The sequence below is a fragment of the Vulpes lagopus genome, chromosome 3 (assembly GCF_018345385.1).
Source record: "Vulpes lagopus strain Blue_001 chromosome 3, ASM1834538v1, whole genome shotgun sequence".
In the NCBI taxonomy this organism is placed as follows: domain Eukaryota; kingdom Metazoa; phylum Chordata; class Mammalia; order Carnivora; family Canidae; genus Vulpes; species Vulpes lagopus.
In genome coordinates this window covers 14,740,717-14,984,509 of record NC_054826.1, presented here as the reverse complement: position 1 = coordinate 14,984,509, position 243,793 = coordinate 14,740,717, and the positions used below count along the sequence as shown (strand labels likewise).

The following is a 243,793-nucleotide window of genomic DNA, read 5'->3' as shown; positions in this document are numbered from 1 at the left end:
GTCAAGTGTCATTATTTCACTGTTGTAAATATATGAACTCTGACCTCTGGTGAAATACAAAATGTCTTAACATTTGTATCTTTTGACTTGAGTTCCACTTATACGAAACCACAAGGGTGATATAAAATAATTTACGTCAAGAAATGTTTGCTATACGCATCCATAAGTTAATAACTGAAATATCCCACAATAGGGGATAGATTGTATAGTTACGGCATAGAGTGGAATGCTATGCAATTATTAGTCATGTTCTATAATAAAGACATGGGGAAATGATTAATATGAAATAAGTGGGTCACAGAATACACACATGATCCAATCCTGTTATGGATATGTGTATATAAATCAGCCTGCCTCTTCAGCAGCTACCTACCTGTCCATGGCCACTAACACCCAGAATCTTGTCTTTCCCTCTTACTAACTGACCTCCAGGATATAAGCTTCCTGCTTTCTGCATCAAACAGTTCTTTCATCAGGAGAGAAACTCAAATGTTCCAGTACCCTCTAACTACTGTTCCATTTTCCTTCCTCTTAATTATTAACTCAAGCAATTTATACCCACTGCTTCTAAATTAAATTTGTAATCTACAAAATACTTTCAACACATATATTAAATCCTTTGATTCTCTAAACCTAAGAATTTTTATTGTACTCTTTCTTGAGGTGAGAAAAAAAGATCAGGGATTGGCTTTTCCAAGGCCTCTTGCATTGGTGACTCAGGGACTCCAATCTCAGTAAGATATTTTTTCTTTCTACCAGTCTATCTGCATGTTACCGTCCAAAACTATGCTCTCAAAGTGCCTAAAATTCGTTGTTTTACAAGTAGCAATGACCCAGTAAATCTGTTTCAATTTCAGCTTTGCTAAACCCAAAATTTAAATCCAAGAAATCAAGGCTAAACCTGAAGTATGCTGAATTTTAAGTAATATCAAACTAGCTTTGAAAAAAAAAAACAAATTAATTGATGAGTTCTGGTAATATTTAGAAAAACATACACAACACTGAAGCCACGGAGTTTAATTTGGTTTTTCTGTCTTAAATGCCACACTAATGAGATGTAAGGTAGTCCTGGATAATAAAACTGTATTTACACACTGAATACAAAATAAATATAAAATTACTGAAAAGTTAGTTATCCACTGATTCATTTTGCATTGCCACTGTTCATCTTCTGTTTCATTTTTCTTTGCCTTTTGTAAATCCTTTTCTTTCTTGCCTTCAAATCCACTTTTGGCTCTGGTTTTACCCACTGTATTTCTATCGGCTTTTCATCAGCTGGTATAACAAAAACATCAGCAGTGGGATCATGTGGAAGAATAGTCTTTGGTTCTTTCTTTTTCATTTTCTGTGCATCTTTCACTTGTTGTTTCTCTTTGTATTTTGCAGCTGTGATGGATCTTATGATACGCCGATGCTAAAAACCAAAAAAATATCAGATGCATTCCAAATATATGGTGAGAACATTCACTTACACATCTTTTCCCCCTTCACTCTTGTCATTAAAAAAGTAGTAATTTGCAAAAATGTGTGCAGAAAACAACAACAACAACAAATTTAGTTTCATACTTAACAGAAATCGCTTGACAGAATCATTCTGGCCAGAGAGTTCTGGGCATTGAGGGACCACCAAACAGCAAAGAGATAGCTTACCATGTTTGGTGACTGGTAGTGAGGATTTTCATATAAAGTTGGTCCTCCAAAACTTCCCTGGAAAATCTTTATGAGATTTAAGACAAAACGAGGTCCTATTTCTACAAGAGCAGCATCTTCTTCAATGATCTTTAATAAAAAGGAAACATTTCATTTTGGTTTGGATATATTGTTCCTCAAAGATACACTGGCTATAACCTCATCACAACTATGCCCCAAAGAAGTGAGAACCAATTAAATTAAGGTGGAAGTGAAACCTGCCAAGTGCCAAATTCTCACTATTTTCTGAAATAAATTACTAGTTAACAGATAATTGTCACGGGAAAATTACTGTTTTTCTCAGTGTTTCTTTTCAAATTAAGTAATTCCAATTTGGCCCTTATCTTGCTTCTTACAGTGCACATATTCTTGAAAAACTGTGGTTAAATGAATTTTTAAAACTGCGACCACTGTAACAAAATGTATTAAAGTACCCTGTGGAGAACCTTTTTAAAATTTAAGTCAACCCCTAAATTGTGTTTATACATCTAATTCAAATTATGTTAAAAGGTATATAAAAGGATATCTGGCCCAATTTATTTGTGAATTTAAAGGCAATTTCTGAATTCAAAATACTAGCAATGTTGGTTCATGTATGCCTGCCCTCAGAGGCTAAGGGGATATGTTCAACTCACACTGCAGGGTGTCCAACATACCACCACGTGCAGGAATGAGCCCAGATTACTTCATATGCTGTCTGAAACTGTCTTGCTGTTCTTTCCACTTCTCTACCTTTCTGATTTATTATCCTGCCAAACTCCTGCTTCAAGATTTCCAGAATCACCTCTCCTCCTAAATGAGTCACCGTATGATTCATCTTAGAATTCTCAGTAAATGCATTCTATAGGGATCATATTTTTCTAAGTCCTAACAATGTCCACTCCCAGATTCCCACCTCTTTGGAGAAACTTTTATTTAGCTAAACATATACAGTTGCTTTTTCTTTTAAGACTTTTTTTTTTAAATTCATGACAGACATGAGAGAGAGAGAGAGAGGCAGAGACACAGGCAGAGGGAGAAGCAGGCTCCATGCCCGGAGCCCGACGCCGGACTTGATCCCGGGACTCCAGGATCGTGCCCTAGGCCAAAGGCAGGCGCTAAACCACTGAGCCACCCAGGGATCCCCAATATAGTTGCTTTTTAGAAAACCCTTACTCCATACCAACGGATAGCCTAGAAATAAGTAGAGAAATAGGTAAAGTATGAGACAGTTGTTAATTGCTGTAAGTCTATGGGGGCAAAAAGCTATTTAAAACAAAAGAAATAAATAGGGGGATCCCTGGGTTGCTCAGCCGTTTAGTGCCTGCCTTTGGCCGAGAGCACGATCCTGGAGTACCGGGATTGAGTCCCACATCAGGCTCCTCGTAGGGAGCCTGCTTCTCCCTCTGCCCGTGTCTCTGCCTCTCTCTGGGTCTCTCATGAATAAATAAATAAAATCTTTAACAATAAATAAATAAATAAATAAATAAATAAATAAATAAATACGAAATAATTATTTGCATTTTCTACAAATTCTATATAATACTTCATTTCAAAGTGTAATTAAAAATTAATTAAAGCTAACCTGAAAGTTCCGAAACCATATCCTATTATCCAAAATGGTGAAAGTAAACACATGGTCCACAAATGGTTGGCTTTTGGGATGATACCGTGGTGTACTAAAGATCTAGTTAAAAAAAAAAAAAAAAGATATGTTAATTTCTTATTCTACCACATATCATGTATGTTTCAGATAGCTAACAAAAAGTCCAGAGATACTCCTGTTATTAAAAATACTTTCTATAAAAGATATTTACCTGAATTAAGAGTTCTTTTAACAAAGCATAATGTGGTAATTCATCAAAAGCCTACAAAAATAAAGTGAACATATTATTTGACAAGTGTTTTAAAATTGTATTTTTAAATTTTAACTAATTGAACTACACAAGCATGTCCACTAAACAACTATGCAGAGTAAGAAAATTAGACCTCACACACTAAATGAGAAACTTACTGGGTCAAATGACAAAAGGGGCCGAGAACCTTTCAAACAGTTTCCAGTCATCTTTAGCTCAGCTAGGGTATGAACTAGAAAAAAATATAACAAAAGTAGCTATAACTTTGGCACAATTATCCCAAAAGCATGATTTTCAATTTTGTCATAAAAAATTTTTAAACTAAAAAAAAAAAAAATTAAATTGAGTCAACTTACTGTTTTGAACAAGGAATTTAGCAGATGGTCCATGAGGTGAATTTGAAAGCCTGAGAAAAATGAAATTGTTCAACTAAATAGAATTTATAATATAGTAAACTACTTCACAGTTTAAAAGACATTATGCCGTGCTTATAACATCCATATATTAAATTTTCTTTAAAGGTTTCAACTTTTGCAAATCAAATGACTTTGCTTCATCCCCTGGCCCAATCTTTTTACATAGAAGACTGAAAGCAGTCTACAACCTAAGAGATACAAATAAGTCCATTTACAAGAACAGTTCCACCTAAGTCTCAATACATTCTCTTACCACATATAGAGATCCTGTTTTTTCTTAGCTTCAAAATAGATACATTTATTGCAGTTTTTCATTTCACAAACCTAAACAAAGTACAGAAACAAGAAATAGATAATAAAAATGAGAACCAAAGCATTAATATCTACATAATAAAAATGAGAACCAAAGCATTAATATCTAGATTCCCCCAAAAATACTTAAGCAAGTTAATAGGCTACAAAGGTCTAAATTTAGGTAAATTCACAAAAAGAAACATTTAAAATCCCTCTTAGGTATTCTAAGGCAAACCAGACACTCTGGCCTTTCTTCTGTTCACTGGGAACCCTATCTCCCACCATACTCCCATGTACAACCTACAAAGAGTAAAAAAGGATGCCTTAGGGATAAAGCACACTACAATTAGCCAATCTTAGGACACACAGTCCTTCAAGAATCAACTACATCCATTATAATGGTTATTTTTATTTCTAACTCTTTAGTGTTCTGATTTTTAAGCTTAAGAAATTTAAGATTTTTCTTCCTAATCTATACTATCATTTCTTGATTTCAGTTCTGTGAAATCACTAAGGGACTGGTGAAAGGCAAAAGTTAGAAAACCTATTTTAAGTTGAATTAAACTTCTACATCTTGACAGTTTATATTACTGTAATATTCCTAAAGTAATATAGCATTCATCAACTCTCAACTACTTGAGACTTTAAACCTAACAACTTTAAAAAACTCTTAGGTCCACTGCTTTTGTTTCTTATTGGACTTAGAACAACCAACACTTATCGGTTGTTTTCTAGTTTAGCCTCAGTTGCTGGAAACTCAGACCCTGTGTTTTTCACTTATCTTCACTTGAAATCATACTTGTTTGCGGACTAAATCCCCCATTAGAATATAAGCCCGACCAGACGACAGGGGCATTGTTTTGTTAAAACAGTTTTCACAGCCTTGAAGTAAGGCCATATATAGCACGGGCTCAAAAATTCAAGCTAAATGAATAAAAGAAGCCTTTCTAATAGTGAAAGAAAATGATCTAAAAATACAATTCCTCTACATTTTTAAAAATTGGCTTTAAAATATAAGTTTAGGGGCACCTGGATGGCACAGTTGGTTGAGTGTCTGCCTTTGGGTCAGGTCATGATCAGGTCCTGGGGTGGAGCCCCACATATTGGGTTCCCTGCTCAGCAGGAGCCTGCTTTTCCCTCTCCCTCTTCCCCTCCCCTGCTGTGCTCTATCTCAAATAAATAAAATCTTAAAAAATAGTAAGAAATAAAAGTTTAGTATCCTCAACAATACTTTAAAAATTAAGAGCAAATACCATGTGTATCACTTTTAATACTGGCAAAAACATTTCTAAAATGTGTAGTTTTAAAAATATTTAATGGAGGGATCCCTGGGTGGCGCAGCGGTTTGGCGCCTGCCTTTGGCCCAGGGCGCGATCCTGGAGACCCGGGATCGAATCCCACGTCGGGCTCCCGGTGCATGGAGCCTGCTTCTCCCTCTGCCTGTGTCTCTGCCCCCCCCCCCCCCCTCTCTCTCTCTCTGTGACTATCATAAATAAAAAAAAATAAAAATAAAAATATTTAATGGACTTTATTTATTTTGTACATGTTGGTGTTTTTAAAATAAGTACCCACTATAAATTTAGCACTGTATTGTACCTGATGAGAAAAAAATAAATAAAAGAGAAACTTTGTCCTTTAGAAATGTCAATGTTTGGTGAGGTAAGACAAATATAAGAATGACCAAGAAATAATTTATACTGAATCACTAAATTGTGAGAGATAGTGAGTATATAAAAATTTATAAGCAAATCATTGAAGAGTTAATAAAATATGTCTGAGCTATCTTTTACAAAACAATTTAAAAGTCATTGAATAACTTATTGTGAACATCTTTAGCGTCCCAAAATATTTTTATTCCTAAATAGTGTTCCTATATTTTACTTGAACTACTATCTAAAATTACCTCATTAATGACAAACAATTTGTCTTTACGATCCATTTTTGTATCTAAAAAGAAAAAAAAGAAAGTAAGAGATTTCAAAGCTACTTCAAACAAATCACACATGCTTTCTAAAAAGTACTGTTTTTACAATCTTCAGTTTAAGAGGTTTTATTAATTTTCAAAATTATTAGGCCTAAAAACACATGACCTCTTTAAAAATCTTGTTACCTTTTTTTAATAAAAATGACTGAATAGAAAACAGTCCCACAACGGGCTCCCTGCATGGAGCCTGCTTCTCCCTCTGCCTGTGTCTCTGCCTCTCTCTCTGTCTCTCTCTCATGAATAAATAAAATCTTAATTAAAAAAGTCCTCAATTGAAAAGTCCTTAATTGAAAACAGTCCTCAAGAATCATAAACTATGTTCTAAGCAGTGGTCTCCTGTCAACTTTACATGTTCTATAAGTCCCTTTCAAATATGGAAACACTCTTACAAACAGAACACTATGTTCTAGGATGGCAGTTTAAGGAACACTCACTAAAGAAAACTAAAATTTGAACTGGAGAAAATTTATTTCAATTTTGAATCACAGTTGTCAGGAAAATGGATTAAAAAATGGTTTTAGATCACAGAAAAAAAAAAACAATATAAATTAAATCTCTTAGTTTTAGATACGAAGATGTAACAACAGACTCCAGTTTGAGAAACAGTGGTCTAAGAAACAAAATTATTATCTAGAATTAAAGCCAAAAGCTCGGGATCCCTGGGTGGCGGAGCGGTTTAGCGCCTGCCTTTAGCCCAGGGCGCGATCCTGGAGACCCGGGATCGAGTCCCACGTCGGGCTCCCGGTGCATGGAGCCTGCTTCTCCCTCTGTCTGTGTCTCTGCCTCTCTCTCTCTCTCTGTGTGTGTGTGTGTGTGTGTGTGACTATCATAAATAAAATAAAATAAAATAAAATAAAATAAAATAAAATAAAATAAAATAAAATAAAATAAAAAATAATAAAATAAAATAAAATAAAATAAAATAAAATAAAATAAAATAAAATAAAATAAAATAAAATAAAATAAAATAATAAAATAAAATAAATAAATAAAATAAAAATAAAATAAAATAAAAATAAAATAAAATAAAATAAAATAAAAATAAAAAGTTAAAAAAAAAAAAAGCCAAAAGCTCCCCTCAACAAAGGCACAAGAACAGCTGTATGACGGTACTGCCACAGTTCTAACTTAAAACTTCATTTGCCTGAAAGATACACCATCACTAAAAAGAATATTTTGGTATTTAGAAGTAGGCTGAGCCCCAACTTCAAGGTGCTTCAAATCCCACTATGGTCCATTAACTTTTAAATAAGAACAGGTTTTTGTTTTTTTTAATGCAGATAGTGGGGGACCTGGATGGTTCAGTGATTAAGAGTATGACTGTCCATCTCCGCACTGTGTGTGAGTTCAAGCCCTGCATTGGGCTTGGGCTCCACCGAGTATGGAGCCAACCTTTAAAAAAATAAATAAATAAGCAGATAGCAATACATGGCAGTCACCAATTACTTGGAAGGACAAACCAGCTTATCACCTCTGAGAGCACTACAATGAAGGCATTCCTGGACCTTCAAGAAATGTTTTGATAATAGTAGGATACCTGAGGGATCCCTGGGTGGCGCAGTGGTTTGGCGCCTGCCTTTGGCCCAGGGCGCGATCCTGGAGACCCGGGATCGAATCCCACGTCAGGCTCCCGGTGCATGGAGCCTGCTTCTCCCTCTGCCTATGTCTCTGCCTCTCTCTCTCTCACTGTGTGTGCCTATCATAAATAAATAAAAATTAAAAAAAAAAAAAAAAGAATAATAGTAGGATACCTGAGAAAGTGAAGGGAATGTTAATAAATTTTGCAAAGAATTTCTAACAAAATGTGAATTGGAAAAACCTTATCACTGTTCTGAGGCAACAGAGTTCTTTACCTGATAAGGCTGAATAAATGACAAGGTTAAACAACAATTCAAAGTGAGAATATATAGTCAAGTTTATAAATAAGTACTTTTAAAGTGTATGATATAAAGGCACCTGCTTTAGAATGAGGCATCAACATTCTCAAATCTTGCATTAAATGTCTTGTTCTGAAATTTATTCCTCTGGAAGAAAAGATGAGAATCCGTTCCTTATTTTTCCACTTGCCCTAAAGAAAAAGAAAATGTTAAAATTTTTAAAGCTCATACTGAACCTACCTTGGTTTTTTAAAGATAGTTTAAAAGTATCTAGTTTTTAAATACTACATCATCCTCTAATGTATCAAGACTATATCCTTAATTCTGCCTCTCTCTCATGTGTATAATTCAGGGAACTGAGTTGTTTAACTATATATACAATCTTTCCATTTTTTTTTTTAAAGATTTTATTTATTCATGAGAGAAACAGAGAGAGAGACAAAGGCAGAGACACAGGCAGAGGGAGAAGCAGACTCCACGCAGGGAGCCCGACGTGGGACTGGAGCCCAGGTCTCCAGGATCAGGCCCTGGGCTGAAGGCGACGCTAAACGTCTGAGCCACCCGGACTACCCTCCACTCCTGATTTCAAACGAACTCCTTAGTAAAAATTCCTTTCACAAGAAAACTTTAATATTAATTTAATATTTACTAGATTTCTATCAGGAGTCAGGCACTGTTCTCATATGGGAAAACAGAAAACAAGCAAGCAATAAAAAAGACATGGAGGTGGGATGCCTGGGTGGCTCAGTGTTGAGCACCTGCCTTCAGCTCAGGTCATGATCCTGGGGTTCCGGGATACAGTGAGTCCGCATCAGGCTCCCCTCAAAAAGCCTGCTTCTCCCTCTGTGTCTTTCATGGATAAATAAATTAAAACAAAACACAATAAAACAAAACAACAAGGAGGCAAGAATAGTGTGAAACCCTTATTTCAATGCTTTGCCATTTTCATTTTGTCTATTGTATATGACAGATAACCACAACATGGCAAACCATCATGTGATGATGGAAAAAAGCAAACTTTATTGAAATAAAGTCTTATAGATGAAATTATATCTATAATTTTATCTTATAGATGAAATTTAGATCCCCTACCTAAAAAAGCAAGCTAAAATAGCCCTTGGTTCTAATGAAATAACACAGTCAATGGAAAAGTTAACTCCTTGTATATAAGGTAAGTAGAGACAAATTAATAATCATAAAAAGCTTCCAGGTAGCAGGACAAACAATCCTGACAATCGCTCAGTGGTATTCACTGACCATGACTGCCTCCCAGAAATGCTTTCCTTGTCTTTCTTCACTTTGGTTTTCCTTCTTCCATCTCTCCAAAACCTCCCCTGATGCTATAAAGATATTTCCTGGGCAGCCCCGGTGGCGCAGCGGATTAGTGCTGTCTGCAGCCTGGGGTGTGATCCTGGAGACCCGCGATCGAGTCCCATGTCAGGCTCCCTGTGCATGGAGCCTACTTCTCCCTCTGCCTGTGTCTCTGCCTCTCTCTCTCTCTCTCTCTCTCTGAATAAATAAAAAATATTTAAAAAAAATAAAAATAAAGATATTTCCTAGCCTTCTCTTGGTTTCTTCTTCTCTCCAGAAGTGAGTTCTCATAATCATTCCATAGCTTCAACTGTCAAATGTATAGAAATGTAAAGAACTCTCACCACTTGTAATAATCCAAGTATTTGACTTAATACTACCTCAAATTCAACTCTAGAATACTAAACCTTAAACATAGTAAATTTCCTGTTTATTTTTCTAACGATGCAACCATCATTTCCATCCCCCAGGTTTTGAATCATCTATTTGCTCTATTCTCCTGTATCATAAGCACTACCAAATGCTGTCAATTTCTTTCTCAAAAGAACTCTTACTTCATTCCCCTTTCACAGTACCTGAATTCAGATCCTTATCATCTCAAATCTCCTAAATGGCTAGCCTTCCCAGACAGGAGTTTCTCCAATTAAGTTTGGCCAACTAGCACCAGCTTAATTTTTTTTAAAGCACTGTTTCAATCATATCCTTAGCCTCCCAGGATTTTCTAAACAAACTCCAAAGAACATAGCTTTAACAGTAGATCCTAAAATACATCTCTATTCTTTCCTCACTATTGCCCTAAATCAACCCTACCTTTGAGCTAACCTGGCTCGTTTTTTTCAGATTTTCAGCATTTTTCCTCCGCTTCAATGTTTTTGATCATTTTTTCTTCTTTGCCACTGTATTGTTCCCTCTCATTTTTGAAAACTGAATTCTGAAATTGTGCGCTTACTTTGAGATCCAGCGCCAGGGTTAAATCCTTCAGGATCCCTTACCTGACTTGTCTTAGGGTAAGAGTAACCTCTATCTTCTGTACTTCCACAGAATTTCTCATTTTATGACTCAGGTCACATATACTATCATATTTCCTTCCAGGTTAAGGGAAGAGTAGCAGCACTAACAATTTACTGAAAATCTTCTAGAAGTCCAGCTTATTCTTCACAAAAATTAAATCACATTTTCTTCCTCTCAGTTTGCAGATGACAGAGGAGCTCAAAATATGGACGTTAATTAATGGCAGGGCTAGAATTTAAACTCGCCTTTCATTCCTCAAAGCTAACTCCTTTCCTAGTGCTTTCCACCATACACTGTCACTTATCACCTACTACCTGCCAGAGTACTAACTAGGCTAAGGGCCAGGAAAGTTGAAAGAGAAGCAAAACAGAAATAAACCAAAGACCATTTTTTGCCTCCACAGTATCCAATCAAGGGTAAGGAATGGAAGGAAGGCCCAACAACTTGTGTTCGCCTTCTTCTGAATACAAACCATAAACTTAACATGAATTCTTAGTTTCCTTCTAAACTCCCAACACTATCGGAAGTCACATTCTGGTTTAGCAATCCCAAAGCCAGAGGAGGCCTGACTGCGTACAGCGCTTGACATATTACAGAAGCGTGAATACAAGGAAAGTTCATTCCATCTAGTCTAGCTTTCAACATCCCTTAAGAGTTAAAAACCTGATCAGGCCAGTCAAAATCATTGTCCCTAGGACAGCAAGACTTTATAGGACCGCTTAACCAGCTTCGGGATCCCCGACTGACAGTAAGTAGCTGACTATGGCGGAAGAGCAAGATAGATAGATTAGATAGACGGGTGGGTGGGAGGATGGATAGATGGTGAGCAACTCTTTAAAGGACGCTTCACAAGCTTCAGGATCCCCGACTGACAGTAGCTGACTAGATACTGGAAGATTTATACCCGATAGCGAGAAATAACTTTAAAAGTAAGTAACACTGGGGATCCCTGGGTGGCACAGCGGTTTGGCGCCTGCCTTTGGCCCAGGGCGCGATCCTGGAGACCCGGGATCGAATCCCACATCGGGCTCCCGGTGCATGGAGCCTGCTTCTCCCTCTGCCTATGTCTCTGCCTCTTTCTCTCTCTCTGTGACTATCATAAATAAATAAAGATTAAAAAAAAAATGTTTAAAAAAATAAATAAAAGTAAGTAACACCCCCAAGAAGAAGAAAAAAATGAAGTAGACGACACACCACGGGACGGAACACCCCAAACCCCAAAGGCCGCCTCCCTGCGAACCCCGCAAGAGCTCCGAGGCCCGCGCGCTTCCTCGGCCGCGGCCTCCGCGAGGGCGGCCACGTGCACGAGAACCAGCTGTAAGCACCGTGGTCCGTCTGACCGGGAAGGAGAGCCGAGGCCGAGCTCTGGCAACAGACAGGCAACTCCGAAATCAGCAAAGCTCTCACGAGGTTGGCGGCCCCAGGGAAGGCGCCAGAGCCGCGGGCGCTGGTGCAACGCGGAGGTTACCCCTCTCTACCTTGCACACGGGGCCTGGGATACGGCCTCTCTCCTCTTCCTCCGCCTCTTCTGCCACGTCGCCCAGCTTGGCTGGCTGCTTGGAATCTTCTTGGTTCTTTCTCGGTCTCTTGGCCTGAACCGCCAGGCCTCCATGCCGCTTCCTCTTGGCCGCCGCCATCTTGCCCGGTCGCCTTCGGTCTCGGCTTTCCTTCCGGCGCGGCCGCTCGCTCCCCTTTCCGATCTCTATGGTGCTTTGCGCCGGGCCCCGCAGTCCCCCGGCTCGGTGGTACGCTCTTCCGGTCTCTGGTAGGGCAGGCGCGGCGCTCTAGGCCGCCTCCAGCTCTGTGGTGACGGTGGCCGAGGTGGCCGTCGGGTCTGAAAAGAGCGGCGGGAGCCGAGCGTTTCCTCCCCGGCTGCCCGGGAGGCGCGGCGGGCGGGCCTGCCGGGTGGCCCGGCTGCGGAGGGCTCCCTGGCGCCCGGATCCCGCCCCAAAGGTGAGGTTTCCGCGTCCCGGGATCCCGGGACTAGTAAAGATGCCGCGTGTGTGCAGGCTGGGGAACGGGGTTGCCGGGGCCCGCGCGCCATCCCTGTTCCGTTAGGGGCAGAGTCGGCGGGGCGGGGCGGGGCGGGGAGTCCCGGTTTGGCGCGGAAACTGGTCCCGCGGGGAACTACGGTGCTCACAGCCTGCCCTGTGGTGCTGGCCCCTTACTAGAGGCGGGGAAATCGTAGCGTGGAGGAGTCGCTCTCCCCCCAAAGTCACGAAGAGCCGAAGTGGCAGCTGTGGGGCTCAGCCCTTGCCCGGCGGAGTTGGGGGCCCGGGCCGCCTCCGCCCGCCTCGGCGCAGCTGGGCGTCGCGGGCCCTGCCGGCCCTGACCCAGAGTCTTGCGGTCCTCAGGGGTTCGCCGACCCGCAGCAGCGCGTGTGGCCGCCGGGAGCATCCCCTGGGCCGCAGGAGCCGAGGGCGATGCCCCTCCTGACCCCACAGACCCAAGGGGACAGCGACTACAGCCTGGTGGCCAGCCTTGACAACGTCAGGAATCTCTCCACGGTCCTGAAGGCTATTCATTTCCGAGAACATGCGACGTGTTTCGCCACTAAAAACGGAATCAAGGTTACGGTGGAAAATGCAAAGTGTGTGCAAGCAAATGCTTTTATTCAGGTATGGAAATAGGCGTCTCTCTTTTTTTTTTTTTTTTATTCGTAAGAGACAGAGAGAGAGAGGCAGGCTCCGTGCCGGACGTGGGACTCGATCCCGGGTCTCCAGGGTTACGCCCTGGGCTGAAGGCAGCGCTGAACTGCTGGGCCACCCGGGCTGCCCGAAATAGGCGTCTTTTTTTTTTTTTTTTTTTTTTTAAGATTTATTTATTTACTTATTCATGATAGAGAGAGAGAGAGAGAGAGAGAGAGGCAGAGACAGAGGTAGAGGGAGAAGCAGGCTCCATGCCGGGAGCCCGATGCGGGACTCGATCCCGGGTCTCCAGGATCGTGCCCTGGGCTGAAGGCAGGCGCCAAACCGCTGAGCCACCCAGGGATCCCCGAAATAGGCGTATTTTTTTTTTAATTAATTTTTGCCTGTTTCTTACAACTTTTTTTTTTTTAAGATTTTATTTATTCATGAGACACACAGGGTGAGAGAGAGAGAGGCAGAGACACAGGCAGAGGGAGAAGCAGGCTCCATGCAGGGAGCCCGATGTGGGACTCGACCCGGTACCCCAGGATCATGCCCTGGGGTGAAGGCGGCGCTAAACCCCTGAGCCAACCAGGCTGCCCCCAAATAGGCGTCTTTTAAGTGATTTGCCAACAGTCCTACAGATGGCAGGTGGCCACGTTGGGATGAGAACCCAAACATTTGTTTCCAGAGTATATGGTTTTGGCGACTACTTCCCCTTTCCCTTTTATTGGTTATAATCCCTCCTTACAAAGTGATATATGTATGGTTCACATAGGATTTCAAATTTAATCCAACATTTTTTTTTTAACACTTAAGTGCATAGTGTAACCTCAGATATAGAGGGATAGATAAGACGTGGTTCTTGTCCTCAAAAGAAATTGAAAATCGGTATCACTGATGCTTTATCAGATTGTTTGGCTGTTTTCCAAAGGACTTGAGCCCTACTGATGTCCACAGAAATGAGACAAGGGGAAGTCGCGTGGGACAATAGTTTAGATCCAAGAACCTAGATGAAGGACCTTTCCTGAAGTTTTGCATGGTACTGAAATCAGTTACGCCTTAACTACCGAGTAGTAGTATTCTAATAATAGTTGAAAAAAGTCTTTAAGATGTTTTGATCGGTAATCAGAAATTATTTTCATGGGGTTAGTGTAACATTGTTATTTTTGAAACATATAAAGTGAAATCTAGAAACTTTTATGTGAGTTTTCATTAATATGTATACATTTTTATGTTTACTTTTTTTCACAGGCTGGAATATTTCAAGAGTTTATAGTTCAAGAAGAGTCTGTTACTTTTCGAATAAATTTAACTATCCTTTTAGACTGTTTATCTATTTTTGGATCAAGTCCTATGCCAGGTGAACCATTCTATTATCATTATAATGACACAAAAGCATTATACAAATGGTCAGAAAAATACAGGAGAAGTTATTAGAAGTAATAAATAATATCTTAGAAATTGCAAATTTATCATTGGTCATGATCATGGATTTCAATTTCTCACATTAATAGGAAGTATGCTGTGTTCTTTTCATATTTACAAAAGTGTTTATAATTTTTTTAATTTACAAAGTTTTAGGGGTTTTCTTTTTTTAGATTTTTTAAAATTTATTCATGAGAGGCAGAGGGAAATGCGGGCTCCCTGTAGGGAGCCGGATGTGGGACTCTATCCCAGGATCCCGGGATCATGCCTTGAGTCAAAGGCAGACACTCAACCGCTGAGCCAGCCAGGACCTCCAGTTTTAGGGGTTTTAAATTTGAACCGACCAAGAGAAGACTTTGAATGTGTATTATCTTTAACATTGTAAAATATGTATTAAATGGTGTTTTCCCCTAACTTGTTCAGAATTATACAGTTTAGTGGCAGAGAAAAACAGAAACTAATTCTCACACCTAGTTTACTGTGTTAAAAAAGTGTTTGCTTTTATTTCTTTAAGTCCTATTTATAAATTGTCTATTTCCTGAAATGTTTAATTTTAAAATATTTACATGTTTTATTTTTTTTAGGAATAGTGAATTCGGTTGCTATGGATATAAAACTACAAGGAATCCCCAGAAGAACGATTTTATTTCACAGGAAAGGAATATGGAGATTAGCTAGGGAAAATTCAGTTGTGGTTCTTTAGAAAATATATTTTAATTTTGTACTGACAATTCCGTTATTGTTAAGTATACATTTTTCTAATGCAGCATTCCCTAGCTGGTTTTTCATAAAAGCACCTGCCTTCCCCTATTCCTCTTCACTGTAGCTCCCCATCTAGTAAGAGGAAGGAGCTGGAATGTCCCATCATATTCCTCCTCCTCCACTAGTGATTTGTAGTGTTAAAACCCACATTACCATTAACCACCTTCTCTTTTTCTCTCAATTTGATCTTAAAGTTTGAGGAAATGTAAATAGTATCTCCCAATAGAAAAGCTTGGAAGGGTCCTTACACAGTAGATACACTGACATTATCAAAGCAGTCTACTGTTGTGCACATTGTACCATTGAGAAAGAGCATAGTTTATTCTGCAGTAATTCTATTACTTGCAATATTGGTCCATGTAGACTCTTCATTCTGAAAATTGTAGGTATATAAAATCAATAAGCTATTTCTGAGGTGTTTTTGGCAAACTGGAAAATGATTTCAAAGAGTTAAATTTTGTTCTGGTTCTTAGTTTTGTTATTATTTGAATTGTCTACATATGTCATCAGGGAAAATATGATCCCTTCTTATAAGGAGATAAAGATATGTATATATAGATATATGCTAGAAATTGGGCAGAATAGAATAATCTTCAAGAGTTGTAATAATCTTAAGAAGCTGAGCATACATTATAAAGCTAAGCCCAACATATGATTTATTTCCTTGCAGGGACTTTAACTGCACTTCGGATGTGTTACCAAGGTTATGGCTACCCTTTGATGCTATTTCTAGAAGAAGGAGGAGTGGTGACAGTCTGCAAAATCAATACTCAGGAGCCGGAGGAGACTCTGGATTTTGATTTCTGCAGCACCAATGTTATTAATAAAATTATTCTGCAGTCAGAGGGGCTCCGTGAAGCATTTTCTGAATTGGATATGACGAGTGAGGTCCTACAGATCACCATGTCTCCCGACAAGCCTTATTTCAGGTACTTGAACACAGAGGGCAATTATAGTTAATATTGTAGTCTGCTCTTTCTCTGCTTACACATTTGCTCAGGATGCAGAATTTTTATCATCCCAGCTCGTAGAATTTTCAGATCTTCAGAGAGCTTTTACTCTACATAGTTTTATAAATCAGGAAACCTAAGGTCCAAGAAGATGAACTCAGTATTTAAATCTTCATAGTTTTGGTTTGTAGGTAAGTAGCCCAGCCTCCTACTTCATAAACTAGAGGTCTTTTCATTGTACTACTTACTGGTATAGATCAAGTTACATCACAAGGAAAATTTGGTCTTAAACGTTTGGAAAAGATGTTTGTATCATATGGTATCTCTTTCAAGTTAGTGCAGGATACAGAAGGAAGCAGATGTTTTCTGTACATGGTTCATTCACTGAGTATCTATTAGTCACCTCCTGTGTGCATATCTACCTTTTAAAGCCCCTCGGAAAGGAACAGCTTAAAATCATGATGAGGAGAAGATATATATGACACAGCATAAAAGGAGCAGAATTGCATGCCACTAAGTACCAAAATAATTAACAGAGACGCCTAGGGAATAGTACTTGAGTACTTAGGGGTATTGATCAAGGTAAGCTCCTAAGGGAGGGCAATTTTCAGCAGAAATACAATGTCAAAAACTATCAAGCTGTTCCTGGTATTTTGAACCAACAAATTATGAAATTTTCAGGATTAGAATCCATTTGGAGAGAGGATTTAAATAGTTCTTCTGTTTTGAAATACATCAGAATATTAAAGTGTAAAGGAGGAAAAAATATGAAAGAAATGTTCTTTTTACATCTACTCTAGAAGCTGTGGGCCCTTATGACATTCGGCAGTTACAAATTTGGATCAAGGTTGGTTACATTGTTAACCAAAATGGTAATCAATGAAACCCTACTTAAACAGTGATATGAATTAAAATTTTGAGCACTTAAACAGCATATTTTAGAGGATCCTCACCTAAGTGATGCCTGTGCTGACACAGGTAACTAGATGGATCATGGTATCTTTCATTTCCAGTATGAGAAGTGATTGGGTCATGTGGAACTGGGAGTTGAAATTTTTCTCTGGATTTGTTAAATTTGAGCTGTCTGTAACACTAGGGAGTAGTTTAACATACAGAGTTCAGGAGATAGGTCTAGACTGGAAATTTATTTATTTTTTTAAAGATTTTATTTATTCACAAGAGACACAGAGAGAGGCAGACATAGGCAGAGGGAGAAGCAGGATCCCAGGGATCACGCTCTGAGCCAAAAGCAGACGCTCAACCGCTGAGCCACCCAGGCGTCCCTAGACTGGAAATTTAGATTTGGGAGTCATCGTCATGGCTGGGCATGGATGAGATGGCTCAGAGAAAGGCTACATTAGAGGAGAGAAAAGGTGGCACCTGAGGAAGACCAGCAGCCACTGTGCTCACAGTACTTACCAGTGTGTTAACCCCACAGCAAATAATACATTCTTGCAGTTTAAACCTTTACATTTACAAATTGTCTACACACAACCTGCTAATACTGCCAAGCAAGGAAAACCATGAAACAGCCTGAAGAGAGGTCTAAGATACAGAAAAGCCAGGATTCCTGGGTGTGGCGGTAAGGATGGGGAATAGGACTCCAGGCTTGCCAATGAGTTAGCTCAGGGTCTTCCATCACTCCTCAGCTCTCTCCTTTTGTATAATTTCTGATTTAAGGATGGGGAAATGTATCAGAATAGAATTAAGGTAATGAAATTGAGGCAGACAACCCTGGTGGATTCCTTAGGTGATTCATTTTTCCAAAGCTGTTTATTAGTTGCTAGATCTTCTGATCTCCCACTGCACCCTGCAGGAATCTTTATTACTGTAATTGGTATAGTGTATTGTCAGCATTTGTTTACATATCTTGTTTCATTCACCAGAATGAGCTTCTTAAGGAAGTGTCTTCTTTACTGAGATCCTAATGGGACTTACTGTTGGACCAATGGATAAATGAATCGCTCATTTTTTTTTTTACTGTAGGTTATCTACTTTTGGAAATGCAGGAAGCTCCCATCTTGATTATCCCAAAGATTCTGATTTGATGGAATCATTTCAGTGTAACCAAACCCAGGTCAACAGGTCAGTTCTTTTTTTTTTTTTTTTTTTTAACAGGTCAGTTCTTAATATATTGGTGATGATGGTGAATATCGCATATGTATTAAATAAATGTAAAACTTTGAATCTTGCTAAAGGTATAATATCTAAATAAGTAGTAGAGTGCTGGGTTTACCTGGGGATTTGGAGTTGTGATAGTGGATGAAATTGTAAAAATGAAAAATATTAGCAAATTGGACAAATATTTTATATTTGTTACTTGGTAGTTCTTGGCTAATTTTTGTCCTTTACTTGGAGTTATGAGCACTGCTTCAAGCATGTCCAAATAACAACTGCTTTTTTATTTACTCCTCTACAGATACAAGATTTCTTTACTGAAACCCTCTACAAAGGCCTTAGTCCTGTCGTGTAAGGTGTCTATCCGAACAGATAACCGAGGGTTTCTCTCATTACAGTATATGATTAGGAATGAGGATGGACAGATATGTTTTGTGGAATATTACTGCTGCCCTGATGAAGAAGTTTCTGAATCAGAATCTTAAGTATGGCATTCACTGTGATCTCTACCTGAAATAGGTCACATTCTCATTCTGGGTTTAGTATCTCCACGATATTGGATTTTTCTAAAGGGAAGAAGCTGGAGGAGATGGGAACAAGGTCCACGTATCCTAATAGTTGCTTTGTATTTTGTAAGTAAATGTTTTCATGGAGTCACACATTACCCACTACTGGACTATGTTGTGGTTCCGTCTTTTGAACTCATGGGAATCATTATGAGCCAAGATGAATAATCTATTTAAGTCAGACATTTCAAGAGTCTAAAAACTTTACATTTGATGAATCCATACCTGAAATGTTCTTTTATTTATTTACTATTAGAAAAGGCAGCGGTGTGTAAGTATTGCTTATTAGTTTGAATTGCGAAGAATATATCTTAACGCAGTGGGTCTTCAAAGTGTGGCACCTAAACCAACAGCATTGGCATTACCTGGAATCTTGTTAGAGACTCTGGAAGTGAGCCAACAGTCTGTAGCATAGAAAAATTTCCCCCAGGAAATTCTGATGCATGCTAAAGTTTGAGAACCACTGTTTTGAAGGATACTTTTTTTTGTTTTAATGCGTTTAATTGCATGGAAATTATTGCTTTTACATGTGATTTCTTTCCAAATGTTCTGAAGTTTAGGCTTTGCCAACAAGTCTGAGTAATTAAATGATTTATTTTTATTTTTTTATTTTTTAAAATGATTTATTTTTAAAGTATGTATTTTAAAGAAAGCTATGAAAAAGATACAAAGCAGACCAGAGTTACAGAATTTCTTCTTGTTCTCTGCCACTGTTCAGTGCAGTAAGTACTGTAGTAAGTACATATTATATACCTGCTATTCACCCATAAGAGTTTCTCATCCAAACAAGATGTAGAAAACCAGCAATTAAGTGGTTTTGCACTTTCTTGGGTAATTTTCAGTCAATTCTTATGGTGTGTAGATATCTAATAAAATGCAATACTAAGATTATCTGGCTTGTTTTCTAGTAGAAAAAAATATATAACTAAAATAAAGTTCCAATGAGCTGTGTGGTAACAGCTCGTTGGGTGGGCAATGTTGGCCTTTGTGGGTGAGACAGTTTTTCATGGGGGAAAAACTCATCCCATTGCAGGATTCATTGGGCCTCCCTGGCCCCTACCTACTAATGCTAGTCTTTGTCTTTGTGACCTGTGACCCCCCCCCCCAAAAACCCTGGTATTTGTGGTAAAGAACAGTTGAGTAATATTAATATCAGAAACATTCATCAGAAGGGTGTATTTGGAATCCTGCCTTAAAACAGGCCACATGGCATTAGAGGAGTTTGGAGAGTAGTTCAAACAAAGCACTTCAGGAAAACGCTCCCCCAGAACAGCTGTGGGCACTGCTCCCGAGTCCATGGGCAGGCTGGGTGTCTAGCCCAGAGTCACTACCTGATAACTACTAAGTCCCCCAGGCAATCTCAGGATGCCAGCTGGCACAAAAAGAGTTGGAGTTTGGTCAAGTGTAGTACACATTTAAGAAGGAAATGAATGAATCTACTAAATGTTGTACAAATACTTTTTTAGATAAACATCAAGAACAGAAGAAACCTAAAACATAATTATGAGAATATTTAATCAGTCAGAATTTCAAGGACTATAATTCTCCTTTAAAATAGGGCAGTTCTTTTTGGCTTTTGTTCACTGGTATGTCCTATACCTAGAACAGTGCCTAATATATAACATGTTCAATAAATATTTGTTAGATGAGAGAACCTCCATTCAGGTTATCTTTTAGCATCTTATTAGTCACTATTTAATTTCAATTATTGAGCTCTGAATTGATTTCAATCTAAGGTATTTTTTAAAAGTTGGACCTGTGAAGAATTTAAAATATATATTGGTTTCATAGGGAGAGACTGACTTTTGCACACTTAAGACAATCATTTTAGCTGCACATATCGTTAGCTATTTATGCTTCATAAGCTAACGAGTGTAATTGTTTCTACATCACACTAACTTCACGGTACTGATTTAACAGAATTTCCTATTTAGTGTGTTCTCTTTGACCTAGGAATTTACTAGTTTAACTTTGCTTAAATTCCTATGAAAGTCCGCTAGGGGGAGTGCTTTCTCAGGCCGACCAGGAGGCATGGAGACTACAGATTCACGTGTCACACACAGAAAAATAGAATCTTATTTTTTTAGATCTTTAGTTTTGCTGTTTTTGAAGTTTATCTCATTTTCTTATTAAATTGTGCTCACTACAGGAATAGGTAGTTAATTTCTCTGTTTTTAATGTTTTTCCGTGTTTGATGATGGTATGCCTCCACCTGGAATTGATGAAATGATTCAAAATAAAAAATAAGAGGATTTTTAAAATTCTGCTTTTGTAATAAAAAGTCTTGTAACACAATCACTTTTTTTGTCAGATTTTATTTATTTATGAGAGACGCACAGAGAGAGAGAGAGAGAGAGGGGCAGAGACACAGGTAGAGAGAGAAGCAGGCTCCATGCAGGGAGCCCGACATAGGACTTGATCCCAGGTCTCCAGGGTCACGCCCTGGGCTGAAGGCGGCCCTAAACCGCTGAGCCACCAGGGCTGCCCCATAATCACTTTTATAAGAAGCCACAGAGTTTCTGTGGTGTATCAAGTAGTCCTGGTACGAATTTGTTACAATTGCTAAAAGGGCATCATGTGGCGTTCTTAACAGTTTAGACTGGGGGATTTTTCAGAACAACATACTCCCTTCTTACTTTCCCTGTCTTCACACTGACTTCCCCTTGTCCCCACCTGAAGCAAAGTCTACTGAGTCCTGAGAAATTGAGGAAATTCTATAGTAGTTTTTATTTTCCTAATTCTATCATAGGTACTATTTTCACACACAAGTCGGGTTACATGCACCCAGAGCAGCTGGCAGCTCTAACATAGATTTCCCGCTCCAGGAGTGGACAGCTGGTGCTCTAATCAGAGGTGCCTTGGGCAGCTGCTCCAGGCATTTGTGTTATCCCTCTCAGTTACCACCAGAGATTCTGATAATTAGTAGATTAAATGTTTAAAGTAGGTTTTACTTTTGAAATTAATAGCTTGTTGATCAATATGATAGATAATAATAGTGGCTCTCATGGGCAAAACTAGAGGTATTCAGGATGTGTGAGATGATTACATTACGTCAGAGTAGTTCCCTATGCCTGCATGGGAAGGACATGAGAATCTAGTGAGGCTTGTAGCCTGTACAGTTAGGCGTGGTGCCTAGGGTTGACCCCTAAATGGTCTTGCTTCCTGCCATTTTGTCCAAGGACTTCTGGTTGCTTGTTGCTGACTGGATTAGGACAATCTCACCTCTGGAATATTGTGAAGTTTGCCTTAAGTAGACCTTTCGTGGTTACTGGTGTGTGAGCTACCAAAACAGAGAAATAGGACTTCACTGACCTAAAGGAACAGGTTGCATAAACTATGCTTGCTGAAAAATGTTTATTAAAATCTGTGGGGGATCCCTGGGTGGCTCAGCGGGTTAGCCCCTGCCTTCAGCCCAGGGCCCAGGTGATCCTGGAGTCCCAGGATCGAGTCCTGCGTCAGGCTCCCTGCATGGAGCCTGCTTCTGCCTCTTCCTGTGTCTCTGCCTCTCTCTCTCTCTGTATCTCATGAACAAATGAATAGAATCTTTAAAAAATAAAGTAAAATAAAATAAAATCTGTGGGATAGTTTGATCTGGGCTTGATTGTTTTTTTTTTTTTCTTTTCTAATTTGGTACAGAGATTGTAGGAAAATAGCTAACCCTTATCCACCTCAAAACTTTCAGTGCCTGTTAGTTACTTTAAAAAGAATCTGAAAGTTGTGAATGACCTTATTGACTCCGATCTGTTAGATTGGGGTGGATTATCCAGATTGCTGGTTTCCATTGAATGAATTTAGTTCTCATCCACAGTTTTCCAAGAGAGAATGCAACTTTATGTTCGGTTTTATACTGAGTTGGCTATTTCCAAGGTGGTTTCTTAAAACTTGAGAATTTCACAAGATACCAAACTTTTAAAACTTTTAGAACCAACAAAAGTAACAACTTGTTATTTTGTCAGCTATGAAGATATTAAAACTAGCCACCATTCATTATCACAACCATTTCATTAAACATTTTAACATCAAAATCTCACAAAATGGACTATTAGCAACTTTGCATTGATGGTAAACACAGGAAATATTTAAAACCTATTTCAAATGCAAAAATGGAATTACACCATAACATTTTATTTTAATGTTACACTCATGCTTTTTCTTCATTGATACACGTTTGTCAGTCTAGAGATTTTAAGACTTTTGGAATTTTGGGGTCTCCCAAAATAGGAAATTTAAAAAATTTTAGTGTCCTGTCCAGTACTTTTGTTTTTTTATTTATCACAGTCGTTGTTGAAAATCCATTTTCATCTGGATATGTGAAAATGGAAGCAATGCTTCTGAGGCTCGTTTAGTCAGTTCAGAATATTCTGGGTAAGAAGAGCAGCCCCATCTCCAGAGAGGGCTAAATTAGCAATGACAGACTGGGCAACCAGTTCACAAGCCTGCAGAAAAGGTCAGTGGGATATAGCTGCTTTCAGCCAGGGCTGCAACCTGGGACCCTGGCCCTGAGTCCCAGACTGAACATACTCTGGGAATTAGCTAAGGGGGAACACACCTGCAGAAGGAAGACTACTGGTCTACAGACAAGCCGGAGGTTAATCGGTATATATGTACTTAGGCCACAGTAGCACACTACTCCCCACTACACCTTGCTTGGGTACTGGTTGCTCATTAGGTTGTACAGACTGAACAAAGGACTGAAATAATTTTTTTGAATGAAGAACCAAAATGTGGTTCTTACAAGCACAAAGAGTTGTTGTTAGAAGGCACTTGGATGCCCAAAGAGACAGTCTTGGAGCTCCATTAATTCTGCTGATGTAATTGAGAATCGATGAAGAGAGAAAAGAAAAGTTTATATTGTAAACTCTCAGGAATCTAATTTCTCTTTTCTCCCTGGGTACATGAAGACAGTAAGGGACATGATTGGAGATTGCCAACATTTTTTCCTAGATACACATTTGTTTGGGGTTGCAGGAGGGGGAAGGTCAGGATTTCTTTTTAAAACAACCTTGGTGAACATTCCTACCATAACAAGTCTCTCTAATCCACTTTGAGGCTGGGGGGCAGCATAGTGAGATGGGAAGTAATCATCTGTGATTCAGAAAATCAGCTTCATAATCACCAGGCTGACCTTGAACAAATCAATCTATCTTGTCCCTAGCTCCTTCATTTATAGTAAGAATCAAAAAGTCCTTTCTGACTCTTAACATGGCATGAGACCAGGGCAAATGTTTTCAGAAGATCAAGTGTTTCTTCACAAGGCAGTTTTAGTGACCTGAAACAGGTTATGACTAAAAGTACTTCCAAATATTATATTAAAATATTCACCAGTAAACTACTTAGATATTGCAGAGTCTTTAAAAGGCCAGAAGTGAAAAAAAAAATGAAATTTGAGTTATAAAAGGGAATTAAGCAAGGTATTGGAGTCCCAGCCACTAAGAAACTAAAAGCGTTTGTCTAAAGATTTCTAACCCCCCTCCTCACCCTAAGTTATAGATCAGGATTCCTACTTTCTAAGGAGCCTTGAGTATTTTACCTGTAATGCTGATAAGTAGACTTTTTTTCCCCCTCCTATAGTCCTTAGTTCTGCTTTTGATCTCCCATGGCTATCAAAGTTGATAAATATGTCTTGTGATCCAAAATTTTTGTTATCAACAGGTCGGCTTTATTGTTGGCTATCTTGTGTGGAGGTTTTCAATTTACTGGTAATGGAAGACCTAAAGGAAAGCAGAAAACCATTTGTGCATTTGTCTTCGTTCTTGCCTTCTCGGCCAGCTCCAAATCACTGCTTTGTTAAGCTAGCTGGCTGAACTCAGTCTGAGGGCAACTGTTTGACCATGTGCCCACACCCCCAAAATGCTGACTCTTCTAATAGGCCTCTAAAATGATTCTAGAGTCGTAGTTTTTCTCCCTGAAGAGCAGGGAGCAATTCCTTTGATTCAGATGGCAGCCAAGGATGTCTTAGATACCTGGATTGCCTGTAATCACAGCTGAAAAAACTGCTTTTAATCACAGCTGAAAAATTTAGGGTCTCTTACGTTGTTCATAGTTTTCAGGTGATCTCATGAACACACAGATTTTAGAGCCCGGAGGCCCTGTTAAGTGCTACAAAGAGGATATATCTTCCCCATTTCCAGCCATTAAGATTCCCATACTCTGATTTTCTAATACTGGAGAAGTTGAGCTGGAGTTAGAAGTAATCTGGTCCAAAAGAAATCTGGTCCAGAAACCTGGTTTCTATTAAGTGTTCTTCAGTCATCTCCTATTTAGACCTCAAGCCTGCAAAGTGTGGTTTTCATAGCCCCTATTTGCCTGAAAAAAAGTATTTGTTCCACAGAAACATGAGACCCAAAATTTTACAAGACTTTTTTTTATATGCAAGTTCCATCTAAAGACTAATTCATTCTCTGTCTACTACTGACTGCATAAAATACAGAAAGCTATCTGGCACTTTAACCTCCTTCTCAGTAAACCAAGAGATAATGTGGTTTCAAATCTGAAGAAGAAATAGGCACAAATTAAGTCAATCGCCCAGGGTCTCATAAAATCAGAGGTGGGCAAAAATCTGAAGGACCTCTGCTAGGGAGTAGAAATCTGCCCAGGGCCTACTATCCTCCCACCACAAGGTGGCAGGATTCCCCTTGCCTGAAATCTCCAGGTCACTGAAAGGACACTGATTTCCAGCCACAGCGTGTACATCATCATCTTTGGGCTTAAGGCATTGTGTCACACTGTCTGTTTCCAAGCGCTGATAAGCTCCAGCTCACTTTTGAGATGTTAACCAGCAAAATGTTTTCCACACCAGCCTGGTGGTAGCTTTTCAGCAACAATAGTTACCAACCTCCTTTTGCTTTGTGCACCCATGTTGTAACTAGAAAGTAAGAAACTCAAAGCCCCAGCTTCAGGAAAAATAAAAATAGCTGCTATTTGTCAAATGATTGCTACGGGGCCGGGCACCCTGCTGACGACTTTCCAGACATTTTATTTTCACAGCAACACTAAGGGACAGGTACTGTTCTCCTCTCCATTCTGTCGATGAGGACACGGGGTAACATGCAGCTAGAAAGTGGCAGTAATGGAGTCTGAACCCAGATTTGTCTGTCTCCAGAGCTAGCTCTCAGCCGCCATGAATCATAAAGAAAAATTAGTTCACAGGGATGTATTGAAGTCATGTTTCTGTGATCAGATAAAATAGTTCATTGGTGAGATAGTCATGTTCACAGACTTTATTATGTCCTGAAGTGGGGCCCAGATTCTTTACCAAACTCTAAAAGCATTCTTGTACCCTCAGTTCAAGCAGGCGCTGCAGTACCCCTTGCTTTAAAATAAAACCAAATCTTTCTTAGTTTTTCTACTGTGGTTTTAAAGACTCTTTAATTTGCCAAAATTTAAATCACTGGCCATTTCAAAAAGAATTCAGGTGTATAGGAATACAGTCTTTTTTAAAAAAAATTAATTTGTTTTCAACATGCCAATGGGGAAGTTTAGTATATTGAAAGTTCTGAGAAGCCCAGGAAATGAACGTGTGTCACTTTATTTATCCTACTTTATTTTTCCCTAAACCAATCTGCCCAGAGCCTTTCTCCCTCCTCCATGTAGGCAGTGCAACATCCCTTGCAATCAGCAACCCTTGCAATACCCTCCAGAAAATGCTACTGTGTACGGCAGCCATAAAGAACTTACCATTGCTTCGATACGCTGTCCTCTGTCATACCTCAGGGCCTTTGCATATACAGTTCCTTCTTCCTGGAATGGTTTCTCTTCTCCACCTGGATGAACTGTTACTTGCCCTTCAAAAAACAACTCAGATGTAACCCTCTCAGTGAAGTCTTTTTCCAGCTTTCTTAGACTGTCTCTCCTTCCCACCTGCACTGCACTGAGATTTCTACTACAGGACTCATTCATCTTTTCATCATTTCTTCTTAGTTGCCTCTCCTACTTGATTGTCGTCTTAAGAGTCATGACCGAGTTTAACTTTATTAGCGCCCACATCTTGAACCGCACCCAGCATTTAGTAGGTGCTCACAAAGATAATTGTTGAAGAAATGAGTGAAGATGAGGAAACAATGTGTAGGCGACCAAGGGTCATGTAGCTATTTCATGGCGGAGTCGGGCCTCACACATGAGGTGCCTCCACTCAAAGTACACTGCTCGTGTCGCTATGCCCAAATAGCAGATCTATGGCAGTGGCTCAGCCTTCCCCCCCACCCAGACTCCATGACAATACGAATAAATCAGCTCCACGAAGCCCTTGATGCCCTGGAACGTCAAGCAAGCATCTCTCTAGGAAACCACTAATAGAGTGGGCCCACGAGATGAAAACTGTCTGCTCTCCTTGCCTGTTCCACACTGTATCCTCCTATCAATCCATTTTTGTGGACATGACAGAGGCTGTAGATTGTAGAACCCCTGACCTGGCACCAGGACACAAGAGCAGAGTTGCCTCTCACAACTCATACACCGAGGTTTGCCCGAATATTCTCCCCTCTGGTTCTGTAGAGGCAGCGTTGGAATATTCACTGATAAGTGATAGGAAAAGAACAGGAGGGCCGCATCCGGAAAACCAGCCGGCGGAGCATAATTTCATCACTGAGGTCCTGCCCAAGGCTGGCCTGGCTGACCGCGCACATCTACCCTCTCCCTTGATGCACTCCTCTTGGGCCAGAATTGCTCCCAATCCTACGTCCCTTGGCTTTCGCCCCCCACCCCCCAGCACCCCCTCGGCCCAGAAGAGGCTGTTCTGTCTTCACATGACTGAGGGGACAGCAGATCACTAATCAATGGGCATCCCTTCTCCCCCCTCTTGGGAAGAGAAAAGGATGGTTTTCCTTGCTGCTCCTGCTGGCTTCTATATCTGAAGACCCATCAAAAGAAATAACCGAAATAGCTCTTTGGCAAGTGGCTGTCCTAGAAATGTTTAAAAATAACAAAAATGGAGTTGATGCACCATACTCTCATACTTCCAATATGTCTGGATGACTAGCTCGAGTTGTAAAACTAGCTAGTATTTATTGAATATTTATTTATTGAGCTAGTGTTTATTGACCATAAGCCAGACACTGTGCTAAGGGCATTATGTAAAAGGCTCATTTGTTCTTCATTATGTTTCCATATTATAAATACTATTCTGGTCCTCACTGGAGGAAATTGAGGCTTAGGATAACTTGCCCCGTGACACACAGAAAATGGCAGAGCCTGGATTCCAACACCAGTCAGTCTGACTCTAACGTCCATGACCTTGACTCTTATATACCTTCTAACAATTAGAACTGTCCAATATAGGAAAGGTCCACTTCGACAGGTGATGAGTGAGTTCCTGATTTGGGGAGGTGTTTAATTAGGTGCCGGATTATTGGGTAATCTCAAAAATCTGCTCTACCAATACAGCTTGCTCGAATGTCAGTGGCGATTCTCTATTTGCCAGCATATTGGCTTCTTAGTAGTCCTCGTCCTCCTATCATCATCAGCGTCATCATCAGCACCACCTCTAAGTAGCACAAAGGCCTCTATCAGGCCTCTTTCTGAGCAGTTTTACTTCCATTAATTTAGTCACATTTTATAGATTTTTTTACAGATAAGGAAACTGAGGAGTAAAGTGACTTGTTCGAGGTCAGATAGCTAATAAATAAGAGCTGGTATCTGACTATAGTCCATTCTCTTAACACTACATTACACTGTCTCTTAATATTTGACACACATGCCATACTCTTTAAAAATTTATCTTTTTTATTATTACAGATATAATACATATTTATTATGTAAAAAAGTCAACAGCACAAATATATAACATAGAAGTTGAAAGCCCTCCACAATCTTATGTCCCAGAGATAGTTACTGTTACCTTTACAAACTACATATCTATATATATTTATGGGTTATACTATATATGATACTCACTAATATGTACTTTTCATGTTTTTACCGCTAATAATATATCTGCAATATATCTAACTCTTCAAAGCTCTACTTCACGCTTTCGAATGACCATATATACGATTATAAACACGAACTCGTTATATTGACCATAAACGTGTACTGGTGCTCCTACTGGTGGACATTTGAGTTTTTTCTACTGTTTTGTTATTATTTAAAAAATTCTGCCTGAGTGGCTCAGTCAGTTAAGCCTCTGACTCTTGATTTCAGCTCAGGTCATGATCTCAGGTTCATAAGATGGAGCCCTGCATTGAGCTCCCAGCTCAGCACGGAGTCTGCTGGTCCCTCTCTCTGCTTGTCCCCCCTCTTTCCCATACTCTATAAATAAATAAATAAATTTTTAAAAATAAAATCTACAAGGAAGACAGAATGTCTGCATGACTCCCAAATAACACAATAATAGGAATTACAGCAATTAACAGCTACAGAAGCTTACGAGTGCCATATATTAAATAAAGCAATGAAAATACAATTCTTATTATTCACATTTTTAAGATTATTTAAAAAAATTTTTAAGTATCCACATCCAACATGGGACTCAAACTCACAACCCCTAAATCAAGAGTCATATACTCTACTAACTGAGCCAGTCAGGTGCCCCTTCACACTTTTTTAGATGAAGGAAGGAAGACATAAGAAGTCTCACAGCAAATGAGAAAGCTTAAATTTGAGCCCTGTTTTTATTCCAAATAATATTGCATATATTATCTCTAAAATAAGTATAAATGTTTTCTCCTAAGCCTTTCATTTCATATATACATATTCCATGGGTTTTTTATCCATTCCCCTCACTTCAGAATCTATGTCCTTGAGCTCCTGAACCATTGAGCCTACTAGACATTGTCTAGTGTATGCATTGTGGGTACCTCAAACTTAACACATCCAAAATAGAAATCATCATCTTCCTCATACCCTCTAGACATCCTCCAGGATGATCTCCACTTGTCAGCACTATTTCATTTAGTAGCACTACCATTCACCCAAATGTCCAAGCTAGAAACTTCAAAATCTCCTATGACTCCTGCCTCTATTACATCTCACATCTAATTGGCTCTAAGGTCTTATTAGAATAGATCACAAATTGTTTCTCAATCCATCCTCTCCACTTTCCTCCTATTATGGCTTTAGATAATTAGGGCTCCCAACACTTCCACCTTGGACTGTTGTATCTGCCTCCTAACTGATCTCCCTGCTTCTAATCTAAAATCACCCTACGTCCCATCTATCCTTTCACTGCTGTCAGAGTTAATGTCGTAAAGCCAATAATCTATCATGTTTTATCTTGCTAAAATCCTTCTGTCTACTAAGTTCTAAACTCCTTAGCATGGCACATAAAATAGCCCATAATCTCACCCTAATTTATCTTTCCAAACTCATGTCCAGCATGTTCTTACTCATGTACCTTGTGTTTCCTCAGAAATATCAACTCTCTCCATGCCACTGTGCTTTTTGTTCATGCTACTCGAAATGCCCTCCTCTGGCTTCTCTGCTTCCTGCTGATATCTTACTTTTCTTTGAAGACTCAGCGACCTGCCCCCAGTGTATACACAGCCCCCATATTTCTAGTCTCCCAATTTATTACTTGTCCTCTTTGTTCACATTTCTATTAATGCTTTACTACACTAGTCATCTGGTCATGTGTGTTTGCTTTTCTGAAAGGACTCTATCTTAAAAATATTAGTATTTAGTACTTAGAAGGAGCCTGATATGTAAGTAATTAAAACTGAAGTACATTTGTGATTTAGGTACAAGTTTACTCCAAAATCTGAGATTTTCTGTGCCTTTTCAATACACTAAAATCTGACTTGAGAGTTGCAACTATCATCTAACCTTACAATCAACTCCTATTTCAAGGGGCTATTTCTGCTTTCACTTCTTTGCAGAGGCTTTAAAAGCCAAGAATTGGGGCTCCTGGCAATGAATGTCCAGTGATGTTGTCACTGGGTTTCCATAGGAGGTGGGGTAAAAAGCACAAGAGCTCATTGGAAAACTCGCCGAGTTCCAGGACATCTGGGATTGATCATTCCAGTGAGATGCTCAAGCAAAGAGAACAATTCTTGTACTGGTTTTAAAATTTTTTTTTCTTTTGACATCTGGGCTTTGGCAGCTACTCCTATGGCTTTGCTCAGCACTTCTTGAGGAATGAGATATGGGCTTGTTTTGGTGGAAGAAAAACCTCTACTGACTCAACTTCTCCTGCAGCAGAGTCCTCCAAAAGACTGTTCCTCTTTATCTCGATTTTCTTGGCAGGTCCTGGGCTCATTGTCATTTACAGAGAGAATTAGTCTCCACGTGCCTAAAGAAATTCATACTACCTGGGGTCTGAATTAGGTTATACCAGCCCCTCCTAATTTCTGCTCTTCCTCTGATTCTTTTCAAACCACGGACAAGAAACAAGGAACAGTGAAAGACGGGGAAGGAAAACCTCAGGCTACCAAGGAAGTACATTCACTCCAGCTGCTCCCTAATTTCTCTTTTTAAATACAAGCTGAGGAGAACTTTAGCTCCAGGTTTGAGGGAGAAGGGGGAGTGAAGGCTCTGTTGCAAACACTGAGCGAGCACACAGTCTTCCAGGCTTGGTCCTGTGCATGTCCTAGACATTATTTTATTTAAAACCCACAACAACTTTATGTGGTATACTATTATCTATTTTAATGATGGAGAAACCAAAGTTCAAGATGGTTAAATGATTTTCCCAAGGCCACATAGTAAGTGACAGAGGCAGGTTAAGCCAACAGGGATGAATCCAGTTATGTATGCTCTTTACTCATTACTTGTAAAATAAAATAATAATAGTTGCATGCTACACAAAAGCTTCTCATTTAAACATTCAGACCTATTACCTCCAGCATCTCAGAAAGATTAACATTATCATCATTATGATTATTCCAACATTCACCGAGCATTCAAGACCTGCCAGGACTTGATCTAGGCATGCTGTATTATATATAATCTTATTATCAGAAAACCTACCTTTTGAGCAAGGTACTGTTATTTTCTTAAACAAATAAAGGCCAAGAAAGGTTCGCCTACATCAGGGAACTGAGATTGGAACCTGAGTTTTAAATTCAGATAGTCTGCCTTCAGAGTGTGGGCTACACTGCCTACAAAGACCACATCTGGAGTTAGAAAGACCTAGTTTCAAATCCCAGCTCCGCCTCTTTCTGTGTAAATATCAGCCCTCAGTGCCTCCATATGTAAAATGCACCTCCAGAGGCTCCCCTGCTAAGCGGGTGTCTCCATATGTATTCTCAAATTCATCAAAGTGAGAATCCCCATTCCATAGTAAAAAAGAAGTGCATTTTTGAAATATGATAGATGTGGGTTCAAGTCTCACTATACTTACCAGCTAGGTGATTTAAAACAAGATATTCAAACTTTCTGATTCTCAGTTTTATCACTTGCACATGGGAGATAAAAACACCTCCCTAATAGGATTATTTGTGGGTTAGAAATAGTATATGTATTTTACAGTACAATATTATTATACAATTACACAATATTATTAATATTGTTATGGGGGCACCTGGGTGGCTCAATAGGTTAAGCACGTGACCCTTGATTTCAGCTTAGGTCATGATCTCAGGGGAGTGAGATCAAGCCCCAACTCAGGCTCTGTGCTGGGTGTGGATCCCACTTGGGATTCTCTCTCTCCCTCTCCCTTTGTCCCTTCCCCCTCTTTTTTTTTTAAATTTTATTTATTAATCATGAGAGACAGAGAGAGAGAGAGAGAGAGAGAGAGGCAGAGACACAGACAGAGGGAGAAGCAGGCTCTATGCAGGAAGTCTGATGTGGGATTTGATCCTAGGACTCCAGGATCACACCCTGGATTGAAGGCAGGCGCTAAACTGCTAAGCCACCCAGGGGTCCCTATATATAGTTCTTGACCAGGAAAATATACTTTCATACACATTAGCAGGTAGGGGGAAAAGTTCCCTGTACACCATCCTCACATGGGCATTACTAGAGAGGCTAGAGAACCTCCTTCTGGATACTGATGAAGCAGGAGAATTAGAGGCTTATTAGAGGCTTTAAGGAGAAAAGCACATGGCCTTGAGAGTCATACTTGCTTGGGCCACCACTTACTCCAAGATGAAGTATATTTAGGCAAGTTCCTTTGCAAAACATTGGACTGCCTTCCATCAAATGAGAGCTATCGTACTGGAGATTTTTGAGGATTAAATACTTCACAGCTAGGACCTAGCTCAGTCATAGGTACTGAGTATACACCCAACAAATTTTAATTCTCTTCTTTCTTAGAAGAGAATATTTCAAGGTCAACATGATTCTGAGATGAACAAAAAGCAACGATATGCCAAAGATAAATAAGGGGCAAGTCTGTGCAAAACACTCTTTTATTACTAACTTTGGAGATTAAATCCTGTCCCCCACCCCAAAATCTTGCCTTATATTGAAGGACCAAGATTGTATATATGCAGCAAGAAAAAACAAGTTTAGCATATTAATTTACTTTATAGAAATCCATATTGGATCTGTCACAGGCTGTCAGCTGAGAAACTCTCTTGTAGGATTTGGTTCCAATGTTCAGCATTGAAAGAGATATGATAAATAGTAAATATTATTGCAGAAGACCCTCAGAACATTGGTTTCTGAGACACTACTAGAAATCAATTAGTTACCACCACAGGATTTGGCCAAAACCATAGCAGAGGTTGGCATTCTGCCTTAATAGCAAGAATAACAGAGGTAATCACCCCTAGCTGAAAGAATCTGGGCAAGGCCATGCTATCCACATACCCACACAGATGACCTGGTTGATGACCAGAGCCAGAACTCACCTCTGCAACAAGGTAAGGAGGTCTTTTGTGTCTCTGCTTTTACTGTGCTCACTTCCATATAAAAATATTTGAATCATCAGACACTGTAGGTAAGTTGAAAAACATAACAAGTTAAAGAGAATCAGATAGCAAGCCCCATCATTATAAACCAAACTCAGGAGAACACTAGTGGAATTGAGATATCATGAGTTTACATTTCAAATTTCTTAATCTCCTCCTGGTTCCCAACCAAGAAGGAAAAGGAGCCTGAATTTTTTTTTAAGGATTTTATTTATTTATTCATGAGAGACACAGATTGAGGCAGACACATAGGCAGAGGGAGAAGCAGACTTCCTGTGGGGAGCCCAATGTGGGACTTGATCCCAGGACCCCAGGATCATGACCTGAGCCAAAAGCAGATGCTCAACCACTGAGCCACCCAGGTGCCCAAAGGAGCCTGAATTGAAGGCTTTGGACACCCCCCATGGGTCTATGTGTATCATTCCATTTCATTGCACCTACCACTGCTGTATATGGCTATGGATCACCCAAGTAACAGGGCCAAAACATAGCTGCAGGAGTGACTGCCATGAGGATTTTCCAAATAGCTATGACAGAAGAAGAAGAAAGAAGAAAGAAGAAGAAGAAGAAGAAGGGGAGGGGGAGGGGAGAAGGAAGGAAGGAAGGAAGGAAGGAAGGAAGGAAGGAAGGAAGGAAGGAAGGAAGGAAGGAAGGAAAGAAAACCCATAATATATGTAACAATCTTTAAGACGCTGAACATCAGCCAACAAAGAGCAGTGTCCCTGAGAGAGGGCAACAAGTGATATAAATCCTATGACTGCCCCCAGATTATTGCTTTAGGAGCATTTCCAGGCCATGATGTAGGGAAAGGAACAACTTGAAGCTCAGCAGACTCACGGAATTGAGGAAAAAGAGCTGAGAGTCCCAGGAGATTCTCAGAGCAGAGTAAAAGAGAGGAGACAGCTGCACAGAAAAAGATCCAGAAATATCTGCAGTGGGTCTCCTTTAATTATTCAGCAGAGTACTAATTAGCACATCTGTGTGAGAAAACTGCCCAAAGCTGGGGAAAGCATCAACTGAAGGGGCTGGCAGGAACAGGACTGGGCACTTACACAGGGCTAGGTACAGTGCCTGTTCCAACCAGCTAATCTAGAAAGCCTCATTGTGGGTGGTGTACTCAGAAGGCTTTTTGCCTCAGTAATCAAGGATCATTAGCCCTTGACTAAATGCTGCTCTAGTCTCATCTACTGAGTCTTAAAAGGCAAGACCTAAAAGGACCAAACTGTAACTGACATCCAGAACAAAGTTCAAAAATACTTATAGGAATACAAAAATATCCAACACCCAATAACATAAAATATACAATGTCTAGCATCCAAAGATTGCCAGGCATGTAAAGAAGAAAAGTATGATCCATATGAGAAAAGTATGATCCATATGAGATAAATCAATAAAAACCAACCCCAAACTGGTTTGATGTTAGAATTAGCAGAAAAGCATATTAAGACCATTACTGTAACTTTATTTCATGTGCTTAAAAAATTAAGTGAGGACATGAAAAACATTTTTTTTTAAAGATCCAAATCACATTTCTGGAGATGAAAATATCTGAAGGAAGAATACACTAGATGGGGTTAAGAGATTGACATTGGAGAAAAAAAAATCAATGAACTTGAAAGCACAGGGATAGGAATTATAGACCCAAAAAAATCATGGATTGAAGTGTCTGGGTGGCTCAGTGGTTGAGCATCTGTCTTTGACTCAGGTCATGATCCCGGGGTCCCAGGATCAAGTCCCACATCGGGCTCCCTGCAGGGAGCCTACTTCTTCCTCTGCCTATGTCTCTGCCTCTCTCTGTGTCTCTCATGAATAAATAAATAAAATCTTAAAAATCATGGATTATAGCAGTAGGTACAGAAAAATAATTTTTATAATATCCAAAACACAATTTTATAAAATCTAACAACTATTCCTGATTTAAAAGCAACAATAACTCCTTAGCAAACCAGGAGTAAAAGGGAATCTCCTCAACCTAAGAAAGCATCTATTAAAAAATCTATAGCTGGGCAGCCCTGGTGGCGCAGTGGTTTAGCACTGCCTGCAGCCTGGGGTGTGATCCTGGAGACCCGGGATCGAGTCCCATGTTGGGCTCCCTGCATGGAGCCTGCTTCTCCTTCTGCCTGTGTCTCTATGAATAAATAAATAAAATCTTTTTAAAAAAATCTACAGCTAACATCAAACTTAATTGATGAAAGACTAAATTATTTCCCCCTGAAAACAGGAATTAGACAAGGTTGCCTGTTCTCACTAATTCTATTCAACATTGTACTAGATGTTCTAGCCAATGTGACAAGAAATAAAAGGCATCCAAATCAGAATGAAAGAAGTAAAACTTTATTTGCAGATGACAAGATCATCTATGTAGAAAATCTGATGAATCTATGAACAGCTACTAGAACAAGTGAGTTTAGCAAAGTTATGGACACAAAATTATTATATTAATAAATCCCTTGTATTTCTATACTAGCATCAATAATCAGAAATTGAAATCCATATATGATACATTTAAAATAGCATAAAAAATATGAAATCAGTATGAATAAAACTAAGAAAAGATGCAGAAGATCTGTACATTGAAAACTATAAAATATATTGGGAGAAATTAGATGATCTATAAATGGAAGAACACCATGTGTTTATGAGTAAAAAGCTCAAGACTATTAAAATGTTAATTCTTCCCAAGCTGATCTATACATTCAGTGGAATTCAATCCAAATCCCAATCTGTGTTTTTGGAGAAACTGACATGGCGATTCTAAAATTCCTATGGAAATGCAAAGAACCTAGAATACTCAGAATAACACTAAAAAAGAAGAACAAAGTTGGAAAACTAACACTACCTAATTTCAGGACCTGTTTTAAAGCTACAATAATCAAGACAGCAAGGTATTGGCATCAAGATAGAAAAACAGGGGGTGCCTGGCTGCCTCAGTTGGTAGAGCATGCATCTCTTGAACTCAGGGTCATGAGTTCAAGCCCTATGTTGGATGTGGAGCCTACTTTAAAAAAAAAAAAAAAACAATCAGTGGGATAGAAAACAGTCCATAAATAAATCCACATATACATACACACACACAGATTTTTTTAAGACTATATATTATTTTATTTTATTTTATATTCATGAGAGACATAGAGAATCAGAGACATAGGCAGAGGGGAAAAGCAGGCTCCCTCCTGGGAGCCTGATGTGGGACTCTATCCCACAACTCCCAGATCATGATTTGAGCCAAAGGCAGACGCTCAACCACTGAGCCACCCATGTGCCCCACAAACTGATTTTTGACAAAGGTAAAAAGATAATAAAGTAGAGAAAAGAATGTCTTTTCAATAAAAATAATGCTAGAACCAGATATCTATATGCAAAATTAATTAATTAATTTCACTGAGATCCAGTCCTAGTACCATAGAGGAAAACTGACTCAAGTGGATCATAGTCCTAAATATTAAACCTAAAACTATAAAAAAATCTAAAAGAAAACAAAGAAGAAAAATCTTTGTGACTTTTTTAGGCAAAGATTTCCTACATAAAACATCAAAAGCATAACCCATAAAAGAACAAAATGATAAACTGAACTTCATTAAATTTTAAAATTTATGCTCTTCAAAAGACATTTGTTAAGCAAATGAAAAGACAAACTGCAGACTGAGAGAAAATATTTCCAAATCATATCTGATAAAGAACTTGTACCTAGAATATATGAAGAACTCTAATTTTTTTCGCTTTATATCATCATTTAGGACTTGAACTAGGAACATGTGTTCATATAAACACACAAAAATTGTACATCAGCATCTTTACAATATTAAAAGAGTCATATATAAGTCCACAGGCATTGGACACAGCATGGTTAGGGTATATGAAGAACTTTTAAAAGTCAATCATAAGAAAGCAAAGAACTAATGAAAAATGAGCAGAAGATTTAGATCAACACTTCACCCAAGAAGATAAAATTAGAAATAAATACAAGGAAAGATACACAAGATAAACACAAAACCACAATGAGGGGCGCCTGAGTGGCACAGTAGGTTAAATATCCAACTTGTGATTTTGGCTCAGGTCTTGATCTCATGGATCATGAGACTGAGTTCCGTGTGGGCTCTGCACTCAGCACAGAGTCTGCTTGGGATTCTCTCTCTTCCTCTCTCTCTCCCGACTTGTGCTCTTGCTCACTCTCTCTCAAATAAATAAATAAATACCTTAAAAAATACCTTAAAAAACACAATCAGACACCACTCCATATTTATTAGGGTGACTACAATTAAAAGCACTGGCCACGTCAATTCCTGGCAAAGATGTGAAGAAACTGAATTCTCAGGCCCTGCTGGGGGGAATACATGATGCAACTATTTTCCAAAATTTTGGCAGTTTTGTGTAAAGGTAAACATACACCCATCATATTACTTAGCCATTGTACTCCTAAGGACTGAGCCAAGAGAAGAAAGTGTATCTCCATACAAACATTTGTACATGAATATTCATAGTTTTATCCATAATAAATTCAAACTGGAAACAGTCAAATGTTCATCATTAGGTGAATGGATAAAAAAAAAATCATGTTGTCCACATAATGTAGTACTCAGCAGTAAGAGTAAACCATGGATACACACAATAATATGGATAAGTCTCAAAATAATTATGGTGAAAGAATGATTTAACTATAGGATTCTACTTATATAAAATCGTAGAAAATGCTAATGTGTCTACAGTGACAAAGCAAACCAGCTATTGTCTGGGGGTGGCTTTGGGGGAGGGGTGGAGCTGAATAATTAGAAAGGGACATGGAGAAATTTTGGGGGGTGACTGATATATTCATGATCTTGATTGTGGTAATAGTTTCACAGGTCAAGATGTCAAAACTGATCAAACTGTACACTTCAAAATATGTATAGTTTATGGTATGCAAATAAAAATTATTCCATCACAAGATTATAATTTTTAAGGTTTGTCTTTTCTCTTCTCACCTCCACCCTACTACATTTAACTTCGATTCCTTTTAACATAAAACATGAACTGCCCAAGATAAAAGTTAGCCAAAAGTGTCACCCTCTTTATGCTCTATTCTATCTGCCAAAGGAGTTTCCTCACAGCATCAATTTTTGGTGAGATTTCTTGCCTTCTTTTTAGCTCCGGGAGTAGTTTCCAATCCCCAGAACAGCATCTATTAACTTAGGCTAATTCAGAAACTTCCAGCATCCCACTGATGGATACCCAGCATGAGGAAGGTGTTCCAACCTCAAAACAACAGCCTGACTGTCAGCATGCCCTTCTAGTTCTCACCTCCTTTCTGGGCTGGGACATTGATGTGTCTAAAGCCCTAAGGATAAAAGCTGATAGCAAAGCTGCAGCCCCTACCTACCTTACAGAATCCTAAATCCCCAAGTTGAATCACTATTCCAAATGGAGGATGTAGCTGTGCCATCAGACATCCATGGCCAGGTAAAATCTAGATTGGGCTTGCTTTTCATCTTGTGTACAATACGTATGCTGGGTTGGTTTTGTTGTGGTTGTTGTTGTTTTTCATTTCAGAAAAGTTGCTCTCAATGACTTCTTTGATTACTGTTTCTATTCCAAGTATTCTAGTTCTTTTTCAGGAATACACACAATTCTTCAGGTAAATCTCTACTTTGCCTCCCTCTTTCCCTTCTCTCTGCATTGCAGGACAGCTTTTCAAGTCTGCATTATCAATCTCTGATTCTTTAAACTGACAGGATATTATATCTCTAGAAGTATTAAAAACACAGATTCTAGGGATCCCTGGGTGGCGCAGCGGTTTAGCGCCTGCCTTTGGCCCAGGGCGCGATCCTGGAGACCCGGGATCGAATCCCGCGTCGGGCTCCTGGTGCATGGGGCCTGCTTCTCCCTCTGCCTGTGTCTCTGCATCTCTCTCTCCCTCTCTGTGTGACTATCATAAATAATAAAATAAAAATTAAAAAAAAATAAAAATAAAAACACAGATTCTAAACACACCTCTTAGAACTTGTGATGTAATGGTCTGAGGTGAGGCTCAGGAATCTGATTTTGTTAGTCTGTTTCATTTTTGTTTTGATTTTTATTGACTCTGTTGCAATTTTAGATTTGGGAGATGTGCTCACCATCACTGTGACACATTAAGACAGTCTTCCCTATTTTCCACGTAGCTTTGAATTCTATTGGATTTGTTGTTTCTCTGAAATCCCTTATTTCACTCTTGAATCTCATCTCATCTTTTGGACTCAGATGGTCATTCTTTCACTGTAAAGTTTTCTGTCCTTATAGGTTTTTCTGCTCCCATCCCTATGTTCATGCTGCCCTTGAAGACATTCTTCTGATCCCTGTAACTTATTTCATAAGGTTTTCTTTTTCTCAGAATCTTCAAAATAAGGCCCCCTTTCTCCCATTATTTACTATCTTCATACTTATTTCCTGATTACATTTAGTTAACCTGAAATGAGATAAAATCTCTCCAGACCTGTCGTTTGCCAATGTACACATGTGGATTGCTTTCGACTCCTCCCTCTGCTCACATGAGTATTGGTTGAGCTTCACCAACTTTTTCTCTGACATTGAATAAACTTAGATTTTATGTAGAGACATCCCTACCTATCTGACCTTGTCTTTAGCCTTGGTCTGTCAGAATACTGACTAGCTGAACCGTGGTTTGGTCTCACCTCTTGCCAGATCCTACTACAGGATGTGAATGTCCAGGGTTGTCTGAGCCGCCTGGGAATGTATCAGTATTTGGGCAAGAATGGTTTACACAAGGTGTTCTTGACCGCCCAACGTTGGGTGCTTTCATACTCCGCCACTGCCATACCTAGATTCCAACACTGCGATGTTATTACTCTTTTAAGAGGCTGGCCCAGCATGGACACAACAAAAGTCTCTGTATCATGTTCTCCCTCAGCACATCTAAGAAATGGAATTTTTGCTTTACTTAAAAAATCAAAAGGAATAGTAAAGTAAGGAAAAAGCGAAGGAAGGAAAGAAGGAGAGGGAAGCAAAAGGGAGGGGAGGGGAGGAGAGCGGATGGGAGGAAAGGGGACGGGAAGAGAGGGGAGAGGGAGGGGAGGGAAAGAAAGGGAAAATAATCTCCCCACACCACACGTATTACTCTTCACATTGTGCTTACAGGCCCAGGAGAACATGTAAAAGGCTGCCAGCATTCACCTTCTGTAACAGCTGAATGGCCTTTCTGAGCTCTCCTTTGGCGAAGCAGATCCTGCCCATGTTGTAAAAAGTTTCGGCCACTTTTTCACTGCAGTCACCATAGCTGATGACCTGAGACTTCAGTGCAGCCTTTAGCAGTCTGTAAGCCTCCTAGGGAATGAATTAAAGAAAAGTGTTTTAAAATCATTCTGGCAATTCTGAAGGAGCATGTCAGTTTTATTCCATTATTCTATGGAGGAGATGTTCTACATCACACTGACGCAACCCACCAGGGTCAGGCAGTTGTGATGTGTCACCTAAGTAATGTGTTTCTGTGAAGAGTAAAATTCTAAGATTAAGTTCAATAATGATAGTTATTCATATATATATATGATAATTAATGATAGTTAATGTATAATAATGAATATATATATATATATATTCATTGCCTGTTCTCATTGCAGGTCTCATAAGGAATCTCAAAAAGTCTGAGATATAATTTGATGGTATCAGTTTCATCAGTTGATGAAAGGCATGGATTTTTCTGTAGGAAAATAAAGCCATGTCTGAACAGTCATAATATAAATTATATATATATATATATTTACATATATAAATGAACACTATGAAGGCTAAGGATCTTGCCAAATATCACACTGCCTCTTGTTGATTTACCTGTTCACATTTACCTGTTTTTCGCCATTTTGGACAAGCCATTTGCAAAATTCTTCAATGGTTGTCAGTGTTTCATAATCTGCTGGGCCCAATGTTGCTTGATATGCACTGATACTCTTTATAAAATATATCTCAACAGCATCTGCAAAAAAAAGGGAACATTTAAGGCAGGCTGCTAGTCTCTACAAGTAGCTAATATCAGCTTTGGCTCAATTAAGACATTTCATACTTAAATTCATTGCCTGTTCTATTGCAGGTCTCATAAGGACCCTCAAAAAGTCTGAGATATAATTTGGTGGCATGGCATCAGCTGATGTAATGTTATTCTGTTGATGGATTTTTCTGTAGGAAAAGAAAGTCACGTCTGAACAGCCTTATCCTAAGACCCAAAATAGCTACCATATTAAATTCCCAAGTGCAATAAAAGAGTATATATTTAGCTAAATTACACTCTGATAGAGTATTGTTTACTGGGATTCCTGCTAGGTGTGTGTGTGTGTGTGGGGGGGTGTCTGTGTGTCGAGGGAGAGTTTTTGCTTCAAAAGTATTTTAAATATAGTTGTTATTGTTTAAAAATTTACTTTTAATGTTGTCTTTTATTCCAACCATAATAGATGTTTAGGTAATCAGTCTAGAAAATGCAATAGAAGCAAAAAGAAAATGAAAATTGTCTCCATTCACACTACTCAGAAACAGGCACTGTTAACATTTTTTACCACTGTATTAAGGTATAATTGGCATACCACACATTCAACCATGCAATTACACAGTCTGATGAAGTTTTAGTAAATTTACAGTTATGTAATCACGATCAAAATCCAGTTTTAGAAGATATCCATCAACCCCAAAATGTTTCTCCATGGTTGGTGGCAATCAATGCCTGCTCTCACCCTGTCTCAGGTAATGACTGACCTTCGTTTGATCTCTATGTCTTTGCCTCTTCTAGAAATTTCATATAATTGGATTCATACAACATAGGAGTCTTTTGTGATTCTTTCATGCATCATGCTGTTTTTGAGGCTCATCCATGTGCATGAAATTAGTACTTCATTCTTCCTTCTGAGTAGATACATATTGTTGATCCATTTACAAGTTGATGCATATTTGTGTATATAGTCCATTATACCTATCCTCAGTTCCAATTCTCTTCAATCTTTTCTGTGGATGAGTGTCTGTGTTCTCCCATTTTCTTTCAGCCTAAGGGCTTTCTTTAGTATTTATTTTAGGTCAGGACAACTACCAACAAATCTTGTCTGTCAGGGAATGTCTATCTCACCTTCATTTTCTTTTCTTTTTTAAAAAGTATTCCTCATTGGGGATCCCTGGGTGGCGCAGCGGTTTGGCGCCTGCCTTTGGCCCAGGGCGCGATCCTGGAGACCCGGGATCGAATCCCACATCAGGCTCCCGGTGCATGGAGCCTGCTTCTCCCTCTGCCTGTGTCTCTGCCTCTCTCTCTCTCTCTGTGACTATCATAAATAAATAAAAAAATTTATAAAAAAAAAAAAAGTATTCCTCATTTAGGCAATCTCTACACCTTACATAGGGCTCAAACTCACAACTCCGAGATCAAGAGTAACATGCTCTTCTGCCTGAGCCAGTTAGGTGCCCCTCACCCTCATTTTCAAAGGACAGTTTTCCTGAATATAAATTCTTAGTTGAAAAAAAATAAAATAAATTAAAAAAAATTCTTAGTTGAATTTTATTCCAACATTTTGAATATGTTTTTCCACTACCTTCTAGCCTCCATTGTTCTGATAAAAAACCAGCCATTAATCATATTGTTCCCCTCTACAGAGTTGTTTTTCCATTGCTGCTTTCAAGATTCTCTTTTTGTCGTTCAGCAGTTTGACTGTGCCTAGTTGTGGTTCTCCTTGTGCTTATCTTATTTGGCACTGAGAATTTTGGATCTGTAGATAATAAACGTGGGAAGTTTGGGGCCATTATTTCTTTAGATAATTTGCTGCTTCATTCTGCCTTCTGCCCTTCTGGAGCTCCTGTTGCAGGTATGTTGGTATACCAGCTGTTGTCCCACAGATCTCTTACGCTTTGTTCATTTTCCTTCAATACCTTTCTCTTTTGTTCTTTGGTCTGGATCATTTCTAGTGCCCTACTTGTGAGCTACCTCATTCCCTCCTCTGTCATCTCAAATCTGATGTTGAGACCACTTGATGAATTTTCATTCAGTTACTGTATATTACAACTCTACAATTTCCATTTGGTTGTTTTTTTTTCTTAAATAGTTTATATTTCTCTATGGAGACTTCCTATTTGCTAGGCAATTTTAATTGTATTTTCTTTTAACTCTTTGGTCAGTTTCCTTTAATTCTTTGAACATATTTATGATAGCTGCTTTGAAGTCTTTGCTGAATCCAACATCTATCCCGCTTAGAGGCAATATCTATTAACTACTCTGAGTATTTTATTTGTATGTTTCTCTTTTGTTGAAAACTACATTTAAAAAAAGAAAACTGTACATTTTAGATATTATATAGTAGCAACTATAGATTCTGATATATTTTTGTGGGTTTTTGTTTTGTTTTAGTGTATTGCCTAGACTTAAACTACAGAATCTGTCTCCTCTATGGTGTTTGAATGTTAATGTCTTTGCTCAGGTGTTTGGTTTCTTTAAAATAGACTTTATTTTTTAAAGCAATCACTCAGAAAAATTCAGTGGAAGGTACAGACATTTCCCACATAACCTGGCCTACAGAAAGCACGTGTGATGGTTAATTTTAAGGGTCAACTAGACTGAGCTAAGGGGTGCCCAGATAGGTGATAAAACAATTCTGGGTGTGTCTGCAAAGGTGTTTCTGGAAGAAATGAACAATTGAATCAATATACTGAGTAAAGAAGATATGTCTTCACCAAGTTCACCAAAAACAAAAACAAAAACAAAAACAAAAACAAAAAAAAAAAGGAAAGGAAGGATGGAATTTCTCTCTCTCTTCTTGAGCTGGAAATCCATCTTCTGCCCTCAAATATTGAAGTTCTTGGTTCTTGGGTCTTTGAACTCTGAGATTTATACCAGTGCCCCCTCACTTCTATTGGTTATTAACTCTCTGGAAAACCCTGACTGATACAGATTTTGATGCCAGGAGTGAGAACAACAGGACTTTTACTTGCCAAAGCCATGGCTGAGTACCCAGTCAGCCAGCAGCTGATAGCAACACTGAGCCCCTGACATGGTACCATTACCTGGGGTGATTAGCCAGCTACCTGGTAGCAAGCTGATTACATTGAACTATTTACTTTATGGAAAGAGCAGCATTTTGTTTTTATTTTCTTATTTTTATTTATTTTTTCAAGGATTTTATTTATTTATTCATGAGAGACAGAGAGAGAGACAGAGAGAGAGAGAGAGGCAGAAACACAGGCAGAGGGAGAAGCAGGCTCCATTCAGGGAGCCCGATGTGGGACTTGATCCAGGGTCTCCAGGATCAGGCCTTGGGCTGAAGGCGGCGCTAAACCGCTGAGCCACCGGGGCTGCCCAAGAGCAGCATTTTGTCCTTAAGTGGAATAGATTTCTACTCTGGATAAATTTGCCTTCCCTTCATGCAATGCTTCTGACAAAACTACCATCCATAAACTTACAGAATGCCTCATCCACCATTATGGTATTCCACACACCATTGCTTTGGATCAAGGAACTCACTTCATAGCAAAAGAAGTGCAGGAATAGGCCCACACTGGTGGAATTCACTGGTCTTACCATGTTCCCTACCATACTGAAGCAGCTGGCTTGACAGAATGGTGGAATGGTCTTTTGAAGATAGATAGTTACAGTGCCAGCTGGCGGGCAATACTTTGCAAGGCTTGAGTTCTCCAGAAGGCTGTATGTACTCTAGATCAGCATCCAACATATGGTGCTATTTCTCCAATAGCCAGGATTCCCAGGTCTAGAAATCAAGGGGTGGAAATATAAGTAGTATCTGAAAGTGAAGACTGTCACCTGGCCTCTTTGGGCTCCTCATGCCCCAAATCAAGGAAGGAGTTCCTATGCTACCTAGGGTGACTCAGCCTAAATACTAAGGGAAACTGAACCACTACTCCTCAGTGGAGGTAAGAAAGCACCTTTCTGGAATAGGAGATTCCATCCAGTAGTTCTTAGACAGCATCTCATAGTATTACTGTGTTCTGTGATTAAGGTCACTGGAACACTACAACATCCCAATCTAGGCAGGGTTAGTAATGGCCCAGAACCCTCAGGAATGAAGGTTTCAGTCAACCCAGTAGGTAAAGAACCAGTATCAGGTGACATGCTTGTTGAAGGCAAAGGGAATACAGAATGGTACTAGGAAAAGATAGTTATACCAGTTACAACCACGAGATGAGTTACACAAATGAGAACTGTAACTGTCATGCGTATTTCCTCATTGTGCTATGAATATGCTTGTGTGCACATATGCATATATTAAGCAAATATCTTATTTTTCTTCTTTTATTCCCTTTTCATGGAACAGAAGATGTACTGATGTTATATCAGTATTTAAGTATTGTTAATTTTACATCATAGTTTTCAAGTTATGGAATATCAGAAGAGTAAACATCATTGAAGGACTTTATCTCTTCTGGGAAAGGGATTAGTACATTTTCAGTTGTATTCAGGGTAGTTATACCATATTAGACATAATTATGTCTTTATTTGGAGATTAAGTAGGTTTGAGGAGATGCATGTAAGATCAAGTTGACGAGGAGTGGACTTGTCATGCTTAATTTTGTGTCAACTTGACCATGCAAAGGGATGCCCAAACAGCTGATAAAACATTATTTCTGGAGTGCATCTGTGAGGGTGTCTCCAAGAGAAGTTAGCATCTAAATAAGTAGATGAAGTAAAGATGATCTGCCCTCACCGGTGTGAGTGGGCCTCATTCAATCTATTGAAGACTCAAATAGAATTAAAAAAAAAAGGTAGTGGAAGAGTGAAGTCGCTATTGCTCATCTTGAGCTGGGATGTCTATCTCTTGCCCTTGGACATCACATAGTTGTTTTAAATTCCCAGTCTGATGATTCATATATCTGAGTCTGGTTCTGATGCTTGTTGTGTCTCTTTAAACTGTGTAGTTTTTAGTTTTTTTTTGTTTTGTTTTGTTTTGGGGTGTTTTATCTTTGCCTTTTACTATGCCTTTTAATTGTTCTTGATAGGTGGACATGATGTACTGGGTAAAACTAACTGTTCTAAATAGGCCTCTAGTAATTGGTGGTAAGATGTGGAGAAAGCATCCTATAGTTCCATGATTAGCAGCCTTTCAGTGAGCCTGTGCCACTGAACCATGAACTTCACGAGTGCTTCACTTTCTCTGTCCCCTTCTCCCTTAGGTGGCATAGGATGGCTAGAGTGGGCTGAAGTTGGATATTTCCTTCCCCCAGGCTGGTTAGCCTCTGAAAACAAAACAAAACAAAACAAAACAAAAACAAAACAAAACAAAACAAAACAATAATAGTTTGGGCTCTGGTAAAATTGTTTCTCTTGAGGATAGGCCTTGTTTAGCAAAAAGCTCTGACATACTTTAATTGGTTACTTCTCTCCTCTCCCTTCAGGAAGCAAGGGGGCATTTTTCTCCAATATTTACTTTGAGAACCTGGCCAAGCTCCTGGAGGTAAATCTGACAAAAGTGTAGAACCCCCTGCCCCCCCAACGATGGTACTTGGAATTTAATTTTTAATTCCCAGTTTTGTCCACACTGAGCTTCTAGAAATTTATCAGCTGCAGGTCAGGCATTCCTACCCCGGTATGGGTTCCTGTAGAGATAGGTATCTGCTCAGGCAAATTGTGGTTCCCTGTCTCCCTAATTTCAGAGGCATCGGTTTGCCCTGTGATCTCACTTCTCTGACAGATCTAAGAGCTATTGATTTTCCAGTTTGTTCAGATTTTTTACTTGTTGTTAGGATAGAGCAGTTATTCCTGAGCTCCTACATGCTAGAGACCTAAAGTCTTTGCTTGTGTTTTAAGGCTTATTTTTTTTTTAATTTTGGTCTGGATTCGTGGGGTTTCCCCTGTGCCTGCAGAACCTAGCGTTGACCCAACTAACTGACTTGGAAAGAGACTGTGCTCAAAACCTTTACAGTGTATGTCTTCCATCTTCTCTTGATTGATCTGTATGTAGACTGAGGCGTGCATTCAAAGTTCTGCTGCATTTCAAGCCTCCTTTGCTTATGATTTTCTGTATCTTCCCTGTACATGTATGTGGTTTTTCAGTGGGCTAGGGGTGTTGGGAGAGCTTACCTGGCCTTCTCTTGGCTCTCTCATTTCCAGGTTCTTCCTGTACAGTTCTCAGTGGCCCCAAACTCATACAAACCAGGACAGCAACTTCAGGCTACCACATATGCAGGTTTTCTTTCCTTTCATGTCTTCTGACTTGGCCACCTTTACCTGATGAATCCGGGGGTGGGGGAGTTTGCCCCTTGCTCTCCGAATTGAGTCCCATGCCTCTGTCACAAAGTTGCTGGTTCTTTCGGCCAGCCCCCTTCTGATAAAACTGCTATTCTCAGATGGACTGAGGTGGGTAGGAGCTGCCTCAGGCAAAAAGGCCAAGAAGACTCTCTCTTTTACCCAAAGCTCTAGCAGTTCTCTGAGGATGCTTTCAATTTGTTGTCTGCTTATTTCCAGTGCCTTCAAATGGTTGTTTTTGGCCATTTTATTCAATTTATGCATGTGTGTGTGCTGAGAGGATGCACAGACCTCTTCACAAAGGCAGGGCTGGAAGTCTCTACCTTTGTTTACATTGTGATGTACATTTTAATGCAATTTTACTTACTCTGCAGTTCATTTTTCATGTTTTTATATATATAAATGTGTGTAATTATAAACAATAGTATTATGTCCTAAAAATGCAAGGTATTTTCTCCTTAATACTGTTATTTTTTATTTTTTTATTTTTTTAATACTGTTATTTTTTAATACTGTTGTTAACTACTTTATTTATAAAGTCTTACCCTTTCAAAGACTACAAATTCCAGCTAATACTAAATATTCCTTTCACTAATTGATAAACATGTAGGTTAAAAAATAAAATAAAATAAAAATAAACATGTAGGTTGTTTTATAATTTTTTTATAATTACAAATAGTGCCACAGTGAACCTCCTTATGCCTGTTTCCTTTTGATTTTACTAGGTAGTATCAAGTTATTTTCAAAATTTCATATCAATTTATACTATCACTCCCACCATCTATGAATGAGCAGACCTGTTTTCTCACAATCTGGCAAGTGCTAGAGATTTTCATATTTAAAAAATTTGGACACGGGATGGGTGAAAACTTGACTTTAAAGGTATGTATAGTTTAAGATGTGTAATATTCTGCCAAATTATACTTCAGAGAGTTTGTGTCGATCCTAAATATCATTTTTTGAAATGATGACAATTTGACAGAAACTTGATCTTTGCTGTTTTATATTTCTGCATTATTACTATGATTGAAACTTTTCCATGTGATTATTGGCTATTTGCTTTAGGTAATGCTCAGTCTTATTTTTCTATTGTAAAGTAGATGTAAATTTTAGCTCTTACATTTAGGACAATTATCCATTTTGAATTAATGTTTGTGTATGTTTATGAAAGTGAGTTTTTTTTCTTTTTCCTTTTGACATGTGAATACATGGTTCCAACTGTTCCACTTCCATTGTTGAAAAGACTGTTCTTTCCACCTTGAACTATCTTAGGATCTTTATCAAAAATTAATTGGCCTTACTCATACAGGTCTATTGTGTTCCAGACTCTGATCTCTGTTCCTGCATCAGTAGCAAACTCTCTTGATTACTGCTGCTTTATAATGAATCTTAAATCAGGTAGTATGATTGCTCTAATTGTATTATTTTTCAAAATAGTTTCAGCTGTTCCAATTTCTTTGCCTTTACATATAAGTTTTAGAGTCAGCTTGTCTACATTAACAACAATTGCTGAGACTTTGTTAATTTGTGTTAAATCAAGATATCAATTTCTGTAGAAGTGACTTTACTGTATGTCTTCCAATCTATGAATATATTATGTCTCCATTTATTTGAGTCATCTCTCATTTCTGTGATTGGGGTTTTGTAGTTTTCAGCACACAGATACTGTACACATTTTGTTAGATTTATACCTAAGTGTTTCATTTGGGAGGAGGTGGAGGAAAGCAGTATTTCTATAAATTTCAGTTTCCAGTTGTGCATTGCTAATATATAGAAATATGATGGAGTTTGCATGTTGACCTTATATTCTGTGATTTTGCAAAGCTTAAACTCAGTGACTAGTTCTAGGAGTTTTTTAGATTCCTTAAAATTTTCAACAGAGACAGCTGTATTGTTGCAAATACAGTATTTTATTTCTTTTAAGCTAAAATGTCCTGTAGGAGCCTGTGTGGCTCAGTCAGTAGAGCATGTGACTCTTGATCTTGGGGTCATGAATTCAAGCTCCACGTGGGACATCAAGATAACCTGAAAAGAAAATCAATCAGGCTCTGTGTCTTTTTCTTGCCTATTGCACTGGCTAGGACTTCCAGTATTGTTGAATAAAAGAAGTGAGAATTAACATCCTTACCTTGTTCCTGATCTTAAGGGCAAAAACTCACACTCCTTTCACCATTAAGTATGATGTTAGCTATACTGTTTTTGCACATGCCTTTTATTAGATTGAGGAAGTTCCCCTTCCATTATTAAAGGATGTTGGATTTTGTCACATGCTTCTTCTGCATCAGTTAAGGTTATGTGCTTTTCATCCTTGGATTGTTAATACGGTAGGGTACATTCATTCAGGCTTAAATACTGAACCAGCCTGACATTCTCAAGAAAAAAGCTCCCCTTGATCTTGGTACACTATTCTTTTGTATACATTACTATATATTTTCTTGAGGATTTTTTGCCTTTATGTGCATGAAAGGTCTTATTTTAGAGTTGTATTTTGTTTTGTTTTTTTCTTGTAATGTCTTTGTCCAGTTTTGGTATCAGGGTAATGCTAGGCTCATAAAATGATTTGGGAAATGTTCCCTCCTCTTCAATTTTCTGGAAAAGATTATGTAGGGTGGGTGTTAATTCTTTAAGTGTGAAGTAGAATTACCCATTGAAATCGTATGGATGTCAATATTTTTCTCAATAGGTTAACTACAAATTCTTTTTTTTTTTTTTAATAAATAAGGGCCTATTCGAGTTATCTGGTCATCCTGGATTATGTTTCATTTTATTTGTGGTAGTTTGTGACAGACACAAGTTTTAGATATTCTTATAATTAACTCTATCAACCTCTTTTTCTGTTTATCTTAATGCTCAGAAAGTTCTTCCTCCAATTTTTAGCGTTAGGAGTTTTGTTTCCAGTGCTATGTTTCCTTCTGAATATTTATATATTCAGTTTTGATGTTGAAATGTGATCCATTTGGAATTTAGTGAATGATAGAAGGTAAAGATCTAAATCTTTTTTAAAGTTAAAAATTAGAATATAAGAAAAGAATAAGATGGCCTTAGAATCTCCCAAATCTAGAAGCATAAAACTTTCTCACTTGAACAAAACTTTTACATATTCACAAATAGACTAAATGTGTTTTAACCATGATGACTATTTTTAAAAACTCAAATACGAATCCTGTTAGTACACACAAGAAATTTTTTTTTAAAGAAGATGATTAGCTAGAAAACACAGAATCAGGAAATCTTTGATGAATATGCTCAATAAAACAATAATCAAAATACTAAAATAACTTCTGAAAACTGAACAAAATTGTTTAATGACATGGGGAAATGCAACAGTAGAAAACAGTAGGATGTAATACTTTCCCTACAATTCTTTCTCTCTTCCTCTTCCTCTCTTTCATATATGACTGGAAAATAATGGGCACCTAAATGGATTCCTTTTATAAGCAGAGAAAATCAACATTTTAAAATGTTTAAATCATATTCTTTACAAATCCCCACTTCCTCTTGATGAGGCACTGAATCCATTAGCATCCTTTAATCTGATCCAGCCAGCTGAAGAGGGCACGCTGTCCTTCCTCACCAGTTCTTTTGTGTCTCTCTCAAAGCTACTCACTTTCCAAAGGGTGACCTTGCCTGAGAAAGGACTACTGCTGATGGGTGAATTCATTTCTTGGCTTTCCTCAAAACCCCCAGTACCTCACATTTGAATATAGGTCATGAAAATTCTAGCTGCTATAAACATTCTCTCTTGTCAGCCAGAGGAAAATAGTCAAAGAGATTGAGAATGGAAGAGGAAGTGAGGAGGAGCCAATGGTTTTGTCTTTTATCACTGGATATCCTCAACCGATACAATCACAGGTCACACTCATAGTGTGTATGATCTCTCTACTTTTTATGCAGGTGAATTCTGCTGAGATTCTACGGGAATAAAGGAAATAGAAATCAGATGACTTTATTGGTCATCTTTGAAGTATTGGTCATACTTTGCGGAGATATTATTGTGCCTAAATTAATATTTAAATGATTTTGTACAAAATGGTGTCCAGTCCAATTTTTCCACCACAGTCATGAATAGCTGATTATAATCTGTCCATATTGATAGATAGACCATTGCCAGTGTGCTTCCCTCCCATGGGAAATGATGATAACTGCAAGCTACCCCCTCCACCTACCCCTGTGCTGCGCCTCTCCAGACATGGCATGAGCCTTGGCTAGTAACGCGCTTGCCTCTGCAGTTTGGGGGCTGACTTCAGTGAACAAAGAAACACAGATAGAATAGGCCTGGAATAGAGAAAATCATGATCAAATAAGTACCCAAATGATAGTGTTTCACTGAGGATTTTCTAAGAGCTCTCATGAAATTGCTAGCTGAGAGCTGTATATATCTAATCATGGAGTTAAAAGAGAGATGAGTTTGAGTCCCATCTACTCCTAGCCATGAGTCTTGAGCAAGTAACTTCATCTTCACATGTAGAATATATATAGCTTCCATCAATCAGGGTTTGGAAAAGATTTAACGAGATGGTACATGCAAAGCACTGGGCATAGTACCATCACATGGTAAGTCCTCAATAAATATTAGCTATTATTATTTTTTCTTTGGTTTCATAGCAAAATTACAGTTACAACTTTAGCTCAGCCTCTCAAAGATCTGCCATCAAAGGAAGTCCAGGGGAGCTGAGCATGGATCATAAAGCCATATCACCTGGGTTCCTATCTAGCTCAGCCACTTATGACACAAGGCAATCACTAACTTCTTCAAATATAAAATGGAAATTTCAGAAATTATTGTTGCAAACAGTTACTGTAAAGATTAAATGAATTAACATATGTGTTTAGAATACCACCTGGAATGTCGTAAGCATGAGAGAAGTGGAGATTTTATTATTATTATCACTTGCACTAAAATGGAAGGAGAAAGAAGAGACAAAACATCTGGTCCACACCCACCAACAAGAAAAAAAACCACCCATGCTTCACAGTTCACAGGTCAAACATCATGAGGTATTTCAAGGAGCTCCGAAGATTATTAAGATAACACTATGGAGCTAAGACATAGTTCAGAGCTAAGACAGGCTCTGGGAGCTCAAATTTTCTAAGTTCAAACCTCTGCTCTCCTACGTGTTAGCTACACAACTTCAGCTGAATTAGCTTTTATGTTCTTTATACTTCAGTTTCCTCACTCTCAAATTAAATAAAATAATAATAATGCCTCCACGGCATAGGGTTATTTCATGGATTAAATGAACACATCCTCAAGCGCACATAGTAAAAACATTCCATAAATGTTAACTATTATTTCTGTTGTTGGGAAACAGTGATTATACATTGTTTTATCTATTCTGATCGGACCACTGCTTACAGAAAGTCTTGTACACAAAAACCAGACCCCTTTCTCTGTAAGCAGTGGACTCCCTGCTTACAGAGCAGCATTCCCTAACATTTCTCCATTGTATGAATACTAATAACTTTGGATTGTGAGATTACCTGCAATGCCTTTACTACAGTAGCAGACTATCTTCACATATACCATTGAATTGCATTGTGCATTTTCTATGATATAGAAAATCAGATATTTTGATCTACTTTTGGCTTTGGGAGATACCTGAAGCCACAAGCAAGGTTCTCATTCAAGGAGAGAAAAGGTGAATTTAACAAGCAGTTTCAAGGGAAATTTCAGGTATATGATAGGTAAAAATATCCTACACTGGTTTTCATTATAATAGACTCAACAGTCCTTCCAGTTTTGTTTTGTTTTCCCCTGGGCATTTGTCAAATTAGTTACCTCCAAGTGAAACACTCTCTTGTCAGTTTAAGTTTTGACTTGTTATTACGACCAGCTACACTAGCCTAGAGGACAAATGCCAGTGTTATACCAAAATGTCACCATTTTTTTCACTTAAGAAAGCCCTTTGTGTTTGCTAAAGACTTAAGTGTGGTTGTCCCTATGGTTTTTTTCCCCTGGAGTAGACTCACTTGGTGACCTCTTCCTAACACCCACAGAGATGAGGGAGGCCCAGAAGGGGGAATTTGGTTTCAGATCAGGTCAAAGAGCAGATACATATACCATGAGTCAGTGTTCTCTGCCCATGTTGTTTAAGGTTGAAGAAGGGCTTTTGTCTGGATCTGGCAGGAAATCCATCCCACCCCACCTCGTTCTTCTGAGAAGCTCAAACTGCCCTGGCCCTGGGAATAGGACCTGGGGCCAAACAAGGCCTCTAGGCTGGGGCTTCCTCCAACTCACCAACCTGCTCCAAATACTGGATGGCCTGATCATGGTTCCTCCTCAGCTGCTCGATCTGAGCGATCTCCTCATATAGACTAACCAGATCCAATGTCCTATCACCCTTAGCAGCAATAACATTGTCAATTGCCTTTTCAAAGTATGCCAGAGCGAGGTTCAATCTGTGGATGGCCAAGGAAGCTCTATAAGAACAGGGATAAAGATGCAGTCAGACCCCTTACTTGTGCAGACATAAAAGGAACTGATCCTAAGAACAAAACACTTTGGCCTTCATAGGCTCATCATGAGTGGCTAGCTAACAATCCATTCTTGGTATGAACAAGCTCCTATCAACCTGCATTTTACCTACCAGATTCCACTGACTACCATTCACTTATATTAATATTGCATGCTATAGTGCATTTTATAAAAAAAAGCAAAAGGAAAAAAATGGCTTCCAGCAATTCACAAGGTGGGATGATTTACCCATAAACAGAGACTTTCTAGAATCAAAATAAAATTTTATTACTTCTGGCTCCCTCTCTTTCAGACCAATGCAAATTTATTGCTTTGGGGATCCCTGGGTGGCGCAGCGGTTTGGTGCCTGCCTTTGGCCCAGGGCGCGATCCTGGAGACCCGGGATCGAATCCCACATCAGGCTCCCGGTGAATGGAGCCTGCTTCTCCCTCCGCCTGTGCCTCTGCCTCTCTCTCTCTCTCTCTGTGACTATCATAAATAAAAAAATAAAAATTAAAAAAAAAATGTATTGCTTTGTCTTGTTTGATTTAGTTTAATTTATTCTTCCTCAGTTAAAAATGAGAGAGGACAGAGAAAACAATGTAAATATCCCCTCCAAAAGGCAGTGATTAAATAAATTGTAACACATCATATAATATTTCAGACTTTAAAAATCATGCTTCCTTTTTAGGCTAAATAATACGGGGAAAAATTAAAAGTGTGCTAAGTTAAAAAAAAAAAGTGGTATGACTATACTTAAAATTGACCCTGACCTACCTTTCTTTTCTTTTTTCTATCTATCTTCTATCTATCTATCTATCTATCTATCTATCACTAATATCTAACTATAATGCCCATATAGCAGTTATGTTTGGGTGGTGAAATAAAACTTTTATTTTCTTCTTCATATCTGTATTTTCAAATCTTCCAAAACAAAATACAGTTTTTAAAAATGAGAATAAAATAACATTTCATTCAGTTTATCCTTCCAGGGACAGAAAGACACCTGGAGAACATGATAGTTAAAGCTGGTTTTCACAGATACTGGCTTTATAGTCAAAATCCAGTGGCTGGTATTTCCTTCCAAATAAAACAAGGCTAAGAATACTTAAATTGGTTGTTGTGAAGATTAGATTAAAATTTATACATGAAAACACTTAATATATGGTAGATACACAATCAATATTACTTCCCCTCACCCCTTGCTTCCATCTTTGTATTCCCAAATTGAAAAAAAAAAGTGTGTGTATAAAATCATTTTATATAAGGCATTCTGCAAATTATAATTTATTTTAAGCTGAAGTTAATTTATTTTAACCTTCCCTGAAGGTTAGGATTAATAATCAAAAGAGTACTGGCCTGTTATCTGATAATTCTTTACCAAAAAAATTTGATCATCAGACCATTATTTCCGTTGATCATAAGTTACAGAATGAAAATGCCTCTCATCATGGGGCACCTGGGTGGCTCAGTTGATTAAGTATCTGCTTTCAACTCAGGTCATGATCTCAAGGTCCTGGGATTGAGCCCCTCATCAAGCCCCGCATCGAGCTCTACATTCTGCCCTGCATCAGGCTCCCTGCTCAGTGGGGAGCCTGCTTCTCCCTCTCCTGCCCTCCTGCTTTGCACTCTCTCTGTCAAAGGAATAAAATCTTTAAAAAGAAAATACCTCTCATCAAGAGCTTGTCGGGAGATATTAGCCAAGTTGTCTGGCCTAAATAATCATACTTTATTGCTCCCACCTTTAAAACAAAAGAAGGGATTTGCGCTTACTAGATATTGTTCAATATAAAATATAACTTGATATGGTACAGAAGGTGAGCTATGGATTCAGATGACTCGTCTACAGTGCTAGCTCCTCTACTTATTAATTCTGTCACCTTGAGTTACTCTTCTGTGTCTTAATTTTCTTATCTGTGAAATGAAAATAAAAATATCTTCCTACCTCAGAGGCTTATAGTAGAGGATTGAGTTAAATAAGTTATGTAAAGCACTTAGACTAGTGTCTTGGATATAGCTATACTTAGTAAATGTTCTAACACTTAGAACAGTGCACATACAATATAGATACTAAGTAAATATTGCAGAACGAATGAATGAATGAATGAAATATGCACTAGAATTTATTCTGAAAAAGGAGGAAGGCTATCTTTCACATAAGGCACAAAAACCTTAGCCACTGACCCATGTGACAGCAGCAGACGTTCACTAGATTCTAATTTATGGCCCTCTAAACTTATATCCATAGTTTAATTTAGCTCTGGGCATTCCAACACCATCCCACCATTTCCCATTTGATTTCTAGACTCATGGTTAGAGCAGACATGACTCATGTACTTCACTTACCATTCAGTCACCATCCCTACCATGCCAAGTGCTTACAGTTTTGGAAACAGATTGCCTTCAAGGATGCAAAGATATTTTTAAAAATCTAGGTAATAGTAAACCTTTTATTTATTTTTTCTCCTAAAAATCTGATGGGCCCACTTTTGTATGTAACTATCATGATTCTCTTGGAGGATATCTAACTCAACTGTGAAACAGCTGAGTCTTGTTCTGGCTTGAACAAATCCCATGTACTTGGTTTCCATATGGAACAGAACTTTCCTTAAAAATGCCTGTGCTACACATAGCTTTAATGGGTCTCCAATAAACGGTCTTCATGAAGTGTTCTTTCCTCGTCTTTTAAGATATCCTACTTAATGACAAAAGTGGGTTGGCAATTCAGAAAAAGACATAATTTGAGATTAAGTCTGAGAGGTAGTCTAAGGGTGAGGAGTGCGTGAGTTCAGACCACGGATCCAACACTAAAAGCTTGTCACCACGGAAAGTTTGTTTAATCTCATTTTGTTTTCCCTGCCCTCTGTCTAATGAGATCATGACTGCACCGGCCACCTCAATGGTGGTTAAGGATTAAATGGGTACCACACACAAAGCTCAGACCATGAGGTGTGCATTTGGGAAACACAAGCCTCTTTTACTGTCATTTGAGGCTCTGGGTTTTTTTTGCCCTCAGTATTTTTCTTCCCTTATACGGAGAGCACACGGAACAATCAATTCCAGGCCTTACAAAAGCCTAACCTTCCCACAGCCCAGATCTTACCTGCCCAAAGCAATTGTCAGGTCTTTCTCTGAGACTTGTAATTTGCGAACACCTCCCTTATATAATTCTTTCAGCTCCTTCATGTTTCTCTCTGCCTTCTGCAGGTTAAAATAAGCCTCTCTGCCAGTGAAACAGTCAAGGACAAGTCCAGGCACACAAACTCCCCCATTGCCCAGGGACAGTATTTGATAAGCAAATAAAAGGGCCCTTTGGGAAAACAAAGCAGAATTTGAAAATAGGCACTTTACTACGTTATTTTCCATATGTGTATGTTGTCAAGAATTCTTTCGGAAACAAACAGAGCCCAGGGTTTCCCATGTCAATAGCCTGAATCCAGGGCTGGGGTGGGTGGTGAGATGTGGAGGTGTGAATAGAAACTGTACCCTAGGCTACATTTCCTGTGGAGGCGTCCACTGCATGACAACAGCCATGCAGTTTTCCCAAGTTGGTTCCTATGAATGGTAAAAGAGAGGAACTAAGTCTGCTGAAAGGGACTTTCTGGATCATTTAGAAAGTTCAAGCAAAGCAGGTTTTTGGCAAGAAGCAAACAGCAGGAAAGAAAATCCCCTTAAGTCCCAAACATCCTTCTATTTCCCACATTTTCAATAGTTCCTTCTAAGGGTGTGACAGTGGAAGGCCACAGATCAGTTTTTGCAAGCTGAGTATGAAGACCAAAAAAGTAGAGGGGGATATGTAAAGAGGAGAGACTGGGGGCACATGGTCTCAAAAATGACTCATGATTAATTTTTTTAATACGCAATGCTTTACAAATGTGCGTGTCATCCTTGTGCGGGGGCCGTGCTAATCTCTGTAGTGTTCCAACTGTAGTGTATGATCATTCATGAATGTGAAACGCCCTTAACAGTTTTCAAGCAGAGATGGTACCAAAAGGCTGTCAAAATAACAAGCTTCCTGCAGAGTAAGTTTCCTCCTGGTGAGAGAGAGAACGAAATCTTTTGTCTATTTTGCTTGGCCTCTAGCTTCATGGGTAGTATCCTCAATAGTATTTCAGAAAAACAAAAATGATTAAGAGTCCATTAAATCAGAGGTTTCTGGCTGCATATTACAATCACCTGGGGGACTTTAAAAAAATCTCAATAAACAGATGACCCTGCCCCCCCCCCCCCCCCCCCCCCCCCCCCGGACCTACTAAATCAAAATCTCTAGGGTGGGACCCAAATAGCAGTAATTCTTAAAAGATCCCCAGGAGATGATGCAGCCTCATTCAACAAACATTGCTTCAAATTCCCACCCATTCGTCCTCTTCTTAACATCACTCCCACTGCTGTCACCTAGGTCCTCACTGCTAACACGGATCTTCTTTGGTGATCGATGAAGGGCAGGACAGATGCTGAGGTTTTCAACTGGTTAAGAGATGTGTCACCAGTGAGATCCCTCTCGTGGCTCAGCTCAGATATCATATGAATAGACACAGGAAGAACATTCCTACCTTTCTAGATGGAGATGAGAGGCCTGTAGGGGGAAGCCTGGGCCAATCTCCCTGGCTCCTGAGTGAGACAACCCCTCTGGCACCTGTGGCCCCTGGCCCCAATCTTCAGACCCAGCTAGGAAAGGAAGGATATTGGTTCTGCAGGAGCCAGGCCACCCCCAGGGTGTAGTACAGCATGACCAGAGCTTCCAGGATTTCCTTTTTCTCCTTGTTTGAGGCTGTGCTTCCCTTCCAGGTCAGCAGCGTGTTCTTGGCGGACTCAGCATGTTTCTTGGCCTGAGCTGGAAGGCCTGGGGGAAATTTGAGGGTGGGTGGCAGGACGAAAAACATTAGAAAAAAGGCATGTTTCAGTCAAAGACATCTCTGGGAGGAAAGAGGTGGGTAGTGTGGTTGTCAAATGGTCTATAGTATTTGTTTCCCAAGCTGGCTGTACATCAGAATGATCTGGAATGCCTGTAGAGAATAGAGATGCCTGGGTCCCACCCCGGATCTACTGAGTTGGAATCTCTAGAGAAATGGAGTCCAAGAATCTACATTTTTAATTAATTCCACAAGCGCTTCTTATGCAGCCGTAACTGCATTAATCCGTGGGCCTCTGTTTGGAAATCACTGATAGAGACAGGAGGGGAAGCTGAGTATCCTGCTCCCAATTCTGGCACTAATGCCACGTGATCTTTTCAACCCACACAGCTTCTCCATCCTCCAAATGTAAAATGACAATAATCATAGAAGCTGCCCTTTTACCAAATACCTGGAGACTGTCCAAGAACAAACAAGGCTATGCCACAGAGTGCTATGCTTTGAGCTCTCTGGAAAAGCATTCTAAAAATACAAGGGCTTATGCATTCAATTACTTCCATCTGGGGATTTTTTTCAATCCAAGATGAGGCTAGTTAAATTAATTGGTCTCTCTCTCTCTCTCTCTCTCACACACACACACATACACACAAAATCTGATTCCTAAGTACCATGAGGCCCCTTCACTAAAATGACAAAGGGAATGCCAAACAAACTCCAGCCAGACAGAACTCATGTTTCCCCTTGTTTTCTAACGAAAGTCTGGAGTTGCTGGGTACCCACTTGAACTGCTATCTGTCCAGTTAATTAACAGAGGTAGACTTGGCAACATTCAATTTCTAGAGCTCATTCTTCATCTTTCAACCTAGTTCATGTCTAGTGATACCTGATGGACAAGAGAAGCCCCAGAGAAAACAGAAAGGTCGTCAGAGAGCTCGTTACCCTAGGAGTCCTCCACTCTCCTAAAGACAGTCATGGCTGGTGTTCTGGTCAGCTCTCCCCTCTGCAGGTGGGTAAACATATTTACCCCTCAGGTAGGCCAGCTGTGCCCCTAATTCTCACGTCACACCTCCAGTCCTCAGTCTGTTCCACCTTTGGTCCTTGGAGCCTGGTTTCACAGTACAGGTATAGTCAATGACCATAAAGATGACTTGAAGACTTGAGGACTGCAGCCCTCATACATTCCAGATGTGCAGGACCTCCTTAACAAGCTGCCACAAGGGCAGGGAGCGGGGAGCAGGGAGAGAGGAGAACAGAGCTTCTCTGGGAGAGGCCTACAAGTGACCTAGGAGCCAGGAATTCTTTGTCGAACACTCAGAGATGCCTGTCCTACAGGTCTCAACTCAAGAGAAAAATAGGAGTCTGTGGCAAAAGAGGGATGTGTCTCAAGTTAGCAGGTAACAGAGCCCTCAGACTGCACTGTGCATCATAAACAACCTATTAAAATGCAGATTCCTGGGCCCTGCTCCCAGGAGTTGTGGTTCACAGGTTCTGAGGTGAGAACAGAGGATTCACATCCATAACCACCATCCTAGGTGATGACTTGATGCAGGCTGAGGACCACACTTGGTGAAGCATTTAGCAAAATCTTTATACAAGTGATAGGACTCATTTTTGAAGAGTAGGTAGTTTGGTAGAGAAGAATGAGGAAGGGTTTCCACTTGGGGTAAACAACCTGAGGCCATAAAGACAAAATAAGCAATAAACATGTGTGTGCGTGTATATGCATGTGAATGTGTGTGTGCACACACTGGTGGTGGGATGCGGTGGCAGTATATAGGAGTGTCGAGGCAGTAAGGAGGCCAGCCCAACTGCAGGGGAGGTTTAAATGTAGACACATAAGGTGCGAATTGGATAAGTAAAATGAAGTCTTGGGGGGGCACGTGGGTGGCTCAGTGGGTTAACCGTCTGCCTTCAGCTCAGGTCGTGATCTCGGGATCCTGGGATGGAGCCCCATGTGAGGCTCCTTGCTCAGCAGAGTCTGCTTCTCCGTCTGCCCCTCCCCCCCAGTGCTCGCTCTCTCTATGAATAAAATATTTTAAAACATGAAATAAAATAAATGGAGTCTTGGATGTGAAGGTGAGGAGGGAGGATTTGATCTGTTAGGTACTGGGGAGTCTTTATAGGTTTTGAGGAAGGGAATAGAAACAGAAAAGTCTGCCAAGGACACTAGACCAAGAAAATAAAACAAGAACTGAGAAAGTCTTTTTATCAAATAGGCTGTTTCCTACAACCAGGTGGGCCCTTGGGGGTGTGTCAATAAGTGTGGGATCTCAATCTAGATGCTTCCTTTGGTCTGTTGGAAGAAGAGTGAAACTGGCTGAGCCACCTAAAACCAACCCAGAATCAGCTCAACGCTGCTTCTGGGCTCCTGAATGGAGGACAGACGAGAAAGTTGTTCTGAGACTTTGCCTGTCTGCCCTGCCACTCATCCCCCAAATGCCCAGTGCTGATTGTGAAACCCCCAGAGGAATATTCTTCCTCTAAGCTCAACAGATAATTAATTATGGTTTTTCATCTCCACTTTATCATGCCCTGCATTGCGGTCCTTCTGGTGAAAAAGCTGAGCTGGTGACCATTGGGCCTGAGCAAACGGAACTAGGATCTCAACTGAAAATGGTTCGTTAAACTTTAAAATTAGCCCTAAAGGAAAAAAGTCATTTCCTTATGGTTCCCAGAATCCACTCTGGTCTCCAAAGTGGAGTGCATATAGCCCTACAGTATGCAAGATGCCATAATGGCATAGGGCAAAAAAAAGACAATTGCGCTATTTTTAAAATTTTTGTTTCTATTCATATGTTAATACCATTATACATAATTTATAATAAATACACATATATGGAGTTTGCTCACATTTTTTGAAGTGATAAGGGTGCTAATTCTCAAGTGTTTAGAGATCACTGCTCTAGATAATGTTTTCCAACCTTTCCAAGTATGAGTTCTTTTTTTTGTTTTTAAGATTTTATTTATTTATTCGTGAAAGACAGAGAGAGGGGTAGTGACATAGACAGAGGGAGAAGCAGGCTCCTCACAGGGAGCCCTCCCAGGACCTCGGAATCATACCCTGAACCGAAGGCAGATATTCAACAGCTGAGCCACCCAGGCGTTGCCGGGAGAGCTCTTTTTATGTTTTAAAAAACCCTTCACTTTGTGATATTTTTATGGCATTTCTTTACAAAAATTCATGATGTCAGAAAGTACGATTATGAATCAGGATCAGTAATCATTTGAAATAGGTGTGCATTTTGTGAATCTCAAGCACACTCTTTCATGTCAAAATAATACCTCGGATGTGTACAGATAGGAGTCTCAAGTCAACTCCTCCTAGAGGCAGCTCACAGACCCGTGATCTGGTTCCCTAACTCCAAGTCCCACTTCCCCAGTTCCAGTGGCCATTCTGAGAAACCCAGTCATTTTCCTTTACTTGCTCTTCTCCCAAGCCACAGACACCATGCTTCCCCTTGCATCGACAGGGCAGCAATCATAGACGTAAAAATCAGGCCCTCTCCTGGAGCCTGAGATTGAGAAATTACAGGGAGCTACTGATGAGCTGGAATATGGGCCCTGGCATTGTCCACCAAACATATCAAATCATTTTGCTTTTGTCAGGGATGTGATTCCACCACTGACATCTGTTACTCTGACTCAGGCCAGAGAGGATCAGCTCAGAGACAACCGGGCTCTGGAGTTGCTGCTGTCACCTTGATCATTAACTATACTTAAGTTCCTGTGGACAGTAATTAAGAGCAGGGCCTGGAGCCAGGCTTCCCAGACACCAATCTTGCCTCGGCCACTCCCTACCATCCCTGTGGCCTTGAACAAGTTACTTCCTCTATCTGTGCCACCGTTTACTCACCTGTAAAATGGTAATGAAAATACGTTCCACCCTGTAGGAATCTGTTGTAAGGATTAAGTTAGTTAATTCATGAAAAAGAGCACCTGGCACACAGGGTAGATGCGAGTTTGAATAAATGTTAGCCATCATCATTATCACTACTGCTCCTACTACCACCAGAGTCTGTTCTCTTAAGCAGTTTATTATATTTGCCCTTTCTTTGGACATTTGTCATAGAGCTGCTTACAAAAACCTCTGTAAAAGGCTGCGTTCTCAAATGCAACCTCATTGCAGGCAGGCATTAGGTTTCCTGCAGGTCAGATCACCTGGTTTTTCTCTTCTGTTATCCCTGTACCAGTTTTTTTTTTCTTCTTTTAACCAACTAGACAGAGAAGGTAGGGTTCATGACTTATGCTTCTTTTTTCTGTATTTTGCAACACTTAGAGATGAGGATACATAGAAAGTTCCCAGTAATAACAGGCTGATTAATTTATGCTTCACTGGGATGCCTGGGTGGCTCAGCGGTTGAGCATCTGCCTTCGGCTCAGGGTGTGATCCCAGGGTCCCAGGGCGGAGTCCCACATTGGGATCCTTGCATGGAGCCCGCTTCTCCCTCTGCCTATGTCTCTGCCTCTTTCTGTGTCTCTTGGGAATAAATAAAATCCTTTAAAAATTTACTGTTTCATTAACAGCAAGCAAAATATCAGGAAGCTGCTTGTCCATGTCACTACATTCTCCTTCTTGAACTCTGGGACACCAGTTCACTGCTAGGTGACAAAGCACCCTGTAGTTCTGGGCCTGCCCTTGCTCAGCTGTGGAATCGCTGGGTTCGTTGGGCCCACCACCAGGTCCGCTGGCTCTAGTCCCATTTGCAGTCCCTTCCTCTAGTTTTGTCAAACCAGCAGCCCTTTCACCTGCTTTGCAAAGGCTTCCTGTTCTCTCCTGTTATTGACTCCCGAACCCCATTCCATCAATTGCTCTATTTCTTAAAACCTCCAAACGTTCTAAGGGGCTCCTTCCTCACTGCCAAAACCGTCTTCTTCTCTTCTAAAATCATCCTCACAGGACTTTTCTGCCTTCTCTAGCTACCCTGCTTTCCCTCATTCCTTTCAATATGTAGTAGGTACCACATGGTAGTCTGGCCTGCGGGCGCCTTCCCCTCCTTCGTGCCTGGGATCTGGCTTCTGCTCAAACCACTCTGCAGAAACCCTTCTCCCAAAGACCTCCTCCTAAATAAATCCAGTCACGGTTTCTCAGTCAGACGCTCTTAGCTGCTTGGCTTCTCCTCTTGGCCCCTACGACACTGCACCAACTCAGTTCTCCTTTATAAACCTTCTCTCCTTGCTTCTTTGCTTACTCTTTCCAAAGACGCTTTGTTTCCTTCTCCAAGGGTCTTTCAGTTTCTTCCTTTTCTTCTTTCTTTCTGCCTTAGAAGTTTTAACAATCCCTAGCACTTCCTTCCACCTTGGCCTCCATGCTTATAATTTTCCATTCCCCTCTCGAGTTCTCTTAAATTTTCCTCCAAGCTTACAATTCTCCACCTGCCCTCCCAAGTTCTAGTCCTAAATTTCCCGCACCAAGTCAAAATGTGCTAGTGGATTTCTCTACTGCAATTCAAAATCACCGGGACCTGGATCTGCCATTCCTCTCCCCTTTCCTGACTGATGTCTTTCTGTAAGTGGAGTCTGCAGGGGCCTGACCTTCATGATCGTTAGACCTCATTTCTCCTCAATCCCAAATTAGACATCAGGTCCTGCCAATTCTTCCTTCACAGTATTTCTTTCTTTTTCTAAAGGTTATTGGTGAATAGGTAATATAGTTCCATGGTTCGAAAGTTAAAATTAGGGGCACCTGGGTGGCTCAGTGGTTGAGCATCTGCCTTTGGCTCAGGGTGTGATCCCAGGGTTCGGAGATCGAGTCCTACATCAGGCTCCACAGGGGTAGCCTGTTTCTCCCTCTGCCTGTGTCTCTGCCTCTCTGTGTCTTTCATGAATAAATAAATAAAATCGTTTAAAAAAAAAAGTTTAAATTATATGACAGTTGAGTGGTCTCACTCCCACTCTTGTCCTCTTTAAATGCAAGCCCCCACTAGGTAACCTATTTCTGCCTCTGTCTTGTGTATCCTTCAGTGTTTCTTTATGTAAATAGAAGCACAGATTCTCTCTCCCCTCATTTTGTTCTCACACAAAATGAGGCATCTTAAACACCATACTGTATTGTACATTCTCTTTTGGGTGAAGATGCATCCAGGAGCTTTTTCCCTGGTAGTAGAAGGCGCTTCCTCATGCCCTTTTAAAAGCTGCATATAATCTGCTGTGGGTATGCATCCTCTGAGGGCCTGATGGGGACACTGGGTGTAAATAATCCTGCAAAGAATGATCTTATCCATGTTATCTTATAAATGTGTACTTTAGAAAAAATCCCAGAAAGGTAAAAGATGAATGTATCTGTCCTTCAGAGACTCCTAAATCCTTACCTTCTCACTCATTCCACTTGTCACCAGCACAGTGTTACATCTAGATTACTGGATAGCTTCCCTTCCGGTTATCATTGCTAGCTTAGCCTTTCCAAAAGCACACTTTGATGTATTCATCTACCTGCTGGAAAATCTCCATTCTCCTCACCTACCACATAAATCACAAACTCCTTAGCCTGTATATAAAACACACCATGGCTTGCCAACGTACCCTCCTTTCCGGATTCATCCTAAAAGTCCTGCCCATGTCTAGACAGCCTGCCCCCTGCTTTCCAGAGACATGTTATGATCTTATTCCTTCCAGGTCTTGTTCTTCACCAGAAACGCCCGCCCCTTCTGTCTACCCAAACCCTGCTCATTCTTTAAGGGCCTTCTCGAATGGCATACCCCCCTGAGTCTATTACTCACCATCTCAGCCAGAAATGATTCCACCCAACTTCCCCTGAAGCCCTGTATTTTTTTTAAGCCCTGTATTTAAATCAATTACATGGCATTCACCTTAGGGTGCCTTCTGTCACAACTACATCTGCATGCAGCTCACCTTTCACACGAGGTTGTGACTTCTTTGAAGGCAAAGACGCTGCCTCCTGGACCTTGTATTTCCCAAAGTTCTCTTTATGGTATTTCAAATATATAAGTCCTGCAGTAAATACTCACTGGAAGACTGTTTATTGAGAGAAATCAGCCTTTTGGCTTGACCTCCACCCCCTGGTGCTGGAAAAGGCTCACAGGGAAATGAGGCAAGGAGGTTTGATGGCTATAAAACACACACACATGCAGCGAGGCATGAACACGCACAGATGCATACATTCCGCCTACACAGAAGGCTGGCTCATGAATTCTGCCCATTTTGAAGCAATTGAGGATTAATAACATCAGAACTAAGTGGAGCTTGGCAAGCACTTCATCCCTCTTGATGGTCTGTGATTTTTCAAAGCTTTGGTTGTTTTATTCCATGGACCACAGACTTTAAAAGAAGTTACAGTGAAGGGACTGGGCAAGTCCTATAACTGAAATAAGAGGTTATTCTCAAGAAAAGGTCATCAGCATAGTCTATTCTGGAAAAACTCTAGGTTAGGTTTCAGAAAGTCTGGTTTCCAGACTGGACACTGTTCTATTGTGTAGCACCTTACCCAATCAGAATGTTGTTTTTCCCATCTAGAAAAAACAAACACATCTTCCTATAAAAGGAAAACTTGTTTTCCCCTCCACCATGCCACCCCAAATGTGGTTCTCCATTCACATGACAGGAAGAACTGAGAATCAGAGAAAAAAGGATGGTATTCTCACCATCTTCTGTGTTATGAACTGTTCACCTATCTTGACTCAACTTGGAATCTAATTGGAAAAGTAAAACCCAGAGTCCATGTGTGACTGTTCAGGGAACAAGCTGATTTCAGAAGATGAGGACCAACTTCTTCCCACAGACCCACCTGATAATCTCTCCCAACACCAGGAGGCAGCCTCGGACCCGGCCCAGGTTCAGGCAGATGTCCCCCTAAATACTGGTGGTGCCCTCCGCTCCAGTTCAAGCTGCCATCACTGCAAGGCTCAAGTTCAGCAAAAATCTCGTAGATAGCCTCGCTGAATGTGGGTGTACTAATCACAGGCCCTTGCCAAACCCAGGGCCTGTGATTAGCCAACTGCCATATCCATGGGTCTTTTTGGCCTTCACATCCTCCTACCTCTGTGGGTCCTGAAACTGCTGGAATCACACTGCACTTCTTTCTGAAACCCTTTCTCTCCCCTTGGCTTCCCTGACCTGGCCCCTCCTGATCCTTCTACTTCCTTTGCTGGCTCTGCTTCCACAGCCTTCCTGATGCTCTCCTCCCATTTTCTCTCCTCTGCCCTCTTTCCCTCTCTTTATGCTTTTTCTGATTAAGCTCATCCACTCTTAGGGCCTTATCCTGCCCCTGTGTGTTAATCCCAACCAAACTGACATCCTTCCCGAGCGCTGGCTCTACTCTTCAGTTGTCTACTCAACATTTCACCATGACGTTCCATGGCTACCTGACACTGGGGACGATCCAGCCTGTCTGAAACCAAACTCAGGAGCTTCTCCTCCCTTCCCCCATCAGCCGGGTCTTCCTCTTTAGCTCCCTATTTCAGCGACCCTGAAAACCAGGTCATGCACTATTCAACTCAGCTCTTCCCTCAGCTCCCCATCTCATATGTAAGTAACTGCCCACTAAATGTCACCACTTCTGCATGTTGTTTCTTCTACATTCCAACTGCCATGGCCACTACCTACAGCGACTCTTGTCTGGGCTGCATTATGGCCTAACTGCTCTGCACCCTACTTTTTCTATTGGTCCAACTTACCCCCCAGAGCCTTTCATTTCACAACATAAACTTGATTATGTCACCACCTCACTCAAAATCTTTTAATAAATCCCTAAATTCCCTGATACCTGGGCCCAAATTAACCTTCCAGTCCCATTACCAGGCAAGACCTGTCTGTCCCCAGGTGTCTTCTGTTCTACCCTAACCTCTTGGGTCCAGAGAAACCACAGTGTTCTGTGTAAGGAGTTTCAAAGAGAATAAAACCCCCTCTCACCTCCCACTCCTCAGATCAACACATATGGAGGGCCAACTCAGTTCTCTACTGCTCCCCTTGAAATCTACATGGTAAACCTGTTCTCCTTCGAAGACAAGACAAATGTCACCTTCTCTCTGCAGCCTTCCCCAACCAGTGGCAGAACCCCTGATCTGCCTCATTTGTGTCCCCAGAGCTGTGTTCCTGTCTCACGAGGGCAGGGACCAGCAGTATGCATTCATATGTCGCTAGGGCCTAGCACACTGCCACCAGACTTCTCACAGGAGCTCTCAAGCCTTAAAATGGCACAAAGCTAAATTTGATTCTTATTGTGAGGGCAGCAAGTTTAGGAGGAGATGAGCCTGAATGAAAGAGAGAAATTGCAAATGAAGAATCATGTGGGTCCACCAGAAGATTTCCTTTTGCTGAAGGCTTTCCTGATGTCCCTTAAATCTCACAGACAAGTGGTTGCTTGTTCTGCCAGAAGTGAGGACCCCCTCCTCTCCTTAGCCCTCGCAGCCTTCTCTCAGAACACAACAGATGTGTTCTTAAGGCCGGCAAGAGCCTCACTGTGACCTCACTGTGGCCTCACTGTGACCCACTGCTTATCCCCGAAGTCAACCACTCACAGGCTTGCCACATCCACAGCCAAATGGATCTGAAGTTTCATTGAAAACATGAGCTCAAAAAAAAATAAAAAAAATAAAAATAAAAAAAAAGAAAACATGAGCTCAAGGGGGCCCAAAAAGCCCTACGAAGGAACACGTGTTCTGAGCTTAACAGAATTAATTATGGAGGCTAATAATAAATTGAATTCTATTTTAACCTTTTCAAAAGCTCTGATTTCTGATAGCTAGGCTCCTTATGGTCCAGGTATTTTGGTTCCCTTCCCCTGTAGCCCTCAAACTAACTTCTCAAGCCCTTAAACCATTTACTTGTTACCTAAGCGAGTCCCCACCTGAAGACTCAGGTCCACAGGGAACTTGGCTCAGTTCTACAAAGCGATAACATCTGCTGATCCAGACTGTATACCGGAGACTGTATTAGGTTCTAGGAAGACCTAGTCTCTGCTCTCAGGGAGCTTCTGTTTCAGAGACAGAGGTATTTGAACAAAGCACATGTGAGTTTGTACAGAGACCCCTGGTAGAAGTGCAGGCAGTCGGTGCAGGACACGGCTGGTGGGCTGACCATGTCCTTGGTTCCAGGGACATGTGTCTCAATCAGTCTGAACAAATATTTACTGAGCCTCTACTCATGGATCTTACATTTTGAGTTTCTTACTTTTTTTCTTTTTTTTCTTACATTTGAGATTTTTTTTTTTTCTGATTTTATTTCAGAGAGAGAGAGAGAGAGCAGGATCGGGGTTGGGGCAGGGATGGAGGGGCAGAAGGGGAAGCAGACTCCCCACTAAGTAGGGAGCCCGATGCGAGACTCGACCCCAGGACCCTGGGATCAGACCTGAGCCAAAGGCAGACACTTCACCAGTGAGCCACTGAAGTGCCCCAGGATTTCAGTTTTAGCAAATGCAGCTCTATCTTGTTCTTCTGTACAGAGTACCTTCCAGAAGCAGCGTTTCTCTAGAATGAGGGCTCTGTCGTTTCCTCAGCTAGACCTTCTAGGAACTTGAATTCCGCCCACAGAATTCAGGTCCTATTACTGGGACACTCACCCTGATGCTGAATGTACATCCCTGCCTGTCCTTTCCCTGTGGACCTGTAGCTGGAACTTGTGATATTGTCCTTTGCCCACTGTGCCTTAGTGCCCTCATCTGTAAACTATGGATAACAATAGTATCTCTCTCCAGGGGATATTATGGGGACTAAATGAGACAAGCTTAGCACATGCTAAGTACTCAATGAATCAACTATCATCATTATCTTGATTTCTAAGATGCCTGCCACACTGCCTGTCTCATCCATGGAGTTTCCCACCTCTTGGTGAGGTGGGTGAGGTGTGAGTTGGGGGCAGGAAGGGCCCGCCCTCAGGCATCCCCACCCCCACCACTGCCATGCTTGTGGGTTGGCTTAGATTGGCTCGCATGGGCTGGCCCACCCAGACCCAGTCGGGGACCAGGTACCTCTCAGTGTCAGGTAGCCATAGGCTAGGCTGGCCAAAGCCTGTGCACACTTCCAGTGTTCTTCCCCAAAAATAATCCGAGAAAGCATGACACAGCGAATCAGCTCCTTATTTGCTTGGGTATTCTGCAGAGAGCAAAGAAGCATTACACTTTTTAGAAAGGAGGAAAGCTCCATCCAGCCCATACTCTTCTCACGGGAATGTAGGACTGAATTCTCCCGCCGTCTTTTTCTCTTTTCTTCCCTTCTCTTCCCATCCCACTACCAACCCAGTAAGATCTGTTGGCTGTCCCTTCTTCGTAAGTCCTTGAACTACGCTCTTCTCACTTCTGCCCTGAGTACCTGGTTCAAACCACCCTCATCTTTCACCTGGCTGACCACGACAGCCACTCCTAACTGCTTCCACTCTTGCCTCCCTTCCCCCAGTCTACTCTCAACATCATAACCAGAGTGACTTCTTTTAACCTTGTATCATGAAAAACTTTAGCAATATACAAAAATAGCACTGAGAAGGGCTCACTTCATTTCATGAGGTATCTGCTCATGGTCAATCTTGTTTCCTATCTATCCTCCTCATCCACCCAACCTATTATTTTGAAGAAAATCAGGTATTAAATCATTTCATAAGTATCTCCTAAAGATCCGGAATTAGATATATAATCAGAAAAACACTCTCACCAAAACATTAACAATAATTCTGTAATGTTAAATATCTAGTCTCATAAATCTAATAATTACCTCATAAATCTAATATTTTTAAAGATTTTATTTATTTATTTGACAGAGAGAGAGAGAACAAGCAAGGAGGAGCAGGAGAGGCAGACTCCCCATTGAGCAGGGAGACTGATTCAGGGAGACTGATTTAAGGGCTTGGGGATCATGACCTGAGCTAAAGGAAGCTGCTTAACTGACTGGGCCACCCAGGTGCCCCATAAATCTAATTTTTTCTTTACAGTCTTCCTGTCCATACACTGAGATCAGTCTCCTGAGTCTCTTTTCACTTATAGGTTCTGTTCCCATGTCTATCTAGTTCCTTTTATTGCAAATTATTTGTTGAAGAAATTGGGTCTTTTGGATTCCAGTGTTTCCCAAACATGTACATTTTGTTTATTGCATTCTTATGGTGTCATTCAACATGTCCCTCCATTCTCTGTTCTGCTTTTACATTGGGAGCTGGATTTAGAAATTGGGCTAACTTTAGTTCTGTTTTTTTTTTTTTTTAAGCCAAACTGCTTCATGGGTTTGCATATGTTCTTCCACCAGAAGACACCTAATGTCTGACTGACTGTCTCTTTTTCTGATTATTGACACAACTACATGGATTCATTCATAAAAGTTTATAAAATGCTGATAGCCTCTTTCTATCATTGTTCCTTCGTGTGTTAGCTGGCATAATTCTATAAAGAAAACTCTCCCCTCATCTACTTTTTGGTTACCCAGTAGTACAGTTTGTAACAGGAGGACAAGATACACGACTTATTTTCTTCCTATTTGCTAGCTTTCAAAATAATGAGTGCAGTCACTTGCATCCTCCAGTGGTGACCAAATAGCTTGTTTTTATTATTATTATAAACATGGGTTTTAAAACAGACCAGATATTCCTGAACAGTGCAAACTAATTTGACTCGGCCTTTGCACCTACTATTTCCCATCTTGGGACACTTGAACACGTCATTCACTCTCTTGTTTCATCATTTTGTTCACTTCAGAGAGGTCTTTCTTGGCATCTTATCGAAAATAGTCTTGCACCCCATCACTTACTATCCCATTCCCTATTTTATTTTTTTCTTCCTGGCACTTACCTCTCTCTGATACTGCACTGTTATATTTTGTTTGTCTATTATGTCTCCCCACATAGAAGTTCCTTGAGAACAGAAGTTCATTCCTCATGTTCACTACTGTTTTCCCAGTGCACAGAGGATGTACTCATTCCATACCTGCTGAATGAATCATCTCTCTATTGGCTAGGATAAGGACGGGGTGGGGAAGAGCTCCCTGCTGCCCTAGGGCTCATAGGCAGAGTTCTCTAAGAGATCATAGAATTGTGTCTTCAAGTTATAGATTTCATTGACTTGACAAGACATATCAATTGGCTGCACAAATTGATAAAAATCAAGCACTGACTTTCTAGTAAGGTGAAACTAGCACTTCAAAGCCTCAAAAGCTTAGAGTTTGGGCTCTGGTTCTAATGTTTATGGACTGCAGTGCTTTGGGTAAGATCACCCTGAGATCTGGCTTCCTTTTCTCTTTGGAAACCCATACCATCCACCTCAGGGAGTGATTGGTAGGAAAATGAGTCATCATCAAAGGGGTCCAAATGTGTTAAGTGCTATCTAAGTGTGACCCTACGGGGTCGTAAACAGATACAGCGTTGGAAGACTGCTCCCCTGTCTCCTTCCTAACCTGCCAGCTCATAGGCACACATGCAGAGTGTTACAGGGCATTCCCTCAATGCTTTGCAAATGCCCATTCTGTCAGAAGTGCTGAGTGTTCTCCATGGGCTAACCACCGAATTTACTAAGTTTCACTTGAAGAAGAAACATACTACCATGAAAAATCCCTGGAATGGGAGTACAAGGGCTTAAGTTCTGTCCTGGCTCTAGACATCCTGTATTTACCCATCCTCAAGCTTCCTGCTCTGGTGAAACTGAGGAAACAATATGGACTCTAGAAGTCTCCTGCTACTTCCAATCCTCCTGCCCTTCAGGTCTGTGAGCACTAGGCTAGGCTAGATTTAACTCCTAAGTCTAAATCTTTGTCATTATCCAAACTGGCCAAGGAGTTGTCACACCTTAAAAACTCACACTTGTACTCTATGACAGATGGTACTTGTCTGTTTCTAAGAGCGAAGGTTCTAGCCTGGGTCTGTAAAATGCTAATGGGTATAGGCAGAGATGACTGTCCTGTTTTGCAAGTCCTCTGGATGATTTAAAGAGGTAAATTTGTAGATATATTCAACTAGGCGTATCAGCTTCTATCACCTGCCTGTGAGGTATCTCTTGGCCTTTCCTAAAGCCATCTACAGACCTTTTCTCCACAAATGATTTTAAGCCCATGTTTCCCGTGGCCAGGGGTGGCCAGGAAGTCAGTGGATGAATTCCTTAGTTGATAAATCATGCTCTGGGAGCATGCCAGTGCCTGCATTCCAATAACGGAGGTCACTATCATCTTGGCTTGGCTTCCTGGATTTTGCACATTCTATTAATAACACTTGCTCTGACTAGTTATCAAGTCTTTGCCTCACTCTGAAAAATGCACACCTAGACCCTGACCTCTGCTGCTACCTCCCGTTTCTGGTGCTTTAGTCTGCTCATGAGTCCACTGAACTGGCATCTGAGCCAGGACCTCAGCCTGGCTACCTTTGTTCTCAGTCTCCTGCCTCTTATCCTGGCCTCTTGTTACCCAAGAGATATCATTCTGAAACCTTTCAGGAGAAATAAAAAAACAGGTTTATAATTAAAGGTAATCAAACATCAACACAAAGAATGAAATGTTCACTTTCCATTTAAAGCTAGGAGTGTGGGGATCCCTGGGTGGCGCAGCGGTTTGGCGCCTGCCTTTGGCCCAGGGCGCGATCCTGGAGACCCGGGATCGAGTCCCACGTCGGGCTCCCGGTGCATGGAGCCTGCTTCTCCCTCTGCCTGTGTCTCTGCCTCTCTCTCTCTCTCTGACTATCATGAATAAATAATAAAAAAAAAAAATTAAAGCTAGGAGTGCAAATACTCCATGGAAGAATGCACAGTGACCCAGGTCTGGAACTTCAAGGCAAGATTGCTACCCAACCATGCTCTGCTTTGTTTTCTTCCACTTGTAAAAAAAATAGAACAACTTCCTCTGCCTCGAGTGCTTCAGTATCCCATGAAGGCAGAGCTTCTGTAATCACGGACATATTTTTACAGGGAAACTAAAACCTAGTGAGCTTTTTGTTTTACCATTTTTTTCTTAATAAGCTGAGTTATCTTCTTCTGGGAATGGGCCAATTTCTCTTTAGGAAGAGCCATGTAGCCTACGGCCTTTTCCTCCTTGGCTTTGATGTCTTCTTCACTCTCTCCAGACCCACTAGAGTAATACAACTCATCCCTTTTCTGGTATGCTGGGACCTTGGCTTGCTGTGACCTGTAAATACCAGAGAGGGGCATGGATTCAGATGTGACCTATGCATATCTCAAACCAGCTAAAATTGAAGGACAGAGTGCTTCCAATGGGGGATAGGAATATGCACTTTAATATAAACTTGAAGGAATAAAGTCTGGGGGATAAGCTCATGTCACCCTTGAAGCCCAGAATCAAGACAGCAATGTGGTGATTCAAATGAAAGAGATTTGGTAAACTACCCACCTGTATCAGAATCCTAGCTCTGCTACTTACTAACCATATGATCCTAAGCGAGTTATTAATTTGCTTCTTTGTAAAATGAGGTCAATCAGATGAGTTGACTAAATTAAATCATATAATACTTATCAATCTTAGCATGGTGATTACCTGCTATTTAGTAAGTACTATTTTAACATAAGTTATTATTATTTTATTAGCTCCATGACTTGGTTTCTTCAACAACAAAATGAAGGTGTTGAATTGGAAGATTTCAAAGATCTTTTATATTCTAAAATTCTGATTCAAACCAGGAAAGATATAATGAAATAATGGGAAGGGAATAACAGTTTGAATCTAGACTTCACTGTTCTCTTTCATGTTTCTTTTTTTAAAATGTTTTTAAAGATTATTTAGTTATTTATTTATTCATGAGAGCAACAGAGAGAGAGAGGCAGAGAAGCAGGCAGAGGGAGAAGCAGGCTTCCTGCAGGGAGCCCTATGTGGGATTCGAGCCCAGAACCCCAGGATCATGCCCTGAGCCAAAGGCAGATGCTCAACCACTGAGCCACCCAGGCATCCCCTTCATTCATATTTCTTAAAGGTAGTGGCCAACTAACTAAAGAGGATGCGGCCCCACCAAGGAGAAGGGAGGGAACCCTACACAGTCAAGAGCAGATGCAGAAGCAAAATGACCTTCTCAGTTGTATTACAAATAAATGTGTTGAAAAGAGCTGAATGGGTTGAAAATCTGCCCTCTCTCTCCTCACTTCTCTCCTTCCCACCCTCCCTTTCTCCCTCCTGCCTGCCTCCTCTCTCACATGCAAAATGTAATCTGTCATCAATGCTGAACATAATTATGAATGAGTAATTGGAAATGGTAAAGATAAAAGTCAAAGGAGTTAATCTTACACAAAAAAGAATAACCACATCTTAACATCACTAGAAAAATCAAAGTGATCCAGAAAAAAACAGAATTCTGAAATCTTAATAGCAACAACAGAATGTTTAATTATAAACAAGTCCCCCAAAGGAGTCACCTTTGTATATACAATAGCTTTTAAAAGTTCAATGACTACATAGTTTTAAGAATAAATTTATCTTCTTTTTCCACTGATTAGATAAGTAATGTTTACTGTAAAGAGAGAGAGAGAGAAAGAAAGAAAAGAAAAGAAAAAAGAAAAGGATAGAAAAGAAAAGAAAGAAAGAAAGAAAGATAGATGTCAAGTATAATCTTTTACACTAGGTTTGAAAAACACCGTGTTAATATCTATCCAGATTTCCTGTTCTAAATAATCCACCCAGGGGCACACGAATGAACCAGGCCACATGGACAGGAGAGCAACATTTCTTCTGGCCCAGGCCCTGGCAAAATCACTTTCTGCCCACAAACAAAAGTAAGCTTTTGTTTCCACATTGCCAACCCAGTGGAAAAGCCAGAGAAATGGCTGATGAAAGGTGATCAGAAGGTAGGTGCTAAGCTTGCCTCCTCTCTGCCTGGGTGAATTCCATGCTCCTCCTTCAAACCCAATTCAGATGTCACCTCTGCTGGAGTCTTGCACTAGAGTAGCAAGTAGAGACAGCCTTTAAACGGCTTGCAAAAATTTCCTCCAAACTTCTACTGTAGTGTGAAACACACTATAGTCTCATTTTCAAAATCTGTCTGTTTTGTTTCCGAGTTGTCTTTGCCTTCTAGCAAATATACACCAGGCACAGGGCTGAATCTCATTTGTTTCTGAAATCCTGATACTTGGCTTACAGTAAAGACAAATAATGGCTTGTTAAATGATGCACAAATGAATGAAACAAGAAAACATGGCCTTTAGTATACCTGAAAAATACTGAAGATGGAGGGAATCTGTGGCAAAAGTTCATAAGTCAAGAAACGAACAGAAAATTTAGTCCCTCAATAGAAGATTTTGCTTAGGCTGCACATTGCACAGACCTGGAGCTTAAGTTCAATCTATCGAGATTGCCAAAGAGATTGCCAATTATGGATCTTAAAAATTAGAAGTCCTAAATATTTTAAGTTCAGCCTTCGATAAAATTGAGCTGACACCAAAGGTAGCAAGCTTCAACAGAAAGCACCTTAAAGGAAGGAGAAATGTTGAGGTTTTGACAAATGACTTGAGAATGCAAAGCCCTAACCTAGCTTTGCATCTAAACATCTTCAATAAGAAAGAGGACTGGAGAATACTGACCAGTCAGATATCTTGAAAGATAAAATAACAGAATAAAAAGAATATGCAGGTTGAATGAAAGGTCTGTCTTGCCAGGTTTATGACTTATTCTATATGTTGCCATCATAGATATGAATTCAGACTAGTAATAATAAATATGAATTATCTGATTACTTCCAGGATACTTTACTGTAAACTCTATATCTTAACTTCAACTTTTATATTTATATAGTCCTTAACCTCAGGATATTTTATGAAGTGGTACAAAATTACTAAGATGTTAATAAACAGTAGTCACATAGTGGCTATTAAGCACGTGAAACGTGGCTAATCTGAATTGAGATGTGCTGTAAGTATAAAATACACACTGAATTTCAAAGACTTAGTATGAAGAAAAAATATAAAATATTTCATAAGTTATTTTATAAAATACTCCTACATAAAGATACAGTATTAAAATTCAGTTTACCTATTTCCTTTTTATTTTTTAACATGACTACTGAAAAACTTCAAATTACACATGTGGCTGGCATTTGTGACTTGTGTTATATTTCTATTTGGCAGCATTGGTATAAAGCAACAGTTCTCAACCAAGGGTGACATTGCCCCAAGGGGATATTTGGCGATGTCTGGAGACACTGTGGTTTGTCATTACTGGGACAGTACTACTGGCATCTACTGGGTAGAGACCAGGAATGCTTCTAAACAACCCACAATGTATAGGTCAGGCTTCCACAACAAAGAATTATCCAACCTAAAATGTCAATAGTGCCAAAGTTGGGAACCCCTGGTATAGAAAAATGGTTAGAGAACTGACTCTGCAATCCAGCTGCCAAATCTGAATCACAGCTGTATAATTTAGGGCCAATTACCTAACCTTTTTTAGACTCACACTCCTTAGCTATAAAATTATAATAGTTTAATAGTATACCCGGTACAGAGATCTTGGGGCAATGAGATGACTTAATACATGTAAATAAGTACTTAGAACAGTGCCTAGCACATAATATTTGCTCAGTAAGTATGAGCTATTATGATGTAAAAGTTTTAATTTACTTATCGTCTATTTCATAAGACAATTTTAATTTGCTCACTGTTATATTTAATTCTCTTTGACTTTATCAATCTTGTGATAACTAGCCTATCTATAAAAAAAAATTCCCTTCAGTTAGGAAAAACCAATTATTTTCCTTCTTGCATAGGTTGCACAAGTACAAATGGATCATATAGCAGAATTGTTATTAAAACACACCACAGGGATGCCTGTGTGGCTCAACGGTTGAGCGTCTGCCTTCAGCTCAGGGCGTGATCCTGGAGTCCCAGGATCGAGTCCCACGTCGGGCTCCCTGCACGGAGCCTGCTTCTCCCTCTGCCTGTGTCTCTACCTCTCTTTCTGTGTCTTTCATGAATAAATAAATAAAATCTTAAAAAAAAAAAAGCATCACAGAAGCTCAATCTTCTCTTCTATATAATATGCACGCAAAGCTCAGCACCCCAGGTTTGCCTTGAGTGGGAGGTCCCAGTGTTCCAGGCCAGTGAGTGTGATGTCAAGGTTCTGTGGTACTTACAGGTGGAAGCAGAAGTCCCAGTCCGTGTCATTGCTGACAGTTGGAATATGGATGGGGCTAGCCTGCATCTTCTTCCTACCAAGAATCACAAGTCAGGTTGGCTTTGGGGGTAAAAAAAAAAAAAAAAAAAAAGACTTTGAAGTCTACTCTATTTTCCCTGTTGGATGCTATACTGAAACTGCCCAGATACATAACCCATCTGAAATCCACAAATCCAATATACACACTAATGTATAGAGATACCTGTAAAGCAGAAATGGCATTTGCCAAATTAAACCTCTGAATTAAATCTTTCCCCTAATTCCCACTCCATAGTGCCTCCAAAATCCCTGATTTTTTTTTTTAACCTCCCTAAAGCCAGTATATTTACAGCTCCTGAATCATCAAAACTAGGTTCTCCTACTCAAGTCAGATACTGTTTTTGCCAGATGGAGCCAAGCAAAGCAACCAGTTGTAAGCATTAAATGAGTATGGCCAATGCACTGGTTAACTCTCCTTGCCTCTAGGGCTACCCCGCTAATTTAATAGGAAGGCCCCAGTCAAGGAACACACACGCGTCCGTTTGGGTATTGTCCTTAGTTGTTGGGGGAAACGGCTGACACCTCATGACAAAAATCTTATTTACAATTATCTGTGAAATTCAATTCTCATGGCTCTCCCTGTTGCCTACATCAAATGGGAATCGAGGGCAGCCCCGGTGGCCCAGCGGTTAGCGCCGCCTGCAGCCCAGGGCGTGACCCTGGAGACCCGGGATCCGGATCGAGTCCCACGTCGGGCTCCCTGCATGGAGCCTGCTTCTCCCTCCGCCTGTGTCTCTGCTTCTCTGTCTGTGTCTCTCATTAATAAATAAATAAAATCTTAAAAAAAAGAAAGAAAATCAAATCGGAATCGAAAGCCGCTCCTCATCTCACCCTGCAGAATGTCACTCATTCCCACCTGAGGAGCCTGAACATCCACAGTCCAAACACCAGAAAGAGCTTAATTTCACTTTCTAATCTCTGCTTCCAACACCATAGCCCCGAGGGCGGGGGGGAGGGGCTTTGAGTTCTCAGACTCCGAAACTGCGCTCCAGGAGGTTCCACAAGGCCCCACCGGAGCCTCGGAGGCCGCTTCCCCGCGGGTGCTGGAGGCGGCGGCGGGGGCGGGGCCGCGCACCTGGGGGGGGCGGGGAAGCCACGCCCCGGAACGAGCCTGGCCGCTCCCTCAGCCCGCGAGCTCCGCTCCCTCCGACGGCGTCGGCGTCGGCGCACCCGCCTCAGGGCGCTTCAGGGATGCCCGGCGGAAGCGAGGCCCTCGGCTCGGTCGGCGCGGCGCGCGCGAAGCCCGGGTTCCGGCGCGGGGACGACGGGGTTGCCACGGGAACGGAACGCCGCCGACCGCGCCGCGAGCGGCGTCGGCGTCGGTCGCCATGGCGACGCGGGGCACTTCCGGCGCCGGAAAGCCCGCGGCCGCTGCGCGGGAGCCCCTCCCGGACCCTGGGCTTTCCCGTCTCCACCGGTGCTGCGGCCGCTTCGTCACCTGCTTCTTTTTTGTTTGTTTAAAGATTTTATTTATTTATTCATGAGAGATACAGAGAGAGAGAAAGAGGCAGAGACACAGGCAGAGGGAGAAGCAGGCTCCACGCAAGGAGCCCGACGCGGGACTCGATTCGGGGTCTCCAGGGTCACATCCTGGGCTGAAGGCGACGCTAAACCGCTGAGCCAGCCGGGCTGCCCTTCGTCACCTGTAGTTTCTCCGAAAGGGACTCTAGCTCCCGGGCGTGACGGGAAGCCCCGTCGCGGGCTGGGAGGGAGCAGCCGCCGTTCCGGCTGTCGGGGCGCTCTCCCGGCCCCCGAGGAAGGGCTCAGGTGTGGCCGTGCGGCCCGTCCCGGTAAGGTTTGAGCTGCGCTTGATCACGAAAGCCGAGCGCAGGGAGGGAGTAGTTTAAGGAATAGGCCGGTAGTTCTGCTCCTGACTCTGTCTTGGAGAGGTGGGGCGCGTTTGGCAAACCCCGCGTCGCCCCCACTTAGGCAGCAGGTATTCTGATGCCACTCCTCTTCAGGGGCCCGAACACACGGGGGTAAGGGTAATTCAGACCCGACAGGTGCAGGGGCAGCTGGGGCCAGCTGGGGGTAAGGGTGTCATCACGAGCCCGACAATGAGCCAGGGGCCTAGGACAAGTCAAGTTGATGCTATGTCCTTGTTTTCTTTTCTTTTTTTAAAGATTTTATTTAATCATGATAGACACAGAGAGAGAGAGAGAGAGAGAGAGAGAGGCAGACACAGGCAAGAGGGAGAAGCAGGCTCCACGCAGAGAGCCCGACGCGGGACTGGATTCCCGGTCTCCAGAGTCAGGCCCTGGGGTGAAGGCAGGCGCTAAACCGCTGGGCCACCCAGGGATCCTCCATGTCCTTGTCTTCAACACACAGAGGCACACGCACCACCACCACCACCACCACCAAAACAGACTTGGTAGAGAGAGAAGGAAAATATTTACCAAGAACTTGAAAGGTGGTATTTGCATTTAGTGTTTGTTCTTTCCAGTTCCAGGTTGAAGTTTAATTGCTGTTGACCCAAGACTGCCAAGATAGCCTTTCTGCAGTTAGGCTGGAGGAGCTATATAAGTGAATTTGCTTAAATATCTCTGAGGTAAAACCTAGACACCCTTTTAGGGTTTAAATCCATACCCGTAAAGTCATGAGCCAAAATTTTAGAAAGATCCCACCCCCTTTATACGCTTTCCTAGCAGAACAAGGATGAGAGCAATGAACTCCGCTTCAAGGTTTCAGGGCTCGAGTTTGGACTCTCGTGTGGCCTGGGGCAAATCACAGCCCGAGTCTCAGTTTTCTTACCCTTACAATGAGCATATTTGTGACCACTGGCTTTCTAAAACCCCTCCCAGTCCCCAGGATTCTTTGATGGCAAGCTGCAGAGTTTTGTGACTCTCTGAACAATATTTAACACAAAGGGGGGATAAGAAAGAACTAGTTTTCTGTTCTCTAACACTGATTTCCCTTACCCTTGGTAAGTTGGTCTTCATCCAGTTGAAAAGTTTTATAATGTTTTCGTTCTAGGAGTTGACTCTAAGTAGATGAAATGTAACTTCTCTTTCTTGAACTCCGTTTCCTGCCCATTATTGTGAAGTGAGGTACCAGAACAGGCACTGAATTCCCATTCTAAAAATGATAGTCTGGTTCCACTTCCATTTAATTAGCTTTGACCAAAAGCCATGCACCTGTAAAATCGGAAATCAAATTAAAAACAAAAAATGGGGCAGCCCAGGTGGCTCAGCAGTTTAGCGCCTGCCTTCAGTCCAGGGCGTGATCCTGGAGACTGGGGATCGAGTCCCACATCGGGCTCCCTGCATGGAGCCTGCTTCTCCCTCGGCCTGTGTCTCTGCCTCTCTCTCTCTCTCTCTCTCTCTCTCAATCCCTCTCTCTCTCTGTCTCTCATGAATAAAATCTTAAAAAAAAAATTTTTTTTAAATGTTAAACTCTCAGAGTTCCAAAACTGTGTGCTGTTTTTTTTTCTTTCTTTGCCATCTTCACCCTGACCCCAAATATAAACCTTAGTTACATCTTGACACTCACAATCACATTGGTACTGTGAGTTTCTTGCACTCCCCATGCATTTATCCATCCAACCAGAAGAAAAATACATATTGAGGAATATCTGCTATGTGCCCAATACTGTTTTAAGCATTAAGGAAGCAGTAGTGAAAAAATAGACAACGGTTTTGCTCTTCTGGAGCTTCTACTAGAATAAGAAAAACAGGGCTATTAGTAAATAATCTGATGTCTCTGCAAGTTAGAAAAAGTCACAGGGCCAGGGAAATAGGCAACAACTTTGTGTGAATTAGAAAAGGAAAAAAAAAGAAGCTTCTTCCTCCAGCCAGACTCAGGCCCCTCCTAAGCAGTAAAGCTTTGGGAACAGAGGTTGGACTGGATTTTAGGACTCCTTTCCTCCCTCAGCTGGGTGAACCACCTTACATGGAAGTGACAAATTATATGGGGGAAAAGTACAGCCAGATAAAGGATCTAGAAAGTGATGTGGACATGTAGGGTATGTTAGTTTATAGAGTGTGGTTGAGGAGGGCCTCTCTGACAAGGTCGTTGAGCAGAAGAAATAAAGGAGCCATCAAACAAACGACAAGTTGAAGAGCATTCTAAGATAACAGCAAGTACAAAGGCCCTGAGACAGGAGCAAGTTTGGTGGGTTCAAGGAAGAGCAAAAGGGCAAGAATGAGGAGGAGGGGGCACCTGGATGGCTCAGTGGTTGAGCATCTGGCTTCTGCTCAGGGCATGATCCTGGGGGCCTGGGATCGAGTCCCACATCAGGGGAGCCTGTTTCTCCCTCTGCTTATGGCTCTGCCTCTCTTTCTGGGCCACTCATGAATAAATCTTTAAAAAAAAATGAGAAGGAGGGGTGTCTGGGTGGCTCAGTGGGTTAAGCGTCTGCCTTGGCTCAGGTTGTGATTCCAGGGTCCTGGGATCAAGCCCTGTGCTGAAACTCCCTGCTCAGAGGGGTGTCTGCTTCTCCTCCCTCTGCCCTTCCGCCATTTCATGCTCGCTCTCTTACTCTCTCTCAAATAAAATCTTTAAAACAAAAGAATGAGAAGGAGACAGAAGAATGGGCCAGCAAAAGAGTAAAGCCTGCAGGGCCCTATAGGCAATCCATTCATCTAAACATCCACCCACCCACCCACCCATGAGTACTCTACCCACTGGGTGGTAGGCCCTGCGCGATCCCTGGTGAGCTCCTTGTGGGCGGGAGCTGTTAGGTTCACCATCCAGCCTTTAGTGTTCAACACAGTGTCTAGTTTATTATTAGCGTTCAGTGACATTTAGGAAACTCCGAACCATCTCCGGGAACTCTCCGGTAGCAAAGATTCTGGCTCCTTAGTATGTGTATCAGTTCCCTGTTGCTGCAGTAACAAATCACCACAAACAACACAAGTTTATTATGACATCATTCTGGAGGTCGGAAGTCTGCGATGGCTGTCACTGGGCTAGAGACAAGGTGTGGGAAAGGCTGATTTTTCTAGGGGCTCTCCAGGAGAATTTTGTTTTCTTGTCTTTTCCAGCTTCAAGAGCCCACCTGCGTTCCTTGGTTTGTGGCCTGTTCTTCCATCTTCAGAGCCAGTTGTGCAGCATCTTTGTCTTTGACTTTTTTCAAGATTTATTTGAATGAGAGGGAGAGAGAAAGAGAGCATGTGCAGGGGGAGGGGCAGAGGAAGAGGAAGACTCTCCGCTGAGCAGGGAGATTGATTGATGTGGGGCTCAATCCCAGGACCCCGGGATCATGACCTGAGCTGAAGGCAGACACTTAACCCACTGAGCCACCCAGGTGCCCCTAAATCTTTTCCTTCCATTTTAATAGAACCTTCTGATTAAATGAGATGCACTAGATAACCCAGGATAAGCTTATTTAAGGTCAGCTGATTAGCAATCTTAATCCTGCCAACTTAACTTTCCTTTGCCACTTAAGATATTCAGAGTCCAGGGATCAGGACATGGACCTCTTCCGGGCGGGGGGGGGCTTGGAGGGGGGAGCATTATTCTGCCTCTCAGTGTGTTTTAACTTGACTTAATTTGCATAGGTTTAAAAACATCCAGAAGTGACATTGGGAACACGTACTACTGATCTTTCTCCTGTTAAAAGCTTACATTATTTGGCGGTGTCTTGCTCCCTTCTCTTCCCTGTGCATCTCCCATTTATAATCTGGTACATCCAGTACCAGTACACAGTATTTGAATACACTGTTTCTTCCCATTTTAGGGCTTGGTTTATAATGAATGTGCAGTAGTGTCTTCCCTTACACTGACTTTTTTTTTTTTTTTTTTAAGATTTTACTTATTTGACAAAGAGCAGGGTGAGTGGTAGGGAGAGGGAAAAGGAAGCCTGATGTGGAGCTTGATTCCAGGACCCTGAGAGCATGAATTGAGCTGAAGGCAGATGCTTAACCAACTGAGCCACCCAGGTGCCCCCCTCCCCTCACCTCTTTCTCTTAGAGATTTACTCTTCAGAGGAGGCTTTCCATCTGCTGGAACCCATACTAATTGCCATACTAATTGCCTCAACCTTTGGGCTCCTATGGCCTACTTATGGCAACCACCATAGTTGAGCACTTGTCCTCTGATTGTTTCACAAATATACAACTCTCATGCTTGAGTTCTTTGCCCTGAGCTGAACAGAAATTACCACTCTGTGAATGCTTTGGTCTGTTGCTTTGCTCAGCCCCCTCTTTGCCTTGCAGTCTGCCTTTTAACTTTGCTCACAAAGCATCACCCCCGTCTTTGCTGGATGGTGTTTCTGCTGCTGTCAGCATCCAGCGTTCCAGTTAAGCCACGTTGCACAGGGTTGTGCTTTGACACATTCTGGGAGCATTTCCCCCACACAGCATGTCATGTGTTTATCTGAAGTTGGGTGAGTTTAATTATTAAAGGCTTTGCAGTCTGTCTTCAAGTTTATGTGAGGAAAACAAATTGATGAGTCTTATTCAACCAATGTGAAGAAAAAGGCCATTCTTTCTCACACACTGTGATGACGCATATACTAGTCTACTTTTTTTGCATTCTTGTATCACATGATGGATCCTATTGCATAAATGGACAATTTGAAAATTATTCAAGTAGCGCTCATGTGAGCATAAAGACATTTATACATAGGACAGTCATCACATCATTTTAGGGCTGTGAAATACTGGAAGCATCGATAAGGAACTAATAAAACAGCACAATCATACTATGAAATATTATGCAACAGTTAAAAGGAATTAGGTGTGCCAACAGAGAACAATCTCTCTCCAAGATACTTTGAGTAATTTTTAAAGTAAGCTCTCCCTGCAACATGGGGCTTGAACTCACAAGAGTCGCATGCTCTACCATCCGAGCCAGCCCAGTACCTCTTAAGTATAAAGTATGGTCCAGAAGAGTGTATAAAGTACACTTCTATATTTAAAGGGGAAAACAAAATACATGCCTACAGGTATATACAGACATAGAATGTCTCAGCTCATCCAAGGAACTTAATAGCTGTTGCCTCTGGAGAGGTGAACTAAGGATTGGGAGGAGAGAGATTTATTTTCAGTTTAATTTCAGTTGACATCTAGTCCTCAAAGCTTAGAAGTTTCTTTTCATACCCCAGCTCTGGCATGAAGCATTTCTTTCCATCTAAGAAGCCTGGTTTGGATGTAGCTTGGTTAACTGCCCAGCCGAGTGTGGTGTTTCTCCAAGAAATCAACTTCTGAGTTGAACTGTTGGCCTCCATTGAAGTAAGTTCTGCTCACAGGGTGGATGCACTTGATAATTTAAAATAGTTAATAAATTCATATACTATTTGCATTATTTTCATTAACTTGTCTTTTGTCTTCAGGGTAGGGGAGGAAATTAAAGGTCCAATTAAGCATGTATGGTGTGTAGTGATGAAAGCTGAGTAGAGGCAGGAGAACCAAGTTGAGTAAAGGAAGACGGCCCATTGTATTATGATAAAGAATGTTACTTACTTAAATAACTGCAACCATTTTATTGTCATTTGGTGTTTTTTTTTTTTTTTTTTTTTTTTAAGATTTACTCATTCATTTTTAGAGGAGGAGGGAAGTGCAGAGGGAGAGAATCTCTCCAGCAGACTTCCCACCAAGCAAGGAACCAGATGTGGGGTTCCATCCCACAACCCATGAGATTATGAGCTGAGCCCAAACCAAGAATCAGATGCTTAACTGATTGAGCCACCCATGGACCCTGACATTTGGTGTTTTAATTATGATTCAGCCTGTGAAAATTCACCCTAATGAGTTTTTTTTTTTAAAGGAATGAATTATCCTTATAATGTGATAAGAAAAGGTATTTGATTTTTTTTTTTTTTAAAGCATGGGCATGTATTACCTTTTTAAAAAAGGAAAAGGAAAGAGAAAAAAAAATCTAATGGAAGATTTTAAGTACTTAAGAAGACTGCAGACAACCGAGAGGCAGTTTTGAATTGAAGAGCCATGATGCAGCTGCTCACTAGGTGACAATGCTTGGGGTTCAGTTGCTAATCAGCTGACTTTAAACAAAGATTCTTCTGGGTTATCTGGGTGGGTATGATGTAATCAGAGGGGTCTTCTAAAGTGGAAGCAAGAGTCAGAGTCTGAGATTAAAGATGCTAGGAGGTGGCAAGGAGGTACAGGTAGCAAGAGACTGTGGACCATTGCCTGCCACTGAGTTTGACTGGGACGAAAAACACCCTCACACCCAAGCGCTCCTGACCTGATCCTCAGAAGCCATATACATATGCTCTGAACACACCAAAAACCAACCACAGAGATGCAAAATGAAACAGAAGTTTATTTTCTGCAATACCTTCTGTAAATTACAAAGGCAAAATGCTATAAACTACAGCATATAACTTTTCAATATTTAACCAGAGTACTTATAATAATAAATATGCATCCTGAAACAAGATAAAAGGCTACACTTTGCCAGGCATCCTACAAAAATGTCTCAAGTTTTATACTCTGCAGCATTTCTGCGCGGGGGCGGGGGGGGGGGGGCGGCTGCTTGTATTAAGTGCTGTGACAAAAAGTCCTTTCACATTTCTTTGGAGCATTTTCGAAATTGCTGAACTATAAACAACTTAAGAAAAGTAACACCAAGCTTGAAAGCCATTTTTGCTTTGCTGTCCTTGGTCCTCAGCCAAGGTAGATGAACACATCCTCCGATACAGCCAAGCACCCTGTGCACCCAGGCAGCCCTGCGGTATGTGGGCGCGGTCAGAGCAGGCCTGCACTTTTAGTTATATACTCCGGAGATGTCTGCATTCGGCTGGCATCCCTCAGTAAGGACAATGCCGTAAGGAAGCTGCAAGCAAGTTCAAATATTTTTTAACCTGAAAGTAAAGTGAACAGAAATATCTTCCCCCACGACTTTTGCTATGCACCATCACATGTACCATATTAGGATTTCAGCGTCAACGGTGGAAAAGCGGTACCAACAGTCCTTCCAGAGAGAATTGTTGGGCGCTGGTAGAGCTGGGGTATTCCCAAATACTTCGTGGGTAAAAGGACGATTTAGTATCTTCAGTTCTAAGGACACAATGGCAGAGGGTCTAGGAGTACTGGTGGCAGCTCATGTTGAGTTTGGAATAGGAATACCTAACTACCCTTGGCTATAGCTGAAAACTCTGAAGAAAAAGTTAATGCTTTAAAAAAGTCGCAAGCACGGTTACCTAAAAATACTCTGTTAATAGAGTCTAATGTAAATTTCACTTATTTAGGGGTTTAGCTATGAAAACATCTTTAAGAGCCAATAAAAAATATTGTAGAGAGAAAAAAAAACATTTCTAAAAAAATTGAGGTTAAGAACTATGAGGCATTTCTTTTGGCTGTAAACGCACAGTCTACCGTCCCTTGTTGAAACACAAACGTCCAGATTCCTGAGCTTCGCCCATAACAGCAGGAGGCCAGTTTGCATAGAAAATTTGCACTCTGTCAACAATTTGCTTCAAAAGAACTCCTAAGGACAATTTGCTTTTGTTTTCCCACTTTGTAGTTTAGTGAAGAGCCCTCCTCAGACTGTGGGACTGGCAAGCAGGGGCGATGAGCTATCTAAGGCAGATGGGGGGCAGGATGGAATCAAGAGTTTGAAAATCCACAGGATATCACGATCAAGGCTCTTAAGCGGGCACCACCTAAGGAGCGCCATCCTAATTTGGTCATGTTTTGGGACTGGAAGCCGAAGGCAAATACAGCCCCCCGGTGCTGAATGGCACAGCCTGAGTGGAGGGACAAAAGCAACATGGAGCCGGGGAACCCCCTCAGCTACCAAGGAGGGTGCCCAGCCGCCAGCACCAGGACCAGCCCCTGGGTGTGGCTGACCCAAGCTCCGGGATCTGAAGGGATAATAGGGAGTGTCACCTCTGCTGATCTGAAGTCCCTAAGCGGTTGTGAGGAGGACAGCCTTCTCCAGGGCCCAGTCCTCAGAAAGCTGCCTTTGGAAAGGAAAAAGCTCTGCTAGGCCACGGTGTGTACCACGGGGGAGCACAATGGCAGTGGTTGCTGACAACTCCAGATCTACCACGAAGATGGACAACAAGGGGGGCAGTGTCCTGCTGAGGGAGCCATTTTACTTTTTCTGGGACTGGTTTTTACACATGGTAAGGATTTGCTTCAGTACTTTCTGGACGTCTTCATCCATCTGGCCCTAGGGAATTCAAACAAAAGACAATCAGTAGAACCTAAGTTGAGTGCTGGCCGTCTCCCCAAGGGAATGACCTGGCTGGGATGAAGCCCTTGGCTTTCCCCCCCAGATCTTCCAATGGAATGTTAGTCCTACGGATTCCCACATTTCTATGAGGGGCTGAGAGAGATGGCCCTGCTGTTTTCCCTCTGGAGGATGATGAGGCTGGGTCTACTAGGGTTGCCAGCAAAGGGTTTCTGGGTCTCAGCTGCCAGTGTGAGCCCAGCTGGCCAAGCCACCAACAGTCATGGGGTGAGAATGTGCTGATGGCTCCGAGAATATGGGCATGCCTGAAAATAAAGTCTGGGCTGCTCCTCCTAGTGGGGGTAGCAGCCACATCCTCCTCCATTTCTCAACAAGTGATGAGGCTGCTCTCCATAAATGATGTAAAAAGGCATTTTAAAGCTTCTCAAAGAGATTCTCCTTGAATTCTCATTTGTTCTGCTAGTTTAAGGATGGGAGTTTGGGTGACATCTGATGTAGTATTTCTTCAGGACACCCAGGTACTCCACAGGCTGTTAGCATACCTGCACAGCATACAGAAGATGCATTCTGTAAACAGATATGACCTCCTGGTGTTGTTTCTTGCATTCCTGGAAAGAGACGATTTGACACTGTTAAGAGCTTAGGAGACCTTCAAGGAACAAAACCTCAAAACTGTAAGAAAGCTGTCACCAAATGCTACCCAAGTGATTCCCTCCACCAAATCCTAGCATATGAGGCTTTCACAATCGTTGTGGGCTCACTGAGTTGTATATTTCTGAACACTTGTCACTATTCCTAGGGAAACATCTGCCAGTATTCTTAGGGGGAAAGCATCTACCTAGTTCCTATTTTGGTATGTCAACTCTAGAAGAAAATTCATGTAAAAAAAGTAGTTATTATATAATCCTACCTTTGTTTAAAAAGTGTATGTATACATAATTATGCAAATATAGATACCTTCACACAAAGTAAATAGTGTAAAGAAACATATTGAATGCAAAAAGTGACCATCTCAGAGTGGTTGGCTTATGGACAATTCTTATTTATAGAAGCTTTTCAAGAGTCTTCTGTATTTTCCAACTTCCATACAATAACCAAATATTTATTAATTTTTAAAATCTATTCTTTTAAAAGGAGTTACTGGTGTCTCATTCTATAGCTAGTCATATAGTCCCCAGGGAGTTCAATTACTCAACTCTCAGTGTACCCAGGAGATACACAGAGGGTGGTGGCACCAATCTCAACTGGTTCCTCAGGACCACGGTTTGTGCTTATATTTCTCCTTGTTGAGCTATTATTCTAATTCCTCTTGGTAACTATTTCAAGAACCTTCACTCAGCTCCAAACCCTTCTAAGAAGATGGTTTTCCTCCTATTTCATGATGAAAATTGAGACTATCATATATAGACCACTTCAAAAGTCTACAAAAGTCCATCAATACCCCTCTCACCTGCTTCCTATGAATGTCAGAACATGAGGTATCCTTCCTATTCAAGGACAACCTTTGAACTTCAGTCCTTTGAAGGTCACGCTATCTGAAAGTGTGCTTAGGACCTCCCTCCGTGTTGTTTCCTCCCACCTTTGGGACATCTCCACTCAGTCATTTAAAATTTCATCTCTGATCAATGTCCTCCTTTCCATCCCTGTTTCTGTCATCACTTAGATGACTGCAATATATCCATGTGCATGAGCCACTAATGCCTCAGTCCCACAGTTCCCCAGTGTTCACCTCCCTGACTTGCTGCCCTTGTTTTGGCCATGCACTCTCACGGTCACAGCCCTGCTTCTGTCATTACCTCTGAAATCTCATAAGAAAGCACCTCACTGGGGTAAGCCCAGGTGGCTCAGCAGTTTAGCGCTTGCCTTCAGCCCAGGGCATGATCCTGGAGACCCGGGATCGAGTCCCACATTGTGCTCCCTGCATGGAGCCTGCTTCTCCCTCTGCCTGTGTCTCTGCCTCTCTTTCTCTCTGTGTCTCTTATGAATAAATAAATAAAAATCTTTATTAAAAAAAAAAGAAAGCACCTCACCCTCTGGTCACCAGCTCCTACCTGTCCAGCAAATCTGCTTTAGGCTTCCCCCACCTTCTGCTGTGGTCCTTCAGCCTCCCTGGATACCTGGCTACTCGGTCACTTCTCTAGGGCAGCCTACTGCAATCCAGGTTCCACCCCACCACTCCATTGGGACTGTCTTTGCGAAGACTGCCAAGGGGCACCTAAATGCCCCATCTCAGGCCTTGCTGCCTCCTGTCTATCCCTTCGAGATTTGGCACAAGCATAAGCATCACCTCCACCAGTGGATGCTTACCACATCGAGAATATGGAAAGGCACGGAGTATAAATTCACTGTAGGCAGGGACTGTGTCTTATTCCTGATATAATATTCATTAAACGTGTTGAAAATGGTAAAAGTGATTATATAAACCATTAGCACTTTACAAGTCCGTGATAACTGCTTCATCAGAAAAATGACCTGCAGAACACACCAGAGACCATCTTCTCATCCCTGATCATTCCTTCACTGCTAGAACTGATAACACAAAATAGCTGGTTGTGTACTCTGTGGTCAGCCAGAGTAAACCTGAGTTCACTAGGATCATGTGTGTACTGAAGAATTCATACAATCCACCTGTTGGTAAATGGAAACTAGAGTGTCTAGGACAGGCTAACCCTTGGCTTCGCATGGAAAATGCAACATACCTGTGTCAACTAAAACCTTAACAAACATTGTGGTAGGTGAAATAATGGCCCTGCAAAGATGTCTACACTCCAGTCCCAAGAGCCTGTGGAATGTTACCTATTTGGTGAAAGGGACCTTGTAGTTGGATTAAGTAATCCCTTAAATGTAATCACAAGGGTCCTTCTAAGAGAGAAGCAAGGTCAATGGTAGAAGGAGGAGATGGGAGGACAGAACCAGAGGTGGAGTGGTATGAAGGTGGAGGTAGGGTCCATAAGCCAAGGGATTCAGGTGGCCTCTGAAGGCTAGAGAAGGCAAGGAAACGGATTCTCCTCTAGAGCTTCTAGAAGGAACCAGCCCGGCTGACATCTTGACTTTAGTGAAACTGATTTCATATTCATTATCTCCAGAAATTTTTTAAAAAAGATTTTTATTCATTTATTTGAGAGAGCATGTGCATGTGAGTGAGCACAACAGGGATGGTGGGGGTAGAGGGGTAGGAGGAGCAGAGGGGGAGGGGAGAAGGGCAAGTAGACTGTGCGCTGAGTTCGAGCCCCACGTAGCTCTATCCGAGGATCCTGAGATCACTACCTGAGCCGAAAACCAAGAGCCGGATCCTTCACTGACTGAGCCACCCAGGCGCCCCAATCTCCAGAATTTTAAAAGCACAGATTCTTGTTTCAAGCCAAGTTTATGTCAATCTGTCACATAGCCATTGGAAATGAAAGGACTTTCCCAGGTAAAATAAGGAGAGGGGCCAAGGAGCAACTCAGATGCACAGATGCACACCTAATCAGAGATCCCTGCCCCTAATAAGAAAAAAATTCTTGCCACTGCCAGAGATGGTAAAGACTGTGATAGAAAAAAGGAGAGGAGGTGAAAAGTTAGTGGATGAGTAAGCACGAAGCCTGCACCACTGTCCTGCCAACTCCTCCCTTCTCAGAGATGCAGGTGACCCCCCTCGTTGTCGGTGATGCCCGGGAACGCCACCACTTCTTCCTCCTGCCCTCCCCCAAGGTGGCTTCAGTCAACTGCCCTGCAGAGCGCCACTCCGACAGGCTGGGACTCTTCTCACCCCTACCCGCACCCCCTCCCAGCTGAGCTGGTGTGGAATCAGCCTCGCCCACCCCATCCCCACCCACAGCCGGCAGCGGAAAGAAGCCCACTCACAGCCAGCTGGTTCTGGAGCTGCTTGACCTGCTGCTGCAGCACTTCCAGCTGCTGACTCTGCCTCTTGGATGAGCTCGCAGAGTACGAGAGCTGTGACAGGCTGTTCAGAGCCTCCTTCAACTTGGTGACTTCCTTCGACATCTCACTGATCTGGCAAGAGAGAAAAACTATCAGCGGGAGAAACAGTGAAGCAAAATTCCAGAGTTCGAAGCCTCCAACACAGCCTCTGGGACTCGAGACTTTGGAACAATTTCTTTTTTTTAAAGAACCCCATAATATGAAATAGGTAACAAACCCACATGGCCCTCTAAGGCCATTACACTCAAATGAGGGCCCCGGATTCAATCTTGTGCTTTGATGCATGAAGGTAACAAAAGCTATGACATGGATTTTCTTTTTTACTCTGAAAGGGGGTATTGCTGAAAAATATAAAGCTGAACCAGGCTATCAGGCATTCTTTATCTGGAGACAGCTATGTCTCATTCAGTAGTGCTGACATGGGCAATCGGGAGTAAGTTCTAGGAGCCCTGATTCCTAGACATCAGGACATCTTGCTTTAAAGTAAACACAACCCTCCCTGCAACCTGGCCTCTGCCTTCCCACGTCCTGCCCCCCTCTTGGCTTTGGAAGCTCTTTTTGTAATTTTCATTATATTAAAGGAATAAATGATAAACAGTGGTCTGATCTGTGCCATTCAGAACACCTGCCCTAGGGGACCAGGGATGCGGAGTGGATTCAGGCCAGGACCTATTCTCTGAGCCTCCCTTAGTTTTCCTCCTCCCTCCAAGCCACACCCAGCCCATCTCTCATCACCTGCTCCCACCGCCCTCCCCCATACCGCCAGGGAGGGCGGTTCTCACAGTGACTCAGGGCAAAACTCATGGAGCTCAGGGAAGCAGGATTAAGTCTAGGAGTATCTGAGTTTCCATATAATGGAAGAATCTGCCTGGATCCCATGAGTTCAAGTTCAAGATGGGTCACAGAGGCCTCTCAGTTTTTGGGTTCACTTCTGATCCCTGCCACTTGGCAGAGCTTCTATAAAATCATTTTAAAAGGGAAAACAGGGGCAGCCCCCGTGGCTCAGCGGTATAGCGCCTGCCTTTAGTCCAAGGTATGATCCTGGAGACCCAGGATCAAGTCCCGCGTAGGGCTTCCCACATAGAGCCTGCTTCTCCCTCTGCCTGTGCCTCTCTCTCTCTCATGAATGAATGAATGAATAGATAAATAAATAAATAAATGGGAAAACATGTGCCACATATGTGAAAATGCTTTAATATAAGGGGACTGATAGAAGATCAATTTTTTTAATTTTTAATATTTTTTAAAGATTTTATTTATTTATTCATGAGAGACGCAAAGAGAGGCAGAGACACAGGCAGAGGGAGAAGCAGGCTCCACGCAGGAAGCCTGACGTGAGACTCGATCCCCGGACTCCAGGATCACGCCGTGGGCCAAAGGCAGCCCTAAACCACTGAGCCACCCAGGCTGCCCCTCGATTTTTTTTTAGAACATGAATGTCCAACCTACTAATCTTAACGTGGCCGTGGGGACAGATGGAGTCACGTGCAGAGCTTCTGCGCCTTCACAACAGGCCAGTGCTAACCAGCGCTGGACACGTTAACGGTGGTAAGGGTGCTAGCTGGAAACACGACGGCAATGGAATCTCACCAACCTTCTTGTCTTTATCCTCCTCCAGTCTGGACGAGCTCTCCGACTGTCTCTTCAGCTCGGCCAGCTCTTCCTGAGCGTGCTGGAATTGCTGCCGGAATTCATGGGCTTCCTGCTCTTTGGCTTTGAAGAGAGCCTGAATATTCTCCTTTTCCCTTTTCATCTGGGAGACCTCACTTCTCATCTGGGCAACCTCCGAATGGGCCTTCTCTTTCTCTTTCACCAAATCCTTCAATTTGGAGGCCAACACGCTCACTTCGCTTTCTAACGACGACTGGAGCTTTGCGTAGGCAGACCTGGGCACCATGGCGTCGGTCATCGCGGCCTTCTCTTCCTGGAGCTGCTTCTCCAGCTTTGCCACTTCTCCTTCCTTGCTTGCGAGGTGTTCTTTGAGACCGCTTATCGTTTCCTCCATCTCTTTGGCAGTAGCCCGCAGCGTGGTTATCACTTGCAAATGTTCTGTGATGGAGACAGAGTTCTCTTTCTGTGCGTCCACCAGCTGTTTGAGCTGGGTCAACTCATTCAACACCTTTGAGTACTGAGACTTCATTTCGGACAGGGCCTCTTCTGCCTTAGCTCTGGATACGTTCGTCACTTGCATCAGTTTCTCATGCTCTGCTTTATGGATATACTCGGCCGTTATGTCTTCTAGAGATTTCCTCTTCCTATAATCCTCCAGCTCGGCCTGTGCTTCCTTGTACAGCTGGGACAGCTCGCTCACCTGTTTGTTGAGTTCATCTATCATCCTGTTCATGGCCTCTTTCATGTCCTCGGCTTCGTCGCCGGCCTCCTGTGTCATCTGACTCTTGAGGGCATCTTTTAATTTCATGATTTCTTCTTGGGCCTCTTGGTACTTCTCAAACAAAAATGCTTTCTCCTTATTCATGTTCTCAATAACAGAGCAATATGAACTTTTCATTTCCTCGTACTCTTCCACGGGAGGCTTAATCACCATACCTTTCTCCCTCTCTAGAAGTTTTTCTTCTAGCTCTCTCACTTTTTCTTTATTTCTCTCACTTTCTTCTACTGCGTTCTGGAGGTCCTGCTTTAGCACATCTATTTCCTCCTCGGTGATCCTTAGCTCCTGGAGACGCGAATAACTGTCCACACTTTCGGGCGAGACGAGGCCCAGTTTCATCTGCTTCTGCACGTTGAGGACTTCTTTCATTGCCTCCTCATACTTGCTCTGGGTTTCTTTCAGTTTCTGGCTGAGGTCAGAGCCGTTCTCGGAAATCTCTGCACTGTTTACATACACTGGTTCCTCCCTTCTGGACTGGAGCTCAGCCTGGAGCTGCTGCTTCTCTGCTTCGGAGCTCTCCAGTCTTTTCTGCAGGTCTTGCAAAATCTCGTGTAGTTGCTGAATTCGGCCCTCACTGTCGAGAGTGGATTTACTCACGGAATGTGTTAAGACAGATGGAGATGATTTGGAGTCTGGAGAAGTTTCATTAGGTTTGCCCAGGGGTGGAGCCAAGTCAGTTTGAGTGGAATGGTAGGAATCAAAGCTCAGGTCTGCTTCAGCCTCCTTGGGTGATTTGGCCTGGGGAAAAGGCAAGAATGAAATGGCAAAAAGGTGTGGTCAGGTGAGCAAGCAACTGGAAGGAGAGGACAAATCCAGAGCTTACGTGTGGGAGAGCTGCAGGGTCACTTTATGTGTACTCTTGACCCACAACAAAATATGGCCTGATACATGAGGGTTAGATTAATGACACTAAGCTTATTCTGTGCTCTATCAGGACAGCTGATTTGTGCCACTTTAAAAACACAAGATTTGTTTGGACTCCAAAGCCTCTGACTTAAAATTTTTCCTTTGCTTCTCCTATCATTCCAGTTGCCAAAAGGGGCAATGGGCTTTATACAGCTAGCTACTTATTTAAATTCTTAAATCTGCTGAATGATCAGCTTTACTAAATGAATGGCTGATTATACGCATATACACACACGTCATATATAATATACACTAAGTATATAATTATATATAATTTATCAATTTACAGAAATCGAATTAATAAATACCTCTCTCAACAAACAGAAAATCTGAAACTATGAAATGCTTATGGCTAACTATATTTAAAAAAGAAGAAATTAATGGAGATGTTTGTAACAAAATATCATCTGACTAACCTGAAAAAAATCCAATAGTCTGACCCTATAGAAGAGTCTGTGGTCACAATCTCTATACCCACCTGTAATTTATCTTGTAATTCCTTATTGTGTAAGGTAAGAGAAGCGACTTTTGCTTGCAACAAGACAAGAAGATCTTGTTGGTCAGCTTCAGAACTTACATCCAACAAGCTATCAGCACCTTGGAAAAGAGAAAAGCAATTTAAAATAATATTTAAAAAACCAGTATTTCTCTGACCTTTAACTAAGTCACTTTCTAACCAGTCCAATGCTTCTTCCTGGTCCTGACTATGAATGAAAGCCCCTAGCAGCTGGGAGATGAACAGTAATTCTCAGGTCCTGGAGTTTCCTTACTATGGTATTCCCAGCACAGTACTAGATGCCTGGATGTATATAAGCTCATCTGAAAACTGATGGATCTGGGGCACATGGGTGGCTGGCTCAGTTGGTTAAGGGTCTGCCTTTGGCTCAAGTCATGATCCTGGGGTCCTGGGATCGAGCCTCACATCGGGCTCCCTGCTCATCAGGGAGTCTGCTTGGGATTCTCCCTCTCTCTCCATCCCTCCCCCAACTCATGCTCCCTCTCTCTTCTAATAAATTTAAAAAAAAATTGTTAAAAAAAACTGATGGATTTGCTCATATGTCTTCCATTCACCTGATTAAGTGTCATATCTTAAGTTACTTTTTGTTCCTCCCATGCCTAGTAAGTCCCATTTCTGTGAGTGCTTTTAGAAATATGCTGGTTTACTTCTTATCCTTATCACCATGACTCTAGTTCAAACTTTATCACCTAGCTTGGAAACCCTACAAATAGCCCTGTAACAAAGCTCTCTCTCTCTCTCTTCTCTGTAGTAAAAATATAGCCTTGCCCCATACTGTTAGGCTAATCTTCCTAAAACATGCTTTGATAGGGTCATTCCTGTGGTTCAAGTGCTTTAATCACTCTCTCTCCAAAATTAATCTCCAGATTCTTTACTTTGGGTTAAGGCCACCATAATCTGGTGCCAATGTACTTTTTAGGTGTATGATCCATGATCTCTAGTTGATCACATCTTCCTCTATATTCTCAACACAGGGTTGCTACTTTAATTCTTCATGTATACGACTGCCTTCATAGCATCTCTTTGGTCAAGTCACTTGTGCATCTTTCAGGACCCACATCAAACTTTGCTTCCTCCTTACAGCATTTGATGACCCAATGACCACCCCACCATGAAACAGTCTCCTCTGAATTCCACAATCCTGCTGCTGGCAAGCCATAACTTTTTGACATCCTACTGATTATCATGCTAAAATAACATCTAAAGCAATGATACTCAAAGTGCTTACTGAGACAAGAACCTTGCTCCAGAATGTTATTCAGCACACTGCTGCCTTCATGCAGTGTTCCTATGGGAGCAGTGGGGGTGGGGGGAGGGCGGGAGGGGTCTGCTGGACAAAACAGTGTGCCCAGCAATATAGCTGGATGACTTTCTGGTGCAAACTCCTTATTTCATATAGACTGGCAACAGTTTGCAGACCACAATCTGAATAGCACTGATCTACATATTTTAATGTTATTTTATTACTATAGAGCTATAGTGGCTGAGTTGGTTAAGCGACCAACTCTTGGTTTTGGCTCAGGTTGATCTCAGGGTTGTGGGATCGAGCCCCAAGATTCTCTCCCTCTGCCTCTCCCTCTACTTGTGCATGCATGCACTCTCTAAAATAAATAAATAAATCTTTAGAATAAAATAAAATGAATAAAAGAGAATACGTAGGCTACAGTAATTTAAAAGCTGATTTTGTAATACAATACATCAAAAAACAAGAATTTGGCAGCAGGTCTAATAATTGCTGTATTTCTGGAAGAGAGACTGTAAATGGTATTTCAAGATACCTGCAATAATAGGAGACATAGGTGACATGACATTATCTGTGAATTCTCTTGTTGGCAAAGTCACTGGTCTGCTGATATCACTGGGGGGTTATTCGTCTATATTTAAAATTGAGGGAAGTGCTAACATTTAGTTAGGGACAAATGAAAACAGAGATATATTTTTTCACGCCCATGCTTAGAGACTCCTTAAAATCCAGGTGAAAGCCTCTGGGAGTACAGGAAGTGTCAGCCTGTGTAGTATTGGCAGCTCTGGGGTGGCAGGCATCCCAGGGTTCTCCAACCCCCCTACACTCCCTCCCAGCTTGGCCTTTGCTCTCTTTAAATGGGCATGAACTACACACCTGTCAAAGGAACACAAAAAGGTGCCCCTTCATCTTACCTGTGGTGCTGTCACTCAGTCTGTCTTTGTTTTCTTGTATAGAACTGATCTCAGCCTGTAGAAACACAAAAATGACTTCAAAGAATATTCCTGACTATAATAGTCCATAAAAGCAGCAAGCAAATTTTCCTCCCTGAGTTGACACAGAACAGTTATCCTTCTAGAAAAAGTTAGAAAATCCCCAGGAAAGAAAGTATTTTAAAATATAAGTGTATAAAAATGAAAATTATCTACTAACATATAATCTCTAAAACATCAGGTTCCAGAGCATATAATCTCAAGTGTTTTTCAGAAATTTCATTTAATCAGTATAATACAAATATCTTTTAGTATTAAAATAATTTTATATCTATGTCCTAAACTTGAGATGGCAAATAATACTTTCATAATGAAGTCAAATACAAGTTTCACCTGCTGGATAATACATTGATTAAAATAAATAGAAGTACTCTTTAGCTTTACTATTTTATAAATTAACTGTTATTAATACATTATTATTATTTTTAAGAGAAGTTGTAGTAAATAGACGTGTCAGGGATGTTATAGGTAATTTTACAAGGGAATAAAAAGTTTTATGGTCATGGACTGACAATCCCCTGAAGATTTCCTCTGAACCTTTGTCCCTGAATATCTGTCTGCAAATACACTGTAAACATTCTTGCAACTTCAAAGCCAGACTTTCATTTCAAAACAAAATACAACAAGTTGCCAGAAATTACTGTGTTTCATCCAGATGAGCCATAGACCTGATAAAAAAGATAAGTTTTCAGCAAAGGAACTTTTGTGAAAGCCCAAAATGCTAAAAATAAAGTGGCTCATTTTTGGCAAGTGCTTATCTTCACAAAAAGCTGTCTTTTCACTTTATAAAAATAGATGTTTATTTTTATTTTTCAACTATTTTAAGGTACAATAAACAGCATCCATTTAAAGTTGACGGTGTAAGGAGTTCTGGTAGATACATACCCATGGAACCACCACTATAATCAAGACACAGCATGTTTCCATTAACTCTACAAGGTTTCTCATGCTTCAACACAGCCAATCCCTGCCCACCTTATCCCCAGGCAACTGCCACTCTCCTTTCTGCATTATCTAGAATTCCTATAAATGGAGTGTCACGGGTATGAATTTGTCAGGCTTCTTTCACTCAGCATGATCTTTAGATTGATCTACGAGGCTGCTTTGACAGCTCTGCATCCTTTTTTATGGGTACCTAATAAAAACTGTATGGACATATGTCAATATCCTTATCCATTCACTTGCCGACAGACATTTGGATTGTCTCTAGTTTTGGGATACTCAAATAAAGCTGCTACAAACATTTGTATATATAATTTTTGGAGACATACATTTTAATTTCTCTTGGATAAACATCAGTGAGTGGATGGCTAGATATGTCAAGTGTATAATGAACTTTTAAAGAAACTCAGTTTTTCAAGTAGTCATGCTTCTTTACATTCCTACCAACAGAGTACAGCAATTCTAGTTTTTCCACGTTATCACCCTAGCCATTCTAAATAGCGTCCCTTTTAATCTTTGTATGGGTGTGTGTGTGTGTGTGTGTGTGTGTGTGTGTGGTGGGGGAGTGGTTAAAGAAATGAAAGTCTTTTCACACTATTTCTGAAAATTGTAATTTGTGATATCATTCTTTGGAATGCATTGTGTCCTTTGAGTCATAATCGTATTAGAAGATATTAGGGTACTCACTGTAAGAGCATAACTTTCTTTCCTTTCAAAGGTATTCATCTTAAGAATTTATTAATAAAATCGAGTTAAAGTGGTAGAAATGTTAGGTTGGCAGAATCTTTCAGATCCCTGGGCATACAAGTTAAAAGAGAATTTATCTTCAGTAATTCTTAAATGGAGGAAACAAAAAATATACAATGATACCACTGCAATTTTTATTTTAACAATTAAAAATTTTATGTTTTCTCCAAGCATAATTTCCTAGTGATGGTTAGGTAAACAGATAGTAAATTGAAATATACTCCCATTTCTTAAAATACTTTCCAACAACAAATCTAAAGAATCAGAATGGATTTTCTAAAATCAATGCATACTAGTTGAAAAAAAGGTTAAATTAAAATCTACAATTGTTTGTCAGTAAGACATCAGAGAATAATCAACATTTCTTTCTTTTTTGAGTGGCATTATATCAACTCCATTTAGTAAGAAGACTGGCTGTCAGGAAAGTTTTTGTCCCTTTTTGTAAAAGGAAGAGAATTAGTTATTACTTAATGATGTTATTTATTCATTCTACTCTTTTTGTGTGGAGTCCTTGCTGGGAGAAATGACTGAAGAGTGCTTCATGATGAAAAGGTTGTGAACCAATCACTGGAAAATCTGTTCTGTTTCGTCCTATGTTCACATCTATTATGTATCTTAAGATTCAAAATAAATTAAACACAGAAAGGAAATACCTTGAAGGGTGGTTCGGCAAAAAACACAGATTCCTTTCCCGAAAGTGGTGTTGAAGTTATTGATCTTGGGGAAGACACGTCACTCAACTTAAAAAGACAAAATGAAAATCACAGATAAAGAGTGCTTCTTCAAAGTCTTTTCTTCTCCAGGGCCAAAGAATTCACCTACTTAATTGCTACAAATAAATCTAACGGCAACCTTCCTTAGTCTCAATTCAAGGGTATTTTCAACATAGTGTGGACCCTCAAATACTGACAGTTCACAGAGTGTAATTAAGTAACTCTGCTCCTATATTCACTAGAAGCAACTCTCAAAACCTATAAAGCTTCTGTGGCATGGTGAGAATATTATCAGTGAATATGCTCATGTAGTTGAGATATTCCTCTCAACTATCTGAGACATTTCATAGACATCCAAGCTTCCTCGTTTAGGCAGTCGTCACTATACACTCAGAAATGAAAGCTACTTTTACTATTAGCCAACCTTCAATGTAATTACAGAGGCAAATCTATTTTAGCAGTGTTTTAAGAAACCAACTAAAATTCATTTTCAATTAACTGCTTCACCAGCCACCCATTCTCCCTGCCTCTACTTGAGGTGTTGACGTGAGGTACTAAAAATTGACTTGAGTTTCACTTAAGGAAGAAGTTTCTGTCATAAGACTTTGAGAAATTTTCCTGAGGCTTTTATTTATTTTTCCTTGAGCCTTTTAAAAAGATATTGTTCAATTCCTCAGCCTTGCAATAAATAAGAATCAACATGATTTCCGTACTAATCAGTAAAACCCTTCACACCACTATCTGTAAATTTAAAACTAGTAAAGAGAATTTGAAAGGTGCATTTAAGGGTCAATTCAAAAACATTTCTATTTGGCCAGACACACAAAATGACAAAATCATGGCTTGTCGTCTTTGTCGTCGTATGATTGTTCACTGCTGGTTGGCTTTTTTCTTTACCTGAGTAGGACTGACAGGAGGTGGTGGAGCTTTGCGTTTTTTTGGAGTTCCACTTCTTTCTGAGCTTAGTTTAGAGACTTGATCATGCTGGAAGTTAGCACAGTCCAAAGAATGGAGGTGGGTTAGTTCGGTTAGTAAAGTCTGAACAGCTTCATCAAACAAATGAGAAACACTGCAACAGTTCGTGCATTTCTTACTTTATCAAGATCTGACATCTGCTACCGACATAAAAATAAGTAATATGCATGCTCCAAGTTTTCTTCCAGCAGCCCATGCTTTAATAGCAAGAAAATATAAAACACAAGACAAAACCAGATTAAGTTGGTGTAAGGAACTGGGTAAGTGGAGGATGGGGAGCTGCCTGCCCCAATTTAGAACCCAGGATACATTTCTAGTCTAGCTTCCATCTTAATGCAAAATAGTGGTATATCCACCACCTGTGCTTTACTTCCACTCCTTAAAGAATGTCAGTATGGGGGCAGGAAACATCATCTCGGAAGGTTATAAAAAAGTAACATAGTTTGTACCTAATAAATTCAGTATTGACCATTTCCAATTTATGATAATTTTTCAAGATCCTTGATGTATAACTAAATAAATGCAGGAGCTAACTATACACCTCACCAAAAAAGTAAAGAACATCATGATGTCTTTAGGAAAAAATTCCAAAATAACATGGCAGTCTTCTCAGTTTCTGGAATTTTAATGACAGCTTAGAAAAGTTCCAATTAAAATGAAAGGACAAGCTGAACCTCTTATGTTCATTAAATATCTAACACTGCCATGGATACAGGTGTATAATCCGTGGGACACACAAGCATTTAAAATGTTGTTTGCTCACAGAGTTAACCATTTTCACACCAACAGAAAATATTAGTACATTTCAGGAAAAGATGAATATATAAGTAGCAGGTTTTAAAGTTACATGCTTTGGAAACAGGGTAAACCACTAAGAAAATATTTACCACCTTCTAACAATGAATATTTATTCTAAAGATTTTTCATCCCTTAGTGTTTTCAACATAGTTTTTATTACTTTTCTAGTGGACCACAGAGTAGTTGAATCAGGATATTTTCAAAGTCCCACAAGCTACAATGATAAAAAAATTCTCAAATAAATACCTGCTTTGGTTTTGTTGGTGTCTTTAAATCTATAGAGGAAAAAAAGAGTGAAAAAAAAAAAGAACTGTAAGAACCATGACTCACATCCACTTTGGGTGGGGGATACACACACACACACACACACTCTCTCACACCCATACATACAACAAACACAATATTTAACACTTCATTTTTCTTCAAGAATATGTTTAAAAGAATAATAAAATAGATCATATTGCGCACATTCCTTTACCCTTTGGGGAAAATGGAGTGGATAAATTTAAAACAACACTGGCTATTTTCTTTCACATACCAGAATCCTGAGAGATTTTTGATAATAGAAGGCTTTGAATTCCTGCATTTTCTGAGAGTTTGGAATAATGTAAGGCATTGTGTCCGAGAGAATCTACAAGGTTTAGGTCTGCACCCTTTTTAATTAAGGCTTCCACGATATTAGAGCTGCTGATCTCACAAGCCAGCATGAGAGCAGTTCTAAAGAAAAAAGGAGACACCAAATTAGTACTAACAAAATGGGAAAACGCTTTCTTGGAAAATTATTTACTTTAGAATACAAGGGAAAGAAGATTAAGTGTACTTAAACATACACACTTAATCTTCTGGGGAATTTGAAATGTCATGCTAGCGAGATGAAATTAGGTATTTTTTTTTAACTTCAGATTATATCAAAACATTAAACCATATTAGGTCAAATAACTTAGACATAATCTTCTAAATATAATCTAAATATGATGGGATTTAATGTGATTGGCACAAATCATGTCCTCCTTTCACCTCAAGCATTTTAAAGTACCTATACATTATAATGACTATTTTTAAGAGCAGCCAATATGTTTACTTTTATTTAATTTTGCCTAAAAAGCCATTGGAAATGGCCTCGACACTTTAGTATTCAATAATCTCATCACGGACTCAGTATGTTCCCAAAGGTCTGAGGGAAAATTTTTTAAGTCACAACAGACTCTGGATTATCAAAAGAGGCAGAAGGAGTGCCTAGCTGGCTCAGTCAGTAGAGCACACGACTTTTGATCTCAGGCTCATGAGTTTGAGCCCCATGTTGGGTACAGAGTTTACTTAAAAAAAAAAAAAAGGCAAAAAATGAAAAATTAAGACCACTTTATAACAAATGATCCAAAAGACTGCTGTGTTATTTTGAGCCTCCCAGAATGTAGTTATCACTAAAATCCCATGATTTCTATTTCTGTGGTACCTTCCACTTTTGTCCCTGGAATTTACATCTGCTCCATGGTCCAGCAAAAAGCGACAGACCTCACTGTGGCCATTTTGTACTGCCAGCAGCAGTGGTATATTCCCATCCTAGGAGACAAATTCAGATTGATTTTAACTCAGACACCAAATGCCAGAATTGCGAAGGCCCTTGTTCTTTGTATATTCATTCCTGAGCTGTCCTGCCGCCATGACAGTTTGGGTCCCAATAGGGCTGCCATTACATCTCAGCACAGCTCTTCTTATGGCGTTGTACCAACTGTTAGCTTTTACTCAGGAACCTCAGTCTCCTGGGCTACTTGTTCCCTCGGACCATCACTCAGTCTGGTGATGGTGTGTGAGAGAGTATAGAACACCAAGTATGAAAAGGCTCAAGGCAAGCGTATCATGTTTATTGAGGGATGACTCTGGAGAAATGAAGGACTTGTTTCCATAGGGCAGCTTCTTCCAAGTGAACTACATGCGTCCTACCATTCATTCCACTCTTCCCTTCTCAGAGAGTGCATGCTTTCGTAACCTTAAAGGTACCAAAACAAAACATAAATTCAGAGTGTTTGTACCTGATACCTGACAAGATAAAAGATCAATGGAAAGAATGATTTTGTATAACAACTGGCATTCCTTTAAAAAAAGAAAATGCTGATGAAGCACTATATTATATATCTGAAACTAATGTAACACTGTAGGTTAACTACACTGGAATTAAATTTTTTAAAAATAAAAATTTAAAAGGCAAAAAAAAAAAAGAAAGAAAATGAGATCCCAACTCACAAATCACATGAGGAAATTAAGAATTTAAACACTGTTTGTAGCAGAAAAACAAAAAATACTAGAAGAATATATAGGTGACTATTTCTACAATCTTAGAGTGAAGGGGTCTTAACTCAAATAATGCAAACCAAAAGAGAAGCTTCTGTTCTGCTTTTTTCTTGAACATACCTCACAAATGAGGTTGATAGTAATTTTTAAGGTAGATGGATTCAAACAGACAAAGGAAAACATAAATTGCAGTATAGCCAGTGATTTTTACATGAGGATTTAAAAATATATAATTGGGGCTTAAAGATTGAGTCTCCATTTAAAATAGAATTTCAGGGCAGTCCCGGTGGCTCAGCGGTTTAGGGCCACCTTCAGCCCAGGGTGTGATCCTGGGAACCCGGGATCGAGTCCCACATCGGGCTCCCTGCATGGAGCCTGCTTCTCCCTCTGCCTGTGTCTCTGCCTCTCTCTCTCCCTCTCTGTGTCTCTCATGAATAAATAAAATAAAATCTTAAAAAAAAAAAATAAAATAAAATAAAATAGAATTTCAGACACAGTTCTACAAAGTTATCTCTGGGAAATTATAATACTTCCTGGTTATAAAGTACTGAGATTCAGGGAATGGGAATTTATCTACAGATTCTATATAACCACTTAGCAATATCCCCATCAGGCATAATGCATGCATGTCAATTCCCATGCTATGGCAGGAAATTTAACCTTGTAACCAGGAGTGACTGGCATGTAAACTTCCTCTCATCCTTGCACAGGGGCCACAGTAACTTTCTCTGTATCGTTCCAATTTTAGTATATGTGCTGCTGCAGAGAGCACATAAATTTACTCTAGAAATAGCCCAGCAAGGTCAAAATAGGCTAGAAGCAATCTTCAAAGGTGGGAAACCCTACCCAAGAGGACCCAAGATGCTATATGTGAAATAACAGCAGTACTAAAACTTCTAGTTAGACTTCCTTCTTATTTCTAAAAATCAAGAAATTAAGCCTTATTAATATTTAGGTTGATGGCAGATGACCTTAGAAACAGATACACCAGGAAGTGCATGTGACAAAATGTTTTACTGATGGTTCAAGGGACCAATGTGGATAATACTGAATCCAATTTGCAGAAGAGGATCCAGGTTGAAAAACACCAGCCTTGCTAAATGCTTAGGTCTCTAAATGTCCTAGTGGCTCTTGGAAGTAGCTCACTGCGCTCTAGAAACCAGTGTCCATCTCCACCTCTAGTAGCCGCCAGATACTCACCAAATCCTTGAGGTTTATAGGGCTTTTGTGCTCACAAAGAACCTGCACAGCTTGAAGGCAGCCCTGAGCCGCTGGGGAGAGGAAACACATCACAGCATGTCACAAAGCTGCTCACACAAGCAGGGGCATCAAACACATCTAGGACAGAAAAGCTCGTGTCCCACCCACTTTGCCTAGGTTATTCTACTTGCACCGAAGAGAAATGGTATCAGGAAAGTTAAGTAAGCTGTGGCCTAAAGCCAGTGGCTACCAGTTGCCCCACGCAAATACTTGGTTTAGCATTTTATAGGACTTAGCTTGTCTGCAACCAGCACTCAGAAATGTGTAAATCTCATCGTTCCTGAATTCGGTTTTGTTACTTGGAGCCGTGTGACAGATAACGACAGACAGTAAAACAAAACACTGATACATAAAATTGGGGTTTCTTTTGATCCCACATCAAAAAAAATCTGTATCACACATTACATGAAATCTACAAATGCTTATAATTATCTCTCAGTTTAAACAAGAACCTTATGTTAATTAAAATATAGTAACCATGACAGTGTTTACTGATTGTTTGGCAGGGAACTGATGAATCCTAGATGCGTTCTTTGATAAAACTCTACATGTTTTGCAAACGGAGGGAAATGGAAATTCTAGGAATGATGACAAGACGACAGCAACAGAAATAAAATGGTAAAGATAATGGCTTGAATGAGGAAAAGGAAAATTTAGTATTTCTTGTGGCAGAAGATAAATAAGAGACTGAAAGTCACCTGCATAATGTAAAGCTGTTTTCCCAGAGCTGTCAACACTTTCGGCTGGGCATTTAGACTAGAAGACAAAAATAAATACACATAATGAAATTCAGTTCTGTTTAGTTCATCCTTTTCCTGCAAGGTTATGATGCGTCTTATTAGGACGTGTATAAATATAAATAAGCCCTGATGGCTACGCTCCAGGGCCCACAGGCTCTTGCGGGGAGGGGACTCGCTTCCAAGTAATTGTGACCCAGGCAAAAGGTCACCTCTTTGTTGCTTTGGCCACCCTGTCCTCTCTCTCACTCTAGCATTCCATCACCAGCAGATCATCCCCACCAGCTAACAAATTCTAGGAGGTCTCATCTTGCTCCCATCTTTCCCCTCATTTCCTGCTCTATTTCTCTAGTCCTCTTCACAAAAGCAACCTTCTGTCAAGAACTGCCCACATGCAATCAATGCTTCCTCGCTTCCCATTCACTTCCAAAGCCAGTGCAGTTGCGTGTTGTCCTCCAGACTCCACAGAGATGGCTCTAGTCAAAGTCACCAACAACCTTCATGTTTCCTGTGACAACAAACATCTGTGTGTTCCTCTTACCACAGTCTATCCCCTACTCCAAACGTTGCTTCCTCTCAGCTCCCAGAGCCCACACTAGCCTGGTTTCCCCACCCCTGCTCCGGCCACTCCCCCTCCATTAGCCAAACATGACCTTGGGGTTCCCTGGTGCTCTCTTCCTTGGTAATCTCATCCACACTCAGAGCTTGAGATATACCACCTACGGCTAATGACTCAAATGTGTAGCTTATCAATAACCACCACAATACTGCATAGTAGCTATCGCGCGCCAGGCACCCTTCAAAGAATTGTTTTAAGACTCCTAACAACCCTAGGTAGATACTATTATCACTCCCATCTTCATTTGAGGAAACTGAGACACGGCGAAGTTAATAATTTGCTCATGTCACAGGAAGTGGCAGAGCCAGGATTCAAACCCAGACGTGCTGGGCTAGAGCCTTGGTTCTTATCTGTACACAGCAGACATCATCTCGGATTGCCAGGCTTGATCACCCACTGCCTATTTCACATGCCCACTCGGATGAAAGCACCTCAAACGCAGCCCAGCCTAAACTTCTGGTTTCCTCTCCCTGACACTTCCCTATCTTTGTCAACAGCACCACCACCTAACTAGCCAACGAGCCAGAGACCACTGGGTCATCTCTGATTTCTTCTCCTCCTCCTCTTCCCCCATCTACCACCAGCTCGTCCTGTCAATTCTGTGTCCTAAATACACCCGCTCTACTCTCTTTCCCATGGGCACCACCTTGGCTGAGCCAGCACCTTCTCGCTCGGACAAGCTGTGGCCGCCTCCTGGGAGTCTCCACAGCTCTGCTGTTGCCCTGATTCTCTATATGACTAAAGTGATCTTTTAAAACTGTGAGCATCAGTCCTTCCTCAAAAGGCCTCCACAGTTCCACACCGTGTGTAGATGAGTTACAATCCGCCTGTCCTAACACACGGGCTGGCACCCCGTGTCCTTCTTTCTCCTCTCTCATTTAACCCCAGGCTTTCTTTCCTCCCTGACTAGAGCTTTTCCTCCCCGAGGCCCTCTGAACTTGCTCTTTGTCTCCTTGAGATGCTCTCCCTTGGCTCTTTCCATCGTTTTCAGTTTAAATATCACCTCCTCCATGAGGCCTTTCCTAAACCTCTACCCCACATTCCTCTCTCTCAGCACTCTGTCAGTTTTCTTCATGATGTTGTGCAATCTGTAATGTGCATTGGGGATTTGTTTACAAGATGACCAGCTCCATCAGGATAGGGGATGGAGATCACTAGAGTCCCATCACAGAGGGCAGGGGATGCCGAGACAGAAGTGGAGAATTGGCCAGAGAGGCCCAGGATCCGAGGAAAACAACCCATTAGTAGGACACCAAAGCTTCTGATTTGAAAAACTATTCAGGAAGAAGAACAACAAGTCTACAAGTCAGAGGCAAGAACAGGCAACATTAGAGTGAAATGTCTGTCCGCCCTTCAGTGGTAAGAAGAATGGAGATCAAGTTACGACTTACCATGCTTTGGCCTAATTTTAGAATAGCACAAGGAAGTGTTTAAAGGCTTCAAAGATTCCAGAGAAAAACCAATCCATTTGCATAACCAGATATAAAATTACATTAGAGGCTAGAATATCTGGTCCCTGCCCATGAGGATTTCCAGCTTGTCAAGTTCATTCTTCCTGAAAATCAGAGCCAGATGCAAAGTCTGGATAGCCAAGCCAGAATGGGAATGGAGATTTAAAATGTAAATAAGTTAAAAAAAAATTAAGGGACAACCAAAGGTATGGAGGCAGGGCACTTAGGCAAGTCAGTGATTCGTCATTCATCCAGAGTGCCGGGTCACAGAGAAGGCAGGTAAGTTCTATTTTCACTGTTTTCAGAGAGATGCCTCATAATTTAAAAAAATAATAACAACAATAATCACAGACGTTGATCTAGTTTTCTTGAATTTCACTTCAAAGACCTGTTAAGGTTATGCATTCCTGGCATTGGTGGTGGCTTGCATCATGTAATGCAAGACAAGAAGCTGTGTGATCAACAGAGCACGACAAGTGGAAGAATGTGACCACATTTCTGCATTAGACTTGCAAAGCCAAATGAAAGCAAGCTGCCAGGTCCCACACGGTGCTCGTGAAGGCCGAGACGACAGCGCAACAGAACAGACAGTGCTCCGAGCCCAGATCGTACTGCCCTGTGCTTTCCTGAAAACCACCAGCTTGCATTTTGACTGACAAGAGCTGGATGTTACGGTATGGACTGCTATTGGGAGTTCATTAAATATTCATCTTCAAAGATTTACCGATGTCGTGCCCCCTAAGCGATCATTATAAACGGGCAAGGTTAGCAAAGCAGGGAGCTGGCTTAGAATGATGAAGAAGAATAAAACCGAGAACTTAGCCAAAACTAAGAACGAAAAGCTCATTAAAAGTTACACACGGGGATCCCTGGGTGGCTCAGCGGTTTAGTGCCTGCCTTTGACCCAGGGCGCGGTCCTGGAGTCCCAGGATCGAGTCCCACATCGCTCCCAGCATGGAGCCTACTTCTCCCTCTGCCTGTGTCTCGGCCTCTCTCTCTCTCTCTCTATGTCTATCATGAATAAATAAATAAAATCTTAAAAAGAAATAAATAAATAAAAAATAAAAGTTACACAGGAGGAGATAACAGTTGAAATTTTGTTTCTCACAAAGAGCTGCTTTCTACCAAGGACCGAAACAGAGAACACTAGGAAATCGCAGATGCTGCATTGCAAGGACCTCCAATAGCACGGAGAAAGGGTTTTAAGTTGATGATGTGAAGGATACCGGTCTTTCAGAAAAGAAAATAAGGAGCTGAATGAAGGAGAGAGAAAGGCTGGATCCCAGGAGGACCCTCCAAACTCCCATCAGGAGCCTCTTCTTTACCAGGGTAATTGCTAGGAAAATCATCTTTTCCTTGTCATTTAAATAATGACGCCTCTTAGGAAACACGGATTCTTGGGATGGTATTTAAAGGAGTGTAGTGTGTGTGTTGGTTCTTTCACAGATAAAGTTACTTTTAAATTTAAAAAATGACATAATTTTAAGAAGTTAGAATTGTAAGTGGTTCCATTTTACCTGAAGGAGCTTCCTGATGCATTCGTGGTGGCTGTTCTTGGCTGCCAGGTGCAAAGCACTGTGTCCTAAATGGATTAAAAAAAAATTTTTTTTTTGAAAGAAAGGCCACACATTTTAAATCCCTTTCTTATCTCTGCAACGAGGGCAACTATGAGGAAATAAACTTCTCCAACAAAGATGGAATTGTTACTCTCGAGGGTACGGCCTCAGCTTCTTATCTGTAAAGTTCACTGACACAGAGCATCCTGCCCACGGGATAATATTCAGGGTCTACTTCAGGTGTCGTTCTCTTGGGGTGCCATTAACCTCTGGGCTAGAAGCTTGCGGGCGACTCACCATATGCAGCTCAGCTCTGCTTTCAGCTGTCAGCATGTATGCCAAATGTCCCGCGTCCACATCAGCCACACCGGGCTACAACTACCACAGGCCTAGGAACCCAAGAGAGGCCGCCTGTACGCCAGCCAAGAACATTCTAAACACCCACACACTTAAATCCCTATTTTTGACCTTTTATTTCCCTCTCCTCCAAATGTCTTCCAGTCCCTGCACGGAAATTACCTGGAGTTTTCAGATACTCAAAATCCTTACGTGGAAGAAGGAAAAGAGTTGTAAAAACAGTGATACGCTATCAAAGGAGTATTTCTTCACGTTCCCTTCAAAGAACAGGACTCCAATATGAAGTACTCTGCTGTCTCAAGGGTCAGCTTTAGGAAATCCTCATGCCATACTCAACTCTCTCCACTGTCCACTGGGCTTCGGGAATTTCTGTGGAAGAGGGGCTTGGGGCCAGCCTCCGGGCAGAGGGTAGGCTCCTTCCGAAGCCCCTTCACAGCTACTCTGCCCTGAGCCTGGACTCTTCCTCCAGGATCACCACCTGCCTTACTCTCACCTCAGATGCTGCTGACAGAGTGCTTTTGAATGAGGTCTTCCCTGACCTCTCCTTTTAAAATTCCCATTCCTCCACCAACCTTTTAATCATGACTCCCTGCTTCATTACTGCTCTTCTTAGCACTGAGCACTTCTCGCACCCCCTTCCCTCCCCTCTACACACACACACACACACATTTATGTGCACTATTTTTCTCTCCCCACTAGAATACGAGCTCATGGAGGACAGAAGTTCTGCTTCGTGCCCTGCTGTGTCTCTAGTTCAGCACTGATGACACATAGTAGGTTCTTAATACACATCCGTTAATTTGAATTGAAAGAGTATGCTCATCCCAAATGTCTGAGGAGAACGTTCTGGGGGGAAGAAACCAAAGTTACCACTGCTAGCCAACCCAGCACACATAGTAAACTCTCAAATCCTCCATTTCCCAAACTTTTTGGCCAAGATATATCCAATGTAACATCTGTAAACAACCCATACTTTGGGACATGCTTCAAGCATGGTTTCTCTGCCTCAGCGCTATTGATATTTTAAGCTGTGTTGAGGGGAGGGGGGGTTGTCCTATGCATTTTAGGGTGTTAAGCAGTACCTCTGACCACCACCCATTATATGTCCATTTGTGACGATCAGATGTCTCCAGACATTGCCAGATATCCGCTGGGGGCAAAATCACCCCCAGTGAGAACGCTGGCTTACAGAAAACAATTTCTTTTACATGGTGGTCCAGTCTCCAAATATCATTTCTCCTTTTTGAAATAGTCTTCACTCTGTAACACTGACTGGAAATCTTTTTTTTTTTAAAAGATTTTATTTATTTGAGAGAGTGTGTGCGTACTAGTAGTGAGGAGGGGTGGAGGGAGAGGGAGAAGCAGACTCCCCGCTGAGCAGGGAGCCTGAGCATGGTTCCATACCAGCCCCTGGAGATCATGACCTGAGCCAAAGGCAGTTGCTTAACCAACTGAGCCACCCAGGCAATCCCTGACTGGAAATCTTTAATTATTAGAGAATCACACTGCTAGGAAAATACATATTTAAAAATTAGAGGGTTTTAGGATGCCAGTGAGCTGCACAAAAGCACATGTGAGGTCAGAAGATAAGATTCTTTCTTTTCTGAGACCAGCTGTACTGCAAGATTTTAAGGGCATGCCTGAGGAGGGGTTGTTTAGGTTGAGCAGAATGCTGAGAGGCAGGAATCCCTCCAACCCCTCCCAAACAGATGAGGATGAGGAAGGAACTGACACCCTTGGAAGTAGGAAGACAAACATCTTCTCCTCCTCTTCCTCCTTTTACTGCATGAGGCCCCCACCTGCCAGGATGTATACTGCCGTCGTAGTAGGAGTTCCGTTACAGCACGCATTAAATACTGTGGCTAGCCTGGCCCCCAACCATCTGTACCCGCGTTTCTAAGGACAAACACATTCTGAATCTTAAACAAATGCCTTACAGATGAACTTTTGGAAGCCATCCTGATTGTAAGTAGAAGACTGTTTATGTCATGCATGCAGTGCATTAACTTTTGTCTATGTCATGGACCATCTAAGCTGTTCTACATAAAGAGCACCCATTGGAAAAAGACACAATTCTCCAGAGACAAGATGGTAGGGAGGTTTAAACAACTCAGCGTAAAATAAACAACAAAGCTTCATTTCACTCCAAGTGTTCTAGTCATACCTGGAAGTAAGTGCTGTGCTTCTAAAGAAACACAATTCTTTTATTCCTTGGCCCTGTGCTACGTTTTCCTAAACTGGGAGCACAACGGTATTTTCAATTAAAATAGTCTCAAAGTCCAAATAATACATCATTCCCTGGACATTACACTGAAGCGAGATGTCTCTCACTGCTAAGGTTAAAACAAAATTCTCTTCCCAAATGTAAAATATGCTGGAGAAAATACATTATATTAATGTCAGAATCCCAGTGTAATGAGACAGTGTATAAGTCTGGCCCCCATTCACTGCAGATCTGTCTGGAATATCAGGAAACAATTTCCCAAAAGTGAATAACATGGCAACCTTAATTCAAGTGCATTCCAGAAGAACTTTGTAAGTAAAAAGACCAGTGTTATTTATAGAGTTGTGGGATATTACAGTTAGTATAATAATCCTATTAATGAAAGGTAGTCTAAAAACGGATGGCCCAGGGGCACCTGGCTAGCTCAGTCGGTAGAGCGGGCAACTCTTGATCTTGGGGTCATGAGTTTCAAGTCCCACGCTGGATGGAGAGATGACTTTAAAAAAAAAAAAAAAAAGTAAAAAGAATGGCCCAGCCATTCTAGCCTTGGAACACTTTCTCCCCAACTACCTCAGACAATAACCATTTATTCAATTATTTAAGATCACTGGAGAAAATGGAGAAGAATTAACTAATAGCAAAATTGTTGATGTACTCTTCAAGTATATGTGGAAAATGTTGAAACTAATGAAGTCAGAAGATACAGACAGGGCTAAGAAATACCAAAGGCCAAAGTCTGAAAACTCACAGTTTTAGATAATACAGAAACATTTAGAAAAATAAAGAGAATATTCAGCTAGGTAAGATTTAAAATATATTCTTAGAGGGATCCCTGGGTGGCTCAGCAGTTTAGAGCTTGCCTTGGCCCAGTGCGTGATCCTGGAATCCTGGGATTGAGTCCCACATCAGGCTCCCTGCATGGAGCCTGCTTCTCCCTCTGCCTGTGTCTCTGCCTCTCTCTCTCTCTGTGTCTCTCATGAATAAATAAATAAATAAATCTTTAAAAATAAATAAATAAAACATTTTTTTAGAAATCAGTTTCAGAATGCTGACTATATTTAAACAATAAAAGTATAATTTGGTTCTTATTTACAATTTTAAATATATTCAAACATCATTATTCTTAGTAATCCTCATCTTGTCATCAAATTTTCATCACTAAAGCACAAGGCTGTTGACTTTGTTATATCCCCAGTATCTGAGGATCTGAGTATGAAAAACGTATTTATAACCACTATTTTTACTATTAGTTATGGAATTACCCCTTAATCTCCCCAGTGTAGATGTGTATTGTGCTCTATACAGAATTAAAAGAGTTTGCGTGTGAAGTATTTCATGGCCAGGTTATGCCAATGGTTGTATATGGTCGACCCTCTGACTGCTCATACACAAGGCAATAGCAGGTAAAGTTTCACAAATCATACAATTGTTGTTTTTCTTTATCCCAAATGAAAATATGAAATACACTTTATTGGCTATACTTTGCAGTTACAGTTTAAATGACCTATTCTCTAACATGCCTGAGTTTTAAGGTGAATATTACCTTTTGTGTCTTTACATGGTATCAAATTTGAGTGGAATTAGGGGGCATAATGGCATGAAGTCCACCTGGAAATTAAAACAAAAACTAAAAAAAAAAATTTTTTTAAATTAATTTAAAAAAATAAAACAAAAACGAAACCAGCCTTTGGAAACCCTACAGAAAAGTAAGGGTTCTCAAGCATTCTGCCTTCTGAGAACTATGCATTCTGATGTCTCCATACCTCACTCAATTCTCACTCTCTTAAGTTTCCCTTCTTCTAAGAGAACAGATGTTTTATTTTGAAGGTTAAGTATGCAAAGGGATCAGAGAAAATTTAAGATATGGGTATAAGATACAGAGTACACATTATCATCCAATCTCTGTCTCTACCTCATTGTGTAACAAAACCTTCGATATTTTTCAGTGGACAAATTGCTGCCCAGAACTCCCAGCTTCCCATAAAGCCAAGTGTGGCCACAGATAACACCCTGTCCAGTGAGATCTGTGTGTCATTCATGGGCTGTGCTTGCCCTGTCCCTTGCTGCTGGGGGGATGCAGTGTCAGGGAAAGACATCTTGGGCTACTAGGACCACAGCAACACCCCGAATGACAGAGCAACAGGGGTCTGAATCCCTCATGGGGTGGAGCCGAGCTGCCATACCAACTGAGACTTTCAACTGAAAGAGAGAAAATTCTATTTGTTTAAGCCACTCTTACTTCTATATCCTGTCACAGTGCATCAGATGTATATGCTCACTAAGAAAGGATGTCTGAAAGCTAATGCTTCAGAGAAGCACTGATAACAAACAAGATTCTTTGGTCTTCAATCTCCTGTTCATGCTTCTGTTCAATCCCATCTCATAATCCAGGGTGCTAAATGCAGGCACCACCTCTCCCCACCCTCAAAAAAACTCTAGGAGTCAACATTACTATTTATCTGGGAAAAGTTTTTTCTAAAGAAACAGAGCAACGCCTGGGTGGCTCAGTGGTTGAGTGTTTGCCTTCGGCTAAGGGCGTCATCCCAGAGTCCCGGAATCGAGTCCCACATCAGGATCCCTGCATGGAGCCTGCTTCTCCCTCTGCCTGTGTCTCTGCCTCTTTGTGTGTCTCTCATGAATAAATAAATAAAATCTTGAAAAAAAAAAAAAAAGAGACAGAAATGCCGATCCTGACATCAGTGAAGAACAAGAGCAAACAAAATAAAAGATGATAGAAAAATAATGGAGGTCTAGTTCCAAGCTGGTGCAGTGAGCTTAGGAGTTGACTTGCTCACGTGACCACTACATACCTGTGTGGCGGTAACTAGCAAACAAGCAAGTAAAGAATAGGGGGCAACCCCCAAAACCAAAACTGTAAGTCATAAGCTTCTACCAGTCTTTGGGTTTTCTTTTTCTGAATTGTACAATGAGAGCTGGCTTGGCTATTATAAATCAATCAATCAATCAATCAATCCTTTTCAAAAGCCTCATGTGTAAAAGATAATAAAGGTAATAAGGGTGAAGTAGCAATAATCATGATCATCTAGGAGCCAAACACAGGGATCCCTCATGGTACCCTGGGCACTGAGGTGCCCATACTGACCATCTCAGTGAAACCTCAAAGGCCAATCACCTAAAATGATGTGACTGCTGTTATACTGGAACCATATTCGAGGCCTTATGCTTCTTTTTTTTGAGGCCTTATGCTTCTGACAGTGCTTTGCTCACAAGATCGCTTGCAGAGCATCCATAAAAATTCTCTGGTCAGACTTCCAAACATTTAATGTGGAAAGACAATTGTTAAAAAAAAAAAAATAGACGCTAAAAACCCTTTGCTTCTTAAAACTCCTTTTTATATCTAGTCACCAGTTTAAAAAGTAGGAAATTATACCAGTTTGACCATCCGATAGTCTTGATGGGTAAAACTAATAAAAAGGGCCAGTGTAGTCTATTTTGAAAGCAAGTTTTTTCCTAGACATTCTACAGGGCAGTATGATTTATGGTAACAGATTTCTGTACCAGTTCTCAGTGGGTGTTTCGATTGAAGATGGCCATTTCTAGGTAATAACGTGGCAATATTTAAGTAGGTTCACTGAAAAGACAATACCTCTAAAAGCTGAGCCATTTAATTCATCCCTGAATCACCATAAAAGGGACTAATGATAGTCACCGAGGCACTGTGACTAATGGGTTGTGCTGTGTCTTCTTGAGAGAGAAAGATGGGGGTTGGTGATACAGCAACAGGAAGGACACAGACCTGGGCAGTAAAAGCCATCATGTTTACCTTATTTGCTGTGAACAAAGTTTGAGAAGTGTTGTTCTAGATAACAGAACCAACATTTCATTTCCATGCACGTTTTCCTTGAGACTTTTTCCTTCTTTTGTTCCTACATTCTGTCTGTATGTTTTCAAGAAATCACAAGAAGTCAGTGAGTGCCTCATTCAGACAAAAGTAAAACAACAGGCCCAAAGACTGATGCGCCACCCTTACTCCTAACAATGTTAGGGGAGGGGGAAGTGACTGGCAGCTCTGAGACATTTTTACCTTATCGAATGTTTGGACAATGTTCTGGGCCCAAGTGCTGTGGAGTCCACCAATTTCAATCAGGGTTTAAAAAAAAAACAACAACAAAAAACAGACTGAGCAGTTCCCACTGACTGGCACAGAGAAGCAGCCAGGATGAGTCTGCAGTGGTTCCTCTGGTGCTGCTTCTTGGAGCACAGTGTCATCTCAGTCGGCCAGGCAGTGGGTGCTACACTGGGGTGTCCAGGTCTCAAGGTCCCACACTTCATCAGACTCTTAAAAACTGAATTAGGCTCTGATAGGAAATACAGACCACCCAATGTGCTATATGGCACAAAAATCTTAAGAGTTATAAGTGTTGGAAACAATACTGGTGGAATGTTTTTTTAAAAAAAGCAGCATGTAGAGTTTATTATATAATGTGAACTTGATTATGTAAAAATGTGCCAGGAAAAGTTTGGTAGGAACTAGAACAAAATAGTAAAACTTTCCTCTTCTTGTTAAGAGTAGAGGCACTGGTAGGGGCACCTGGGTGGCTCAGTTGGTTAAGCACCTGACTCTTGGTTTCAACTCAGGTCCTGATTTCAGGGTCCTAGGACTGAGCCCCATAGTGGGCTCCACACTCAGTAAGGAAATCTGTTTGAGGATTTTCTCCCTCTCCCTCTGCCCCTCCCTGTGCTTGCAGTCTCTCTAAAATAAATAAATAAAATCTTAAAAAAAAAAAGAGCAGAAGCACTGGTTAACTTCTTTATAGTTTTCTGTATTTCACTCATTTTCTACAATGAGCATGAGGGAAATAGTTTTCCCTACAATAAAAAGAGGGGAAGAAATGTTTGGTTATGATAGATAACTGGACTCCTGACTAATCTACTTATTATTTTAAAGATTTGTTTATTTATTTGAGAGTGAGCGAGTGCAGGTGCGACAGTGGGAGGGGGAGGAGGGAGTGTACAGAGGGAGGAGGAGAATCTTAAGCAGACTCTGTACTGAGTGTAGAGCCCAATATGGGGCTTGATCTCACAATCCCGAGGTCACAACCTGAGCTGAAGCCAAGATCTGTACGCTTAGCTGACTCTACCACCAGCGCGCCCCAGACTAATCTATTTCTTAACATTAAAGGCAATGAAATAGAGATGCATGGGTGGCTCAGCGGCTGAGCATCTTCCTTTGGCTCAGGGTACAATCCCGATCCAAGGATGGAGTCCCGCATTGGGCTCCCTACAGGGAGCCTGCTTCTCCCTCTATGTCTCTGACTCTCTTTGACTCTCTCGTGAATAAGTAAAATCTTACAAAAAAAAGCAAAGGCAATGAAATAAATCTGTATTATAGCTCTAATTTATTCACTCTAAACTAATTCCTTTAGCTTAGGATTTCTTAGAAAACTCCATCTACTTAGACGACACACTTCTCATCAAGGGTACTTTAGCCAATCGTCCTGCCCTTGCATATAGGTGGCATGACTTGTAAGGTAATAACAGTAAACTTTAAAAACAAACAAAACAACTAGGTCTTGGATGAGCTTAATCAGTGCAACATAAATTATTTCCCTTAAGGTGGTCACTTCAGGAAACCATTCATTCGGGATCCCTGGGTGGCGCAGCGGTTTGGCGCCTGCCTTTGGCCCAGGGCGCGATCCTGGAGACCCGGGATCGAATCCCATGTTGGGCTCCCGGTGCATGGAGCCTGCTTCTCCCTCTGCCTTTATCTCTGCCTTGTCTCTGCCTCTCTCTATATATATGACTATCATAAATAAATAATTAAAAAAAAAAAAAGAAAAAAAAAAGGAAACCATTCATTCTTCCACTGGTATTGACATTTCTCAAAGTATTTTTTTTGGAGCTTTCTATGGTGCCGCTCAGGAAAAGCATTCTGTTACTACAATCATTCCCTATTTTTGACCAAAAATGGTTTTTACCAGTTTGATACCTCACTTACCTGACTTGACTTCAAGTGGCTTTTAGCCTGTCCTAAAAAACAAATCTATTCTCAAAAGATAAAGATCCCCCTAATACTGAGATTAAAAAAAATGCCCACAGACTTTTTGAAAATAACTCTGAAACAAAGTCTTCCTATCATTTTTTGAGTAATAAGAGCATTCTCATAATACCTAACTGACCTGCCCCCCGCCCCCACGATGACTACCCTGAGGTGGCCAGAAAGCCTAGATAGTCTATGGAAATAGACTGATTTCATATTCCAGTAAAAACGAACAAAAGCCATTAGAAGGCATAGGTTTTTCAGTACAACAGAGAAATGAAAAGCCATCAGTAGTTGCTTTGGTCTGGCCAGCAGGAGCAGAGCCCGAGGCTGGAGACCCCAGGGGCTCTTTCCTGTAGAACAATGTTCCTAAGAGATATAACTACACTTTCTTCAATCTCCATTTGCCTTGTTCATCATTTAGCAACACTGGCTTCACATTAGAATCACCTGGGGAGCTTTATAAAAAAATACCAGGTGGCTGGCAACCTGCAGACAATGGAATCTGAATCTCAGAAGATAGATTGTGGGTATATATGTGTGGGTTGTATGTGTGTATAACGTTCATTCTTTTCCTTCCATTGCCCTCTCTCCTGGTTCCCTCTCCCTCCCTGCCCTCCCCCAGGTTCCCAAGTGACTCAGATGCACTGATGCACAATAAAGGGTAGGAACCATGGGCAGCTGGTCCAGATGAAGATCAAGGCTTCTGTCTATGGAGCACGTCTCAGCTAGCTGACAAAGCAACTCACTGCATTTCATCACTTCATACTATGATTCGTAAAAACAAAAATTAAGCAACATTGTTTGGTCCACACATACAGTCCTAGACAATAACATTTTAAAATGGGCAATAAGAAACATACAGTTTCTAATTGACCACATACAAGGTGAAAACACTGGTAAAGGCACAAGTGATAAAACCATGTGTGAGCCTAGTCATTAGAGGTGATTCTAGGTTCTTCTTTTGGCGTATCTGTAGATGGGAAATTTTCCACAGTGAGTATGTCTCACCTTTGTGATACCTACTCTTGTGTTGACCTCTTGACTTGAGATAAAGACCACATACCGGCAGTATCTTGGGCAGTCACATCCACGCCATGTGTCACCATGACCCTGAGGCATTCCACGTGCCCTTTTGTAGCAGCAAGATGAAAGCTGAAAAAGAGGTAAACACAATCGCCTTAAGCTTTATACTCTTTGGAGTTCATCTTTGTACACTTTCTCTCTCCTGAGCTCCACAACCACCCAGTGAGGAGGTAGTAATAGTAGTAACCTCATTTTAAAAATGAGGAAACTGAGGCTCCAAGTGGATCTGATAATTTGCTCATTGACACTTTTTATTAAGTAATGGAGCAGGTGATAGATCTTAGGTTTTCTTTTAAGATTTTATTTATTCCTGAGAGACACAGAGAGAGGCAGAGACATAGACAGAAGGAGAAGCAGGCTTCCTAGGAGAGCCCGATGTGGGACTCAATCCCAGCACCCTGGGATCATGACCTGAGCTAAAGGCAGACACTCAACCACTGAGCCACCCAGGTGCCCCAGATCTTGGGTTTTCCAACCTACTGATCAGGCTTGGAAAAGATTCAACTACATTGTTCATCTCTTTAAGAAACAAAGAGAATCCAGGCAGCCTGGGTGGCTCAGTGGTTTTGCGAACCCTTCAGTCCAGGTGGTGATCCTGGAGACCCGGGATCGGGTCCGGCGGGCTCCCTGCGTGGAGCCTGCTTCTCCCTCTCCCTGTGTCTCTGCGTCTCTCTTTTTGTCTCTCATGAGTAAATAAATAAAATATTAAAAACAAAAACAAAAACAAGAGAATCCAAATTAGATTCTATTTCTAAATAATAAGTAATTTATCAACTTTTTTCTGTTGTCTAGTGCTTTCACCAAAACCATTATTTTTAAGTAACATACTCTATAAAGAGAAATCTTTATAGATATAAATCAATATTGATTTTTAAAAATATTTTATTTATTCATGAGAGACACAGACAGAGACAGAGACACAGGCAGAGGGAGAAGCAGGCTCCATGCAGGGAGCCCAACATGGGACTTGATCCTTGGTCTCCAGGATCACGCCCTGGGCTGAAAGCGGCGCTAAACCGCTGAGCCACCCAGGCTGCCCTCAATATTGATTTTTGATATAAATAAAAAATGGCCATGGTTCTTGGACAACATCAGTGTCAAATCCACTGTTGTGTTGTAGCTAAATAATGGTAGTTGTACACAACTTTTGTTAGTGGCTAGTGTGTGCCAAACGTCCTATTACTTTTACACATTGTCTCTTTTCATTCTCATAGCAGCTCTTTGAGGTGAGTCCAACACTGTGTCCATTAGATGGCAGGTGTCTACTGCACACAGTTAGGTGTAAATAGCATTAAGGAAAGCCCACAATTAGACTCCAGTATTCACTTACACTTAGGAGTTCAAACTATGCTCAGCATGTATATAGACTTGCCATTAAGTGAAGGGATAACATCCAAATGCCATACCAATCATCCCTGCAGAACCCAAGGGTGAAGGGCACTTCTATAGGAAGAAGCAAAGCACAATTCCACTGGGCATTCAGGCCCAGAGGCTGAGAAGGCCAAAACCTTGGGAAGGTCTCCTTCCTATAGAGATAGGTTAATGAGCCTTGCACTTCTTCTCCTGCCTCTCTTCTATTTTGGGGAGTTACTTTCTCAGGCTATTTGCCATGTGCCATCTTAACTGTGAGCTAACACCCAGCTTGTACTTTTTCACAGGACAGGACCTATAACTGGGGGTCAGGGTCACACCCAAATAGCAAATCCAAGACCTATACCAATTCAAACCCAAGTCCTCTTGACCCCACACCTCCGCTCTGAACAACGAGGCTGAGTGAAGGCAGCCAGATCAGCAAATGAGGACACGTCAGGTCCAGCTGCAAATCAGCCATACCATAGCTATGCATCTTTGGGAAGTAAATTTAATTCTCTGAGCCTGAATTTCCTTCATTGCAAAGTGTGGGGATTGCGTCAGATGATATCTGATGTTTCCTCCAGCTCTAACAACCTTCTATTATTTTGGCTTAATTGGCTCTAATCATACCAACTATTTCTGCACTTGTGCAGCAATTTATATGTCATGTTTCCTTACAGCCAAATCTACTTTGTGGGTGATTTCGCATTACAGCCAAACTTTGATCATATGGAGTGACTTGGGAACGTGGTAACTTGTTAGCTCATAACCAGGAATTCCTGGTTAAATACAACCCAACTAAAAGAACTTCCCTAAAAGACGGTATGGCAATACCTCTGCTTTCAGCTTTGTTGGGCTAACCTAATTTCAGTAAGTAAGTCAAGTTCACCTTTTAGCAGCAAATAGTTTAACTGATCTGGCTGGAAGGTTTCTAAAATTTTTTCGGCATTAGTAACAATGTAAGTTACATAATTTAATTGCCCTTGAGGACATGAAGTCACCAGTAAGAGCCTCAAATATTGATATCTGCCTTCAAGACTATTAATCTAAGTGCTCCAGTTTATTAAGCCCTAATATTCATTAATATTTATCTTCTTTTCTTAATGTCTGTGTGTTTGCTCCTAGGATGTTCACTCTGCCATTTCCTATGACCAGGAGGGAGCTAAATCAAAACTATCTGGACAGACGGCCATGTCCTATGCTAAAGATAAAAGTACCAGGATTAGTAAGTAGTGCATGCATGTGCACATGTGCACACACACACAAACATATACATGCGTATAGATATGTGACTTGTGATTAAAGTACAATACATGTAAAGAAAACTTCAGATACCAAAATTATATAGCCTGCTAAATTTTCCACAAATGGAACATATCCACTTTATTTTCACATAAGAACATGGCCAGAGACCCAAAAGACCTCCTTCTATCACCTGCACACACTCCAGAAAGCTCTCCATGGGTCCCTTCTAGTTACTAACCACCCCAGTGTATGTGTTATCTGTATTTTTCCTACTCTGAGGCTTCTTTGAGTGTATCTGGATTGCACACTCTATTTATAGGGGGTTGAAATTGTAGACACAGATAAGGAAGCATTATTATAAGTTACAACTGTGCATTGATAGGTGGAGTCTGATGAATGCAGCATCCTAATCTATGGATATAGGGTTTCAGGATCATTCTTTAGAAGGTTAATAAGAATTGTAGCAATAATTATAACAAGGAGGTATTAGGAAATTGGGCTCAAAATCCAATCATATGATAGAAACTTTCTTAGACATTTCTTTTTAAAATAAAAGCCTTTATGTCAACCCAAATCAACCCATCTTTGATGGCTGTAACACATTTTATTGAGGGATCTGTTAATTATGGTTTCACCGCATGCTTTTTTTTTAATTTTTATTTATTTATGATAGTCACAGAGAGAGAGAGAGAGAGAGAGACAGACAGACAGACAGAGACACAGGCAGAGGGAGAAGCAGGCTCCATGCACCGGGAGCCCGACGTGGGACTTGATCCCGGGTCTCCAGGATCGCGCCCTGGGCCAAAGGCAGGCGCCAAACTGTTGCACCACCCAGGGATCCCTTTTTTTTTAAAATTTTTTTTTATGCATATGCTTTAATAAATAGTGTGTTTGTGGCTTCATTTTACCCTCTTATTACAGTTTAGATCAGGGAGTAACTTTTCCCCTCTATTCTGGGAACTTTCCATCTATTCTCCTGCAGAATATTGTGTCCTACTGAGAAAATGGAACAATGAGAGTCCTTTCACAATTTTATCCTATATATTTGACCTAACATTTTAGCACTCACCACTCTTACAGGTAAAATGAACAAAGTGCAAATAATTAGAAGTAGATTATATGACGACAAATACTCATACTTGTAATTTTATACTGCATAATGTTTTTAGCTAGTAAAATCATTCTTAATTGATGCAATTCAGTTAAATATATCATGATTTCAAGGTGTTTTATCAAAGAAAAGGGAGGAGCATGAAAAGCAGACAAGGGAAGAGTTGATCATTTTAACCAGAAATTTCTAATTCATTTTTCCAGACAGATGAGGAATTCCACTATGTATCATCATTCCAAGTATGTATTTCCAGGAAATGCAAGCGAAGCCAAGAAACACGACATGTAAGTTTGCTTTCAGGGAATATTTACTAATGCTGTGCATTATCTGTTTGCCCCTCCAGATTTTCCCTCCACCTTTATCCCCTGGGTCAGTGCCCCTGGAAGCAAACCTTTTATGGACTACATCCAATGGGCTGCTTTATCCTCTGGCTTCTGGCTGAGTTCCACCAATGGGAGAGAATTACAAGACACAGGAGGATGAGAAGAAAGAGATCAGGGCATCATCCCCTCTACTCCTTCCCTGCTAGGCCACACACTGGCTGTCTCAGCCTTCCTCTACTTCCTCTATGAAGTTCACAGCTCTGGGGGCCAGTACTGCCAAAGCTATAGCTGCAGCTCTCTCTAGGTTTTGGTAACTGCGCTCTCTGTATGTCCCTTCAGGTTGTGGGGGTGCAGGAAGAAGGGGACAGAATGTTGAAACAGATTCCCACTGTTGCTAGCCCAGGCCTGCTTTCCTAATCCTGCTGGTTTAGTTCTGACCACAGATTTGTAAATAGTTCCTCTCTTAAAGGGTCACCGATGATCCTATCTGAGGGTGCTGGTTCCTGCTGGGACCTTGTATGACACCAGTGACAAACAGGGTATTATTCTGTGTGTGATCATCCACAGGATGAACTGCTAGGGTCCTGTGGGTATTATTTAAGTATTTATTTATAAGGGCAAATTTGGGCTTTTAAAAAAAAATTCTCCCCACATGTAATTGAGTTAACCACTTAAGATATTTGGGCGCTTTGGCTAAAATGTTTTGATGAGAGAATATGCCAAATCACTTTAATTATACAGAATATGGTATGAGACTTCAAATTAGTTTTCTGATATACTGTTAGGCCAAAGTAGGAGTCGGTGTAAAAAGGTTCAAGGTTACACCCCTCAAAGCATCAGAAAAACAATGGTCCTACATGAAAGCTGCATGTAGTCTAGAATACCCCACAGTGCAATGAAGGAATGCTAAAATTCAGATTTTAAATGGGATTTGGTCTTGGAATAGGTTCTTCGGTAGAGAACTGGAAGTAAAAGAACGTTTAGTAAAATCTTCAATACCATATGCTATATTCTATATAGGTGTATAGCATACATACTATACATTACTCTATACAACATATACTAACGATATACACTATTAAAAAATAATCTGTAGGTTATTAGATCTTAGAAAGAGGAAATATAACCATCAAGACATGTAAGGGACGTCTGGGTGGCTCAGTGGTTGAGCATCTGCCTTTGGCTCAGGTCATGATCCTGAGGTCGTGGGATCGGGTCCCACATCGGGATCCCTGCATGGAGCCTGCTTCTCCCTCTGCCTAGAGTAAATAAATAATATAAAAAAAAAAAAAAAGACATGTAGTTATTTTGGTATCTACTGACCACTCTGATTAGTTCCTTAAAATAACCTATCTTTTATCTAATAACATATCATTGCCATAGAATTTGTCAGAAAATCATTTTACTAACCAACTTGGGACATAGGATCTATAGCCTGAGTTTGCTAAACCAATTACTACATAAAGAAAACCCAAATGGTCAGTGTACTATTTATTTTTTCTGAAGATTTTATTTATTTATTCATGAGAGAGAGAGAGGCAGAGACACGGGCAGAAGGAGAAGCAGGCTCCATGCAGGGAGCCCGATGTGGGACTCGATCCTGGGACCCCAGGATCATGCCCTGGGCTGAAGGCAGGGGCCAAACTGCTGAGCTACCCCAAGGATCCCCAGTCAGTGTACTATTTAGCTTTTTTTTTAAATTTTTAATTTTTATTAGTATTCCCTATGCCCTACACAGGGCTCAAACTTCTGGCCTTCACCAAGATCAAGAGTCACTTGCTCTACCAACTATGCTAGCCACGTGCCCTAGCTTTGTTTTGTTTTTATGCAAGCTGTACAAATGTGAAAGAAATAAGGCACAGATCAGACAATGACATGATTCTGGCAGCAACTCCCCAACAACCCATCTCTTTTATATACACAGTACCACTAAGAACTAGTTGCCGTACACTTGAACGGCCACCAACTACCAACAGAAAGAGCTGCGTCATTGTGTTAATCCTCCTTAAAGAGAAAGAGGCTGGAAGATAGAGCCTGTCTTCTTTCTCTCATTCCTCCATCCCTAGAAAGAACTTCTTAATCAGGAGTGGAGTAAACGTCATTGTACAGCAGGGCAAGATGGGAAAATGACTTTGTTGTTATTGGTGTGTGTGTGTGTGTGTGTATTTAATTTGGACAACCAGTCATTTTAAGGTTTTAACTTCAGAAATTCCTAGTAGCTATAATTTTGAAAATTAAAACATCTGACATTATAGCTTTACTAAAGCTTAGAGGAACAATAAATATATGGAGTCAGATGAGAAAGTCTAACAAGAAATGTGATATTGGGGAGGGAAGACCTGTAATATTTAAGGGCTCAGACTGGATTTCAATCTGTGCTTTGCCATTTATTAGTGTGTGATCTTGCGCAAGAGGTCTCTGTATCTCCATTTTCACATCTGTAAAATGGGCTCTGAGGAATAAGTGACTTATATTTAAGAGCACTTAGCAAAATGTGAAGCACATGGTAAATGGACCCCCCATCTCCCCCCAAAGCCACCAATTGTTACAGATTTACCATCAAAAGGCAGGGCTGAGTCCAGGATGTGTTGCTCAATAAAAGGATTTGTTTCAATCTTCAGAAAAGATAGGCTAGAAGAAGTTAAATCAGAACCATCGCTGCTTAGGAAATGAAGAAGGAAAGGGAAAGAATATTACTACATGCATCTCCACTGAATGGAAACTAAGAACAAAGTTGGGGATGACAAAAAAGCCATCCAAGACCAGCTTTGTCTGAAGCTCACACTTGAGCTGCTAACATTCTGGCACCTTTCACGGAAGTGATAATCCTCAAAGCAGGATTTGGCAGCAGCGAGTCATTAGCATTTAGCCTCTGAATGTGAACAAAAAGCAGGGCCAACTTTTAATAAGATACTCAAGTGGGAAGTTGGGTTCAGTTGGGTGGAAAAACAAGATTAGTCACTGGCAGATCCTGGATTTGTAAATGACAGTGAATAGGTTTCTTTTCTTATCCAGTGGGGTGTCCTCAGTAGTGGCCATCCAAGTGACTGGCGGGTTGGGGGTCATCCCATCTGGATTGCAGGTGGGCATCTAGGGGTTACTACCACAGGCTTAGGGAGCAGATGGTGCCCCTGGTCAACACACCACTAACAAAGAACATGATTGGTGGCTCTAATGTCCTGTGTCCCGGATGGCTGGTAAAGGAAAACACCTCTAAAAAGAGTTGGCAGATCTGGGTGAGAATAGGTGAAGTCATATAGGTTGATTAACACCATCTTCTCACCTCAAAACAGTCTTGACAATGTTTACTCTAGGGCACTAAAGCTAACCCAAGTATGGGATAGTTTTCTTATTTCTATAGTTGTATATTTTTGTAAGTATTGCTATAGCTAAATATATCAATTTGCTCATATATTTATACTACGATACCAGAGTATTTACATGCCAGACACTGTTCTAAGCCCTGAGAAACAATGAAACAAAGCCCTCCTAGATATTGGCTTTAGTAGGAAGTCTAAAGCTAAACCAGTGGTTCTTAACTAGGGGTGCTTTTGCCCCACCGAAGGGGCATTGGGCAATAGCTGGAGATATTTTCGATTGTTCATGGGGCAGGGGGTAGATATGGGCAGATTCTACTAGCATCTAATGTGTAAAGAGGCCAGAGATGCTACTAAACATCCTACAGGGCACAGGACAGTTCCCCAAGATGATCATCTAGTCCAAAATGTCTATACTGTCATGTCAAAATGTCCATAGTGCTCAGGTTGAGAAACTCCGATTAACCATTAAAAATGAATGTATAATGCTAAAATATAAAACTCTATTAAAACAAATTAAAAGACTGAGAAAACATGAGATTTTAATCTTTTTATTGAGTTATAATTCATATGCCATGAAATTCACCATTTTAGAATGTACAATTCAGTTCTTTTCAGTATATTCACAAAGTTGTGCAACCAACAGCACTATCTAATTTCAGAACATTTCCACTGCCCTAAAAAAAATCCATTCGGAGTCAGTTACTTCCTATTCCCATGTGTCCCCCCCCCCACCTAGCCATCACTAACCTACTCTCTGGCTTTATGGATTTGCCTATTCTGGACATTTCACAAAGACAGCGTCATATACGATATGTGGTCTTTTGTGTCTAGCTTCTTTCATTTGACATGTTTTCAAGGTTCATCCATTGTAGCATTAATTTGTCCTTCATTCCTTCCTTAAAAATATTCCATTATATGGATAGATCACATTTTCTTTATTCGTTAATTATGGACATTTGGGTTTTTTATATTTTTTTTACCATGAATCATGCTGCTAGAACATTCATGTGCAAGTGTTTGTGTGGACATCAGCTTTTAATTCTAGTGGGTATATACCTAGGAGTGGAACTGCTGGGTCAGTGGCACCCACGCCGAACTCTCCGAGGAGCCCCTGAGCTAGCTTCTACAGCAGCAGCCCCATTTCACCATGCCAGCATTAATACATGAGGGCTCCAATCTTCCCACGTTCTAGCCAAGACTTGCTATTGCCTGGCAAATTTTAATTTAAGAGATGAGAATTTAATTACAACCTAAATTTTCCAGGGAAGCAACATTTAAATCTTTCTCAATGAACCCTTTGAAGTAGTTTTTTCCGTTAATTATCAGCTGAAATTTCCCCTTAGAGGAATATAAAAGAGTGAATGCAAAACAAATTTGGGTTATCCTTTGGCTTTGTCTCCACGTGACCTTTCCTTTTAAAGACAAGAGATGTCATTCAAGAGTCTATACAGCAGTGAGTCTTTGTTGGCCTGTTTCTTTTCAGACCAGTCAGGAATTCAGGGGAGGAGGGCAGGACATAAAGGTCCTTCACCCACTCCTCTGACCCCCAGCCCGGTGACAGGCACACTCGTCACCGGCCGGGGATGCAGCAGGGGAGGCTCACCAGATTCCAGTGCAGCGAAGTGACAGCTCTTCAACAGCCCAAGCCTGGGGACACAAGTCTTCGGTCCCCGCCCCACACCTACTGAATCCGAAGCTGTGTTGTACAAGGTCCCTGATGCAGGTGCACATGCAGCCCTGCTGTCAGCGGAGGACAAGGTCAGAACCTCACGCCATCGCTTTTGCCAACGCGCCCACTGTTTCAAAGTTCTTGCAAAGACCTTGGCTTCGAGAATGATCTCGTGGACACGTTCCACAAAAAAAGGCATCTACGCCTTTTCTAAGTTTCAGTATCATAGGGAATGTTTAGCTTTGCTTATAAAAACTCAGCTGGGCCCTTCCACAGGCAAGTAACTAAACAGGAGCACAAACAGAGCAGCCTGAAGGCTGACATCATGCGACTTTGATCCCTTTGCTGCTTATTGATATTAGGGGTTTCTCTGCTTTTGTCACTTGGAAAGCACCCAAGGTTTCTGTGCGGAAGAGCTTGGTGACTCCCGCATCTCCTGCCCTATCCCTCGGGCGCCTGTCCCTCCCCACAAGCTGGGCTTTAAAGCTACAGCCCCTCCGGATGAGCTCAGCTTTAACGCTACAGCCCCGCCCGCCTGCAGCAGGGGTAACTGTCACCATCCCCACTTTCCCGAGAAGAAGGAAACTGAGGCAGGGCAGAGTGCGGGGACTTGCCCAAAGTCCCAGGACCAACGCCCCGAGGCACTCGGCCTGCACAGCCGGCCCTGTCACCGCGCTGAGAAGTTGCACTATTTGTTTAGTCACCTGCAAACCGGGAAACGCGATGGAGCCTACTGGCTGTGCTTTTTGACAAAGCCATTTTTTTTTTTTAATGGAAGTGTTTGGCCCCAAACGCAAATATAGGCTTCTCAGTGGGGCAGATCTGGGCTGCCAGGGCTCCCCGAGGGGTAGGAATGTGAGCTCAGGCTGAAGCAGACACAGCCCGCAGCAAAGGTCCCTGGCCTGCGAACCTTCCCGAAATAAACGCCTCGGGAGGAGGCTGGAATAGTTCTCAAGGCTCTTAACCCAAAGGGGATTGGAGCTGTTGCTATTCCGAAGCCCGTGAGTGATGGCCTGGAAAGTTCCTTCTATCTTTCAGAGTAATAAACAATTCTGGTTTCTGCCAGCTGAAACATATATTTTGGAGGAAATACAAACTCACAAGGCTCCTTTGAGAAAGATTTTTTTTTTTCCAGCATATTCATTCACAGAAAATTTCTCCCAAACCAAACTGCTGCCCTTCCCTAAATCCCAGCGCTCAATCCCAAAGGGGCTGGCAGGGGGAGGTCAAGAATGCAACAGGCTGGCCACCTCATTCGGACCTCCCATTCCTCCCACAGCTTCTGCAACCAATTTTCACTCCTCAAATCAAGCAAACCACCATGCCCACACAAAGAAATGACCACACATCAAACCTTACCAGCACTAGCCACACCCAAAGTCCCAGAGTGTTGGAAGGTTCCAGAAGAATAGGCCGATCCAATGTCCTCATTTCACAGATGAAGACACTGAAGCTCAGACAGGTTAGTAAATATGTAAAAGAGCAGGACTCGAATTCACTGCCTTGGCTCTAAGAGCAGTTTCTCCCAAACAAATCCATATCCCTTCTTTTCTTTTAAAACCCTTTATTTCCCAGAGAGGATGGGTCACTATGGTCAGTGAGATTCCAAAATATTTCACGATAATAATAACCAACTTTCCGTAATCCCTGGAGAGCATCAGCATCTCCCTAACACCTCAAATCACCTATCCTTTAATTGCATTCTTTTGGTAAGACCTATTTCTGGAAGGGGAAAAAATGGATACTAAATCATATTAAATGAAGGAAGCTAGGTATTCAGAATTAGGATTTCAACCCAAGTCCTTCCCATGACCCACCAGGCTTTGCATGAAGAGGCCTGGTTTCCATTTTGAGATCACCTTGTAGCTCTCTCCCTATTCCCTGGGTATATCAAACACCTTCCCAACTCAGGGCTTCACCTTGCTGTTCCCTCCCCCAGGATGATAGTTCCAGAAAAGTACATGGCTTAACCTCTCATTCCATTCAGCAACCTCCTCCAATGAAGGGGTCTGCTCGGAGAGACCCTCCTTTCCCAAGTTTACTCAAAAGTGGCCTCTGGCCTCTTCATTCTCTTCAACGCACTTGACATTATATTAAAGAAGCATGTGTTGTCTGCCTCAGTTGACCACACTTTCTACAAAAGCAGAGATTTTGTCTTGCCTGTTGCAATTTTCCTGGCACGTAGACATGATTTTTTTTTTTTGTTAATGTAAATCTTTAGTTTTGAATTTGCCTTTCAGTCTGAAGTTTCTGAGTTTCCTTAAACCAAGACACACACATAAACTGGCATGACCACATTTTCTTAAAACTTACATTAATAGAAGCTTGGTTTTACTCCCTAACATCGTATCGTACCATAATTCTCAAAGCATGGTCCCCAGAACAGTGGCAGCCACATCACCCAGATATATTTGTTAGAAATACAAATTCTTAGGATCCTGTCCAGACTCTGGGGTGGAGTCAGCAATGTGTTGTACCAACCTCCTTCCAGGTGATTCTGATACATATTCCATTTTTAGGATATTTGCATGGTGGGAAGAAGTATGGACTAAAAAGTCCATATTCTGGGTCTCCACTCTGCGATCCCCCGGGTATGGTGCAACAGACTGTCTCAAATTGATTGGGCTCAGTTTACTCATCTGGTTCATAGGATCAAACGAGGCTTAGCTCACACTAGATACTATGGTGGGATAATCCTTAATCCTCCAAGATCTGGATTTCCATTTCAGATTATAATCTGAGGGTCAGGAAAGCAGTACTGTCTCATAGCTTCTCGTTATAAAAGCCTTGAAAACCGGAATTCTACTCTAACCCAGAGACCAACTCTATGGGCTCAGAGACAAATCCCCACAAGCAGAGGAGTGCGGTGGTTGCGTGGCTCCCAGCCATTTCAGAAGCAGCTCTCACGGGGACTCTGTTCACTGCTTCTGTTAGGAGCTGATGTAGCAGAAAGTCTGAGGAATGCAAACACTGGTTGCCTTCTCCTGCTCGATGTTTCACATAGACGTAATGAAAGGTGATTTGGCATAAAGAAAACAGAGGGTGTAAAAATAGGATTACTGTCCTTTGAGAGCCTACGATGTGCTAACGGAATCAGCAATGCGGCTTTGGGGACAGAGCTCTCCTGGGGCCTGGGGAGGAGGAAACACTGAAATGAAAGACCACATACTCCGAGCTAAGAAACCCCATGACACTGAAGCTGAGTATTGGCTCTTTTTCTTCAAGATTGTTTGGTTTCATAAATGTGGTCTAGAAATAGCCCTTGGGCCTGATGAAATCTCCATTGGGACAAGGATTTGTTTCTTATATTCATGAAAGACCCCCAGGACTCTAGAACCTAGGGCCTAGAATGGGGGGTTATTTGCACTAAATTCCCGAAGCTTCCTGACCCACACTTTCTGCTCATAAATTATTCCAGGGTGACTGAGAGCATCATAGGAGAAAAACCTATGGGAAACTGACATGGTCTTTAAAATGGGTGAAAGAATGAGCTGTACGCTGAATGAATGACACGTATAACAGCCCCTAGTCCAGTGGTGGGTCACTCAATATTAACATGATTAATAGCAACTCCTTTCTTATTAATTGGGTAAGACTGGGCTCTAACCTTGATAGTCGAATAACAGGGATAAGAGAAGTACCTACATAACCAAGACCCAACAAATCCTGGTGGTTTAAGAGAAGCAACATCAAGAGCAAGCTCAGCCACTTTGGAAATTAGGAAAGGCTTCATAAGCCTGGGCCTTGAGTGGTACCAAGACTTGGTGGATGAGTGGTGGTGGTGGAAGGTGTAAATTTTAGCTCCCGCCCCGAGAAAGCACGGGTGTTTCTGAAGAATGGGCACATGAGAAGTGATCTTATAGGCCTCATGCTTAAGCTGCCTGGCTGCTGTCCATTTGAGAACCTCCTGCTTCAGGTGCTCGCTCTCGTGGGTTTAGGATGGGTGGAGGTCACTGCATGTGCTGACATCTATGCCCATCGGCCCTTGCTCACAGAGAACTGCATTTCCCAGGCTCTCCTGACCTCTGTGCGTGGGGAGTCCAGTCGGCGGAGGACATGGACAGCCTGCTTCAAACCTGAGCCACAGTGACCCATTTGCATGTCTGAGGTCCTTTCAATCTCAATATACTTAATGTAGCTTTGAAAAGTTCTAAACTGAAAAATCCTGTGATCCCATCAATACTTCATCAATGTTGGTTTTTTTTTTTAAAGGTTTTATTTATTTATTCATGAGAGACACCCAGAGAGAGGCAGAGGAGAAGCAGGCTCCCTGTGGGGCACCTGATGCAGGACTCAATCCTAGGACCCTGGGATCATGACCTGAGCCAAAGGCAGACTCAACCACCATCCCTGGCTTTGTTGTTTTTTTTGTTTTAAGATTTTTAAGTAACGTCTACACCCAACGTGGGACTTGACCTCAAAACTCTGTCATCAAGAGTCACATGCTCTACCAATTGAGCCAGCCAGGTGCCCCTACTGATGTAGTTTTTAATTTCCAAATCTGTTCTCATCAATTTGCACTACTGTGGTTTCAAGTCTTCCTTCTAAAGCACAATTTTGCCATAAGATCTGTTCAGCTTTAACATACAACACTATTTCTCTTTAAAGACCCTGTGTCTTATGTTACTTTAACATAATTTACCATAAGTCCAAATTTGCCATTTTATTTTGTGCACAAGCATTATGTATATGTGCATGTACATGTGTGCATGCTGGGGGGAGAAATCAATCACCATTGGCTCCCCAGGCCTTCCTCAGCCCACCTGGAACCTATCACTGGGTAAAGCCTGTTGGGAAGCTGGGAGCTAAGGAAACTGGGGTCTCACAGCGGAGTGTCAAACACAGGAGTTCTCAGTTTGGTTGACCATTTAAATCATGTGGGTGCTTTAAAAAAAAACCCAACATACCTACCCTGCACCCCACGCCAATCACCAACCACCCCACACCCCACATGCTCACATCTCTGAGCGTGACAACACCAGTATTTTCAAAGCTGTCCGGGTGATTCTAATGGGACTGCAGTTGAGAAGCACCGACCTAGCATCAGGTGGGGCCCTGACCTGGACCTCCAGTGATAAGCATTTGGAGAAGGGAAGGAAACCATAACCGTGGCGTCATCACCTTTCTTTTCAATTTGGGGTAGGCTCTATTCATGCTGTGATCAACACCTGCGCTGCCCCTCCTTGCCCCCATACCCACCCCAATATCCGCCCAATTCACTTTTCAAGACCACCTTCCGGTAGGAAGCTTTTCTTGGCTCCTCCAGTGATCCATCATCTCTCCCCAGCTGGAACTTCTTACGGTTAGTATTGTATAGTTCCACACTTAATTACCCTCCAGTGCTTTCACTGGTCTTGTCTGTTTGGCTAGATGCTATGCATTTTGTGGGCTAAGGCCGTATTCCTCTTTCTTTTATATGTGCTTACCGGAGTTTGGAACATTATAAATGCAGGGAAGGGAGTACCTCCAAACTGGAAGATTAATTAAGCAATCATTTGGGCACTTTCGCAAAATAGGAACAGAAGTTTTATCACCTTCAAAAATCTACATGACCAAGAGCAAGCGCATATGTAACAGAGCAATTATATCCTTCAGTTTATCCCTCTGTCAAATACCAACAGGTTTTGCCAGACGTAGGGTGATTTTGCCTGGAAGGTAATTTCCCAGGGAAGGAGGCTGCGATTACACATCAAGTATGTAGTACTTTTAGGTAAATGAGTTTGGCAGCCCTCTGTGCGATCCGGAGAAAGCGGCCCAGACGGCATGACTTGATTTCGAAGACTGAACTGCTATATCCCTCCTCTGAGAAAACAAGAAAAGAGTGGAGCCAGCCACCAGACAGAGAAACCCTTTATTGTACTGATTGTGCAGAATTCAAGGACTACTTCCCCTATTTTTTTTAAAAAAGATTTTAATTTATTCATTCATGAGAGACACAGAGGCAGAGACACAGGCAGAGGGAGAAGCAGGCTCCATGCAGGGAGCTCGACGTGAGACTCGATCCCAGGTCCCCTGGGTCACGCCCTGGGCCAAAGGCAGATGCTCCACTGCTGAGCCACCCAGGCGTCCCTACTTCCCCTATTTTATATTTAAGCTCCATGGAGTCATCTAAAAATACTAGCACAAGTTTTTGCTTTCAAAACAGAAAGATCAGGTTTCTGAAATGTGGACTATGTATGCACACCATACATATATATATGTCTGTAGTCTGTACGCACATGCCTGGGTGGTATTTCTTCAAATACTACAGTCCCAGCAGTGATTTTATTTAGTCTGGTTGTTCCTAAGGCAAACATACATAACTTTAATTAAATGCACATCTAAATGTAGGGGAAAGCATCTTGAAACAATTAGACTATTCTATGGTAAGAAGTTTGAGGGCAATGATAGCCTCCCACATCCTCACCTCCACTGCGGAAAGAGAACAGAGGGGTCGAGGGAAGCCGAGCCTGACCCCATAAACACAGGCTGCGGCTACAGCTCTCTGCTCTGCTCTATTTTGTTCTCTTCTGACCCAAGACAGCACCCTTCTTTTACTTGTTCCTAAATGAATTCCAGTCATTCAATTGCCTTTTACTTTTTTAACCCCTCTTTGATCAGTTTTAGAGGGACAACATTTTCAGACAAAGTTTCTCATCTTTCCCTGGAGGGAATATGCCAGAAAGAAACTGAAATTCTGAAGAATTACCAAACCACACTTCCAGTTATTGACCTTGGGTTATGGAGGCTTCTGCACAATGTCCACCAAGATGGCTGCCCTTGCCACCTCGTTTTGGGATTTTTCTGGGCCATCTGGTTCTTTAGGTAGTCAAGGCTGAGTATTTCTCTCTTTAAGTTGCACTGGAAGAAGTGGCAGGTTGTGATGTTCATCAGGGCTGTTCTTTTCCTCTTGAACCCAAAGTCAATCCACACCTAATTAATTTATCCATGAGCTATCACTAACAAAGAGTATTTTCCCCATAAGGATCATGATGAAAAGGCACATCTACAAACACTGACTGAATGCCTCTTCTCTGCCTGGAACTACGGGAGACACCAACACAACAATAAAAATCACGCGATCCTCGTCTTCAGGGAGATAACTGCATTGTAAGGGTCTCAAGCCTTTCAAAAAACAAAGGTATTTTTAAGCTGCCAAGACTTTTCTGTCCTTGTTCTTTCAATACAATATGTCAAGTTGTAGATCAAGATTCCAGTATTTCAAAGAGAAGATAAAAAATTTAAAAGGACTGAGAACACCAGAGAGGAGGCACCCTGGACTGGACACAGAACCTGGGCAAACATAAGGGGAGGGGAGGGGGCCAACAGCCCCCCCTCCAGGAGAGGGCAGGGGCAAGAGAACATTTGGGGAAGTAATGGTAGGGCTGGTGGGAGGGCCCCAAGAGCCCAAATCGGCACCAGAGGTTGCACAATAGGGAAACGTTGTACATTATCGAACAAAATTATAAAATGGGATATTACTAAAGTTCTTAAATGACAGGGATGTGTGTAAGTCAAAGAGGAAACCCAAACAAGTAGGCAGAGACTGAGGCAAGGACCTAACTTTCAAGTGTGTGATCTGGCCTTACCCTTTAGAGACAACTGCAAACCACTCTGTACACGTCCACAGATCCTGGCCCTGCAAGCTCCATGGGGCTGGAGTTGCCAAGAGCTTCAGCAGAGGGGACGCACTACCTTGGTCTGTCATGGACTAAGAACTGCTCCTAGGAAGTTACTCATTGGCATGCTACCAAACCAATGCATGTGGAGAGAATGGGACAGGACAAAGGAAAAGTCTCCGCAGCCTGAGAAAAATCTTCAAGCGTGAAGGAGATGCACATACACTTGGGCAGGAAGGCACAGATTAGACTATCCCATATATGGAAGTGTAGACCTCCATAGGGGAGAGGACAGAAGCCAAAGGGACAACACTGCTTGGGGCTCCTGTTACAAAAGAGTCTGGGCCTTGTATGATTCCATGATACCAAAGGGGCAGGAGGCATGGTTCCCAACCCCACAGCACCCCCTCCTTCCGAATACCAAAACCACTAGCTTTGAATGACAGTATGAAGCCAGATAGGTTTGACTCTGGTACCTCTAATTAAACTCTTATAGTTAGCACTTAATAACTTTATTTTTTAAGATTATTTATTTGAGACAGAGAGAGAGAGAGAGAGAGAGAGAGGGTCAGAGGGAGAAGCAGGCTCCATGCAGGGAGCCCAACGTGGGACTCGATCCCGGGTCTCCAGGATCACACCCCGAGCTGAAGGCGGCACCAAACCGCTAAGCCACCAGGGCTGCCCAGGACTTAATAACTTTAATCATCATAAGGAATATTCCAAGCAGAAGTTATTGTTAACAGGTGATTATTTATGAAAAATCTTACACTGAAAAAATGACCTTCCCTCTCTTTTTGTTTTTAAACAGTTCTTCTAACTTTCTACATAGGTGTCATGAAAGCAAAATAATGGTGGACTTGTAAGTACAGTGGCAAAGGTAGACTGCTTCTGGAGTTAACTCAGGGAGAGCTCTATCACATGAGCCTTGGTTTTACCATCTGCAAAATGGAGGGGGTGATTTTTGTAGACTGTCGAATGCATTTCTCCCATTAACAGATAACAGAATGAAGAACTGATGTGTGTGCTACAGCCAAGGATGAACTTTGAAAACATTACACTCAGTGAAAAAAATAAAAAATAAAAAAACACAGACAAGGGGCCCAGTGGTATGATTCCATTTATATTAAATATCCAGAATAAGCAAATTCAGACACAGCAGATTAGTGGTTGTGGGGGGCAGGGGCGGTTAGGTAGGCTGAGGGGTGTCACTGCTTAAGGAGTACAAGGTTTCCTCTTGGGATGATGAGAAATTTCTGGAACTAACTGATGATGCTTGCATAACACTGTGAATGTACTTAGAGTCAATGAAATGTGTACTTCAGAATGGGTAAAATGGTAAAGTTTATGTTACGTATATTTTCCCAAAAGAAAGAGAGAAATTAACTGGTTGGCCATCTACTCTACACATAATAAATGTCTTATTTTAAGAAGGTACATATGGGGACGCCTGGGTGGCTCAGTGGTTGAGCATCTGCCTTTAGCTCAGGGCATGATCCCAGGTCTGGGGATCAAGTTCTGCCATCAGGCTCCCCACATGGAGCCTGCTTCTCCCTCTGCCTGTGTCTCTACCTTTCTCTGAGTCTCTCATGAATAAATAAATAGAATCTTTTTTTTTTTTTTATTTTATTTTATTTTATTTTATTTTATTTTATTTATGATAGTCACAGAGAGAGAGAGAGAGGCAGAGACACAGGCAGAGGGAGAAGCAGGCTCCATGCACCGGGAGCCTGACGTGGGATTCGATCCTGGGTCTCCAGGATCGTGCCCTGGGCCAAAGGCAGGCGCCAAACCGCTGTGCCACCCAGGGATCCCAATAAATAGAATCTTAAAAAAAAAAAAGGTGCAAATATATTAAAGTGATCACAATTGTGACTAAGCCGCTAACCTAAATTGTCTATCTTCTTTTTCGTGAGTATTGTCTTGAAAAAAACTATCAGAAACATCTATCTCCCATCTCTCTGGGATGGCTATCAAAGGTGGTTTGTGTAGGTACCTGCAAAGCTAAACTGGAAGCAGCAGGAGCCCAGGAAGCTATGGAGTGGGACAAGAAGTTGTCTACCACCAAAAATCTCATGACTAGATTTTAGAAGTGTGGCCTCTGCCACTTGGCTCAGAAAGCACGGACTCCAAATGTGGCATCCTGGGAAAAGGGTAATTAATGCATTTGACAAATATTTGTTGAGTATTTACAAGCTGGAGCAGTGGGCTAAATGATATAATCATAGGGATCAACGGCAAAGTAACAGCCCCCTTTTGTCGAGGAAATTACAATCTATTTTTTTTTATGATTTTATTTATTTATTCATGAAAGACAGAGAGAGGGGCAGAGACACAGGCAGAGGGAGAAGCAGGCTCCATGCAGGGAGCCTGACATGGGACTCGATCCCGGGATTCCAGGATCACGCCCTGGGCCAAAGGCAGGTGCTAAACCGCTGAGCCACCCAGGGATTCCCGGAAATTACAATCTAGACTGCAAGAGGGTTAAGAACTAAAAATTATATAAGGTTAAGCAGCCAACTCGTCCAACACAGTGTTAGCCAACAACTAAAGCCCACCTGCTATTAGAAGTCCTGCCTACCAAGTCAGAACCTACCAGAATACGGCCCTGGGCCCCACATCTGAGAGACAGGCCTCTGCAAAGTTGGGAAGTCAAACTGAGGCTGATGGTAGGGAGCACAACCTAGGGCTTTGGCAGAGGGGCAGGCCCAGCTCCTAGAGGACCAGACTCTAACCTGAGAACACCTCCCTCTTCCCCTTGCACATCGACTAGCCTGCTACCTAGAGTCCAACTCCATAAGCTATCTTGTGGCTCCCCAAACAATCGAACTGGGGTCTATGCTATGAGATTTGATGAGTTCCAGGAAGAGGGTCTCATCAGCAAAATTTGCTAAAATGTGATACTCAAACTCCTGCAAATTTGCCTTTTATTCTCACACTCTATCAATCAATCTAGTATCAATCTAGTTTTTAAATGATGATTCTCTCTGGTTGAACCTACATGGATACTTTTTAAAATATTCATTCTGAAAAAAAAAATCATTCCTGGGCCCCTTAATGGATAAAATGTTTCTGAACATCTGGAGTGTACATGGCATCGATACTTTTTTTTAAAGCACCCCAGGTAATTCTAAAGCACCCCAGGTGATTGCCAGGATTGAGAACCACTCATCTAGGATAAGAAGGAAAGGGAACTGGCTTTATCAAGCACCTACTGTGGGTCACTGCTAGCTCTTTACATATGGTATCTATAGCTATAGGTGCTATTCATAACCCTTTTCATAACCTCCTCGACTTGTTCTGCCCATGAGCACACTGGGCCTTAAGGGCAGCACTTAATCTTGGAAGGACAAGTGGTTAGGAATACATACCCCAGTTTCCTTACCCCTTGGGCAGGATAACTCTGAGATGTACCTTAAGCCTGGGGTAAGGAAACTAGCTCTGCAAAGGGCCAGAGAGTTACTATATTAGGATTTGTAAGCCATAGTCTTTGCCTTCACTATTCAAATCTGCCTTTGCAGTAAGGAAGCAGCCATGGTCAATGCTAAATCAATGGATTTGGCTACATCCCACTAAAACTTTACAAAGATAGTTGGCCAACCCCTACTCTGAGTCTAAAGAGACTCCCAGAGGTCTTAGCAGGACTGGGTTCCAGTTGCCAATAGCAGTAACCTGTCAGTGACAAACCATGTCAGTTTCGGGCCTTTCCTGTGTGCTCTTGGGAGAACTGGCTACAGAAACAGCTTATACTCAAATCTTTGTCTCAGAACCTGCTTCTGGGGGCCCCTAACCAAAGTCAGTATCTTGTTTTATATTTGTAACTATCCTAGTGGTTATTTTTTTTTAAGATTTTATTTATTTATTCATGAGAGACACAGAGAGACGCAGAGACACAGGCAGAAGGAGAAGCAGGCTCCATGCAGGAAGCCTGATGTGGGACACAATCCCAGGACTCCAGGATCACACCCAGGGCCAAAGGCAGGCACTAAACTGCTGAGCCACCCAGAGATCCCACCACCCTAGTGGTTAAATACTGTCATCTAAAAAATAAATAAATAAATAAATAAATAAATAAATAAATAAATAAATAAATACTGTCATCTCCAATTTAAATTAAATAATATTCAATGACTACACAATTCATAAGTGATGAAGTCCAGATTAGAAGTCTATTTAGCCACAAAGTCAATGACCTCTCTCTACAATATGACCAGAGTAAGGATGCTTACAAATAAACACACACACACACACATACACAAATACTTAATCAAATATATAATTTTAATTATGGTGGGCTAAAGTACCACCAATGACAAATTATAATGCAAAATTCATACTACTCATGTAATTACTGATCTACATTAAGGAAAGGGTTTTAAAAGAAATAATGATATAAATAGTAAAGCCTGAGGGTTATGAAAAAAAATACCCTCTTTTATGTTGTTTCTAATGTACGATTCCTTTACTACCTATTGATTGGTTGCAATCTCGGTGCTATTTCTTTTCTAGTGTAATTTTTGGTTATACCTAAAAACAAATATAGCCACCCAAGGTAAAGCCCAACGTGCAGTTTGGAACTTGAAGAGACAGGAACCAAATCAGAATATCCTCTTACATATTTTAACATGAGGGGTAGGAGTGGGGGAGGACAGTACTTTGACAAAGTCTCCTTAAAGGCATTTGTGAAGTTCCCCCATGGATTCCAAGGATTCCAGAGAACACACTGAGAACCCAGAACCACTACAGTTAGAAACCAATTTTTTTTAGCTTACGCAGTCTTGCCCTCGCTGTCCTGCTTGGTGGCACTGGCTCCCTTCTTGCCCAGCAGGGAGGCCACCTTCTCCGCATCTCCATTCTCCACAGCCTGTAGCAGCCGGTCATCATTCTTGTTCCACTCGTTGGTCTGGGGAGCAAAGGAGAGACACAGAGCTAGTGAACAAGAGTGGCCACGGTCATGCTGACCAGCAGGACTCCGGTCCCTCCGATCCCCACCCTCTCATCACTAAAATCAAAACCTGCCCCCAAATCAGATACCTTCCCCTTCACTGTGGAGACACTCAAGAAGACCGGTTTCCCAAAGGAAAACATCAACAGTTCAATAAAACAGCAGCTGGGCAGCAAACTCTGAAATAAAGTCACTTCTTTCCCCTGACGCTGGGAAAATGAAGCCACTTGAAAAGACCTCAGGGCCAGTTTACACATTAGCTCATTTCTAGCTAAACTCTGACAGCTGGCTCCTCAGGATACGGGCCTTTGACCTGGGCCACAGCTCACTGGGCCCACAGTGTTACAGAACCAAACTGGCCAACGGCTCAAGGTTACTCGAGGGTTTATTTACACAAAACTCTTCGTCCGCTTTCATTGCCACTCTTTCTGGCCTGATCACTGGGCCCTCTGATTTTTGAGCTGTATAATGATTTTTAAGGAGTTTTCCAGGCTACCAACTCAACAAAGTATCACCAGAAACAAAACTTCTCCCTGAGCAAGCTATTAAACATCAAACAGCTTTGAGCAAAGCCTCCACCACTGCCAACGGAATCGTTCTATGAACCGCAGTAACAGTAAAGCTTTCGTGGGCATAAAAACTGGTTTTTTACTCCTACAAAGGAAAAGTGATGATCTCCATACAAGAACAAAGGGGCCTTGAGTATAAGGCCAAGAAGTTTCATGTGTGAAAAGGCAGCAATGAGCCACTGAAGGTTTGGGAGCAGAGGAGAGAATAAAATTAATGACTGAAGAAGAGTCATGGAGAGGTATATGAGGTGTACAGGATTAATGTAGGGAGAAGAGATCCAAGCCCCTGAGTCACTCTGTAGGCTCCCCTGCCTTCCAGACCTCTCCTAGCTAAGCCAACTTTCTGGTTGTGGATACCAACAACCTTAGAAAGATTTCTTCTCCTTCCCTAAAACTTTCTGCAGGGCTACTTTCTTGTGACCTCTGAAGATTAAAAACTGCCAGGCATTTCATTTTAAAGGCTTTGCCATGGACCACTGTACAGAAGCCAATAGAGGAGACCCTGGAAATTTAACAGCTAAAGAGAGGGAATTTTACAGGACTACAAGCATCCATGGCCCTAGGCCCTAGAAGTGTGTTCCCAATGTCTCTGCACCGATGGAACTGGGAAACCCAAATGGGCTCCATCTTCTGAGATAGCAAAGGTGGATCTACAAGATGTCCCAGGCAGCCCTCTGACCCCAGCCTAGAGGCGGGGCCTTAGAGAAAGCCACAGGCCACGAGGAGTAAAACAGTTATGTGCAGGGTTTAGGTAAGGAATTTGCTTGGAGTCTCAGGACTGTCCCAGTCCCATTTCTCAGGACTTCTTCCTCCCACTGAGTGCAAGAATAGAGGAATGAGGAAATAGGTTTAAATGAAAATCAGAAGTCTGTTCTCTAGGCTGCATGAAATCTAACACTCTAGATTGATACTTGCATGCTATAGACCTTAAGTCACCCAAAAACCTCTCAGTGCTTCAGTTTACCATGGTTTTGAACCAGATGACTATTCTGATTCCCCTAAAGCTCAAAATGCTTAAATTATAAAATGCCCCCCCAACCAAACTTTGCTGGAGATTATTTTAGAACAGTACTGTCTTTGTTAATAGAAATGTTTTATATCTACAATGGACAAACTAGGCAAAGTATCCACACCCAGGGATGATTTTGTTTCTCAGGGGGCATTTGGCAATATCTGCAGATATTTTTGATTGTCCTGACATCTAGTCAATGGGGCCAGTCCCCTACCTCCACCAGGAATTATCTGGCCCAAAAGGTCAGTATCACATTAGCCACACATGGCTACTGAGCACTGGAAATGTGGCTCGTGTGACTAAGGAATTGAATTTTTAATTTTAGACTTCAAGCACCCGTAGCTAGAGGCTATCCTATAGAACAGTGCAGCTCTCCATGGCAGCTCTCCATGACAGCTCTCTAAACATTTTTATAACTTAAGAATGTGTCTAGGCCAATGTCATCCACACTTCTACAACTATCAATACACTCACACTGCCAACATTAGATTTTATCTTCAATGACAAGTCAGGCTTCCTATTGCAAAAGAAAGAACACAATAAATACACTGCTTCAAGCATAAGCATTTGTTGGTAGAATAGGATAGCTTTACTTAAGAATGAAATGTAGCAAACACCAAGAAACAGATTGAAGTTTATTTCCCCCAGGCAGCATTTTGCAAGCCAAAACAAAACAAAACAATTCATCAAAGAACATTCAGGACCAGTGGTTCCTATCTACATTATCCCAGAGCCACATTATTAGTGATGTCATTAAATCCTTCCCTAATTTAAACAGACCAAATTAAAACTGGATTGGGAAGATCAAAAGGATATTAAAGCTCAGAGGCTATGATTGAAAGTCCTTAAGCAAAGAAAGGCCACATGAAAGGATTTTCCTTTTCAGTGCTGCTAAGGCACTCAACTCGGGTAGAGGAAAATCTGGTTGTAGGGATTCCCTAAAATTAGTTACATGTGGGTATTTAGGGAGTTCAGTTTCTAGAGGACACAGCAAAAAAGATGCCCCCCGACCCTCCCCCACCCCCGCCATCCCACCCTCTGGAGGACAAGGTTAATGGCTCATCCCTTGGGATCTAAAATTCTCTCTTATCTAGTTTCTCCTCATTGCAGGCCAGAAGTTACTTTTCTGTTAGAACAGATGAGGCGGAGAGAACAAGCTACCCACACACAAAGATTTAATAAATAATCCACACCACCATTCAACCTGTATGCACCGCAGATAGGATTCAGAGTAAGCAGCAGGAAGGAAACGGATGGGTGCTATAGGTTTTGGCCCTAGTGTCTGAGCCAAGAGAACAGTTCAGAACAAATTGGGAAGGCAGGAGCAAACCTGAGGGTGATTAGACCATTGGCAGGGAAATGAGAGCGATAGTTTACCCTTAATATTCTCCCAAGTATGCTAAAAGTGGAGGCAAGAAGGATCCCAGTTTGTCCTCTCTCTAACCTGGGAAAGCCAGATCCTGAGATGACATTCCCCAGACCAGCACTCACAAGGAGGTAACGTTAACGTGACAAAGCTCTCTAGTCCTGGGCAGGGCAGCTGGTTATCCTTGTGAGTAGTTCTGATGTGCACGAAGGGCCGTACTAGGTTTCTTCCAGAAAGCATGGCTTTCAAGGAGCTATCACCTTCCTCTCCTAAACCTGTCCACGGAGACACTCCCTGTATCTTCTATAAAACCCTTCTATGCAGTGCTACATTCCACAGCCACCCATGAGATGAGATAAAACAGATATCATTGCTCTGTGAGAATCTAGAAGCAAATTCTTCTCATCCACCTCTATCCCTCTGCTGAGTGGTACTAAATTGAAACCAAGCATTAAAAGGGATCTTAAAAAGTTATCTTGGCCAATCTACTGACAGTAGGGCTGGTCAGATAAATATGTTGTGATATTGTGATATGAGAATGATAGATTCAGTTCTGTTGTCCCTGGTTCTCAGCACTAGAGCTTCTAAGATCCATGAATTTTCTCAGTGATAGGGATGAAGTATATCTTTTGTTATTCATAATAAGCCCCTTTACATGAGTTAATGTTATAGGACATAACTGGTGACGGGAAACACCTAGATAGCTTCAGGATGGGGGCTGGTTATTAGAGGGTAAGAACTTTGAGCCCTAACTCCACCTCTGGGGAGGAGAGAGGGTTAGAGATTGAGTCAATTAGCAATGGCCAATGGTTTAATCCATGATGTCAATATAATGGAACCTCCACAAAAAGCCCTAACCCTCTCTGAGACCACAGGGTCCAGAGAGCTTTCAGGCTGGTGAACACATTGAGGTGCTGGGTGGATTATGTTGGAGAGGGAGTAGAAGCTTTGCAGGTCCGCACACACAAACCCTATCTTGCCCTATGCATTTCCTCTATTTGGTTGTTCTTGATTTGTATTCTTTAGTGGTAATAGTAAAGTACCTTCCTGAGTTCTGTGAGCCATTCTCACAAATGATCAAATCTGAGGTTTGGGCTGTGGGAACTCTGTGACTTTAGAGCTAGCTGGCCAGATGTACAGTTGGCCCAGGACTGGCAGATGGCATCTGAGGTGGGAGCAGTCTTGTGGGACTGAGCCCTTAACTGTGGGATCTGACGATACCTCAAGATCACTAGTGTCAGAACTGAAATGCATCCACCTTGTTGGCACCGGAAGAGTTGGAGGATTGGTTGTGGATATAAAGAAAACCATTTTGTGTCAGACATGTTTTGTGTAAGAAGTGGATCACATGATAGGTGAAGTCTGAAATTTTGCCATAACAACTCAAAGTAACTCATTTACACTCTAGAATCAGGGAAGGCTTCTAGAGACCATCACCACACAAAAAATATCCCGTCCCCCCTCCCCACTTTCCACGGAAATTGCCTCCTCTAAATGGCACTCCTTCCATAGGGTGGCTTAGCTCCACCCCCACACCGGGTTCCTGGGCCCCTCAGAGTGGTGCTGTCACTCGCCAGCAGGTTCATCCGACATTTACAGAAACGAATTAGGAAAAAAAATAGCAAACATCAGACTCGTCCTATTTGATAAAGTTAAATGTTTTATGAAACTTGATTATGTATGTGTCCTGGATGGTGATATAAAATATGTATTTTTACTGCGCAATCAAAAGAAAAAAATATTGGATGCCACTGCTATAGAATGGTCCATCATCCAATCCGCCTATGAAAAGGCTTCCTTCTAAAGCCTACCCCAAGCCCTGCAGCATCTTCAGGGTGACCTCTTTCGTGATGACCTCTCTGCTTCTCTCCTCCATGGTGTCCCAGAGGGCCTCCTACTCATCTGACTAAAGCCCACAGTCTAGACTTGGTGAAATACTGTGTCCTGGCTCTTGCTCCAGAGCCTCGGTGTCTGCTTGTTTTGTTGCCGTCTTTCAGCTTCCTGAAAGCACTGACAACAGCCTTTCTTTCTTACCTCTGTGGTGCCTAACATGCTCAGTTATCTGTTGTTGATTTTAGCAGGAGTCTCCTCCCCTTGATTAACTTAAATCTCTCTTGACTTAGAAAAAAATTTTTTTCCAGTTATAAAACTTTCATTCTTTTGCAAACTATTTAATCATGTTTCCAGATTCTTTTTTAAATAGGCTAAATACATCCAACTCCCTTAAATATTCTAAGGCAAATTTTCCAATATTTTAATCATGGGGACACTGTCTCCAAATCTCTTCATCAACTAAGGAGCCCTGTCTTATCAATTCATTGGGGGAGAACCCAGTGTCTCCCAGTCATGAGAATCCTTTGTTAAATATGCAGACTCCCATGCCTCATCTTGGAGACTCTGACCCCCTCCCTCCCCCGATATCTCAGGCAGACCCTGAACTCGGGTTCAAGTGCTCTCTTTCATTCTTATTTCAAGTTTGCGGACCATGGAAGCTACACAAAGGCTACCCACAGAAGCATTAAGGAAGGAGGTGGGAGAAGAAAAGAATTCCTTAGGGCGCCTGAGTGGTTCAGTGGGTTAAATGTCTGCCTTCAGCTCACCTCCTGATCTCAGAGTCCTGGGATCGAATCCAGAACTGGGCTCCCTGCTCAGCCAAGAGCCTGCTTCTCCCTCTCCCGCTTCCCCTGCTTGTGCTGTCAAACAAGTAAATAAAATCTTTAAAAAATAGATTGTTAAAGCTTTAAAAAAAATAGAAGAATTATTCACTTTTTCCTTGTGGTACTAAGTATTGTGTCTCCCACAAAAGCTTACTATATATTGTGCTTTCCCTAAGAGTTGCATGTGCAACTTGTTTAAAAGATGTGTAGGAGAATATTAACAAAGGCATTGCCTGTAATAGGCAAAAAAAAAAAAAAAAAAAAAATCATGTCCAATAACAAAAGATAAATTACAATATATCAAGCAATGGCATGAACAAACTACAACCACACGCCACAATATGGATAGATACTAAAGACAACATTGCTGAAAGAACAAGACAACAAAAAACACAGATATATGAAGACAAAAACAGGGAAGATGGATCCGTATCGTTTAGGGATGCATGCCTTGTTGGTTGGACAAGTTTACCCTAAAAGTCAAAATAGTGGTTGGAAGGGAGGGCATGCCATTTGTCGAGGGAGGGACACCTGAGAGTATCCTAGGGGCACGTGCTCTAGTTCGTGACCTGTTTAGTGGCTCCACAGAGGTTCACTTGTTAACTATTACATTCTTGTTTTGTGCACTTTTCTCGATATGTGATTTATTACACACGCACAGACAGTGTTCAGAAAGAAGGCTTGCGGTTCACTTTCTGGTCAAGTCAACAGTGCACCAAGTGCCTTTGGACAGTTTTGTGTTCTCACTTGCTATTTCCTCATGTCTAAAATGGAGGCAGCCTGGTGCCAAGATCTGCTTCTGTAAGAGGTCTCACAAATCCCTTTGAGAATCTGCTAAAGTTATGGACTCTCCTCAGAATGATGCACAAACACACAAGAGCTTGCATACAATTCATAGCAGTCTGTGGCTTAAGCCCCTACCCCTAGTTCATCCATAAGCCAAAGCCAAGAACTCCTGGTGTCGAAAGAGAGCTGGCTTCAGAGGTTAGTGCTCTTGAGTTGGAATTCTGGGTTACCACCTCCCACCAAAGTGGTCTTGAGCAGATTATGGGCATTTCCTTCTCTGTAAAACGGGAAGGGGGGGTCTCACCTCCTTGCCAATTACCCCGAGGATTCAAAGTAACATACGTGAAGGGCCTGGCACACATTAGGCACTCAACAAAATTAGATCTTCCGTACTGTTCCTTCATGGCTCGTGCTCTATGAATCTTTGAACATTCACAGTTTAGGACTGATGGTCCATTACCTTTTCAGAGGCAGGTAAGGCCTTCATGCATATTTAAATTTATAAATTTTCTACTATAGTCCCTAAGAATAACATTCTAAAGGGCTCCAGAGAAAACATTCACAGACATGAAATTAACTATTTTATTGAACATGGCTCAGTTTTCCAGGAGACTGTTTAAACAGATGCTATTTCAACAGAGCATATTTAGGCCACATTTGCAAGTTCAGGAAGCCATATGTTATGCTCCGGAGACATGTGTAATGTGTCAGCTATGAAGGGCAGCACGTGGGAAAGGCAGGCCTTACCTTTCGATGAAGCTCCAAACACTCCTGTTAATTTATCACAAATGAGATTTTTCAATGGCTGGCCTATAAGTTTCTTATTCATTAAATCATTCCCAAATGACACTGCTTGCTTATGATTTTTCCCTTGAAGCTTGGCCTTTGGAAAGACTTGCATGCCTCCTGCATGGTAGCAGACGCCATGTCAACCGCGTGATGAACGCACTGGGGCTTTGGCAACTGGCAGTGTCTGCTGTCGACCAGACATGGCATCACCTTCTTTTATTTTGGTTTAATCATTGGGAACTGAAAAACCAGTGGAAACTCAGTGGTCACAGACATCTGGCTAGTAGGCAGGTCTGAGTTTTGGAATATATCAGCCCAACCAAAATAATCCAGTGGCATAGAGCAATCTAGGAAGAGTTTCTTTGACTTTATTTAGGAAAGACACTAAAACCCTAATCATCACCAATTAGCATAGTTCCTGTTGTACGGATCTGCTTCAGCGGCCATCTGGAGAAGGCTATTTGAGAGATTATCTTTGGAAATGCTGCATTTCTCCCTTTAGTTTATGAAGTGCAGACTGTTTTGCCAATATAATCAGTCTATGATGAAAGTTACACAAAGTAGACAGTGTTTTCACTGGAAAGTTTTCAAATTAGTACCATCCAGAAAAAAAGAGCACATATATCATATTTTAAGACAGAGGACAAGAAGCCAGCAAGCTTCAGGCCCAAATGATATTTCCCCATTGACTATACAGAAAACTCCATAGCTGTTACAATCATTCTTTCACCGGACAACTATTTATTTTGTGCTTTTTACATAGTTGGCATAGTCTTTCCTGAATTTTCCATATTGTTTGCATAGAGATAAACTAAAGCAGTATGAGAAATATGCCAATGATACAAAACAGGATATGAAGATGATAAAGTGAGCCACATGGTGAACCAGCACAACAGAAGGGAGGGTCAATTTTCAATTAGGCAGATAGGAAAGGTTTCTGGACTGGATAATGAACAATGCCTTGCAATGAGTAACATTTAGGTAAATGGAGAGAAGATAAGACACAATGATTGAAAAACATGCAATATATTTACTAAACAGTGAGTTCATCTAAAAGAATTTGCTCTCTTCCGCCATCTTTATTTCAGATTATTCACACATGCAGGTTACATGGTCTCTACTATCCACCCCAAAATCCATCCCTTAATGGACTGTGTCAGTGATTCCTGAGGCCTTTTCATATAAACATGAAATTCTGTGTCATGGACATAATATATAATCATACCAGAAACAGACTGGTCTCTGCCCTTCTCCCTTCACCAAGGTACCCTATGCATTTTCCCCTAGCTCTCCCCAGCCACCTGGACCAGGTCAGTCCCCTTGTTAATTTCTCTCATGCTTCTCTTCCATAGCACTTGGCACAACTGTAATTAAATAGTATTTCTGAACTACCTCTAAAGGTCTGTGGACCTCCCACCAGACAAGGAGTTCCAGGGCATGGCCAACAGCCAGCATCTGTCTTGTTCACCACTAAACCCCTGGCCTCCTGCCCACTGCCTGCCAGATGGTAGGGGCTCAATTCAAAGCTGGTCGTTGAACAGCTTTGTTTTCTTCCTACTTCTTGGGAGCCACTATTGATTAAACCCTTCTCCACTGATGCCTTTGTCTCAGTCTATAGAATGTACTTAAAGTCTCCATAATCGTACCAAATTCATGTCTTCGACTATGCTGACCAATATTAAAACCTTATGTTTAAAAATTATGTCATAAGGAGTAAAAGCAGTCTCATTGGGGGTGGAGGTAAGTCTGGGAATAGGTCAAACCACCTCTACCCTTCAGGGAAAAAAAATGATCCCAATCAAGTCAATGGAATTGAAGCATTCATTTATATAGTGTTTGGGGAGGGTGAGGGGCCAGATACTCTGTGAAGTCCTAAGCTTAAAAAGATGGATACAGCCCTTAAGGAATTCACAACTGCTTTTTGTTAAGACTTTATTAGTTTGAGAGAGACAGTATGAGCAGGGGCTGGGAGAGGGAAGGAGCAGGGAGGAAGAAGCAGACTTCTCACTGAACAGGGAGCCAAATGTGGGGCTTAATCCCAGGACCCTCAGATCCTGACCTGAGCTGAAGGCAGATGCTTAACCAACAGAGCCACCCATGTGCCTCAGGAGCTCACAACTTCTGAGAGCATAAACATATCCAATAAGTTCTTATATAAATACTTGTCAGTGCTAAACCAGTGGGGTGAACTAGGTCCTATGAAAGCCCAGTGAGGATACTAATACTACTAAATAATAGCTAAAAATGTACAGTCCTAGAAACTGTAGGTACTACATAATAGTTTAATCATAAACAATAATCCTATGAGGTAGGTACTATTAGCCCATCTTACAGATGAGGAAAGTGAAGCACAGAGAGGTTAGGAAACATATATAATACACAGTATAGCTGGTTCTCTCAGGAAGAGATAGCTAAAGCAGTTCAATTTAAAGGAAAATGAAGGAACTTTTTAGGATGAGCAAGATTTCAGTGTTTATGGTCTGAGGCATGTAAAGGAGCCAGCAGAGAGTGGATGAGGAAAATCAGGGGTGACAAGTGGAACTAAGGATTCAACTAGACAGAAGACTGATGTTGGTAAATGAGTCATGTTCTGTCTCTGAGATAGTACAAGAGGAAGAGGAGGATGAGCAGCCAATACTATGGGAGAGAGGAAGTCAGTGTGTCTTCCGACTTCTGTTTTCTTGGGGAAGCAAGAGGAGAAGCAGCTTGAACAATGTTTCCAACAGCTCCACTGGGAAATGAGAAAGGAAACCCACTTGAAATGAATAAAGGGGTTTCCAAGCAGTCCTGGAAGTGTAGCCAAGAGTAGGAATCATTAACTCCATATATAAACCAATTGATAGCGTTGTGTAATTTTTCATTGGAGGCACCAGGAAGGGCCGGAATAAGGGGTAGTTAGCTTGATCACCGAAGACTGGAAGACGGGTGAAGTAGACATTCTAGAATCAAGAGCATGGGAAGTGCTAATGAGCAGGTATTCGAAATAAATGTGGGGATCAGGGATAAGAATGAGGTCTAGGACACAATCCTATATATCAGAGGCAAGTTGTCAGGGGAGCCATTTATTTGTATGAATGTCAGAGTTTCCAGAAGGATGGAAGAAAGCAAAAATTAGAGCTATGAACCAAAATCCTGGAGAAATATCGAGACACAATCCAGAGGTTCCAAAAAATTGGCAAAGGAAGTGAGATGAAGGCAACCCAGGATAACCAAAAACCAGTGACTGTCAACTGAGAAAGGAATCATGAGGTGGGAGAGCAAATGGGTCATGCCTTATAAATGACTTCTTGCGATGTGTGGAGTTTCTACTATGTGCTCATCCCTTCCAGGCTCCATAAAGAACTGATTTAAGTCACTATAATCACCTAACTGGGTTGATCGTGTCCTATACTCGTGTCCTCCCTAAACTTCAGAACATAACCTTATTTTGAAATAGAGTCTTTGCACATGTAATCAAGTTAAGATGAGGTCATAGTGAGTTAGGGTGGGCCCCAAGTCTGGTGAAAGGTGTCCTGATAAGGAAAGAGAGGGATGAAAACAGGGAGGAAGTCCAAGTGATGACAGAGGCACAAATCAGAGTTTGCTGCCATGAAGCAAGGACTGCTGGCAACTACCAGGGGCTAGAAGAGACAAGGAAGGAGTCTTCTCTGTGCCTTTAGAGGGAGTATGGCCCTGTCACCATCATGATTTTAGACTTCCAGCCTCCAGATCTTTCTCGGAATTATTTTAAGCAGCTCAGTTTGTGGCAATTTGTTACAGCAGCCCTAAGACATTAATAAACTGCCCCAGGGGGTAGGTTATTATTATCCTCACTTAACCGACAAGGAAACCGAGGCTCAGAAAATATAAGAATGTCACCCAAAATTATAAGGGCAGAAAGTAGAAGAATCAAAATTCAAACCCCAGACCTTCTGTGTCTTTCTACTTTAGGTCTCCACCACCAACCCCTCCTTACCCCACCACAGATGCCCGTCATACGGAGGAAGACCAAGCAGACCACAGACCTCAGTGTAGTGGGCCACATGGGCCAGAGGGCAAACTGCAGTCTGGTGACAATGAGACCAGAACTATGGGCTCCAAGTCCCTTTTAATGCAGGAACCACACCTCAAGCAGACTCATTATTATACATGAAATTTGTAGTCCAACAAAAGCATTTAAAGCATGATTATTTACTTTGCAAGCACGTTCACAGGAAGGCTTCTTGAACAGTAAGCTCTTTTATAATTTTAATGTAGTATATTATATAATTGTATATAGATGTACATATATATGGGTAAATGTATACGTATTATACACACAACACACACACACACACACACACACACACACACATACACATAAATGGGATTTGATTTACTGAAAGAAGTGTTCACTGCTTAAAGGGAGGTACGTGTGTAACAGTGACCAACTCAGGGCCTGAGCAAGGCTTTCCTTGCACATGGGCTGCTTGGAGACATGCGTGGCTAGAATTCAAGCAAACATTGTTAAGTACTTTTGGCATTCGAGCTTGATAAACAGGCACAACCCCTGAGTTTTGCTCTTCATCCAAGTGAAACATGACAGATTTCACAGATAAAATGATTTCATCCACAAAGTCTTAAGTCAGATGTTCAAGTGCACTTTAGGGGTCTGAACAGTGATATTAGAAGACCAGTGTGGTCTCTGGCCCTGATCGTGCCCAGGCGTCATGTTTACATGGCTGCCCATCAGACTCATCCAAGTCTCTTCGAAAAAACATGAATGTGAACCTTAAAAACACTCTATGAGGGGCACCTGGGTGGCTCAGTTGGTTAAGTGCCTTCAGCTTGGGTCATGATCCCAGGGTCCTGGGATGGAGCCCCACGTAGGGCTCCCTGCTCAGTGGGGAGCCGGCTTCCTCCTCTCCCCTCCTGCCATTCCCCCTGCTTGTGCTTGCTTGCTTGCTCTCTCTCTCTCCATCAAATAAATAAATAAAATTTTAAAAATTAATTAATTAAAAAATAAAAACACTCTATGTGATTCCATTCAGCCAGGATTATTCTTCCCTTGACGATAATAAAGATGACAAACCAGCCTGATGTTAACCAAACTGGTAACTGTTACAACGCTGAACCAGGTAAGAGAGTGAATCAACATTCATACCTTTCTGCACAGCAAGACTTAATAAACATCAACAGGCAATCAAGATGCCCCCCCTAGAGCCAAACAGGCCTGAGCCAACCTCCCTGCACCCTCCTTCAGATGAGCCCTTCATATGATGCCCCTGCCTTGGTTGGTGGTGCAGTCACCCAAGCCATAGGCCCCAGCTCTTCTCCTTTCCCTCCACCTCTCCAGTCAACCAGCTGTTGGGGCTGCCTCACTGGTTGCCTTGCACTGACCTGGTTTCCATTCATATGGCCAATGCCTTTATTCAGTCTAGTTCAGGTGAATACCCTTTGGGTTCCTACTTTTGCTAGACATCATGGTAGATACTTTGGATGGCGCTCTCCTCTTTACCACGCTCCTGGGGCACACTGACAGGTACAGATACTCTATACAGGTACAGAGCACCAGGAGAGAGGCTCTGACATTAATCATTGTTTAGCAGAGACACTTCAATAGCCTTTTCTTTTTCCTTTCCTTTACGGCTATTCATAAGCCAGTTCTGAAGAGTATCCTACTGTTGAGGTGGTCTCCCACACTGAGTTAATAGAAAATACTGGATCAAAGTTTGAGATCAAGAGTAAAGCCCGGTCACTACTGAAAATGTTCCCAGGAGAATACTATAAAAAGAAAATGAACACTTTTGAGTAGTCACAAATTCTTTAGATTTCAGTTTAGAAACATTAGCTATTGGTGTTTTTAATAAATCATTTGTCTAACTGGAGTTATTAAAATAAATGTTTACATTTGAATTTAAGATAATCACTGATGCCAATCCTTTAAGGTGATACCTATGTCCCATCTCCTTGTCTCTGGGCTGACTTTCTTGTAATAGAATATAGCTAAGATGATGCTCTTTGACTCTCAGTGATAGGTCAGAAAAGGCCATACAACCTCCATGTAGCTTTCTGGGAACTGACATTCTCTATGCCGAGGCAAAGCCAAGTGCAAAGCCACATGCAGGTGTCCCAGGTTGAGTGCACCATCTGACCATCTCAGCCATATATGTGAGTAGAGAAGTGTCCATTCAGATGACCTCAGTCCCCAAGCTGCAAGTCACCCTCAGGCTTCAGGTCTTCCATCTGAGTCCCTGACATTTTAAGTGCAGACAACCCCGCTGCCGTTCCTACGGCATCCTGTCCAAATGCCTGACCCATCAGCTATGAGCATAACACAAAGAATATTTTAAGCCACCAATTTTCAGGTCATTTATTACACAGCAATAGTAACTGACCATCTTTGTCTAATATCCCTTCAATTCAAGTAGAAGGTGGCCATCCAAACTGTGTTGTACGAAAACTGTGGTTTCATGCATAAGACACCTTCTGGACTCTTGTCCTGGTTCTTTCATTCTTTTTTAGGCTCTAAGCTTCACTACACTTCTGTGCCTGCAAGCTGGATGATGTGTAATAGGTCTTTTTCTTCCATCTGAGATATTTGGCTAAGAATCTGGTCTCCCACACTCTTTTCTATGTAGAAAGCAGGCCGACAAACATGACTTTCGAAGTTGCTGATTATTAGAACCCTGTGCCAGTGCAAAAGCAGCCTCAGAGTTTTTATAAACAGGACAAAGTTCTCCAAAATCAGGAAGCTGGCTCACGGGAGCCAGGTCCACATGTGATTTGCACTGCTCTTTTTTCAGATCAAAGCCTATTTCTGTAGATGACGGCAGATTCACATTACACATTCATTTTGACATGTTTAAATGAAGAAACTATTTGGTGCCCAGAGCAACTGCAAAGTTAATAAGCATCAAGAAGAGAGAAGTGATGCATTAGAAGGAACAGAGGTGGTGTGGCTCAGTATTTCCAGCTCTTCCTCCTTCCTGTAGTAATTTACTACCAAAAAAAATGCTATGTGTGGTGGAAGCTTTCACTATGTGATTGCATGCAAGCCAGCTCACCATGCTGGACTCAATATTAACTGTTGCTGTGTTTAACCTGATGGAATATGAGAGTAAACTATATTTTGTTTTGGTTTTATTTTTGACTTAAAAAAATGTATACCCTCCACTATGCTGAGTAACATAAGTCAATCGGAGAAAGACAATTATATGGTTTCACTCATATGTGGAATACAAAAAGTAGTGAAAGGGACTGTAAGGGAAAGGGGGAGGAAACAGTGGGGGAAAATTAAGAGAGGAAGACAAACCATGAGAGACTCCTAATTCAGGGAAACAAACAAAGGATTGCAGGAAAGGAGGTAGCTGGGGGGACAGTGTGACTGGGTGATGGACATCAAAAAGGGCACATTCAGCCCGGGTGGCTCAGTGGTTTAGCGCTGCCTCCAGCCCAGAGCCTGATCCTGGAGACCCAGGATCGAGTCCCACATTGGGCTCCCTGCATGAAGCCTACTTCTCCCTCTGCCTGTGTCTCTCATGAATAAATAAAATCTTTAAAAAATAAAAAAAATAATAATAAAAAGGGCACACTATGAGATGAGCACTGGGTGTAATACTATACACTGGCAAATTGAATTTAAGTAAAAATAAAAAAAAACAAAACAAAACAATGCATACTCTACTCACTGGGGCTGGGAGAAATGCATGAAGGGGGTTCCATTTTTTTAAATAGAAAATCAATAACCTCTTAACCGGGCTTTCTGCTTCCAGTTACCCCCACTTCCTTTCTCCTGTCCCAACTTCCCTGCTGCATCAAGACTCTTGCCTAGCACTCAAGCTCACTTTCCAACACAAAATCATCTATGGCTGTCCATGGCCAACAAGAGAACCCATATTTTTTTTAGCACCCCTCTTCGCTCCTCGCCAATCAAAGTCTTAATTCAGTTTCAAATCTTAAATTCTACTCTGCCCAGCTCTCCCTCTGGCCCCTGCCACACCCCACACTAAAGCTTGGAGCTCTAGCCAACCTCCTGGCTCCAGAATCCAAGATATTCTTTCTTCCTCCAACATTGTAACCACTCAAGTAATTTTTCCCCTCTCATTTTTATCTTGCCATCTCTCTGCTAACAAGGCCGAACCTTCGTCCCTGCCCAATCATTTTAGCGAAGTTTTAACACTAGCTTCCACATAAATGGTTTTCCCATTTTTTTGTCTTGCTACAGAGAGGCAATATGGCACAGGGGGAAGAGCTTGCATTCTGAGTTTCTGGATCCAAATCCTGGCCCTCCAATTTACTAGTTGTGCGACCCTAAAGAAGTTATTTAACTTTGTACAACTCATTTGTAAAACAGGAGGGAACAGTACATTTAAAATTGTTGGACTCTTCCAGACAGATTGTACTTCATGGTAGAAATCTTCATCTTCTCCCAAAATGACCCCCCTAATAAATCTCTGGATGTTTTTAAATGACTCAATACATTAAAACAGAACTTTCTTCCAATTGGAGGAAACCATCCAGTATTCCAATTTATCATTACTATTCCAAATTTCTAAAGCAACTTAAATAATCAAAATACTATACACATCTAAGCAGACTGTCTAATGTTATCAGAGGTTAATTTTAAGTAGTCTGGATATTTTAACATATTTGAGGCAAGAGACACCACTGATTTATTTATGCCAAAACTCATAGTTCTCAAGAAAGGGCATATCTGTTATAGCCTTTCTACACTCCAATAATAGCAAACCCAAAATAAACTCTAATATCCACCCACAGGGGAAAAAATCTGGTTCCAAGAAATTATTTCTTCCTGACATCTAAAGGCAGAGGGCAGCGTTTTTTAAGAGCATAAGAGGAGAGGCTCTGATGTTTATCATCAGTCTGATTTTGCTGAGGCATCACACGAGTGTGTGTATAGATGGCCATCTTGCACTGTTGTCTCCCCAATCCCCAGCAGACATAGGGCTCCCAATGAAAGCCCAAGAACGCTTAACTCTGGAACTGCAGATTTCTTAGTTAAGAGCAAGAGAAAAGCCAAGACTAAGGACACTAGCAAATATAGAAAACTTTGGAAAACTCACTAATATTTCTATTTGTGAAACCTCATTCATTACCCTTTGGATCCTATAAGGGATTCCTCCAAAATGTCTTGCCTTAAAATTTTATGGGTGAGCTAGATGCCAAATGAACACACAGAAAAATCACCGAAAGGCAGAAATTTTAATCAAGCAATATTGGAACTCTAATGTGTCTTCTTGGGCTATGGATTTTGACTTTAACATGTAGTCAGGAATCTGCCATTTGAACACTTGCTGAAAGTAAATTAGTCCATTTATTATTAAGACAATGAAATAATAATAAAAACATGGATGCTTTTGAAATTTTGAAGCTTTATTTTCCAGGATATGTTACATACAACTTGAAATAATTTCTACTAAAAGGCCCTCGGTGAACATCTACTGGTGCCCCCCTGACTATGAGTTCAAGGGCAGGGACCATGGCCTTTAGATCTGTATCCCAGGCACCTAGCACAAGGGCTGGTGTGCTAGTGATGAATAAGTATTTGTAAAGTGAATGAATGTTTGCCTGAGTAAGAGACACCAGCAAAGCACGGAGCTTTTTCAAAGATGATGTTGATGATACTAAAGAAGTAGCCAGCCCTCGTGGTTCCCTCAAGATGGTCTTTCCTCTTCTCCACTGCAACAATTTGAATGTTATCTTGATATTTTCATCTTGACACCTCCCTACACTGCTAGGCATCAGTTGGCTCCCTTCTATCTATTCTAACAAATCCAAACCCCTTACCCTATGAGCTCTCCAATCTCAGTCCCACTTGTTGAAATGCAGGATAATACAGTGCTTTAATGCACGGATCCAGAAGCCAGGCTGCCTGCATTCACAGCCCACTTTCACCACTGAGAGCTTGGGCAAGTGACTTAGCCCCTCTGCGCCTCAATTGTAAGATAAGAAATCATAAGAGTAACCTCTATCATAGAGTTGTTGTATGAGTTGAATGAATCGAATATTTGCTAAATATTTAGAACGGTGTCTGGCACATGGCAAGCATTCGGGAAGTGTTAGCTAATGTGCTTATCATTCACACTCTTAAGGGAATGCTCATTCTGTTATTTTCAATAGTGGTTCTTTTCCTCTACGATTGGCTGATGCTCATGTTCACAACATACACCCGTGGCCAAACCCAGATTTACTGACTGGCTACAGCACAGATGAGAGCCACTGCAGACTGTATGCAAGTCCAGGAGTTCCAGCTGCAGTTATACTCTAAGCCAAGCTACTAAAGTGGTCTGGACGCTGAGAAAATTCATCAATGCCTCAAGTATCTTGAATGATTTAGTGTCCCATTAAAATGAACTGCAGCCTATAAAATTAAAGGAAAGCTTGTATTTCTGCACAGGAAACCATGGAAAGATGACATCCACAAGCCAGAAACTTCAGGGAATTAGTTTTAGGCAAACAAGACAAGTCTGGACCAATGATAATGATGAACTGCCCACTTGCCCTCCAGGAAAATGCCCAGAACACATTCCAGAAAAACTATTCGTGGTGCCTAACTCAGAGGGATCAAGGGTGAGGGTGAGTGGCCATGAGTGTACCACATGCCACAGGACACTGAAAAAACACAAGAGACCAGCAGTGCAGCATGTGCAGCCAGCACCCAAGGAAGGCAACGGCACCTAGCCAAGGAGACACTGCCCAGGTGAATTCCAAGCTGCTGCCACTGCTGGTAAACTCTGGCACAGACAGCTTCCTGCTGCAATCACCTGATTCGTACCCTCCTCAGGCTGCCAGACTTCTGAAATGGCAAAAGGTAGACTGACAACTTTAGATTTCTTTTTTTTTTTTACAGAAATATTTGAATAACAATCTTAAAATATCTGATAGAGCCCATCTCTTCCCTCAGTTCCAGATGATCACAGCCCTCACTCTATAAATATTAGCTGAGAGAAACAGCACAGACCCTAAGAAAAGCTCCTGCAGCCCAGAGAGAAGAGAATGTCTTTGAGAATCAGAGCACATTTATTCCTGTAACAGAGTTAGTCTTCAAGAAACCAGAGAGGTTTCCTAATGTGTGCGTGCAACTTGATTCTGGAGAAAAACAGACCTAAGAAACTTCCCTATAGAACAATCTGGAATCAAAAACACTACACGGAGATGCCAAATTTAAAATGTGTTGGAAACAGGGAAGAGAAGACAGAGGAATCTAGGAAACTTGAAATTAAAGACAAACTTAATTTGAAGGAAAAAAATTTTTTTTGTTTGTTTTTTACAAAAAAGGATCCAGGCAATATAATGCAGAAATCTGAACAAAGTTAAGAAATAAGAGAATAAAAGCATACTACCCTGAGCTAGAGAAAAGTTTATCTATAAAATTAAATGAGTCTCCAAGTAGTAGCTAGAATTACTGAGAGGGGAGGGTAAGAGGGGAAGGTGGGAGGGAAGAGACTAGGATCTCAAGACACATTTTATTGACATTTTTTTTTTTAATTTGGAGGACAGAGAAAAAACTCTATTGGTATCCAGATAGAAAACAGCTTATTTTCCAAAGTCTCCCCAAATCAGGCTGGCTCAGATTTCTCCAGAACTCTGAACACCAGAAGACAATGGACCACCACCACCAGAGCTCTGAGAGTAATCGAGTATCATGGAGCAACCCTGCCTAACCGTCAGTCCTTCAGCTGTGTGGAAAACAGAAACACATTCTCAAACATGCAGAGACCAAGTATACCCTTACTTAAATGCTCCTGTAAAACTTTTCTAGGACATGGTCCAATTAACCAAGACATGAACAAAGAAGGAACACAAAACTCTAGAAATTTTGGTTGTGATAAATGTCATATAACAAAGAAAAAGGTTGTTAATATGGCTATCAAACAAAGAAGATGTAAATATACTCGAAACTTGAAAGCAAGAATGCAAATTTGATTGCCATCATCTTTACTAGACTTTTAGAGCTGAAGTTTAAAAATGTAAAACCACCAGATGTTCCTCCAATACTCTCTCCTTACATAAAAAGCATTCCGCTGGAAGGTGGTGATCTTCTTGGAATGACTGACAGGTATTAATTCAGATAACCCCATGATTTCCCCCATAGTATTTATAAAAGCCAAACCATTCTCAGGACTTGCCTCTATAATTTTGGGCTAGTACTACTTTCCTTAAGTTGTCAAAACCCCTTCCAGCGCAGCTAGAATACCACTACATCTACCCCCAGCACATCCTGCACTATATTAGAATGATTTGCAGGCTTATCCTACTTCTGAATTGTTCTATTTGTATCCCAACTGCATCAATTACAATACTTAGAATATATATGAGATTCTATAGATTTTATATGGTAAAGTAAAATGTGACAAACATGAAAAAAATTCTTAGAGAGGGGGAAAGATAAAGAAAAGAGAGGGAAATAAGCCATAAGAGACCCTTAACTATAGAGAGCAAACAGAGGGCTGAAGGAGGGCCTGGGTGGGGATGGGCTAGATGGGGCTCTAAGGAGGGCACTTGTGATGAGCACTGGGTATTATACGTAAGTGATAAATCACTGAATTCTACTCCAGAAACCAATACTGCACCATGTGTTAACTAAAATTTAAATTTAAAAAATATAAAATTTTTAACATACCAACTAAAAAAAATTCTTTGAAAATTTTTCACTAAGGAACTTCTGTGCCTCTTATCGCTGCTATCTCAATTTCTTCAAACCCACACTATACACAGGCTTTTATGAAAATACTCTAACCTGAATTTCAACCTACTTGATCAAAGAGCTTTCCAAGGTGAGTCCAGAACTATGGAATTTTAGGCCAGCTTGGCAACAAAAATATTTAAATCTTTCACCCGTTACTGTGCCTATTCCAGCTCTGTCCCTGTTCCTTCAGGAGAGGTTAAAAACCACCCATTCCAAAGAGCCATTGTGTGGGTAAACAAAATAATGCATGAAACACACATATAATATGCCTTGCAGATATTAAGTGCTAAGTAAATGTTTGCTGCCATCAATGATCGCCTGTAGCATGCACCCTGTTTTGCACTAGGCCTGGCGGTATCACAGGAAATTAGACCCCAAGGTAGGTTCCTAATCTACAGAGCTCTTAAGTTGATATTCAACTGTCTAGACCAAGAGATACAGATCTGTGATGCGACTATTTCTCTGCCTGCTAGAACTCCAATCTGATTTATGAAGCCGTAGGCGCTTCAACCCTGTGGAAATATTTTCCCTGAAACACTTTAGTGATTCCATTAAATTACAAAATAGTCAGGATATAAGACAGATAGCATTTGGAGGCTCCTGCTACACATTAAGAGTATTCACATTTTCTAGTCTTCAAACTGAAGGTTGTAACAGCATTTTTAAAGTTACTTGGAAGATTTATATTGTAATAAAGGCATTTTTCCAAATTACCACATGCATTTATAAATGCCAAATAATATTTAGGACGTTCAGTTGTTGAAATATAAGCCAGATTGTGGAATGAAGTATTACTTACCAGGCCAAGGGAAAAAAAAAAAAACCTCAAAGCTTTATGTTTGGAAACTGAAATGTTGAAAAATGATCAGTAATTAAGGACGTAAGACACCTAAAAGATGGAAGAGCTGACACTATATACTCAAGTATATATTCTAACTTTCCATTAATTGTACAATTCCTTTAAAAAGTATTTTTACTGGGGAGCCTGGGTGGCGCAGTCCATTGAGTCCAACTCTTGGTTTCAGCTAAAGGTCATGGGATTTAGCTCCATGTTGGGCTCCTTGCTCAGCATGGAGTCTGCTTGAATTTTCTCTCTCTCTCTCCCTTGCCTCCCTGCCCCCGGTAGGCTCAAGGTCCATCGCTCTCTCAAATGAATAAATAAGTCTTTAAAAAAATATTTTTTACATGTGTTAAAAAGATTCCTTATTTAAAAAGTTCAAAAAACAGAGAAAATGAAAAATTAAATAGAATTGCTTTCTGTTAATTTTTTTGTTTGCCCCCCCCCCTTTTTTTTTCTATGCATAGAGCAAATGTTGTGCTCTATAAACTACTTTTCTCATCAGGTAATAGATGCTGAACTTTTCAGTAAAGAGCTCCATCAAAAGTTTTTACAGCTAAAATAGTTATGAGCATCTAGGCTGTTACCAGGTTTACATGGTTATAAACAGCTCTGTCTTGAACATCTTTGGACATTCATGTCCCTATAGTGTAGTGATTCAAGCATAAATGAGATAATACACAAACACTGCTGGAATATTCCTAGCCTGACAGTTAATCTCCCCAATTCATAAGACTATATTTTTTTTAACCCTTCAGACCTCTTTATGATATAACTCAATAGATACACTTTTCCATCTGCTAAAATGCCTTTGATAAAATCTTAGTATAATTTCTCCCACTGCCTCGGCATTGGAAACCAAAGCCCACCGCTGAGACACAGAACCACTAAGTGACCCAATTTCTACTAAAATTGGGGTCCTATACTTCCTCCAAGGTAATAAAGCCAGCCCTGTTAATATCACCTTCCTGGTCTCTATTAGAGGGGAGGGGAGAGGAAGAGTCCCTTTAAGGAAAGGGCAGTGCTTTTTCTTTCAGGCTCCACAGCTTTTCCAGCTCACTCCTCTGCCCACCAATGGGCGGGGGTATCAAGTGAATCACACAGAGACACTGGGGGTGTCTGGAAGAACCAACATTCTTTCACTGGTTGCCATTTACTAAGGCAATGGATTGCCTGATTTCCCCTGTGTCCTTCAGAGCAGAAGAGAAGGGAACTGAAGAGAAAGGAGAGAAGGTAGGAGGAGAGGGAGGTGACACTGCAGAAAAGCCAATACATCCAGTTCAGAAAGGCAAGGTCAAGTGACTTTCCTGGAACTCAAATGAATATCATGTTATGAAGCCTGACTTGAGGTATCTTGCTGATACCTAACCAAGATGACTGCCATGGGGTAAGAAGTCCCCATTAGTGAGTGAGAGAGAGGGGTTAGGAAAGGTCCAGCCAGAGGCAGAGGCTGAGTCAGGGACCAGAGACCTGGGATGTGCTGAGCCAGTGACTAGCCAGAGACACAGCTTCAACCAGCATGAAGAGGACAGCATCTGCACACAGCGAAGTGTAGAGATGGTTCGCCTTCCCTGCCTTACCCCCGATGCTTCTTTTGTCTCCCCAGTGTGGGGAGGGGTACGAGACCCCAGATAAGCAAAGGGAAGAAAAAGTGAAAGGGCAAGATATCCCAACTCTCCCTTCACTTTGAGGGCTGTGAGTCAGGCTCAGGTTGCACTGGGGAAAAGAGAGAAGATTCAAGTCAATTTTAAATTGATTTTTCAGACTGGATTCATCTCTGAAAGTTGATGGAAGTTGCACATTGTGAAGGGACAGATATGGGAGATTCAGCCTGGCATGGTTGAAGGGGGAAAGACTGAAGAAAAATCCCTCTCAGTTCTACCCAATGGACCTGAGATAGTTCAAAAGCTCAGTTACATCCTGAATGCGGTTAAATGCATGTGTTCAATAGGAGCATTATGGTGCTGAGTTGGGCCTGGGCTCAGAATCTGGCTTGGCCCAGTCATTCGTTCACTCAGTAGGTATTTACTGAGCGCCTTCTGTGCCCTGGACAGAGCTATGAACGAGAGTGACAAATGCCCTGTGCTCTGGAAAGTTAAATTCTGGGCACCTATGTGATTCCGGAAAACTTCCTTCACCTTCTTAGGCCTCAGATCCCTCATGGTATCTTGTTCTAATATTCTCTCCCCACCCCCCACCCACTCCACCAACTGATTTCTAAGAAGCCTGGAAATTTTTTTTTTAAAGATTTTATTTATTTATTCATGAAAGAGAGAGAGGCAGAGGGAGAAGCGGGCTCCCTGCAGGGAGCCCGACGCAGGACTCGATTCCCGGGTCCCCAAGATCATGCCCTGGGCTGAAGGCGGCGCTAAACCGCTGAGCCACTGGGGCTGCCCAGAAGCCTGGAAATTAAGTATAACAGAACAATCAGTGTTGGTGCTATTGTTGTGTTTTGTGTTTTCTTTTTTTTTTTTTTTTTTTTTTGAGCAACATACACTTCAGACAACTAAACAGAGATGAACAGCTTGTGTTTCAGAAATGCAAGCACAAACCACATGGAAGCTTCCTAACACAGAGGAGCCAGTCCAGGTTCTAAAATAGTGACTGCGGTGTTAGTCAGTAGTGGCTTGGCCTGGGTGTCAAGTACAGCCTTGTTATCACTGTTTTTAGGTATCAGGGAGAAAAATCTTCTAAGTACCAAAAAAGGCTAAATTAGTGACTTTCAAATATCAAACTGGGCAAATATTTTTGCAAGATTAATGGTGCTCGTACTTTGTAAGGGGAGAGAGACCCAGAAGAACTGTCTCAGTAAAGTCAGCGATAGTAATTCAACACACCCAGTACTACTGCTGTATCTACGCATATTATCAAATCCATGGGCCAAATTTTTCTGGTTACTTGTAGAGAGCAAGACATCAGTCTATGGGCAATAGCTTAGCATCACTGCAGAGCAGAGAGCAGACCCACCCCATGCCCAAGTGCCACCTTCCTTGACGGCAGGCCTCTGGGACAATCCCTGGAAGGCTGCCGGTCCCTAAGCACAGTGCTGGAGCTGCACTTTTTTTTTTTAACCAAGGCATCCCCAGGAGCCACCTCCACTTTGGGGCCAGTGATTGTCAGCCTGCCACAAATTTAAGAGACAGAAATGGGGAACTGTGAGGTACTTGCTCCATTACTCACCCATCCCCACCTCCACCTTTAGGCCTTTAGAGCAACATGACACTCTGGCCACATCTGGACTTCTGGAAGGTCAGGTCATTTGTCACTTGGGTTAATCTTCAACTTTCCTACTTTGAATCCCTGCAAACTTCACCCAGCCCATGGGATCCCAGTGCTTTCCACTGCCTTGGGTCCACACAGGAGATGACAAAGATCACAGAGAATGGTTACCAGAGTATCTGCAACTTAACTAATTGCTTCCTTAACTTTGTTTTCCCAAACTATTTGTTAAGATGTTGCTTGCTCCTTTTTTTTCTTTCTTCCTTTTTCTTTTTGGTACTGTAAAAGGGAAGCACTTAGGTAGTTCAGTGCCAAGAAAGTGGAAAACGGAAAGGCAGTATGTTAAGACAACTCTGTCAGTGGTCTGCATGTAGCCAGGTCAGAAAATGCACAACCTCCCACAGGTCAAAAGCACCAAGGCTACTTTCTCTAGCTTATTCCAAAAGAATTAAGTAAATGTATAAATATGCAAATAAAGAAATCTCATACAAAAGTTCATCTAGAGCATCTAACTGCAAAAATAATTGCAAAAATATAAAAATATAAAAAAATATAAAATAACCCTCACCCAAATATTACTTTGTTAAATAAAGTATCTTTGTTTTAGGTGAAGATAAATAAGGTAGTGGGTGTATTTTCTCAATTTGCAACATTATATATTTTTCTGTTTAAGATTTTAAAAACAAAATATAACCACAAAACAGACAACTATAAAGAGAGAGACAAGAGGAATATCCACCTCTAAAATTTGATATTCTCTAAAAACAAAGTTGAACATTTTGCTTTATTTCCTTTTGGTCTTTTCCTAAGTATTTCTTTTCTAGCATAACTGGCTTTTGTCCTGCTTTCTTCCACTCTGACAATATTAAAAGCAACCCAGGGCACCAGGCTGACTCAGTTGGAGAAGCATGCGACTCTTGATCTGAGGGTTGGTTGGGAGTTCAAGCCCCATGTTGGGGGTAGAGATTATTTAAATTAAAAAAAAAAAAAAGCTTAAAAAATGAAAAAAGCAAACTTGTAGGGCAATAAATTGTTATTTTATAGGATATGCAAAATTACATAAGTAAACATTTTGAAAAAGTTAACACTCTTTTGTTGTCTAGCATTTAGGTTATTTTCAGGAAAGGAACATAAAGCTCACAGCCAGAAACATATCTGTGCATCTGGTTTTCAAAGATATCTTCGATAAAACTGTGTCCCATAAAGGACACTAGAAAAGTGCAAGAGCACTAAATACGGTCACTGCAATGTTCACAATGATAGAACAATGGGCAAAACCTACCAGGTTTTTTTTTTTTTTAATGTTAATATTTAAACATATCTAAGAGGAAAGAAACTTACCATCCTCTTCAGTGACTACTAATTGGTGGCTGTCTCCCTTCACTTATACTCTTTTTAAATAACTCCCTCCCCGGATCATCTGTGGTAAATCCCAGACCACATAGCATGGCTTCAAGAAATACTTCAGCATGTCTCTACACAGTAACTTTTTTTTTTTAAGAACATATGCACAATACCGTATCTTAAAAAATTACAACAATGCCTAAATATATCAACTATTCAATGTTCAAATTCTCCCTACTGTTTCAAAATTTTTTTGGTTTTTTGGAATCAGAATACCAAGTTTCTTGTATTGTAAATGGCAGTTCTGTATCTCCAGTCTCTTAATCTGTAGGTTCACCTCCCTTCCCACCCTGGGTACCCCCACAACCTGTTTCTCTTTACTTATTGAAGAAACAAGGTCACTGGCCTACAGAGTTATGCTGACTGAATCTCATAAGAATATTTAAAATATTCCTCTATGTCCTGAGTTCCTATACATTCAATTTTGGGGCAAAAATAAATACTTCATGGGAGGTGAACTATACTTTCATCAGAAAGCACAAAATATCTAGTTGCCTCTTTTTTTGAAGTTAGTGGGGTCTTTGGGTTTTGTGGGGGGGTTGTATTTTTAACTTTTTATTATAAAAAACTACAAACATGTTTTAAAAATTCAAACCAAAAAAGAGAAAAGAATGTAATGAATCCCCATGTAAACATCAGCCAGCTTTATCAAATATCAACTCGCTTCCCTCCCCCTAGTTTTATTTTATCCATGCCTTTACTCATTTCCCTTCCTTCCCAACCTAAACCATTTTGAAGCAAATTCCAGACACTGTATAATTCCATCTCTAAATGTTTCAGCATGTATCTCTAAAAGGCGGCAATTTCTTGGGGGCACCTGGGTGGCCCAGTAGGTTGGTTTTGGCTCAGGTCGTGATCTCAGGGTCTTGGGATCAAGCCCTGTGGTGGGCTCAGCGTGGAGTCTGCTTAGGACTCTCTCCCCCTCTGCCCCTCCCCCTCCCACCAAGTTCTCTTTCTCTCTTAAATAAAGTCTTTAAACAAAAAAAGATTTTTTTTGGAATACCATCATTACACCTAAGACTTTTTTTTTTTAAGATTTTATTTATTTGAGAGAGAGGGGAGCATACACAGGAGGAGGGGAGGGTGGTGGATGGGGGTGAGGTAGAGAGAGAAGCAGGCTCCCTGATGCACAGAAAGCCCAACATGGAGATCCTGGGGATCTAGACCCTGGGATCATGACCTGAGCTGAAGGCAGACGCTTATCCAACTGAGCCACCCAGGTGCCCCTACACCTAAGACTTTTGAGAATAATTTAACATCATCATATATCTGATCAGTTCTCACATTTCTCTGACCACTGATTAAAATATATTTGGCATCTGATTTTAATTTGCAGGGTCTGATTATCGGCAAGTGAGAACACTATTCCATGTGGTCAGCTACTGGCTGCAAATTGTCTTGTGGTGTCCTTGGCTTGTTTTGAATTGAGTTGATGGGTTGACAATAATAAAGACTGATATTTTCTGGGTCTGTTATTTGCCTGCTGATAGGAGGTGAGGAGGGGCTGTGTGCCCTCCTATCCATCTAATAACAGGAGAATTAAAGCTAATTTAAGTATACTTTGTGATTCTTTCTATTGCTTCTGCACTCAGAATGCCTTCCTTCTTTCAAAGATATGTTGAATATTCAATTCCAATTTTTTCTAGTTTCTCTAAATAATCTGCGTTAAGTACATTCAAAGTCTTATATCCTTAGAAAGCTATTTGGTTTTTATAAACCCAGAATTTACTTCCATGATCCTTAAATCACAGACTCTGGGATAAAAACAAAGGGTTTCGGAAAAGTGGTGTATTTCTAAATGATTTGAATCCTTTTGCAAACTATCCATAAATATATTTTCACTTGCTCCTAAAGAAAAATGTCAACCCCTTCTTGAGGAAGGGGAGCCCCGTAACCTGGTTTTAAAGCACTCTAAATAATTAGGGTGTTAATTAGCTTTATGCAAGAATGAAAAGTAGGGATTGATTTAAATCACAATGAAGATGGTGGGGGAGGGGTGGGTTAATGGTTTCTTCTTTAACAGTTACCAACACATTTTAAACAGACCCAGGCCCTTTTAAGGAGGGCATTCTTGCCGCCCAAGTTTGGTTCCCTAGGAGACCCCACCCTTCCATTCTACTGGAGCCTGCAGCCTCAGAAAGGCAGCTTAAATTTAATAGACGGCTACTTTTTCTAAGCTTCAATCGAATGGACAGTCGAAGTAACAGAACTAAAATTCAAACATTACCTCAATTACAGGCCTAGATTTTTAAGCAGGAATTCCCACGAGAGCAAAGTAGAATGATGATGCAAAATCCGGCCTTCCTCCCTCCAAAAAATACTAAGCTATAGGTTTCATCGGTTTTCTATATTCTGCTTAAGATACCAAGACCAAGTGACTTATAAAACAAGCATAGCCAAGTGTTGACATTTTGAAGCACCGTGTAAATGCAACGTAGTCCACACACAACACCACATTTAATGCTTTGCATGATCAACAGAAATGCAGCCGTAATGAGTATACTACAGCTGAATGTATGGTCAGGTCACTCCTATGTTAAAACAAAGGGTTGGTTGAAAAAAGATCGAGTGAGGCTATACGTGCAAAAGCATATCACTATTAATAGCACCATTTGAAAGCAAGCTTTTATTAAATCACCTTCTGAAATCCCACTTTTCTTACAAAGTAAGCCAGGCTACCACATTTGCATTAATGCCACGTGAAGGTTAACTTTATGTGTCAACTTAGCTAGGCAGGTATCTGTTCAAACACCACTCAAGATGTTGAAGGTATTTTTTGGATGTGATCAAAGTTTAAATCAGTAGACTATAAATGAAGCAGATTATTCTCTATATATGGGTGGGCCTTATCCAATCAGTTGAAGACCATAAAAGACAAGACTGGGATACCCCTCCCCCCAAAAGGAATTCTAACATCAGAGTTGAAAATGTAATATCAACTCCTCCTTGGATCTCCAGCCTGCTGGTGTGCCCCGCAGATTTTGGACTCCCAGCCCTATAATGACCTTAGAATCCAGATAGGCAGACAGAGAGGAAGAGGTATTATCCATTCCGGTTCTCTAGAGTCCTGACTACTATAGACCATCACTACCACTGGACAGCTATACTATAAAATTAAGTTGGTATTTATCTGGCTGCTTCCACAGTACATTAACATGGCTTTACAAATTTTCATTAAACTTTGAGGGTATGTTCACTAAAGCTGCCGCAAATACCATTGACTGGGTGACTTAAACAACAGAAATGTTCTCACAGTTCTGGAAGCTGGAAAGTCCAAGATCAAGGAGGAGCCAGCAGGTTTGGTTGCTCCTGAGGCCTCCCTCCTTGGCTGGCAGATGGCCACCTTTTCCCAGTGTTCTCCAAGGTCTCTTCTATATGCCTGTGTACCCCTGGTTTCTTTTGGTGTGTCCATATTTCCGAAACCAGTCAGACTGGGTTAGGACCCACACTAAAGGTTTCATTTAAGTCACCTTTTCAAAGGCCCGATCTAATAGTCACATTCAGAACCACTAGGAGTTAGGCTCCCATATATGAATTGGCAGGACAAGTGTAAAACTTAACCCGTAACAGAGCATCTATTTGGAAAAATCTGATTTAATACATCCGCTACATGGCATACATGAAATTCACTGTGGGAAGGAGGTACCTAAGAGACAGCTTTCCTCTAGAGCAGCCAAAATTAGCCAGTCAAGAAAAACTCACAAATAAACACTGATGGGCAGAGAAAATATGAGATGATTTAAATAGTAGCCCTAAAACCAAGGTAGAAAGACATTTTAAACTGGTGGCACTGATGTGTCACATGGACAGTATTTTGCGTCCTGCTCAGGTGTGGCAAGCAGCAGGGACTTACTCCAGCCTGCCTAATGAAGCTCCCCACAGGCTGGTTAGTAATCATGAACTCAGCTGCCAAACCCCTCTCGAAGCCCAGACCTGGGCATGATGTAAAATCCTTGTAAACAGAGATTAAAGATGTAATGTCGACCACAAGCTGTTCAGTTTCCAGATCTGACAGGCAATTACCTGCAGGCACCCAAGGGACGCTGCTGCAAGCCTCAGAAAAAACAGAGAAAGAAGAAAAGGCAAGGCAGTGGGAAGACAAAGAAGAAAATAGAAAAGTAGTGAGAGAGGGGATGGAAAGAGGAAAAAAGCCCAAGAAGTAGAAAAGGAAAGGCTGGGAAGGCGGGTCTCTGTCCCCTTTCTCAGGCACCACATCAGAGTCCCACCGCCTGTAACAAAACTTAGGCCTGCGTGACACGTGTACACTTCCAAAGCCTCTTCATCTCTGTTATCCCTCATCCACCCCAAACAGCTTGGTGAGACCTCATGGAAGTAATATTATTTTTATTTGACAGATTAAAAATCTGAGACAGCCATTAAAAGGGGACTTGCAGAGTCTGGAAGCAACTGACCGTTTTATGGGCTAACCCTAGTCCACAGAAATGATAAACGAGGACAGCTTCTTTTCATCTCACCACCCTCCCATCAACATTCTGGTTCATACATAGTCAAACTACGGGACATATATGTATTTTTAAAATTCTGTGTCCCCGCTTCCTCTACAAAATTTCTTTTTTGGCTTATACTCCTAATAAGTTTGTTTAGCCATAAGAATATTTCACTTCAGGGACGCCTGGGTGGATCAGTCTGCCTTTGGCTCAGGCCCTGATCCTGGGACCCTGGGATCGAGTCCTGCATCAGGCTCCCGGAGGGAGCCTGCTTCTCCCTCAGCCTGTGTCTCTGCCTCTGTGTCTCTTATGAATAAATAAATAAAACCATAAAAAAAAAAATCTCACTTCAAACAACTCAGGCAGAAGTTGTGGAGAAATGATTATTTACTGGGAAAAATGAGCATGATAATATCAGAAGAACTCAGATCCCAGAGAAGTCCGTTGTTCTCCAGAGGTGACCTTCCAAACACTACAACTTTTTGAGAACAATCGAAATTAAAAATAAACTTTGGGGAAAAAATGTAATTGAATTTTTATTAATGGGTAATAGGGCAAAGGTATGTGTGGTATAGGTAACACAGCTCTTGTCATGAAATATGGTTATGGCACTAGAAGGAAAGAGTCTGTCCTTGGCTTCCTGTGTGTATCCTGCATCTCTGAGTCCAGTTACCTATAAGCCATTGACAACCAGACATTTCAGTGAAACAAAATGAGTGATACTCAGGCTCAAATTCAAAGCTGGGAAGTGAAACCTGTCCTGGAACACAGTTCAAAGTCCTATATTCCAGGCCTTTAGGTTAAGGTCTTGGCTTTTGCTAAGTGTACCAGCTGACATGCTACTATAGTAACCAAAAGAACACTAGTACTAGAACCTTCTAGAAGCTCCTCTGCCTATAAAATTAGACTGCTCATATGCTGCAACATATTATATTTTCAAAAAATGGCACTTAGGAAGATTTCTGGTCCCATCTGCTCTTTCAGAACTTTGCCTTCTGCATCAAGAGGCAGAGTCTAGGACACCTGGGTGGTTGAGCGTCTGCCTTTGGCTCAGGGCATGATCCCGGGGTCGGGGGATCGAGTCTCTCTCTCTCTCTCTCTCTCTCTCTCTCTGTGTGTGTGTGTGTCTCTCATGAATAAATAAATAAAGTCTTATTAAAAAAAACAACGAGGCAGAGCCTATTTCTCCTCCCCTTGAATCTGGGCAGGACTTTGTGATAGTTTCAACCAATAGAATGTGGGAGAAGTAACACCATGTAACTCCCAGGGTTAGGTCACAAAGGGTGACATGGTTTCTGTCTGGTTCTCTCTCAGGATGCTTCTCTTGGAACCCAGCTACCACATGTGAGGAAGCCCAGGCCACGTGAAGGGATACTAATGTTCTGGCCAAAAGCCTCAGCTTAAGGTCTCAGATGAGAAGGAGCATCAACTGCTAGGCAAAGAGTGATTGAGCCGCTGGTGATGCCCACCCATGTACCCTGTCCAGAGAAACTGTGAGTGTAATAAATATTTGTGTCATGCCACTAAAATCGGTTGCCACTCATTACAACAGACCAAATAACTGGAATGCACAACACAGCTCAAAGTTAATACCCAGAGGCAGAAAATAATTATGTGATTTTAGCCACTTCTGGCCTTGGATCTGTCCTGGGAATAGGGAAGCATAGGCAGGAGGGGAAACAAACACTCGAGGGCCATCCTCCCTGTATTCCGGCAGCCTGTGAGGCACCAGAAAACTTCAAAACTTCAATTCTTCCAAAAACCTGTGAGGTTTAAGTGTGATGTCTATTTAAAGATGGGGAAGCAGGGACATAGGAAGTTTTAGTAACTTATCCAGGAATCATATGGAAAGTGGTAGAGCTGGAAGTCTAAACCTGTCGTCATCTGACTCAAACCTTTCTACTCTCCTGGTAGAGCTCCACCTGGGGGCTTTGGCCCCAGTATGGGAGGGAGAGAGGGGTTTGTTCAATTGGGTGAGGAGAGAGACAAATCCCATTAATCCATGAGCTCTAGTCAGTGTGTGTAATATGCCCCCTGCCACACACAATTTTCAAGTACAGTAAATTCCATGATTACAATTCAAATGCATCTCACATATTACTGATCTTGGTTTTGATTATGATCTTGATTATACATCTTCTCAACCAACAGATAATAAAATAGTTGCTAGAAGTTAAAGGTTCGTGAACTGTCTATATATATTAGAAGAGGGTTTTCACGCCTAAAAGTGTTGGGAACCACCAACTACATACCTAGTGTGTGATCACCATTCATGCCTGGTAAAGTGGATAACTGTGTTACCACAGGAAAACAGTTGTGAATGACCAACATTCCATCTGTGTTTATTTAATAAAGGTGGTTACCAAGGGATCACTCCTAAATAGTAGGCTTTGAGAGGAGAGGTCCCCTCAGCCATAACTCATTAATTTGCTAATTGCTCTTCCCGGTGAGCATGGGCCAGCATTCATCTTTAGCTAATGGTGATGTGTGCGCCTTTCCACTTTGCACCCATGGCAGCAAGTGACAGGAATGGCAGGCAGAGAAGAATGAGCCTTTCTGTCTGCTCCCTGCCCTGCTTCTGTCCTTCAGGATATCCTACTAGGCCAGCATTCACTTCCTGCAGTGTTGGAAGGAGGTGGTGATGGGAACAACGTCATTAGCCATCAGGAATGTAGAGCCAGTTCACTGCCCTCCCTGAGAAACGGGAGCCAGCTCTGTTCAGATCTGTGCTGAAGAGACAAGAACGCTGGTACTTAAGGTTCCTTAGAAAAACCTCCTTCAACAAAAGATGCACAACTCTCCCAGAGTCCTCTGCTCTCACATTCGCAGGCAGCCTAGTAAAATGCACCAGGCCACTCATGGCCTGACTAGAGGGGCATGCCTGGGTTCAGGGGGGCTGGGGTGGAGGGGGAATAAGCTCCCTTCCCAGGGCTGCTCCTCAGTGGCACTTACCAGAGTTCACACCCTTAAGAAAACCTGGCTGGGGATGCAAGTCCTACCCCTAGGATCCTCTCCTGACACCACTGAGCTCTGAAATCACTGTATTCCACAAGGACTTTTTTTTTTTCCTCCAAATGGGGGAGTAAAAGGAGGGGAATTAAAATATCTACTGAAGTTGGATTGTGGCAAAACAATGAAGAAATCCCAACTCATAAAACAACATTAAAATTCACCTAGATTTTTTAAGTCTCTGTGCCAATATTCTAAAACCCATGATTTCTACTTGCAAGGTTGTTCGGCTCTGGGTAAATGGGGAAAGAAAAACATAAGAAATGTGCTTTTAAAGCTCTTAAATCTTCTAAATTTTAGGCACGTACACAATAAAGATACTCTTTTGGGTAACTCTAAAATATATAGTCTAAAAAATGACCCACCAAGTAACCCCTGTTTAATTCATAAGTGAAGGAAATGTCTTTCATCTTATTAAGTGCACGAGTGGAATCCATTACACAGCCACACAATAAATGTACAACTTTAAGAGTCACACATTGGCCATAGCCAGTCAGAGAACAATTTTCCTGACCCTAGAGAGGAAGCATTGCACCAATTACAAGAAATATGTGGTTGGGCACAGGAGAAGGAGGAAGCTCCCCCTCTTGTTCCCTAGAACTTTACCAACCTCTCAGCCATGGAGAAAGGCTGAAGAGAGCAACTCTCATGGATGACACCTGGTCCAACTGGGCTTTCTCTCTTTCCTTTTAAAGAAAAGGGGCCCAGAAAGCAGGAGGAGGAAGTGGAAAGGTACAAAAAGTGGGCGAGTAGATGTTATAAGAAATTAACCCCAAATTTATAATTAGCTGTCCACAGGAGAAAGACTGCTAACCTTCCTCAGTCTTCCCTGAATGGCAGCAGAAATGCTAACCCAAGGAGGTACAAGGGGGCGGCCCCAGTGGAACCACTAATGGCCAAGGAGTCCCTGCCTCACCTGGGTTATCGTCCAAATTCCCACTTCTCTCAAAAGATGGGGGCATGTGAATCCACCCATGCTTATCCTTTAATACCTATGCCTTTCTAGGGTGCCTGGGTGGCTCACTGGGTTATGCATCTGACTCTTGATTCCAGCTCAGGTCATGATCTCAGGGTCAGGAGTCTGGGTTGCACTGAGCAGAGCCCACAGGCAATTCTCCATGTCCCTCCCCTTCTCCCCTACCCGTGGGGCACTGATGCAGTCGCTCAAAAGCAAAACAAAACACAAAACAAACACACTATGCCTTTCCTGTAATACAGAATAGCTGCCTATTTGTCTCATCCTTTGCCACAAACAACTCCAGATGTATGTTATCAGGCCTTTCCAAGGTCAGAGTTCTTTATGGATTTCAAATTCCTAGAGGACAGGAAATACGGCTGTTTTTCTTGTACCGAACTGCAACTATCTGAATGCTGCATATAAATACATAAATTTCTACCAGGAAGTCCCTTTAAATTAAAAAAAAAAAAGTCCTCATTTCCTTTACAGTGTTTGGCCTCATAAGAATTCTGGGGAGATTGATAAAAAAGATCCTAATTTATTAACTGAGGTAATAAACTCACCCATTTAGTCACTGATTCAACAAAGATTTATTGAGTACCTCTTATGTGCCAGGCTGGGGATTCGGGCAGTGAACTAGCCAAAGTCTAGGTCCTCAAAGGGCTGCTGCTCTGGGGGAAGAAACAGGTCATAAACACATAGATGTATCACAAATAAACAAATATTATATCAACGGTAATACACATTTAATAAGTTAAAAGTGAGGATAAGAAGTGACAATTTTATACGGGGAAGTGGGAGCATCAAGGAAGACATCACTAAGGTCTGAGGCAAGGGAGCCCTGAAGATGTCCGGAAACAGCATTCCGGGCTAGAAACAGCAAGGAAATGCAAATGAGTGTGTTCACCTGGCAAACACACCACAGGGGGGGCTGAGCAGGTAGGGGATGAGCAGGGGTGGGGGTGCTTGTGGACCTGGGAGGGGAAGCCACTGAAGGACTCTGGACACCATAGTGACCAAAAGGATCACTTAAGCCACTGGGAGCAAGAGGAGAAGCAGGGAGGCTCAATCCTGGTAAGAAAGGGGCATTGCCTGGCCCAGGTGCTAAGAGGACAACCAGGGACAGTTTGTGGACCTATTCCGAAGATAAAACTCCTAGGCTTTGATGATGGGACAGACCTTAGGCAGTGGACACAGACAGGCCTGGTGTTGAATCCCAACTCCGCCACCTTGGGGGAAAGCGTCAACTTCTTTGGGTCTTAGTCTTCTGTAAAATGGGGACAATACCACTGTCACCCCACAGGTTTAGACGTGCTATAGAGAAGCACCTCTTGCAATATCTAGATACTACTTTTTTGGGGATAAAAAAAATCCTCTTTTATCTCTGGCTAACTCAAATAACCCCTGACCCCTATGACACAACCTTCTTGCAGGGACATGTCAAGAGAGTCTTCGGGGTCCTAAGGTCCCCTGATTTACTGATTTACTCTTTCTTTGATGGCCAGAGCTGACTTTCATTACATGTTTATCCTTCCAGCCCAGCAGTTGTTTTCAGGGTTGGGTTATTGCACTTCTAATCTTAATAGAATCAGCAACCGCCATCCATGCCCCTTATCAGAAAGTTGGACAGAAGCGGTAAGGGAAAACCAGAATCCTGGGGCTAGGAATTTCTGACAATGCCAGGAAGGTATTTGGAATAGTATTTCTCACTGCATATTCAAGACTTCTGCTCTTGTACTCAACACGAGGGCTAATTATCATTATATATTACTAGGTCTTAAAGCTGGGAGTTCTTGCCTCCTTTCCTGTCCAATAATTATAGTTAGGCTGATATTTCTAACTTATGTCTACATATGAGCAAGATCATATGACCTTGAGTCTAGCAAGAAGTGAAACCACTCAGCCCTGAAAACTCAAAGAGTAAATCACTCTCTCTTCTTGGCTCGAATGCCCAGTAGACAGTACATACACTTAATGGTATTGTCTCCACTTCCCCATCCCAATGAACCCAACGCCACATTTACATTGTTTCCTCCCTAAAAATCTGAAATTATTTTGCCAATCTCATCTGTGTGTAATGTGACTTAACAGCAGCTCTAAAGTACAATGGGTGGAGGAACAGAAACCATTAAGTAGAGGCTTAAAATGACATTAATGGATGCTTTAAAATGATAGAGAAATCTGATAATAGAGCCTTTAGAGTTGAAACTTAGAAATCTAGTTGAAGAATTCAAACACAGTTTTAATAGAACTATAACTCATTACTCAAAAAGAAAAGAAAACTCAAATAGAGCAAAATAGATCAGAATAGTAGGATCATCTCAGGAAATTACACCAAGAGAAAACATCTAAACTTTCCCATTAAACAGACCCTTGATGAAAAAAGAAGTCAAGCCTGAGGGTCTTCCTTCTTTAAAGTTTTATGTTTGGGAAGTGCCTTGGTGGCTCAGTTGGTTAAAGTACCCGACTCTTGGTTTCAGCTCAGTTCATGATCTCAGGGTCGTGGGATCGAGCCCTGCATCAGGCTTCAGACTAAACATGGGAGTCTACTTGTACCTCCCCCTCTGCTGCGCCCCCCCCCCCATTCACATTTGTGCTCTTTCATATAAATAAAGTCTTTTAAAAAAAAGTTTTATTTAAACACCGGTATTAGAAAATACTTCTTTGCAGTGTCTTTGTGTATGATATTTTCAGAAAACAATGCATTCACATAAGCCCTCTGCTCTTATGAATAGAAATAGAACAGCCAGAGTTCACAACGCACCAAAATACACCCATCACGTCCTTTATCCTCATGATGACCCAAAAGGCAGGCACAGAGATGTGAAGTCACAAAGTCAACTTTACTGCAGTACTTGTGGCCAAAACCCATTAGCTCCAATTGCTACTCTCACTGCCCCTTCCTTAAGGCATGAACCACAGGTCAAACCCGATCCTGCCACCCCTTACTTACCAAAAGAATTAACTTTTCCTCCTCTTGCCTCTTATTACCATTTGCCTCTATTTGATAGAATGGAACTATCCATTATCTTTTCACTCTTTCCCACATGGATGTCCAAAGGGTTTCCAAGTCTACTTCGAACACGCCTCTTTAATCTACCTGGGCCTTTCTGTCCACATGTGGCCTTCTTTTCCCTTAGTCGTTTATCCCTTCTCACCTAAATAACCACCTGCTAACCCATTCTCCCAGGGGCCAGACCTACTAGCCATCCCTCCTCACCTACACTACCCACATTAAATTTTCTAAAGGCAAGAGCCCAGACACATTACTTAAAAGCCTTTTATGACTTCCTAAAAAACTAAATACAATCCCTTCATTCCAGGACTCATGGAGCTAGATGCCCCCGAGTCATTTTCTCCCCCAGTTGTCCCACAAGACCACCTCCCTACAGACAGACTGGACCACAGGGGACACATCTTGTGCGTTCCACCTCCACACCCCTTTGGGAAGGCTAGAGTTGATTCTGTCAAGAATGATCTCAGTCCTGCCTCTCTGGGAATTCTCCCCATCTGGCAAGATCCTTCCATTAGTGAGTCTGTCCTTCACCTTCCCAACTCCTCCATGTCACCCTTCTCATGTATGGATCCAGGACCTTGCATCCAAGGTACTAAATATGTATTCTTACAAGATTTATGTGATCTCCCCCAATAAAGCTGCATTTCTCCAGGTTCTGTTCCTCAAGGTACATACCTCATGGTTTTACAGTAAAAATACTATCCCACCCACCCACCCACCCACACCTTTCCCTCCACATACAACCTTCCCTTCTTAATCACAATATACACTAACACCTCAAAGGGGACTGAATCATCCTATAATAAACCTAAACCTTTTCTAAACTTGAAACAAGGGAACTTTTCTTGCTTATAAATCTGTTAACATCCAGCAGGCCCGCTTGGAGAAATCAACCTAAAGCAGCTGAAGCAACATCCTATGCATAACTAAGTGCCCAGTAAATAACATATGTAAGATATTTTATAGTTTATATCTTACAGTATACTTTTGACACATTATTACAACTGAGCTCCCTTAATACACAGACTCCTAAGTAGGAAAATATAAATAATGGAAAATTTCACTGTCTTGCTTTCCTCCAATCCCCTCTACTTCTCACTCAACATTCCTTCATTCATGCATGAAATCAGGTGAAAACTCCTCTTTTTCAGTTAGTGTGAGACACTAGGCATACAAGGTGACTCAATGTATTCTTCCCACAAAGGGACTTGTTCCACCCTCTTTGAACTGAAAGGGTCCTTAACTGTCCTCATTGGGGGAAGGAAGGTGGGTTTTACGGTCAGGAAATCTATCTTGAAGACACAGAGAAATTAGGTCACTTGAATAATAAGAGTTTAGCTTTAAGGAAACTCAAAGTTCCAAACTTAGAGCTATATCAATAAGGATTAGGTCTGACCTCATATGAAAGAAAACCTCAAATGACAGTGGCTTAAACAAGACAAGTATAAACTGAGTATAAATGTACAAACAGAGTCTGAGAAGAGCCCAGGGCTGACATGATAGGCCCAAGGACTCCTGAGATTAAGGCTCCTTCTATCTGTTCCATCAACCTAATACAAGGTTTCCATCTTTAAGATCACCTCAGGGCCCAAGATGGCAGCTGGAATGCTAACCATCAAGTACTCATCCCAAAGAGAAGAAAAAGATGATGGAATAGGCAAAAAAAAAAAAAAAAAAAAAAAAATGTGTAGCTTTCAGCAGTGTGGTAAGATCCCTTTCTGGAGCCATTCTCCAGTCCTCCACGTCATTCTCATTGACCAGGACCCAGTGACACAGCCAAAACCAGTTCAAAGAAGTTTGAGAAATACGGTCTTTTAGCTGAGCATGGCTGCATCTCCGTTTTTTTTAAATGGAATTCTATTACTAAGAAGGAACAGGAGACAAGATATCGGATAGTCTACTAGAAATCTCTGCCATAAGGGAAAACATGTTCAATCCTACTACCTTCAAACGCTAATCAGAAGTCATTTAGCCCCGTGTTTCTCAAGCCCACTCACTGATAAGAATCATTCACAGGGGATGGGTGGTGAAGGGGTGGGAGAGGAGATCCTCATTGAAATATGGATTCCCAGGCTCCACCCAGACCTACTGAACCAGAATCTCCAGGGAGAGGATTTGGGGATCTGTTTTTAGCAAGCACTCTAGGTGATTTTTATCATCAAGCAGGTATGGGAAACAATGAAATCTAATCTTCCAGCCAATTTGGCAGTCTCAGCAAATTCCTGAGCCTTGGGGCCTTGGAGACAGTCCGTCCATCCTTGAGCAGCAAGAGACATGGAAGTTCTTTCTCATACTGAGGCAACTTCTATCAGAGGGCCTATCCCATGGGAAGAGACCAAGGGTGCCTCACCATAAAGGAATTACAAAAGCAATCAAGAATCAAGCAACCAAGGGCTTTAATGAGCCAGTGCTGTCTGTCACATGAGTAAATCTGCTCACGTAAAATCAGCCCATTTCCTTACAAAAGCTTTAGGATGACTGTTTTCTAATTTTTTTCCCCTTATTTTACCAACTAGGACAGGAGTTTGAGAAATGTTAGTGTCTCTCAGGCTCCTTAGACATACCGTACCCCATGGTACATCAGGGAGCATTCCAACAGGGCTGCCTGAGGTTGGCTGAAGGCCTTTAGCCTGTGGGTAGAAGGGTTTCTCTCTGAGGATTAAAGTTTAAAGCTATAGATGAAAGGTACAGTGCCCTTGGTAACATTTAGAAGTGATGTACTATTTTGCTGTCCATTGCGATGTCTTTCCTCCAAACAAAGGTACTGAGGACATGTTAGTTATTGTATTCCAACCATCCTACCAGCTCTGAAACCCAGGGGGATCTAAGGACAAATGTGATGGATCAACTCTAGGACTGTAAGGGATTTTGATTTCATTTTTTTTTCTCACCCAGGCTAATGCTGAGAAAATCGGTAGTTGGGGGAGGGCTTAATTATATCAGAAACTTGCTTATATCTGGCATGACCTTTCCATGGGAGATTCCAAACTTATTTTTTGATGTTTATGAGTGAAGAATTAAACCCTCAGGAGGTCATGAATTAAAGATGAAACATATTAAAGGGAGATTCTTTTTCACCAACTGGTGTTATATTTTGAATTATGTTCTCCAAAAAAGATGAGAAGTCCTAAACTCCAAGACCTCAGAAAGTGATCTTATATGGAAGTAGGGTCTTTGCAGGGGAAGTTAAAACAAGGTGAGTAGGGTAGGTGTTATTCTAATGACTGGTGTCCTTAAAAGGAAAATCTGGACAAAGACAGGCACAGGTAGATGGAGGACTGGAGTGAGGCGTCTACACAACAGACTGCCGAGATCGCTGCTCACTACCAGAAGCCAGGAGAACTTGAGGAAAACAGGTTTCAGAGGGAACACAGCCCTGCCCACATCTTGATTTCAGACTTCTAGCCTCCAGAAGTTGGTTAGTGGGGATGCCTTTCCTTGCCAAGGTCAAATTTGATATCCCTGGTTTAAGACTGAAGTTATTTGCCTACACAACTCTGCATGCAGAACAAAAGAACTGCAAATGCAAGACCACTTGAAAATAATTTTAGCACAGGCTTTAAATGTGCATTTACTTTCTCAAAGATGGTCTGAAACCCAGGGTCCTCCACTTATTATCAATGGGGCGGTTGGTATTCTGATGTCTCCCAGATCAGGAGTATCAATACTGCTTCCTTACTACATGACTGCTTGTTATCCTAGATTGGTGGTTCTAAACACCTTCCGCTCAGGACAGTCTTCAAAGGAGCCTTAAAAATACTCAGACCTTGGATTCAGTTGGTTTGGGGCTGGGTGGGATGAAGAGCAGTAACAGGGTTTCATTCTGTTTTTGTTTTTTTAACTCCCCAGGTAATTTTAACACGCAAAGGGACTTAAGAACAACCGCCCAAGACTATATTGGTAAAAGTCTTTTTTTTGTTCTGTTTTTTGTTTTTTAAGCAAACAATAGAGGGGAGGGCTAACCCTCTAACTCAGAAATACTAGGGAAACCCATCGTCTGTGAAACTGACATTAAGTAGCCATTGACTTTGAAAGCTGACTTTAGAAATCAAATTTCTATATGACTAATTGTTCCATCACTATTTGATGGGGAATGTTTTAACTTTATAAATGACTCCACACAGGCCCTCAGGCATCTAGTTTTATCTGTGGCTTAACAGTCATTTATATTCAATCTTACCCCTCCATAGTTTTAACAGAATGTAAAATCTTATTTAAAAAAAAAAAAAAACAAACACAAAAACAGCTACTGATATTTTCACTATCGTAACTTGGTGAAAAATCCAAACAGCTGCACCCAAAGATACCCACTACCAATGAATAGGTTCTAAATAAATTTCAGACAAGTTTTTCTGTTTTGGTAAAAAGGGCAAGATAATTACTTGATGTTCAACAGCTGACATGATTATATGGTCAGAACTCTGCAGACTTCTTAAAAACACTGGCCTTTCTTTCTTAGCCATTTCATCACTTTAAATATGGTTCTAAAGAATATATTAAATTACATCTTTGGGACACCTGGGTGGTTCAGCGGTTGAGCGTCTGCCTTCTGCTCAGGGTGTGATCCCAGGTCTTGGGATCAAGTCCCACATCAGGTTCCCTGCAGGGAGCCTGTTTCTCCCCCTACCTATGCCTCTCTTCTGTGTCTCTCATGAATAAATAAATCAAGTCTTTAAAAAATAAAAATAATAAATTATATCTTCAATTATATGTAGGTAAAACTCAGAAGGCAGCTTTTTTTATACCACCTAATTTCGTGACAAGCTAACTTTTCCTTTCTCCACTTCAGAAACCAAACAAATTCGTCAATACAGTAGACAAAAAAGACATCAAGGGCCTTTTGCTTCCTTCCTTTCTCTTTCTCTCTTCCTGCCTCTACCTCAATCTCTCTTCTCTTGACATTTGTTCAAAGCTCTGATTTTTCCCCTTGGACAGAAGGTCAGAGACAGAGATTTCCTGTCTACTACAGCTCTGCTTTGGGCTTAAGGAAACTTAAAAAAAGACCTGCATATTTCAGAGAAGGTCATTAGAACCACTATATACAATAGGATCACGTTCTTTCCTCCCTGTTTGTCCTTCATCAGTAGAGATTACAAGAAATGTCATGGGCAAGAGGAAGGCTACACTTTGACTAGGTACCAAGGGAGCCTTGAACAGACTCCAATTAAGAAGTGTATTCTTTTTTCCAGATGCCCGTGGGACTTTGCACAACTCCAGTAAAAATAAATATACTGCTTTCGGACTCCATTACAGAAGCAATTACCAGTGGACACAGAGACAGATGGGAGCAGAGGGGGTTAGAAAGAGACCTGGACAGGAAATACAGAACTTTAAAGCTTAATGAGACTTTGGAGAGCATCTTATTTTACCCATGTGGAAACCCAGGGAAGGACACTGATTTGCAGGAGCCTCACACATGTCTTGGCAGAGCAAAGATCAGTAAACGTGGCCACAGAACCGCCTGCCAAGTCTTGACGCCATCCGGAAGAAATCATAAGACGTTGAGCCAGCCTCTTTGCCTCTCTGGCCTCATGTTTTACATATTTATCATGTCTTAATACGCTGTAATGGATGGGGGGTGGTGAAAGCTGGAGGTCCTGATTGAGTTACTGCCTCTTGTTAAAAAGATGAGAAGTTTTCCTGGAGTGAAAAGAGGATAGTTCTCACGAAATGCAATCCACAGCACAGAGTTCAAGGTCAAAGAACCACATGTGGCAGATCCAGAGGGACACAAGCATTAACCTCTGCGCCTGTAAGATGGCATAGATAACCTGGCCTTTCAAGCTGAGAAAAACACTCCTGATGTAAAAGGAGCCAGCAAGAGTACACGACACGGATCAGGAATAAAGAGCTTAACAGTACTCTGTGATATAGCATCATGGACAATAGGCCCAACACCAACGCAACGATATTCTGAAATGAAAAATTCCTTCCATGAATCTAGAACTCCATGCCTCAAGTATCATCTTTAAAATGTCAACATAGTGTCTAAATACCAGCCTCAAACCCATTACTCAGCCAGAGATATTTTGAGTAACGGCCCATCAAATACGGGCAAAGTCCTATAAAGGCAGAAAAAAAATCCTTAAGTGACATTGTATTTATGTTTACTTTATCAGAAATCTCATTGTGTCCAGTTTAATGAGTAACTTTTAATATGGGAAGATATATACATTCCACGGGTCCCATAAAACCAAGGCTGCTGAAGTGGGCAATTTAACATTTCAAGGAAAAGTATGAATTATGTGAAGGTCAAGTCCCGTTTTTAAGTATATTAGGAGGCATAACAAAAATAAGGAAGTGGTTATAAATCTGAGTTCCAAGAATGGTAACTCCCTTGTATGGACAGAGAAAAACAGTGGAACAGAACAATGACATTCCTCTGCTACAAGAACACTTAAGCAGAAAAAAAAAAACACACAAAGGCCAGAATCACAACATTAAAAAAATGCATGTCATTGAGATGCTCCATATTGAAATGAGTGTTGTTCAAACTCCCCTTAAGTTCAGATGGCAAATGGTAGGATATCACTTATTTAAATACAGAGGTTGTTTGCACACATTGCAAGAAACAAAGGAAAGTGGCTATATGGACTGGTGCACAGGGCAGGCTCTACACGGGCTGGTCAGCTCCAAGCATGAAGACAAGGACCCAGCAGTGCTGAGGCAAAGCGATAACTTAGATGACCAGTCTCAGTTCACGTCCAGCCCAGCCGTCAAGTAATTCTGAATGCTGTCTCCCTACAGGAGGTCAGAAGACAGACAAAGCACATCACTGTGAGTATGCACCTACACACCTCTCTGTTTTTATTGAAAGTGTCATAATCTATAAATCCTTCACTTGAAGTGGTCATACAATGTTCTCTCATAGGACAAAGAACCTAGAGATGGATCCTAGTGATAAGCAGTTACAAAAGCTTTCCAGGCGACTGTCCTGTATAGTGAAGTTAATAAGTACAGAGCCAGATTAGACCTAATCTCCAGTTGGCACCAGAATCTCCCCACAAGGACTAGGGAGGGCTTGGCTGGGCCCTACTCCTATTTTTTTTTTTAAGAATTTATTTATTTATTCATGAGAGACAGAGAGAGAGAGAGAGAGGGACAGGTAGAGGGAGAAGCAGGTTCCATGCAGGGAGCCCGATGTGGGACTCAATCCCCGGTCTCCAGGATCACACCTGGGCTGAAGGTAGTGCCAAACCACTGAGCCACCTGGGCTGCCCCTGGGCCCTACTCCTAGAATAACTAGGTTGGTAGATCCAGGGTGAACCTAAGAATGTGCATTTCTAACAAGGTCCACAGGATCGCTGATGGTCTCAGCATCACACTTGGAGAACGACAGAACTATAGGAAAAATCCAGGTACTTAAATGAAAAGAACTACCACAAAGTCTCTTAAGAACCTTCTTGGGTTAGGGCAATTTACTAGGCTTGTGACTAGATGCTAGGGGCCTACAGAGTCACTGCTGGGATGTGAGATGTGCTGGATGCCACAGGCAGTAGCCTCCTCTTACTTTCAGCTCAGAAGATGCATACACGTAGAGCTAGAGCCTTTTTACCCAAGCTACTGATACTGAAACCCCTTCACGTGTATGGGTTCTTCCAAGGCCTTGAAATATGCTCACACACTTACACACAATCTCTTGGCACTTTTTTTAAAACAAGGACTGTCATAGATTTTATATAAACTGCAGGCTCCCCAAAACTTGCATCTGCCCTTGGAGATCTCTTATCCCTGTTCATATCCTCCAGATTTCTTTTTCTAGGGAAAGAAAAACATTAAAATTTTTAAACATCACAAATAGGTTTAGCACTTGCTTTTATCCTTTAATAAGAACATATGAAACTGCTTTAGTAGATTTCTGCAACTTTTTAATGGCTTTGTATTATGTACTCTAAAAATACACTCACCCAGTTGTTTTATTATAATACATAAGTGATTTCCAGTTTTTATAGATGTAAAAGCATTGCCCTGGTGAATATCCTCAAAGCTAAATATTTTTGCCCTTCTCTATTTCCTCAATATCCCTCTAAGTAGAAGTGTTGATACATACCATATGCATTTGTTTTTCCTTTGTTGTAATTATAATGTCATATAATTTTGTAACTCAAATCTCTCTACACTTAATTTATCATATGCACTTTCCCAGTTGCTACATAATTTAAGCTTAACACTTTTAAAGACTCTAGGACATTCCTCTTCATTGATGTAAAGTAATGTATTTGCCTACTCCTGCAAAATATGGGTTACTCTCCATTTTTTCCTTAATATAAATAACACTACCAAAATACTTCCAACTCAACATTTTAGAAGACTTCCTTCACATAGTTTCCCTTCGGCAGGCCAAAAATTGTAACAAGGACTAACCCAATGGTATCGTTTACAAAACACAGGTTTGTGGTAGAAAAGTGAAATGTGTAAGCAGAGTTCAAAATGGGCCTGAAAGTACCAGAAACTCAAAGATAAGGAACAGTCACTACATTCTACTTGGGGTCAAAATAGGAGACCTGTGTCTGTCTCGAGGGCTTACTTGACCCTTTCTGAAGAATTCTTTCAAAGCTAGGAGTAAGCCTGCCCAGAATCTTTTTTGACAAATGTTAGCAAAGTGACTCCAAAATTGAGTCACTGGCCCATAAAATTGAATAATAATCCCAGCATCTTTTAAATGAAGTCGAAATAGCTGCCCCATCATAACCAAGGCCCAAGCACTGTTTTATTTCTGGTAACAAGTAGCCCTGTTCTCAAGAATACTCAAGCTCTCTAGTGACCAAAGAGACACAGATGCCAGTCAGGAAATTGGGTTTAAATTGGGGTAATTTCTGCCTGTGGAACACAGGCTAGCTAATTAGCCTGCGCCCAAGCTCATGACTGGTCTCGTTAGTGTGGCTCTCAAAGCACTGGAGCTAATGAGCTCCAGCTACAAAATCATTTCATAGTTTAGGTACCAAACAGGTACACGAATGTGTCGTATAGAGCAAGCCAGGTCCTCCGATGATCCTTGTTAACATCAAATAATACAGCCAAAGTAGTGGAGAGGACATTCAGATCATACTAGAGGGAACCCATCCAGAAAAATCCTCCTGCCCTTTTGTTTCTGGTCCATGACGTGCAGAGAGTAGCAAATACTGAGCGAAGTGGGGCCAGAGGCATGAGCAGTGACGATGAACTGTATCTTATTTTCATGTTGCTCTTAATCATTCATTCGACACAGTGCCTGGTTACCTAGAACCGGGTCACATGCTGCAGACCAAGCAGGGACCATGATCTCATCCTAGCATGACCCTGACTGCCACCTGCCACTCAGATCCACAGGTTCACCGTGGGCGAAGGGCAGAGGTGGCTTTACACTCGAGAAGGCAGGAATCTACAGCACCAGGCTCCCACTCCGGTGGGACTTAACTCCCTGAGTGCTCGCTCACCAGAGCTTACAAAACCACCCCCTTCCCACTATCAGCAGAGCACCATCCGGGCCCCAACACCCGTCCCAGTGCCCAAGCCACCACTCGGGACAACTGTGCCCCAGACCTTCCCAAGCACTACCAACCTGGTCTGAGTCATGTCCTTTGCTATTTTCCCACCAGAAAACAGTACAAACATCCCTTAAGTCTCAGAGTCCAATTTGCATTTGAGGTCCTCCCCTCCCCGCCTCCCCCCCCCCCCCTCCACCAGAACAGGTCTAACCACTTCGCTTTCCACGTTCTCCACCCAGCTCTTATCTCTGGCACCGAAGGCTTTCAAACTAATCCCGTGCATCTGGCTAGCTGGCTTCACTGGGACGTGTTTTGGTCAAAGTTTACCCATGATTATCGCCTGTCAGTTGCCACTGGAAAATTGTAAAGGAGAATCTGAAATGCAACCACAGGCCTTCACTTGGCTGCCTGGAATCGTGGTTTGGTTTTCATCTCTGGCGGCCACACCTGCACACAGCAGGGGCAGCAACCTGAGACACAGGTGCAGGTGTGGCTCCTGTGGGCCGGCGTCCCCCCTCCTCCCCAGCAAAGCACGTCCGGGCTCCTACTTTCCCCTCTGTGATGTGGACAGAGGTGTTAGGAACTGAATCACTGGCACCCCTCACAACTGTTTGGAAGCAGGGTCCTGGCAGACATCAGTAGTTAGGGGGAAGTCATTCTGGAGGAAGGTGGGCCCCTAACCCAACAGGACTGCTGTCCTTACAAAGGGCGGACAGGCGGACAGAGAGAACCACACAGGGAGCACTCCACGGGATGCTGAAGGCACAGGCAAGCCAAGGAACACCAGCAAGACACCAGGGGCGTGCACAGGGGCCCGGAATGGATTCTCCTGCGTGCCTCCCACCTTGAGCTCAGCTGTCCATCCCCCAGAACTGTGCAAACAATGCATCTGGATTGCTTAAAACACTCCAGCTGTACAACTTTGGTAATACAGGGCTAGCAAGCTCGAGCAGCACTTTACGATGTCACGGTTGTCTTTTCTCTAAAATGAGGCTAAGCATGGTTGTTCTCTAATAAAGAGGAATAAATCACAATCGGTTAAGTTGCTTAGATAATGCCTGACATGGAAGTGGATTTTAATGTTAAGTAAACAGTCCCCATTTTTTCTAAATCAAGTAGGGTTTTTTTGGGTTTTTTTTTTTTTTTTTTTTTTTTGTGAAGTTTCCTTCACCATCTCTTTTCACCAAACAGAATCGTGAAATGCAAGTACAGCACTAAGCCCACACCAGATCTCTCAGGAGATGCGGGGCACTTGTATCTGGCTGGCAGGCCCAGAACAGGGTGTGGCGCTGGCGCGAGAGCAGGAACCCAGATTTCCTCCCTGCTCCTCGCGGACACCCACACAAAGCACCACATCCCGCCCCGCCCCCGCAGCACCCCCACCCCAGCCTTGGCCCCAGCCCTGACCCTCTTCTCCAGTTGGTCTCTCAAAACCTCCACCATCCTTCTACCCAAAAATGCAATCTTCCCCCAAAATGCAACCTTCGTTTAGCCTCAGCCTTCAGTTTCACACCTGCCCATCCCGCCCCACCCCAACTCCCAGCTTTCACGGCCATCCATCCCTCCTGTCATCTGAGTATCAGATGACTTTATTTCCCATTCTTTCTTTTTAAGATTTTATTTATTTATTCATGAAAGACACACAGAGGGAGGCAGAGACACAGGCAGAGGCAGATGCAGGCTTCCTGTGGGGAACCCGACGCAGGTCTTGATCCCAGGACGGGTCCTGGGATCATGACCTGAGCCAAAGGCAGATGCTCAACCACTGAGCCATCCAGGGGCCCCTATTTCCCATTCTTCATCCACATTCATCTCCTTCTTCAGTTAGCACCCCATCCCCACCAGACTGCTTTCCTCTGGTAATCCTACATAGTCAAGAATCCCAACCCCAAATTCACCTCCTCTATGAGACTCCTGTGGCATTTACCACCTGCACTCCTGATACCACATTGAACAACACAAGCCTCACACAGCTCTATCTGTTTCACACACGAGTCCTAGCAGCTTCTGGAGAGTCAACTTCTGAGACTATTTATTCATCACATACTACGGAACACCTACTGATACCAGGCACTGGGTATATTGTTATCAGCAATCATTTATTGGGAATTTACTATGTGCCAGATTTTATCTTAACCCTCATGATGATGCTAAGGGAGGTGCTGGCATCACCCTGGTTTACAGATAAGAAAGCCAAAGATCAGAGAAATTACTTAACTTGCCCAATATCACAGAGGCAGTAAGAAACACAACTGGGACAAAACAGAAAATAGGATTGAGAAACAACATGACAGGTCAGCTATAACCAGACACACAAAACATGGATTAGGGCATTATCCATTTGGAAGGATGTCAATAGTTATTACACAGATATATAGCACTGTGTATATCTGTGTACACACTTACACACACACGTCCAAATGGACAAGGACAATGCCTTAATCCATATTATTTGGGATCTGGTTCTATAGATATATAAAAAATATATATCCATATAGATCTGGATCTTTGAAGGCAGAGCTATCCAATACTTTAATGAATTAGAGGCATGTCTACCAAGTTTGCAGATTATGTGATTATAAGAATGTGTGATTTATGTGAAGAATGTGTGAACTCAGTGTGGTTATAAGGATCAGAATTTAAAATGATGCAAAAACTAGAGCAACAGATTTACCAAACAAAATAAAATTTAACTGGGATAAATATAGTGCCCTGAACTTGGGTTCATATCCAAGAGAACAAGCACACAAAGAGAAAGAAATGGCTTTGCAAGCAAAAGTAGAAAAGAATAAAAAAAAAAAAGAAAAAAGAAAAAAAGATAGGAATCAAGAGGGGAATGTGGCTGCAGAAAAAAATATGATCTTAGGTCATATCAAGAAAGTTCTATGTCTGCAAAATAGAAATGCCACTATTTTCAGTTCTTGTGGAACAAATCTCAAGTTCTGCTCAGAATTCTAAGCCCCACAGTTTGAGATTCAAAGTGGCATATATGGTGAGAGGAAATTAATCAGTACAAGAATCCTCAGATTTTCAGTTTCATAAACTGCATGTTCACTGAATACAGACATTCAGTGTAACCTAAATTTAGGTTTATAATGTGTAATTATAGGCTGACATCATCCCAAACTTTCCTATGAAGGTGTGGATCAGGTCTTGACAGTTCCCATCCATGTAAGTAATCCCAAAATGATGGTTATAAAATAGTATACTTGATCAGGCCTCTGTTAATCCCCTATCTTATCAAGGTTGGTCACCCAACATATTAATAGACCCAAAAGAAAAAAATCTGATTGATAAACTAATGTCATTAGCTGGTAACACTCATGGCAGTTTTCTTTTCTACATGGAAAAGGCATTTGATTTCCCTGAAACGGCATGTTGCAATAGTCTTGCACCAACAGGACAATGGGGGAATTGGTCAGTAGCAACCACTAGTCCCTTCTGGGGTGAGAATAATCAAAACTCAGAACGTTTGGCACACTTCTATCATTCAACTCCCAAACAAGGTTCACCATGGAAATCACCTGCAGCTAAGTATCTTAGTTTTCTGGGGCTGCCACCAAAAGGTACCCCAAACAGGATGGTTTCAATGACAGGAGTGTATTGTCTTCTGTTCTGGAGGCTGGAGGGCAAGGTGTCAGCAGGGTTGGCTCCTTCTGAGGGCTGTAAAGGTCAATCTGTTCATGCCTCACTCCTCACTTCGGGTGGTTTGCTGGCAATCTTTGGCATTCCTTGCCTTTTCAGTGCATCTTCCACATCTCTGCCTTCACAGTCACATGCACCCTCCCTAGGTCCTTCAGTTTTCCCTCTGTACATGTCTGTGTTCAAATTTCTGCTTTTGATAAGGACGCCAGTCATACTATACTGGATTATAGCCTACCTCAATGACCTCATTTTTAAAATAATTTGATTACCTCTCTGAAGATCCTATTTCCAAATAAGGTCACACTGTGAGATATTGGAGGTTAGGACTTCAGTGTTTTTTGTTGTTGTTTTTGTTTTGTTTTGTTTTTGTTTGTTTGTTTTGTTTCTTTGGTGAGAGGGGAGGTGGAAGGCAGGCAACTCAACCATAGCACTGAGTTCATTTTCTCCAGTGTCCGTTCCCCTCACCTCTCTGGATTTAGCTGGTTTTGTAGCTTCCAACTAGACTTCATGTCCCTTGCCTCCCTTGCAGCTAGGTAGGGGCATGTGACTATGCCCTAGTCAGTTCCACATGAAGGCAATGATTTGTGCACCTTCAGGGTTACAGCCTTTAAAAAGGAAAATGCTTATGCTCCATCCTCACTCTATTCAAGTCTTACAGAGCCAGAAAAACATGCAACATGAGCAACACCCTAGACCAGCACTATCCAAAAAAAATTATAACACAAGACTTTAAAGTTTCCAGGAGCCATATTTAGAAAATAAAAAAGAACAGATGAAATGGATTTTAATATATTTAATCCAATATGCCCAGAATATTGGCGCATTAGTTGTATAATTATGGAAAAATAATTATTAAGGAGCTATTTTACATTCTTTCTCTGGTACTAAGCCTTTTAAGTCTGGTGTGTATTTTACATGCGCAGAATAGCTCAATTTGGACTAGCCACATCTCAAATGGTTAAGAGCCACATGTGGCAAATGGCTACTGTAATGCACAGCGTAGCTCTGGAGGGTAGCAAAAGGACGTCGTCAAAAGACCTGGGTCCTTAGATGAGGCTATGGAGCAGAGCTATCCTGCTGGCCCTGGAGTACTTGTAACTTTAACTTAAGAAAACAGCCTCTAAAAAAAAAAAAAAAGAAAAAAAGAAAACAACCTCTAGCTCATTTGATTTCAGAGTATTTTGCTGTAACAGCTTATCCCACATCATAATAAATGTCCACTGGACCTCACAGAAGGACCCTGGAGCTTCTCAGTTATGAAACAACCCGCCAAAGAATGGACAGCTCCATGAATTCACATGGACTCCTATGAAAAACCCACCAAAAAAGTAGCCCCAGTTCCAAAAGTCACCATAGCAACATCCTCAGCATTTGGGAAATACATCTCAGAATAAACCCATCCAAGGAGAACATGTGGTTCTTCAGACATTTTCTTGTTCAAGTCCCACATTATAAATCCTTTCATCTCCCAGCTTATAAGACAGCCCAGGGGAAAAAGCTGGAGGGAGAGATCATCAGATCATTTGGCCTCCCAAGAAAATAAAAATGAAACCCTTTCAGACAGTACTTTCCAAAAAGTTAAAATAGTTTTCATTAATGGAATAAAAACTACCCTAATAATTGGACAATCAAGTTGATCACAACATGCTGACTTTCCTTGTTTAAGAGGAGGTAGGGACTCAAGCAAAAGCAAAGTCAAGGCTAATGGCCTCATCTTTATAGATATGCTGGGCCTTTAGCTAATGCGGACCCCAAGTGTCACATAAATGAAAATAACCCCCTCTATACAGCAAAGATCTTTGGATGGAAACTCAACTGAAAAGCACCACAGGGTGAATCCAGAAGCAATTCCTATTTCACTCCCCAGGAGAAGTTACATACAAGAATTTGTCACACACAAAAAAATCAAGGTCATCAAGAGTTCCAAATGATTAGGTAATTAATTCAGAATACAGTGATAAGGAGTAATAACCTAGATGATTCACTGCTTATGTAGACACTCAGATTTCCCCAAGTTTAGGGGCCAGGTTCTGAGTTTCATGTTCGTCTCCAGCCGCATCTGGAATGGATCAGGTTTAACCAAGAGTTCCTGGAGTTCTAGTCTGGGGTAGCTAGAATGAAGCTGTGATCCAGGTAGGCAGCAATGAGGCTCTATTTAGAAATAGATGGGTTTTGTTTTTAGAGATAGACATTTTTATCGGCTCCAGTAGAAGAGCAGAACTAGCATCAGTTTGCTCTTGCTTTAGAAGTTTAGGCCGAAGTGTATTTGCCTCCCAGGAAACAACCCAAGATTTTCCCAGATCCTCCTCTGCCACAGGAAGGACACCAATGTTGGTGAGCTCTGTCACTATAGAGCACGTTCGTATCACGCAGGACCATTGCCTGGGCCTTTGTGCTGAGGGCAACAGAGCAGAAGGTATCTTGTGCGGTTTAAAGCTTTGGAATTTAGGAACGAGAATGCCCTGTGTCAGCAAGTATGTGCAGGGGTCGACAATACAAGCTTTGGTGGCAAAAAAAACAAAACAAAACAAAACAAAACAAAACAAAACAACCACCCAGGATTCAGATCTCTCTGCCCTTCATCAAATGTGGGACTTTGGGCAAGCTACTTAACTTCCCTTGCCCTTAACTTCTTCCTCTGTAAAATGTTTTTAGGACAACTGGAGTTTGGGAAGCATTACATGATACAGAGCAAGTGGGAGGCTTGGTACAGTGCCTGGCACGGAGCATCATTCAATAAATGAGAACTTATTTCTGCTGCAGTAGGTCAGTGGCCAATGTTTAGTGTCTTGCTCTTCATATTATATGTTAGATTTAAAAATTGTGATACTCTGGCCTTCCTCTATCAGACAGTGAAAATCGTCCACAAGAAATAATGGTACTAAGATCATGAGTGTGCATGCTTTGGGAGCTGGGGGTGGGGGTGCAGCAAAGCTTCAGAGAAACTTCTCTCAGATGGAAAAGCAAGGAGGTATGCTTTGGGTTGATTCATGTTCCACTGCCCCCACTTCCCCAATCCCCCACCTGATCCTCGTTAGTTAAAGTCTGAAGCATCTCAGAAAATGACCCAATCCGGAGATGGGGTCTTTAGAGAGGTGGGTAATCAAGTCAAAATGAGATCATTAGGGTGGGCCCTAATCCAAAAGAATCCTGTCCTTATAAAAAAGAGGAAATTTGGACACAGACATACATACAGGGAGACTGCCAGGTGAAGGAGAAGGCGGAGATCAGGCGATGCATCTATCAGCCAGTGAGTGCCAGAAAACCAGGAGAAGCCAGGAGAAGCTTGGAGGGCTTTGCCCCTTCACAGCCCTCTCAGGAACCAGCCCTGCAGACACCTTGAGCTCAAACTTGTAACCTCCAGAAGTGAGAGGCTATACATTTCACTTGTTCAAGCCACTGGGTCTGTGTTCATGGCCACCCCAGGAAATTAATACAAGGAGAAATCAGACAGTGGGCAGATTCCCCATTCAGGAGGGCTGACAAGACCTGCAAAATATGGAGGAGGACACAAACCTGACCGAATTTCTCTCCAGAAGTTTACAAGAGTCTCATACCTCCACCCAAAAAGGTCATCTCTGATGTACTTTGACATTATGTGTACTAAAAAAAAGAGGCTTAGCTTTACAATAGATTTGGCCAAGATTCTTCTGTCAACAGAGAGACTTGGATTTTAAATATTCCCTGTATGTGTGTGTGTGTGTGTTGGGGGGCAGGGGGGAAGGAGACTTGGGTATCTGTAAAAAACTTATTATAAATGACCAAAAACTCCTTGGAAAAAAAATACCTTGGCAGAGATGTGGATTATCGACTTTCCCAAGAGTAGTTCTCTCAATGGGCAACAAATTCAAACTCCTGTCTGAGCAGGATGTGTCTGGTTCCTCAAGATTCACAGGGTGTGTACATTTCTTTGGCTGAAAGCTACAATCCTTAGTAGCCGCTACCTAAAAAAATACCACCAATTGAATATTTCATGGAGCCAGCCATTTTGAACTGGCTGCCTTGATTTTTTTTTTTTTTTTTAATGGAACGTCCGCTGCTTCCCTAGTACAATGAAAAACATAATTGGGAACAAATCTTTCATAAAATTAAACACACACCCACAATGTAAACTCTGAAGGCCTCAATCATGTTTGAGAGGCATTTCTCAAGATTTGTTACAAAGATCTTTCAACCCCATTTCCCATCCCTCAGCCTCCACCCATTCCACTCAAGGCACTAAAAATTGGCATTTACAAAGAAATTCCAGAAGTCTGAGCGTTTTATTAACAAAGGGAAATCCCAACCTTCTTGGCCTCATTTCTCATGATGACAGCTCATTTTTCCATTTGGAACCATGTACTGGTTGCCGCAAATATTTAAAGAGGTAGAGAAGCCACTTTCAAACTATGGTCATAAAAGATATAAATACTGAGGATTTAAAACTCTGTCCTCATTTTATAAGCATAAAAGTCAAGTATATCCATTTTTAAAACCAGGATGAAAATTTATAGTGTTTTTTATTAAAAGACTCAGCCATGCCATCCATGGGCTCTCTCCTGGGCTCTTAAGTATTACCATTTTGCATGTCAAGGGCAAGTTTCTGAAACTGAGACTCCCCGCTGTGCTACATGGCTGGCTCCAGAGTATCATCCTCTCCTGCCTTCCCAACCAGGGATCCAAATCCTCAAGGCCTGGGAAGAAGCACCACCTATGGAAAGCTCCCCCAATGTCTCCCATTTCCAGCAACTCAACCCCTCTGAAAATCAGCATCATTTATCATCTAAACCCTGCAATTTAACAACTGTTTGTACCATCATTGTGGAAGGCCCCCTTTACCCTCTGTATTATACATGATTTGTGTTTTACCTTGGTTATTTCCTGTGCCCAGTTTTTCTCCTCCCGTCTTGGTTTGTGAGCTTGTTAGACAAGAACTACACCTCACATTTCTCCTATATGCTCTCTGGTAGCTGACCCAAGTTTAAGGATGCCCCAAATAAAGTTATACATGTGAACTGAAAAATGTCATCCACTGAAGGGCAAGTGTTTAGCCCCATAATTCTCCCCAGCCTTTGTGGGTTATTGCAGGCTCCCAAGTATGGATGGGGATTCAAGGAACTGGACAATGGATGGGGATTCAAGCAACTACACAAGGATAGTATCTAACCACAGCCCACAGAACTGGGCTCGTCCCCCTGTTATACTCACATAAATCTGCCCTTGACTTGGTAGTCATCTGGGTCAAGTGGTCCAGGAAGGACACTCGGATTAGATCTCTATCCGCATCATGGTCCTGGAGTAGCACAGTGACCTTAAGGCCACCCACGGGGGCCTCCTTGGGGCCACTCTTGTCCTTTTTCACTGCTGGGTTTGCACTCAATGGCCTCAAACTGATCTGGCTGCAGACCTCCCAGGAACAGGCTGGCTGAAATGTGATCATACCAGCAGGTCACCTGCCTCCTCTTTATGAAAGCACGAACATGATCTGCTGTCCCTCTTCTTTCCTACCTCCCAGAAATACAAAGAACCTTTTCTTCCCTCTTCTCCCTTCAGCCTCACACAAAAAGAAGCAGGAAAATTTGATGGCGGGTGGTTTAGGATCATTATTTGAGACCACTCACTTCAGGTAAAGAAGATTCCAGTTTGGCTCACGTAACTAAATATAAACAGTTTAAAATTTGTTTCTCATGTACTAAGTGACGTGTACGTACATGTACATACACCAAAAAATTCAAACCAAAAGACACACATTGAAAAGCAAACCTACCCCCTCCACCCACCCCAGTTTCCTTCCTCAGAGGCAGCAACTGGTACCAGCTTATTCTGCTCTCCTAACCACAGACACTTTTCAAATCCTAGCTTTTATCATGGGTTTCTGATTAAGAGAAAGGAAGAAATATTTACCAAGCATCTCCTGAATGCCAGGCCCTAAGATGTGTATTTTACACCCATCAGCACACTTAGCCTCTACAACAACTTTGTAAGGCTAACATTATTTCCTCCACTTTTCAGGTGAGGAGCCAGACAGTCAGGAAGGTAAGAGAATTGCACAAGGTCACCAACCTAGATCCAAAGTCACTTTTTCAAGCTACCGCCTGGATTATACGGTTTCCAAAGTCAAATCTGCGTCCAAAATCTCGTTTTTGGAAACCTATGCTCTGGAATTGGGCTGCCACAACAGGAAAACAGATTATACAAAGTAGAGCTCTGAGGATCCAGACAAGTTACCATACCTCCCTCAGTCTCAGTTTCTCCATCTGTAAAATGAGTCTAATGGTAATACCTACAACACAAGGTTTATGGCAAGAGTCCATGAATGTCACACAGTGGGCTCTGCACAGAACCTGATGTAGAATAACTACTGCCCCATGGTTAGTTATCAGCACATGGCTGATGACAAACTGACAAACAGACCCAAAATCAGGTATTTTGATCAAATATCACAAGCTATTTGATACAGTCTGGCCCCATTATAACAATTCCCTTTGCTCCATGCGCCCAAGCTATCCCTCTAACAACATTTCTTCTCTTAGCACTAACTTCCAAATGCACAGTCTTCCTGCTGCCAAATCCCGGAAGCTTTTAATAGTATTATCAAGGTTTTTTAATCATGGAAATAGTCCCCTTTTTTTTTTTTTAATTTAAAACCTAGATTCCAGCAACTCTCCCTACTGCGGCCAGTTTTTAATTTTTAAGCCAAAAGTTTGTGTCTCTCTCATTTCCCCCTGCCCCTGTTCAGATATCAAGGAACTCTAGACTGATTCAATTTTGCTAAAATAATCTCAGCTTGTATAAATGGAAGCTACCCAAATTCCCTCAGAATGGAAAAGGCATTTGTTACCCTGGTCACACGACATACAAACCCACATCCGTTCCCCATCTACTCAACTTTTCGTTCTTCGCTCATAGCCACATGAGATCTGCTGGCTGTGGTACCACAGGGCCAGCAGAGGAGGCAGCAGAAGGGGGCTCCTCAGGGGAGGAACAGGGGCAAGGGGCTAAGGAAGTCAGACAACCAAGGCTCTCAGTGGCCAAAGGCAAACTGGGTGCCTCTGGCCAAGTCACTTCACATTCTCTGAGTTCCACTTAACTTACCTCAAGAATGAAAAGGTGAAACTCAACTTTTTCCTAAAATCCTTCTGTAGCTCTCATGTCTAAGCGAGACAAAAACTTGCAACCATCGCACAAGCATCACGACTAGTCTGGGCCTTATCAGGGCAGTAAGTTACACGTCATGATGCAGCCTCAAGAGATAAGCTCCAGCCAAAAGGAGGTGTGTGCATACCACACATGAGCCATAAAAGACGCAGCCTCCATTTATTTTAAAAACGTGGTTGTGCCAACCTGTCATATAATTCATGGCAAAACAATAAAACCCGGGTTCACCTTTAATTGCCTCCTGTTAAATGGCAGGCAAGCAAGCCCTGTATGAGGGTGAAATTTCTGGGCTTCTAATACCCTTCCATGAATTTCTCCCATTCAACAATTCTGCCCAAAGCATCTGGAGTGCAGCTAGTACAAGACTGGAATCCTAGCAGGGTTTAGGAGGTGACCTTGTGTTTAGATACCATGTGTATAATCCTGTTATGCTATTTTTCTCCAGTTTCTCCTCTGGGAGACTTTGTTTCAGGACCCTGACATCATAACTGGTTCCTCCAATCCAAAATCTTGTATGATGGATAACAAGTGAGTAAGAACCCCAGGAATTCAGGGGGAGTCAAGGTGCAGGCAGCAATGGATACTGTTTTCACCACAAAAGCTTTAACAGAGAGTTAAAAACAGTTTCCAAAAGCCAAAGATGAACCAAGCTAATACGTAACTCCCTAACTACTCTCATGAGACGAGCTTCCTCCAAAAATGACATTCTGAATCAGATTTGGGGGACTTCAGAAAGGCTGACGTTTTTACTGATTCTCTTCTCGAAGCTGTGCAATTTGACTGTTTCTCTGCGAGGCACCGACCCCGGGAATAAGGAGGTCATTTTCAAGAGCTATTCACACAAACAGCACGGAACCTAGAACATGCCATTCACAAAAGCCCGAGCAGAGGCCCTGAGTGTTTCTGGTCCTGGTGATAAACCCAGGGCCTTATCAAGGTGGGAGCGAGGGCTGTCCTGCAGCCCCGGGAGAGGGAGAGTGGAGTAGACAGACGGTGAGTCACCGACGACTTACGTCGCTCTTCCTGAACTTGGCTTTCAAGCTCTTCATGTTTAGTCCATTCAGCTTTCCAAAGCTCTAGAAATTTTTTCAACACCTAAGCACAGAATGAAAAAAAAAAAGAGAGAGAGAGAGAAATTTAATATTTAAGTTTCCAAATAAACCCAACAGATAATCCCTCCCGGTGAGATTACAACTTTGGGGCCATGGGCCATTAGGGCTGAGTTAGGAAGGTGTTCAGAACTGAACAAGCTGAGAAGTAGTAAAGAACGTGTTATTTCCACTCATTATACAGTCCCTGGGAACCTTCTGATATTTTCAAGTTAATCTAAACTTTAAACTTTTCCAACTTTCCAAACATTAAAAGTAGAACAAGGCTAACGGTCACTGTACAAACCAGAGTATCTGTGTGCTACACCGATTCCTGTATGTGCCATTCATGTCGTACCATCCGCCTCCTTTCAAAGGGCCACGATAGTAAAGAATGATGAGGAAAACAGTTCATATTCCAGATGCCATTCATTCCCTATTTATTTTTCTCAGTGAGGTTTCTTTTTTTTCCTCCCTAAATGCGCGCACAGGGCAGTTAGTAAAAAATGCCAGGAACAACAAAACCTCCCTCTTCAAATACCTCATTCTGCAGGAAGCCACTCTAAACAATAAAAAAGGCTCTATTCCCCCACCCTGCAGGTCCTTGTGGGAGCCAGCAATTCCAAGTCAGAGCTGGCAAAAATCTTAAGAGATCACCTCATTTAGGAGGTCTGTGGTCCCCTGGAATGCAAATGTAATTTAAATATATATATATAAGCGTGTGTGTGTGTGTGTGTGTGTGTGTGTGTGTGTGTGTACACTTTTCTTTCAGGAAAGATAGTTCCTAGTTTTCATCGGATTCAGCAAGGGGTTGTCACCCTTCAGAAGTTAGGGCTATCTGGTCCAGGCTAAGTCCCTCATGTTCCAGGGGTAGCAATGGAACCTCAGAGATGTGAGGAAACCTGCCCTCCGTTGAAAGCCTGCTTATGATGGAATTCAGAACCAGCTGGGTAGTTGGAGGACTTTCTCACCGCCCCCCTACAGCAGACTCCCGGGCTAACACATGGTACAAGTCATCCTCTTTCACCGTTACCCCTGGAAAATGACAGAGTGCGGAACCTTTGCATCTAGATCAAGGGGCAAGAACACCCAGATGCAACGTCCCAGCACGCAGTAAGCGCTCCATAAATGTGACTTCAAGCCTCACCTGACCAAGTGGGAGCGATGACCTTTAACAGCACGATCCATTTGCGCACTAAGCAACAGCACACGCCAATGTTTACCGAAGCCGGCCTTTCAAGGTCATCTCCTGTCCTTCCACCACCCTCGTTCTGGACTAAACTGATTTAAGGGGCAGCCCCGGTGGCTCAGCAGTTTAGCGCCACCTTCAGCCAAGGGCGTGATCCTGGAGACCCGGGATCAAGTCCCACATCCGGCTCCCTACATGGAGCCTGCTTCTCCCTCTGCCTGTGTCTCTGCCTCTCTCTCTCTATCTCTCATGAATAAATAAATAAAATCTTTAAGAAATAAATAAACTGATTTAAGGCAATAAAAGGAGGGAAAATACAAGTAACTGAATGGCTATACTCATCCCTCCTCATGTCCTCATCACTGCCTCCAGAAGTCGTCCAGCGACTTTCTGGTTTCTAACTGTTTGCTTTCATTCTTGCTGCTGTCATTACACAGGGCAGGTGCAAAAACCCAGTCAATCATAAAGCACTTCGATGACCTTAAGTGGGAGGCCACACCACCACTGCAGCCTCACGGTGGTCCCTTTCAATCCTCCAGGCCCGGGCGGGAGTGACCGCGTTACCTTGGAAACCATCCGCTTTAATTACACCTTGTAAATGGCCAAGTATTTAACCACAGGCTGGGCTGGTACCCGAACAGCGACGCGCAAACTCCAGGACAGTGTTTCCCACCACTGGCTGCCAGGTTAATCTGAATCAGAAGGACCTGGGGGGCAGTTTGCTAAATGCAAAATCTTAGTCCACATCCTATGGAAATGGAGCCTCAGGGCCCAGGGCCCAGGCATCTCCTTGGTTGAATCTTTCGCACGCTGAAGTTCGAGAATCTTGAAGTGAGGTAGGTGAGGCGGGGAATAATACAATGGTCAAACTTGTGCTGGCTTATAGAACAGCCCTTCTTGGGATCCCTGGGTGGCGCAGCGGTTTGGCACCTGCCTTTGGCCCAGGGCGCGATCCTGGAGACCCGGGATCGAATCCCACGTCGGGCTCCCGGTGCATGGAGCCTGCTTCTCCCTCTGCCTATGTCTCTGCCTCTCTCTCTCTCTGTGACTATCATAAATAAATAAAAAAATTAAAAAGAAAAAAAGAACAGCCCTTCTTTCATGTCAAAGCAAACCACTTTTCAATGAATCCAAGTAGAACTAATGGTAACCAGATACTCCCAAACTGCCACTGGCTCCCGAGGGTTCTCCCCGAGAAAAGCAATCATCCTTGGAGTTGAGTTCTTTCCACCTTTGGGTGAAGTGCCAATAACCAAGGAAAGAAGCCCGATCTATGTAACAGGAAAGGGAGAAAAGAGAAGCCAAGGCTTTCATAGTCCACAAATTGTGTATCCCACTAAGGAGGAACCACCCAACGCATTCCTTCAGTTGTAGAACACAATGTCTTGGGCGATGGTGGGTATGAATTTTATTGGAGGTCATGGGAGGTTTTGTGGGTGTTGCACTTTTTCTTGGGTGCTTGTCTGTGGCTTTTTTTTAAAAGTATGGTAGTGAGAACATACAAACTCTTATTTGAAGAGATTAAGTAAATAAAGCACTTAATTCCAAAAATTCCCAGGAGCAGATATTAGCTGTAAAATGAAGTCCTGGAGTCATGAGTCTGGGTGTGTGATAGCTGGGTGGTCCATGGGTACAACTCCCAGGTGATAAAGAGGTCCTGGAAACCCACAGAATAGTTATTTTAGAAACAAGAACTGTAGCTAGGGGGTAATTAAACTTAGCGATGGGTCACTGTTTTCCTGGTATTGACAAAAGGACCTAATACCTGGAAGTCATGACAAATGGGAAATAAGCTGCCGCTGACATGAAGCTGGGTTGTTCTGTCTGGCCCTAGCATCTTCTCTCCCTGAATAAATCAGGGACTTGCCTTCCTTGGGACAGCTGTAATCTTACAGCTCCAATTCCCAATCCAAACTTCCAAAGCCCAGATTGGGCTACAGCTTGAGTATAAGCGACATCTATCTAGGCTACACTGATAGCAAGCAGTCCTTGGACAAGTCACCTAAGACGACTTAGTTCAAAAGAGCTGCAGTAAAGGTGTATTAGTAGTGCACCAGCCTAAACTGGATAGCACAAAAGAGTGTGAAGTGTTACTCTTATACATATAAGTTGTAAGAATAAAGCACATCTACCCAGTGAGCAGAAATATTAGTTTAGTAATATTTGCCTGCTGAATCCAAAATATGTTACTGGGGGCGGCTGCGTGGCTCAGTTAGTTGGGCGCATCCAACTCTGGATTTCAGGTCAGCTCACGATCCCTTGGTTGTGAGATCGAGCCCGACACTGGGCTCCATACTCAGTCGGGAGACTGAAGATTCTCTCCCTCCGCCCCTCCCTCTCCTGTGTTCTCTCAAAGACTCAGTGATACCAGACCTGTAATTGAGACTTTTTCTAGAAACATCATACAAGTGGGTTCAATAGATCATCACCTTCAAACATCAGATGTGTTTGAATCTTTCACAACACTGGGATATGCAGCAATGGGGGTGGGGTGGGGGTGGGAAGGGAGCCCACTACACTCAAAATTCTAGGAGAGCAACTAGCTGGTTCCCCATGGTCATTCAGGAGCAATATTAACTCACAAAGGCAAATGGCAGCTGTACACACATGTACATTTTCCTAAATCGTAAGAGTACATTAGTGTCTAAGACACTATACCACAGGATTCAAGGGCAGTGGTTTAAAATCATTCCCTCTGAATCACTGCAGCAATTAGAGGAGCAGAATAAGAAACAACGTCCTCTAATTAATCCTTCCATCATGGAATGTGGAAATACTTCTATAGCAACACTGCCACACTAATGCACACTCCAGATAGGCTTCCGGGTTTGGGGTTTTTTGTTTGTTTGTTTGTTTTTTAAAATCAGACTTAAAATCCAAAGCACTGAATGAGACCTTGAACAAATGTAAGGAACTAAAATTAAAATACTTCTCTCCTTGCCCGCACCTACCTCTTCTCCCTTAAGTACTTGTTTCCTCAGACGATAATCTCTCTGCAACAAAGATGGAATTTTAACCAAAAGCTGTATAAACACTCAATTCTCTTAATCTGGCAAAACAAATACATTCTGTCAAAGGTCTCCCCGGGTCAACTTTCCCCGTAAGCTGTCCCTGACAACACAGCACCTCATGCCATCCAAACTGCTCCCAGGGTCAGAAGCTGCTTGAAGTCTTTGCCTGTGCCTACGACCATGTTGTGGCTTTTGGGGGGAAAAAAAAGACATCAAATGGGAACCAGAAACCCAAAAATACTGGTTCTCCTCACCTGATTTTGTCCACGGCAGTTATGTGCTTATCTCAGGGACACGGAATTTTAAACACACACGTAGATTATGAGAACTGCTGAGAGCAGACCAGAAGATTCAAAACCAACCAGGGGGAGGACATCTAATAATCAGGTGCCAGATACTGCAGGAACTCAAAGAGTGGAGATCTCTAAGGGCTGGGAAAAATTAAAGAAGTCTTCATAACAGGGTTTAGGGGGTAATGGCCTTAAAGGAAACTCAAGATTTGGACAAGCTGATGAGGAAAGGGCGTCTGGTCCAAGCTGTCCCATAAGATGGGGCATGTCCATCTTAGATTTGCAAGTCAGACACTGGTCCAATCTCTTTAAGCAGTCCTATATGCTTCTCTCAGGGGGTTGAGCAGACGTGGTGGGAATCATTCTGTGGTTCCTTCCAAAGAAAGATCATCCTCCAATCTCCACACACTCTGACTCTTTTACAACCGGGACATGACTGTGGGGTCCCGGAGTCCCATTGCCAGTTTTCAGCAAATTTAAAAATGTGCATCTCAGGCTGCACATTACTTTGGGATGGAGGATTTTCAGGGTAGGATTTTCATTTTGCTTATACTCAGTCACTGGCCATCAACATACAATCAATGAATGTTTCTAGAATGTGTAGAACAAAGATATGGGTTAGGAGCCTGAATAACCATTACTTCACCTTTGACCTCAGCAAAGCCCTCTCTGGTCCTAAATGCACTGGGTTAGCTGCACTGGGATGTGAGTAAAGGCACGATGATTAGATTTCACCATGTACACACGAAAGCACTTAACAAGGAGGGGAGGAGGAAGGGGGGAAGCTGCGGAGGGGGAAAGGAGGACAGAAGGACAAAAAACAACCCCATTTGGGCGATGGAGTCTTACCAGCTTGTCTCTTTTTTAAAGCGTCCAGCCTGCCCTCTTCTCCGGGCTCTAGTCTCAGGCAGCAGCTCCCCAACCACAGGCTGAGCTAGGCCAAGAGAACCACCCATTCTGAATAACGGAATCTCAGAGTCTAAAGAGAACGAGGACCGTCAGATAGAACCCCGGGGCAAGTTCTCAGGATAGCCAGCCTGACAGGGGAGCTCCAGGGGCGGGCCAAGGATTCCCCCCAAATCAACGTTATGAACTTCTATCACTTGTAGTCAAGGAACCATTCAATAAGGAAAAAAATCCATCCTCAACCCATCCAACCCTTCAACTCCAAGGTCGGCCAAGACTTGCCATAGTCAACACTCAAAAGTCCCCTCTGGCTGAGCAAATGAATGGAGAGTGGAGAGCGGGTGTATGTGTACTCAGCGCTAAATTGAAGACACAAAGATACAAAGATACTTCACTCCAAAGTAACTGCCAGTGGGAGATGTAGATTTTCAAAGGATTTAGCTCAAAACTGGTAACAGTGAACCTCTTGCTCACATTGAGAGTCTAATAGTGTCAGAGTGCGTGGAGACTGGGGAGGACCCCCCTCCCTCCTGACAACCCCACCCCCAGCTTTATCACTGCAGCCCTGGCAGGAGCACCAGCCCCAACAGCTAGATGAGGCAGCAGGATGCCAGGACAAAGTGAGGAAAGAGGGAGCGTCTTACTCACGCACTCATTTATTTAAAGATTTTATTTACTCATGAGAGAACAGAGAGAGAGGCAGAGACACAGGGGGGAGAAGCAGGCTCCTTGCGGGGAGCCCAATGGGGGACTTGATCCCGCAACCCTGGGATCATGCCCTGAGTCAAAGGCAGACGCTCCACCCCTGAGCCACCCAGGCCTCCTGAGATCTTTTCTTTAAAAAACATACTAGGAGTTTGTATTTTTACTTAAATTGGGCATCTTAAGTTCTAAATTAAGAGTATTAGCAGGGGTGAAGGTGATCAAAAGGTCAAACTTTCCAGTTCCAAAAGAAGTGGTGAGGATGTAAGGTACAGCAAAGTGACTCTAGTTAATGACGCTGTACTGTGTATCCCAAAGTCGCTAAGAAAGTAGATCTTGAAAGTTCTCATCACAAGAAAAAAACATCCTGTAACTATGCATGGTGATGGATGCTAACTAGACTTAGAGTTGTGACCATTTTGCAAGGTATACAAATATCGATCAACTGTTATTACGATGTACATCAATTACACCTCAACAACAACAAAAAGGGGGATTTAGCAATTGAAACTGCAGAATTTTTTTTAACTTTAGTCTTAGATTTCATCTAGAGGCAGGGGACATACTAACCTCAATGAATAAAATTTAGCGTGGGGCATTAAAGAAAGCTGCTCTGATTACATTTTAGGAGGTTTTATTCAGCAAGCCAAATATATAGGAATAAATAAATGAATGCATAAACAAGCAAATTTTACTAGGCATTAATTATGGCTGGGTGCTTCCACATATGCCCTTTTTTATGAAGTAAGGTGTAGGCTTGTTAAAAGATCACTGAGATGAAAGAAAGGGAAAAGTTTAGGGGGGAAAAAGGCATAAGCAAGAGTTTCATTTGGGCAGTGAATCCTTTCTAAAATATCTAATATCTCACTTTTTTCCCCCAAGAAAATAAATGACCACATTCTTTTTCAACTGTAAATGTCATTCATATACTATATCATAATAGTCATGTGGCAAAAGTCTCCTGAGAGCATTAATCTCCCTCAATATATTCACAACTTGCCTTTATCCAGAGGATGACATTTCTCTTGAGAAACAAATAAATCATTCTTTAAAAATAAAACCTACCATCCACCAGAACTGATCTAGGTGCATGAATCAGCCAGGGCCAGCAGCACTGATACAAAATTGGCCAGGGCTCTGCTAACATTACTGTCTGGTTTGTCAAATCGGCTACTCACATGCTCCAATAAGCCTACCCAAGAAAAGCCCCAAGGTTACCTCATGCCCTAAATCCATCCAATTTAAAAAGCATGGGCTTAATCAAGACAAACTACTTCTGGAATACAAAAATCATTCTAGGACTAAGAAACTCCATGTGATTATCCCTCATGGTAAGATTATTTTTAGATCTTTAGGGTGCCTGGGTGGCTCAATCGGTTAAACATCTGCCTTCAGCTCAGGTCATGATCCCAGGGTCCTAGGGTCGAGCTCCCTCCCCCCCCCCCCCCATCAGGCTCCTTGCTCAGTGGGGCCTCCCCTCTTCCGCACTCATGCTCTCTCAAATAAATAAGTAAAATCTTCTTAAAAAGTTTTAAAAAGATTTTTAGCTCTCTAAAATGCCCTTCCTATTCTACATTCCTAAATCTTTGATGTTGATGTCCACAGTACCATCTAGACATACCACTGTGCTCATCTTTCTAGAGAAAAAGCTGCCCTGCACATAGCTAATAATCAGCTTCAAGTGTCAAGGCACGTGTGCTGTGTCCCTTGGCTTCTTCCCGGTCCATTCCTTAGGCTTCACCCATCCTGAAACCCAAAAGAACCAATCAAGTTTAAAACTACGGGTCCAGTCCTCAAACATTACTGGTGAAAACATAAAACGTGGAAAGCAAAAAGTCACTGTGGAAAGCAGTTTGGCAGTTTCTTACAAAGTTAAATATAAATTTATCATACAACCTAGCAATTCCACTCTGACTGATCCCGCCAAGAGAAATGAAAACATATGTCCACACAAAGATTTGTACACAAATGTTGATAGCAGCAGTATTTCATACTTGCAAAAAAGTGGGAACTAGCGAAATAGCCACCAGTTAGGTAAACAAAATGTGACATTCCAACAGTATGGAACAGTATCCAGTACTAAAAAGGAATGAAGTATCAGTACACAGTACACGTTGCAACATGGATGAAACTCAAAACCATTGTGTTAAGGGAAGGTCAGACATAAAAGATCACATGTTAAGATTCCATTTGTAGGACATGTCTAAAAAAGGCAACTTTATAGAGACAAAGTAGATTAGTGGTTGTCTAGGACTGGAAGTGGTAACCGAGATTGCAAATGGGCATGAGGGATCTCTTTGGGAGGAGGGAAATGGTTTAAAACTGGATTGCGGTGATGACTATACAACCATAAATTTCTAAAACTTACTAACTGTGGACTAAAGCTGGTAAATTTTATGAAATATACTCATGCCCCAATGAAGAGGTCTTTTAAGATACCAAATACAAAGAGTTGAAAGGATGACTATCTGCAAACTTAGTGGAAACTGTCCTCAGAGGAAGTAGGTTCCAGTTACGGTTGTATTTAATTCATGTTTTTACCCTAAAAAAACTTACTTGTCAAATATTGGGTTACCGCCTACTTCACTGGTTCTTTGACTCAGTTTCAAAATGAGGACGACTCGGACACTCCACATTCTGGAATGTTGAAAATGTCATTACAGTAATCACAATGGCTCTGTCTGGCCTGCTCAATTTCTTTACCCATATATCCACTGCCTCAGATACTTTTCAAAATAAGAGGAGAATATGTTAATAACTAATTCCATGAATTCTGATGGTCTCGCAGCAGGAGTAGATGGTAGCTGGAGAGTGCAAAATTATTTCTGATGCCCCAACTGCCATGTTTGCACATTGCCTGAACATCACGCATTCAAAGAATCATGTTTCGGCAGCTCTTTCTGCCCATGTGTCCCATCCCCGTGCTTTCATAAAACCACCTTTTGCACTAAAACGCATGTTTTCATCTCTGGTCCAATAGAGAGGGGGCATCTGCTCACATGAAGGCAGGCTCTTCATTTCCTCTGACATAACAGTGTTACCTTCCATGTTGCAGTGCCCAGCCTTCTTCTGATAACTGCACCCCACTTCCTTTAGAAAAACTGGCCCTCCAACCAGGCTATATTCTGATCCCAGCTGTTCCCTGAGAGATGTCAATAGTACCATCTAGACACACCACTGTGCTCATCTTTCTAGAGAAAAAGCTGCCCTGCACATAGCTAATAATCAGCCTCAGGCTTCAGCAAGACTAATGGGAGACTCCCCCTGGGATTTTCAGTAGGATGGAGGACAAAAGGGAGGTAGAAAAGAGGGAAGAAAAGCAAGGGGTAGGGAAGGGAATAGAAGGGGGATGGGGTGAGGGAGAGAAGGAAGGAAAGACCTTCCTCTCCGGTGGATAAATGGGGAAATGTGAGCCTGGCAGCTGCCCTAACCCTATGCAGGGAGCTGGCTGGAGAGAAGGAACCAAGGAGGCCCTGCAGGGGCCACACCCTTTTGGCACAGGATTCGGGGGTCACCTGAGCCGAGACACACTCCTCCTAGCCTGAGTTGGGTGTCTGCCACTTGTTGTCTAAGAGAACCAACAAATCCTTCTTACCTACTGGATCTTGCTCAGGCTGTCATCTCAGATGCCACAGTAAGAGAGAGCCTAGAACTTCAACAGCACGGAGGGTGGTGACCTGCACTTTCGTCTGACTAGCTCATTCTGAAGTCAGGAGCTAAATTCACTTCAGGGACCTACAGAAGTGAAATACACTCTTCTGGAGTCTAATTGGGCCAAACACAACAGATGACCTACAATGTCCCTCCCCACACACACCACTTGAACCCCTTGGTAAGGAAGAGCATTTCTGTCTCTCATTTGGCTATCTGCTGCTCCTGGTCTGTTCTGCCCCAGGCAGCAGGCCCTGGCCCACCCCCTCACCCCCACCCCACTAGTCACCTTGAACGCAGCAGCCACCCCCTAGAAGACCTCTGCAGCAAGCCCAGTGTGGGTTTTCTGGGCTATTTCCATTCTGAAAGCATGTGCTGCTCGTTGACTCCCCTAAAGGAACCAGCCAACAGTGAAAAGCAGCAGAATTAACTCGAAATGAATAGCATTAAACTATTTTAAAATCCTCTTGAAGTAAAAAGCGACTATAACAGCCGCGTCCATGAGGGGCGCCGTGCTGCCAAAGAGGTGGGCCTTACCTCCTCTGCTCCCCAGGGGACTTGGCTCCACAAGGAAGCTGCTCACAGAGCTGAGGCTAAGGATGAATAAGAACCTTCAGGATAGGAGGGAACAAGGGGAGAGGAGCAGACAGTGGGGAAGCTGCCCTGGGGAAGGGGCGCGGGGCTAGGGCTCAGCTGGACCAGGAGGCCTCAAGGCCCAAGATAATCTCTGGCGCAGTTAATCCTCAAATACTGCTGAAGATATGAGCTGCAAACATGCTGTCCCTCACCCTAATTTATTCCAGACAAGACACCCGACCCCAGGGGCTGTGCAGCCTGGATTTGCCACACTACTGCGCTGGCAGTGCACAAGGAAAAGCTTTTCCAATCTCCTTCCATTAGAAACCCCAGCCTGCTCCATGCCTGTGCCATATGGGGGCCCCAGAACCACCTGCCTGGTTACGACAAACTCCTATTAACTGAATGTGATACCCTGGACCTTTTATCTTTCAATTTCCAACCAGTTTCTGTGTTTAAGCATAAGAAGCAAATAGCATTAACGTGAGATCTGGGAATGCTTCCATTAAGAGTAACAAAGATTAAACGCGTTCCTCCCATGCCCCACACATCCACAAACCCACATACCTTGTACATAATGCTGGGAGGGTTTACAGAGTAAAAATATCATGGTTATGCAAGAACTTGCAATTTAAGGAGAAAAGTAAGAAACCTATACTGTCTTATTTACTAAAATGCCCTGAATAGCAACTATGGGCCAAGTACACAGGAGATGTAGAAATGTGGCTCATACACAATCCTGCCTACAAGAGGAAAAAAAAGGTCTATGTCGTCGATCAATGCACTTGCATAAAAGCAAAGAGATAGATTTGTAAACCCAAAACACACACTTCCATATATCATGTGCAATCAGTTTTTGATAAAGCTATTATATTTCTCTAAAGAAATGCTCAAAACTAAGGATAAAATCCCAAGTAACCAGGTAAAGACACAGGGAAGCATAAATGTGTTTACTGAGGGTATTCCAGGTGTCAAATGGCCTTAGGGTCACTAGGATCCACAAAATGACCTATCGTTTAGACCAGTGCCATCCACTGGCACTGCTCGGCACTGCTCAGATGTTACTGAGCATCTGTAACGTGTCTAATACAAACCGTTGTGCACCCTAAGTGCAAAACGCACAACAGATTTCAAAGACTTAGTGTGAAAAAAAGAATGTCAACTAGATCATTAAGAATTTTATATTGAATACATGTTGATAATATTCTGGGTATACTAGGTAAAACAGAATAGATCATTACAATTCGTTTCATTTGCTTCTTTTGCTATGAGAAAACTTAGGATTTGTATTTGTGGCTTACTCATATTTCTATTAGGCAGTGAGGATTCCGATTTGCCCTTTAAAGACTGGGATGACAGCATACATTTTAACTGCACCTTAGCCCTACTACACATAGGCAGGCAGGTAAATGTATGTTACCATGTCATCATGTTTAATGTTTGCTTAATATCATAAAATCATACAACTCAGATCCAGGTTAATGATAAAATTGTGATTTAGGGACGCCTGGGTGGCTCAGTGGTTGAGCATCTGCCATCGGCTCAGGGCGTGATCCCAGAGTCCCAGGATCGAGTCCCCAATTGGGCTCCCTGCATGGAGCCTGCTTCTCCCTCTGCCTGTGTCTCTGTCTCTATGTGTCTCTCATGAATAAATAAATAAAATCTTAAAAAAAAAAAAAAAAGTTGTGATTTAAAAGATTCACTCTGCCACATGCAGAAGGAAGAAAGATGAATCATTGACAATTCCATGTCACCCAAGACTGACGGACTTTTAGGCATACTCAACTCCTCCTCTGCTCCCGACGGTTCAGCAAAGAGATCCAGACTTCTCTAGCAATAGCTGGACAATTTTCCAGAGCATTCACCAGGGGATGTAACTTGCTCATCAATTCATTCGAGTGCCACCAACTCTGTTTAAACCACAATTCTCCTGCTCTGTGCCTGGGTTAGAACTGACACCACACAAGCTCTCTGGAGAGACCAAGGCACTTGTGAATACAATTTGGAATAGGACTGGTCACTACCAAAGGAAAAATATTTTCCCACTGCCCACATTACCTGGTGATAGAATAATAGAAGGACTAAGTGAAGGAGTGAGGATACAGGGAAAAAATCGTAAATGAAACAGAAGATGCCAGGCAGGGAGCACTTGGGTGGCTCAGCAGTTGATCGTCTGCCTTCAGCTCAGGGCGTGATCCCGGGGTCCTAGGATCGAGTCTCGTATCAGGCCCCCTGCAGGGAGCCTGCTTCTCTCTCTGTCTTGTTCATGAATAAATAAAATCTTAAAAAAAAAAAAGACGCTAGGCAGATGTGTCGCTATGACAGACAAGGCAACCCGTCTTTATAGCCATGGATTACAAGGGCAGTTAGAACCATACTGGTCAATCTGTCAGCACTTCTTTAAAGGTAGGCTGATAGGTCACATGGTAACACTAGCGAGTAGAGGAACAGCCCCAATAACTTTCATTTACCTCAAGGATTATTTGGCAAGATTTTCTTTTCTCTTGCAATTTTATTTTATTTTATTTATTTATTTATTTTTTTACTATTTCATTATAAATGAGTATCGTCTGATTTAACGCTTACACCACTTCAGAATTCGATGCTATTGTCATTATTGCCAGTTCCCAGATTAGGAAACTGCAGCCGGGAAAGTTTATTTGACTAACGTGGCACGGTTTATAAATGGAGAAGGCTGGATTTAAACTCAGCTTTGAGCCCAAAACATGACAGTGGGCTGCCTATTAAATGCAACACTAGTAATAACAATTAAAAAAAAAAAAAAAGTCTGGCCAACAGACAACCTTTTTACTACTTAAAAATTTAGTTGCTTTTATAAAGATGGAACAGTTCTCAGATCTGCTGCTGGCACACACAAAGCTCCTTCTAAGAAGTCTGAATGGACCAACTTGAAAAAGGCATTCTTCTGGCTTTTCGCCCTCACTCACATGCCCCTGCCTCATTCCAGGGGAGGGTAGCATTTTTTTACTTCTTTGTCCTTTTCATGTGTGGAGCATATGCGTGACAAATAAATTTAAGGAACTCACCAGTCAAAAAAATCCTTTTCCATATAGCTTTGCTAAAGATACCAAGTCAGTCACAGAGAAAATGTAAAAATGATTACAGACCAGCAAAGTGGCTATTTTTATATTCAGCTGAGCTAGTAAACTACAGATTTGGGTGGAGGTTTCCATGTTTTGGCAACATTTTGGAAAAGCAGAACTTCTAAATACTTAGATGCTTCCCTATGATGAGCTCTGTTTCTGCTCCTTAAGAAATTATTCTAACATCCTGTATAACAGCTCTTGCCAAGCTATAAAAAGTGAAATATTGTAATTCTTCAGAATTAAAAGCACCAATATTATAATAAAAGTGGAATCCTAAAACACATCACCCAACCAGACAGGAACCAGACAGGGAGTACAGGTGATATTTGTTCTGAAAGCCACAACTAGAAACATCCCGGCTGCCGGCAGGCTGTCACCTACGCCAGAGGCAGATATCACCAGGATAGGGTCAGCCTCTCTTTCTGTTTTCCTTTGCCACCTTGGATATAAACACCCACTTGCCATGTAATGAGAATCAAACGCGCTTTGTTCCACGGGGTATGCACGTAAAATAATCAGGGGTTGTTTAAAAAAGAGGAAGAAAGCAAGTTTGTTGCCAAACCAGACACAAACAGTCACACAGTTGTCAACAGATTGGCCAGGGACAGGCGGGGATAGGAGTCACTTTGAGGAAATCTCTCTTGCTGGCTTTTGGAGGCTCTGAAGGAAAAGAAGAGAAAAAGTAAACAAACGACACACCAAATGTGGTATAACACAGAAAGAACCTAATTATGGAGGATGTGGTCAAGATAGCTGAATGGATGTATATATAATGTTAATAGCAGAAATGAGTTTTTCTTTTACAAGAACTCCTAGGAAGTCCTGAATGGTATTCAGATATTGGTCATAATGTCTCTGCCTATATTTTAAAGATTTTTTTTTCCAATTTAAAAAAAGCCCATAGGAAAGAAACATGAAACTTTCTTTTTTTTAAATCAGAAGAGGGAAAAAGATAGAGTTTCTTGCCCCCACCCAAAATCTGAGTTTACAAACACAAAGATCCAAGAAGGTTCTGAGAGCATTCGAAGCAACTTGCTCCCATGATGAAAGTGGACTGGGTGGGCCTGAAATTAAGATTCAACTAGAGAGATGGTAGGCTACTCACCACACCCAGCCCTGTGTGAGGATCTTTTAACAAGGCTCACGCAGGACCTCGGATCCCTAGGAGGGCCCTCGCTGGTATTTTAATTTTGGTTGCCTTCTTAGGGAGAGAAAGAAAAAAAAAAAAAAAAAAGAAAAGCAACCCACTGTCCATGAGCCTCTGGCTCACAAATTCCCACATCCTTTGGGTGGCTGGGAAGAGGGCACTCCAGGCAGTGAAATGACTGTAGGTCATAATCATACATGTCAAGTTAGTGCTCTTTCCTTTTTGAAAAACAGCCACCAACGTGTCAACTTTCATAGGAGATGGTCAAATTACATGAACAGTCGTGTCCAATTATGAGAGTCAGCACAGAAGTGAACTCACTGACAAACCTTGACAAATATTTGTTCATGTGATTCTTGCTCAGCAGTATGCTAAGGGACTGGGTTCTGGTACCTTCTGACCTTCATGTCCCTGCTCAATGCCATCTGCCTGGCCTGGGATTCCCCACTGGTCTCCATCCCAGCTTGTTCAAGTCTATACTGGTCTTCTTTGTGGACATCAACTGGAATTAGCTACATATAGGACTCCCAAGGTCACTGTCTACAAGGGGGGAAAAGACTGAAAAGGACAACATTTAGAAGCCCTGTGCTGTAAGCAGTGAGAATTGAAGTCTATCTAGCTCTGCCTCTTACTAGGTCACTTTCTAAGGGGTCATTTCACTTCCTTAGGCCTCAATCCAGCTGTAAAACGAGTTCCTCCAGCACTTTATCCCAACCATTAACAGTCAGCTTTATGCTATAATAGACTGCAAATGTGTCAACCTGGTTAAAACTGTAAGCTCTACGAAGGCAGCTATCATCATTCACCTATGGATCTCCTAACCTCTTTCCATCAACATGGGTTGCTTACAAGAAATATGACAATGAATAAGACCAGCCTGGACCTCCAGAAGCGGACAAAGGAGCTCAATTCAATTAAACGGACTTGTAGAGCTTGCATCAGGAGCCCTGCTATAAGCAGGTACATATCCCTTTTGGCCCAATTTTTGACTGAAGAGATTAAGGATGTCACCTAAGGTGAACAGTGACAGAATGAGCTCCATGTATGTGGCTAACAATGGCAGTACCTCCTCCCAGTGTCTACTACCTCCCACAGAAGGATGATTTTCTTTGGAAGAGGGAAATCAGATGAGGGTCAGCTCCCCAAGCAGGAAAAGTGGCCCGGTCTCCGTCAGGTTTCCTAGAGGCAGCCCCAATAGGCTAGGAGGCCAAGATGACTAGAACAAAGGGTGTGTTGGGACGCCTGGGTGGCTCAGTGGTTGAGCATCTGCCTTCAGCTCAGGGCATGATCCCGGAGTCCCAGGATCGAGTCCCGCATCAGGCTCCCTGCATGGAGTCTGCTTCTCCTCCCTCTGCCTATGTCTCTCTCATGAATAAATAAATAATCTTAAAAAAAAAAAGAACAGAGTGTGTTGGGAATATTTCCTCCACTGGACTGAGCAAAGAGCTTAGGAGGATTGTTAGGTAGGGCCCAGGGACAGTTCAGTTCCCTACCACATCAGCAGGTAAGGAGACTGCTGCCACCTGAAAAGCAGATTGTGGAGGCCCAAGAAATAGGTTGTCCTTGGGGTGAGAAACTCAAGACCTGTCCTTGGAATTCATCAGGTCTCTGTGGAAAAAAAAAAAAATCATGCTATCCATCCACTCATTATTTCTGAACAGGATTCTATTGCATCCAGTAGAAACAGTTCCTAAGAATGGTCAGTGGTATGTCAACTAGTTGGCATAGCAACAAATGACCGCTTTCCAATTGAGGGCATAATTCTTTTCACCCATGTATGACAGGTTATCAGGTCGGGGATAGTGGCACCGGATAGAAAATAGGCTCCTTGTAATTGTACTGTTGATCCTTAAGAGGTAGCTATTAAAGGTAAACAGCATAAATTTGATAAGGTTTTCAGGTCCCTTCAATAGATCTTAGGCTTTTAATCTGGGGAGTCCTAAGAGATTCATAAATGGGCTTAACATAGAAACTGACAAAGATTATGAATGTATATAGCATCACTGCATATGAGAATTTCTCCCTAGTAAAAACGGTCCAAAACCTGTTTCAGGTTTGCAAGTATCCACCTTTGATTCAAAAACATTTAGAAATCCCTGCTAAATGGCCTTCCCTGGTTTGCGAAATGGACTCCTCTTGGAGGACACTTTACTCTGTGCTGCCCTAGAGCAAAAGGAAGCTGCTCAGCCTTCTATTCCTCACCAATGAGCTCTGCCAGAGTTTCTTTTTCTGGCTGAGTTTCTATCACTGCAGCCAGCAAAAAAGAACTGGACAGATGTAGTGAACAGAGTCTAGCAGATTGCTGCTGTGGCTGGGTTTTTTGTCAGCACTTTAAAAAAGAAAAACAAAACATTCTCGATTAAACTGAATTCATCTAGAAATCATAAACCAAAAAGCAAAGAGAAGACGGATTTTGCTCCTTGCCAACCGCAATACCTCACAGGGATAAGAAAAGTTGAGCTGCAGTATAAAAAAGTAATATAAATGATTGTGAGGGAAATTGATAGAGGATGAACTGCTTAGGTTAGGTTACTGGATAATAAACTTTGGCATTCACTAACCTGTCAACTTAAGGACAAAAGGAAAAGTCTACGTTTTTCTCCCACAGTACAAGTAAACTTCTTGGACTACAAGCAATTTTTCTCACAATCAGATTCATTCATTAGAAGGAGAGATGAACAAATCATGAGGAACTCTGAAGGTTTCCCCTTGCCCAGGGGTGACCGATGGTCATGGTATGGATACAGCAAGACACTGTATGCCCATGAACACTACAGAAGCAGGTCCAGGTAGATGAAATGACCCGCCACACATAACCACTGAGTAGCAGTCAAAACACAATGCACAGGCTTCTCTGAAGGGTGGTCATGTTTCTCAAATACAGCAGACGGATCTAAGGCTTAGAAAAGTGAAGTGGCTTTGTCTGGGGAGAGAAGAGACCTACAACGTCTTCTAAACTTCAACCTACCTTGGCTCCTCTCCTCTGCCTTTTGATCATTAAATTCTAGACTAGCACAGCTAAATATCTGATAACCTCCACGGGAGGCTTTGTGACCCATGTGCATGTAATTCAAGCAACAGTAAGCACTTCATATGTGACAGATACTCTACTGGACACGTGGAATACAAAGCTGAAGGAGGCAGACTGCCTTCATCCAAATAGAAGAATTTGTTCTGAAACACACAGTGAAGGGTGTTAAATAGAGACTGGAGAGGTGCCTGGGTGACAGTCAGCTGGGCGTGGGACTTAGTTTCTGCTCAGATCCTGAGATCCAGCCCAGACTGAGCCCTGCATTCGGTATGGAGTCTGCTTGGGTTTCTCTCACCCTCAGCCCCTCCATGCACTTGCTTGCTCACTCTCTCTCTGAAATAAATCTCAAAAATAAAATAAAATAAAACCACAACTAAATTTACTGATACTCAACAGTGAATCTAATGTCCAAGACTCGTTTTTTGCTCACTCTAGACGGCTGGGGTTGGGAAATTGATGGTTACTAACAATCCTTCTCTTTCATTAAACCACCTGCACTTTTCAGGGGTACGGATAAACCAAAAAGAAGTCTCTAGATCATGTAAGCATACAATTTTTTATTAAGATGCTACAGTTTTCAGCTTGAAGTTTAACCCTTTCTGGGCTCATAATAAACTGATTTCTTTCAATATAATTTTATTACAGAGGATACAAAGGTTGTACTTTGATACATTAGTGATTTTTTTAAAGGATGCCATCAGTATCATAAGGAGTCTACGGTTTTTTTCCTATCACCCACTTAAAACATACCCCAGAGGCCTTTGATATATTTAGCTTTGTCAACTCCTATACTCATCATGCAAGTAGAGAAAATTCCATTGGCTTCTAGCAAAATAACGCAAGACACTGTAACAGTGAATGTTTTTAGGAACATTAGCCATGGATTTCATGATGTGACAATTTTTAAATTATTTCTAGGTACCCTACTATATACTGGTTGCTTTTGTATCTTCAGATTAAAGGTCCTCTTCCCTCCTCCAACCCCCCAAAAACACCTCACCACAAATAGACAGTCAACAAAAATGAGTATACCCTCTGCAAATGATTCAGAAAAATACACTTTCTAGTCTCAGAAATTCGGTGTGGTTGGCGTTACTTGAGACTACAGCTAGGCTGTCTGTGCAGATGCTGTGTGGAAAGGCAGTCTTCCACATTTAAAATGCTGGAAAGCTAAGTTATCGAGAAAAGGAAAGATGGGTGTGCTTCCAAGCATCGTGTTACTTATGCTTTCTTCTGAATTCAGCTTTAAGCAAATGTTGGCAGAAAAAATAGGAAGACAAGTACTTTGTAGGATAAATTATATTTAAAGAGAGGGCTTTCTTTAGATGTTATGTTTCTTACTTATATCCTGATGGAACCTGTAAATAGGACCTCTTGGGAGACTCGGTTACAGCTGTGGAGGCACCAGCACCATTGAGGATATCCAAAATGTACTAAACGAGATATTCTAGGTAGAAAAAACACACAAAGAGCATTATACTCATTCATTTATACATTTGGGTACTACTGTTTGTCAACATTGTTCCAGGCACTAGCAGTACAGCAGTGAACAAGAGACAAAATTCCTGTCTTCGCTGAGCTTCTATTCTAATAATTAAACTAATATAGCTCAAAATACATGGTGAGCTAGACGGTGTTAAGTGCTGTGAAGATAAAAAAAAACAGAGAAGGGGCAGGGTGTACTAAAGGGGTAGCTGATGTGATGGACACCCGAGTAGAGGCCTGGTGTCCCGAGAAGCACAGCCACAGAGATGATCTAGGGGAAGAGTGGTCCAGATAGTGGCACAGCAAATGCAAGGGCCAAGGCAGGAATGTGCCTGGCAATTTGAAGGAATAATGAGGAAGCCAAGTGTTTAAATGCCTTAAATTGCTTCCAGATTAAGGGGTTACAATTTGGGGCAAAATGTCAACACGTTTTCATAAACTCTTTGGGTATGCATTTACAAAAGCATTTTCATACTCTAACTACTTAATCCTACCAAGCTTGAAGAAATGAGGAAGAGAAGGTAGAGTGGGTGATCCGAGGTTACAGTGAGGCCTGAGGAAAAAAACTCTGGAAGAAGTATCCCAAACTCAGCACCACAGTTTGCTTCATGCTTCAACTTTGGACTTCATATGTGACAGATACTCTGCTGGACACATGGAATACAAAGCTTTGTATACAAAGAGGCACTTTTCTTGCTCCAAACAATAGGAATTGTAAAAACAAAATAATGCAACTAACAATCTTAGAGCTTAAAAAAAAAAAGGATCAAATTCACTTTTTTCATTCAATAGGTAAGCAAGAGAGACCCTAAGTACACCCTAAATTTCTGTTGAGGAATGAAACAATAAATGCAGCATGACCTAGACCCCCATTTCCCAGCATGACCTAGACCCCCATTTCCCAGCAATGGATGGGTATATAACAAAAACAGGTCTCTGATGCTTGCAATTACACTGTTATTAAAACTCTGCTAAAGTGTGTAACAGTGAAAAATTGGAAATATTCTAATTTTCTCTCGGCAAGAGAATTAGGATACTATGATTTATTCATATACTGGAATTTTCTGCAGCAGCTGAAGAGCTACATGTGCCTTAAAACTATAGTGACAAATTTTAAAATGCAAGCAGTCTATACAAAAAAATGCTTTTTATGTACAATACTAAATATACAAGCTCACAGATACTGCTTCTTGATATATATCGAAGTACCAAAACGTTTCTGGAAACTATGTACACTAACTTCATCTAAGTGATCACCTGAAGATGGAGGAGGAGGAGGGATGGATAAAACCCAACAGTTGCGGTTTATTTTTATTGGGGGAGACACAAAGCCAATACGGAGATATTAGCAACTTTTTTTTTAGCAACTCTTAAACACAAGTAGTGTCTATTAAGTATGTGTGAAATATTTCATACTTTTTATTCTGAAATGAAAAGTTTCCTCCGTCATATTCCACTAACTGCAAGCCAAGTTTCCTTAACCTCCAAACCTCAGTTTCTTCATCTTTGAAAGATGGGTGATGCAAGGCGTACCTGCTTCAAAAATGCTTTGGTGAGTGGCAGCCTGAAGACAGAGCTTCAATCCCAGAGACACCATCACACCCCCACACCCCCATGAGTCTTCATGCCCCAGCATCCACTCATTCTATTCAATTTCACAGTAAGACTTTTCACAACAGGGTCACAACCACCACCACCCAAAAGGAAAAAAAAAGCCATAAAACAAGTCTAGTCTAAGGTGTGTAAATGCTACAATAAATTAATGAAGCAGATTTCAACGAATGGAGATGAAAACCTCAGGATACTCCAGCACAGGACCACCTCTCCCAATCCAGGTCATGCAAGCATTGGTTAAAAACCATAAGAACTGGATAAATTAAGGTCTACTCGCTTAACAAAAAGTTCAAGGGGGTGAAAAAAAAAAGTGACACTGGTTAGGCATCTTTTAAGAAAAGACGATCAGATCTCCCTCTGTCTATGTCTCTGCCCCCTCTCTCTCTCTCTCTCTCTCTGTGACTATCATAAATAAATAAAAAAGAAATAAAAAAAAGAAAAAGAAAAGAAAAGACGATCAGATTACATCCACCGGTAATGAAACTCCCAGGCTACACCTGTGCCCAGGTGGGGGCCAGAGCAATCAAAACCCAGCCTCCCCGGGCTGCACTAGCTCTTCCCCAACTTTGCTCGGACCACAAGGTGAGGCTCTCCTCTCTCGGACGAGCTTCTGCTGAGTCCCACTGATGGGCAAGCCGGTTCCTCCTCCCGCCAGCCCCCTACAGCCCGGAGAGCACGTTCTCCTCTCCGGGATGGAAAAGGGAGACCCATCCCGCTCACCTGGGAGCCTGCGGGCAGCGCGGGTCGCGGAGGGCGGCCCTGACCCCAGATGTGCCCCCACCGCTGGAAACCAAGTGGCGCAGGGCAGGGCTCCTCGGAGCGGCGGAAGCGGGCGGCCGGCCCCGGCCCCGGCCCCGGCCCCGGCCCCCAGCCCCGGCGAGGCCCCATAACCCCTCCGCTTCTGCGGTCCCCGTCTGCCCAGTGCGCCGCCTCCCTGGGCTCCGAGGGCCCCCGACACAAAAGGGGAGCGCGTGTCCCGGGGGGCGGCGGGCGCACCCTGGGCGCTGCAGGAGCAAAGCCCGGGCGCGGGGTCCACAGGGCGCCCACCCCTGGGCGGACGGGCGCGGGGTCCACAGGGCGCCCACCCCTGGGCGGACGGGCGCGGGGTCCACAGGGCGCCCACCCCTGGGCGGACGGGCGCGGGGTCCACAGGGCGCCCACCCCCGGGCGGACGGGCGCGGGGTCCACAGGGCGCCCCTCCCAGCTCCAGCACCGCGCCCCCCGCCCTCCTCGGGGCTGCGGCGCGGCGAAGGGCGCGAAGGGCGGGGGCGAGCCTGCACCCCTGCGCCGGCGAGGGGCTCCCGACCGCCGAGCAGAACAATAGCAGCCCCCGCGCCGCCGGCCCCCGCTTGCGCCCCGCTCCCCGGCTCCTCCAAGTTTGCGCGCGGCGAGCAGCCGGGGCGGGCGCGAGGCGGGCCAGGCAGGTGGGACCGGCGGTCGCCCCGGGTCGCCCCCAGTGGCCCCGGTCGCCCCGCCCCGCGGGTCATTCATTCCCGCCCGCGCCCCCGCCGCGCCCCGAGCGCCCCCGAGCGTCCCCGCAGGAGGGGGGCGCGCGCCCGACTCGGCCCGGCCGCCCCATCCGCATCCTCGGCGCCCGCGGCGGACAGGGGCGCGGTGGCGGGACCCCCCGGCCCAAGGCGGCGGCGCGCGCGGGGACCCCGCTCCGGAGCCTCCCGGGCCGCGGCGCGCCGCACTCACCCCATCGGGCGGCGGCTCCCGGGCCCGCGGGCTCCGCTCCACCCGCCGCTTCCCCAGGAAAACGCGGCGGCCGGGCTCGCTTCCTGCTCGGCTTCCTGCGCCGCGGTCCCTCCTCCTCCCCCGCCGCGGGGGGCAGTGGGCGCCGCGGCTCCCGGGCTGCGCCGGCGGGCGGGGGCGGGGGCGGGGCGGGCGGGCGGGGAGGGGGCGGGGGCGGCGGCACCACCACGTGGCCGCGCGGCGCCGGCCCCCGCCGACCGGGTCCCGCGGGCCGCGGGGGGAGGTGCTCGCCCGCCCGCCCCGCCCCGCCCCGCCCCGCCCCCGCGGGCCCGAACTCCGCGGGTCGGGACCGGGCCCCGCCGCCCCGGCCCCGCCGCCCCGGCCCCGCCGCCCCGGCCCGCCCTGGCGCACCCTCGTCCGGCGGCGCTGCCCGGCGCTCTGCCGGGTCGGGGCGGGCGAGGCCCCGGGCGCTCTGCACTTCTGGGCGACTTCCAAGCTCGCCCGCGGTCGAGGGGGGCTCGAAGTCCCCGGCCGAGCCAGTCAGGTCGGCTCAGTCCTCCAGGATCCTGGGACAGAAAGTGAAGCCGGATCCGCTCCTCGTGTGCACCCCGGAGCCGGGCGCTTGCAGCGGCTGCTGACGCTCATCAGGTGGCACGAGGAGCCGCCGCGCGGAGCGTGGCTCGGCTCAGGACTTACAAAGGACAAACCTGCCCCTGCTCCAGGGGCTCGGCCCCGGACGCCCCCAAACCGCGTCTGGGACGCGCGGAGGGCGCCCCCCCCCCCCCGCCCGGGCCCCCCGCGGCGTCTCCGCCTGCTCCAGCCCGCGGAGACCCGCCTTTCAATCATCACAGGCTCCTCCCTGATTCCCAGGGTTTCCAAGCCCCCCACCTACTCCTTGAGCTTGGGGCTGCTTTCCTATTCATTCTGGTCCCGCCAACCAGCTCTGGCTTAGAAAAAGTCTAGGTTCACCAAGGCCCCCTTCCTCCTCTGGGTTAGCTCTGCAGCCTTACGCAGGGCAGGAGGCTTTCTAGAATAAACGACACGAGTCCTTTGTGGTGGGATCCACTGGAAGTCATTTGAACTTTAAAACAAAAAAAAATCAGTTCCAACGAAAGTGAAATTCACCCAAACAGTTCCATTTAAAAGGGTGCATCTTGGCTGCGACTGGATGGTCTCCCCGTTAGAGTGTATCTGCCTCTTCCGCTCCCCCAAGGCAACAGGCTGTGTTCGCTGTAACGGGTAACTTGTCAAACAGGGAGCAAACGCTGTGGAACTGGGAACTGGCAAGTGCCTGTGCTGCATGGTCTTCCGAAATCACACATCAGAGATTCTTTTGGAAAGTGATGAATAGCCCGTTTAAAGCGAGCCATGCGCTCCTCTTCCCGTCCTTTATCCCTCGGGAATAAAACGATGCTCCGAGATGTGAACCGGCAAGCTGCTTGTTCGTTTGATGCTGGCCATTTCCATGATACAGTTTTTCATTATGGTTCGTATCAATGGGCAAATACTTGTGTGCTTTCTGTTCTGCCTTTAGCAGGTCAGTCTGCAAGCAAGGGCAGCTGGCAAGGTGGGATTCGGAGCATGGTATATGGGTATATGGGACCACCTTCGAAAGCGAACATGTGCATATTCTGTAGGAACAGTTGGCAAGCTGAAGTTTACTATCAGACAGCATTAAACATTCTTGGGACGCCTGGGTAGCTCAGCAGTTGAGCATCTGCCTTCGGCTCAGGGCATGATCCTGGGGTCCTGGATCGAGTCCCGCATCGGGCTCCCTGTGAGGCTCCTGCTTCTCCCTCTGACTATGTCTCTGCCTCTCTCTGTGTGTCCCTCATGAATAAATAAAATAAAATCTTAAAAAAAAAATCATTCTTACAGTGCCCTGTCCCAGGCACTTACCTCTGAGCCCCACTGCCTATGGCAGCTGGATGGCTCCTGTTGGTAGTTTGTGTGCTTATTCTCCTTAATTTATAATCCTCCCTCCCCCAAACATCAGCAAGCCCAGCTTTGGGTGTGGAGTTGCTGTGGAGGGAAGGACTCTTGTAGTTAGGCTGATATGCCAAGATTCTTTTCCAGATGCCTCCTCCCCTGAAACTCAAACAACTGTTCAGACCACAGCTGAAGTTGTGCCACCTGCAGAAGAATTGATGGTCAAGTACAGGATCGGACACAGTCTTCTCATTGGTTTGGTTTGGTTTGGTTTATTTTTTTCCCCAGGCCTTTGAGAACTGCTAACTCATTCAGGATACATTGAACACGCCCTTTAATGGAAACCGGGCCCATGTGCCAAGGTTTCAGAGAAGGGAGCAAGGATAAAGTGATCATCTAAACTGCCTAGAAAGTTGTTAAAACATTTTTTGGGTGGAACAGCATATTGTGTTTTAATAGATGAATTACCATCAAAACAAGGTAACTGAGATGTAATATATAGTCCTAGCAGTAGTAAGAACAAAGCTACCATGTTTCCTGCTCCCTCTTTTACTAACCTGCCTTTTGAAGTTCACCGAGTGTTTAAACTTCTCCTGGTTCCACTTTCCTAATCAGTAAAAAAGAACATTGAACTACATGGCCTCTGAGAATTTTTTCAGCTTTAAAGTCCTAACTAAACCCATTGTCTTAATTTGAGGAGCCATCACAAACGGTATTGTCTTTACATTCTATGGGGAAGCATCATTCTCTAATTGTTCTAGCAGGTCAATCTTCTCATACCTACAAGATTATAAATTCCTAAGAGTGTTGCCATCCAGGATTTAGCAGGGTCCATGAAAGGAGCTGATTGGTAAAGCCAAATTTTCATTTTTGAAATTAAAAAATATCACATCCCTTCTTTCTTGCTCCATCTTTTATCAATTTTCTCTTTCCTCCACATTAGGAACTTTTTAAGTCCGGGCAACCAAGGCTAAGACTAGTTGGAATAACAAGAAACTGTCCCTAATAGAGGAAATAGAGGTAGGTATCACACCAGGGCCAAAAAGTAACCCTTTGCTTTATTTGGCTTTGGGTCAGGATCTGGCTGCACTTCTGGGTCTCGTTAGAAGCAACGTGATTTACAGGAATGTGACGATATTGGCCCCACTCCAGTGAATGGAACAAAAACACAATCAGAACGTTGGAGATGATCTACGGGAAAAAAAAAACCCCAAATATTCATAGGAAAACCACTTTTTTTGGTATTTTCTTTGGGATATTTCCAAATAGGAAATTGTGACATAGGAGAAATTAATAAAACAACTTTAGCATAGCAGCTTAATCATTTAATCAGACCATAGTAATAGACTAGAAACCATGAGCACTTGAAATGTCATCAGTCCAAACTGAGATGTGCTGTACATGCAAAATATACACCAGATTTCAAAGATGTAGGATGGAGGAAAAAAAAGTATCTCATTAATAATTTTTATGTTAATTCCATATTGAAATGATGTATTAGGCTAAATATATTAAGACTAAGTTCACTCATTTCTTTCCTTTTTTTTAAGGTTTTATTTTTAAGCAATCTCCACACCCAAAGCAGGGCTCGAACTCACAACCCTGAGATCAAGAGTAACACGCTCTACCAACTGAGCCAGCCAGATGCCCCTTCTTTTACTTTTTAAAATGTGGTTAACTAGAAAATTAAAAATTACCATGTGGCTTGCGTTATATTTCTATCGGATAGAACTGCTGAAGAGTTTAATGTTAGCAGCTAAGACACATTCAGCCTCTACTCTATACAATGCATTTTTCTAAGTGATATTTACATAACTACAATGGCCATGTACTTAATTATTCAACCTGGGACATTTTTGACACTTTTGAGAATGAAGGGGACCAGGCAAATTCAAAACCAGGATACTAGGACAAAAAGCATTAACTGGAACTGTCCTGAACAAACTGAGTCAGTAGGCTGCCCTAATGTTAGATCATCTAATCTTTATGTTGGGGAGAAAGAATCTCCTCTGCCCTTCAAGATCTTTCTAGCCAGACTAAAAATCAAATTGAAATGAGACGGATTAACAGGTGAAAATCACACTTAATTTTGCATGTATAAAGATTCCAAACAGACATAAAATTCCAAGATGGCCAGGCAACACAAGGCTTTTGTGAGCTAAGGAGAGGGGTAGGGGTCCGAGGACACAAAAGAAAGGAAGACTGCTGGCAGGAAGGTGAGAGGAGACATTTTGAAAACAAGGTGCCCTCTTATGCAGGTAAGTCTCTTAGGTAAAGAAGAATCTCTGTTAATATCCTCTAATTGGTACAAACAGGCAATTGACAGGGAGGTAAAGAGTTTTCCTGAATCTGCTGGGTTTTTATTATTTTTAACTCAAAATAATCTTCACGCCAAAGTGACCCATCTTAGGACTGTCCTTGGCCCCTATGGTGATACCAACCCCATTAGTACCACTATTTTCCCTACTTAAGGGAACTGGGGCACAGAGGGATTAAGTAACTTGCCTAAAGTCACACAGCTAGTGGCAATGTTGAGATAAATTAGGGCAGTCTGGCTCTAGAGCCTTCAATTTTGACTCCTGTGCAATACTGCCTGTTGAAGATCTAATATAGATGAAGAATTTAGTATCTATTAAAGTTTTTCTTAATACAGCAACTTGGATGGAGTATTATCCTATTTTTACAGGTGAGGAAACTGAGTTTCAAGCAGATCCAGTAACTTGCCAATATCATCGAGCCAGAAAAAAGTGGCACCAAGAATTGTAGTTCAGGATGCCCGACTCCAGACCCATCCTCCTAACCACCACTCCATATTGTCTTCAGGCCACATGGATTTATAACCACTTAGGTATTGATCTCATGCCTTCTCCCAGTTCTGGCAGAGGCCTGGTTAAGAGGACTGGAACCCAGGTGAGACCAACTTTAGAACAGGCAACAGACACCAAAAGCTCAGTCTTGGTCCTCTCCTTTCTGAGAAGAAACATTTTATGGTAATCCAAATAGCCATCCATGCCATCAGGTTGGTTGCTCTGCCATGTGCATGTCAGAAATTCCAGAAAGTTCTCTCCCATTAAGGCAGTGGAGGAGGGCATCGTGAGGAATTCAAGAACATTGAAAAGGCAGTTACTTGGTTAGCAGAAGACTAAGAGAAAAAATGTTCACAAAGCTCCACAGGCACAAGCAACGATACGGGATGTAAATCCATGGGTGTGCCAGTCACATCTTTTCTTCTGTCCTCTACAGTGGGTCATCATCTTGGCAGCCCCTTTAGAATCACCTGCCTGTAAAAATCACCAATTGCCTCAGCCCCATACCCTAGGATACTGATTAAAGTGGTCTGGTGTGGGCATTAGTATATTTTTAAAGATTTGTTTGTTTGTTTGTTTGTTTGTTTTGAGAGAGGGAGCACAACAGGAGGGGCAGAGGGAGGAGAGAGAATTTCAAGCTGACTCTATGCTGAGCTCACAGAGCCCAGAGCCCGACACGGGTCTCCATCTTACAACCCTGAGATAAGGACCTGAGCCAAAACCAAGAGTCAGATGCTTAACCGACTGTACCACCCAGGCACCCCCAGGCATTGGTATTTTATACTCTTTCCCTAGATCACCATAAAGTGGGGCCAGGCTTTATTGACTGTCGCAGCCGTGTCTGGAGCACCCACTTCTTGCTTTAGCATTGCCAACAAAAATGAGATTAGGTGGAGAGGATGGGGTGGCTCTTGCAATGGGCCTTGTAAAAAAGTCAATGCTCCAGAAGGATTTCTTGACAGAGTGATTCTAAACCAAACCACTATTTTTCTTGGCTTGGGACACTTGTTTTCTGTTACGGCATTAAACCTGAGTTCCACGATTTTTGTCTTGTTCATTGAGATCAACGTCTGCCTACCAGACATTTTAATTCATGTTTCTTCCTTATCCGAATAGCGCACCCATAATAAGTCTGGGGACTACATTTGCTGATGAGTTATTTTGCATCTGTTAGGGCTTCTTGCTTCTGTTTTTCCAAGGCGTTGTGGCCATTTAGCTTCTGTTATTCATTTTCACTTTTCCATTTGTGTTTGTTCTCTTTAAAATCCTTAGTAGACGACATAAAGTAGATTGCTTGTTGTTCTCAAAATTGGTCTTTCAACTATGCAAGTGAACACATTTTTAAAATTCATTTTCCACAGCAGACTGTTAGTGCTTAAGATATACGACTACAGTTCTGTGAAGATATTTAACAGAATTCCACAAGTCCTTTGTTTGTTTTGCCTCGATACAAATTCCTCCACTCTCCAAATAATGCGCCTTGAGCAGGTTTCTCACATTCAGGATGGAGGTTCTTTTAAGGTAAACTTATCATTCTTCCTTTGCCTTCTTTTTTCAAAGACAGCCCTACAATTTATTGTTCTTGACTTCCTGTTTGAGTTTCAGAAGATTCAGACCATGGAAATGTTTTGCACGGTCCTGTGATATGCCAGAGGAGAGGAGGGGGACAGAATTGGGGGAGCCAGAAAGGTCACTGTGTAAATATTCCCTCAACAGGGATGAAGTAGGACAGGGAAGGTCCACAGAAGCCAGCAAAAGCAGGAAAAAGGCTATGGTGGCTTCCTCCCATGGATTCCTAGAACCCTGAGAGCACAAATGCCAAGGAGACAAATTGGCTTCACAATAATAAACCAATAGAAGGGAGGACGGCAGAGTTCCAGTGTTAACGATATCGAGGTCACTGCTGGCCAATCAGAGGGGAGTTTGTTATTTAGAATTATATAAAAAGGAAGGGATTTTTGGAGGCTACTGGAAAGAACCAGAAGACTAAGTTGGCTCTGAATTAGGTCTGGGAAATTTGCCATCAAAAGACCCAGGACTCAGAGACAAAGAGAGGGAGGTAGAGGTCTGAGTGGGTCTCATATTTGCTCTGTGGGCTTCTGGGAAGTATTTTAAAACACTTTTATTTAAACTGTGGCCTTAAGAGGACTCTCCATTCACATCCAACATAACTCGCTCATATTAAGAAATAGAAATTGTGAGAACATTCAGTGTGTTTCTTCTCATCTTGATTCTCCCTCCCTGACCACACTGCCTTCTGCTCCAGGTCTGGGCATTCTTACTTGCATGTTTGATTTGGAGGGGAGGGAAATGATTCCAGGCTAGAGGTGCACCTTGGAGAAATTTTATAGTACTGAGCATGAGGCCAGCTCTACAGAAGAACCAGTGAGAACAGAGGAGCTGTATCGGGGCAGGTGTCCTCCCAGGGTGGCCTGGAGAATAGGCTTGTCCAGCCAAGAGCAACTGGCAGCCAGCACGAAGCATTCATGATTGAACTTTTATTTTTCTCTTTATTTTCTCTTTATTTCTCAAGGAATAAAAATGCTAATTGAAAGCATTTTTGAAAACAGAAACAAAAAGAAATAACTCTGTCAGGTCATGGCTTGGAACCCTGGCTTCTCCACTTTCAAGCAGTGCAATTTGGGGCAGATCACTTCATTTGTCTTGGCCTCAGTTTCTTCATCTGCCAACTGGGGATAATGTTAGTACCAGCCTCTTGGATTATCTTGCAGATTAAACAAGTAACACATGTGAAGCATGTACAATAGTACCTGGCACAGAGCAAGAGCTAAATAAATAATATCTATAATTGTTATTAATGTAGAGAAGCATACAAGATTCATAGAAACCAGAGGAAAATAAAATAGTGACGTATATCAAAATCAATTAAACCATTATTAAAAATGTCATCGCCTTGGGGCACCTGGGTGGCTCAGTGTTTGAGCGTCTGCCTTTGGCTCAGGGCATGACCCTGGAATCCTGGGATCGAGTCCTACATCGAGCTCCCCGCAGGGAGCCTGCTTCTCCCTCTGCCATGTCTCTGCCTTTCTTTCTGCGTCTCTCATGAATAAATAAATACAATCTTCAAAAAAATATCATCGCCTATAGTTTAAACATTTCTGGGCACTAATTGCTAAGTCTTATATGAAAACTCTGTCGATTAATCTGTAAGGTATAGTATTGAACACACATAGAAAGGAAAAATATGAGATGCTTTCTACCTTCAAGGAGCTTCCAACCTATTTGGAGAGATGGTCTACAGACATACAAGGACAAAGAGTCACCAAAAGAAGACAAACAGATGAGTTCATGTTGCTTTCTAGTTCTTCGATGCTCTTCTGTGGCTCTGCCAAGGCATGTTGCCCAGTAAGCAGAACCCCTGAAAATGCGAGGCTTTCTATTATGCTGAAATATTAGGTAGTAGTGTGCTATGGGAACCAAAATATAAGTAACTCATCCCTACCCAGAGATTCCTATTATAACGTGCAGCCAGGGCTGACACTGACTGTGCTATGCAGCTTCCATGATAGTAAATAATGTGATTGAAACACCATTGGCGCTGGAATCAGCTTCCTGTTCCAGTGATAATGATGCCTATTAGCAGATAACGGTGGCCTTAACACAATGGGAACTTGTTTCCCTCATATTCTGAAAAGTTACTTGCCTTTAGATCAGTGGCTCAAGGTGATCAGGTCTGAGGTCTTTGATTTCTATATTTTCCCTCATTAGAAGACTGCTTGCTCACTTACATCATCCATTCTGTGGTCAGGCAGGAAGAAGGGGAAGAGAAGACAGCTGGTATAGTCCACTCAATGGGGAGATTTTCTGAAAGCCCCACCTAACATCTCAATTTTATTGACCAAATTGTATCTCACATGATCACCGACATCTGAAAGATAGAGAAATATAAAATAGAGAGATATCTATTTTTAGCTAGGTGCATTGTACATCAAATGAAATTGGGGTTTTACTAATAGGAAAATGGGAAGAATGGATATTGAATCTATCTATTGATGTAAAACAAACAGTCTCAAAACTTAGTGTCTTAAAACAACAACAATATAATATAATTTATTGTTTCTCATGTTTCTGCGGGTTGACCAGGTGGTATAGATATATGGTATAGGCTGGGGTACCAGGATGGCCAAAAGGCATAATGTGGCCTCCTTCCTACAGCATAATGTTGGTCCCTGGCTAGAGTTCAGGTAGGGATTGGCTAAGACCTCAGTTCTCAGGGTTCCTTGGGCTTCCTCATGGACTGGTGGCTTCGTTCCAAGAAGGAGTGGCCCAAGACATGAGCCTCAATGTACAAGTGCCTATCAAGCCTCTACTTACACTGTGCTTGCCAAAGCTGATCATCACATGGCCAAGTCCAGAGTCTAAGTGGGAAGGAACTACACAAAAGCATACATGCTTAGGAGTCACAGTTTATTGGGAACCTCCAAAGTACCAGATCACCACAGGATAGGCATCTCTGCCAAAGCATCTTTTGATAATATGTTAAAATTATTCAGTGCTCATTTAACAGCAAACGTAGAGCCAAATGAGCATCAACTCTGAAAAATCTCACAACAACTTCATGGGGTAGATACTCTTATTTCCATTGAGAGATGAGGAAATAGATTAGGAAAGGTTAAGGAGCTTGCCCAAGGTTACAAAGTAAGAAAACTCCAGGGCTGGAGCTTCAAGCCAACCTGAATGCTCGGTTTGGACAGTTTGGGAGCACATTCTGGTTGCACATCTGATAGAAAATCGAGTGACAGGGCTATAATAAAGTAGCTATTTTAAAAGGATTTTTCTTCATGTTTTTAAATACTATTCTCTTTCTTCCCTTTAGCAAATACAGAGAGAAAAGTGTGATGTCCCTGCCCATCAGAGTCAAGGTCAAGGCAGAAGGACTGTATCAAGAGGGAGCTCATTCACTTCTTTGTCAGGTGATCTAACGTGTGCTGGGACCATCTCCATGAAACATACATAACCTGAGGTGGAGGTTAGGACACACATTAGGCAGGAGGAGTTGGATGGCTACAGTTGCCCTTGGGAAAACCTGAGGAAAAAGTTTGACATGGAGGAGACTTGTTTAAGGAATCCTTCAAGGGGGTTTCTGAAAGGAAAATAAAAAGTTTACTGGACTTACACCTGGACAAGTGCGTCAAAGGTGGATCTCCCTAACATGCTAAAAACATCTCCACTTTATGTAAAACATAGTGTAGACACTATACTTTGTTTAAAAGTGTGTTTTCTCGAAGTGTGGTTTATGGATTCATGCCCAGAAATAATGACTCACTATCTCCAGTAGGTGGGTCAGAAAAATCTGCATGTCTAAGGAACATCCCAAGGAATTCTTATATACAATAAACTAGAAAATTATTGATTTAAAGTGTTCTTTTAGAGGTGTACCTGGGTGGCTCAGTTGGTTAACATCTGCCTTCAGCTCAGGTCAGAATCCCAGGGTCCTGGGATAGAGCCCCATGTCCGGCTCCCTGCTTAATGGGGAGCCTGCTTCCCCCCTCTCCCTCTGCCTGCCTTTCCCCCTGCTTGTGCTCTCTCACGCTGTCAAATAAATAAATAAATATAATCTTTAAGAAAATAAAACCTAAGTGTTCTTTCAGTATGATGGTTTTAAAATCATGCTTTTCAAGCTTTAATGTACATGTGAATACCTGGGATCTGTTGAAAAAGCAGATTCTAATTCAGTAGGTTGAAGAAAGGCTTGAGATTCCGCATTTCTAGCAAGTTCCCATTGATGCTCCTGGTCTGAGGAACCATGCTGACCAAGGAGCAAAGTTTAAAACACTGAAGGAAAGAACAAACTCTTTGGGGAAGGAAAGTTTGCAGGCAGATAGAAACAGTGGGAGTCACGGTAGGAGTATCCACTGCCATCCACAGAATGTCACTGCTCTTTCCAAAAGACAGGTCACTAATAGAAGACGGATATGGCAGTAATAGAAGGAGCTTAGCAATGTTCAGAGGGGCTTCCCAGGTCAAGGTAAGATACACGGGCAGGTGCAACAGGGAACAGTTATCAAGGCATGTTTTTTTTTTTTAAGATTTTATTTATTTATTCACGAGAGACACACAGAGAAAGAGAGGCAGAGATATAGGCAGAGGGAGAAGCAGGTTCCATGCAGGGAGCCTGATGCAAGACTCCATCCCGGGACTCCAGGACCACGCCCTGGGCCGAAGGCAGCCCTCAAGGTGTTTTTCTAATGAATCTGGTCTTGAGTATTTTAGGTGCTATGAACAGAGCTCAAAGAATCTCAAAGAGTGAAATAAATTGGAGTAAATGAACACAAATGTTTAGAGGAGTTGAACACCTAAGGTGCAATGATACACAATTTGTATTCAAGAGTTTGTGTTCTTTCAACCCTTGCTTTTTACTTGGTATTGCATTGTTTACAAGTGGAAGGAAGAGACTGGTGTTATACATTATGTACTAGTATATTTTTAAGAAGTGTATTTTTAGTCTTTGCAAACGAGTCTTGATTCTTAATTAGGCAGATGCCACCCCAGGAGCTGCACATCGGAACACAATGCATCCTCCTTCAGAAGGTGAGCTTGCTACTGTACTTTCACTAAGAGTGGCTTGCATTGATATCGCTTTTCAGAGTTAACAGAGGATTTTTATACTCACTTATCCCATTTTACCTCCCGATTACAAAAAACAATTAAGGCAAAAATGCTATCCTATTTGCAGATTTTTTAAAAACCAAGTTACAGAGAGTTTTAGGGACTTGTCTAAGGGGCAGGGCCAAAATGAGAACCCTGGTGTTCTGAGTCCCAGCCGCATGACTGCTTGCTACCATGCAATTGCTTATGGCAAACAATACAATATGTCTATAGATTATTGGAGTCTCAGTCAGATACACAAAGGAAAAGAGGCTCTCTGTTCCACTAAACTGAAGCAAGAGCCTAACTGCCTCACATGCAGTTAGGCCAGAGGTTGCAGAAGGCCCAGCCTGCAGAGCCTGGGAATGCATTTCTCCCTCTAGCAACAGAGCTGGCTGGAAATTCTGAAAAATATTCCCCTACAAACACATAAAAACACTAGATAATACCAAACATTTGGTTAAAAGCACAGTTAAACTTCTAAGAAAGCAAATGAGATTCATAGGAGGCAAGATAAAGGAAACCAGAGTAGTTAGCAAACCCTGAAACAGAGGGCTGCTTTGGGGGGCATTGGCTGATCCTGGGAGCCTGGTTTTCTGTGGGGGACCTAAAGTCCTGTGGGAGTGAGAACCCAGATCCTGAGAAAAAGCTAGGGATCTCAAACATCCCTACGCTCCAGGAAAAAGTCGGGTTAGGAAAAAAAATCCATCCTTTGGCAAAAGAAAAACAACAAGGTAAGGGGTTTTTCCCACTTTCCCAGGCCTTGGTCAAAGGGATGAAAAACAGAAACAAACACAAGTCTTTGCTGAGAATTTATAATTCCAAGCCTGTCCTCAAGGAGGTTAAGTGTTTATTCTACTTACATGGTTTGGGAAATCCCAGCTAGAAAAATTATCTTGAAAGACTGCCAGTTCATAACTCCTCAAGGCACCAGGTATAGAGAGGGATGCACTTTTATAGATTCTTCAGGCTTCCCACATTTAAGAGGAGACTTAAACAAATAAAAAAAAAAATTAGGGCTATCTGGGTGGCTCAGTCAGTTAAATGTCCAACTCTTGGTTTTGGCTCACGTCATGAACTCGTTGTCATGGGATTGAGTCCTGCCTGGGGCTCTGCTCTCTGCACTGAATCTGCGCCAGATTCTTTCTCCCTTTCCCTCCTCCTCTGCTCCTCCCCAGTGGCTTGGGAGCTCTCTCTCTCTCTCTCTCTCTCTCAAATAAATAAATAAAATCTTTAAAAATTTTTTTAAAAATCAGAAACACATGAAAAATTAAGCCACCATAAATTGAGCTCAGCAGAAACAATAAAGGATAGACTTATACTGTAGTAACCTTGGGCATAGTATCATCTAACAAAGGATGTGAAATAAGTATGCTTAAAATATTTATGAAGAAATAGAGAACTTAGACATAAGAAGTTAATAAAAGACCATCAAGAATAAATAGACAGGTTTGAAAACAACCAAACATAATTTCTAGAAATGTAAACTGTAATAATAGAGATTTAAAATGCAAAGGATGGGGATCCCTGGGTGGCGCAGCGGTTTGGCGCCTGCCTTTGGCCCAGGGCGCGATCCTGGAGACCCGGGATCGAATCCCACGTCGGGCTCCCGGTGCATGGAGCCTGCTTCTCCCTCTGCCTGTGTCTCTGCCTCTCTCTCTTTCTCTCTGTATGACTATCATAAATAAATAAAAAAAAAAAAAATTTAAAATGCAAAGGATGGATTAAATGAAAGATGAACCACAAGTAAAGAGTGAATTAATAAATTGGAAAAAAGACTGAAGAATCACCTTATAATGCTGTACAGAGAGATGAAAGTATGGAAGCTATGAAATTGAGAAAAAGAGATATGGAGGAAGATGCAGATATTCAAAATATATTTTATTAGAGCTCCAGAGGGAGAGAATAGACAGAGGGAAGTAAAGGCAATATTCAAAGCAAAAATTAAAAATATGAATTGGTCAAAGACATGATTTTTCAGATTAGAGAAGTACATCAAATCCCAAGCAAGATAAATAAAAATAAATTCATCACTACAAACATTATAATGAAACTTCAGAAAGCTAAAGACAGAAGATCATAAAAAGCACCAGGGAGAAAGGAGAGCAATTAGCTCTAATCTAAAAAGGAGCAGCAATTACCTACCAGTCTTCTTAACAGCAACAAGAGAATCCAGAATCCAGAAAAACATTTCAAGATGCTGAGAGAAAATAAATCATTGGAATTGTATACCCTGCAAAACTATCATCCAAGACAAGGAACAAAATAAAGGCATTTTCAATAGAACATGGGAAGATATCCTCATACTGTGGAATTGTAAGCCTCTTGAGGGGATCCTCCGTGCCTGTCTCTATAATGAACAGATCTCCATGGTCATAAAACGTATAGAAAATGCTGTGTCTACATTTTAGCATGTTAGCAGCATTTTAAAAAGTATTCAGGTGCATAGGTTCCTGGAAAGGAAAACTCAGATTGGATGACACTGTGTGCTTAACTCTGGAATCAAGCTGTACATTTTGCACCCTCACTTTTTGGCATGTTTTGTGAACATACATCAATCTCTCTTTCACACACTTACACACACACACACACACACACACACACACAGAGTTTGGGAGGAGATGCCGGAGGAGATTTTGTAAAGGGCAAGAAGTTCAGGTAGTCATACTGGAAATTCATTGTTGATGTGAACAGAGTGGGGAGTTTCAAGTTTTCTAACATGTGCTAAAAATCCATGTTATGGGCTGAATTTTATCCCACCGTATTTATACATTGATACACTAACCTCCAGTACCTCAAAATATGACTGTTTTTGGAGACAGGACTTTAAAATTACTTACTTAAAGATAAGTAGGTTACAATGAGGTCACCAGGGTGGACCCTAATCCAATCTGACTACTACCCTTATAATAAGAGAGTTGGGATGCATGAGGAAACACCAGGGTTTTGCACACACAGAGAGAAACCATGTGCAGATGCAGACTACTTCCATGCTAAGGAGGGAGGCCTCAGCAGGAACCAATTCTGCCAACACCTGGATCTCGGACTTGCAGCTTCCAAAACTGAGAAAAGAAATGTCTGTGGTTTAAGCCACCTGGTCTATGGTATTTTATTATGACTGCCCTAGTACACTAAGACAGCCCACTTTTCTCCTTTAGGTATAGCCTTTCCCTACATTGGCAATACTTATCAAAAGGCTCTGCTATTTGTAATTGAATATGAAGATTTCACTTTTCTGGGTCAAAATTAATCTTCCAGATTACTGATACAACATGGTCTAAACAGAGTGATGTTCCCCCTTCTGAGTCCTCTAGAATGCCCATAGTTAACTCTTTGCATTAGCAACTGGTCAGTCACATGGGCTGGCTGAAAGTAACCAAGTTCAATCCTGGGCCTGAGTGAGACCACTGAAGATCTCCCCCCTCTCTTTCTATAGAATCCCTCCTTGAACTCTTTTTCTAACTCAGGAATCCCATGGAGCAGAAGATTGATTATCCCCAGCTGTGTCATGATCTCTGCCTCCTGCACCATCCATACCACAGATGCTCACTTTTTTTTTGGTTCTGGGGGCTTGCAATGATTCCTAGGAGTGAGATGAATAAGATGTTGAAAGCCCAGGCTAGACAGTTCCCCACCCCAGATATGGAAACTTTGGGAGACAAACATTTCTTACGCTGTACACCAGAGGCATGCTGCAGTATGTGAAGGAATGCAGAGCACCCCCACTGCTGCTAGACACAGGAAGAGCTGTTTTAGCCTTGAGAGTTATAGACAAATGTAAAGCAACTCAAAAAGTTCTAAATTCCTGAGTATTGTTTTGATATTATTTGCTGGACGATTTTGGTCTCAATAGAGTTTTAAATGTTAATAACAGCTCTAATAGAATATTGTAGCCTATGTCAAATCCAAGGATTTCTTTCTTTAAACAATGGTACTTGGGAGTCTGTGGTTTTTCAAAGCATCTCAGGGGCTGAGACTCTCAGGAAAGGGGCCCCTCATTCTTGCTCTAATTCCTGTGGACCCAATTCTACCTGGGATTAAAATCTGTGGTCCTAATCCTAACCCACTACTTTTCTTGTTAATTCAAGTATTTCAAGAATAATTATAGCTAGTTATAAAGTTCCCACAAATATTCATTGCCTGCTCCTGTGGGAAGATTACATATCCTCCCCATGATGAACTAAGATGTGGCCATAGCCTTGCTTTGGGAAATGAAATATGAATGCAATGGCCTGTGTCATTTCCAGGTGGAAACCTTAAAATCTTATATATGATTCAGTATGTTATTCTCACTCCATATCCCTATCTCCACCTTAGAAATCATAGAAGTAGAGTAGAGATGAGCCTCCATCAGCCTTGGGTTCTCGAGTGACTACAATGTGAAGAGCCCCTGCCAACCTCCATGGGCAATGTAATGTGAGTGGGAGATGAGCTTGGTTGTTTTAAATTGTTGAGGCTTTCAGATTATTAACTGTCATACCGCCTGGCCTATCTTGATTAATGCAATAAATAGTCTTTAGGCATTGCACTTTAAACAATTTTAAAACCATTTTTTATTTAAAATTGTATTCTGAAAGGTGGCACATATTAATAAAAGGGGACAAAGATTTATTAATAACAAGGAGGCACTACCTCCTTCATCCCCAATAGCTTGCCAATTGGCATCCAATAGTCCCAGTTCAACTCTCCCAGGGCAAATCTAGGTGGGGGTCAGCAAACTCTGTAAAGAACCAGGTTGTAAGTATGTTTAGATCATGGTCCCTACTGCAACTATTCAGTTCTGCCATTGGAGCCCAAATGTGGCTGTAAACAATGAGTGAACTAATGGGTGTGAGTGTGTCACAATACAATTTTATTTATTGAAACGAGCAGCTGGCCTCTAGTTTGCCCACCCTTGACCTGGGGCGTAGAGACCAGCCTGTGACCCTTCAGATCTCCAAACCCCTGCCAATCACTCTTTTCTCAAGCTTTATTGGAATATAATTGATACAAAACTTTATGTAAGTTTAAGGGGTACAACACGGTGATTTGATGTACTTACATATTGCAGAGTGATTATCACTGTAGCATTAGCTAACACCTCCATCATGTCGTATAATTACCACTTCTTCTTTTGTGGTGAGAACATACAAGATCTACTCATAGAAACCCTCTGGGATATAATACAGTAGTATTAACTATAATCACCACACTATATATTAGACTCTAGAACCTATTCATCTTATAACTTATACTCTTTTTAACATAAAAAAAAAGATTTTACTTATTTATTTATTTGATAGAGAGAGAGAGTACAAGATGGGAGTGGGGCAGAGGCAGCCCAATGCAGGGCTGGATCCTAGCACCCTAAATCCATGACCTGAGCCACAGTCAAATGCTCAATCGACTGAGCCACTCAAGCGCCCCTAACTTAAACCCTTTGACCAACATCTCCTCATTCTACCAACTTCCCCCCCTGGCTAACACTCCACTACTCCATTTCTATGAGTTTGGCTTTTTAAGATTCCTTAAGTAAGTGATATCATACAGTAATTGTCTTACTCTGACTCATTTCACTTAGCATAATGGCCTTGAGGTTTATCCATATTGTTGCAAACAACAGGATTTCCGTCTTTCTCAGGGCTGAATAATATTCCACTGCATAAAAAGGCCATATCTTCTCTACCCATTTATCTCTTGATGGACATTTAGGTTGTTTACATGTCTTGGCTATTGTGAATAATGCTGCAGTGAATGTGGGAGTGCAGATATCTTTTCAAGATTCTATTTTCATTAAAAAAAAAAAAAAGATTTGATTTTCATTTCCTTTGGGTATGTGCCCACGTGGGATTGCTGGTAGTGATATGGTAGTTCTGTTTTTTATTTTCTGAGGAGCCTCGATACCTCTATACTGTTTTCTATAGTGGCTGCACCAGTTTAGAGTCCTACCAACAGTGCACAAGGGTTCTCATTTTCTCCCCATCTTTGCCAACACTTATTTTGAGAATAGCCATTCTAACAGGTGTTCGGCAGTATCTCATTATTGTTTTGATCTATATTTCCCTGATGATTAGTGATACTAGTGAGCATTTGTTCATATACCGGTTGGCCATGTGAATTTTTTTAATTGAGGTATAATTGACATATGGCCTTCTATTAACTTCAGATGTATGACATAATGATTCAATACATGTCTACAGGTTCCTTTGTCCATTTTTTAAAAATCGGGTTGTTTGGGGTTTTTTGGTGGTGAGTTGTTGCATGTGTTCTTTATATATTTTGGAAATTAATCCCTTATAGATATGTAGTTTGCAAATATTTCCTTTCATTCAGTAGGTTGTTTTTTAATTTTGTTGACTGTTTATCTTACTGTGCAGAAGCTTTTTAGTTTGATGTAGTCCCACTTGTTGATTTTTGCTTTTGACTTTTTTCTCTTCTTTTGGTGTTTCATCCAAAAAAAGATATTGCCAATACCAATGTCAGGAGGCTTTTTCCCTGGTTTTGTTTTTGTTTTTTTTCTAGTTTTATAGTTTTGGGTCTTGCAATGACTTAAGTCTTTAATTCATTTTTGAGTTATTTTATGTGAGGGGTATACAACAGGGGCCCAATTCCAGTCTTCTCAATGTTACTCAGTTTTCCTTAAACTTGTTATTTTTTAATCATTTTTTTAAATTTCTAAAAAGATTTTATTTATTTATTCATGAGAGATGCAGAGAGAGAGAGGCAGAGACATAAGCAGAAAGAAAAGCAGGCTCCCGGCAGGGATCTTGATACGGGAGTTGATCCTAGGATCCTGGGATCATGATGTAAGCCAAAGGCAAGAGGCTCAATCACTGAGCCACCCAGGTGCCCCTTCCCTAAGTTTATTTAATTGAAGAGACTGTCCTTATCCCCATGGAATATTCTTGGTCCCCTTGTCAAATACTAGCTGCCTGTATCTGTCCTCTCAATCACTCCTCAGGAGCTAAATCAAGTGGCCAAATACATTCATTTACTCAGTCACTCAGTCACTCACTCCCTCAACCGTGGTACTCTGATAACCATCCATGTCCTAGCCAATGTGTCAGGCTCTGCGGACAGAGTAGAAAAGAAAATTGAGAAGATCTTAGGACTTAGAGGGAAGTGCAGGGTAACCTACCATAGAGAAATAAACAAGGTAATTTACAATAACAGGAAGGGCTACCAGTAAAACAAAGTGGCTAACCAGACAGCCCACCAACATTAGATCCAGCGTCACAGAAGGGCTCCCTGAAGAGGTGACATTTGAGCTGAGGCGTCCAGGCCCAGCTACATAAGCAGAACTGGGGTGATTCCCGGCTCCCCTTCTTCCTCCTACAACATGCTTAGTGGTATCTGAAACTCCGTTCCTCAACTGAAAGAAACAGCCTTCAAGTGCCAAAGCACGCAGAGTTCCATTTTAGTGTGAATGGGCTTTGCGTGAGCAGTTATTGGCCAACCCATTCAAAGGTGTGAATGACTGGTCATCATACCCTATTTTGACTGGCCTGGTGGGGGTAGGAGCAGAGTGACGGAAGCTGTGCAAATGCCGGCTGGAAGCAGAGCCCATTAGTGGGGTCCAGATCCTCTTTGCATTCGCAGCTCCTGGCCAGGGCTGCAGGGAACCACACATGCCTGCTGAGTGAGAGAGAAAGTGCAGAGGATTTGAGGGAGGCTATTTCTCAAGGAGCAGGGAAAGCCCCCCAAAGAGTTGGCAAGAGAGGAACAGCTTCACAATTCTCCATCCCTTTAACGTTTTCTCCTATCCTTAGGCAGCCTTGCTTCCACAGTTTTTACAGAAATTTTGTTTTCATCTTTGCTTTCACCATGTTCAATTCCCAGGGGTCTGTTAATTAAGACCTTACTGCCCTTATTTTCTATCCCACACAGCAAGGCATTTAGTAAATGCTCAATAAATGCATGCCACTTGATTGCTTTCCTTGGTAATTATGTTCTAGGAATAGAAATAGTGGATTACTGAGCTGTATTATCATTTCCTTCCCTACCACAGGCTTTTATGCCTCACAAACATTTATGGCTAACCAAAGAAAAGGAGAATCTAATGTCATTTTTGGGTTTTCTGTAAATGTATTTTTAGAGTCTGTTTAAACGTATGAGAAAAAAGATATTTGATTGAAGTGTTTTGCTTGGAAGATGGGGAGAGAATCCTTTCCTCGGGATCTCACTCCCTTTCCATGGTCTGACTGCTCTGAACCATGGGAAGAAAGAGTGGCAATTGATGGTTCCGTCAGCCGCTAAGGAGAGACCAAGGTTGGGATGGAGAATCCCTGCCTCCTCTCCAAATCCTTGTGAGCTGGGATAGGAGGGTTACTCTTTATTTATGGGACAAAAGGGGTTTTGGAGGTCTGAGCTTTTCCTGAGACAGGATGCCTCTGATGTTTTAGGTTGGCCATTCTGGGAAATGTGGACCGTTTCTATGTGCTGAGGAGAACATTCAACATACTATTCATTTTTAAGTGTTGTAAATGAAGTACCACAGAGCCTCTCTCACTAATGAGATCCTTACCCAACCGCCCCTCAATACATATCATGTTATCTTTTGCTTTGGAAAAAACTGTTTTTAGGGAATCATAGTAAGTAGTCGGAGCCAAAGTAGCATAGGTGATGACAAGGATGAAGTCTGGAGCCAGGCTCTGTGGCTTTGAATCCCAGAGCTACCGCCTGCTGGCTGCAGGACTCAGATGGAGCCTTGGCCTCTGAGCCTCGGTTTCTCATCTACCCAATGGGGCCAGTAAGAGCGCCTGCCTCACTGGAGATTTTATGAAGATTAAATAAAATCCAAGTAAAGCGCTCATACTCCAGCGTCTGGCACATAGGCAGCCCTCTGTGACTGTCAGCAGCGGTTCAATCATTACTGCTCCACCTCTGATGATGTATTCCTAGGAAGAGGATCATTTCCCCCCTTTTCTTTCTAAAACACAAGAGAGTCACTGAACACTAACCACTGTGGCTGAAGGGCAATTTTGGAATGAAGCAATTCTCTAGACCTCATCGTTCTAAACCTCTAGGTTTTGTCATAGTGTTCGGAAACCACTTCTAAATCGTTCAGTGTTTCAGCTATGGTATCATGTGCAGTATTTTAAAAAGCAGAGTTTTCAGATGGGGGATTAGGTTACATATTTACATGTAATGTACAGAAAGAAACTCTATTCTTTTTTAGGGGTTTGGTTCTGTTCCTGGTTTTTACATCAATTTCCTCTTCCTGTTCAAACCCAGACAGTTCACATTCCTGCACAACTTTATGGTTATTGGTGTTTCTGTGGAAACAACCACCTAGGAAGTGGTATTTCCCAGGCTAAGAGCCTTGCATTAAGTTTTCTTGGCAAGATGAGAGAAGGGTGTTTCAGATCCATAAAACCCATAATTTTAGCATGATCGTCAGATAATAAGGATAATAATAGAGTCGTAGAGCTTTAGAACTAGAAGAACATCAGATCCCATCTAGACCAACCCCCTCATTTTACAGATGAGTAAGTACCTTATGCTTGAACCATATTTTTCACACAGATTATGTCATTTGCCTTCCCAGTGACTCCTCAGAGGTAGTCAGAGGTAGGTATTACTTATCTCCAGTTTGTAAATGAAGAAACTGAGGATTTGGGAACTTTGCCCAAGTGATGGAAGGAGTCTGTCAATGGACACATATATGACCCAAGCTTTGGACTGTCCTGTTCCTGCCTTTCTCACTGCGGCTTAATGTCTCTCAGGACTTTATTAGAAGCATCTAGACTTCAATTCTCCCATGCTTGATACTTTTGGACTTTTTTCTCTCTTTTTTCAAGATTATTTATTTATTTATTCATGAGAGACACACAGAGAGAAGCAGAACCATAGGCAGAGGGAGAAGCTGACTTCTGATCCCAGGACCCTGGGATCAGGACCTGAGCCAAAGGCAGACACTCAACCACTGAGCCACCCTGGTGCGCTGATAACTTTTAGACTTTGAAACCCTGTTGTGTGCAGAACAAATTCTAAACCCATCAACGTGATGCATGAGGCCCTCATGCCTGTCCTTTGTCCATCTCTTTAGTCTCACCCTCTTGCTATGCCAGGTTTCTACTTTTTGCTCTAGCAATTTTTTTTAAAGATTTTATTTATTTATTCATGAGAGACACACAGAGAGAGAGGGGCAGAGGCAGAGGCAGAGGCAGAGACAGGCAGAGGGAGTAGCAGGCTCCCTACAGGGAGGCTGGAGTGGGACTTGATCCCAGGACTCCGGGATCATGCCCTGAGCCAAAGGCAGACACTCAACCACTGAGCCACCCAGGTGTCCCTGCTCTAGCAATTCTAAAATAGGTACCACTGTTTGGGATGTCTTTCCAACTTACTTTTCTTACCCTAACTTTTTTAAAGACTGAGGCTGAGGTGCTCATCATT

The 243,793-nt window shown here is 42.1% G+C and overlaps 4 protein-coding genes and 2 non-coding genes across 12 annotated transcripts; 1 reads left to right on the top strand and 5 right to left on the bottom strand.

The window, feature by feature from the left end:
- Window positions 1-1,008: 1,008 nt before the first annotated feature.
- BRIX1 (biogenesis of ribosomes BRX1) lies at window positions 1,009-12,190 on the bottom strand. The gene is made up of 10 exons (XM_041749949.1): window positions 11,896-12,190; window positions 8,175-8,286; window positions 6,138-6,181; window positions 4,194-4,264; window positions 3,881-3,930; window positions 3,683-3,756; window positions 3,486-3,536; window positions 3,254-3,355; window positions 1,651-1,779; window positions 1,009-1,414 (listed from the first exon to the last, which is right to left on the bottom strand). The coding sequence occupies exons 1-10, from the start codon at window positions 12,052-12,054 to the stop codon at window positions 1,145-1,147; spliced, it is 1,062 nt and encodes a 353-aa protein (XP_041605883.1). The 5' UTR covers window positions 12,055-12,190; the 3' UTR covers window positions 1,009-1,144.
- Window positions 12,191-12,214: 24 nt separating this feature from the next.
- On the top strand, window positions 12,215-21,166 carry RAD1 (RAD1 checkpoint DNA exonuclease). The gene is made up of 6 exons (XM_041749950.1): window positions 12,215-12,370; window positions 12,772-13,035; window positions 14,299-14,407; window positions 15,905-16,163; window positions 18,171-18,269; window positions 18,604-21,166. Exons 2-6 carry the CDS (start codon window positions 12,841-12,843, stop codon window positions 18,785-18,787), a joined length of 846 nt encoding a protein of 281 aa, XP_041605884.1. The 5' UTR covers window positions 12,215-12,370; window positions 12,772-12,840; the 3' UTR covers window positions 18,788-21,166.
- A 2,554-nt stretch (window positions 21,167-23,720) lies between these two features.
- Window positions 23,721-79,417, bottom strand: TTC23L (tetratricopeptide repeat domain 23 like). Its single transcript, XM_041746866.1, has 13 exons — window positions 79,064-79,417; window positions 78,128-78,202; window positions 74,001-74,184; window positions 70,071-70,194; window positions 58,983-59,139; window positions 57,400-57,525; window positions 54,085-54,262; window positions 52,009-52,117; window positions 41,469-41,596; window positions 40,801-40,950; window positions 33,595-33,677; window positions 26,546-26,652; window positions 23,721-24,579 (listed from the first exon to the last, which is right to left on the bottom strand). Exons 1-12 carry the CDS (start codon window positions 79,078-79,080, stop codon window positions 26,571-26,573), a joined length of 1,413 nt encoding a protein of 470 aa, XP_041602800.1. The 5' UTR covers window positions 79,081-79,417; the 3' UTR covers window positions 23,721-24,579; window positions 26,546-26,570.
- On the bottom strand, window positions 58,148-58,252 carry LOC121488515. Its single transcript, XR_005987133.1, has one exon. It is a non-coding gene; the product is annotated as a U6 spliceosomal RNA (small nuclear RNA).
- A 6,995-nt stretch (window positions 79,418-86,412) lies between the features above and the next one.
- Window positions 86,413-222,985, bottom strand: RAI14 (retinoic acid induced 14). 7 transcript variants are annotated; one of them, XM_041747707.1, is made up of 18 exons: window positions 222,967-222,985; window positions 199,596-199,677; window positions 141,420-141,550; window positions 120,012-120,100; window positions 110,325-110,389; window positions 106,699-106,756; window positions 105,941-106,011; window positions 103,905-104,011; window positions 102,990-103,168; window positions 102,698-102,726; window positions 101,576-101,662; window positions 100,619-100,705; window positions 98,199-98,253; window positions 96,003-96,121; window positions 93,824-95,356; window positions 92,152-92,301; window positions 88,848-88,913; window positions 86,413-88,284 (listed from the first exon to the last, which is right to left on the bottom strand). In XM_041747707.1, the coding sequence occupies exons 2-18, from the start codon at window positions 199,629-199,631 to the stop codon at window positions 88,207-88,209; spliced, it is 2,940 nt and encodes a 979-aa protein (XP_041603641.1). In that variant the 5' UTR covers window positions 199,632-199,677; window positions 222,967-222,985; the 3' UTR covers window positions 86,413-88,206. The 7 variants fall into 7 exon arrangements, with proteins under 7 accessions (XP_041603641.1, XP_041603640.1, XP_041603639.1 ...); XM_041747706.1 differs by lacking the exon at window positions 222,967-222,985 and adding an exon at window positions 222,486-222,847; XM_041747705.1 differs by lacking the exon at window positions 222,967-222,985 and adding an exon at window positions 222,078-222,237.
- LOC121488516 lies at window positions 105,405-105,512 on the bottom strand. Its single transcript, XR_005987134.1, has one exon. It is a non-coding gene; the product is annotated as a U6 spliceosomal RNA (small nuclear RNA).
- Window positions 222,986-243,793: the final 20,808 nt, after the last annotated feature.

Coding starts and splice junctions, on each gene's coding strand:
- TTC23L (XM_041746866.1), bottom strand. Junction 74,185..78,127: donor TGGGACTTCTGCTTCCACCT/GTAAGTACCACA, acceptor TGGTATTTACAG/GTCACAGCAAGCCAAGGTCC. Junction 26,653..33,594: donor CTCCTTACCTTGTTGCAGAG/GTGAGTTCTGGC, acceptor TGTTTTTTGAAG/GGCAAGTAACAGTTCATCCA.
- RAD1 (XM_041749950.1), top strand. CDS start 12,841: ATGCCCCTCCTGACCCCACAGACCCAAGGGGACAGCGACTACAGCCTG. Junction 13,036..14,298: donor AAGCAAATGCTTTTATTCAG/GTATGGAAATAG, acceptor TTTTTTTCACAG/GCTGGAATATTTCAAGAGTT. Junction 14,408..15,904: donor TGGATCAAGTCCTATGCCAG/GTGAACCATTCT, acceptor ATTTCCTTGCAG/GGACTTTAACTGCACTTCGG.
- RAI14 (XM_041747703.1), bottom strand. CDS start 141,849: ATGTGTAAACTGGCCCTGAGGTCTTTTCAAGTGGCTTCATTTTCCCAG. Junction 92,302..93,823: donor AGGAGGATAAAGACAAGAAG/GTTGGTGAGATT, acceptor CTCTCTTGCCAG/ATCAGTGAGATGTCGAAGGA. Junction 88,285..88,847: donor ATCTTCTGTATGCTGTGCAG/GTATGCTAACAG, acceptor TGAATTCCCTAG/GGCCAGATGGATGAAGACGT.
- BRIX1 (XM_041749949.1), bottom strand. CDS start 12,054: ATGGCGGCGGCCAAGAGGAAGCGGCATGGAGGCCTGGCGGTTCAGGCC. Junction 6,182..8,174: donor GATGCCTCATTCTAAAGCAG/GTGCCTTTATAT, acceptor TTTTCTTTTTAG/ATACAAAAATGGATCGTAAA. Junction 3,757..3,880: donor TAAATTCCTTGTTCAAAACA/GTAAGTTGACTC, acceptor ATTTTTTTCTAG/TTCATACCCTAGCTGAGCTA.